The sequence below is a fragment of the Canis lupus genome, chromosome 10, assembly GCF_011100685.1.
Source record: "Canis lupus familiaris isolate Mischka breed German Shepherd chromosome 10, alternate assembly UU_Cfam_GSD_1.0, whole genome shotgun sequence".
Lineage (NCBI taxonomy): Eukaryota > Metazoa > Chordata > Mammalia > Carnivora > Canidae > Canis > Canis lupus.
In genome coordinates, this window is record NC_049231.1 from 57,371,279 (window position 1) to 57,645,091 (window position 273,813).

Below are 273,813 nucleotides of genomic sequence, written 5' to 3' on the forward strand. Positions count from 1 at the left end.
TGTTCACTTTGTGAACAATTATTGAGCTCTGTCTACAGTTATAATTTGGGCATTTTTCAGAATTTCTTATTGGGTGTATGTATGTTTATATATCAATAACATTTATCAAAAACAATAAAGCAACAGTAAATTTACAACATGAACATTAAATATGGGAGATACCTAACTTGGCATTTATTCCTGCAATTATTTATTGAAATTCACTTTGTACCTGGTACTGTGTTTGATTTTAGTGATGCAATGGTAAATGCTATAGGTTGAAACGTGTCCTCCCCAAATTCCCATGTTGCAGCCCTAACCCCCAGTCCTCATTATGTGCCCCTATTTAGAAATAGGGTCTTTACAGAAGTCATCAAGTAAAAAGCGGTCATGAGGGTGGGCCCTCCTCCCATATGACTGGTATCCTTATAAGAAGAGGAAATTTGGACACAGACATGCATAAAGGAAAGATGATACAAGGGACAGAAGATGGCCACCTATAAGTCAAGGAGAGAGGCAGAGGCCTGCAACAGATCCCTCCCTTACAATCTTTCTAAGGAACCAGCCCTACGGACATCTTGCTCTCAGACTCACAGCCTTCAGAACTGTGAGACAATACATTTCCAGCTGTTAAACCACTCAGTTAGTGTACTTTGTTTTAGCAGCCCAGAAAACTAATACAGTAACTCCCCCATTTCCCACACCCTCAAAAGATAAAGTCCTTGCCCTCAATTAAAAATATTGTCCCTAACCACAGCCACGATAGCAATAAAGGACAGGTTGTAAAAGGGAAATTTAGCACAATTAAGGAAGTCGTGAAAGCCTTCCCTGAGAAAGTTTGAACTAAGCTAAGAATTGAAGTAAAAGAAATTATTGAAGAGGTAAAAACAAAGGGATTAGCCTCTGGGTAAAAGGAATAGCTACTGAGTGGCTAGTAGGTTAAGCGTCTGATTCTTGCTTTCAGTTTAGATCATGATCTCAGGGTCGTGGGATCAAGCCCAGGTAGGGCTCCCTGTGCTCAGCGGGGAATCTGCTTGACAATCTCTCCTTCTCCCTCTGCCCCTCTCCCTGCTCACACACACCTACCACTTTTAGACAACAGGCTTGAGCAGAGGAATGTAGAAAGAGCCCACAGCAACCCCCTGGCTGAACACAGAAAGGCCCATCGGCAACCCACATCAAAATATCCATAGGCCATAACTGACCAATGGACCATCTACAACCATGCAGAGTTACCAAAAAAGAGAAGATCCCATAGGTCACCACACCGCCTCACCCTCCTGCTTTAAATACAGGCCACCACCCACTGCCTTGTTGCAGACAGTCTCTCCACCGTGCATAGTCCATCGTCCGGCCAGTGGCTCCCTTGCAGTGTATTCAGTAAACTGCTATTTCCTGCTGAATCCTTTCACCGCTGGCAGCAGCACCAGCTTCTTCCCAACAATCACCCCATATTTGAGGGTCCCCATCTAATCAGGAGATACCACATTTAGTCACCGCACCTTACAAGAGGAACAAAAAAGAAGCACACATTGGGTTGGAAGAAAGTGAGGAGTACAGTAGGAGAGAGGCTGGAGAGGCAGCAGGAATCTGATCATGCAGGCCATGTTAGGGATTTTGAACTTTATCTCAAAAAGCAGTGAGACAACCACTGAGTATATCAATATAGTAAAATGTGAAGTACTCAACATACCTATAAGTATCCTTACCCAAATAGCTGAACCTAATCTAGTCAAGTCTTTAGAAATAACTTCCGTTTATAGGAAATATGGGAAATAGAAGAACAAATTAAGTAATACCATAAAGACAAATACCAATCAGACAAATCTAGAATGTGGAATATTCCTAGTAACAACCGGCCAGTCCAACCAGTCAATGGCAAAGGGGGAAAAAAAGGTGGGGGGAGAGGAGGAGGCATAACTCTAGTTGTGGAGACACAACTAAACAGAACACATGAAACTTGTTTAGATTCTTATTAGAACAATTCAACTATGAAAAGACATTTTTAAGCAACCGGTGAAATTTGAATATGGACTGGATATTAGATGGTACTAAGAAATTATTGTTAATTATTTTTCAAAGTATGCTGTGTCTTGGAGTGCCTCAGTGGCTCAAACAATTAAGCATCTGCCCTTGGCTCAGGTTATGGTCTCAGAGTCCTGGGATGGAGCCGTGGAGCCCTGACAGCTCCCTGCTCAGCAGGGAATCTGCTTCTCCCTCTGCCTCTTGCCCCTGTTCGTGTGTGCTCACACACACTAATAAATAAAATCTTTTAAAAAATAAAATACATAAATAACACGCTGTATCTTTCCACTAAAGCTGTAATCTTGATAGCAGAGATCATCCACAAAAAGAAGTACTCAGTATGTGTTGTTGATTCTGATGCTGAATCTTGGCATTTCAAATGGAGGCAGGTCAGGAGGTACTGGGGAATCATTTGTATCTTTGCAGAATTACAGAATTTTTGAGTTAAACATGACAAGAGGAATTATCTAATCAAAATAATTCAAGAAAAGGACACAAAGCCAGACTGTGGCAGCGCTGGTCTAGCATGCAGGCTACTGGGCCAAGAGAGCTCAGGATACCGTCTCCCAGTGCAGCTCATGGGAGGTTCTGACTGCTTCCACGCCCCATGCAGCTCACAACTCAACCCCTTCTCCTTCCCCCATGTGATTTCATATTCTTGCTCTTCCTCCTAACTCCATCTCCAGACATTTTAATTTATATTCACTTGACAAGTTTCACATTCCTTGGGAAAACTGCCAAAAGTAATGCTAACAGAGAAGGAATAATAATGAGGGGAGGAAAAATATTTTAAAACCAAAGCGAAATTAACAGTAACAACAACAGCTGCTATTTCAAGCTTTTTCCACATTTATGTTCCTATTTCATTCTCCTGGCTGTCATGGACACATTGTTTTCCTAAGTTCTGTCAATGGGCACACACAATAGCTTTGTATTGATCTTACAAGTCTCAAAGAAAGAAAGGTTTTAAGCTGTCGATAGATTAAAAGTCAATGCTGTTAAGGACACCTGGGTGGCTCAGTTGGCTAAGCCTTTAGGCTCACGTTATGATCCCAGAGTTCTGGGATTGATCCCTGCATCGGGTCCCTGCTCAGCTGGGAGCCTGCTTCTCCCTCTGCCTGCCACTTCTGCTTGTGCTCTCTGTCAAATAAATAAAATCTTTTTTTAAAAAAGTCAATGCTGCTAAAAATAAATAAATATCTGTATTACTGTGCTTAGCAATATATGAAAAAACTGAGAACTCAGCCAGTAGTCTTCTGGACTTATAAGATAAGCCAAGCAACGCTAATATAAACGTGGACAGATAGCTCAATAAAGATAATAAGACATGTCAACATATCAAATAATCCAAACAAGGATTTGTATACAAATACAAATGGATAGATACGTGGGATTTAGTAAGTATAAGCCAAGTAGAGGAACATGTATTTCTGAGACCTATTACATAGAAATAACAGTTATCTTCTATGAAATTCCTCCATTATGGTATATCCTTCTAGTACACACACACATGACTAATCCTCATGACAAACCTTTAGAGGAGGTATTACTGCCCATATTTTACAAAGAGGAAGAGGTAAGATCAGAATTTGAATATGAGTTTGTTGATTCCAACTACATATTCTTTCCACTATAGCGTACAAAATAGACAATTTAAATTTAGGAGGGGAAAACTCGACTTTTTACTCTGACTCTATATAATATCAGCTCACTGTAACCATGTTCCATGATCAAGGCTGACATTCCGCTGGTATGGTGTAAGGGCTGAAAGCTATTAGGATTAGTTTGGTATCTGCTCTGTTTGACTGGCGGTGTCTGTACCATACTGATCACTATATATTTTGAATATCCTACCTGTCCATGACACAGAACTCTGAGTATTCCATCAAATACTTATTCAGAGATTTGAAATCATTCAAAACCACTTTTCATGACGTATTTTCCATACAGGTATCTCAGGTCTACTTCATGCAAAATTTGGCTGGTCTTCTCCCTAAGTAAGAACATGCTAAGATTCCCAACTCTTAGAGTAGAAGCCTAACATCTGTCATTTACATATACCAAAGCATGGGGCACATCTTTAAATCAGTAGTACAAAATTACTATACTGTAGGTTTTCACAAGTGAGCCCAACCTTGAAATGACATCCTGCCTTTCTTGTTAAAAATCAGTGTTGAAGCATTTATTATTTGGGAAATCAGTCTGACCAGATACTAATCACATCTTCCTCAGCTCTTGCTATAAAATTAGATAATCAGAAAGGAATATATCCAGACATTAGCCTGGCTGCCCTTGGATAGATGTGCCTAAACTGAGTTTTATACAAAGTTATATTCTGGGATTTTATCAAGATTCAATATCAGAAATGGAAAAAAGGAAGCAACAGTATAAATGTTTCAAGGACAAATCTAAATGCCATCATAACAAAAGCAGCATGGTTTATTTCTGAGAGCTTCATACTTTAGATTTATTTGTAAGTTAGTTATGCCAAAATGGCCAAAAGTTAGTTTGCCCAATGAATACACATAAAATGTCATATAAGCTCCCTCAACTGGTTAAGACATAGAACTACCAAAAAACATGTTCCATTAAGTTAACTGTATTGTCCTCTTCAGAAATTTCTGTAACTCCAGCCTGAGAACGAAGAACGGACGTGATATCACGAGATAATTTGTCAAAGCCATTCTGTAAACATATATTTGCCACTTCTTGCCAGTTTTCGAATGCACAAAATGGATCATTTATCATAAGATGTTCGATTATACCTGAGGGAAAAAATTATAATATTATAGTAGAGCACTTATTCTTATTTGAAAACCCACACTTAGCAATTCTTCAAAAATAGAACGGGATATCATTTCAACTACTTTTTTAAAAGATTTTATTTATTTATTCATGATAGACAGAGAGAGAGAGAGAGAGAGAGAGAGAGGCAGAGACACAGGCAGAGGGAGAAGCAGGCTCCATGCAGGGAGCCCGACGTGGGACTTGATCCCGGGACTCCAGGATCGCGCCCTGGACCAAAGGCAGGCGCCAAACCGCTGCGCCACCCAGGGATCCCCTCAATTCAATTATTAAAGTTATTATTAAACTTGATTCCTAGAAGTTTAATGTGGAGTGCTTCTGCCAGTTCGGGGCAAGTAATCAAGGATTAGCTTATTCATCTTTTTCATTAACCTTTTCATGCCTCACTTCAACCTTCTACCATCTCTCACATTCCCACACTTCTACTCATCTCCTTCTTGGTAAGGTTCGCAAATGTTAAAGGCTACAAGGAAGGGGGCTCAGAAAATGAAGAATGAGGGCTCAGTCTTTTTTTTTTTTTTTTTTTTTTTTTTGAGGGCTCAGTCTTATTCAGAGTTTCTAAGGTACCACTACACACTATCACATAACTAGGGGGCCTATAGGGCTAGTTTTCATGATCCTTCAGATTCTTTTATAAATTTCTCCTTAAAAACCTCTTTGGCAAACCCTTCCTCCTATCTCTGGATAGAGAGAAAGCTCTTAATGATGGGGCTTCTATAACAAATCTAAAGGAAAGGAAAGGAAAATAAAGGAAAGGAAATAAAAGAATGATTTTGTTTATTAAAGAAAACTGATGGGGGATCCCTGGGTGGCTCAGTGGTTTGGCATCTGCCTTTGGCCCAGGGCACGATCCTGGAGACCCGGGATCAAGTCCCATGTCAGGCTCCCGGCATGGGCCTGCTTCTCCCTCCTCCTGTGTCTCTGCCTCTCTCTCTATGTCTATCATAAATAATCTTTAAAATAAAAAAAAAAACCTAATGATATTACTTACTTTTGAAATCAATTATGATGACCCTCTTTGGAATATATTTATTTAGAGAACTCACTTCTTATTTATTACATGCATTACTTTATGATACTTAGTGAAAGAGGGCATCTTTTTAAAATATTGTCATCACTATTACTTTATTTCTACCATGATTATTATTTTTCTGTCAAATATTTTATTTGATAATTTCAAAATTATCTTCCCAAATATGCTTTTGTGCAATTTGCTATTCATTCTTTAACCCCATATAACAATTTAAAATCAAGTTATCTGCTCAATTTCCTATATTAAATTAGAGAAATGAAAGAAAAAAGTAAGATGTAATTAGTTATTCTTGATCCTATTCCAGAATTACATTAAGAGTAAACAGCATATATAAATGATATTTACATATTTGGGTTAAGAATAAAAATATAGAGAGATTATGGCTAAATAACATTTAAAATACAAATACATATAAAATTACTAAATATACACACTTGTTAATATATGTACAATTTATTTAGTGTTAGCCAGTATAATTATTAAGATATTCCTCTAAAGCTTCACAAAGATTTGCTCTTCTTTGGAATTCCCTCAAGAAATATATACTATTGTCAACAGACTGTTATTGACATGATAATCTTTATAAACTCCCAAAGTCAAGTCCTGCCAAGAAGTAACTCTTAGGAAAAAAATCAGTTAACTCAAACATAATAGTCTTGAACCTTCCCCTAAACAACCCACTACTTTCTCTTCTACAACAACATTTTACTATACTATACTTACCTTTCCCACCTTTACTTATTTCTTGAAGTAGCTTAATGCCAACTGTTTTCATATCTATAGAAAACAGTTGAAGTATAGCAAGACCAAAAGATAAAGATGGTGGTTTCCCATTCCATTCTCTAGTGAGACACTGAATTAATTCAGTGTGAGGACATAACTTTATTAACTGCATCAGGTCATCTGAAAGCAAAAGTAAAAAACTATGTCTCAACATCTTAATATGTTACATCAACTACAAACCAGGACCAGTTAATGTCTATACCAATCAATACTTCTTTTTACAATCCTTCCAAAGCCCTCAATGCACTCAACAGTACTCTCTCCAATCAAAAAAAAAAAAAAAATCATGTTCAATATACCAAAAAATGAAAGACTACCAGAAAAATAGATTATCAAAGATAGTAGATTAGAAAAGATTCGATTGGCAATAGGAAACCTGAGCTCTAATCACAGTTCCATCACTGACTTATTCTTTTGGATCTCAGTTGATGCACCTTAAAAGTGCTAGAATCAATATATCCAATTTCTAAGTTTCCATTTGATACTACCTTATGTTTGTCTATATCCTGTTGCTCATATTTACACCAATTCCTAATGAGTATAATTTCTTTCTTTTTGTGCCTTGCACAGAAAAAGGGTTTCACTAATTTTTTTCCTAAAAATATCAAATATTTAGAAACTCAAAAATGAAGACTTTAAGAAGCTATCAGCTAGTTCAAGTAGCTAGAGGTAGAGCCATATGAAGTTGCCTACATTTGACCATTTTTGATTCCAAAAAAAGCAATTTCTTATGGTTTAATATACCAGTTAACTAATGAGTTCATCTAGTACTGCCATGATTTATATTCTTAAGTTTATAAACTTTGTGTAACCTTACTAAAGTTTTCTTTTCTTTTTTAAAGATTTTATTTACTCATGAGAGACACAGAGAGAGAGAGAGAGAGAGAGAGAGGCAGAGCCACAGGCAGAGGGAGAAGCAGGCTCCATGCAGGGAGCCCGGTGCGGGACACAATCCTGGAACTCTGGGATCACACCCTGAGCCAAAGTCACACACTCAACTGCTGAGCCACACAGGGGTCCCAACTTACTGAAGTTTTTCAAGTAAAAATATTCTTCTTAGGTCACAACAGAGGTAATTTTCAAAATAATTTCCAAGTGCCTTTAAAGAACTACCATAAACATAATTTGCACTCTGACAGGCAATATAAAATAATCTAGTGTTTATTAAACACATATTTATGTACTGGGAACTTAAATATATTACTTGCTGCATTTAATATTCAGAATAAGTGAGATATTATTATTCTCACATTGAAAGTGAGGAAATAGGCTTTTCATAAAAAGTTCATTTCCCCATAATTATACATATGATATAAAGTAGAATAGTTCATTTGCTCTCCCAGTCTATGACCTTCCAATCTATAGTGATGGCCCTCCAAAACAATAAATATATGTATGTGTGTGCATTGCATGTATGTATATATGTATACACAGGCATGCAAACACACACACATAGATACAGAGACAGAGAGAAATTGTAAAAGAAGAAACAAGGAATAGCAGAATATAATTCTATATCAATAAAGTCAAACAATTTTTTTAAAATTTCCCTAGAGAGAGGTAGAAGTTTATGATTTGGGTCACTCAAACTGGCCCCCACTAAGGTGAAGCTATCTATATAGCATGCCCCAGCCTTCAACATTTCATAACTCACACATCTTGCTCTGCTTCATTCAGTCAAGTATTGAAATCCCCTTCTCCAAAATAACCAACATTTATAAAATATGTGCAAGATATGGTCTCTGACTAATTAGAAAAAATACAAATTCAAATCCTCTGCTTACCACACTTTGGAATCCATTTTGTCATTCATTAGTTTGACATGTTAATCATTTTTTATACTGTGGATGTTCTGTTTTAATAAGATTATAAAGGCCTATATACCAAGTATGATATCTCTTTAACTCACAACTATCTAGAGCAGTGGTTCTTCAAATATGGTCTAGGGCTACAAAGTCAAAACTACTTTCATAAAAATACTAAGTTGGGGATTCCTGGGTGGCGCAGCGGTTTAGTGCCTGCCTTTGGCCCAGGGCGCAATCCTGGAGACCCAGGATCGAATCCCACATCAGGCTCCTGGTGCATGGAGCCTGCTTCTCCCTCTGCCTATGTCTCTGCCTCTCTCTCTCTGTGACTATCATAAATAAATAAAAATTTTTAAAAAAATACTAAGTTGTTATTTTTCTTTTTCATTCTCATTCTTTCAAAATACACATGAGACTACATGACACGTGGTATTACAACAGACTGAATATAGGAGCAGATATGGGAAGCCAGCTATCTTCTATAAAATCAGGCATTACAGAGATTTGCAAAAATGTAGAAAATGTAACTCTTTTCAGGAAATTCTTTGGTTTTGGAAGTTATTGTTTTTTTAAAATATTATTTATTTATTTATTCATGAGAGACACAGATAGAGAGAGAAAGGCAGAGACACAGGCAGAGGGAGAATCAGGCTCCATGCTGGGAACCACACATGGGACTCCATCCCAGGTCTCCAGGATCACACCCCGGGGCTGAAGACGGCACTAAACCCCTGAGCCACCCAGGCTGCCCATTGACAGTCTAAATCTAAGAGAGAACAGTTTTTTCGGAAACCAGGAAGTATTAACAAATTGAATCTGTCCCCCAAGGTCAATATAATACTGTGGAAAGCTGTGGTTGTTTCTCATTAAAAAAGTAAAATAAAGAAAGTAATTTTTCAAACATTGTTTCCATTTTGTAAGCTTAATTTTTCTCATTTTTATCTTATGATGTGCTAAATAAATTCTTTTTTTTAAGATTATTTATTTATTTATTCATGAGGGACACAGAGAGAGGGCAGAGACACAGGCAGAGGGAGAAGCAGATTCCCTGTGGGGGGAGCCCGATGCAGGACTCAATCCTGTGACCCTGGGATCACGCCCTGAGCCAAAGGCAGATGCTCAATCACTGAGCCACCCAGGCATCCCAACAAATTTTGAGGATAAACAGCAAAGTCCTAATTATGTAAGAGTGTCACTACTTTGTAAATTATTACAATATATATTTAATTATTCTAGATTGTAATGTACTACTTGAGGAACAGAACAATATAATAATGAGTCAATCATGTTTCTATGTACTTACACAAGGTAAATTTTGCAAGCAAAACAGAAGCTTGACATTTCAACCAATAAAAATTCTAAGAGTAATTAAACCTATATTCCATCCATGTCTAAATTGACTAAAATAATCTCTTACCTATGGAAAAATAATATTTAAAACAGAAACTAAATCTGTACACTTAGATAATAAAAATAAAATACGTAATTCATTCAACAAATATTAATTGAGTTGCACTTTCTATACCAGATTCTGTTCTGCTGCTGTGTGTGTGTAGGCAAATTACTTACCTCTTTGGGCAAGCCAAACTATAGTATCAAGTGGGCTATTATATAACAAATAAAGAAATTCATAACTTTAAAAAATAGATTCTAAGCAAAATTCAATTTATTGTTTGAAAATGATCAGATTCAACAGCCATCAACAGTCTTCTTTCCTAGAAAAATATAACCTAAAAGTGCTATGTTTTGTTCCATTTGCAACTTCTTAGAATTGGGGTACAAAGCCTGCAAATCAGAATAAGACATAGGCCTGGGATGTGGGAGATGTCAGGATGCCTACACATTTAGGTTACAAAGGAAGAGATCAGCTCATTGAACTAAAGTTACCCTAAGGTTGACAACGGTCTCAGATCACAGCCCAACTGCAACCTAGATTTTCAAAATTTTGAAATGAACATTATTTTACTAATTCGTCATTTCTAATGCTTATATCATAGTCCAGAACATTTTATGTAACAAATAAATTCAGCTATTAAAAAAATCCTTTAAGTTGCATGGCCTAAAATAGCTGCAAAATAAATTGTGTACTTCAGAGGGAGAGAAGCAGTGACACCCAGACATCCACCTTCTCGAAGGCTGCCAGGCCCTCCCCCGAGGACAGCCCCAGCCTCAGTCCCCAATACCTTTGCCAGACATGCAAGAAAAACAAATCTTCTCAGCAACAACTGACCATAAAGCAGAGACCACCCTGCTGCACCTGGCCACAGCTACCTTGGACCCTCCAATAGTACCACAAGCTTGACGAACTTCACTCCCTGCCTCAGGGTTCCTTCTGTGCAAGCTTTGGCTCATTTCCCTCTCAGGGCTTCAGTATCTCTCCGCTTGTATGATGGGTCTAGCAGTGCCTACCTGATGGGACTGTTGTGGGGACTGGCTGAAAGGATGTGAGAACACCCTACCCAGAGTCTGGCACAGAGTAGGTACTCAATAAAAGTTAGATAGGTTTTCACTAAAAACAGGCAAAGAAACAAATCTACTCATCATATATGTAAAACACACTTTATAATGTAAATCCAAAATATTTCCTACTATCATGGGTGATCTTAGAATTAAAGTCTAGAATTCAAATGTATACAGTTAAGTAGACTTTTTCACTTACCATAAGTAAAGTCCTTGAATTGCTGTATGTATTCCATGGCCCCATGAATCTGACCCTGTTTACACAGGCAAAGAAGAGCTTTCTTGTGCAGGCCACATTCACTGTAGATCATCTGAGCTAACGCTAGGCACTTGGCCTTGTTATAAGTATCCTGTTCCCCATAATCACAAATCACATCCCCCACCTCCTCAGAAAATGTGAGCCTAGAGCAAGCAGATCAAGAAGTATACTTTAGAGAGTTCTTGGTGAGTAGATGAGAATATCTAAAAATTCAGCACAGCAGAACAGGATTTTCCACGGTCTGTAAGAATTCCAAGTTAATAGGCAATTGATATAGAAGAAATTAAACATATCTAAGATTTGAGAACAAGAACAAAAACAAAAACAATCAGCACATATTCGTTTGGGGGAAAACATTTTAACGAAACTGAGCTCAAGTTTTTAAAAAAAATCTACAAACACAGTTAAAACTCTCCTAAAAAGACTGGTGGGATTTAAATGACAAGGTAAAGAAAAATTCTCTTATAATTGAGGATCTCAATGTCCTCAGCAGTTATCTATATTCTAAACCCTGTAGAGAGTAAGAACTCATTAAATGTTGGCTAAAGACAGTGACAAGAAATTTTAGCTCAAAATTAGTGACCGATCTTGTAAGCATTTGCAAGAAATGTGTGATACCAGTGTTATTTTTTAAGATTGTTATAGATATATAAAAAAACAAAGGGAAAAAAAGGATATAAGATGTCCCTACTAGAAGAGACTGACGTAGTTCTTTTGAGATGGCTCACTTGAGGGAACCCTGGGTGGCTCAGCGGTGTAGCGCCTGCTTTTTGGCCCAGGGTGTGATCCTGGGGTCCCAGGATCGAGTCCCATGTTGGGCTCCTTGCATGGAGCCTGCTTCTCCCTCTGCCTGTGTCTCTGCTTCTCTCTCTCTCTCTCTGTCTCTCATGAATAAATAAAATCTTAAAAAAAAAAAAAAAAAGAGATGGTTCACTTGAATAGGTTTCACTTGTCATCACATTTTTTTAATTTTTAAACTTTTTACTTGTCATCACATTTTAATGCACCATCTGCAAATACAATTGAAGTGAATCATCTGCACTAGCACATTAACTCCACCTAGAAATGATCAGTGTAGGCCAAAACACATTTGGGTATAATTAAAGATATTCCTTCTAATCACTGGTTGTATGGAAATTTTACTTTAGTTATATTTTTAATAGCTACAGCTTTATGTGTCAGGTGATCAGACTTTTTTCCCAGGTAAGAATGACTAAGAGAATCAAGATTAGTCTATAGCCCAGGCAGTTTTAGAGCTGGCTCTGTGCAGGTCTTCAGGGAAAGAACTGTAGAACTTTTTAAGGTAGCCGAGAGGCCAGGCCATCAGAGTCAGAGACTAGAGGACAGAGGCCAAGAATAAAGAATATGAATTACCTTCAGTATTCTGTTAGGTCATCTCAGGATCCTTAAGAGTGGTATAATTTCCAAATTTATGCAGCCAAGGAACTGCATAAGAATTTTAATTCTTACAACTAAGAGGTAGAATCAGCCAATGACCATCAGTATATGTAGGGAATTAATCTTGTCTGAAGTGCCTCTGCATTGATAACAGGTATTAATGAGCATGCACTTTCTAATGGCGTTCTCACATCCAAACCATTTCCAGGGCTCCCTGACCAGTACGTTTTGTAGAGAGTAGAAGGTGTGACCAGGTGGGAATATATTACCATATATTACCAGGTGGTATATATTACCATATATAGCCCACTTGGGCTATGTGTATATATATATATATATACACATAGCCCAAGTGGGCTACAGGATATATATACATAAAAAGAAATTTCCTAAAACAGGATTAACTATTATGTGAACAATAAGTGAAGCTATAATGAGAGGGTGGGAAAAAGCTACTCTGCACTGGTAAATAGTAGTGCCATCAATACAGGACAGTTTGGGACTATCCAGTGTCATGTAGGGGAAATGGTGAATTTGGAGTGGGCAGCAATAGGCAGTAGTGTGCAAACTTGCCATTTTTATATCTGGGACATTTCTAAATCATGACTATTATTTAGGGTGTGTTTCCATTAGTTCATCCATCTCCCTTATGATATATGAGAACTGTAACTACACTATCATATGTATCCTATGTCTCTATGCAACCAGAGCCAAGTAAGCATAGTCCTTAGGATGCAAAATAAGCAAGCATGGCTACTAGATAGATAACAGAGAGGCCTTTCCTCTCTTCGCCTTCCAATACTCACAACCCATCCTATATCCACATAGACAGCAAGAGTAGCTTGATCTTCATAAGCAGGCAGAAATTGTTTCAGTCCTCTTTACTGGACCAGTGACTCTTCCCCAGATGACTATTTTTTTTAAGTTTTTTTTTTAATTTTTATTTATTTATGATAGTCACAGAGAGAGAGAGAGAGAGATAGAGAGAGAGAGAGAGGCAGAGACACAGGCAGAGGGAGAAGCAGGCTCCATGCACCAGGAGCCCGACGTGGGATTCGATCCCGGGTCTCCAGGGTCGCACCCTGGGCCAAAGGCAGGCGCCAAACTGCTGCGCCACCCAGGGATCCCTCCAGATGACTATTAACAACTCACAGCTATCTCCTTCCCCAAAGAATTGCCCTCAGCTGACTGGAGCTGTCTCATGCAGAAAATTGTGCCTTTCAATCCTCCAGTAGTCTAGAGAAGATGACTGACTAATAAGGAATACGAAAGGCCAGTCCCACAATGTAAAAAGAAACAACTCTGGTATATAGGCTCCACATCCTCTCCCTGTAATGCTAGCTAATACTAGATTTCACCTGAGTTCACACCCTTGCTTAGCAGTTTGCCCTTCCCTAACCCATCTAATTTCTCCCCTTACAATATTTCTTAAGGAGTAGTCTATCAGCAAATGACATGACTCAAATCCAACTATCATGCTCTCTTTAAGGGAACAGAGAACCTGAGTGCCATACATATTCCTCTCTTCCCTTTTATGTAACAATAATCTTACCTTCTCATGATAATCAAAGTCAATTGATTTGGACTCGAAGTTAGTTGAGGATTCACAGAACCTCAAGTTGCAGGCATGGGAAGCCCAAACTCCCTGTGATGGTTAATTTTATGTGTCATCTTGACAGGCTCATAGAGTGCCCAGATATTTAGTCAAGTATTATTCTGCAAGTCTGTGAGGATGTATTTGAAAGACAGTAACATTTGAATCCATAGACTGAATAAAGCAGACTGTTGTGAATGTGGATGGCTCTCATCCAATCACTTGACAGCCTGAATGGTACAAGGCCTCCTGCTTGACTGCTTAGTTGGGACATCATTCTTTTCTTACCTTTAGACTCAAACAGAAACATTGGCTTTTCTTGGGTCTTAAGCAGCCTGAAACTCACACCAGTGGTGGCTCTCTTGGGTCTCTAGCTTGCTGACTACAGATATTGGGACTTACCAGCCTCCATAATCACCTGAGCCAATTTCTTCATATATGTGTATAGACACACACACACACACACACACACACACATACACATTCACACATATATAATTTTATATATGGAATATATATATATCCTATTGATTCTGCTTCTCTGGAGAACCCTAATTAATATACTCCCCAAGTGGGCTACTGGGAATGATAGCAGAGCTACACTTTTATCTCCCAGATCCAAGTATTCTACCTACTGGGGATATACCATGTAATTGCCACTGGTTTAGAGTGCATTTCATCCTAAAGGATGGAGTAACGAACTAGCATCACCTGGACAAAACCTGAATCATCCAGGAACCAAGTCTGGGTTTTTTCCTCCTTGTCTACTGGTCTTAGGTCACCCCACCCCTGCATGAGACCATAGGTGTGAGCTGTGGAAGTAGTGTCAGACAGTTCATGGTAGTTGACATGGGTTCTGGGCCACCGATTCCTGAAACTAACTTGTATGCTCTATTGAGCATGACCTTGATTGTACCTAATTTTAAAGATTTATTAATTTATGATAGACACACAGAGAGAGAGAGAGGCAGAGACACAGGAGGAGGGAGAGGCAGGCTCTATGCTGGGAGCCCAACACAGGACTCGATCCTGGGACCCCAGGATCACACCCTGGGCCAAAGGCAGGTGCCAAACCGCTGAGGCACCCAGGGATCCCTGACTGAACCTAATTTTAGATGGACTCTCTGAGCCCACCTGACCTCATGACCTGGTGAGTCTGCCACAATCCAGTTCATGATGAGCAGTTCTAGTTCCACATCATTGGTGTTTCTTGGATAAACACTTCAACTTTAGTAGGACCCACCAAAGTTTTTTAATCGTATACAGTTGCTTGTTACAGGTGGCAGATAATCTACTGGGAGATCTCTGGGTAGTCCCAAGACAAATGAAAATTGTTAGCGGGTATCAATAATCACAGTTTGATAAAGGCATGGCAACCAGTCATCCTACCAGACAAGCCATCGAGACCAGGAGAAGTTTCAGAGTAGAATATAAAATGGATGATATAGGAGAAAGATGATTAATAATTAATATGGATGAATCTCAAAATAACTAAGTGAAAGAGCAAGACCAAGAAGAAAAAATTATACATAATGTATAATTTCATTTTTATAAAATTCTAGAAAATGAAACTTCATCTATTGTGACAGAAAGTAGATCAGTCGTTACCTGGGGACAGTGGAGGTGGAATAAGGTTAATTATCTCAGTGGTGGTGATAATTTTATGGGTATATACATGTCAAAAGTTGTCAAACTGTACTGATTATTATATGTCAATTATATCTCTACAATGCTGTTTTCCAAAAACTCATCAAACTGCATTTGAAATATACATCAATTATTGTATATAACTTCTATCTCAATAAAGTTGTAAAAAACAAATTACTGCCCTAGGATCGATTATCATGATAAACACTATAGCACATCCCACTAACTCCTCTCTTATAAGATTCCCCCAGAATTATAACCACAGGAGCGGTTGTGCCTGGATGGAGCAAAATTAATGTGACAAGCAAATACATAGGTTTGTGCAAATGGTTGACTAAAATAGATGCTGTTTTAATGTCCTGCCTAGATCCTCCTTCCCCATACTCTGGGTGTGGCTGCCAGTGGCTTCCAAGTCCCTCCCTTCTAAGCAAATTGTCCTTTGCTGGTGGGAGCCACCATTATAGGATACTATGCTCCACCCAGGCAGTCCACAGCCCTAAAAGAGAAAAAGATGTACAAAAGGCTGGCCCCTTGCCTCAAGGGGGACAGCTCTGTGGTATAGGTTATGGTCCAGAGCTTCTTATAAGTAAGACCAAGGTTAGAACTTGCCTAAGATCACATCCTTTCTTGGCTTCCCAAAAACATACACATTCCTCCCTATTCTGCTTCACTCACTCCCTGATAGGGTTTTGAGAATCCCTCTCTATCAATCACATACACTCAAATTCCTGTCTGAGACTTTGGTTCTAGGGAATCTAACCTGAGGGAACTCTAGTGCAAATATGCCACTCTGTCCTGAAACCAACTCCCAGAAGCCATTGCCTGTCTATCCTTGCTGGTTTGTATGTTCTAAATGTTACCTTGGCCTACATCCATACTGCTTATAAGTTTTCTCCTAGGTTTATCCTTTATATGTACCCATAACCTATTTGGATCCAGGTTCCTGCCTTATCCCTCTGAGTAGCATGATACTGATTAATCCTTTTCTAGACTTACCAATCAACTTCTATCCACCATTAAGTGGTCATGAATCATGCCGTGAACTGCCATTAGTTAACTCCTGATCTGGGCTCTTTGTGACTAGGTCCCATGACTACATGAATGCTTAGTAAATTCTTTCTGACCCATTAATTACAATAGAGACCTGAGATAAATGTTCAAATAATGTACTAATAAAAAACTATTGAAATCTTGAGAGTAAACAACTTTACTAACCAACTATCAAAGTTGTTAAAAGCTTAACTTTGCTTACCTTTCCTGGGTGACCCAATTGATAACTAAATCTAAACGTTTTTCAGATAATCCACATTTGATTCCTTCCAGGGTTAGTTCTGCATCAATAGGACGTCTACATGCATGACTTGTGCTAAATACGGCTTCAAAAAATAAGAGTAAGGGAAAAGGCTTTCCTCGAATTTTTCCAACAGCTATGGAGAGAAGAAAAGTTTTTTAGTCAAATACTTTAGGTAAGTAATAGTTTACCTTTTCTTACTTCATATTATTATTTTCATCTCTTTGTATTTTCAAATAATTTCAATATAAAGTTATATATTTATAATTTTTAACTGATGTTTATGGATTAAACATTACATTTTGGATAATGACTAAATATTACATGCTATGTGAAAACAAAGACAGAAATTGGAATGATGTGTCTACAAACTAAAGAATGCCAAAAATTGCTGACAGCCATTTAGAAGCTAGAAGAAAAATATGGAAAGTAATCTCCCTCAGAGCCTTCACATGGAAGTTTTAAAAGCTGAAAGAATATATCACCAGCAGACTTTCACTATAAAAAATGTTAAAAGTAATCTTTCAAGCAGAAGGAAAATACCAGAGAGAAACAGGAGCCTACATGAAGAAATGAAGACTGGAAATGGTATATGTTATGAATATAATTATTTAGAGGTATACTGTTTTTATATAATACATCAAGTGTAACATCACCTAATGGTAGAATGTGATAAGTTAAAAGACATAATCTATAAACCCTAAAGCAACAACCAAAATAAGGCAACAAGGAGTTATAGCTCATGATCAGCAAAGGAGAAAAATACAATCATGAAAAAATTCAACTAATTCAAAAGAAGGCAGAAAAAGAGGGGAAAAAAACAAGGTAACAAGCAAGGGGTAAGAAAGAAAACAAAACTCAACCATGTCAACAATCACATTAAATGTAAGTGATCTTGGGATGCATAGTGGCTCAGTGGTTGAACATCTGCCTTTGGCCCGGGGTGTGGTTCTGGAGTCCTGGGATCGCGTCAAGGAGCCTGCTTCTCCCTCTGCCTAAGTCTCTGCCTCTCTCTCTCTGTATCTCTCATGAATAAATAAATAAAATCAAAATCTTTAAAAAATAAAATAAATGTAAGTGATCTAAACACTCCAAGTGAAAGGCAAAGATTAAAAAAATAAAAAATAAAAAAATAAAAAAAAAGAAAGGCAAAGATTGTCAGTGTATCAAAAAGTAGGATCCAAGTAAATGTTGCTTAGAAGACACTGACTTTATTTTTTGTTTCAAGTTTTTATTTAAATTCTAGTTAGTTAACATATATAGTAAAATTGGTTTCAGGTATAAGAGTTTGTGATTAATCACTCCCATATAATAACACCCAGTGCTCATCACAAGTGCCCTCCTTAATACCCATCACCCATTTAGCCCATTCCCTGGCCTACCTCCCCTCCATCAACCCTCAGTTTGTTCTCTATAGTTAAAAGTCTCTTATAGTTTGCTTCCCTCTTTTTTTTTCCTTTCTCCAATGTTCATCCATTTTGTTTCTTAAATTTCACATAAGTGAAATCATATGGTATTTTTCTTTCTCCAACTGAGTTATTTCACATAGCATAGTACACTCTAGCTCCATCCATGTCATTGCAAATAGCAAGATTTCATTCTTTTTGATGGCTGAGTAATATTCCATTGTAAATAGATATACAGATATACATATAGATAGATATCTTCTTCATTCATTCATCAGTCAATGGACATTTAGGCAAGAAGTCAAAAAAATTACTTACTATGTAATTCCATTATATAAAGTGCTAGGAAATGCAAACTAATCTACAGTGACTGAGAGCAGACTAGCAGTTGCCCCTGATGCTGTGGGAGACAGGGAGATGGGAGGGATAAGGAGGAGTCAGAGAGAGGAATCACTGAGGGCAATGAGGGAACTTTTAGGTGATACAAATGTCAAAACTTTTCAAATTGTGTAAATACATGCACTGTGCTGTATGTATGTCAACTTACAGCAATAAAGCTGTTTTAAAAGGAAGTAGAGCAAATTTGACAAAATGTTAACATTTACTAAATCTTGATAGTGAGTACATGGCTGTTGTACATTTCTCCACACTTTTTTGTATGCTTGAAATATTTCCACATTTAAATTAGAAAAATTCCTCAATGTGACAGCTAAAGAAACGGAGTCATTAGCAGAGACAGGGCTGGAGCCTAGATCTGTAGTCAGCTACTATAATACTCTTTCCATTCCATCAGGCGGAAAAAGCACAATTTGCCTACATACATAAGATTCATAGAAAAATGCTCACCCTTAAATTTATTCACTGTCCCAATGTTTTGAAGAATTCTTCTGGGACTGCGTGCTGCAAAACAAGCTGCCTTTTCATATTCACCAAGCGACATTAATTCATTGAACCTACAGCCATTCCATTTTGTTATACATTATAATAGTACACACACAAAAAGGAAAGAAAACTGATTAGAAATGTCTGAAGCAGACTAAACACAGTAATATAGGAAAACTATATCTAGATTTATTCACTCAGTAAGATGTTTTTTCACTCTTTCTGTGATATTCTAGCCTTTTTTTTATCTGTATTTTTTGAATAAAACTCACCTGACAGAAGACTTTGAACCTTACCCTGTACTTTATTCCTATAGCACTTATTGCAAGACATAGAGAACAAAAGAACTTGAACTGAATTCACAATGAGCTCAGATTTTTTTCTCTGGTATCGTCTGAAGATGAAAAGGGATATGAGGGGAAAGAAGGGCAACCTGCTTAGGGATTCAGCCTAGGGGACACAGTAAGTGAAACACAAAGAATGTGGAATTGGAGATCAAGAAGTATCCTTGGTATTCACGAGCCTATGTTGCTCTGCCAGGCATCAGACACTCCATTAATTATGAGACTAACACAGAAGAAAAAATAATAGTTCGGTTAACTTAAGCCTGTACTCCTCTTCTTAGGGCAAAATGTCTTCAAACCAGTCCTTACCCCATAATTAATAAAACTATGGCAAACAGGATTTACAGTGTTGCAAATGAATTTAAAACCCTAGAGAAGGATCCCTAGGTGGCGCGGCCGTTTAGCGCCTGCCTTTGGCCCAGGGCGCGATCCTGGAGACCCAGGATCGAATCCCACGTGGGCTCCCAGTACATGGAGCCTGATGCTTCTCCCTCTGCCTCTCCCTCCCTCTCTCTCTCTCTCTCTCTCTGTGACTATCATAAATAATAAATAAAAATAAAAAAAAATAAAACCCTAGAGAGAAAAACACCAAAATAATACTAATAAACAAAACACATAAAACTTTCAACTTCAAGGGTTCTTCTCTCATATCTAAAGCTGGTAGACTTGGAGAGGCACACAGTGTAAGGAAATAGCACAGGCTTTGGTACCACCCCAAAATGACCTTCGCCCCTTCTTTGTACCACATCAGTAAGACAATCCACAATAAAAATTGTTCAACATATAACTAGAAACAATATTGTTCAACATAGAACTAGAAATGTTCCTTACATACTGGCCTCATAGCCTATAAATTAATCTCTTAGAGAACAGTCATAGGTCTTCTTAAGCCTCTATTACACACTATATATAGTAACTTAAATATTAGGAAGAAATATGCCTCTTAATATGACATAGGATGGAAATGATGAGAAAAAAATGACTGAATTAGGATAATCTGACTCATGACTCATGAAGATATTCTCAAAAACATTTCATAACACCAGGCAAATGGTTAGGAAATGCAAATATAGGTATAAATAAAACTTAAATCAACACTATGAGCCACCTATATCCTCTGAAAAATCTCCCAGACTACCAATCTAATATTTTTTACACAGAGAATCTATTTTCAAAAATTCTAGTTTATTTTCTAATTTGTTTATTAGAGTAAAATTATACAAATACAAAATCTAGAGACTATAGGCTCATCAAGATGCTAAATAAATGCTGAACACTTAATATTAATCATGTACTTAATATTTAAATAAATATTAAATAAGTGTGATAACATTTTAATAAGAAAAATCAAAGATTTTAAAATATTTGCCTTTCAATGTAGCCAAGCAAAATTTCAGCTTCTTTTGCCTTGCCTGGATCATCTTCAAGCAGTTCCTCAACAATGCCTTGGTCACCTATAATTACTGAAAGCACCATAGGATACTTAAGATTATCGATCAAAAGAAAAAATAATATATATATATATGCTTAATATCAATAACTTAATGTGGGATCCTTGGATGGCTCAGTGGTTTAGTGCCTGCCTTCGGCCCAGAGCGTGATCCTGGAGTCACCAGATTGAGTCCTACATGGAGCCTGGTTCTTCCTCTGCCTGTGTCTCTGCCTCAATCCCTCTCTGTGTGTCTCTCATGAATAAATAAAAATCTTAAAAAAAAATAACTTAATGCTATGATTTCTAACAGCACTAACCTCCTTCTAAACTGAGTAGCCTCCCCATCTGTGTCTCCCTTATTTCCAGGTACATTTTTAGGTATTCTCTCTTTGGCTTACCACATTTACTATTTACCAATTTTTTTTTTTAAGATTTTATTTTTTAATTCATGAGAGACACAGAGAGAGGCAGAGACACGGGCAGAGGAAGAAGCAGGCTCCATGCAGGGAGCCCGACGTGGGACTCAATCCTGGGACTCCAGGATCACGCCCTGGGCCGAAGGGAGGCGCTCAACTATTGAGCCACCCAGGTGTCCCTACTATTTACCAATTATCTGTTAGCTGTTGAAGGAAGAAGCTCATAGGGTAATAGAAACCTAACAGAAGTAGTGCATTTTTTTATTTCTTTAAACTCAGGCTAGGAAAATCCTTATTCTTTAGCTTTCCGGGGGAAAAAAATGATGTTTTCCATTATTTGTTGTAGTTAAAAAATATAGATAAATTACCATGTAAACTTTTAGTTTTCTGAATTTCCTCCACAAGGTCTTGAAATGAGCTGCTCATATCAGATTTTACCCATGAAGTAAGTGCATTTGAAATAATTTGCAGTCTTTGATGACTACAAAGATTAAAAAAAATCAACAATTTACTGAATCTAAAATCAAATAGTGGAATAATAGAATAAATACAAATAAAAGCTTTGAACTTAAAAAATATACAATTTTCATACCGAAACTGTAATTCTTTGTTCATATTTTCAGCTAAATCTCTCCGTTTTAATGTCACAATCATTTCCTCATCTAAGTCTGCCTTCCTTTGAACTGGAACATATTTTTTCAACATAATCCGTTTAATTTCAATATATTTATCCTCAAGATGTTTCAGGTATTTAGTGAGAGCATCTAAATTGACGGATTCTTGAAGAGTCATGCCTACAGGGAAAAGGGAACAAATCAAAAGTGAAACCGTGTGGGGGACTCATCCTCAATGGCAAGTCCTAGCAAAATAGAACATAGTTTGCAATGTTAAGAAATAAATAAGACATGCATGAACTTGTAACTTAGTGAACATAAAGGGAATTCGCACACAATTTTAAATGCGTAGCAGTTTTAAACATATCATCAATGAAGGCTGATTGTCCAAACCTTAGCATCTTAAAGGTTTTTTGAAAGCTTTTTATTTTACTTTTAAGAGAGAGAGTGGGGATCCCTGGGTGGCGCAGCGGTTTGGCGCCTGCCTTTGGCCCAGGGCGCGATCCTGGAGACCAGGGATCGAATCCCACATCAGGCTCCCGGTGCATGGAGCCTGCTTCTCCCTCTGCCTGTGTCTCTGCCTCTCTCTCTCTCTCTGTGACTATCATAAATAAAAAAAAAAAAAAAAAAAAGAGAGAGAGAGTGCTCACACAGCTGGGGGGGGGGGCAGGGGTGTAGAGGGAGAGAAAAAATCTTAAGCAGGCTCTACGACCAGTGTGGAGCCCAGTGAGGGGTTTGATCTCACCACCCTGAGATCAGGATCTGCGATGAAATCAAGAGTCCCATCCTTAGCTGACTGAGCCACCCTGGCTTCCCTGCATCTTAAGAAGTTTTAATGACCTCACTGTCCATCCTTGCAAATCTCCAAGTATCACTGTTACTCAACACTGCTAAGAGCTTCTGCCTAACAATTCAGGATTTTTGTCCAAAGATTTCTCTCTAACCAAATCTTCCATTAATCTACTACAACAAACACTGGGGTAATCTGTTTATTCTCTCCAATGCAAAGTTTATAAAACCTGACAAACCCTCAGCCCTCTCTCCCTCATCACCCCCTGTATTCATCATTCATAACAGGCCACTCACACACACTTGAAATGATTCCCTTATACAGGCCAACTCTTGCCTTTAAAGGTATACCTCAAAATTCTCTCCCAGAAACCTCCCTGGATTAATCATACTCAATTTGTAATCATTTCCTTACCCTGAATCCTTTCAGCATTTTATCAATTTGACTTATTCTCTACTTATTCATATGTACCTTATTTGTAGTTTGAGAATCATTTATTTTATATTTGAAAGTGAATCTAGTCCCTGCTCCCACCAAATGCAGGATGATCATCCAACCTCAGGTGAAATCCTCTGGTATGGAACAGTTCATTATCTTCAAGACGTAGCTTCTTCTATTAAAACCAAAACTGACTTCCTAAAATTTCCACCTGCTGATTCTGCCTCTGGATAAACACTGGTTGAAATCCTTAAAAGTTCTGAATACAGTTAGCTATTCTCAAAGTCTCCCTTTTCTCCAGGACGAATATTTGTAATTCTTCTATCCATGCATCAAAAAAAAATTCTCAACATCCTGACAAATTCCAGGATATACTCCCAATTTCTTAAAATGTGGCTTAGGTGAAGATAAAGAACCAGTAAATGCTGATATCAATGTGAATCAAAAATATTCACTAGAACTTAATATACTACAATTTTTTTATTTTTTATTTTTGTATATTATACCAGGGAGTCTCAAAATTTAGAATCACCTGAAGGCCTTGCTACAACACTATTGAGTTCCACCCCACCCACACCCCAAATCCCATCCCTGGAGTTTCTGACACAGTAAGTCTGCAGTGGGGCCAAAGAGTTGCATTTCCAAGAGATTTAAGGGTAATTTTGACATTGATGCAGGAACCAAACTTTAATAGCTACTCCCTTACACTTTATATTCCAGCCAGTCTGGAACTCTTAGTCTTTCAGGGTTGTTGAAGTTTCTCATTCCCTTATAGTTGTCTGCAGCCCAGGCTAACGTTGTTTGTAAAGTCTGACTAAAATCCTGGTACACTTGTAAACATATACATTGTAGCACATATATCATAATTCGTATGACAGATAATAACTGAAAACAGTTGGAATTTCAAACCCTTTAAACAAAATACAGTACCTGGAATAGGTTTTGAAGGATCTTTGGAGAAAGTATGGTATTTTACTTCTTTTGTGTCATACTCTGCCCTAAGTTGTTTCATTTTGTCTATTTGCAATTGAATCTTTGAGGAATCATTTTCAATAACATTCATTCTGAAAAACAGAAAGGCTTTCTTATATTTCTTTCAACTAGTTACTTAATCATAAGATTTAAAGTAAAACAGATTAAATCATTACTTTATTTTGGCTAATTATCATTTTGAAGCATTATGGACTTGAGTGTAAGTTTACAAAACGATGCCCATAAAAAGTTAACTAACCTCACAAGTGAGGAACAGAGCTGAATCAGTAACATCTCACACTACCAATTCGTAACCTTACTGGAAATTTGTATGTGTTATGTTAAACATAATAATCTGGCCACAAAGTACTGTATCTATTCCCTATAGTTGAAAATTACCTTTGCAGCTACAGTTATTTTTGTAATTATATTAGCTTTCTGTGGCTGCTTTAACAAATTGCCAACAACTTATTGGTAGCTTAAAACAACAGAAATTTTTTCTCCTACAGTTCCAGGGATCAGAAATCCAAAATCAGTATCACAGGCCAAAATCAAAGGGCTATGCTTTCTCTTAGAAACTCTAGGGAAGGGATCCCTGGGTGGCGCAGCGGTTTAGCGCCTGCCTTTGGCCCAGGGCTCTATCCTGGAGACCTGGGATCGAATCCCACGTCATGCTCCCAGTGCATGGAGCCTGCTTCTCCCTCTGCCTGTGTTCTGCCTCTCTCTCTCTCTGTGACTATCATAAATAAAATTTTAAAAAAAGAAACTCTAGGGAAAAATCCATTCCTTGCCTCTTCCAGCTGCTGGGGGCTGCTGGCCTTCTAGGACATCACTTCAATCTGCCTGCATAACCACACTGCCTTCTCTCCTTCTGCCTGTCCACACTCCTTCTGCCTCTCTTTTATAAGAACACTTGTGATTGTCTTTAAGGCCCACCTGAATTATCCAGGATAATCTTCATGTATCAAGATCCTTAATGTAGTTTTTTTTCCAAATAAAGTAGTAATTCCAGGTTCCCAGGATTAGGAACTAATAATAACTTCGAGGCCATTATTCAGCCTCCTATAGTAATTATGTGGGGTTTTTAAATTTTTATTTATTTGAGAGAGAGAGCACACGAGTGGGTGGAGGGGGGAGGCTGAGCAGAGGGAGAAGTAGACTCCCTGCTGAGAGCCCCCCTCCCCAACGAAGTGGAGCTCCATCCCAGAACCCTGAGATCATGACCTGAACCAAAGGCAGACACTTAACCAACCGACCACCTAGATGCCCCTTCTATCCTAATTTTGATCCTAGAGCTGGAGGAAGGATAGCACCTCTTTGAGATAAAACTATTTTATTCCAGAATTGGGGATCTTGAAGACCAAAAGGTGGATATAAATTTCTTTTTTTTTTTTTAAATCTTTTTTTTTTTTTTTTTTTTTATGATAGTCACAGAGAGAGAGAGAGACAGGCAGAGACATAGGCAGAGGGAGAAGCAGGCTCCATGCACCGGGAGCCCGACGTGGGATTCAATCCCGGGTCTCCAGGATCGCGCCCTGGGCCAAAGGCAGGCGCTAAACCACTGCACCACCCAGGGATCCCTGGATATAAATTTCTTTAAGCATTATTTGAAGTTCACTATCTAGTTGATCACTAATATGTTGGTCCAGGGAGGAAATAACAGATTAAAATAAACTAGACATATAAATGTCAACGTTTTTGGCAAATTAAAAACAAGACTGTCAGTAGAGAACTGCTGCCCACATCTGATTATTATACAGAGTTCCTGGTAACTATAGATGCCTCAGAGTAAGAGCCTGTAGTATTTATGAAAGAGGGACTGCAGAAATAAAATACCATTTGACTTTCATCCAAATAAACTTATGCTTGTGAAAGAGCATGTTAAAAGTAAACAAATTTTGGGGGCGGCTGGGTGGCTCAGTTAGTTAAGTGTCTGACTCTTGACTTTGGCTCACGTCATATCTTAGGGTTGTGGAATTGAGCCCTGTGTCCTTTTGGGCTACTTATTAATATACTTACTTTGCCACAAGTTGGATTGTTCTTTTCCTGTGATACACCAATGCTGTGGGCTCTGCTGCCAAAGCTTTAAGTTTTCCATGAAGACAAAATGCAGTTCTTTGGCCTTCCTTCATTGTCTCAATAATGGCATCATATTCTTTTTTGATTGAAGTAAGAACGGATTTGTATGCAGTGACATACTCTATTACCTGAAATATGATTTTTCTGCCTATGGTACTGAATTTTTTTTCTGGAAAACTATGGTACAAAAGCCTTGCAAACAGCATTATTGTAGATTCTTTTTTTTTTTTTAAAGATTTATTTATTTATTTATTTATTTATTTATTTATGAGAGAGAGAGAGAGAGAGAGAGAGAGAGGCAGAGACACAGGAGGAGGGAGGAGCAGGCTCCATGTGGGGAGCCTGATGTGGGACTTGATCCCGGGACTCCAGGATTGCGCCCTGCGCCAAAAGGCAGGCAATAAACCGCTGAGCCACCCAGGGATCCCTGATTATTTCTTAAGTAAGACATGACAGGCAGTTAGAAGCCTTAAATTTTAATACCCAGGGTATTAAAGACAATATTCACAGAATATGCACTTTGTGAATTATTACAATACCGTGAGCTTATTTTTGCTCTACTTAGTATGAAAACATATATTATACGTCAGTTAAAACCAATACCAGTTCTAATTATCTCAATTATAGATCTTTTAAATATAATTGCCTACCATTCCTTACTATCTCCAAATCTAGTCTTAGACGTCGTCATTCAGACCTTAAAATCTTGGATTCTCTTCACCTGATTTTCTAACCTATCAGCTCCTACTAGCCAATCAATACTCTCAATTCCCCACTTGCATTTCTATTGCTAAGATGTCAAGTACAACTATAGAAAACCTACTACATATTCATGGTTTCCAATGGTATGTATAAGTAGAATATCTCTAGAAGGATAAAAAAGAAAATAGAAATATGGGAGTCTGCAGAGAAGCAAAGAGGAAGCAGGATCTGAGATGAAAAGGACATGATTTTCCACTGTATATTCTTTATTGGTTCTCTATCTTCTTTCTTTCTTCCTATCTTCTAGATGTATGACCCATGCAAAAATAATTGACAAACATTTAAATAAGTTAAAAAAAACAAAAAATAATAAAGAATTTATTGTTTCCAAGTTCTGCTCATGAGGATTTTATTTTTTAAATGATTTTATTTATTTATTCATGAGAGGCACAGAGAGAGAGGCAGAGACCGGCAGAGGGAGAAGCAGGCTCCCCGTGGAAAGCCCAATGCAGGACTCAATCCTGAGACTCCAGGATCACTCTCTGGGCCGAAGGGAGGCGCTCAACCACTGAGCCACCCAAGTGTCCTGCTCTTAGTGTTTTTAAATGAAATTCCAGGGTTTTACGTATCCCTGTTTTTAGAATTAATGGATTAAAAGAGTTAACTAGAGAAGAAGATGGAGAATAATTCATGAAGCAGTTAATCTATTATTTTTAATAATCTGTTTTTGGGAGTAAAGTCAGGCCAAGATAGATTAAAGAAATAATTTCCAAGTGGGAAGAGTTCTACACAGAGAACTAGAGACTTTAAATCTTCTCTGCCATCATTTTTGTGATCCCAGGAGAAGGGGAAAAAATAACATTATTGTGCCATCACTGGCTTCATACACTGTTTAATATAATTCTTAATAAATTCAGGGTAAAAGTCCAGGGGTCTGAGGGAGATGAGGAAAAGCAGTCATTCCTCAGCTCCTACATATGGACATAGACTATTTGTACATGTTACCAAAAACAACACAAAAACCAGCCATTTCCAGATGACAGTTGCCTCCATAATTTGCCCATTTCTGTAGAAGCTCACTCTTCCAAGTTTTGGTCTTCTTCACTTACTAAGTCTGGCTCTTTCTATAACCTACCCTCAATACTTGTTATAGGAATCTCAGGTCCTCCTTACTTTGATTCAGGCACAGTTCACCAGGTAAAATCCTCTATTTCTGATTCTAAGCAGAATTTGTTGTTTTCTGATTCCAAGTACTCAGAGATACAAGTTATACTTTCATCTTTGTCCAACTAGATCCTTCCAAGAAGGAAGGAAGATTAGAGAAGACAGTCATTAATAGTTTATTAACAATCAAATGTGTTGGAATAACATGAAAATGGAAAGACAGATTATCTTTAAAAAACAGAAGAAAAGTTTCTCTAAATATCAAATTATTTCTATTTCAGACATCCTCTCAGTCCTGAAGAATAGGATTCTTTACAAGGCACAAAGGTATAACTTATAATTGTACAATGGACAGTCTACATGGAAATCTTGGGGGGTAGGGAGAAAAGGTCTATAGATGTTAAATGTTCTTTTACTTAATTCCATGTCTTTTCTCTAAGAATTAAATTAACCAACACCACCTCCAACATGACTTCACTAGAACAAGAATACTAATTTAAAGCAGACAACTCTTCATGTAAGAAAACTTCTGACAAGTGTCAGCATTTGGACACGCAAAGAAAAGCACGTCACAGCTATGGTAACTTTCCTCTGCTGATTTCATGTAAGTAGAATCTTAGCATGATTCTTGATATTTATGAAACCCATTCAAAATATTGCCTTTAAACATTCATCCAATATATTCCTTAGTGACTCAAACACCAAAAGCAGTATCACTGATCATAGTACCATAAAAAAAAAGAAGCTAACCTGCCAATGTACCAATTTTAAATGATAGTGTTTCTACAGGATTTAAAAGACTGTTTCTTTATTTTATACTTTTATGGATACTCATCAATTTTCTTAATTCTACTTGCAGGTATAGATCACTACTTTGTGCTCACCTTTCCTTAGAGTTTTTAATTAGAGGAGAAAAAAGACTTATAGTGTGTCTTGTTTTAAAATTAAACAAAAGACTGAGTTCCTATTTTGCCTATAACTGTATTACTCAGATACCAAGAATCTACAGAATTCTCAAAATAAATAATTATTTCTTCTGGGTAAGGAGGAAAGGATGCTGATTATTTTACTGCCAGGGCATCTTCTAAGTTAAAAAAAAGTGAGGTTAAAAAAAAATAGGATCAAAGGGGAAATGCGATTGTTTATAAAGAAAAACAAGGGTTTCTAAAACCTTAAAAAGCAAAATCAAATGTTATATAAAACCATAATATTTTCTAAACTCAATCTATTTCCAGTGTTTAGTCCAGTCAAACCTCTTATTTACTGGACGTCTAACTCACAAAGAGTTCCAATTTAATATGCTAGATCAAATCCAAGACTTTAATATCACAAGCAAACCCAAAACAACAACCAACAGGTTCCTGCTTTGCAGCCCAATTCCTAACAAATCAGATATTTTTAGATAAAAGGCCAAAATGATGTTAGGAGACAAACTAACTTGTTGCTCAAAAACTGATAGCCTGCACTCAAGCTAAAACAACTGAAATATTCATTAACTACCTAGTGGCAGAAATCCAGCACTGTATTTTCCCCATTCATCCCTTCACAATACACTGGATGAACATCTCAAAATTGACAAAAGAAGTGTAGTTCAAACAAGCAGTGATGTTACTAAGGCAGGAATATTAATTGTCAAGATAGACTATTTCTACCCCATCACCTTAAAAGCATTATGATACCTTATCAAAAACATTTCGATAAATGATGTAATATTCATCAGCAGGTCCTTCCTCATTACAGCCCACTCTTTCCATTTCTGTAATTATGTATCTTTGTATACTTTCCAAAAATTCCTTGTCACTTCTACCAATGATAGGAGGGAGAACTGCATGTTTATTTATTTCTTGGACAAACATATGTCACAATCTGAACACTTGTTCACCAGAGTAGAGTTGTCTTGACTGGCTTTTGCAACAAAGCCAAAACTTTGGTAAGCCTGAAAGAAAAAAAGACCATCAATTGATCTGAAACTTAAAATAAACTAAGCCATTTCTAATAAGTTTAAAATAAATTAAAATTGGCCTAAAATGTGTATTTGCCTTGGGAAAAAAGTTCCCATGAATCTGAGATAAATATTTCAACCTATGAATTAAAAGGTCTAATCTATTCTACTGCCAAGTGCTATACTTCCGGGATAGAAATACCAAACACCACTTAATAAAGAGCTCTTTTCTTAGTAACCAGGCCTATCTGATATGTCATTGGATAGTTTCTTATGTTTAATTTGACACTTTTTAACAGATGGTTGCCATTTTGTTTGTTTCACATGAGAGAACCAGTTTGAACAGTTTGAAAGCTTCCTCATGATACCAACAAGGTCAAATACTTGTCTACCAGTGTGTTCAGTTGGCCCAACCATAGTCATGATAGCTACAAACAATTCATTATTTTATGATAGATTTTATTTATTTATTCATGAGAGACACACACACAGAGAGAGAGAGAGAGAGAGAGAGAGGCAGAGACACAGGCAGAGGGAGAAGCAGGCTCCATGCCGGAAGCCTGATGTGGGACTCGATCCAGGGACTCCAGGATCACGCCCTGGGCCGAAGGCAGGCACTAAACCTCTGAGCCACCCAGGGATCCCCAACTTTATTAGAATTCTTATCTTCAATATAAACATTCTAATTAAAAAGTAAGAAGTCAGAACTTCTGCTAAAATACATCCATCAATGATATCAGAATAACAAACAGTCCTCCTCTAGTACAGTTTCAAGCAGCTACATTCCATTGCTCTTTAAGAAAAATTAGTTGGTTAAAGAACTTGATTCCTAAAAACTACTCATATTAACTTCAAACAGATCTCATGGCTTGCTGAAAAATGTCTGGCAAGGCAAAACATTTTAACTCTTCTCATCTTCTCCCCCACCCATGCACATTCAGGTGTAAAATTTAGAAAATATAAACCAAAGAAAATTAATGAAAAATTAAAATCATCCAGAATCATCCATCCAAACATGATTATTTAATATTTTGGTATATTTCCTTCCAGATTTTATGATTATAAAAATTAGGATCACTCCCTATATTCAGCTTTGTATCCTCATGTTTTTCACTTAATATTAAAAGCACTTTTTCATGTTGCTGAATAGTTTTCATAAACATGACTTCTAATTATGTAGTATTTTATAGTACGCTATACCATACTTCACTTAATCACTCCCCCAAGTTACCTGGAGGGTATTATGCTAAGTGAAATAAGGCAATGGGAAAAGGACAAACATTATATGGTCTCATTCATTTGGGGAATATAAAAATTAGTGAAAGGGAATAAAGGGAAAGGAGAGAAAATGAGTGAAAATATCAGTGAGGGTGACAAACATGAGAGACACCTAACTCTGGGAAATGAACAAGGGATAGTGGAAGGGGAAGTGGGCAGGGGGTTGGGGTGACTGGGTGATGAGCACTGGGTGTTATGCTATATGTTGGCAAATTGAACTCCAATAAAAATTTAAAAAAAAAAATCATTCCCCCACGTTTAGACTTTTCCACTATAATAAATAATGCCGTGATGGATAAATATCTAAATCAATTACACCATGTTGTAGCAATATCATTAAAATCTGGCTATCTAAAATGGCATATATAAATCTATAAATCTTGCCCACAGGTCATATGCAGGAGGAGGGAGCCACCAAAATAATTTCAATATTTAAAAGACCTAATTTATATTGATGAACTGGATAATGAAAAACCAATTTATAAATGAACATAAAGTAGTTCCAATAAGGTGATAACCCATAAATGGATCAACAGTTTTCCCAAGTGAGAAATAAATTTCTTTATTCATTCATTCAACCAATATTTATTGTTTACTATGTGCCACCATTGTTTTGTAGCTAGAGATTCAGTAATAAATAAGATAAAGTTTCTGGCTCTTTGGAGCTTACAATCTAGTAGGGGAAACAGACAATAAATAAACAATGTAATTTCAGATTGTAAAAGATAAAGAGTCAAAGGAGGAAGGAATGGGTGTGACCACTGGGGAATTAGTGATTACATCTGAATACCAGTGACCTATTAACCTTAGGATAAAATCCAAATTCCTTTACCAATGAATACCCTATAGGAACAGGCAGTCCCTTTCTCTGTCCAAATCTAGCCTTTTCATGCCCTGCCCTCCTCGTAACCCCCAACCCCACTTTCATGACTTTGCTGAGAGTCTTGCATAATTCTCTCTCCACCTCTGTATTCTGTCCCTCCACCCTCAACACTCCCTGCCCCAACCAAGATAACCTTTGTACTACCACTCTCATTTCCTTGGCTCTTATGCATTTTTCAGATTTTAGGTTACACAGTTCCAGGAAAGCTGCCCTGAATTCCCTTAAACGTGGTCATCGACTACATTCTCCCATGGTACTGTGCACTTCCTCTACCATGGTTGGTATTATCACTCAGCCACTCTGTAATAGACACTTTCTGTTTACATTCTCTATCTCTCCCAGTAGGCAGGAACCAAAATTTTCTCATTCCCCATCATCCTTCCCTACCTATATGCATTCCAGTGCACAGTACAGCTTCTAGCAGAATAGGTACCAAAAAATGCTTAATAATCAATAATCACTGAGCAATAATCTGGTCTGCTCAGAAGACATCACTTGTACCCTCAAATCAGAACACAGCTGAAGTGACTGTTTCTCAAAATCTACAAAATGCCCCAAGTCACATAAATCAACTCAGATTACCTTTCACTCATTTATTCATACTAGATACATAGGGATACAGAGAAAGCAAGTCACAAAGATTCCCAGTCAGGTCTATTGGGTCTAGTTAAATTAGCAATTGCTATAGAGCAGAGAGGGTAGTGTGACAGAGGTGGGCACAAGGGGCTCCAATGCCCAGAGGGGCATCTCACTAATTTGTGAGAGAGGGCAGGGAAACATCAGGAAAAACATCTAATGGAACAACACCTAAGACAATGCTTACGTTGCACTGTATTTATGTATTCAATAAATTGGGAGGGAGGGGGGCCATCTACCATGTCTGCCACTAAGCCCCACACTAGAGATACAGCATCAAATAAAACAAAGTCCCTAACCTCCCAGAGGTTACATTCAGAGACCGACAACACCCAGAAATGCAGAAGACACATGGGGCTAAGTTGTATAAATATATGAAAGAAGGAATGGGGACTAGAAAGAAGGTGGGAGCATGCTATTTTATACGAGGTGTTAGGTTGGGAAAGAGGAAAGCCCTCACCGATACGGTGACATTTCAGAAACCTGAAAAACATAGTTTGAAGATTCCTGGGAGGAGTGGTTGATGCACTCAGAGCAGCAAGTCCAAAGACCTCAAAGCAGCAGAGCACCTCTGGCAAACAGCAAGAAGGCCAAAGGAGCTAGAAGGGAATGAGAAAGGGCCAAAAGAGATAAGATTGGAGAGGTAGCTGCCAGAACTGTAGGATATAAGGCCTTGAAGGCAGGACCATTACCAGCCCCCCAATGGGGCATTTTTGTACAGGTTAGAAAAAGGTGTCCCCTTCACTAGAGGAACAATGGGCTGAAACATGGCCTTGTCATTCCAGTGCTGAAGCAACAGCCTTATAGAAATTTATGCTTTGCTCTCAGTGACATGGGAAGGTGTTGGAGTGATATGGACACAAGAGTGACAGCTGACATACATTTTCAAAGAATTCTTCTTGTTGCTTTGTGAAGACAAGAGTCAAAGCTGGAAGAACTGTTAGGGAGCTACTGCAATAATGTGGGCAAAAGATAATGGTGGCTTGAATCAGGGTGATAACAGTTGAGGTGATGAGAAGTGTTTTGGGTATTGAAAATAAAGCCAAGAAGAATTTGCTGTGCATAAGAGGGGGTATGTGGATATGAGAGAGCAGTTAAGGATGACCACAAAGTGTTTGGCCTTAGCAATGAGAAGATGGGCATTGCCATTTGCAGAGATGGGAAGAGCAATTCATGAGATCAGAACTTTGCCTATGAGAGGTGTTGAGTAGTCGGCTGTATATGTAAAGGTGGGGTTCTAGTGAGTGGTCTGAGTGAGAGAGAAGTTTATCAGTCACAGGCATACAAATGGTATTTAAAAGTTATGAGCCAGGGCAGCTCGGGTGGCTCAGCAGTTTAGCGCTGCCTTCAGCCAGGGCCTGATCCTGGAGACCCACGATCAAGTCCCACGCCTGGCTCCCTGCATGGAGCCTGCTTCTCCCTCTGCCTGTGTCTCTGCCTCTCTCTCTCTCTGTCCCTCTGTATGTGTGTGTGTGTGTGTGTCTCTCATGAATAAGTAAATAATATCTTTAAAAAAAAAAAAAAGTTATGAGCCAGATGGGGCAGTTAGTTAAGCTCAAGTCTTGATCTGAGTCATGAGTTTAAGCTCCACAATGGGCTCCACACTGGGCATGGACCCTATTAAAAGTAAAATTAAAAAATAAATAAAATAGAGTTATGAGACAGAATGTAAGTGACCTGAGACATGTCAAAAAGCAAAGGTCCAAAGACTAGGCCTGGGAGGTGGGGAGGAGCACTCCAAAGTTTAGAGGTTGGGTAGATCAAGAGCAAAATAGCCTGGAAAAGAGTGTGCAAGGAAGTAGAAGTAAGAGAGGTATCCAGGAAGTCAGGTGAAAAAAGTGTTTCAGAGAGAAAAGTAATCAACTCTGTCAAATGCCGACGGATCGAGTAAGATTAAACAACCAGTGAGTTTAGCAACATGGCAGTGATTAGTGACCACAAGAGCTATTCTACTGGAATGACAGGGACAAAAACCTAATAGGAGTAGGTTCAGTCCACGGAAGGGGAAAACTGGAGACAATGAGAATAGTCCACTCTTTGAAGGGGTTTTCTTGTAAAGATGGAGACTAGTTGGCAGGAAATGGGAGGAAGGATGTTCCAGGAAGAAATGGATTTTTCAGAAGTGCTAAAGCATGAGACAGGTAAGCTAGCAGCTCCAATTAGCTCAGTGATCAAAGTGCAAAGCGGGTAACGAGTCTGACAGATTAGGCTGTAAGGGAGGCCGAGGGGGAGAATCATGCTGAAGAATCTGGATTTGATCCTGAAGATGAAGTAGAATAATGACATAACCATCTTTGCTTCATACAATATTTTGGAGGCAAGAGTGAGGATGGGTTAGGAAAGGAGAAAGAAGGAAGCCAGGTTAGAAGTTAACTCTTCCAAAAAAAAAAAGAAGTTAACTCTTCCAAGGGGAAAATTAAGGAGGGCCTGAATTTGGGGCTGGGGATGCAGAGGAGAAGGCACAGAGAACTAAACCGAGAAAACATCAGGAAGGTACATGAGAAAAGACGCCGCGGTTTGTGCAGAGGAGAAAGGACAGGAGAGGGTTTAACTTCCTTCTAAATGGCAAGAACCCTACACACACTCCCAAAAATCTTCCTTCAGAACCACTCCCCTTGTTCCGACTTGGAAATTCTCCAACTAATGAGTCATTCTGGAGGTTTCTGTCTCACGTGGCTTCATTTAAAATTGGAAAACTCCTGAGATTTTCAACATATTAAAACTGTTTCACACTAAGGAGTCCTACACCAGGCCCTGAACCTTCCTCAGACTAGGACAGGTTTGGGGGGTTGGAGACGGGGCGGAGCTACAGGACAGAAAAAGATGAGCCCAAGGTTTTGAAGGTCCTACCCATCCTTGTCAGGCTGAGCTGGCCACGGGGATTCCCTTCCCCCGGAGGCCGAGGCGTCTGCTGGCGCCGCGGATCCCCGCCCCTCACGGTCTCCGCGTGTGAGTGAACGACACCTTCGTTCCCCGACCCTTGTCCCGCCTCTTAACCTTTCCTCCTTCTCATTTCCGACCCGTTTCCACCTTCCCTCAAACCATTACTCCAGCTGGCCTGTCCTCCCTCCTCACCTGAGCCCCTGTCTCCAAACACGGACTCCAGGGCTTGGAGACCGGTAACTAGGGAACCGGAGGTGTGGAACTGCATCCTGGGACGAGTAGTCCTAGAGAAAAGAAAGCAGTGGGAAACTACAATTCCCAGAAGACACTTCCTTTTCCTCCACGAGGCCCCCCCTCCACCCCACCCCACCCTTTTAAAGACTCTTTTAGCCACGTGGCTTGTATGGGAAAAGCCTTTTATAGCTATTCGTCGTTTGTTTAAACCCACTATTTCGAGGGCATTCTGAAGGTGAAAGCGAGAAACAAGTTCAGGATAGAGAGGAGGAAGGAGTTTCATTCCCCAGACAGGCACGTGGCTAGACAGCCGCCGTGGCAGCAGTCCGGCGTTCGGCGTGGTCGCCTAGGAGGTGGGGCCTCCGGCGGGGGCGCCAGGAAACCCCGTGGGCCGCGCGCAGCTTTCCTTTCCGATCGGCCATCTGCGGTGAGTGTGTGCTCTTGGGCCTGTCTCCCGCCGGCGGCCTAGCCCGTGCCCTCTTCTGCGTCCCCAGGCCTGACCCTACTCTTCCTCTTTCTCCGCCTCAGGTGGAACCGCCGCCAAGATGCAGATTTTCGTGAAGACCCTTACGGGGAAGACCATCACTCTCGAGGTAGGGGCCAGGAGGCGTGAGGACGCCGAGGCCGGAATCGGGGCCTGAAGTGGAGTCAGGGGCCCGGGCGGCCTCCCGCCGTCCAGTGTGTTCATGAGCCTGGGCGCTGAGGGCGGGTTGCCGATGCCCGAGGTGGGCGCGCACCTCTCCCGTGGATGCGGCCAAAGCCGGGGCCCGCGGTGGGGGAGGGGCGCTCCCTGCGGACGGCGCGAGCGCGTGTGGCGCGGCCGGGTCGGCTCTGGCCCCGGGCCCGGGCTCGGGAAGTGCTCGCCCGCAGCGGGCCCGGGGCGGCCGCCCGCCGGGGTGACTGGCCTGCTCCGCCGCGTGGGCTCCGGCCCGCCCCCGACCGGGCTCTGGGCTAACTAGCAAATGGGAGTGGGCGTTTGTTGTAGTTTCTTACTGTGTTACCCATGCGTTTGCACTTTTAAACTCCTAGGTTGAGCCCTCGGATACAATAGAAAATGTAAAGGCCAAGATTCAGGATAAGGAAGGCAAGTAGTGTTTTCTGGCTTAAGAGGAATCAGGCTCTGCGGGCGCCCGCTTACCTACCGCGCTTACCTGCTGGCGGGGTGGGAAGAGGCGGGTGGGCCGACGGAAGTGCTTTTGAAACGATGTTTGTGAGCTTGGGGCCAACCAGGGATGCTCTTGGCCTGTGGATTTGGGGAGCTGTTTCATTCTCTAGGCCTGTTACATCTGTAAGACGAAGGCGATGTTAACATGTATGACGTTTTGTCCTGGGGTTTAAATAAGGCCAATTGTGCAAGCATTTAAAATCCCGCCTCGCTTAGAGTAAGAACTCCGAGACGGCTGTCAATACCCTTTGATTAAGGATTATTTATAATAGTCGTAGGCAGATGCGCGCCTTCTGATGTGACTTGATCTTTGTCCTTTATTAGGAATCCCTCCTGATCAGCAGAGACTGATATTTGCTGGCAAGCAACTGGAGGATGGCCGTACTTTGTCTGACTACAACATTCAAAAGGTCTGTTTGGAAGGAAGAGCAGTCCTTTATTTTTATTGTTTTTATTTATTTTTTTTTTAAGATTTTTATTTATTCATGAGAGAGAGATACGCAGGCTCCACGCAGGGAGCCCAACGTGGGACTCCATCCTGGGTCTCCAGGACCACGCCCTGGGCTGAAGGCTGTGCTAAACCACTGAGCCACCCGGGTGTCCCAAGAGCAGTCCTTTAAATGTAAATCTTATTTTGTGACTTTGACCAACACATAATTGGGGGAGAACAACATAAGATTAGCAACAGATTGCCAGATAACTCTCCTGCAGTAACACTTCAGAAACACTGCTATAGTTTTTCCCCTTCTGGATTTTGTATACTGTGTCCTGTGGTGTGCCTGAATGTGTTCCTTAATCTCCCTATAAACCGGTAGATAACTTTTCCTTGAAAACCTGCTTATCTGTGATGTTGCGTACTTATCGCTGTGTGATGCTAGTTGCTCCTTTCTTAGTGGAATATGAGCATTACTCTAAAGCCTATTTCATCCTCTTCCTTTAATAGGAGTCCACTCTTCATCTTGTGTTGAGACTTCGTGGTGGTGCTAAGAAAAGGAAGAAGAAGTCTTACACCACTCCCAAGAAGAATAAGCATAAGAGAAAGAAGGTTAAGCTGGCTGTCCTGAAATACTACAAGGTGAGCCAACTTCATAAAAATGTTTTTATCTGTAAACTGATTTTGTTTGCATTGCTAGTTTCAAGCTTTCTACAAAAGTTTTGTTTGGTATAGTTTCACATGGTAGGTTCACTTTTAGCTACTTGTTCCAAACTAAAATTCTGATGTTGAAGTCAGATGTAGGGTTTAGGTCTTGGCTCTGTCCACCACCTGCAAGGCTGGACTTCTGTGGGCTCTGAACTGTTTTGTTGTAGTAAATTACTGGTGGGGATTTGGGAGTGCTTTGGTTTTTAAGTACAAAAGACCACCACTGTTTGTTGATTTTAAAGGGAGTATTTTGATGAGCCAGTTAAAACTTAGACTTCAGAATATGTTGTGAAATTATCTTAACAGATTTGCACTTTTTAGGTGGACGAGAATGGCAAAATCAGTCGCCTTCGTCGAGAGTGCCCTTCAGATGAATGTGGTGCTGGAGTTTTTATGGCTAGCCACTTCGACAGACATTATTGTGGCAAATGTTGTCTGACCTATTGCTTCAACAAACCAGAAGACAAGTAATTGTATATGGATTGATAATAAAAGAAGTGAACTGATAACATTTAATTGTTGAGTTTTGTTCTAGTGACTTAAAGATTGGTTTTAAGTATCAAATTGATGACCACACTATTTTGATAAACTATATACTTTGGCAGAAGAATTAGGATTGTATTTAATATCAACTATCTAGATAAATATCTATCAGTTTTTTATGTCAGCACTATTGAAATTTTGGACCAGATAATTCTGTTGTGAAAGGCTGTCCTGTGCATCATGGCCTGTACCCAACTGATGCCAGTAGCACAGACCTATTCCTACCAGGTATACCCAGACTTGACAAATGATCCCTGGGGTGGTGAGAAGGGGAGAGCTGCCCCTCCATCCCCACTTTGAGAAACACTGATTTGTATGAATTGGTGTTACAGGTCTTCCCTAAACAAAGACTATGACCTTTTGTTTCATATATAATAAATGTAAAGGCTAAGCGTTCAGTACTCCATTCAAGAAGTCATCCTCAGTCCCTGGGGTTTGGCTGGGATATATGTTGTCCACAGTACAAGTGAACCTTCAATGTTGAGTGTGAAATCTTGGGAATTTTAAACTTTGTTCACTAGTACTATTAACATTGAGAAATAGTTCCAGGCAGTATTAGGCACCATATTTTTTTGCCCATCACCTAATTCAGGGAGGTTTGCTTATCTTGGTAACACTCAACTAAAACATGCAGCTGAAGTTTAATATAAAAATTATTATTCAATGGCATACCAATAAATTCTCTTATAAAATTCTAAGATTTCTACTTCCTTGGAGGCATTATCCTTAAATAAGGTTTCCTATTTCTGTAGCATTTTGACAAGTTAACCATGTTAACACTTGGTTTAACTCTAGGGTATTTGACCACCAGTGTTGAATTCTTCCCTTCAAAACTAGTTGTTCTCTATAATTAAAGCAAGACATCTGTTTACATTTTTTAGTTTATTTTTTGAAGTAATCTCTGCCCAGCATGGGGTTTGAACTTTGAGCCCAAGAGTCACATGTTCTACCAACTGAGCCAGTTGGGCACCTCATTACTTGTTTACATTTTTAACAATTTTAAAATCCTGGATCCCAAGAAGTCTTGCCTGGAACTTCTTTTTCTTCATAACAAATAATTTCATCTCCCACTTTAAATTCTATCTTTTCTTCACTCAAACTGAGACCACAGTCCATTCCACTTTTGATGACTGAAATATCATCTTTATGGTGTTTCAATGAGGTTAATGAACCTTAAGAAAATACAAAAAAAAAAAAAGGTACATAATACATTCAACAAATAATACCTACTAAGTGCTACGTTGTCTTGTAGTAAAAACACTGAAAACTCTTAAGTTTTATAGTACTATCATGTTATATGATGGAACTAAACACTAGGGAAACCAAAGACAAAAGGTTTGCTATAAACTAAGATTTGGTTTATAGCAAAAGATAACTAAATATCCCATTTCAAAGGTAGGCTAACTGCAGAGGATGGCATTATACTCAGTCAGGACTTAAATGAGATAAACCTTGTAAAAGACTGCAGGCAAAAGGTCAAGTTAAAGGATGGAGGTAGGGATCCCTGGGTGGCGCAGCGGTTTGGCGCCTGCCTTTGGCCCAGGGCGCGATCCTGGAGACCCAGGATCGAATCCCACATCGGGCTCCTGGTGCATGGAGCCTGCTTCTCCCTCTGCCTGTGTCTCTGCCTCCCTCTCTCTCTCTCTGGAACTATCATAAATAAATAAAAAAATTTAAAAAAAAAAATAAATAAAGGATGGAGGTAAGCAAATATGCTGGAGAAAAGTCTAGAATACAGAGCTGGAAAGGTGGTTTGGGGCCAATTTTTAGAAGCCTAAAACAGATTACTGATTTATCAGGATTATCATTATAGGTTATTAGACTATCAGAATTTGTAAGGGAGGGAGCCTGTCGAGACCACATTTGAGTTCATAAGAAGGAAAGGCCTGAACCAGGAAATGGGAATGCAAGCCAGATTTCAGATGATGACACAGAATTAGCAGGTTTTGGTGACTGGATCAGATGTCAATTTGAAACAGACTGTGATGTTGCTTACCCTTCCAAATAACATCTCTGTTACGGATTAACTTAAATTTTTTTTGTTTTTCTAACTGTCCCTTTTGGACTCTGCAGCCGGCCACAGGAACTTTTTTCTTTCCTTCTGTTACAGTGAAGGTAGCTAGTATAGAAGCCTCACCTTAAGAAAGAAGAGAATATTGAGTGCACAGAAAATAAGATTCTGAGAAACACATAATTTCACACATTCTGTACAATAAGTGTGAAAAAAACAAACTCATGCATTGAAAGAAGTTCAGGTTTTCTTTGACTCTGCCAACTTTATTTTCCTTGACCACTATTAGAAACGTGAAATCCCTGGGTTTTGTTGGAAAAGAAAACTGCAAAAACATGTTTCCCAAAAGAATGAAGAAAAGTGGAATTCATTTTTTTTCCAGCAGAATAAAATGCACTAGAAGAGAACAGTTTACTGTCTGCTCCATTAAGAACCTGGTTTTCAGCTATCCCTCAATGTATTTTCTCAAAGAGATCATCTGTTGTTACCTGACTTATTTTTAATCTCCCCATTAGTAATTTATATCCATTTAAGAGTACTAATTCTGTAACTCTTAATTTTTCACTTAAAATTTAATTTTACAACAATGACTACTATCACACACTATCACATACCATTTACTGACGTGTTACTTGGTTCCTAGAAACCCTTGTAGGACTCAAAAGTTTTCCAAATTGTGCAAGAATATATAAAACTATGGTCATGTTTAGCAGGTCCGAAAAATATTAAAATCTCTGGGCCACAAGAACAGATAAAATGATTCAATCCATCTCAAATACATGTAGGCTTCCATCTGGCTAAGGGATATGCTAGAAAGCAAAATTTTAAATATGTGATACTTTAAACTTTCTTGTCATGGTGGATTTCTCTGCCAGCTTCCAGGACAAAAATCAATGGCTCCTGGGTACCTGTATGGCTCAGTCTGCCTTTGGCTCAGATTGTGATCCCAGGGTCCTGGGATACAGTCCTACATCAGACTTCCCCGTAGGGAGCCTGCTTCTCCTTCTGCCTATGTCTCCGCCTGTGTGTTTATGTGTGTGTCATGAATAAGTAAATAAAATCTTTTAAAAATAAAATCAATGGCTCCTTCCACAACATATATAATCTTTATCCCTCCCATCCCAGTCTAATTTGTACTACAATCGGTTGTTGATGTCTAAACTTTAGGACAAGTTCTTACCGCCTTATTTGCCTTTGTATCCCTCAGGGCAGAAGTATAACATGTTGCAGATGGCAGGCATGAAGATGAAGTTAGACTGAATAGATGTACAGTAGTCATTTTTTTCTAGAACACAAGGCTATATACTTTGCTTGCAAATGTCATTTATAGCACCTAAGATATGAATGTTTAACATTCAGTAAACACGCACCTATTGGATTCTCTTCCACAGTGCAGGGCAATCTGAAGCTCAGTTCCTCCTGAACATCTTCAATCAGACGGTAAATGATTTTGTGAAGCTTAATTTTTACTCCTTTTTTTGCAGCAGACTTCTGGATAACATTGCCCGCATTCACATTGAAGCCATATATAACACCTGGCAAGCAAACGATCGATAAAGTAGCACAAATATTGCATTAAATAAACACTTTTCTTTCAAGCAGCGACTCAAATCTAAATTGTCTTATTTCCTTCTATGTAAATTAAAAGTGAGTAGGGGAGAGGAGAAATTCTATAATTTTCCCAGGAAACTAGCATATTTTCAAATTACAAAGGATTTTATAAATTCTACTGTGCCTTGTTTAATAAGGAAAATTTCTTCACAATTTTTAAATCCAACCATTTAAGAGACAAAAGTGCCCATAGTATGCAAGGCAGCATTCTAAACAAAACTTTGGTTTTTACACCAGAGAACTAAGAAAAAACTGATTAGGGGTAAAACATTATTACATTGTTTTAATAACAATTGTATTACTAAATTATAATCTTATTGTCTACAACTTTCTTTTTGTGGTTTACTCATAAGTATTCAACTGGCCAAAAGATGCCCAATAATAGTTATTTAATTGGTAAAGTTCAAAAGTTATTTAAGAAATGAAAGAAGTTCCCTGGAGCTAACCATTTTACCAAAGAATAATGTATTTAGGGGCGCCTGGATGGCTCAGTATGTTGAGTGTCTGTCTGATTCTTAATTTTGGCTCCCATCAGGATCTCAGGGTGGTGGGATGGAGTTCTGCCCTCAGCAGGGAGTCTGCTTCTCTCTTCCCCCTGCCTCTCCCCTTGCTCACTCTCTTTCTTAAATAAATAAATAAATCTTCTTAAAAAAAATAATAACTACAAATACTTTGGAGGAAATAAAAAAGCAAAACACTCTTGCCTTAAATAAGTGAAACAAGGCAATGCTGACAAGAGAAAAACACAACCACCTTCAAAGTCTTATCATTAAGAAATCATTCAAAACACTATCTACATTACATAACAAAGTGCTAGGCTAATCAGTGCCTAGAAAATACTTGGAATTAGCATTACAGAAAATACCTTTTCAGTAGTAGAGGTAACATCTAATTCTATTTTTTTTAAAGATTTTATTTATTTATTTGAGAAAGAAACAGAGAGAGAGAAAAGGAGCGGGGAGAGGGGCAGAGATCGTGAGGGAGAAGCAGGCTCCTCACTGAGCAGGGAGCCTAACATGGGGCTGTATCCCAGGACCCCAGGAACATGACCTGAGCCAAAGGTGGACGCTTAACCAACTGAGCCATCCAGTCACCCCAACATTTAATTCTAATCAAGTCCAATCATGAAGTACCTAAGTGATTCACTAATCACTCAATAAAACGTTGGTGCTTTGCTAGGTGACTTCGTTAAAGTGACAGTCGTGAGTCACCTTTTTGTATGTAAGTTCAACTAATAAACAGTCCCCTTGCCTTCTTACGTATTTAAAGCTAAAATCAGTGCTTGCTTTGGCAGCGCATACACTAAAGCTAAAAACAGCTTTTCATCTAAGACAGGATTTGTAAAATTACCAATTAATAGAAAATAGACAAAAATAAGATAAAGTACTGAACAAGCTGATAACAATGTTAGGAGCATTCAAAAGTCTAAATAAAAGATACAGAGAACTAATCTTGGATTGGGTGGGGAGCTGGGAGGGGGCAGAGGACAGTATCTTCAAAAAAAAAAAGGAAAAAACAAGGGTATGAAAGAGTTGCTCAAGGTTGCAGTGCAGTGAAATGAGTGGAGCTATGGCTGCAATACTGTACATCCCATTCGGCTCCATGGCTGGGGCTCAACTACAGCAAGAAGGGAATGTTCATAAGGGTAAATGGCAGGTCGACTAGCCAAGCAACAAAAGACAGAAGCAAATGGTTCACAGTGTGTTCTGAGGAACACAGTTAAACAAATAGGAAAGAGAATTCTTACCATGAAATGTTTCAGCAAGGTTAACATCATTTTCACTGACATCACCCACACCAAAGTGTACTAATTGGAGTTCACACTCATGTGAAGCGTCATAGGTATTCATAATGTCCACAATGGCCTCAACGGAACCATCAACATCACCTAAATGCAGCAGAAGTTTAAAATGACTGGTTTTAAGAGGCATTAACAAACTCAAAAACGACACAAATCTATCTAAAGCCATAACAGGAATGCCATTTACCACTAAATCCACTTGGAATTAGGTTTAGCATTATAAATATCTATTTAATTTAATAAAGTTTAATGAACCGAACATACATTTACAACAAAATCAGCAAGAAAAATATTTATTAAAAACCTCCCCCAGTGCAATGCCTGAGTGGCTCAGTGGCTGAACATCTGTCTTTGGCTCAGGTTGTGATCCCAGGGTCCTGGGATCGAGTACCGCATCTGTCTATGTCTCTGCCTCTCTCTCTGTGTCTGTCATGAATAAATAAAGAAAATTTTTAAACAACAACAAAAAATCTCCCCCAGCGAGGGGTGTGCAAAAAGCTTGAAGGAGGGCAAAGGTACAAACTTCCAGTTATAAAATGTGTGAGTCATGAGGATGTAACATACAGTCTAGTGACTATAGTTAATAACACTAAATTACACATTTGAAAGTTACTAAGAGAGTAGATCTTAAAAGTTCTCATCACAAGAAAAAAATGTTTTGTAATTATGTATGGTGATAGATGTTAACTAGACTTAACTGTGGTGGTCATTTTGCAATATATACTAATATCAAATCATTATGTTGTATACCTGACACTCACATAATATTGTATGTCAATTATACCTCAATTAAAAAAAAAAATCTCCCCCGGGGCACCTGGTTGGCACAGTCAGTTAAGTGTCTTGACTCTTGGTTTTGGCTCAGGTCATGATCTCCTGGGATCATGGGTTGTGGGATCCAGCCCTATGCTGGGCTCTGCGTTCAGTGCAGAGTCTGCTAAAGTTTCTTTCTGCCCCTCTCCAACATGCTCTCTCTCAAAAAAAATCTTAAAAAAAAAAAAAGACTCCCTCTAAATGCCAAACTATTTTTAGCTTAAATTTAATGGCCCAAATTAATTGTGAGAATGAAGAAATATATATATTCCAGAAATGAGTGTAAAGTAAAATTTTTCCAAAGTCACCTTTAATAATTATAGGAAGTACAGGTGAATCCCTTTCTTCTTTCTCTTTTGGCTTTAAAAGTTTTTGTTCTTTTTTTTCTTGATACTTTAGAAATGATCTCTCCTTCCAGTGCAAAGTGCCATACTTCTCACGGGCTTTCTGATGTGCTTCTTGGTGTTCCTTTCGCTTTTCTTCTAATATTTTCAGATCCTCTTTATTTTTCTCCTGTTCTTGCTCATACTTCCTCCAGTCAACAACTGCACGTGCCCTTCCCTGTGAAGCCATTATTTAACTAGATAAAAACCAGTAACTTATAGGTTAAAAGCCTTGTGTTTTTCCCCAACTTTAGCTTTCTTAACTCATACATGAAGCTACTAATTCCATAAATTTCAGGAAATTTTTATAAAACTTTAATCTGGGGATTTTGTGTATAACAGCTGATCTAATTTAAAAATATTACCTCAAATTTAAAATAATTCTATAGCCAAATTCTAAAATGGCATTATTAGCCTCTCATAGGCCCTTATAGTCTACAACTATTTGTTAACATAAATATACTTACTTGGTATAACACTATAGATTAATATTTATAATCATTGAATCATATCTAATATATAGGAATTAAGCTTGATATACCTCAGATTCTACTTCAAGAATTTCATCTCCTGCAGAAGGGAGGTCTCTCCAGCCTACAATTCCCACTGGCATGCTGGGATAGGCCTCTTGGATTGGTTTTCCATTCTCATCAAACATTAAGCGTACTTTTGCCCAACTCTTTCCAGCAACCAGAATCGAGCCTTTCCTCAAAGTTCCTCTTTGAATTATAGCTGTAGTAACGGGACTAAAATGAAAATAAACGTATATATTCTTACTGACAGAATCTAAGAACACTTTCTTAAGTAGAGCAAAGATCTTTATGAGCCTTAAATATATATAATATGTACACAAGGGCTAAGTTTCTCAAGCACTTTTTCACTACAGAAACATTTCTACTTAATTGCCAAAAGGTAGAAGCAAACCAAATGTCTATCAATTGAAGAACAGAGATAATGCAGTATATACACACAATGGAAAATCATGCAAGCTTTAAAAAAAGGAAAGCCCTGTCATATGCTCCAACATGAATGACCTTAACTCAAGAACATTATGCTAAGTGAAATAAGCCAGCAAAAAGGACAAACACTGTATGATTCTATTCATACGAAGTGTCTAAAGTAGTCAAAATCATAGAAAAAGAGAATTGAAAGATAGTTGCTAAGGGTTGGGGGGAGGTAGGAGGGGAAATTAGGGTTTCATGGGTGTAAGGGTTTCAGTTTTACAAGATTAGAAAGTTCTAGAGATCTTTTGTATAACAATATGAATATATTCAATACTATTGATCTATACACTTAAGAATGGAAGAATGGTTAAGGTGGTAAATTTAATGTTATGCTTCTTTTATCACACTTTTTTAAAATAGGAAAAACAGGGATCCCTGGGTGGCGCAGCGGTTTAGCGCCTGCCTTTGGCCCAGGGCGCGATCCTGGAGACCTGGGATCAAGTCCCACGTCAGGCTCCCTGCATGGAGCCTGCTTCTCCCTCCGCCTGTGTCTCTGCCTCTCTCTCTCTCTCTCTGTGACTAAATAAATAAAATCTTAAAAAATAAAATAAAATAAAATAGGAAAAACAAAAACGAGTTCTTACAAGCTAATGATAGTGAAGGCTGCAGATAGCTGCGTGTTCTGAGAGAATCCTAATCCTCTTTCTGTAACTCATTTGTTAAGCAGTGAAACGTTTTGCTGATAGGGAGAAAAATTAAAGAAGAGAAGAGCAATGCAAAGACCTTGCTATATATTATATTAATGAGTAAGGACATAAAGAATTTAGGAATCCTAAAATGCAAAAATTGCTATTTCATTCCAATTTGTTGGTCTATACGGCTTTATTTACCAATCCAGTAAAACCAGTGAGGAAAATATTCAAGCAAAGTGGACTACTCACCTCATCTAAGACTAGCAGATACATACAGATAGTTGCTATGGTCTACTGATAACTGCATTTTTGTGTTCTGTGTGCTAGTGCAATAAATCCTTTTCAAAACAAATGCTTTGAAAATACTGTTCATGTCTAATAATAATATACAATAAAAATAATACTTATTTAATCAAGTCACAAAAACAACAAAAAAAATTATTAAAAAGCAAGCATTTTAACAGTCCTACCCTCTTCCTTTGTCTGTGAAAGATTCTATTACTGTTCCTTCTACTGGACCAGTGGGGTCTGCTTTCAATTCTAACATTTCTGCCAAAGCAATCGTTGCCTCTGCCAAAGCCATCAGATTATCACCCTTCAACAACAACAAAAAGGCTTTAATATACAATAATAAAATATTATCTGAAATTTAAATATCAGGGTCAGAAAGCCAAATAATCCTTCACAGTTATATTATACTTTTCTCTTTAAGTATTAAAATTATGAATCATCCAATTAGAAAGGAAGCAAGGAAAGGAGGAAGGGAGGGAGGAAGGCAGGAAAGAACAAAGCAAAGAAAAGCAGAAAACCTGATCCAGGGATAGGTCTATCAAGGAAGAAAAGCTATTTTATTAAAAGCATTGCCATTATTGGTACTTGTTAATACCCTTTCATAAATACTTCATTCATTCTCTCTCCTCCATCTGTCTCTGTAATTGTATCTTCTTCCTCTCACTTTCTTTACAATGCTACTTTGCATTTTAAGTTCTATATAACTGAAGGAGCTTTCATATCTATTATTTCATTTGACCAACTTAAGAATGCTATAAAATAAGTAAACCAAACATTACTTACTCTTGTCAAATAAATAAGGAGAAAACATACAGACTAGACTCTAAGACACACTCTGTAATCACCGAGCTGTGCCACCTTGAAGAATCACTTCACCTCCCTCAACCTCCTTTTCTCAACTGTAAAATGAGGAAACTAGATTAGATGATTGTTTCACCTTTAATGATCTATGTTCACTATGCTTTCTAGGGCTCCAAGATCACACAGCTGATTAAGTAGTGATGGAACTGGAACTGATATGCAAGGGACTTTTCCATTCTCTGCGTCAGCTAAGAGATGGCTCAGTTGTCAGAGTATAAAACAATGGAGGCAAGTGTAAACAAAGCTGATGAAATACTCTACTCACTTATCCACTTATTACTAGTATCTATTTCAATTTACAAAATGCTGCTCTGAAAAGCAGAACTGGAGTATTTCTTTGCATCAAGGGTCCTCTATCTCTACTTGGAAAAAAAGGATTCATCTTACTTCCTGCCACTTCCTCCCAATTGCTTCCATTTCCCAGGAATCATCTCTGCCATGCCTCCAAGTTTGCCTAAGCAGCATCTCCTGATATCTGGGCAGAAAAGGTGATCGTCTTCAAATGTTTTAATCTTGTCATATAGCTTTCAGAGTGCAATGGCAATTGAGGTATAGTGGAAAGATAAAACAAGGTGGCATGTTATGAATTTCACAGAAAAAGAGACATGGCTTTACTATTGATGGAGGCATGATTGGTGAGCATTTTAGAGGTAACAAATTTAGGAAATCTAAAGATAAAATGAGACTTAACAAGAGGGAGGTGGCCAAATATAGTACCATCCCTTCAGTGAATGATGAGGAAAATAAAGTATTATATATTATGCATAAACCATGGAATATGGTAAGAATGGACAAAAAACGAAATTGTTACTTAGCAGCAAACTGCTTATAAGAGAACTGGAAAATGATGTCACAAAGCAGGTGTTTTTCAATTAAAAAGAATCAGAAAAGAAAAATGTCAATCAAAAAAGACAATTTCAATTAGAAAAGAATTGGTCATTTGAAAGAAAAGGAATTTAAAAGAAAATGGAATTCACCATAAATAACCTAAAACCTACAGCAATCTAATTCATAAAAACACTGAATCAATCAATAACAAACTGAACTCAAAGGTTTTATCTTTGTATTAGTGAAATTTTTGTTTAAATCCTCATTAAATACCCTAAGACCTTTTCTATGTTTTTTCACTATAAAAACAAGTACTTACTATAAATTAGATTTCATTTCTGCTTAAAACAGTCTTCAGCAGCTTACTATCACCCTATCCACATCATTTACCATTTGTTCCCATTCTTAAGTATCTCACAATAAGAAAAGCATTAGGTCTGGACTTGATCCCCCACTGTTCAGCTATCTAACCCTGGACTGGTGACTGACCTTTCTGAGCCTAATTTCTAATCTGCCAAACCAAGACAACGATACCAGCTTTGCCTAATACTACAAAGAATTTTTAAACAACAGAAATTATATGTATCAAAATGCTGTTTATGTGCACTACGTGCATTATATACAACAGGCCCATCTGAACTTATTAGCTCCTAAGTCATTTACCGTGACTGCAGAGATGTGCACTGCTTGGACATCGCCTCCATAATCCTCACACACCACATCATAAGCTAGCAGTTCTTTCTTCACTTTTTCAGGATCAGCCTCAGCTTTGTCACATTTGTTTATGGCAAGTACAATAGGAACTGAAAGAGGTAAAATGAGTGCAGATGAGGACACCTTCAACTCCAGGTATTGACAATGGAAGGCATCAATCTTTTCTGGCTTTCTCTTTACTCAGTAGATGTACTAAACTAAGAGATCTTAAAAAAAAAAAAAAAAAAAAAAAAAAAAAACCTGCTTTAGACACTCCCTACACTGCTTTCTGCACATAAAGGATTCTGGATGTGAAATGTCAAAACTATCATTATAAACAGATTTTGAGTTAAGAACAGATACCTAAGATGATAATAAACAAACAAAACACAACATTTTGAGTAAAGAAAGGCCTATCTTTAAACCTGCATGTAAGATCAGCAACTATACTAAAGATAATCTCCAGAAAAAAAATCAAGAGAAGATTCTCATCCAATACTAAACCACTAGATCATTTGCCTCTTCTTTCCAGGAGCTATTAAGTCATTGTTAAAGCCTAACATATCACCCTGGAGTGACACAAAGGAGCATTGTTGTAAACTTTCTCTTAGGATTTACAGCAACTCTTCATTCATACACACTTACTTTAGTGACTGACTCAGTAGATTCTCAATAAACATTTGCATAATGAATGAACCAAATAATCATATAATCTACTTGTCAATATTAAACATACCCTCCCATTAGAGAAATCACATAAAATGCTAGAAGATAATTCTCTGGTTGAGTTTCAACGACTTTTGCAATTTTCTCAGGTATCAAAAGAAATTGAAAACAGACACAAAAAAGTTATACAATCCACAACGTACTATTAGAAAAATTACATTGCATATGGATGAGCTAAAATTTAACAAAGATAAGAGAATTAGAAGAATTAGGTATAGGAAGCATGCTTGTAAGAAATTTACCCTATCACAACCACCTGCTTTGTTATGGGAATCCCTGACAAATTTATCACTCTCTTCCTTTTGTTATAGTCCCTCAAATCATTAAGAACATAGTCCATTCCACAAAGGCAGTTTTGAGGAATTAAAAAGGAAAAAGAGTAACCCTGGAAACTAAAAGGCCAGATTCCCAATGTGGACATGATGAAAAGTAAGTGTAACTGGAGGCAGTTCCTGTCATTCTCTGGTTCTTAGTTTTCATGCTGTAAGAAAAGAACTTATCTAGAGTGTGACTGTCAACCTTTCTTTTTTTCTCTTGCCAACCAACCTAGGGGAATAGGATGTACTCTCCATCAGGTACATTTTCTGCTATCTCAAGATATTTTCTCAGTGGGCATAGGGTTTACATCAGAGTAAGAATGAATATACAAAGTATATGTGTGGGAGGGTGGCTATTACTACAGTTTTTAAATGAAAAAGAAAGGGAGAAGATAGCTAAGTCATTTTCTAAAAGTTTCAATTTTACACCTTTGACCAAATAAGAACTTATTTAAAGGACAGGAAGGAAAAGTTTCTCTTTAGAGAAGAATTCCAGGCAATAAATGAACAAGGAATAACAGAAACGGAATATCACCACATTACAACTCCTAATGTATTTAGGTGATAGGTACACAGGAGTTCATTGTTCTATTCTTACTTTTAGAACTCAAATTTTCCAGGATAAAAAGGTTTTTTAAAAAGTCATTTAAAAATAATTAAATTCTCACATCATGCCAAGTAAGTAAACTGTATTGGAAGGACTGTATTTGTGATCCCAGGTCCACACATGAATCCTACTACACCCTTTTTAGTAGTTATGTCTGTGGAAAAACAATTCAACTGTCCTTGAGCCTTATCTTTTCACAAGTATAATAATCCTGGGATTTCCAGGAAGATTAAAGGGCCCCAGAATAGTGACTCTACATGCTGGATCCTTTAAAACAAAACAAAACAAAAAAAAAACCACCTTCCTTCCTGACACCTAAGTCAGCCACATGGTACCTTGAGCATCTCTGGCATGCTGAATAGATTCTACAGTTTGTTTCATCACTCCATCATCTGCAGCTACAACCAATATAACAATGTCAGTGACCTGAGCACCTCTGGCTCTCATTGCTGAGAAAGCAGCATGTCCTGGAGTATCAAGAAACGTTATCCTTTCCCCAGAAGGCAGAGAGACTGTGGAAACAGAAATCCAAGAACACCATAGACTCAAATATGTACTTTCTTAATACAAAGGAATATATGTGAAATTATCAAACAGAATCAATAATTCTTTAAAATAATTTATTCCTTCTGTTAACCTTAATCAGGAACAATACAGATCATCATTTCACACTGAGAAATGTAACAACACAGTGAAATCTTTAGTGTTTTCTTTTCATGTAATAAATTCAAACTAAAATACTTCCTATTTCTAGAATATGCTTTTCAAAAATGTACCAATTAGTATCTAATCTGGAGACCAACAGCTATATAGGCAATTCTCCCCTTCATTAGCAAACATCAGTTGCACAACTGCCTTAAGCAACAAAGGCAATACAGTATACAGTTAGGAGCTAAGGATTTGAGCTCAAACTCAGCCTCAAGTATAAATCTTGGCTTTGCCACTTACTAGCTGTGTACCTTGAATGAGTAATTTAATCTGCACAAGCCTCAGCCTCCTCATCTATAAGTAGGAATATTAATACCTACCTTGTGATGTCGTTGTGAAGGTTAAAAACATAAAACATATAAATAAAATGTTCACCACAGTGCTGGGCACATGCTAGGTGCTCAGTAAATGGTAGCTGTTATTTAATTATTAGTAACAACATTATCACAATCTAGCATTGAAGAATTGTAGGTTCATTAAAAAAAAAAAAAAAAACAAAAAACAAAACTAAGAATGAGCCAGAATAAAAAAGATAATATAAATTTCTTCTTATACAATGTACAATATAAGCTTTATGAAACCACCTGCCCTATACTTCATCAGACCAATGACTTTAAGCTTTAGGCTTCCCTTTTATTTGAATTTGTCTATCTCATATTATGACACTTTGGTTTAAAAAAATAGTATGTGGGGTTTCCAGGCACATTGTAAGGTAATGTGTGTTCATACCAAGAAAGGCACCAATGTGCTGAGTGATGCCTCCAGCTTCCATTGCTGCCACTTGAGTTTTTCGCAGTTTGTCAAGTAACGTCGTTTTCCCATGATCAACATGGCCCATTATAGTAACAACTGGGGACCTTGGGATTAATAAAGCTGGATCTGCCTGAGGCCTATAATTAACAGCAAAGGAGTTTCATTTCTTAAATATCTTTATAGCCAGTGAATTGGTTTGCAGTCATCTCTGTAAACTACCATTAACAATAAAACCCAACATTTGACTTTCATTAGATATAAATATCTTCCTCTTCCATAAATACAATCAATGAATGACCTATGACAAGATATATAATGACTGCCCATGTACAGTTGGCATCTTCATAACAACAAGCACACGGAATAAAATTTTTAAGTTCAGGATCAATATACACACTCGGCAAACTAAGAAAAACAACCTGCAGAGTTTTATAACCTAAATATACTTTATGATGTTTTAAACACTTTGAAGAAAAGTTTATACTCCCATATCATTTTAACTACAAAAAAAAATTTAAGGTATATCTTTCTGTTATAAAGTGTGAATAAAACTATACGGTCTCCATCCCCCAATATACATGGTTAAGTTTTACCTTTTTACAGCATCTTTATTTTCTCTGACTTTGTCCTGTTTTAATTTGCTCCATTTTAACTTCATCCTCGTCTTCTTTATTACTTCTTTGATCCACACTTCATCTAAATGTGAGTGTGCTTCTAGTGAATCTATGTCAATATCAGTGTTCATTAAAGCTTCAAATACACAATCTGGGTGGAACAGATAAGACCTTTTAGGATCATGAGTTAAATGTTCACAAAAGTGACCTCTATTAATAAATGTCTATATATAAACAGTAAACTCAGTGAGAATAACTACGTGAGCTATTCTTCTAATGTTAACAAATTACAAACAAAGTCAAAGAAAATAATCTTTAAAATGTGATCATTTATATTAAGGACATTACTGCACTCATAAATATTTGAGTATTTATGTACCTTATGAATCATCTGAGCCACCAATAAAACATCACATGTTGTACACATTTATATTGAGCAGTTTATCACAGCCTAGTTCTTTGAAAACTTGTGGTTACATACGTCATGCATATATAAATGTGCATATATAATGTGCGTGCATATATAGTTCATTCTCATTATTCACGGTGAGTATGTCCTAAACCCACCACAAATACTGAATTAGCAACTACTAAACCATCACTCCAAGGGGAAATACAAGGTTAGGTTCCTTCAGTTCCTGATCACATCTTCATTAGCCAATCAACACACATTTTGTTTTATGTGTTTCTGTTTCAAGACACCTTATTTAATATATACTGTTGACTCAGTAACATCCAACTCACAGCTAAAAGCCCTAAAACCGGTGCATGAACAAAGTTTGTCTAACTCATGTATTTTCTCTGTAAAGCACATGATAGCCTTCTTGCAGTTAGTAAACAGCACTTCATTTAGCACTCAGCTTAGAGCCAATTTAATCAGCAAAATCAACAAAAAGGATAAAAACGTGAAAACGTCACTAAGCCACAAAATGACACTTATTTGCAACATGAGAGCTAAAGCAAGAAGGTCGAGATTTACCTAGTTGAACCTCCGCTAGGAATGTGTGATTGGGCAACTCAAATTTTTCACTGCTCCACACGTGTCCAAGAATGACTGTGAAAGCACTGTGAATACTGATTTGGTGGCTACAAGTACATTTTAGAGAATAGGGCAATACAAAATCTCCACATAACAAGGATCAACTGTATGCACGTGTGTTGTGTACACACACACACACAGAGTTTCTCAGAATATACATACGTACAATTTATTTATTTATTTATTTATTTATTTATTTATTTATTTATCCATTTAGGATGTCCAAAAAGTCTTAAAATATAGGAAAAATATTTACTTGGTGTTCTTCTTTGCATTTTATTTAATATACTTTTTTTTCATTTCAGTCATATTTTCCTGTAGATGATAAATAAATTTATCTGTGATAATGAAATAAGTAGTTTTATGCTTAACTTTTAATCACCCTTTAAATATGTATTTTGAGAAAAAGACAAGAGAGAAAGGCATTCTCAAATAAGCAAAACATTATACAATAAAGAATATCCTATTCACCACTGTGCAGGTAAATGTTTACTCATAAGACTCTCAAAAGAAAAAAAAAATTTCACTGATTGTTACAGCATTTCCCAACTTCCATTGTGCAAAAACTTCCACTATAGTTGATTTCAGCTACCAACATGAAGTCACCAAACACAGAGATGGAAAGAGATGCACAGTAGCATACCATTATATAGTATTCCTACCATATAGGAACATGGGCATAAATAATCTCAAGAACACAAAAAATAGCAAAACTCAGTAAAAGAATTAGGAGTGCAGGGGTTCAATGAGTATTTATTACCTTTGTTTATGATTTAATTTTTGTAATGGTTATGTTTACCAGCTCACCTACTTCCTTAGTTAGCAATCGGCTGAAAAACTGGTGCAAGCCAGCCCCACACATCACTGATCCTACTCTGTAATAATGCTAAGATATCCTTTCCTATATATATCCTCACCACATCCTTTCCCAAGAAAACAGTTTAAAAGACTGAAACAGTACAAATTTTCTATATGGATATGCACTCAGAGAACAAAAAATCCATATAAATTATAATGAGGAGAATTATGTTTCTAATAATGCTAAAATCCCTAATAATCCAGTAACTACAGTTTTCCAAGGTTATCCTAAACTTATGAAAATAACTTCTACAGAGATAATCTCTTTCCCTCTATACTAAATGCATTTAATGTTAATATATTATTTTATCTTAAATATTTACAAGTAGAAAAGTACCTAAAGCATTTGAACCAGAAATATTACATCTGAAGTTATTTTAATTTACCCAGAGGAGGGAAAAAAAAAATCTACTCACAGTGCTAAAATAGTAGTTAAAAATAGTCACGGGATCCCTGGGTGGCGCAGCGGTTTGGCGCCTGCCTTTGGCCCAGGGCGCGATCCTGGAGACCCGGGATCGAATCCCACATCGGGCTCCCGGTGCATGGAGCCTGCTTCTCCCTCTGCCTATGTCTCTGCCTCTCTCTCTCTCTCTCTGTGACTATCATAAATAAATAAAAATTTAAAAAAATTAAAAAAAAAAATAGTCACCATCTTCTTCTTCCTTTTTTTTTTTTTTAAGTAGGCTCCATGCCCACCATGGAGTCCAACCCGGGGCTTAAACTCACGACCTTGAAACTGAGATCTGAGCTGAGATTAAGAGTCTCAAGTTTAACTGACTGAGCCACCCAGGGGCTCCCAAAATTTTCACCATCTTTAATTTAAATGAGATGAAAATATAACACTAAATAAGCTTCAAATAGATAACTTTTATTTAAATCATGGCATATCAGTTTTGGATCTAGAGCACCCATCTATAGGATTAAATTTATGTTGTAATTACAGTTTATTTAGCAATACAAAAGAATTATTAGTTATGGGTGTGGAGGGAGGCAAGATTTAAAAAAAAAGAATCTTCGGGAGCCTAGGTGGCTCCATCAGTTGAGCATCTGCCTTGTGATTTTGGCTCAGGTCTTGATCTCATGGGTCATGGGATCAAACTTGCCTCTGGCTCCCCACTCAGCAGGGAGTCTGCTTGGAATTCTCTTTCCCTTTCCTTCTGCCCCTCCTCACATTTGTGCTGCTCCTGCTCTCTCTCTCGCTCTAAAATAAATAAATAGAGCTTAAAAAAAATCCGTATCTTTAACGATAAACATAGATTTATGGATTGATATGTTAATTATCACTGGCTTGTGCATATATTATACTTATTACTCCATTCTTTCTGCTTTCATATATGAAAATTGCCAATAATAAAAGTCTTAAAAATCACATCTACTACCAATGTTATTTATAAAGTCCTATCAATACAGTTTTCCTTGGAGAAACTGTCAATGATGCAGCCATACGTATTTGTTCTCTTAAACTTTTCTAATGAAATGATTACATAACCCAACTGCAAAGTTATAAAAATCCAAGACTGGGTGAACTTTCTGTTCTTTGTAAGAATGTACATTACAGAGAGTAGTAACCCTTTCAGGTAGGAAATACATTAAAATTCTATCTCTGCTGTAATTTACAAAATAATAATTCTTGAGAGATAATCTGGTCTGTGAATAAGACCATGGTCTTGATAGCCATACTCCCTGAATTCAAATCCTGGATCTACCTGGCTCATACTAACTGTGGCAATTATTTATCCTCTCCATGCCACAGTTTCTCAACTGGGGATAATAAATGGGGATAATAATTATACTTATCTCTAGTGTACTATGAGAATTACATGAATTAATATGTATAAAACACTGGTACATAGTAGCAGCTCAATAATAGTTATTATTTTTCTTTTTTCCAAGAGTCTGCTTTGTCACTTTATTTTGCTACAATAGGCTATTTCTTATTTAATGAATTTTAATGTTAATTTATAATGAGAACTCAAATTCTGTTCCAATAATCCTAAAGTGGTAGTAAATACACCAACAGTGCAATGAAGGAATAAAAAAATGACAATGATGCTAAACATTTATAAGTAAAAACAGTATTATTAAAAGTTGTTACTACAAATATTTTTCTGCTGGCACTATAGATATTGTTGCAATGAGTGAAAAAAGAAAGTCAGAAATTATAGACAACAAAGGGAAAGTATAAATACAGTCTCTCAGTCCAAAAACATTCTTTGGACTTCCTCTATAAACCTACAGAATTTCTGAGAAGGGTTAGTACAGAGAAGAAAATCTTTTCCACTTTTATTAAAAGAAAAATCTTAGAGAACTATATTTAGCTAAGATATAAGACACTACAGTTTGTGACCTAAAGTGAAAAATACTGGAATGATTTAACATCTTTTTAAGCCACCAGTCTCATTTTCATCTTTGACTGTCTTAGTCTCATTGCAAATAAAAATTCCATTGTGGGAATATTCAATGTTCCCACATTTTTCCTTATAAAATTATCTGACCCACCTATGTCTTTTTCCATTGCTCTGGCCAGTTCCTCAACAGTCATTCCAATCCATACCTCCACCTCCTTTTTGGATTTTGTTGAAGATAACGGAGGTTTCTGTGATCTTTCTTCCTGTTAAAAATTCAGGACGCAGACAGAAGGAAGAAAAAATTAAGTGACAACAGATTTATTCTGGAATATCTATCCATAATCACAGCTCTGATTCCTACCAACTAATATTCACACAGATAGTTAAACCTTAGACTAAAATTCACAATCTTCCACCTCTAATTCACTATTATATACTGATTTCCAGGTAATCGAATTCATCAGCATTACTAAACAACAAACTAGAACTTCCCTTTTTCACAAAGACTCACTGCCTGGAGTGTAGCATTAAGGAATAAAGATTATGTAAATGACAAAACACCCAAAATGGATTTCTACTCATGCCTTAGCACTTTCATTTCAGACCAAATAACAGAGTAACTGACAGAAATCTATAACTACCTTTTTTGTTACTAGAAGCCTATATTGAGATAAAGCTGCCCCAATGACCAGGTCTGTTTGCCAAGGCCAGACGCAGGGCTGAGCTGTCCACACAGGATAAGCAGATGAAAACACATGACTCCACTGTGCTAACATTCTTCTTTGACCCAGGCTGTGCAGCTGCCTAAAGACAGCGTGACATCGTAGCAAGTTCTCCAATTTCAGTATCTTCAGGTTCATATTGCCCCTGGAAAAATTTTTAACATAATATTTTGGTTAATATTAAAATCAAGTTAGCAAATATTAATTGGATATCTATTCCTTTTTTTTTTTTTTAATTTTTATTTATTTATGATAGTCACACAGAGAGAGAGAGAGAGAGAGGCAGAGACACAGGCAGAGGGAGAAGCAGGCTCCATGCACCGAGAGCCCGATGTGGGATTCGATCCCGGGTCTCCAGGATCACGCCCTGGGCCAAAGGCAGGCGCCAAACCACTGCGCCACCCAGGGATCCCTGGATATCTATTCCATGAAAAGCACTGTGCCAGAATTACAACAATAAGCAAAGCTGGATTCCTGCCCTGAAAGAGCTCACAATCTAATTAGAGAGATGGGATTCCATACTAACTACTCTCTAGATGTTAATCACCATCACCGTTAATGTTCCTACCAGGCCAGAACTGAAATACAACTTACAAAGGGATTTTTTTATTTTTCTTTTTTTATAATTTTTTTTTAAGATTTTATTTATTTATTCATAGAGACACAGAGAGAGAGAGAGAGAGAGAGAGAGAGAGAGAGAGAGAGAGAGGGAGGGAGTTAGAGACACAGGCAGAGGGAGAAGCAGGCTCCATGGAGGGAGCCTGATGCGGGACTGGATCCCTGTTCTCCAGAATCATATCCCGGGGCTGCAGGTGGCGCTAAACTGCTGTACCACCGGGGCTGCCCAGGATTTTTTTTTTTTTTTTTCATTCTTGAAACATCAGCTAACCAGATCACAACTAGAGTGATTTTTCTAAAATGCGAACTTGAACTCATCAGCTCTTTGCTAAACACCCTGCAGTGGGTGGCCATCACCTCCAGTGTCAAGTGCAACTTCGAATCATGCTATCTAAGGACTCATTATCTGCCTTCTGCAAACCTCTCACTTCATTTCTTACTCATTGTCCCCTCACTCCTATCTCCAAGCTTTTATTATTCTGATCCCCTTGTAATCCCTAATAGTCATCTAATTTTTGAACCTTTGCATATGCTCTCTTCTTGGAATTCTTTCAACCCTCAATATTCTTCCCTCTTTCCACCTCCCTCTCCCCACCAAAAAGATGCTTTAGAGTGGGAAGAAGGCATCTAATAAGTATCTATTGAATAATGCCTTTTGAATATTGTTCTCGGAATGAAAGAAAAGTTACCTGAAAGGAAACTGCAACAGAACTCAATAGTATCGTCCAGAACTCAAAAGAGTATAGTCATTTTTCTCCTTGAGTCTTCCTTCTGCTCTCAGGACTGCCATTTCTACAGATTTGCTTTCTTAGCTTCTAAGGAAAGGAGCGACTAAAATAATGTAGATGTGCCCGTTTCCGTCTCAGCAAACACTTCCTGAATACCACCTTCCAGACATAACATTTGAGAATATGTTGATTCAGAGTTTAATAAGCCAGAGTCCCTTCCTTCAGAGTTTACTGTCTTTAAAAAGTTCCGATTTCATGATTCTCAGGCACATGAAACACCTGAAGAATGGCACATTTAAAAAAATTTTTTTTTAATTTTTATTTATTTATGATAGTCACAGAGAGAGAGAGAGAGAGGCAGAGACACAGGCAGAGGGAGAAGCAGGCTCCATGCACCGGGAGCCCGACGTGGGATTCGATCCCGGGTCTCCAGGATCGCGCCCTGGGCCAAAGGCAGGCGCCAAACCGCTGCGCCACACAGGGATCCCACATTTTAAAAATCTTATTTAGGGCAGCCCGGGTGGCTCAGCGGTTTAGCGCCTGCCTTCCGCCCAGGGCATGATCCTGGAGACCTGGGATCGAGTCCCACGTCAGGCTCCCTGCATGGAGCCTGCTTCTCCCTCTGCCTGTGTCTCTGCCTCTCTCTCTCTCTCTCTCTCTCTCTGTCTCTCATGAATAAATAAAATCTTAAAATTTTTTTTTAAAAAAATCTTATTTAGGTACCTGTCCTCGGCCTAACAAGGAAAGGGATTCCTTTAGGAAAAAAAAAAATGTCTTAATGCATCTAAAACCAGATTCAACAAGGGCACGGGTTAATGGAATGCGAGGAGATTAACCAACGTACAGACAGGTAACAGGAAGGAATCAGCAAAATAACATTAAGGGCAATAAATCCAGGTGTGAGAACGGGAAGGACCCTTACTTGTTACTTATTCCAAGCTCCTCATTTTACAGAAAAGGAACCCGGTTTCTCCGATGTCACACCACCAGCTAATGACAGGTCTGGAGGCCAAGCTGTCTGACCCCCGGGTCTTTCGCAGCCAGGATTTCCTTATCACGGACTCTGAACAGAGATGCGGGCAACACTCGGCGGCGTCGGTGGGCGCGGTCAGCCTTGGAATTTACCTGGAAGGTAAAAGGGAGTCAGGATAGAAAAAAAAGACTGGTGTGGCTTGGCCTCGAACCTGGATCCCAAGGGGCCGCGAGGCGAACACGGCGCCCGCCGCGCCTGCGCGGGGCTCGCGGGTATCACACGCACCGCCGACAGGCTTCCGGGGGCTCGCTGTGTACAGGCGGTGCCGCTGCCCCTCCAGGCCAAACAAAAGACGCCCTCCCGGGGCCGACCCGGCACACGGACCGCACTCACCTGGCGGCCGCGTCAGGCGCTGAGCGTCGGGATTCAGGAGCAAAGCGGGGATCACCTTGCGGCGCCGGGATGCTGCCCGTCAGTCCGTCCCCGAAACGGTCCCCCTCGGACTTCCGGTGCCGCCGGAAGCGGTCCTCCCCGGAATTCGGACGGCGGAGTCCCAAGGAGCTGCGGCGGCCAGAACTGGGGGGGGGGGGGGGGGGGCCGGGAGGCGGTGGGTGCGCGTTGCAGCTGCGTCCGCGGGGTCCGCCGCGGGTCGGGGGCGCCTCTGCAACCCTCCCCTTCCTGGGAGGTCACTTACTGCCGCCGGGGCGGGCTGGGGGGCGGGGGGCTGGAGCCGCCCTGATGCTGAAATGTGATGGAGGTGATTGCTAGGCTTTTCAAAGACGCGTGCTCAACAAGGAGGGGGGGATGTTTTCCAAATTACCTGAGCGGAACCCTTCATCACTGTCAAGGTCATGGGAAACGAGAAAAGACCGTGACAGATCAGAAGGGACCAAGGAGACACGATCACCGTATGCGACGTGGAATGCTGGTTGCAATCCTGGAACAGAAACGCACATTAGCGGAAAAACCGATCCGAGTCCAGCGTGCGGGAGGCTTAGCTGTAATCCCCTGTGTGAGCTGCTTCAGCTTGCTCGGGTGTAAACATTAGACCCGGCGCGGTGCAGGGCGCTTGGCAAGTCTCTGTTCTCTGCGGCTTTTCTAGGATCTAAATTTATCCCAAAATGTAAAGCCTATTTATAAAAAAAAAAAAAAAAAAAAAAGGAAGCGAATGAAATCCTAAATCCCACCTATTCAGAGATAACCCCTTTTAGTATTTTGGTGAACATCAAAACAATGTCGGGGCACCTGGGTGTGAGCCACCTGGTTAAGCTGGTGGGATCCTTCCTTTTGGCTCGGGTCAGGATCTCAGGATCATGAGACCGAGTCCCACCTCACGGTCCGCCCTCAGCAAGGAGTCTGCTGGAGATGCCCGCCCTCTGCCCCCCACCCCACTGTCATGTGCACTCATGTTCTCTCTAATATAAATAAATGAATTTTAAAAATAAAGTGTACAGTGTGATGATCTGCTATACATACATGTTGTGAAAGTATCCCCCTTGCATTGAATTGACACATCCATCACCTCACAAATTTACTTATGTATTTATTTTTGTTGTTGTCGGGAACATTTAAGTTCCACTCTTAGCAGATTTCAGTTACACAACAGAGGATTATATACTAGAACCACATTGTCATACATTAGATCTTGCTTATCTTGGTATGTTTGCACTCTCTTCCCAACCTACGTTTCTTACTCCTACATTCTTGTTCTCTTTCCCCAATTAGTATGAAGACTTTGGGTCTTTTTGTTTTGGTTTGTTTGTTTGGCTTTTGTTTTTTTTCTTTTTTTTTTTTTATATGAAGACTTTGAATAAGATACTTAACCTTTCTGGTAGATCAATATTGTCATTGCCAAATTAAGAAGGTTAAACTCTTAGAGTGTTATTTTTAAAGAGCTTAAAAATATTAAATAAATATAAAGTGATCATGTGTCTGAAGATGTATTCTCCTCATTAACAAGGGACCCAACAAGATGGTAAGCCTCATCCAAGGAGAATTGGGGAGCGCCAGGTATTTACAGTGGCTGAAAGAATGAATGCTTGAACAAGATTGCTAATATAGATACAAAATCGGTTAATATTCTCTAGCACAACAAAGCTGTAACTTTTGGGGTTACCTTTTCTATAAGGACAAAAATCATTTGCACCTCTATGAGACTAAATTCATTTATATTACTATCAGTTTTGTATACATTAAGATCTACCCTCATAGAGTTGTATAATACCTGGATGCTAAAAAATAGTAAATATGAAGTAAAAAAAAGTAAACATTCCTAGAGAATCAGAGATTCCCCGAGAGTGCATGTGAAAGAAAACCCAGCAGGACCCCAGCAGGGCAAACAAATCCCTTTGTTTATTTCCAGGTTTTGGATAATTTTTCTTAACAGAACTAAAAGTCCTATAAATTTTAAAACAAAGCTTCCTTAGAACCTTCCAATTATAAATGAGTATTTAAAGTGAACAAAAAGGTGATATGCTACGTCGATGCTTAGCCAACTGTCATCTACTCCATGCATTTTGTTCACATTGTATGAAACCAATATTTTTCCAGGGAAGAAAACTGAATGTTTTCTCCCATTTCATATTTTAATTTGAAGGTTATTAAATTCAGTCTGCCCACTTATTAATTTTTTTACATTTTAGCTTTCTTCTCTTTTGAAGTCTTTGTTGAAAATACCCTCATACAATCTGTCTTATTTATGGAGACATGGTTTGCATTTCTTTATTTTTAATAGCTTAGCAATTCCCTCCTCCATTATAAAAATACATAGAAATTTTCAGAAGATAGAAAATACAAAGAAATTTTTTTACAATACTCACAGTTCCATTTTAAGAAATGTATTTTTAACAGGTGAGAATTTTAGTTCCCAGCTCTAGTGTGTAGGAACTGGAGCCATGACCCCACTCCCCTTGCTTGTTGAATGCCAACCACATTGACTGTCTTTCAAAGTCTCTTCCTTGATTTGCTTCCTTCCACCCTTGCACACAGTGTCACACTATTTCCTTTCTGCCTGGTTCACTCTTCTCTCCTCTCTCTGCCCTCATAATATCCTACTCATCTTTCAGATCTCAGTGTGCTTCACTTCCTCAGAGAGGCCTTCCTTGACTCGTTCCTCCTCCCTCCAGACTAGTAGACTTTCCTAGCATTGCATAGTATCCTGCTTAGCACTTGCGACCCATGCAATTTAACATTTGTTTCTGTGATTATTTGACTAATATTTATCTCCTGCAATATACTCTTTGCTTGGGTCTCTGTCTGATTTTGCTCACCACTTTCCCTTGAGCCCATAGGTGATCTTCAGTCATATTTTGAGTTGAATATAATATGGCCCATGTCCCCACATGTTGGAGCTGCAAGGACCGTTAACCTGAGGCTGTCAGACTGCGATTTCCTCCCTTCCCCACAGAATCATCCAGGCCCCTGAGACTTGGTAGGAGTCAGGGAACTGGACTGTGGGGTTATTGTCTTTTTCATCATGGCTCCTCATTGAGCAGTGATGCTCAGATGTATTTGTGCCTCATGACTGCTTAGGCAGTGTTGCCCCAGCTAGACTGTCTTCCACTGACAGAGGTTCCCATCTTGCTACCCACTGGGGGGATAAAGTGCCAAGAAAAGGACTCCTCTCCACCCTCCTATCCTTCCCACTCCAGTCTTCACCTTCTTTTCTGATTCTGAGGAAACTTAAATTTCCTCCTAGATTCAGCTGCTTTCCCTTCTTTATCTTCGGGGTTTCCTCAGCTGGAGCATTCCCTCCCCAACCTCCATCTTTCTGACCTGGGAAAAATCCTCTTTCATAGGCCTTTAGAAGAAGCCAATTTTTGTGGAATAGGATTAGGGAAAGATGCTACTACTGTTTAGATTTTTCAGTTACTCTGTTATACAGCTATGTGTATTTTGAAGCAAAATTGGGGCTGTGTTGTCTATCCTCTCTTATAATTCATTTTCTCCATTTACTAAATTGTGTTTCCCTATATTTTCAAATATTGAGAGCATGATTGAGAATATAGAATTCCCTAGAAAGATGTCATCTAATTTATTTAACATGGCCATTGGTGATGGGGCATTCCTGGTTCCTTAGTGTAGCAGGTACAATTCTTTGTGCCTACTTCTGGTCTTGTGTTCTGCTGACAGACCTCTCATTCTGCTCTACTGTCACACCAAATCATACTGCCCCAGGACATACTATGCTTTTTCACCTCCACCTCTCAACTCCTGGGGTTTCCTCAGCTGGAGAACTCCCTCCCCATCTGGTAGAGTCCTTATTCTTCAAACTGGTGCCATTTCCCCCTAATGCTTTTCTTAATGCACCAACCCAGGCCTAACACCCTTCTTCTGGGCTCCTAAAGCATCCACATCATGCCACTATTGTTGCAGCACATTTTCTTGGGTTTATCCTTGTGAATATTTCAGTCCTCTTTGCTAGATTTTAGGGTTTTGAGGGCAAAAAATGTGGTATATAGAGATGTTCCATAAGATATGCTGAGGAGACACAGATTATGGAGAGCACTTTTTCCCTATTGTTTCACTTGCTTGGGGGTATGTACAGCTTCTTAGGATGGTTTTCAATTTACCTGTTCTGGAATTTGTTACATTCATAATGGGGATTTCTGACATTCTTCATCTAATAAATGCAATGTTGCCCAATCCCCACGATGTTGATAAATGTTTTGGCATTTTTATTTCCTTTACCAGGTAGGCTACAGTTATAACTGTTTCTTTTACTTTGAGCAGACTTAGATGAGGATCCCAGGTTTCATGCATCCTGGCATGTTCCATCCTGCCATTTTCCAGCTCTCTTTTCCAGATTCCATCCTTTTCTGGCAAATAACCATACTCTTCCTAATGATAATAAGAATCTTTAACTCAATACATTCTTGTAGAAATGCCACAAAACTGCTTGCTTATTAAGTTTTTTCCTGTTTGTAAAACAATTCAGTAAAGCGTATTTATCATGCTCTCTCTCTCCTAGAATTGTGAGATTTCTATAACTTTTTTTAAATTCAAGTTCTGCGACTAAATATCTAGTTCAAGCTCATGCTGATCATTTTGAATTTAATGTTTCATGTTGTTTCCAATGTAAATCTGAGATTGTATTTGCCCTGAAGACAAAGGACTATGCCAAGGGTAGATACCATTTCTTTTGTATTTAGTACAACGTTGACATACATGCTCGATAAATATTGCATTAAACTTGGGTTAGGATAGTTTTTAAACAGTGATAGGGGGCAGCCCGGGTGGCTCAGTGGTTTAGTGCCGCCTTCGACCCAGGGTGTGATCCTCGAGACCCCGGATCGAGTCCCGGCTCCCTGCGTGGAGCCTGCTTCTCCCTCTGCCTGTATCTCTGCCTCTATTCCTCTGTATCTCTCATGAACAAATAAATGGAATCTTTAAAAAAAAAAAAAAAAAACAACAGTGATAGGTTCTTTTACCATAGATTTAGTTCCATTTTATTATAAAAATCTTTGGTTGTAAGACTTGCTTAGAGCAGGATACTTGGTCATTCTATCACAGGTAGACACAGGTAGACATTAGTGTCAGCCACGTGGGGAAAGGAAGGTAGTTTGGGCTGGGGTGGTGGAGGTGGTAAGTGGAAGGATTTGAGAAACTGTGATGGATTAGTTATAGGGTGTGTGTGTGGTGTGCTGGGGTGGAGGGGAGGAGAATTCATACTTTGAATAATTGATGGCAGTTAATCTCCAAAAGATTTCTAGGTCAGAGGGCTCAACCGCCTAGACAATATGCAGATGCCGCCGCTGCCAGTTTGGGCTCTTTGCATTCCTCTTTTGTAGCTGTCGTGAAGATCCTACCCTGGGTTAATGTCTTCATACTTTTCCACACTTAACCTTTCTTGGTTACAACCAGATTCCAATTCTTCTTTCCCCCGTTTACTCTCAGTTCACCATGACCGGATTTGGGTTTTCTGGAACATCTTCAAATATTTAAGGACAGTTATTTGGGATATGTAGCATCTTCAAGTGGGTGATCTTTGCTATTCCAACGCTTTCTAGTTTCATTTTTGGAAAACCTAGAGAAAAAAGGGATGACTGAGGGGTTTCACAGGAGAATAGAAAACCTCCACCAAGAGGTAGGCACACCGCCTCTTGGAAAAGGGGACCTGTGGTTGCCACTGTTAATTGTAGATGAATAATAATAGTTACTTGTAGATGAATAATAAAAGGTAACCTTCCGAAAAGGTCACATGTAAAATCCTAATTCATAAGTTACAAGTTGAAAAGTCATAAAAGAATAGGCATTTTGGCCCCCTCCGCCTCCCCTCTCCTTGTCGGTTCGAGGACCTCACCTCGGAGGTTCCCCGGGTAACATCTGAAACCTCGCACCCGCATCGGCAGAGCCGGGGAAAGCCGGGGGGGGGGGGGGGGGGAGGCCGCCCGCTCCCTAGGCCTCCTGGCAAGTTCCACAGCCACGGAAGTCGCGGGAGGCGCGCCTTGGGCGGCCCCCACCTCCGCATGCACCTGCCGGGATTCTGGGATTCTGAGCTCGTGCAGAGGCCTCCAGGGGCTTCAGGCACAAATCTGTCCCGATGGTTTCAACAACTCATGACTCTCAAAGCCGGCACAGGCGCAGTGGGCCGAAGGGACGCGTCAAGGCCAGGGGGAGGGGCAAGGAGCTCGTGTGCCCGGGCCTGCCGGGGGATCCCATCTTCTCCAGGACCTTCGGCAACGCTCCCTACGCTTAACCCCTTAGGCGGCCCTGATCTGTTTACACGGCAGCTACCGGGAGCCTGGGGAGCCGGAAGCGGGGTGGGGGAGGCAATGAGGAAGCACGTGCCTTCCGCCCGTGGAACGCGCGCGAACCACCCCCGAAGCCTTCCCGCCGGGCAATCTCCGCAGACGACTTCCGGGGAGGCGACGGGGGGGGGGGGGGGGGGTCGGGGAGGAGCGAGGGGAGAGCCCGCCTCCGGAAGGCGCCGCCCGGACTTCCGGGTACTTCCGCCCCGGCCTCCCGGAAGCCCCGCCCACCCGGCCGCTGCCCCGCCCTGTCTCTGCGCGGGCCACGGCGGCGGCATGGCGGGCGCGGACTTGCGGGCGGCGCTGGAGCAGCGGCTCGGCGCCCTGGCCATCCGTACGGAGGTCGTGGAGCACCCGGAGGTGAGACGCTGCTGCCGGAGGGGTGGGCTCCGCTGCGGCGGCCTCGGGCGGGGCCGTAACGTGCCGCGGAGACGTGGGGTCCAGCACAGTCCCCGGGCTCCAGAGCCCAGCAGGGACCCGACGGAGCATCGGAGGCCTTTCGGGACTGAGACGTTGTTGCGGGAAAACTGGACGTTTTCCTCCTGGATCGATTTGGCCACATTTCGTCTTGACGCGCTTTGACATCTTACACTGGTCAGCGTGCCCGCTCTTCGGCGTGGGTCGGGTACCAGGCCTGGGCCATCCCCGTGGGGTCAGCGTGACCTGGTGACTTGCACCGCGCACGGGCCCCGCTAATGGTAATAGCGAGCTGTGGTCATCCTCGCGGGGTGGACGCCGTGAACGCCTTCAGCTTTGCGGATCTAACATCAAGACGACATCGCCTCCTAGGACCGTCGTCCCCGCTGCGTGGTTCACCTACTCTCCGCCGCCTTCCCTGTGCACGGGGTGGCCCGCAGCCCAGGGCCCGCCCGCCTGCCCGCTCGCCCTCGTCGTCAGAGGGGTGTGGAGGTTGTCCCGTGGTCTGGGTGTAACGGAATAGTAAGGAACAGGAATCTGGGTTGTTATGAATTTTCAGTACCAATAGCTTAAAGAAAAAAAAAAAAAACCCAAACCCCACTGTAGGAGTAGGAATGCTTGGCCAGGACGCTGGCCTCAGAGGCCTTGAGATGAAGGACTGCCAGGGCCAGGCGGATTACTTGGTAATGGACTGGGAACGGGTCCCCCCAGCGACATCCACTGCACTGAGCAAGGGGAGCACGCGTACATGCATATTTTGAAACTTTTCATGTGATATTTTACAGGTGTTTACAGTTGAAGAAATGATGCCTCATATCCAGCATTTGAAAGGAGCACATAGTAAGAACTTATTTCTTAAAGACAAGAAGAAAAAAGGCTATTGGCTGGTGACTGTTCTTCATGATAGACAAATTAATTTAAATGATCTTGCCAAGCAGTTAGGTGTTGGGAGTGGAAATCTTCGGTTTGCTGATGAAACAGCCATGCTAGACAAACTGAAAGTTGGCCAAGGCTGTGCCACACCTTTGGCACTCTTCTGTGATGACGGAGATGTGAAATTTGTACTGGATTCAGCTTTTTTGGAAGGTGGACACGAAAAGGTGTACTTTCATCCAATGACCAATTCTGCAACCATGGGATTGAGCCCTGAAGACTTTCTCACATTTGTGAAAAAGACAGGACATGATCCCATAATACTACGTTTTGATGAAAACAACTAATTGGGCTGAAATTTAGGATACATTCATTTCTGAAAGTGATTTTCTTACTTGTAATTTTTAAAAAGCATTAAAAGTGATAATATTTAGTACCTTGGTTTGGTGACTAAATCATTTTAGAAGGAACACTTCCTTTCAAAGGAGCTGCTTTTTTTAAAAATTATTATTATTACTTTTTAAGTAATCTTTACACCAATGTAGGGCTCAAACTCACAACCTTGAGATCCAGAGTCACGTGTTCAACTGACTGAGCCAGTCAGGTGCCCTATAAAGGGCTGCTTTTAAAAAGACACACTGAGGTAGTTTGAGTTCAGAGTCCACCTCCGATCCCCCATGACCAATACTCACTATAGGAATGCTTTCAACAAATAAGAGATTAACAGGGGGATCCCTGGGTGGCTCAGTGGTTTGGCGCCTGGCTTTGTTCTGGGCGCAATTCTGGAGTCCTGGGATTGAGTCCTGTGTCGGGCTCCCTGCAGGGAGCCTGTTTCTCCCTCTGCCTGTGTCTCTGCCCCTCTCTATGTCTGTCATGAATGAATGAATAAATAAAAATCTTTCTTTTAAAAAAAAGAGTAGATTAACAACAAAACTGAGGCTAGTTAAGATTAACTATCTTACATCTTCTTTAGGGTGTTTACTTAAAAAAAGCAACTTCCAAAAATCACATGTCTACAATTACACTTACATTGTACATAGAGGGGGGAAAAGAAATATAGGAATATATTAAATTATTGATAGTGGTTATTGTTGGAGAGTGAGATTAAAGAAAGACTTGTTTAATCTTTTTCAGAGGTGAAAAAGGTGAACAAACGTGGAAAAAGTTTTCTGTCCTGTAGAGTATATGAAATTTTACTCACCCCCCCCCGCCCTTCAATTATGACATCTGATACAGTATAAGAACTCAGGATTATGTATTGTCAGCACTATAGAAGCTAGTTCATAATTGTGCAGTGAGAAACCTACTTTTTCAGTTAAATTAAAACCTTCATTAGTTGAGGGTCTAGACTACACTACAGAAATATCTAGAAATCTAGTCATGAAAATTCTCATTTTCTTACAGTACAATCAAATGGAATAGTGAGGTAACCATTTTTTCCTAAGTTTACTCAAAAGTAACTTCCATCTGGTAGTGATAGTGTAGCCAATTTGTTACAAAAGGCAGAGTAAGAGTAAAAACTTGTCATTTCTTGATATATAGGAGTAGAAACTACAAGTCTACTCATGACAGAATTTCTATAAAGAATGAATTTAAGTGATGTGGAATTAGTAAGATTTTCCATAAATGATAACATTCTAAGATGCCATGTTACTTTTTACCTGCTATTTACTACCTCTCTAGGAGGAAATTTTAGGTTGCTTTGCACATAAAATGAAAGTTTAATGAATAGAATCAAAGACACTGAGGATAGTAGACAGTGCCCTTCCCATCTTCTACTGAAAACAGGCTCCGAGAGACTAACCTGCCCAAGAATACACAGCTGGTTGCCTCAAACATTCTGCCTCCCAAAGGCTATAAATGAAAATGAAAGACACTGCTTTGTGCAATATATTATTGTATTTAAACCTATATGGGATTGACAGAACTGAGAGTCCATTCTTTTCCCAAACTTCCAATACTCATCTCTAAAAGATTTAGACAGAATCATCTCAACAATGTTATAGGTTATGTCTGAAAGACGGTTTCCAGGTCAAAGGGAAAGGCTAAAGATAATATTTAGCTAAATTATATGTTACGATTTTTAAATGATTAACCACTTGTTATAAAAATCACCTGTTTTATTTCTTTTTATATCAATCAGTTTAGGTGAATGTTAAGCCAACTTAATTTTTTTAGGAGTAATAAAGTTAAAACTAAAATGAAAAATGAAATGTTTTTAAAAAGACAAATCAACCAAATGATGGTTTGTTACGAACTGGATTCCTGTGGCTGACAACAGGTATTACCAAGAAATCATCACTGCTATTCAACTCCAAATCCCTCAGTAGCATTACTTTTAAAGGAAATGTTACAGCTTTTATATTATTTGATTTGGTATTTAATAACAATTTTAAGTACAACGGCAAACATTGAAAGAGAACCCTTAGTAGAAAAGAAAAAGACAATTTAAAATCAGGTTTTGTTAAAGGGTGTTGTAAGTGCAACTTTATCCATAAGCATTCCTTTTAAGGCATTTTCACTCTTGTCCAAATATCTCAACATGTACATCAAGGTTTATATCACAAAATGGGCTCCTTTTGTATTACTCATTCAAGGCTTAAAGAAAAAATACATCTCAGGACTAAGTGTAGCAGAAAAGAAAAACACAAGAATTCACTTTTCTCATAAAAGTAACTTAAAATACAAAGTCATTGAGCATACATTATTACTCCTCATTGTAATTCCAGATTTGGTACAGTATCTTTTTTACTTCCTGACATAAACTGTTAAGACAGTGCGGGCTGTAATACTTCATTTGTGAGGTGGCTGCAATTCCATAGTATGCACAGTGATTTTTTTTTTTTTAATAGGCTCTTACCATGCCTTGCATGAAAGGTGCTACATACAAACCTGTTACATGAACTCTTTGGTAACCACCAGTTCAAAAACATGGACCAAACCTTTCCACATGGCCAGATCTGAAGCACTTTATTGGAGCTCTTTGCTGAAGCTATTACCCTGTATATTAATTCTTCAGTTTCCTAGGGGGGTTAGGTGTTGATTTAGAAGACAGCCAGACAAAAAGCATGTCAGGCCCTAGTCAGGAAAGTGGCCCAGTAGGTTCCTAGGTAACCATACTATTTTGTTTGGCAGAAGCAGTTTATCTAAGGGAAAGGAGTGACTTCCTACTAAGTTTGCTTCTTAATCTTTTGGAGAATGTAAAATATTCATGAGGTTATTATCTAGTCCTTTCTTGAAATGGTATGGAAAAGGTGATGAATATAATTGAGAATATTCCTACTTTTGCTGTCTCGAGTGTTCCCTTGGTTGTCTCTAACTGCACTTTCTCAAGGTCAGCCTCCTCATCCTCAGATTCCAAACTATATAGGCCGCCCCTAAACATGTTCTGTGTGAAGCAATAATGTGCTGCTTAAGTCAACAGGTTCTCTATTTTAGGACATTAGTGTTCTGGAGAGGTCAAGGTATGGTATGAGTCACCCTTACTGGGCCACTTCCTATTCATTAAATTCCAACTTTCAGTAACTGTCCTGGGATGTGTCCTAGTTGTGCAAATTAGATGCTAGTTAATATAAATCTAAGTTACCCACTTACTGTATTTAGCTAAAACATAACTTCTATATTTACTTTCAATTTACCCACCTAAAAATGAATTTACATTTTTTACATGCAAGTATCTCCAGACTGCCATGATGCCCATTATCAATTTGATACTTGAATCTGGGGAGTCACAATGGAGAGAGATGTTTCAAAGTCTAGAGAATACGTTTTAAATATGTCTGTTGTGCAATAGTTGTATTTTAGTAAGAATCCTTTGTATTTACATTTACATAGCACCTTTCATCCAAGAATTTAAAAGTGATTTAATTTTACAGCATTATTTGGCGGCAAAACCTAAGTTAATGGTGGCATTAAGTTAAGTAAGTCCAAGTTCTCTAAATTCCTTTTTAATTTCTGGTCAACTATACATGCGGTCTTTCTTTTCATTAATAGTCTTTCTGAAAGTAGACTATGAACACAATACTGCTAACTGGCCTACCAAAAAGAGAGAAGGAGAGGGAGAGAGGGAAAGGGGAAGAGGAGAAAAAGAGGGAAGGGAGGCAGGGAGAGAGACACACACATTTCTCAGGGCTACTAGGTTAGTGATGAAACATAGTTCCTAAACCACACACTATGAATATGGAATTATTCCAAAAAGATTTTTAGAGCTGGTAATGAGAGCCTAAGAAGTATACTGTTAAAATAAAAAAGTCATTTTCTTTCTGACTTCAGACCTTTAAGATTATTCTGATATTTATGTTAAATAATGAATGTGCATTAATAAGTATCATATCAATGCATTTTTTGATTTCATAAGAAAATAAAACTGTGATATAAAATTGAAGCTACAAAAAAACTGATGTTTCCCTGGGTTAACTAAATCTACTTTTTTTGTGCTTCTTTCAAATGTTTAAGTTAACAAATGCATACAAATATTTCAAAAGTACCAATAACAGTTACCAACTTTAATGTAATATTATAAAGGACGAAAACAGAAAAGTTCTTATTAATACGTGATAACCTTAAAAATAAATGAGTTCTTGGCAAAATGCAGATCATAGTAAATTATTTACACTTTTTTTTTTTTTTGCCATAAGAAAACTTCTTAAGCAACAGTCAGCTCTCATGTAAAAAACAAACACACATACATAACCCAATACTAAAGAAGGGAAATGAATTTAAACACAACAGCATTATCTTGGGAATGTGATTTGCTGGAAAACCACCTTACTAAAAAAGTTTCAGAAAAACACTCTTTTTAATTATCTTGGATCCATGTGTGAATGCTTAGTGTTGCTTAATGGGGAATACAGAAAGATTAATATTACTGTAAATTTTTTATAGCTCCTATTTTTCAGATTTATCTTATAAACTGAATTTCTTTAGCAGTGCATCAAAATAATTGGTTAAAAAAAAAGAAAGAATATCAACACATGCAGTCTGCTAACCAAATAAGGCTCTGACATGCCAAAACAATGTTCTCTGTATCTTGATATATAGTACATTCCACAACATACTACAGCATTTAATTTAGATTTACACAACTAAATATAAATGGCTAGAATTTGGCTAATACTTAGCAGAAGCATTAAGCAAACATGGATAAATTCATAAACAAATGACGAAAGAAGTAGATTGTTCTTGGAGTACTTCTTGAAATCCTAATACCTTGGTCCTTAGTGAGAGAACATCCTTTATTCGGTAGATCTTAACAATGTATAGTAAGTCCTAAAACCTTCTAAAAATTTTGGCAGTTGACTCCAGTAGTGCTCCTTGATTCAAGGAAGGAATGAAGGTTTTGTATTTCTTGCCTGCTCTAGTCACGAAGGATTGTTTAAAGTCTCCTTAAAGATTTTTAAAATGATTCCTATAGTTGGGTGTCTTGTTACTTCAGAAATAAAGGCTTCACACTGAGAAACTGAAGGACACTTTTCTCTCTGTATTTAGTTGGAAGGTAGAAAGAAAGAAAATATAAGAAAAGCTTGAAGATAAGAGAGAGATAAAATACAGAGCAGCCACTGTAAGAACAACATGCACCAGATATTTCTTCTATAGAAATGAGAAAGTGACAGAAAGAGACAATTTTTCTTTGAGTGGCTCTTCATAGAAAAGGTTATTCCTTGTTTATTCTCAATTATCAAAAACATTGTGGGAAAATTGTATTCTACCAAAAAAAAAAAAAAAGACTTCAAATTAAAAAAGGGATTCCTAAAACATTACTCACTAGTAAAATTAAATTAAGAAAAAAAATTTTTTAAAGGTTTGTTTCCTGCACTGACAGGCAAAAACTTACAGCAATCAATAAATCTTGCTTGACTAGTATGTAGGACAGAAAGTCATGAAATAAGCAAGCAATATTTACATCTGTTAATGCAATGTGCACTTGTTCTTATACGTAACACGGTTAGTTTGTATAAATGAGATTAATCTCATTTACATTTTAAGCAAGAAACTCACCACTGGGCCCACATGTCATGTAGTGGGTAATAGAATTAGGAGCTTTGTTGCTCCCTAGACCTGCTTTTTGAATTTCTGCTTTCTTGTACTTTGTCCACATCTGCAGGAGAAAAGCATTTCATGTTATTTAATCAAAGGTTAAACATATAATTCATGAAATTAAGAAACTAACGAACTCTTGTTGAGTAGGGCAAGGAGAAAGCATCTAACTCTGGGAAATTTATTAATCTGAAGGACACCTTATTACTTAAAGACTGATTATTGTATTTTAAAAGCCAGAAATAATATACTTGTGTCCTTTTAGTAGCATCAGATAGGTTTACTCACTATGTTTATTTACTAAATGGTCACAAATAGTTTTAAAATACAAAATAATCTTGCATGCAGCCACAGAAACATCCACAATGAAGTATTTGTTTTCTTTACTGAGAAAAATTTTATAGGCAGATAATATGCCTACTTTCACTATTACAGCTAAAACTACTTTGGTCAAAGGGGACCCAATGCCTAATAATGTCAGTTTACAATGTCATGCAAATAATAAGGGTATGATTTCTAGAAACTCAGGACAGGAATGTGAAAACTCTGAGTTTCACCTAAAATCAAGGTACTGAATCTCCAAGTAGTTTTCCAAGTAATCCTTTATAAGTCATAGGATATTAGAGGAACAAAGTGCAGCTGCTCAATTGAGTCAGAGTTGTTTAATTTTTATCTTTAAAAACAATAATAAAGAAGCTAAAGTACTGGTGCATCTTTTTAAGACTTAAAGTAAGCAGTATGTTGATTTTTTAAAGTTTGGGAAACACTGGCTCTATATGAATTTTAACGTTATTCCCATGCTAGAAATTTGATTCCAAGTGCTATAAAGAAACATAAGAAACTGCTATTTTGAAAAAATTTTCTGACTTCACGGCAGATGAGAGTTCCTGGAGGAAGTCGAGACTGTATTCTCACAGACAATCCTCAAGACACACGGACATGGAATGGATCTGTCTTACATATACAGTGTGTATGGTATGCTCCTTTTGAAAACATATATACTATACTATAAACTATAGCAACTTGTGTTGGAAATACTTCTTTCCTTTAAAATAACCGCACAATTTTAATATAATAGCACAGGATTTCTCAATGTATTTTGCATATATAAGTTTAATACTTTAAATTTAAAGTGTATGGCCAGATTTATATCTAAAGAGTTGAAGTGGTTATGAAGTAATTCTTGATTCAAAGTGGAAAAGAATTAACACTAATTATTACATTTTAATCACTTGGCCCCCATCTAATCTCATTTATATTTACCATTAAATTTTATTATTAGGTAATAAAAAAAAAAAGAAGAGATGCCAAAAACATTTTTAATGTTAGGACTGATGATGAAACAACAGACAATAAGATAGATGTATCATGGTCAAAGTATATTAGGTGGCACTAAAAAATAAGAAAATTTTCTGATTGTGCTTATGTGATTATCTGCAGTAGAACCATTTTTAGTTAATAGCTAGCTGTGAGAAAATAAAAGTCAAAAATAAAAATGGAGGGATGCCTGGGTGGCTCAGTGGTTGAGCAGATGCCTTTCGCTCAGGGCGTGATCCTGGGGCCTGGGGTGGAGTCCCACATCGGGCTCCCTGTGGTGAGGCTGCTTCTCCCTCTGCCTATGTCTCTGCCTCTCTCTGTGTGTCTCTCATGAATAAAAGAATAAAATAAAAATGGAGAAGCTTTAGCCCCCACAATGATCTTGTTTAAGTTCTTGAGAATGGCTTAAAGGACAGAAATTTCATTAAGCAAAGATTCTCTATAGATTCTATTTCTTCGGCCCATTAACAATAATAATTTAATATAACAACATTTATAAAACAGTAACTTTCTCCCCATTTAGAAAGTTACATTTCAAAAAATTCCTTTTCATGGGATCCCTGGGTGGCGCAGCGGTTTGGCGCCTGCCTTTGACCCAGGGCGCGATCCTGGAGACCTGGGATCGAATCCCACGTCGGGCTCCCGGTGCATGGAGCCTGCTTCTCCCTCTGCCTGTGTCTCCGCCTCTCTCTCTCTCTCTCTCTCTCTCTCTCTCTCCCGGTGCATGGAGCCTGCTTCTCCCTCTGCCTGTGTCTCCGCCTCTCTCTCTCTCTCTCTCTCTCTCTCTCTGTGACTATCATAAATAAATAAATAAATAAATAAAAATTTAAACAAAACAAAAAATTCCTTTTCAGATACCAGGCTGAGTTATTAGCAGTAATATTTAGGCTGAATCAAAACAGCAAAAACATTCCAGAGAAAGGGCTAACACACACAACTCTAGAAGTAAGTGAATCAGGGTTATGGCTTTGTTTTGTTTTATTTTGTTTTTTTAAGTTCTGGGAGTTACAGATTCAAGTTTAGCTGATTCTGCTTTATTTTTTATTTATTTTTTTTAATATTTATTTATTTACGATAGTCACACACAGAGAGAGAGAGAGGCAGAGACACAGGCAGAGGGAGAAGCAGGCTCCATGCACCGGGAGCCCGATGTGGGATTCGATCCCGGGTCTCCAGGATCGCGCCCCGGGCCAAAGGCAGGTGCCAAACCCCTGCGCCACCCAGGGATCCCTGATTCTGCTTTAAAAGTGTTATGAACACAGCAAGATAATTTTAAAGTTTATGACACTGGAGTCAGACTTAGAAAACATTTTATCTTATTATGGTTATTTCTTTAGCTAAAAGTTTATATTTATTTGTAGTTCTAAAATTTGTTCCACTAAAAACACACTTGTTTATTTAAATTCTAATGTTAATTTTATTTTAGTACAATGTACTCATTTAAAAAGCTGTTTTAAGGACACACACATATAATTTAATAAATATATTATAGAAGCAACAATCCTCACTACTTTGTAAACTTACTACCCTTTTTGAACAGAAGTAAAAATGCAAATTTCCAACACATTGAGTATTATTTGATTTATTTCTTTGAATCTATATAAAAAAAGAGCTGGCAAAACTAATGTATTAACTGATTCCAAGTAAAAAAATGTAATCTTGAAGGAAAGATGGTCCTTGAGTTCTTACATTTATCAGATGAAGGAAAATGAGGAAACAATACAAATGCTCCTAGTCACTATATAAGTAACATGTAAATCTGATGGGGTTTTTAAAGAATTACACTAAATTTATGAATATCAACAATGTTTTAAATCTGAACAATTATATAAATTGGGCAGTAGTTAATTGCTACAGAAAGTGTTAATGGAGTTACTATTTCTTTGAAAATAAAACAGCAGGACAGAAGACATAGTTAAATGGCAAAAGAAAATGACATCTTTTTACATAGTTTCCTTAACACTGTACATGTGCAATATGAAGTGCACATTCTGGGGGAGAAAAGGAGTAAAAGGAAAAGAGGGAAGGAAGAGGAGCAAAAAAGGAGGGAGGGAGAAAATGAGCATTCTTTTTTGGGAGCAACGAAGTAATTATGACTTGGAGATGCCTTCTTGATAATTATAGCATGCAACTATTTTAAGGTGCTTCCAGGTATCAAAGTAACAATCTCTTATCGGGTGACAAGAAATGTGAAAGAGGAGCATGTATTGTTAAGGTATTTTAAGTCATGCAGAAAATGTACAATGCAATTAATATATCATGCAGGCTTTGGTGTGGTTACACATTCATATTTACATACATGCCATCATGTACAAGTGAATACTATGCCACAATTTAAAAATAAAAATATAAGCCTAGCTAAATTATACTTTTCAACAGCAGCTCTTCAAATCAGATTAGAGAAGCACAGTGCATATCAAGTCACATCAGTATTATATTGTGCAGTTTTGATTATACACAACCATATTCATACCAAACAGTCTGATTATCTTCAGAAACCAATGCAGCTTCTGTGTCATCAGGATAGAAGCATGCAGGAGTACTAAGATTATTGCTATCTGCAGAAGACTGTGGGTTACTGCTACTAGGGCTCTGATTATCAGATAACTGTTCATTATCTTTCTTTGTAGCTTTATCCAAAGAGGCAGAAGCCTGGTCAGTTACTCTGGTGATTGGCCTGGGAGGTAACCCACTTATGTTACTAACTAGTTCTGTATTCAGGGATAAAAATGGCTGAGATGGATGAGCCACAGTAAATGACTGTACACTACTATCTTTAGCTGATATTCCAAATGCATCATTAGACATACTAATAATGGCAAAAGTTTGGTTTTGAAAATGTGACTTTTCGGTTCTTGAGTGTCTAGCCTGGACAAACAGAGACTTGGGTTTATCTGTAGCTAAATCATTTTGTGCATGAGAACCTACAGCATGGATTGGAGTATGAAGTGTATGAGAGGACCACTGGTGTAAAAGGTACTCACTAGATGCTGCAGTGATGCTGCTATCAGCAGTAGCTGGTGGTGAATCAACTGATATAGGTAGTCTACTGTCCTTGGTCAAAAAATCATGGATGCTTGTCCTTCGAGTAGTTCCTTCAGCAGTAGAGATCACACTGCTTGCACGAGGTAAAGTGGCATAAGGATTACTATCTTTTGATTGTCGTGATAGAGAAGTTTCTTTTACTAATTTTATCTTTCCTTGAGTGCCTAGTGTAGGTTTTCCTGGAGAGCTAATCAAGTAGGCATCTTCAGTCTTTCGAGGACCGGGTCTCACAAATTGTTCAGGCTTACTTGTCCGTCTATCGTAGAAGTCTCCTGGGGTTTTTCCACTTACCGACCTGGCCAGACCACAGCTAACTGGTTTGTTTTTTCCCAAAAAGTCAGAAGAAACAGACAAACTTTTCATTACTTCATCTAAAAGATTTTCTTGACTTGAGGATTTTATCTGTTAAAAAAGATATCACAGATTAGTGAATGCAGCCAAGCTTTTACTTTCCTGATATGTTAGACTGTGTGATATAAAATTGCTTGGAAGCACCCCTTAACTTAAAAAGAAGCTCTATAGTTCAGTCACAGAAGTTTAACTTGCAGTGTCAATCTAAATTAAAGTCCCAGCAGATAAGACTAACCTGTATTGAGGTAAGCTTGTTGCTTTCTTCTAAAAACTGCTGTAGAGTAACAACTTCACTTCCAGGGGAACCAGTTTTGATCTTGTGATGTGCTCGACTCTCTAATGATTCAGGCATTTTGTGCTGGAGCATTGGACTTGATCTGGTCTGTCTTTTCAAGTACTGGATTGGACTGCTACCACTGCTGGACCAAGCCTCATGATCATGAAGCAGGCTAAATTCTCCACTGCTGTGGCTTTGTGGCCTGCTTTGGATATTAACCGCACCTGCTTTTGGAGTAAATGGTGTGTTAACAGTTCAGTAACAGAAATGAGATAAAAAATATTTAAGTAATAACATTTGTTGACTGGATTCTTACAAATAGCTAAACTGAATTTCAAACTTTATTTAGAAATGGTTAGTAAACTGTGTTAATCTTTCATCAGTCTAACATTGTCTACCCTAGTCTTGTCTCATTTTGACAAATATTTTAAGTTCTACAAGGGCAAGTACTTGCTTTCTCCTCTACACTCAGAGCTAAACTACAAAGCAGGCACTCAATGCATCTGGATGAATAAGTGAATTAAAAAAATAAGTAAATAATACATTTTTTAAAATTCAGGTTTAGGTAACTTTCACAACTTAGAACAAAATATGATTATATTAATGTTAAATTATTTCAGAATGTTAAAACCAGAACAAAAATTCAGAAGTTAAAAAATTCTAATTCTTTGTCTCTCTATGAAATTTTCATTCTTTATTTGAAGGTATCTCTGCTCATCCTGAATGAATATAACCTTAAAGAAGTTTTTCCTAAGATTTAAATAGTAGGCATATAAAGGAAAACCAATGGAGATATGATATAGTTACTTAGCAAATTCTAGTAAAAATACAAAATCAAATATGTTTTGTATTTTATTCTTTAATGTCCTAATCATCTCTGATTGTTCCTTCTTTTCACTTTTGGTATGTGACTATATAGCCTTAAAAGACTCAACTGAAGGCAGCCCTGGTGGCGCAGTGGTTTAGCACCGCCTGCAGCCCAGGGTGTGATCCTGGGATTGATTCCTGGGAATCGATTCCCACATCAGGCTCCTTGCATGGAGCCTGCTTCTCCCTCTGCCTGTGTCTCTGCCTCCTCTCTCTCTCTGTGTTGCTCGTGAGCAGATACATAAAATCTTAAAAAAAAAAAAAAAGACTCAACTAAGCTTGAGCAACTGTATAGAATGCAAATTACTAGTTCTGGAAAAAAGCTCCCTAATGTTTATGCTATTCTTCATGTGGATTCTAATTGATAGCAAACTTTATAGATATAGTATCAAGATGGAAATACAACTTTCCATGGTTTCCTAATCATAGAAAGTAAAGGGGGTCATGAAAGAATTTGGCTCAAGTTATATAACATTTTATAAACGGAAGATTTTCTTAAATTTTCAAATCAGAAAAGAAATATTTCATATTTTCAGACTAAATTTTTCTACTGGGTATAAGAACATGATTATAAAAATGAAAAAAACAATCCCTTCTTTGAGATCAGATTTCTCAGAGCACTGTAACAGAGTCATAGCATTAATGATAAAATAACAACTGAGACAAAATGATTTTATAATATAAAAAGCAATGGAACACATGTATTTGTTATAATTTGACAATTCCGGACTACAGAGAATAACTACTTTAACCAACTTTAATAATTTATTAAACAATTCCTGAATCCAAGTAGGCAGTACACCTTAGAGGAAAAAAGGCCTCTAGACGTTTGCATAAAAACCTCACCTTGGAAGGCATATTAAAAAATTAAGAAAAAAAATCTTGAGGTAATGCTTTATATAAGTTATGTGCATCCATTTGTCTTTTGTTATACACAAACACAACTGTCTTCTTGAATTAAAAAATGATTTCCCCTTATTTCAAGAATAAATTAAGCTATAATTATTTCTAAAACAGTTTCTGTAATGTGAGTTCAACATACATGCCTCATGAGAAATGGACAACCATTTTCAGGACAAAGACAAAACATAAGAAAAATAAGGACCTAAAGATATTTTTGAAGCTAAAAATTACATAAAAATATTCTGTCTGTGAAGATGCAAAATGGAAACCAAAATAACTGCTCCTGTTTTTACATTTATATATATTGTATACATTGTATTACAATGTAAAAATATAAAATGTGTGAACTATGTTCCAAACTTAGATGATCTGGATTTCATACTTTACCCCAGAAATTTCATCAATCTTCTAACTATAAAATCTGGAAATGGATGAACAATATTAATAAATTTACCTACAGCATGCATACCTTTGACTTCATGGAGTGAAGCATTATTATTACTATTGCTAGTGGATGTTCTGCTGCTATCAAGGCTGGCTGGTCTTGAAGCTAAATGAAAAAATCAGGAGACAGTGTGATAAAACTTCTATACATTGGAAGTTTTGGCTAATGACATTGAGCTTTTACATTCTGATCACAGAATGCTTTGAGGAAGCAATCATGCATACTATCACAGGCTGAGCATGCCCACAGAGTTGACTCTTACAGATTAGAGAGCAAATACATTTCCAGATAGTTCAGTTAGACACTTTAAAATTAGACACTTCTGAAACACTAGTTCAGACTCAAAGAAAAGAAGTACATATTTAGATTTGGAAATGATTTCTAAATGGATACCAGAACTGTTTTGGTGGAGTAAAATGACACACCAAAAAAGAAAAAAAAAAGTGCTAGTGATTAGGTCACTTACAACAGATCAGACAAGGAACCCTGCACACTGCAGAGATGCCACGAACAGGAGGAACATGAGCATCTGCACAGTTAATGTCCTCCATTCCTATCCGTACAAGGGAAACAATTGCAGAGTTAACATGACCCTACCTTATTTCTTAAAATCCTGCTTATATATAAAATTCCCTCAACATGTTATCCATTTATTACTAGTTTAGTTTGGCAAGATACGGTTTTGTAGATGTCTCCAGAAACTTAAAAATCTGAAATGTTCAACACTGCAGAAAATGTGGTTTCTCAGAGTTCATCCTTTACCAAAATAAGTATTTTTTAAACCAATGGTAAATGCGTTTCTCATAACTTTAACCTTATACCAAAATGGCAACAAAATTACCTTTGAGCACACTGTGCAGGCATACTTTATAAATGACCTTGACCAAAACAGAGACTACTTAGATGAAGCAATAACCTTAAAAGGGGCAAAAGGGAGTATTAGGTTTGGAGAAATGGCAGCAGTAGGGATGAGATGCAGGTTAGAGAAAACATGCTTGCTGGCAATGCCACATTCACCAAATCAATGCCAGAGCCTCAGCATTCCCATTCTGTATGTAATATGTACTCTCTAAATAAAGTTTATATCTTACCATGAACTCTTGATCCCGTACTAGAATCATCACTAATACCTTGTGGACTTATGTCTTCAAAGGATGTAGTATCTACATAAAATAGCAAAATGGATATGAAAACATTTTTAAACAAAAAAAAAACATAAAATGTCATTTATGCAGATAAGGATATTCTTTTTCAATCACATATAATACATCTTGATTTAACATATTTCATAGACTCAACCAGAAACTGGAACTAGGAATAAGAAACAGAATAGTTGTGATGAGGGTTGACTTGCTTAACACCGGAAGCAGTGAAAGAGTCTCCCCAAGGACCCTGCAAAGCAAAGCAAGAGCCTGGGTTGCTCTACGTGGTTCTGTTTGAAGTTGTAGTGTTTTCAGTTTTGTTTTTTTTTTTTTTTTAAAGCTTCTATCATCACTTTTTCCCTTTCTTACTCTTTAGTTGGCTTACTTTTCCTTTTCTTGTTAGTTCATTAGCTGTTTATTATGGAAGGCCTAGGAAAGATTTTAATTATTTGTATGATGTTTTAAATTTTTGAAATGATTTGAAAATTCTCTCAAATCGAATCCAGACTGTTTTGATAAATTATTTCAGGTTGTTGCTGTCAAAAAAGTACACAAGGAAAAGTCAAATTAAAATTCCTGTTGCCAACAGTTACACCACAGTGCAAAGAGCAGACGGCCTATACCTTTATTATTAACCAACTGCTTGGATCTGAAGCCTGTAGAAGAGTTGACAGTTGAAAAGTTGATGGCTGTAGTAGAGAAGGCCATAGCTCCCAATTCTTTTCTCCTTTTACCCGTTGGAATATCATCAGGAACCTCCAAATTCTCAGTACTACCTGTCCACTGTCCTCCTGCTAGGACCATGGACTGCACCAGGTCATTCATGGCTGGGATGCAAATGAAAGCAAATGAATCAGCATGGTTAATGTATCTATTCTTATTTCTATCTTGTATTATAAATGATCTGGTTTTTGTCTATGGATTAATGCAAGTGAATATCAAAGACTATAACCACAAGGTCATTCGAATTATGACATGCATTCAGCTGAATGAAATGAGTAGGCCAAAGGCTAATAAATTTCAGTAAATATTTTTATCCCACCTCCACCCCCTTTAAAGATAGGAAAAGGAATTTTACTCTGTACAACTGCCATGCTTTTGCGCAGTGATGTGCAATATAATTAGAAGCCTTCATAATGTGGTTTTGTGATGACAGAAATGGAATGAATAAAGGTAAGATGGAGAGCAGTTCTTATACAGCATCATTATTGAAAATGACAAAGAGTCCTTGGTCAGAGCAGGTTACTGAAGAAATCATTCATTTTATGAATCAAATAAGTATACCATTCAATAAAAACCTGAAAGAGATGATATCCAAAGTGACAGACATTTAATGTGATTATGTAATTACCCATACCACTTAAAAAAACAGTATTAATATATAAAGAATGACAAACGTTTTCAAGGGTTACAGGCCATTTTATTTATTTATTTATTTATTTAAGTTAGTTCATTAAGAAAATAAATCCCTAATGCTAAAGGTTTTGTTGTATTTTAAGTAAATTTCTTTGGGAAAAAAGTCTCTATGGCATAGAAAATTAAAGGTGTTTTTTTTTTTTCCTGCCAACTTTTAGAAGGCACTGGAAATTTTAAGTATATTACATGTATGACTAAACATATGCATGTATGTATCAGTGAACATACATAGGATGCAAATTCAGTGCCAGTTTTGAAAAAAAATATCCTTCCAGCTCCTTGAATTAGAGGAAGACTGCACTTTGCAAAATAAGAAAAGTGGCACAGTCCAGAGAAAGGTTAGTGAAAAATTAGTAATGGAAGCCAGTGTAGTCATTTGAAAGAAGCTGAACTGTCATAAAGTCTTACACATGGAACGACGGTAGCAGGCCTTCATTTTGTCTTTATCCTTCGGTCTGTTCCTCAAAAAGGGCAGTCTTTTCAGTGCAACCACTTTAATGTCAGAGCATGAGGAAAAACAGAAACAGAAAAATGAAAGAAAAAAGGGAGAAGAACAGATGGGAGTTAAATGTTGAAAATTAAGGACAGAAATGAATGTCTGAGTTTCAGCTATGTATGCTATACTAAAGCTATTATTCTCATGTTGCTGAGTGATAATGAAATATGAAATATGTACTTTGACACTTTAAAATACTTGGAAAGCACTGAAGACAATGATGAGGAAACATATATTTTGAAAGCTTGATTGGCTAAAGTCCTATAAACACAGGAACTGATTAGAAGTACTTACTGAAAGAAAAATTTTCCTAATTAAGCTGTAAAGGTTTATCTTTAAAATTAGGGCTAGTGGTGGGCCATGATGAAAATCTACAAGCTTTTCAATCCTCTGTTTTAACTTTTTAAATAAAAAGACTTCATTTCAGAAGAAAAGTGACTTAGGAAAATACATATTCTAAAAAAGTATTCTAGTAATATAGATCAACAAAAACTAGGGTACCCAGGGAATGTTTAAAACAATCTAAAGAAACTTTAAAACTTCATTATTTTCTTAAACTTTAATAAAGAAAATAGACAATTATTTTTTGGGTTCATTTGAATTCTGGTGCATTGTTCAAAGCACCACAAAAATATTTATTTTTTCAAAAGATGACATGAGCAGTTGTATTCATTTCATTTTGCAAAAGGTTGGCTAGGCAAAAGAGAAAAGCTAGCACTAAGCTCTGTTAGGACTAAAAGATAAGGAGGCACCCTAATGCAAGCAAAAATGACACAGAAATATGTATTTATAACACTTTAAGATATTTTGAAGGGCTTTTTAGGTGACTTTATTAAAAAAACAAAGGTAGCATTTTGCAGAAAAATTCTATAAATGAAAGTTAGTGTTATAACTAAAGTAGGTATCAGTATAAAAATTAAAATGCTCATTAGAGTCACTAATATTCTTGGGTTATATTTTAATAAGATTCAAATATAAAAAACTGTTACACCTTTTGTAACTGCAATTTAGGAGTCAGGGAAGCAACGTGAATAAAGACTTAACAGCATATTGTACATAGCCTTAATAACGATACTCCTCAAGGTTTGCCATCATCTTGTAAATAATCAAAGTTCTGACAAACTGACAAGTATCATCCATTAAAGAGAATGCAATGGACGTACAGCTTTTTAACTTATTTGATTGCTATTAGGAACAGTCGTGATTCATTTAAGCTTTTAATTTGACCTATTTCTTTGCTAGCTTGGTAAACACAGCTGTTTTTAATGATTAAAAAGAAATGAACTGAAAGCAATGTAAAAATGGACACTTAGCTAAAACAAAGCTGAGTGGTTGCAGCATGCACATGTTGTCTTGTTTAGATACTTCTGTTTCAACTGTTTTCCAAAGACTGCTTTAATGACAGACAGGATAAAAGGAATTTTAAATTTGCCAGTGGTGGAATGTGATCTTTCTTATGTCAACTGGTTTACAGACATACAATGTTCTTTTTCCAACATACTGAAATTCAGGGAACATTAACATTGCTGGGGTTTTGTTGATTTAAAAAATTTAAACAGCTGTAGGAAAGGAGAACATCACTGCATTCTGACCCTTATTCTGGATGTTTTAGCAGAGAGTAAGAAGGAATGTCAGATTTATATTAAAAACAGACAAGCTGACCTCAAAAAAGAGTGTTGTGCCTTTCTTGTGTCACATTATCATATCTGAACTGAAATATCTTTCTTTAGGGTGCCTGGTTGGCTCAGTTGGTAGAGCATGTGACTTGATTTCAGGGTTGTGAGTTCAAGCCCCACGTTGGGTGTAGAGCTTACTTAAAAAAAAAAAAAATCCCTTATGAAGTATCTTCCTTTAATTGGAAAATAATTAAGTAGAACTATTACCATTTCTCACTTAATAAGATGTCAGAAATCTTATATCTAAAGGTAACAGAGAAAATTGAATTATCTGGCATCTTTTTACGGTAAACCTGATGATTTCTCTACAAGAATACTCTGAGATTTCATGTAGATTTGACTGATAAGACTAGACAGCAAAAGACCCAAGTAATGATAATCTTGTATGGGGATACAGGATTTAAAATATACCCTATAATGAATGCCTAATCTCTTACACCCTAAAATACTGTCTTTTCAGAGATAACTCCCTTGAGGCCAAAACACTATCTATAGTTTTTTGAGTGTTCTGAGAGTTGCCATAAGGCAAATCTACCCCTGGGGGGAAGTAGTAGCTGTTTTTGCCTATTTACTTCAAAAGAATAGCATGAAATTATATAGATCTATTTCATGTAAACATATACACACACATAAATATACATTTTTTAATTTAGTGACTGGTGATAGTATGAGTGTATTCAAAGTATCTTGTTTACATATTCTATATTGTTAGTAGTCAACTTGTTGGACATCTTCAAAGGGCCTAGCACTGGATTCATTTCTTTCTCTTAAAATATACTTCTTTTGCTTTTACTTTGCCCTTGTTAAGCACACTAGTAATGAAATAAAAATATTATGAATTGTACAGGGCATGTTATGATGTGATACTGCTATAATTGTAATTTAAAAAATTAAATCACAAATTTATACACAAGTTTATACACACCTATTTTAGTCAATTCTTTACCAAGCAATCCCTCAATAATTTTTACAACCTTCGAAATCACTGAATAATATTCTCTCCAAATTGATATCTATTTTTCTTTGCTTCTTATCAATGTAACTTTGCTCCAATTTGACACCAAATGAATAAAGCTCCATTATAAAATGCCTTATTATTTGATTTAGTTACAAATAATTATCAAGATGAGCTCATAAACATTTCTCACTCGCTCTTCGTAATCACCCTGGTGCCAGTATGATACAAAGGTGAAACGCATGCCCATATTAACACAACTACCAAGTGGCAAGATATTCTGGCTCTTATCTCAGTGTTCTTTTGACACTGTTTTACCTCCCTGGCTAAATGACGGTATCTCTGTGTTTGCTATATTTCTAAACACATAATACAGAAAATCACATAGTTATGCAGTATTGCAGTACACAATGAAACTTATAATCATATAGAGTTAAAAAGAAATGCATTCATTAGACTATTACCCCAAAGGACTGCTGAAGTTATATGTTAAAAGAAATCTTTTGAAAAGATTCTAAATCAATACTAGAGATCATAAACGTTTAAAGAGTTTAAGCACTCACTGCTGCTTTTCTTGGTCCCCAAAGTTTGGCCATCTTCTAAAGAGTTTGAGCCTACTGAAGAACTATCTTGACTATCTTGATGGGGGAGCTGAAGAAATCCTTCACTGGAGTCTGAACGGGTAGGTGTTAATGTTAGAGATTTCTGACGTTCTCGATTAATATCTTTCTTAGACTTTATCAATTTTCTCATTTTTAGAGTAATCCAGTTGCCTCTCCTAATAGAATAATTTAAAAAAATTCTTATCAGTCTAAACTTCAACATATAAATCCTTCACAAAATTAGTAGTCTTAACGTTTTTTTTTCCAAAACAAAAATGAGTAAAATTTGATTAACAGTACCTTCTAGGAGGAGACGGGTCATAAAATTTGTATTGATCCATTATTTTCTCTTCTAATTTCTCCTTTTGTCGTCTTAATTCGTTTAACTTATCACTATAAAAATAAAAATTGCATTTTAGGACATGCACTATATTTTGCACAGTTATATTAAATTATTTTGTGACTACACTCTAACTTGTCTCCAAAACATAAAAAAATATAGATATTAGATAAACTATTAAACTAAAATTTATTAGGTACTAACAATAGGATTTTTTCCAAGTTTCTTTTTCTTTATATTTACAAACATAACAAAAGGTTATTGAATTTAAAATTCAATTCTTTAATACAATTTATTTGTTTGAAGAAAAATTTCCATATTATATTCTCACCATGACAAAGGAATTGTTTCAACTGATCTTTTAATAGTTGTTAAGCGAGATTATTAACAGTGACTATTCTCCTATTCTTGGATCTTTTAGTATCTCACATTGTTTCTGAAATGAAGGGTGATTTAGTAAAAATTATCTAAGTAAAAAGCTAAAATGTTCAATAGTTTGCTTAGAATTGTGTATATAATAAATAATCTTGCAAAGATATCTTCATGCAAACAGACTTTTTTCCTTTATGGCAGAATTATTTAGGCTTAATTTACCTTTAGAGAACTATTTCCTGCCTCCAACAATATATGAATACACTAGTTTCACCATGCCTTAGTCTCATTTATGCCCTTGATGGCAGATATTACATAGGGAAGCCTCAAAGATCACAGACTAAAGTAAAATGATCTAAAAAAAACTGTGATGCCAAACTGCAATGTTGTTTACTCAACATACATTTAGTGCTCATTTACAATGAAGAAAACACAAAGAGCATATAAAGACAAATAACGAGTAGCCCAACTTTGCTTATAATAGGAGAGAACATATTTACATAATGGCTATTACAATCCAAGGCAGTAGTGGAACAAAATAAAATCACTGTGGTAAGTACAAAAGCAACTTATAAAAGGAAAATATTTCTATCTTGGATGACCAAAGCCTCAGGGAGGGGGGCCTGAGTGGCTCAGTCCATTAAGTGTCTGCCTTTGGCTCAGGTCATGGTCCCAAAGTCCTGGGATCAAGCCCCACACTGGGCTCCCTGCTCAGCGGGGAGCCTGCTTCTCCCTCTCCCTCTGCTGCTCCCCCTGCTCATGCTCTATCACTGTCAAATAAGTAAATTAAAAATCTTAAAAAAAAAAAAGCCTCATGGAGAGAATGGCCATATTAGATAGACTTTAAAGATAACAGTGCTAAATTAAGTAGTTTAGTTGAGGGGAAGCACTGAGGGATTTTCAGGTTTAGATTTTGTTCAATAGGAAATCAGAAGCATTCAAGGTCTCATTACAAAGTGACATGAAATCTTGGCTGTAGGTACCTTAACTCCATAATGAAATAGAATGTATCAGAAATGGTGAAAGTGAAGAAAGCAGCCAGGAGGCTAATGAGGAGTCTAGCTGAATGGTTAGGCTAAATTAACCAGCACAAACAGATTTGAGAGATTTTTTTGAAGAGGATGCTTTGTGAACAGAGGTTTCCAAGAGTTATACCACATAGCACAATGGCAGATGGTCTATACCTCCCAACTGTTTTCTCTTTTTACCTGTTGAAATATCATCAGGAATCTCCAAATTCTCAGTACCACCTGTTCACTGTCACTCCTGCTAGGACCATGTGACAGAGGCATTCAACTAGAACTGTCTGACACATAAGATACTAATATTTGTCTATACAGATACAATTACTGAAACTTTGGAAATAGATTATTCACCAATGGCCATAATATTAAGATATTCCAAAGATACCCAAAGATCAAGCTCTGGATAATGCCTTTGCTTAAGGGACAGAAAACTCGAATGTCAAGAGAAACCTCTCTTATAGCAAACAGCAAAGAAATACATATCCCTGAAAGAACTGAAGGTATAGTTCAAAGTGGCCAGCCACAGATGTGAAATTTCTTTTAAGTTTTGCATTTATCTTAAAAGCTCACACAAACTCTGCCTTTTGCTCCATAATATACCTTTCTGTTAATACAACAATCATGTTCCCTTCCCAAAATTTTATAAGAAAACTGATGCTTCAAAAAATACATGATGTATCCTGGTTTTATATGTTCCCTAGCTTGCCATCATATACATCATGCCCAAGAGGCACAAATATAGGATTTCATTTCTTAGGATAAACTTAGAAGTGGATGTTATATTTCTATTGTAAAGAAAAAGAAACCAATGATCAAAGAAATGAAGTAACTCACCAATGGTCACATAGCTAGTGACTGGAAGAACTGAGATTTGAATTAGGAGCTGCCTAATTTCAACATCTGTGCTTTTACTATTATACTACAGTGTTTCTCATTTAGGGAATAGGGAAAGTGAAGAATTTAATTTAGTAAAGGTGAATTTTGGTGCAATACAAGGAGTATCCACTGAGTTGCTAAGGCCCAAATCCCAGATTTTACCAGATTCCTCTACTCCTAATGGAGACATAACTTACCAATATTAAGCTTTGGAAGTTCTCTCTCTCTTACATCTGGTTTTAATATCAACTACCACTGCTTGTGAATTATGATTCACTAGATTATTACAACCCATCTTTCTAAAATTGCCCCTTGTCTCTGTTCTCAGAACTTCCAATCCATACTCTAAACTGCCATCAGTGCCTTTTTAAAAAAACACAAATGTGGTCATTTTACTCCTCTGCTCAAATTTTTCAGCAACTCCTCTGTATGGCATAGAAAAACCTTTGTGAAATGGCTTCTTTTTTTTAATTTATTTATTTATTTATTTATTTATTTATTTATTTATTTATTTATTTATTTATTTATTTTAGTGAAATGGCTTCTAAGTTTTTAGCCACTTTTCTATTGCTCCTTTGTCCTTAATTTTGCTCCAGGAAGAATTATGCATCTTTAGGTCATCCTATCCATACCATAACACACCTTCACGTTACTGCATTTGTGCTCCCTTGGCCTGCTACGTCTCCTCTGGCAAACTCCCATGAGCTTTTAAGTCTCAGCTTGAGCAATCATCTTTGGAAAGTATACCTCGTCTCTGCCATATTAAGGTACTCCTTCCCCTATATTTGCTGTATTTCTATGGGCTCCTACACATACTTCCATTATAGCAATTATTTGTATTTCTTGCTTTATGTTACTAGTTCCTTAAGAGCAGGACTTAATGTGTTCTCATGTTAGTATTTCTGGTTACTAGCATAGTGCCTAGAAAATATACATTCAAGAAAATGAATGGAGAAATAATAATGTTAAAACTTACAAAAAAAATTAACAGTGAGTTTTCTCTGTCACCAGTTGGCAATGATAAAATCATGAGTAATATTTCAAAATTATTTGGTACCTACATGTACTGTCTTTGTTCGACATGAAAGAGATCCTTGCTTTCCATATTCTGCTCCAATAGAGTTCTATTCTGCAGCATTAATGTCTGAATTTGATCTAGTAGATGTCGATTTTCTTCTTCTAAATTTCCTTTAAGTTGGCTTAGCAACTGTTTAAACACAAACATTTTTTGAAAAATCAACATTCACATTTAACATAAATCACCTAAAACATCTGAAAAATATAAAGGGCTTCACAAAGACTTAAGTCTTGGGGTGCCTGGGTAGCTCAGCTGGTTAAGCATCTGACTCTTGGTTTCGGCTTAGGTCATGATTCGGGGTCATAAGATTGAGCCCCATGTTGGGTTCCATGCTCAGTGGGGAGTCTGCTGGAGATTCTCTCATGCCCTCTCCCTCTACCCTTCCTCCTGCTCACACACACTCTCTAAAATAAATAAATTAATCTTTAAAAAAAAAAGACTTAGGTGTTATGCTACTTGAACAATTAGGTGGTTGCACTTTGTTAAGAACATGAACAATTATTTAATTAGTTATAGTTAGAGCTACAATTTGCTGTACATACATTTTAAAAATTCTTACAAACACTGGGTTTAACATATAATAAATTATCTAGTTCCAAAAACACTTGTTTTCTTCAAAACTATTTAACTTCTAGTCGGAAAGCTACCTGGCCTTCTATTTAAGGAGCTATGAAACAATGGACAAGTAAAATTAATTATCTTGGCTTCAATGATCTCACTTATAAAATGAATATAATAACTCACATTCCAGACTGTTGTAAGGATTAAATAATATGTTCGTCAGCAAAAATAAATGTCTGCTATCCATTACCAAAGGTTCTATGTTATTATACAGCATTAATTACTGTGTCAACAGATAAAACACATATATAGAAAAGAGAACAAATTTTAAGTAGACACAGCTCAATGAATTAGTGCAAAGTGAAGACATGTGTGCACTAATGCGTGCACCTGGGATGGAGCCCTGCATTGGGCTCCCTGCTCAGTGTGGAGCCGGCTTCTCCCTCCCCTGCTCATGTTCTCTCTCTCTCTCTCTTATCCTCTCTCTCAAAGAAATAAATCTTTAAAAAAAAAAAAAAGAAAGAAAAGAAACAGCTCATCAACCATATTCCAGAAGCACCTTGTGCTCTCTTCTAATCACCATCCCTCCCCACTTAAATTAACTGCTATTCTGGCCTCTCACACTATGGATTCATTTTCCCACTCCCTCTAAATCATATTATTGTATGACTTAGCCCCTAGCCAAGAGTTAACATCTGACTTGAGTTGGGACTATGAGCCAGATAGGTAGGTAGCTAGGGTCCTTTCTGGTCTCTCCTAGACAGCTTTCTAGATGACCAGTGTCAGGCAAGACCTTATCAAGACTCAGTGTGGCTGGACATCTCATTCTGTGGATCTCCCAGTTAAATTTTTGACTAATTTGCTGTTACTTGCTCCAACCAATATTACAACCTCAAACCATCTGAGAGTTGATCTTTAACAACTCTCCTGGCTATGAGGATTGTGCTCTGCTTAAATCAAGTCAATCCGCTTTGGTGGCAAAGTTGCTGATTTTCACATTATGCCCCTCACTTGAACTACCAGGTATTAGAACTGGGGAAATGGGAGAGGAATAGGAAAAATCAAGAGATAAAAATGCCTCAGACAATCCTACTCCCTACATAACGTGGAATAGCTTTTCTCTAATAAATGGTTCTCGAATTGTTACACATCTTTCCTTCAGTTTCAGAGTACTACAATGGTTGTTTGACAACTTTACCCAATTTTGTTTCTTGAGGAGTTTGATTTGTTTTAGTCCTCCTTCTGTAAGTACATCACTCCAATTACATTTGATTTAGACTTTTATAAATCACAGGCATTATGAATGTTCTATACTTTCTGACCTCCCTGGGTAATTAAATATGATTTTAAACTAACTTTTCTTTCTATTGGTTTATCATTTCAGACAAAAAGCTGTTACGTATTCCTTTTCTGATAATCTATTTTATTTCCCTTTAAAGGTTGGCTTAAAAGCTTATTTCTTAAAAATGCCATGAAATTCAGGTGTTAAGCTATATTCAACTTTAATGATCTTGCACCAACCAATAAAATTTAAGGATTTTCTAAGGCTTTCAATGTCCCTGTATACTTTAAAACCCTTACTGTTTTATCAAGCCAACACAAAGAAAGGCATGGAATTACATGCCTTTTAACAACACAACTGTATACATAAGGCCAATGTCAATGTCATTATTGTTCAAAACACTCAAATGGCTCCCTTGTTTTACTCCGAATAAAGTTATCTTTGTTCAAGGATGCCTATTAAAATTTCAATCTATATTCCTTTATCTACCCTGGAAGGCCTCCTTATCTCCCTTTACTCTGTACTTCATTTTTACTTGCATATAACTTACCTACCTTGTAACATACCTTATGCTGCAGATCAATTTTCAAAATAGTTAGATCAGTAATTGTAAGAATGCTCTTTTAAGAATCTTACCATTCTCCACCAAAAGGCTGAGTCTATTTTCTCTTTCCCTTGAACCTGAATGTAACTCTGACTGCCTCAATGAATAGAATGCAGGAGAAAGGATGCTTCATGACTTCTGAGGTTTGATCATTAAAGTAGAAATGGCTTCTGTCTGGTTCTCACCATGTTGTGAGAAAGCCTAAACCAGCTCTTGAGAAGATACCATGTGGAGAGAAAACTGATGCCTCCAGCTGGCAGTCAGCATCAACCACCAAACATGCACGTAGCCTTTCAATCTTCAGGCTGGGGGCCCAGTTGCAAGTGGAACAGGGACAAATCTGCCCCAATGTCCCTGTTCAAATTCTGATCCACAATCTGTGAACCTAATAAATGGTTGTTTTACACTACCAAGTTCTGGAGCTATACAGCCATGTTAGAAAACACTGAAATAATATATATTTCACTTATTTGTTGTTCTTATTATTTCTTCCACCAGAATATAAGCTCCACAAAGGGATAGATCTTTACCTTTTTGGTTTACCAGTACATGCCAGGTTGTAAACATTTTTCATTAAACAAGGGCACAATTTTACAGTATCAAAGTATGTGGATGCATAAGTTTAAACTAATAGTAAATAGTATTGAAATTCATAATAAAAGAAGTTTTTCTGAATTACTTATGAATTTCAATTACCCCTGACCAATTCTTTTAGAAATACCCAACCAAATACATACTACTATTTTCATTTTAATAGGATTGTTCATTTTTTAGGCACGTCTTGATTCCTAAAGGAAGAAACTTGTCAAAGCTCACCTCACACTGGTTATTTAGCTTGGTGGATGTGATGTCCAACTGTTGGTATTGTTCCTTTAACTTTGAAAATTCAGCTTCTAATCTTGTTTGTTCCAGTTTGGAATTATTAAGAAGACTTTTCAAGTTTTTATGGTCAGTTTGTAAAACTTCAGTTTCTTTTACAAGCTGATTATATGTATGATTCAACCTATAATTAGAAATCATGATAGAAATAGAATTAGGTCCCCTTAATAGCTTTCATTGTAATTTACACAATGTGAAATGCTATGGATCACATTCAGACATACTTAGAGAATATAAGACTCTTTAACCAGTGACTAAACTCATCAAAACTCAGTTTCTATTCTGTAAAAGTAGATTAAAAAAATTCAGACTACTCTTCCCCTGAAATCATCAAGCATGTTGTACGCTGCATGTGGCTCATAAAGCTCTTTCCTCCATGCACCCCCAACTTTTACAATGCAAAAATTGTTCTTAGTGTAGGAGCTGAACCAAAACAGGGTAGAATTGTTAAATGACTATATCGTACTACTGAACCTAATATAACGCTATATGTTAACGAACTGGAATTAAAATAAAAACTTAAAAAAGTAAAAATAAAAAACAGATAGAAGAGCTCTATAATAAAATCTATTTTTAAATCTGAAAGACAAAAACAAAAACAAAAAACCCAACAGTATGCAACCTGAATTTAGCCTGCTGAGATGGTAATTTACTTATTTATTTTAAAGATTTTATTTATTTATTCATGAGAGACACAGAGAAAGGCAGAGACATGGGCAGAGGGAGAAGCAGGCTCCATGCAGGGAGCCTGATGTGGGAATCTGGAACCTCGCCCTGAGCGAAAGGCAGACGCTCAACCGCTGAACTACCCAGGTGTCCTGAACTGGTTCTAATTTAATACGACCTTTATCTTACAGCATTAACAGGATGGTACTTGTTTCAGAACATCTAATAATTTACTTCAACTAAATACCCAAGAATTGAGTCAGCTTACAAGAATTATAAAATAAATAACAAAATAATATGTTTTTAAAGACAAGATTAAAAAAATAAAATGGAGGGCAGCCCCGGTGGCCCGGCGGTTTAGTACCACCTTCAGCCCAGGCCATGATCCTGGAGACCCAGGATCGAGTCCCACGTCGGGCTCCCTGCATGGAGCCTTCTTCTCCCTCTGCCTGTGTCTCTGCCTCTCTCTCTGTCTCTGTGTCTCTCATGAATAAATAAAGTCTAAATAAAAAATAAATAAAATAAAATAAAATAAAATAAAATAAAATAAAATGGCAAGACCAGAAACATATAGAAAATGTTCCATAAATATGTCGAATCCATGAATGAGTGTAACAGCTGGTCAGACTCACTGAGACACACAGGCAGCTACACAATATATATCAATACCTATGGAGATCAAAGATTTCTCTACTGATGCTTCATGGGGGGAGATATGAAGAGATACAATATATAATCTCCTCAACACCATCTTAAGGCAAATGCTAAAATAAGAGTTTTTTACACTATCCCTTAAAGCTGAGAATATTAACACCAAAATGCAATTCAGTGAACACAATTCTAAAGAGGCCAAGACAAACCAGTCCACGTAAGAAACTTACTTGGTTTGGCATTATCAAAGATTAAAACTTAGGTTATTTAGAGGAATGGGTAAACAAACTATTGTTCTTGAGACAAGTCTTCACAACACTTCTTTTTTTTTTTACTGAGCTCTTTCAGGTTATACTTAAAGCCCTCCCCACCCGTTTTTTTTTTTGGCCTTACAATATAGACATGACTGCATAAAAGCTGTGATAGAACAGCTTTGAAAGACACAAAATACTCAGAACCACCCTTCCCTTCCAAGCCTGCAGACTCTCCTGGTTCAAGATCATGATGATCAATTTCTTCTTATCATGTAGGCTGAGTTCTTTCTCAGAAGGTTCCACAGTAATGAATACAATTAGCTTCCGAGAAAGCCTACCCAAGCTCACAAATTGTCCCAGTTTGTTGTGAATCCCAAACCATGGAAAAAGGTAAGTTCAAGGTTAGTTGACAGTAAATGCCTTCCTCAATGTTATGTGTGTAATAAAAATGACCCTATCCTTATATTCCATAACTTGTCACAACTTGGGTCTTCTACTGCACATACCGTAAAGATACATCCTTTTTGAATCTGGCTTGGTATTGAGCTTATTCAAAGTTCAAACCCCCAGTACACTATTTCTAGTTATAACAATTACTAAATTAAAAACTACTAAACGTGAACATGAGAATGGCTCTAGAAGCTTAGGGATTTTTTTTTTTTTTTTTTTTGGTAAAGGAAAAGAAATACAATTCAAAAAATGGATTATATTAAATTCATAATAGGACAAACAGACAACAAATGACCCCCTTTTGAATTCTGTGTGCTGCCTTTTCGCATTTCCACTATGGTTCAGCAAATACTCAGGCTGCCTAAAGTTTTCCAAGGTTTCTAAAAACCTTTTGATATGTACCTTTATGAAATGGACTGGTCACAGGTTAGCAAGTTTTGATTTTCCCAGGGTTACAAATTAAAAAATAATTGCCCCATGGCAATATGAGACTAGTTACTAAGACAGTTAAAAATAAGTACAAATCTGTCAGCTAAGAAATTGGAATTTGCTCACTTATAAAAACTTTGAAGGATAAGAACTGAGATACCAGACTAGCAAAGACAGACAGACATAAAGAATCAGCTTTCATTACATTCTGTCACAATAAAGCATGTAAATGCTATCAAGGTACAAAAATTTCATTATATAATGTGGCTTAAAAACTTGTTGAATATATCAAGAGAGAAACAGTAAGAGAAGACAAGGGATCGGGTTTTTAAGCCATTTTATAACTAGCTGCATGATTTTGTTGGGTTTTACTTATTGCTCTGGGGTCTTTTTAAAAATATTCTATGTTACAGATGGTACTGCAGAGGGGCAGTGTATGTTTTGGATGTAATGAATAACATAAAACTAAAACATATAAATATTTATTACCTATCATTTTCACCACAAAGTTTCTTATATTCTGCAGCTATGGTCTCATGGTTTTTGTTTTCAAGCAGCATTTTTTCCTGTTCTACTTTCAGTGTTTTTTCCAAATCTTCCAATTGTCCTTTCCGTTTTAGTAATTGATTGTAACTGGAAAAAATATTAAGTATTTATTTTATAATATTTCCTTAAAAAAAACAAAACACTTTAGAAATGAAAACAAGGGTAACTTATTAGTGTCACATAAACATGATACATGAATTTCCTTTTTTAAATAAATTTCCTATATAAATTATCTTAGATTTGTTTAACATAAAATTTTTTTATATGATCTAAAGAAAACTATTTTTAAATTAACAACAGAAGAGAAGATAGTAAATTACCGATCTTCGAGGTCTTTATGTTCCACCTCAAGATTTTTGTGGGCAGACTTTAGAGTTCCATGTTTAGCGATAAGAGACTCATACTCTGAAGCCTGGCGTTCATGAAGAAGTTCCAGCTTTTCATGGTCTTTGATCAGAGAATCATAGAGAGATTTCAGGTCTTCTCGCTCTTTGATTACAGCTTCATTTTCATTTTCTAAGGAAGATTGCTGGATTAGGAGTTGTGCATTCTGGTTCATAAGTGAAGTACTTTGGGAATTAAGGGTAGAATTTTCAACCTGTAAGAAAGTATACTGTTATTAGATATAAGGTAAATAGTCATCTTGTTTTTCTAGAAGATGTAAATATGTGGTATGTGTTTATTACAGATAAAATAATTCTCCAATGTTAAAAATTATTCAAAAATATTATTCTAATAGCAACATAAAAAATATAAAAGATAACATTAACTTTAGGAAGCTCTACATAAGTTACAGTAGATATAGTCTTATTGTACAGGGAAAATCTGGATTTTAGTATCCCAGGGAACAAGGCTACAATATTATTTAATTTAATATTAATATTTAATATTATTGTTTATATTATTTATTATTATGAGATACATATCATATACATGTTTTGGGTTGAATTATTTTAGATGCTGGTGATTAGAAACAATTTATATTTCACTCCTAAAAATGCTAATTTATCACTTTCTAAAAGTTGACAGAACTGAAAAATGACTTGTGAAAATTTAACTGGAAATTTTCTCAAGAGTCTACATTGTATGTTTTACCATTTGGAAAAGTTACAGAAAGAACTTTCAGATTCAGAGATGGAGTTTTTTTTCTTTGGCTCAAAAGGTTTCAGAGAGTTGTAGTTTTCCTGACCTGATCATTCTATATGAAAAGACATTGCAGCATTGCAGCATTAAGCACAAGATGGATTCTCTGAACTAAGGAAATGTCTAAAGACAAAATTTTCATGCTATGTTGTTTTCTAATAACTGATCATGAAATAAGCAGTGGTATGTTGCAACCATGCTCTAAAGCAATGGTTTCTGCTTAGTTATAATCAACTGGTTGAAACAGGTGAAAGGTCATAAAGTAAATATAAATAAAGATAAAATTATATTTTAAATAAATAAGTACTTAATTTTATTTATTGTTTTCCTGTACCGGGCCTTACTGGCGGGTACTGCTGCAGCTCCCCTGGCTCCTTAAAACATAACAATATTTTAAAAATATTCTAAATAAAGATAAAGTTATCTTTATTTTATTTATATTCATTGAGTGAATTTATTAGTTAATATTTAGAGCTCTAATAGTAAAAAAATGCTGGTGTCTGAAAACCTGGCATAGCACTAAGTAGACATATTGTAAATTATCTTCCATTAAATTCACTTACTAAGAAACAATGTTACCATGTCTAGTTATCCTTACTTTAAGAGCATAATTCAAAAATTTGGTTGCATATCCCAAAATATTACATTACAACCTGAAGCTTTGCATTCTGTGTTTGAAGAGTAGTATTCTGCTCCTGTAATGACACTGTCTGCCTCTGAAGTGCAAGAATCTGAGCCTGCAAATTATTGTTCTGTGTCTCCAATTGCTTCAGTTGAGTTTTCAGCGCTTGCTTCTCTGCTTGTAGGGTAGCATTCTTAATAAAGAAAAAACACATTTTAAAAAGCAACAAACATATTTCTGTTTAACAGATACTAGAATTCCAGTAACAATTATTATCATTAAAATTTTTAAAAATCTCAACAACCTTAAAATCCCCTCTATCCCAAATTGTAAAGAGAGATTTAATCTAAGAGAAAGGGCTAATACTAAAACTTTACTATTATGTCTCTATACGGTTTGCTTTATAATGTCCAAAAAGTAAAATATTCCATTCTCAATATATTAACATAAGAAACTAGAATGGGTTTTTAAAAAAGATTTTATTTATTTGAGAGAGTGACCAAGAGAGAAAGAGAGCACAAGCAGGGGAAGAGGGTAGACTCCCTGCTGAGCAGGGAGCCTGATGTGAGGCTCCATCCCAGGACAGTGGGATCATGACCCAAGTTGAAGATGCTTAACTGAGTCACCCAGGTGCCCCTAGAATGGGGTTGTTAGTTATATGGTTTTTGTGCTGTTCAAAAATACACAAGACTGTGTCTAGCTAATGAAGTGCACATTTTCTAATTGCCCAAAGGCAAATATATATAGGTGAGTACTGGTCCCAGGGGTAGGGACAAAATGATTTTATAAACAAAAATTTGGAAGAGAAGCAGGAACAATTTTAACCATGTGTTTAAAATATTAAGTCCACAACTGACCGAACAGATGTTACATATTTTCTTTAGCGACTTTTTCCCCCCATGGTATAAAACACTCACTAAAACTCTATTTTATCTATAGGACTTCTGGAGCAAATCCAAACAAAACATACAATTTACAATTCTTCCAGTACATTTGATCATATTTCAATTTTATGGTTAAACAGTGAATTACTATGCAAATCATAGATCATTAATTTAATGTGACAGATATTAAAATGTTTGTCATAGATGTTGTATTTTCATTATATTCTATTTCATTATATTCTAAATAACATTTCATAAAAAATTAATGTCAAGAAGTATAAACAAAGAGCCCTCTAAAAAACAGAAATAAAACTTTATATACAAAAAGATCAGAATTTGTTGCATGTAATTGCAATATGCATAAAAAGCTACAACTGAATCACAACATATCACTTTTATCACATCTACAGAGGGGACAAAGAAAACTCATTTTCTAGGCTTTCAAGTTACATATACTACATGTCACTGCCTAAAAGGCAAGTAATGATTTAACCCATACATTTTACTACAAAATCAAAGGCGAGGAAGAAAAATTCTTTAAGATGGGTTTTGATATTTTACTTCTTTTGTGTTTAAATAAACAGGATGGAAAAATTATACTGGAAAAATAATATGGAGCACTGATATATTTATATACCATCTTGATACACCAAAAAGTGAACCATTTTTCACTTACATACTTAAGTGCTACTATAGGTAAGCTTTTAAGAAACCAAAAAGTACAAGCTCTAATGACAAGTCTAGGTATCCCTATACAAATAAGAAAAATTCCTATAGTCTATAAATAGTAAGAGACACAGCAGAAAAGATATCTCAGAGCAGGAAAAGATTTACAATGGAAAAGGTAGGAGGTCAGTAAATATACCAGCAGATGCACTAAAACTGTCAGTCTAATATAAGGCTAGCCATCTTTAAAAACCATTATCTAAAATAAAATGCCTAAGAAATGACAACCAAGTAATTTCTTCCAATAGAAATTTATAAAGGAAGTCAATGGCAAGAGATTTACCTTATAGAACTTTTAGATACCAAATTTTCTGAAATACAACATTAATCTGAGTGATTGAGGTGTGTGTCTATGTGCGTATATATATAAAAATCACTGAATAATTAAAAATAGGTATTCAACAATGGCTAATAGATAAAAAGATGTAAAATAGTTCGCTAATAATTTAAAAACATGCAAATTAAAATATTTTCTTATTGCTTTAACAAAAATTAAAAGGCTGGTGACACCAAATGTTTATCTAAAAAAACAGGTAATCTATTACTAGAATTGAAAACTGATGTGATTTTCAAAGGCTAACATAATGCCAGTTAAAATTACACACGTACACACATCTATATACGTATATACTCTTTGGCCTATCAAATCCACTGTCAGGAACTTACTACTCTATGAACATATTACACATGGATTTACATTGCAGCAAAATCTGAAAATAACCTAAATGCCCATCAATTGGGATTTATTTAAATAAAGTATGGTAACATCTACACTATGGAATAATATGTGGTCACTAAACGAAATGGGATGATCCATAACCACCTAAAATAGAGAGTTCTCTAAGATAACATAATTGAAACAAGCAAATAAGAATATTATACAGCATGATTCCACAGATGTAAATTTATAAAGAAATATACTCATAGACATACAGATGATTAACAGACACATGAAAAAATGCTCAACATTACTCATTATTTCCCTGATGATGGTATCTCACACCTGTCAGAATGGCTAAGATTAACAACACAGGAAACAACAGATGTTGGTGAGGATGTGGAGAAAGGGGAACCATCTTACACTGCTGGTGGGGATGCAAACTGCTGCAGCCACTCTGGAAAACAGTATAGAGGTTCCTCAAAAAGTTAAAGATAGAAGTACCCTACAATCCACCAACTGCAATACTAGGTATTTACCTCAAGGATACAAAAATACAGATTCGAAGGGATACATGCATCCCAATATTTACAGTAGCATTAACCACAATAGCCAAATTATGGAATGAGCCCAAAAGTCCAACAAATGATGAAAAAAGTTGTGGTATGTAAGTATACAATGGAGTATTATTCAGCCATAAAAAACGAATGAAATCTTGACATTTGCAACAACATGAATGGAGCAAGACAGTATCATGCTAAGCGAAATAAGTCAGAGAAAGACAAATACCATATGATTTTACTCATATGTGGAATTTAAGAAACATAATAGATGAATACAGGGGGTAAAAAAAGAAGCAAACCAGAAAGCCCACTGTTATAGAGAGCAATTGAGGGTTACTGGAGGGGTGGTGGGTGAAGGGATGGGTCAAATGGGTGATAGGTATTGAGGGCACTTGTGATGAGCACTGGGTGTGTTGCATGTAAGTGATGAATCACTAAATCCTACAACTCAAACTAATATTACACTATATGTTAACTAACTGAGATTTAAATCTTGGAAGAAAAGAGAAAAGAAATATACTAATTTGTTTTTTTAATATAAGTAGGCCCCAAGCCCAGCACAGAGCCAACATGGTATCTGAATTCACGACCCTGAGATCAAGACCTGAGCTGAGTTCAAGAGTCAGATGCTTAACTAAGTCACCCAGGCACCCCTAAAGAAATATGCTTTCCAGAAAAATCACATTTTTCTGGGAAGACTGTTTATAGTGATTACTTCTGGATGAGAAAGTAGGAATATAGTGCAGGAGATTAATTTTTGGCATTATGGCTTACAGTTCTCAATTCATGTTACATTAAAACATAATAACCACCACCACAACTATTTTACTTGTTAGCATATAAATTCCTTAAGCTAATTCATCTTTAAAGGGTGATTTCCTTAAGCTAATTCATCTTTAAAGGATCTTTAAAAGATAAATGTTTGATGAGTTAGTTTGATTACTGTTTGTTGGCAAATATTTCTCAGCAAATATTCAGCAAATTCATTTACTGTGTCTTCTATCTACCAGGCTTAATTCTACATACTGAAGGCACAGTGGTAAGAAAAAAAAAAAAAAAAAAGACAAGCTTCTACTGTCAAATAGCTTTTTTCTAGTAGAAAACCAGCAAATAAAATAATGTAATTTCATTAGTGAGAACTGCTATGAAGAACTGCTTTTGCTTCTCAAAAGAAGGCAGGGGTGTGACAGTGAACGGTTTAGATTGAGAAAAGCTCCTTTACTGGGGGAAGGGTCAGGAAAGACCTCTTGCAGGAGATAATGTGAAATGAGGCCTGAATGCTGAGGGAAGCCAGCCATGTGTTCCCAGGTACAGGATGCAAACATAAATGCCTGGAAATAGGAACAAACAAAAAAGGCCAATATGACTATAGTTAATTTAGTTATTATATGCCAGGCATTATTTGGGTTTTCCAGGTATAACAGACAGTAATAATATCTTGAGATTCATAAACAGAAGGGATAGAAGAGTGGTATGGCATAGGCCAACAATATACGGCAAAGTCAAGAATGATCTTATAGAACACTGAAAAATTTGGATTTTATTCTAATTGGAAGGGGAAGTCATTGAAGATTTTAAGTAGAAAAGTGACATGACTAAGATTATGTTTTAAAAATTGACTGACTACTGTAATAAGAATGGGTTAGATTGGGCCAGGAGTAGAAGCTTCCTAGCCAGCCAGGACGCTAGTCTAATAATCCAAAGGAGAGATAATGGTACCCCAGACCAGAGTAGTAGCAGTAACGATGGGACAGAAGTAGGTGGGCTTGGGTTACATTTTCATAACAGAGTTGACTTATATGAGGGTAATTGAGAAAAGTATATTAAATTATTAGTTTTTCACTCTTATTATTTTTTTCACTCTTATTATAAATCAGTCAAGAAAGTATAAAATAAGATTAGATAAACTTTTTAAGTTATATATATAATGATACTTTACTTAAAAAAACACCCTTATTCCTACTAAAAATTTAAAAATACTTACATTTCTTTCTACTTCAATTAATCTGTCTTTAACTTTCAGAAGCTCTCTAGTTGTTTCTTGACTTTCTCGCTCCCATTTATTATCTTCACCCGAAGTTGGAGGAGAGCTCTGTACCATCCTTTCTTCATCTTGTCTCTGTTTGAGAGCTTCATAATTCTTCTTCACCTAAAATTTTATTTAAAATATTTTAAGTGGGAGAAAAATATTCACCAAGGTTATCACCTCTCACAATTCAACTCTGCAATGGTCTGGTGAATGTGAGAGGCACTTTATTTAGAAATGTGATAAATAATACATATCATTACTATCATGATCACAATTTATGCTTTGTAAACTGCAAATCCTTTGCTCCTAGAAAATATTAAATATACTCTGCTTATGTGCCATATTACTCTAGTAATATATTCTGTAATTTCAGATCCTGTTGTTTATGATGAAATATAATTTAAGAATCAATTAAGTGGACATAGACATGTTGCTAAATATTAACAATTATTTTTTGACCTATCAATAGCTGGATTTAGAGAATTCAGAGATCTCCATGTAAAGGACAAATGAAGACTTGACATATGGAATGATTCCTTCTAAAAAGATACATGAAGTTGAAGTATCTATGTATGTCTGCCCTTTTATTTTTTTATTTTATTTTATTTTATTTTTTAAATGATAGTCACAGAGAGAGAGAGAGAGGCAGAGACACAGGCAGAGGGAGAGGGAGAAGCAGGCTCCATGCACCGGGAGCCCGATGTGGGATTCGATCCCAGGTCTCCAGGATCGCGCCCTGGGCCAAAGGCAGGCGCTAAACCGCTGCGCCACCCAGGGATCCCCTATGTCTGCCCTTTTAAGAAGGACATGTTGCCCAGAATGAGCTATAGTAACAGATAAATTGATGACTTCTTTAGTCAGATCCTAATCCACATATAATTACTGTAACTTATTTTATAAAAAGTGAGCAATCCAAGGATTTACCTTATACAAGGCTTTCTGGTGTGATTACAACCAAATCCTACTTTATGAGAGTCAACTCAAAACTAACAACTTGGTCATCTTACATTATCAAAATTACTGATTAACTTAATACACTCTTCAAATTAAGCTATTATTATACTTGAATCATTAGTTTACCCTAGGATATATTTATCATAAATCTCCAAATGAAAACTCAAACTTTATATTAAGGCAAAACGTCTAAGATAATTCAACATCTAAAGCAAATGTTAAGAAAGCTTATGACTCAACAATAAATTCTGCTAGTACCAAATTAGAAAATGACATGACACTAAAGAAAAAAAGAAGCCCAAAACCGATTTAAAGCCTGGCTGAGTGATCTAATAGGTGTTCTGGGATCCTAATTTTCCAGTTTTTTTGTTTTGTTTTTTTTTGTTTTACTTTTAATATCCTAATAAGAGATGATGAATGACATAATTTCTAGTCTCCTACTTTACATTAATTTCTCATGGGATCTTTTCTCTAGGCTTATAAAACCTATAGACATATGCCATTATTAAGAAGGGGAGCTCAGACTAAAACTCAAAGCTTATTTTTAGCTCTTTGTTCTTACAACTAAGTTTCAAAAATGGTTCCATTACTTATGTATCCTTAATCAGAATCTCTAATTTATGTTCACATAAAAAATGACATATTTTCCATGGAGGTTTCTTAGAGACAGCATATATGTGGGTCTTGCCTTTTAATCTAATTCAGTAATCTCAGCCTTTCAACTGAGATGTTTAGACCTTTTATATATTATTTAATGATTTTATTTATTTATTAATGAGAGACGGGGTGGGGGGAGGGAGGGAGGGAGAGAGAGAGAGAGAGAGAGAGAGAGGCAAAGACACAGGTAGAGGGAGAAGTCAGGTTCCATGCAGGGAGCCCAATGCAGGACTCGATCCCGGGACCCCAGGATCATGCCCTGGGCCGAAGGCAGGAGCTAAACCGCTGAGCCACCCATGGATCCCTTAGACTTTTTATATTCAGTGTGATTATTGATCTCGTTTGTTTTAAAACCGTCACTTTGCTATATATCCAATCTGTACTTTGTTCCTTGTTGCTTTCCTTTTTTTTTTTTTCATATTTTTTATAATTCTACTTTATCTCCTTTGCTGGCATATTAGTTATACCTTTTTGTCACATTATTAAAGCAATTACTTCAGGCCTTCGATTCATAATTAACTTTCATAGTCTTCAAGTGATATACCTCTTCACATACAGTATTAAAAGTTAGCACAGTCTAATTTTAGCCTTATGGCAGCCTAATTTCCTGTTTATGGCAGGTAGCTAGTCCAATAGCCACACCAAAATGGCTGGAAGTGGGAAACTGATGAAATTTTAAATCTCTGCCCCCCTAGACTTGAAATGCATATATACCAACCATACGCAAAATGGCTGAAAAGCTTCATGAAGGTGACTTTCTTTGCAACCTAGAAACTGCAGATTAATTAAGTCTAGCACCAAATTTTACTTTATTTTTTTGATAATCCTTTATGTTAACTAAGCAAAATTCTGGAATTCCTTCTGTAATAATATGTTTCATCGTACAAATACCAAAAATGTGATGTGGGCAAATGGGGAACAAAACATTTTTCTTTTTTCTGCACAAGAAATGCATCTTTGGTAACTGCGTCCTTAGAAACCTGAAAAAAATGGAATGTTCTGTGTTACCAGGCAAGATTGAGAAAAATGACCTGACTGGTAAATTATATTTGGACTGCAAGAACTATGAATACTTAGTAGAAAGCCATATATTTAAACTTCTGTAAGTGTAGCAACTCTTAAAACTGGTATATCCATTGAGGAGATCTTATATTTATGCCTTCAGAGTTTTTGCAAGAGATAATGACTACTATGAAGTATTAAGGCTCAAAGACAAGGCAGCTCCTGCACACTCAATGTGAATTTCATTTTCTTGTGCTTGAACTGTCATCTGGTGGGAATATGACTTTCAGACAACTATAAGATCCCCATGACAGTGCCCTGCTATTACTTGTATTTCCAACAGTGTTCTGAATCAAATAGTTCTAAATGTGGCCCACAGTAATTTGTCAATCTGAATGTTCCGTTGATTGTAAAACCACCCCTGGTGGTACTACAGAGATGATAAAATGGAAAAAACACCAGAATATGTTTCTACCTATCTACCATATACTAACCTTAGGGAACAGGCAAGCACCTTTGATTTCAATTTATTTATGTAAGGGAAAACAGACAGTTGCTCCTGCCTTATTTCATAGAATAATTCCAAATATCACAAGAAAGAGAATCTAGGAGAAAATCTCAAATTTATGAGATCAAGTTCTTTCATATACCACACTTACTATTTACCTCTACTTGGCATCCTCATACACACATCTTTGTCTATTAAACTTTTAGCTGGATTTTCAACAGGAAAAGTGAAGTATCAGAGTGAAGTGTCAATATCACATTGGGAGCTTTTCTAAATAGAATAAGATTGCCTCTTCCCCATCCCACTCCCACAATACTGGTATGTCTCTAACTGCATGGGGGACATATGCAAATGAAATAGAATTGAATAAATTACAGTGTATAAACACGTCATAAATTAATGACCAAGATCTATTACTCTCAGATTTAAGAAAATGGATGAAATAGAATATTAATTATGTTGCTTTTTGTTTTCTTACTTTACACTTTTCTGTCCAAATATTTGACAATTAAAAATCTTCCCCCTTTTTTTTTCTTTTAAAGATTTTATTTATTTATTCATGAGAGACACAGAGAGAGACAGGCAGAGATACAGGCAGAGGGAGAAGCAGGCTCCACACAAGGAGCCCCATGTGGTACTCAATCCCAGGTCTCCAGGATCATCACATCCTGGGCTGAAGGTGGCGCTAAACCTCTGAGCCACCCAGGCTGCCCTTAAAATTCTTTCTAAGGAAGTCACTTACTGTTTTAAGTTCTTGACGCAACTGCTGGTTATAATTTGTGGATTCTTCTAATCGAGCTTCTAAAGCAGCAATTTTTTCTTCTTTTATTTCAAGGGACTTCTTTAGAGTGGATTCTAATTTTGATTCCAAAAGTTTGTACCTACTATCCAAGTACAAAAATAACACAGTTCATCACTGGAGGTCTGAAAATTATTTTAAAGATCATTATGACCACAGACACCGATGCCATAAGGAGATCTTATGAAAGAGTCTTTTTTTTTTAAAGAGGCAAATTAAATGATCCTATCACCCCTCTCCCCTCTCTTTAAACTATTCCTGGTCATAAAAAACAAAAATTACTGGTGAACAGAGCTCTACATTATAGCCTAGGCTGTCAAAAGCAAAAAAATTAAACCAGGCATCTGGAAGATATAAGTCCTCAAATATTCTTTTTAATTTTATAAGGATAGAATCTATAAGAAAAGGAAGTAGATAGGCTATATTATTGAGTATTTATGATATTAATGTGTTAAAATATTTATGCAAGGACATAAGTATAGTTAAGCTTAAAACTCAGTGAAGATTTTATCTTCAAGGCACAGAGTAGTTGAAGAATATTTTAGAAAGGAAATGATATACTAAAGACACAGGATACTGGTAACAGAGTAGAAAGGGGCAGATGTGAATGCCAATATTTTAGTTATCTTTTTGAATGATGGGTTCATAAATAATATTATTTGTAATTAAACATTTTTTACAAAAAGGAGAGTGCATGAATACAGTTTGAGAGTCAATCACAAACTAGGGATTATGATTAATTCTTATACATGAGAACCTTAATGACTAAACCAAATAAAAGCTTAAAGTACATTTCTGAGAAATGTTATCGCATTCTGCCTTTTACTGTAATTAATTTGTATATACATATATTTTCTGCTCAACCAGTTTTTAAGTTCATTGAGAATAGAGAACAAATCTCACTCATTTTGGTATTGTGGCTTGAGGTAAATAGATATTTTTAAAGCATTTAAGTGAATCTAACTTTGGTTATGTTGAATGTGTGACGCCTGAGTTGGTTCTAGACTAGACAGAAATGTCTACTAAGTAGAGAATAATGTGGCTATCAGGTAAGATAATGGATGGCAATGCACAGCATTCAGAATAAATGATTAAGAGGCCTAAGAATATAATCCTAAGGAAACTATATTAAAAGAGAAGACACAGGAAAAGAGCTGTTAAAAGAGAAAGACAAGAGTGACTGCTTAGCATTCTGTCTCTAACTCTACCACCAAATTTACTTCATTGCATTTTATCTACTCATTTATGCAAAACCACAATTTAGACTATCTATTCCTTGAGGGCAAGAATATCTTAACTGTATCTTAAAAGGGTCAGAGAAAATGACATCAATGAGAAAGATGAAAAGGTCAAACTAATGATTAGGGACACCGTCTGAAATTGGAGGTAAAGACAGATGGAGATATACTTAAATTCCAAGATGGAGGAAATGGAATTTACTTCTGTGAGCTTTTCTTTGTGACACTAAGGCTAACTTAATGGTTGAGAAAAAAGCTGCTTTAGTGGCCTAAGACAGTTCTTTTCCTGATCTACCAAATTTGATCATGATCTCAATTCCATTTCTTAAAAAATTTTTAGTTCATATATACCCTAAGTTCCATTTCAAATGCTTTCATTATGCACATAAATGTGTAGATTAATGAATGCATCACATCTTGCCTAGATTATTTCAATAGCTTCCTAACTGGTCTCTGTGCCTCCAATCTGCCCTTTTTCTTTTCTTTTTTTTAAGATTTATTTATTTGAAGGGGGGAAGGAGGGGTAGAGGAAGAGAGAATCTCAAGCAGTCAAGCAGACTCCCCACTGAGATGGAACCAGACCCAGGGCTCAGATCATGACTTGAGCCAAAATCAAGAATCAGATGGTTACCTGGCTGAGCTACCCGGGCACCCTGCCCTTTTTCTGATCCAGCTTTCATGTTATTCTAGGAATTACTCAGCACATCTTTGTGCTTTATTTCCACAGAATGTCCTTCACTATTTCCACCTTGCAAATTTCAGTCATTCTTTAAGGTTCAACTGAATGAAGCATTATCATTCCTTTGATGCTTGATGATCAGCAGATGATAAGAGCTCAATTAACAATGACAAGTTGTTTAAATTAAGGTTTGGGAAGAGGAATCATACAATATGAAGGACCCATCTACAGCTGTGTTCTAAAAGGGTCAGTTAGGGTAGCTAATGGTATACTAGTCTTCCCTCCTTCTACTAAATGTCTTACATAGGACAGGTAATAAATCTGTGTGAATAAAGAAATGATGTATATTTAGTGACTATATTAAGATGTAGTCAACTAAATTGGCCCTTAACTATCTATTTAACTAAAAAAAAGTTTCTCATGAAATAGCTGTATGATTAACCCAATTATGGGTGCGTGAATTCATTTCCAGAATGAATGCCTCAAATTACTTCTATTTATTATTAGAGAACTAATCTTTGAGGATCAATCTATTCTTAACTTTGAATATTTTTAAAATAACATAAACACAGCCCATATAATCAGCATTAATTTTCCTATATATATTTAATATAGAACATAAATAATAGAACATTAATAGTAGGAAGATAATAAGATATAAATTATATTACAAAAATTCTAATGAATTAATGTCTAGTTTACACAAAACAATATTTTTAACAATACATACTTCCAGTCTAGCTGGAATCACATGGCTGACTGGATGCTAAACAGTCGACTACTTGAAAATCTGTCTGATAGACTGTAAATTACCATGAGAAAATAAAAATTTTTAAGTTTGTATTGATCATTCTCAACATTAAAGGGTATATAATTTTTTCTTCTGTTTGTCAAGCCTTATTTTCCAATTATTTTTATACCTTAACTATCTCAGTATATTTTCCTTTATATATTTCCTCAGTGTATTTCTCCACCTCTCTTTAAGTCCACTTTTAGCACACAAAATAAATGAAAGAACTGAGGCATTTAATCACATGATTCAAATAAAAACTATATTTTGAGAGAGAGGGGTTTGTTTGTTGATAGTGTCTCATTCTATTTTCATAGGTAATTATAGCCTCTGGTCTTCTGCTACCTGGGTGGCATCCTGTTTTCCCATTATGTAACTATTTATGGTAATATTTTAGCATTTTTCTCTTATATCAATGTAGGTTTTATTAATCAGAATTTTTACTTTTTTTTCTTATAGAACTTCTATAAGAAGAAAGGAACCAGAAACAGGGTGAAATACATATTCTGTAGCTAGTACAGGAAACCATGTTTGAGCAAAAAAATAACAATAATTTCAACTGTTGCCAAAGAAACTTAATACTCACCTGTCATCAGTACTTTGCTCATCATGTAAGAGTCGCTCTTTATTTAACCCTATCTTCTCCAGCTCATGAGTTAATTTTTCAAGATCATTATTCATTTGTTGAGTTTTCAGTTTCTCACTCACCAAATCCTTATTTTAAAAGGAATGCAAAACTCATGTAAATGTCATGATCATGAACATCTAAGAAAATCAGCCAATACTAGAACTACCACTATCCAGGAATACAAATAATTCAAACCAGGAAGAACAGAAATGTTGAATTTTTCCTTCATCAACAAGAAGTAGTTAAGCAACAAAACAACCCTAGTTCAAACAAAATGGTTTTCCTTTTTTTTTTTTTGTCTAGTATTTATTGTAACTTTCTGTGTTAAAAACTAAAAGGAAAAACTCTTGTGAACACTTTATGTTTGAAAACTGAGAAAAACAATACATATCCATTAACTTTTTAATAATGAACTAGGTCTTTTAGTGCATATTTTTTCCTATGAAAATATGATGGATGCAACACCCTTCTTCCACCACAAGCATCCCTCTGCCAATGGAAGAGACCTATACTGATCTGAAAAAACAGGGGACATCCTTAGAAGTTCAGACACAAGGAACCTGTCGTTCATGTCTGTAGGACTGTACAACAGAGAAAAAGCCGAAAAGCTAGTAATTAGGTCTCCCTCAATACCTCTTTAGCAGAAATCCAAACTTCCCAATATGACTTTCTGCCAGAATGCTAACAAACTTTTTAACTGAACTTGAAAAGTTACCATATATTGTATAGCTTAGGGATAGCAAAAAAGAGCCAAGCATGCTATCTTCCGATCTACACCATGTTTCATAGGACCTACTGCCAACTACTCCTGAAAGTTTCACAACTCAACACACAGATCCAAACAACTACCAATTGTTCAGTGTTGACTCTTAAGAGCAATCTGATTTGCATTCTCAGGCTTAGAGGTCCAAATTCATTTTAGAGTCTGAAACATCTGGATTTGAATCCAGAAATCAAATTTTATCATTTATTAGCTATGTGATCCTGAGTAAGTTACTTAATGTTGCTAATGCTTTCTAATCTAATGGAGATAGTATCTATAGATGATTAGTTGTAAAAATTATAGAAATATACATAAATAGAACTTATGAAGCCCTTAGCCCAGTACTTGGCACACAGGTAGCATTCAATAGGTAGTAACTGTCATGCTTCCTATTATACTTTAACATTTAGTAACAGTCTTACTCAAATATTTTAGTATTATTTTGAAACAAAATATAAAATTGCAATGTAATAAGTGATATACCACATGGAAATCTTATTACTACAATATCTTAAAAAATAAAATTTACATGTACTTTTTGGTCTAACAAAAGTAGGAAACTATAAACTGCTTCTAGTTCTAATTCCAAATTTTGACTTTGAACCATAAACAAATGATGCAAATTTCTGATGGGTTCCAATAAAACCTAACAAAGCCTTAAGTTAAAAATATAAAAAATATTTGCCTTAAATTTAGGTAACTGTATTTACCTCTCGTAATGTAACCAAAGTTTTTATATCAATAGTTGCTCTTTTCACAAGCTCCTTATTTTCTTTCTCTAATTCTTTCAGACGAACGCAGGATTCTTTATAAATACTTATCTCTTTGAAAAGAGTTTTGTTTTCTTTTTCTAAATTTCCAATTTTCACATTATTTTCTTCTAAAGTGGTATCTTTTATTTCTGCTTGTTGTCGGAGTCTTTTATTTTCCTTCTCCAGTTGTTTCTTATCCTTTTCCAGTTGAGAAGTCTCTTGCTCTAATGACTTATTTTCTTTTTCTAGCTGTTCTAGTCTTTTGCTAGATATCTTTAACTCTTCTAGGTTTTTCTGCAATGTTTGATTTTCCACCTCTAAATCTTGTAGTTCACTCTCTAACTGTTGAATCTTTTTATTGCTGTTTTCTAAAGCTTTCTGTAGCCTTTGATTTTCTGTATCTAAACCCTGGTAACTAACTTCTAAGCGTTCTGTCTTCTTGAAAGATGCTTTCATGAGTTCCAAACCCTTCTTAAGTTGCTCTTTTTCACTTTCCAGTTCTTTATTTTCTAGTTGTAGCTGAGCCATTTTCATACTTGCACACTTCAAAGATTCCACATTCCTTCGCAGTTCTAAGTTTTCCTCATCTAGTTGGGAATTCTCTTTTTCTAGGGATTCTAGCTGAAAAGTAAGGTTTTTAAAACCATCCAATGTTTTTTTTAATTTCCTATTTTCTCTTTCTAATTCTGAATTCTCTTGTTCTAAGGCCTCAATTTTTTCACATGTAATTTTTAAATTAGTTATCTTTTTCTGTAACAATTCATTTTCTTTCTCAAGATGATGTAACTCATTTTCAAGTTCTTCTGCTCGTTCTCCTTTTTCTTTATAATGTTCCAATTCTTTTCTAATTTGTCTTTTTTCAAACTCAATCTTGCTTAACTTGCTGCTTGTTTCTTTAATAGATTCATGGAGAATTTTATTTTCTTTTTCAATATCTTTCACCCTTGCTTCAGCACTTATTTGGGAGCGCTGTCTTAAGGAAGTCACGGTTTGATTGAGATGTTCATTTTCCTGTTCCAATATTTTAATCTAATCACAAAACAAAGGAGAAAATTAGAACCTTAATTGAGCATAAACTAAATATTTTAAATTACAGGGATTTTCCTTTCTAAAAACTAATAGGAAAATAAAATAAATTAATTCTGACAAATATATAATGAAAGACCACTATGTACATGTACTACTAGGTGACTAAAGTTCTATCTTTAGGAAATTCATAATGTAAAGAAATGGTAAGGGGAGATGTATTTAATATTAATCAGTGATCTTCAGATTACATATAGTTACATGCTTCAAATTCAAATAAGAATACAGGTGAAATGTACATACATATCTCTTTATGAATATAAGCTTTAACTTCTTTAAATAAATTTTGCAATGCATATACACAGTGGGTTCTCAAAAAATATCACTCTATTTTATATATATGTGTTTTATATATATACGTATATACATACATATATACACATATACATAAATATATATATATATATAAGTCTTTTCCTTCCCCTAAGAATTCTAACTTGGAAACATCTTCTGGTACACTTGAAAACTAATCCATCCAATTTATAGCATGGCCTAATTTTGTGGTTCTCAAAGGTCAGTGTGCTAAATAATCCTGAGAACCTTGTAAAAATATAGATTCATGTTTAGCTCTAAAATTTTTATGCTGTAGCTCAATAGAAACCTGTATTTTTATAGATAGCCTGAGAAGTATACTTGGATAATATGAAATAAATCATTTTACTTCTAAAAAAGTAACAAACTTTAAAAAAGAAACACTGTAAAGCAAATGAGAATGCATTCTAGAGGTTGCTGCCACCACATCCTCTCTTTAGTATGGCTGGAGTATAGCTGCTACAATCTTCCGCAACTCCTCTCAAGAACTTTATAATCTTCAGTCCTATCCACAGACATTTGAAAGCACAGGTACTACAAAATTTTATACCAGATAATTATTAAGCATTCTGGCCATTTAAAAAATTCTAAGCTTTCCCTTCAACTTTCCTAAAATACATATCACAGAAAGTGAAATAAAGCTATAGTTACTCTAAAAAGTAAACAATTCTAAAACATTTCCCTTTCAAGTCATAGGAACATTTTTGTTTGCCTAAACTTCAAAATAATTTTTGTTAATGCATTTTAAAGTATATTGCTTAATAGGAAATTTATGAACCTGTCTCTCTGAATTTTCTCTAAGTGTTTCAATTGTTTTTTCAAGCTGAGCTTTCTCCTTCATTAGATCCTTGCTTAAATTCTGACAATTCTGAAGACTTTGCTTTTCTTGAATAATCTCATTTTCAAGAATTTCAACCTAGGGAAAAATTAAATAAAAAACAATGTATCATTAAATATTTTACAACAGTGGAAACATGTCAAAACAAAAGATAATCTTCCAATAAAAAATTAAATAGTTTTAATACTCAAATGGTGAAATTTAAGAACTGAGTAGAGAAATTCAAGTAATATTACATGCTAATTTTAGCAGCTGTATAAAATATGCAGACATGAGTATCTTTCTTAACATGTGCATCTTTGAAGGATACACTTCTACCTCTAAATACAAAGATAAATAAAAATGAATATATGACAATTATGTGGTATATGAAAACTGTACAAATCTTACTGAAAGACTCTTTGAAGAGATTTATAAAGTAGAATTTTAATTGCAGTCTAGTAATATCAGCAAAGAAGGAAGAGAATATAAAAAGCATGAATGAAAGATGAGAAATAGTAATATATTTAATGAGGAAACAAAGGTATTAGGCTTAAAATAAAAAGGAAAGAGGGAGAAAAAAAGGCTGTCTTCCAGCAAATGTTTACAGTCTAGGTTTAAATTTCTTTTCAATTACACAGTTTAAAGATAAAACTAAACCAAAGAGTTGGTTCTTTGAAAGAATGAATAAGACAGATAAACCATTAGCCAGCCTTATTAAAAAAAAAGACTCAAATTAATAAAATCATGAATGAAAAAGGAGGAAATACAAAAAAAAAGAGAAAGAAACAAATGATTTTAAAAACATATTATGAGCAGCTATACACCAATAAATTAGGCAATCTGGAAGAAATGGATGCATTTCTGGAAAACCACAAACTACCCAAACTGGAACAGGAAGAAATAGAAAACCTGAACAGGTCAATGACCAGGCAGGAAATTAAAGCAGTCATCAAAAACCTCCGAAGATACAAAAGTCCAGGGCCAGATGGCTTCCCAGGGGAATTCTATCAAATGTTTAAAGAAGAAACAATACCTATTCTACTAAAGCTGTTCCAAAAGATAGAAAGGGATGGAATACTTCCAAACTCTTATGAGGCCAGCATCACCTTAATTCCAAAACCAAAGACCCCACCAAAAAGGAGAATTATAGACCAATATCCCTGATGAACACAGATGCAAAAATTCTCAACAAGATACTTGCCAATAGGATCCAACAATACATTAAGAAGATTATTCACCATGACCAAGTGAGATTTATCCCTGGAATGAAAGGTTGGTTCAACATTCATGAAACAATCGACGTGATAGATTGCATCAGGAAGAGAAAAAACAAGAACCATGTAATCCTCTCAATAAATGCAGATAAAGCATTTGACAAAATACAGCATCCATTCCTGATCAAAACTCTTCAGAATGTAGGGATAGAGGGAACATTCCTCAGCATCTTAAAAGCCATTTATGAAAAGCCCACAGCAAATATCATTCTCAATGGGAAACATGGGAGCCTTTCCCCTAAAATCAGGAACACGAGAGGGATGTCCACTCTCACAACTGCTATTCAACATATTACTAGAAGTCCTAGCCTCAGCAATCAGACAATAACAAGAAATAAAAGGCTTTCAAATTGGCAAAGAAGAAGTCAAACTCTCCCTCTTCGCAGATAACATGATACTATACATAGAAAACCCAAAAGAGGGCAGCCCAAGTGGCTCAACAGTTTAGCGCTGCCTTCAGCCTAGGGTGTGATCCTGGAGGCCCGGAATCGAGTCCCACGTGAGGCTTCCTGCATAGAGCCTGCTTCTCCCTCTGCCTGTGTCTCTGCCTCTCTCTCTCTCTCTCTCTCTCTCTGTGTGTGTGTCTCTCGTGAATAAATAAGTAAAATCTTAAAAAAAAAAAAGAAGAAAATCCAAAAGACTCCACCCCAAGATTGTTAGAACTCATACAGCAATTCAGCAATGTGGCAGGATACAAATTCAAAGCCAGAAATCAGTGGCATTTCTATACACTAACAATGAGACTGAAGAAAGAGAAATTAAGGAGTCAATCCCATTTACAATTGCACTCAAAACCATCAGATACCTAGGAATAAACCTAACCAAAGAGGTAGAGGATCTATACCCTAAAAACTACAGAACACTTCTGAAAGAAATTGAGGAAGACACAAAGAGATGGAAAAATATTCCATGCTCATGGATTGGAAGAATTAATACTGTGAAAATGTCAATGTTACCCAGGGCAATATACACATTTAATGCAATCCCTATCAAAATACCATGGACTTTCTTCAGAGTTGGAACAAATAATCTTAAGATTTGTGTAGAACCAGAAAAGACCCTGAAAAGTCAGGGGAATTTTATTTTATTTACTTTTTATTTATTTATTTTTATTTATATTTTTTATTTTTTAGTCAGGGGAATTTAAAAAAAGAAAACCAGAGCTGGGGGCATCACAATGCTGGATTTCAAGTTATACTACAAAGCTGCGATCATCAAGACAGTGTGGTACTGGCATAAAAACAGACACATAGATCAATGGAACAGAACAGAGAACCCAGAAATGGGGCCTCAATTCTATGGTCAACTAATATTTGACAAAGCAGGAAAGACTATCCACTGGAAAAAGGACAGTCTCTTCAATAAATGGTGCTGGGAAAACTGGACAGCCACATGCAGAAGAATGAAACTAGACCATTCTCTTACACTATACACAAAGATAAACTCAAAATGGATGAAAGATCTAAATGTGAGACAAGATTCCATCAAAATCCTAGAGAAGAACACAGGCAACATCCTTTATGAACTTGGCCACAGCAACCTCCTATAAGATACATCTATGAAGGCAAGGGAAACAAAAGCAAAAATGAATTATTGGGACTTCATCAAGATAAAAAGCTTCTGCACAGCAAAAGAAACAGTCAACAAAACTAAAAAACAACCTACAGAATGGGAGAAGATATTTGCAAATGACATACCAGATAAAGGGATAGTATCCAAGATCTATAAAGAACTTATTAAACTCAACAGCAAAGAAACAAACAATCCAATCATGAAATGGGCAAAAGACATGAACAGAAATCTCACAGAGGAAGACATAGACATGGCCAACAAGCACATGAGAAAATGCTCCGCCCGCATCATTTGCCATCAGGGAAATACAAATCAAAACCACAATGGAGATACCACCGCACGCTAGTGAGAATGGTGAAAATGAACAAGACAGGAAACAAATGTTGGAGAGGATGTGGAGAAAGGGGAACCCTCTTGCACTGTTGGTGGGAATGTGAGCTGGTGCAGCCACTCTGGAAAACTGTGTGGAGGTTCCTCAAAGAGTTAAAAATAGAACTGCCCTACGACCCAGCAATTGCCCTGCTGGGGATTGACCCCAAAGATACAGATGCAGTGAAACACCGGGACACCTGCACCCCAATGTTTATAGCAGCAATGTCCACAATAGTCACACTGTGGAAGAAGCCTCGGTGCCCATCGAAAGATGAATGATAAAGAAGATGTGGTCTATATACAAAATGGAATATTACTCAGCCATTAGAAACAACGAATACCCACCATTTGTTTCGACGTGGCTGGACCTGGAGGGTATTATGCTGAGTGAGATAAGTCAATCGGAAAAGGACAAACATTATAAGGTCTCATTCATTTGGGGAATATAAAAGATAGTGAAAGGGATCTAGGAAAAAGGAGAGAAAATGAGTGGGAAATATCAGAAAGGGTGACAGAACATGAGAGACTCCTAACTCTGGGAAATGAACAAGGGGTAGTGGAAGGGGAGGTGGGCTGGGGGTTGGGGTGACTGGGTGACGGGCACTGAGGGGCGCATTTGAAGGGATGAGCACTGGGTGTCATACTATATGTTGGCAAATAGAACTCCAATAAAAAAATACCAAAAATAAATAAATAAATAAATAAATAAATAAATAAATAAATAAATAAATAAATAAAATAAAATAAAGATATGATAAAATATGTGGTTATAAAGATAAAATAGCAAATTCCAGTTTAAATTATGCCAAACCATTGATTTTCCCATTATTATACAATATGTCCAAACCAGGTAATATGAGAAACTAAAGATTTAGCTATATAAAATATTCCACTTAAAGTTTAAATATTAATTAAATCCTTATATCAATAGTGAAGAAATCTAAGAATTTTAATAGTAAAGCAAGTAGAATTTTTCTATTTTAATATCAATGGAAGATAACCACATATGCAATACCATCTTCCAGTAATATCTCAAAAGCATTTAGTCACAAATCTTATCCAGTTACTCAATTCAATGTAAACATGTTCAGGAAGCTTAATTATGAATCCAGTTCTCCCATTAAAGGTTGAAATATATGGGTAACAATTATTTAAACTCATTTTTTGTCTTACATCAATAGAATTCAAGTGAAACATTCAGTTTACAAAAGATACCTTTCATACAATGAATTTATAAAAAAATTGCTAGAATCACTAAAAATGTTAGAATTCAAAGCTATCTTCAAAAATCAAATTATAATTTCCAAACCCAATTATAATGACAACCAAAATAAAACTGTTCCAAGTTCTAAATAAGCCATTCCCACCATTATACTAGTGACTGTCAAATGCTTATTAAGATCATTTGGTTAATGGATTAAAGATGATGCAAAAATGTTTGTTTTTTTTTAACAGAAAAAAAATGTTTTAAAGGAGTAAAAATCTGGCAAGATAATCAAGGAGTGTATTTGCATTATCTAAGGCAGTGGTTCTCAAGGCACAGTTCCAAAAAAGCAGGAAGACCATCACCTAGGAATTTCTTAGAAATGAGAATTCTTTGCCCCCTACCCATCTACCAAATCAGCAACCTATGTTGTAACAAGTCCTGAGGGTGACTCTGATGCATACTATAGGTCAAAATCGACTGGTCTAAAGGTTAGGGAGATTTTCATAACTGAGTCTAGAAACTCAGAATCTAAAGAAAAAACTAGATATGGCCAACTACATATAGAAATAAAAACGAATACATAAGGATATATGTATAAGAACATTTATTACAGTATTGTTCATTGTGCTCAAGACCCAGAAACAAAAGTGATAGCACATATTGGGGAGCAGATGTGATGGAAGATATTCATGATAAAAATATGATGTATGTTGCCATGATACAATTCTGTTTATCTACAGTATGTGTATGTGTGTATGCAGGAAGATATTCAAAAATAAATTATTTGGTCTGTTACTCAATTTGATTATTTCTGTTAAACCAAAACCTAGTTAAAATTCAAGTTTCATAGTACCTAAATTGCGGTCCTTAAATATCATTTCCCACTAAAAGGAAGAAGGGCTTTCCAGAGAAATGGATGTTTCCAGATATGGGACAGGAAATGTTTAAGAGAGGCCTATTATGTGAAAAAGCACAGAGGCTTACAAGAGGTACTAAGACTGTGTTACAGGGATTCAGAAAGCAGCTTAGAGAGGTAGGACATAAGAAAAACAAATGCAATAGATTAAAACATTTCAAACATTTTTAAATCCATGAGTTCATAAAGACACTAAAACAAACAAAAAACTCACTCATTAATTATCTCAGAGGATATGAGAGAACCAATTCACTACCAGGAAACTGGTAAATAAAGGGAAAGAATCAAAGGTTCACCCTGCTTTTTCCCTGAGAGTTCCTCAACCTAACAGTTGTTTTTCTAAGCCAATAGCTTTTAAAGAAAGTTTTTCTTACAGAAATATTCTAGCTACCAAATCAAGAACAGAATCAGGACTTTGCAACCTCTGTTGAATTAAAGAATCTAAGCAAACCTTTTCCATGACAACTAACATGACAAAAAGAAAGACAATGAGATATGTACATCCTCCTGACTGAAATAGACTCCTTATCAATATTCTTACTAAAAACTCCATTTGAACCTGATTAAGTCTACAGATAAAATATGACCTACTGGGAACAAAAAAACTTGTGAAGTGACAAAAAAAGGATACAGTGAGCAAAATCTACACTGTGGGAAAACTAGATTAAAAGACTTGGTTTCTTGAACAGAAAAATTACTAGGTAAAAAGAGTAAACCTTACACTAAAAAATACTTAACAGACATCAGTTGATTTAATGTACTGATCTTATTTTAATTCAGATTTGAACAAAATGTAAAAAAAAAAAAAAAAAAAGGAAATCCCAATACATTTAGAGAAAGTGAAATGCCAACCAAACTAGAAGTGTGATGTCATTATTCTTGTTTTTAAAAAAATTCCTCACTTTTTAGAGATATATACTGAGATATTTATTGGTGAAATGATATCATGTCTAGGATTTACTTCAAAATCATCTAGTGGTTGTGGGGAGAGCACAAAGGGTAAAAAGATTAGCTCTAGTTAATAACTGTTGAGGCCGAATGAGTATAGGTGTTCATTTACTTCACTTTTATGTATGTTTGAAAATTTCTCTAAGTTAAAATAATGAGAGTACATTAAAAACTAGAAAATATATGTTCTATCACAGGGTTATTTATACTTTTACATATATTCTTTAACTTATATAAAACGGTGGAGTCTTTATTTACCTTTTTACTTAGTCTTTGATTTTCTTTTTCAATTTTCAGGATTTTGGAAGCATTGCCTTCTGCAGAATCCATAGTACTCCGAAGTTCTTCTACAGTTTTTGTTAGAGTCTGGTTTTCCATCTCCAACTTCAGTAACCTACTTGATGTTAACTCATTCACTTCATGGCCCAAGGATTTTTGCGGTGCTATAATGATGAAATACTGTCATTGGTAAAACTACATTTACTCATTATTATTTAAAACAATGAGTGCAAATGCACTATATCACTTGGTCCTAACTTTATAAAAAATGTATAGTTATACAAAGTTAGGCACAGTGAAAAAAAACAGATAAAAGATGGATAAATCTTGAATTTTTAAATGCACCCATAAGCATTCTAGAGGAAAAAAAAGTACAAAATTTAGACTAAATGGACTACAGAGTTTCAGTTCTAGTTCCTCGAAAAACTGCTTGACAATGTCTCTTTAACCTCAGTGAATCTTAGGTTACTTGTACAGAATATAGTTATTCTGTGAGTCTCAAGAGGTACCCCGTGATTCACATAAGAAGTACAAAGCCTAGGGCAGCCCCGGTGGCTCAGCGGTTTAGCACCGCCTTCATTCAGCCCAGAGCCTGATCCTGGAGACCCAGGATCGAGTCCCACATCGGGCTCCCTGCATGGAGCCTGCTTCTCCCTCTGCCTGTGTCTCTGCCTCTCTCTCTCTGTCTCTCATGAATAAATAAAATCTTAAAAAAATAAAGTGTAAAAAAAAAAAAGTACAAAGCCTATCCTATGCCACATCTTCAAAATTAAAGGAAGTCAGTCTAAGGGAAACAAATTCCAAATTTCCTAATCCTGATTCTAAGAAAGGAGACAGTATACACTGGTCACCTTGAAAAGGTCTTTCTCTAATGAAGAATCCCTGCTAAACCTGAATGTAAAAAGCAACATGTATGCCATTTTGCCAAAAAAATCTTATTTCTAAATAGATTTTAGCATAATTACATTTTTTAAAGAAAACTCAGTTTCTAGTTCTACATATGATGTAAGCCAAAAAATTATTTTTAATAATCCTATAGAAGATTCATTAAATATTCTGATGATATAGAAATTAGGATTTAAAATGAAATATGGTACCTAGAATTCATTTTGAAACCCGAGATTTCAGGAAGAGAAATGGAGAAGTATGGGAAGGCATTCTAGGTTCATCTATTTCTGGTATGTTAGAAATTTTCAATCATTAAGTAGAGAAACACACAAATACACACACATAAAGCAAGATATTGCTAACAAGCATATAAGCATATGTTCTTTTCAAAATTAGGTATGGTAAGATATTCCTCAGACTGTAAGTAAAGAAAGCCTCCATTCTTATTTCTAGCTTTTGTTCTAGTTAGCGTACTATTATTCTTTAATTAAAAGCTGGTACAAACAATAGTCACTGACTTTTTAAATTCCATTAGTTGTCTAATCCTTCTTCAGTAAAACTTTACTTCATGATCTGTAGTCATGCATTTCAATTAATCAAGATTAGACTACAATAGTCAAGATAGCTTAGTAATACTTTCAACACTATGACTGCATTTTTTTTAAAGATCTTATTTATTTATTCATGAGAGACAGAGAGAGGCAGAGACACAGGCAGAGGGAGAAGTAGGCTCTATGCAGGGAGCCTGACGAGGGACTCGATCCTGGATCTCCAGGATCACGCCCTGTGCTAAAGGCGGCACTAAACCGCTGAGCCTTCCAGGCTGCCCTCTGACTATATTTCAAAGATGCTTCAGGTTAGACTATAAAGAATTTAAAAGGATGCGTACAACACATTTTTTTCAAGTAATCTCTACACGCAATGTGGGGCCCAAGATCAAGAGCTGCATGTCCTACTGACTGAGCCAGCCAGATGCCCTCTTATAACACATTTTTAACAACATGGGAGACTGCTTACATTATCATCTTTGGTGTAAAAAGAACCTGAATTGTATATGTTCATCTGATATCTAAAACATCTATTTGTGTGTAGAAACATTTTGAAGCACATGTTTTGAAATGTAAAAAGTGACTGCAGAAATTATTAGTGACTTTGATTTCTTCTTCTTTATTTTTTAAAAATATTTTATTTATTTATTCATGATAGATCGAGAGAGGCAGAGACACAGGCAGAAGGGAGAAGCAGGCTCCATGCCGGGAGCCTGACGCGGGACTCGATCCCGGAACTCCAGGATTGCACCCTGGGCCAAAAGCAGGGGCCAAACCACTGAGCCACCAAGGGATCCCCAATTTCTTTTTTTATTTTTCCACATTTTACAAATTTTCTGGAAAGTAATTCCCTTGTATAATTTAAAACAAAACAAAACAAAACACCACCATCACACCACATTAAAACAAGTATTCAGGTCTATGATCCCAGCTAAGATGAACTGCAAAACTGGGATGATGATGATGATGATGATGATGATGATAAAAATAATAATACACATTCAAGTGCCTACCATTTACCAGGTATTTTATTAATGGTTTCATAAGTAGTAATGATTCAATCTTGGCAATAATGTACAAGGTACATACCATTATTGGTCCCACATAACAGATGAAGAAACTCTTAACAGTATAACATTAACTAGTAGTAGAAAACATTTAAGTCTGAATTATTTTCTTAATAACTCAATTCACAAAAAATACAATTAAAAAGTTCCACAAATATTTTAAGTAACACATCTCAGCAAATTCACTGGCTGAGTTTTATCACTTACTGTGTAGTGAATTTACATGGGGTCCCAGTATTTGGAATTAGGTTCCCACGTGTAAATTTATCAAAAGCCTAACGATAATAAATATGACAAGCCATGTGTAGAAGTAATTATTCTGTAAGCACCAGACTATAAGCTCTCTCAGACCTATGTCTACCTCACTCCACTATATCCTCAGGGCGTGGAATAGTATTTTACATATGGTAGATGCTTAATAAGTATCTGGAAAGGAATAAAGAGGGTGAAATAAGCTAACACTGGGTAACTGAGGAATTATAGAACTAATCTAATTGAAATAAATGGGACATGGGCATAACTTCAATAAAGTAAATCAGTATTAGTACACTCAAACCTATAACCCAAACAAGGAAAAAAGACTCAAAAGTTAAAAATTTATCTGGGGGTCTTTCATTATCTCTAGGGTAAAATTGGGCTGGACTGGTTGATAGGTATAGTGCTAAAATGGAGTATATATATTGATGAAAGTAGCCATGAAGATCATTAACTTTCTTTACATGGCTATATACTGACCTAAGAATCTTCCCACGTTATACCTTCCCGTTTAAGTTTGTCTATAGTTAAAGAACAGGCTGACCAGCTTAATATGACTTTTCTGTTCTATCAAGTGGATAGCTTTCTTTCCTTAAAGAAATTAATAAACTAGCATCCCAGCTTCCTGAGATGTTAATATAAAACAGTGCCTAAACAACTGATCAAATCTGTTACTGTGTTAATAAAGTTGAGTTATAAGATGTGCAAAGATAAGGACCAGACCCCGAAACATGGAAATGAACATATTACTCTGTGTAATCATACCTAGGGAGATATCTGGCCTCCTAGACATCTCCAGCAGGGGAAAATAAATAATTTTTAAAAAACATCAGAAAATATAAGCATAAAAAAAGAAAGAAAGAAAACATAAGCATAAATACAACTTCACGTAAACAAAAACATACTGGGAGTACCTTCAGAAAGTTCGCTAGTTCTGGATATTTGTTCTAGCTCCCAGCCAAGATGTAATGATTCATCCATACTTTGTTTCTGTGCCATTTCCAAGGTCATATTTTCTTCCATTAATTCTTCAATCTTTTTTCTATCCATATCACGTTCCTTTTTTATTATCAGGGAATAGGAAGAGAAATGAAAGCTAAGAGTACAATTTCAAGCTAAATATTCTATTACTTTATAACTTTTATTTATCAGAAATTGAAAAATATGAGGATAAAAAATATGAGGATAAATTCTGAGTTCCTTAAAATTTTCAGTTTGTAGGCAATAATCAGTTATAATTATTAATACTGGTCACTATTTTGATCAGGAGTCTCATATCCCATTTTTTAAGATTTTATTTTTAAGTAATCTCTATACTCAAAATGGTGCTCAAACTCACAACCCCAAAATCAAGAGTTCACAGGCTCCACTGACTGAGTCTGCCAGGCACCCCTGTCTGATATCGTTTTTAAGTGATCAATCCTTAGAGACACTGAAAACTCTTCAAGTATTTCAATATATTTAGTAATAGAGTAAATGATTTTTGACTCAATGCTAAATGTTAGCAACTAGGGTTTTTAAAAATTTTTTCAAAAGATTTTATTTCTTTGAAAGAGAGAGAGCAAGCATGCAGGAGCAGAAGGAGGGGCAGGGGGAGAGGGAGACAGAGAAGTAGACTCCCTGCTGAGCAAGGAGCCTGACATGGGGACTCAATCCCAGGATCCTCAGATCATGACCTGAGCCAAAGTCAGACACTGAACTGACTGACCACCCAGGCACCCCTAGCAAATAGTTTTATTTCTATATTTTAAAGGCATGCTTACATAATAGCTAATAAGAGGTTTTTTTTTTTTTCAAAAAAAGACAAAATGAATAATGAATACCATTCTGTAACAAAAACAGAAATTTGTACTATTCCTGTTTTTATAAAGAATCGGAAGTATCTAATTTATTTAGCTACCTCTTCTCTGTTAAAGCCACAGGAGATGGTCATCACTGTCATGGGGAAATCAGATGATCTGAGAGATTTCCTTAGAGGCCATGCAACATCAACGTTACAGTACTTACCATTTCCATATCATGCAGTTTAGCCTTTAGTTGTAAATTCTCTTTTTCTAATTCATGCAATTTATCAGAACGAGCTCTAGTTCCTTCTAATTGATCTTCCAACATGGTTTTTGTTTCTAATAAAACTTGATTGTCTTCTTTTAATTCCTACAAAAATTTTAAATAGCCTTTATCACAAATATGTTAAAATCTCTTAATTTTTCAAAGCTCTTAAAGACAAAAAAAAACTTTATTGTAAAATAAGACATTAAGCTGTCTTTATCAAAAGTTCTTTATGCAAGAGTGAAAGCTACTGAATAAGAGAGATACAGTTGATGTTTTTCCTGGTTTCATCTTTTTCCTTCAGAAGTTAAGCTATTATGCAAACATAATACTTAGTACTTATACTAGGATGAGTAACACTACTATAATTTCACATAAAATTGTCAGGGTATATTTAAATTTCTTAGTCACACGAATAAGGAACAAAGTAGAAGTAGTCTTCCTGCTATTTAAGACACAAATCTTCATAGAATCAGGGCTAATCTTTTTTTCCTGAAATAGATTTTTTTTTAAAGATTTTATTTATTTATTCATGAGAGACACACACAGAAAGGCAGAGATACAGCCAGAGTTCTGGAGAAGCAGGCTCCATGCAGGGAGCTGGACATGGGACTCAATCGTGGGTCTCCAGGATCACGCCCTGGGCTGAAGGTGGCGCTAAACCACTAAGCCATCAGGGCTGCCCTTTCCTGAAATAGATTTAAAGATTTCTCTCTACTTAAACTATAACTTGAAAGTGAAGGGTTGGGTTTTTGGTAAAATACCAATACTTGAGCTAAGACTCACACAGATCATAAACCAAGACTCTATCAATAAATATTTCATATCAGCATCTTGAGAAAATGCTTAAAATCTATATGTTTTAATGATGTATCACAAATCTGTCTTGCTAAACCATATGCCTGTGGTTTATAAAGTCAAAACAAAGTATATTAAAACAGTGGCATTTATAAGGATCTCTTAACAGTTCCATATGTATAACATTTAAATAAATGGTAAAGAATTAATAGCTACCTTGTCTTTGCTATCTACTGGGCCTATTTTCTGGTAACTTTCAGGCTAAAATGTTCTAACTACTTTGTCTTAAAATCTTTTCACTTCTTGATTTTCCATACTACTACTTTCTTATCACCATACTGAAACTGATGAAACTCTCCTCTGTTTGCAGAAATGAAGAAATTAACTGAGAAAGAAAAACAGAATGTAGAAGCAAGGATTGTCAAATCCTTGCAGTCAAACTCAACCTCCTGCAACACCAAACTGCGTAACCATTAAGTAAGGAATTGTCTTTTCTACACACACACACACACACACACACACACACACACACACACACACATATTAGGGGGAAAGAGTGCCTTCATTAATCCTAGTTTAGTATTCAGAATTTATCAATGATCAGAAACATGCTTTGCTTTTATTATAGAAACAAGTTTGAAATTAGAAGAAGTATGTATTTTGACTATGAAGGAAGGACTTCAAGTCTTCCTCACCTATAATGCTAAATAAAAGAATGAAAGAACTCCAAACAGTTCCATAAAATTAATAATGTCCAGAGATCCCTTTTTACAAGTATAAGCAATATGCTAATCTACTATTAAATAAGCACCTCAGTATTTATAATTTGTTCAGCATTCCCAAAAGTTTCTTAAGTTTCACTACATGCATTTTTTTTTAATTTTTTTTTTAATTTTTATTTATTTATGATAGTGACACAGAGAGAGAGAGAAAGGCAGAGACATAGGCAGAGGGAGAAGCAGGCTCCATGCACCGGGAGCCCGACGTGGGATTCGATCCCAGGTCTCCAGGATCGCGCCCTGGGCCAAAGGCAGGCGCTAAACCGCTGCGCCACCCAGGGATCCCTCACTACATGCATTTTTAAGTGCATGTTGAAAAACCTAACTTTTAAACAAAATAATTATGAACAGCTTAAATTATGCAACATACCTCAACTCTTGCCTTATAAAATTCAATATCATGTAGTCTTTCTTTATATCTGCTGACTTCACTTTCAAGCTTATCCACTCTGATTGCTTTCTCTCGAAGTGCGTCTAATTCATCTCGGTACATTCTAGCAGAACGAGCATCCGAAAGCAAATTCATGTTCTAAATATAAATAAATATTAATATTTTAAATATTTTTAAAAAGGTTTTATTTATTTATTTATTTGAGAAAGAGAGAGAGTGTGCAGGGAGGAGGGGCAGCAGGAGAAGGAGAAGCAGGCTCCTTGCTGAGCAGAGTCCCATGCCCGGCTCAATCCCAGGACCCTGGGATCAGGACCTAAGCAGAAGGCAGATGCTCAAAAGATGAGCCACCCAGGCACACCTAGTATTTTAAATATTATTTTCTATTTTCAAATTGATAGTCTCTGGTTATACAACTCAATTAACTAAAAAAAAACCAAAAAGTAAAATTGTGAATTTTACGGTATGTAATCTATATCTCATTTAAGCTGTTTTTTTTTAAAATGGACAGATATAAAAAAGCTACTGATGATGGCCAGTACTGACAACTGCTATACCTCGGCCAGGGGCTGCACTGCCAACCTGGGCAGCTTCACCAATGCAACTTCTGAGGCCATTTCTAAGACCTATAGCTATCCCATCTCTACCTCTGGGAAGAGGCCGTGTTCATCAAGTTTCCCTACCAGGAATTCACTAACCATTTTGTACAGACCGATACCAGAATCTCCGGGGAGAGGACCCAGGCTCCAACTGTGGCTATCACATAGTTTTATACAATAAAAATTACATGAGTTAAATCTTGTTAAAAATAAATAAATGAAATAAAATGGGAAGATATATGAAGCCTTTTTTAAAAAATCAGGAACGTAAATTATTTTAAAATATGTTTATATGTAAATACAAACATGCTTACAAATTCTAAAATAATGATCATTACTTAAGAATATAAAAACTACTCAGGATTTTTTTTTTTTTAATTTTTATTTATTTATGATAGTCACACAGAGAGAGAGAGAGAGAGAGAGAGAGAGAGGCAGAGACATACGCAGAGGGAGAAGCAGGCTCCATGCACCGGGAGCCCGACGTGGGACTCGATCCCGGGTCTCCAGGATCGCGCCCTGGGCCAAAGGCAGGCGCCAAACCGCTGCGCCACCCAGGGATCCCTACTCAGGATTTTTAAAAATAGGTTAATGTCTAGTTAACATAATCATGTGCAATTAATTTAAGGTGCAAAATTTAACTTTAAAATGCAGGATAGTGAAAACACAGAAGAGGCAAACTGTATTAATAAAGTTGCTCATTAGTTACTTTAGAGAAATTATGTTTCTATCCAGATATGTCATAACATACCAAAATCCTGTTGAGTTTTTCTAAACTTTCAAGTGAATGATTAATTGCATATGATTAGTGCTTATCCTAATAACATTTAAGACAAACAAAAAAATTCAGCCTTTAAACGCTCTCTCATAATCCTTTAGAACAAATTATCAAAGTATGACCCAGGGACATCTGTGCATCCCAGTTCATGAGGTCAAAACCATTTTCGTAATAATACTAAAAGATTATTTGTTTTTTTATTTTCATTTCTCACGAGGGCGCAGTGGAGTTTTCTTGAGGCTACGTGGCATGTGATATAATAGATTCAAAAACAGATATGTAAAAACATATGAGAACTTAGTAGTCCTTAATTAAACCAGGCATTAAAGAGATTGAAAAAAATGATTTAAAAAAAGAGATATGCAAAAATATAAAAGATATCATTCTTTTAATTTTTTTGGAAAATAATGGTTATAAAGCATATAGTTTTTATGTTAACATGGAATAGGTTGAGTATTATTTTTAAATAAATATTTTTAAAATTCTAAGCTTTAACTTCAAATATAGAAAATAACAGTAAATATAATCCACATTAAACAACCCTCATTAATTTTTAACAGTAGAAAAAAGCCTTGAGACCAAAAAGATTGAGAACCACTATTTTACAGGGAGTACACATACAAAAAAACCATGCTACAAAGAAGCAGCATAATAGCAGCCACAGCATATATAGAAATGAAGATTAGGATTCCCAGTCTCATTCCTCTACAAAGGTTCTAGTTTAGGCTCCTGCATTTAAAACAGCAAGTTAGGGGAAGTAAGGAGAAGAAATAATAGTCTAGTGCCACCACAATCCTTATTATTTATGGGTAAAAGACGATGTCATGCACTACCTTCAAATAAAATGAAACATCACAAACATTAAAAAAAAGTGAATTCTTAAACAATCTTGGTTCAAGATGAAAAAAAACCACACAACTTTAGTAAAATATAAGTAATTTTTAAAAGGTAAAAATTTTGATCTTATTTAAAAGGAAGAGTAAAAAATTAAAAAGCATTCTGTCATCTATATACTAATGTAAAGTACTATCTAAGACCAGAGGCCTAGGGAGATACACATAAAGCAGCACAGTTTACAGTTGAGATGTTCCAGCTTCCACGCCCACAGAAGCCAAATACATAAAAAAAGAAACCTGAATTATTCCAGTCCTAAGAGACTCTTTTGAATTTCAGCAGTTTGAATAGCACTGACACAGAAAAAGGAAAATCCAAAGACTGATTTCCAGTTTGGGCTCCAACATTTTTTAACAGAAGCTTCAGTAACCTCATAAAACATTAAGGTAAAGGTTATAAATTATAAGCAGAAAAATCAATTTCCAATTACTTATTGGTCCCATATAATAAAAGTTTCAGGTACAAACCTCTTGTTGTAACCTTTTTAGTTCTATTTCCATTTGTTCAAGTTCTTGTTTACAGTCCAACAATTGTTCAGTCTTTTCTTCCCTAAATGAGAAAATTATTTAAATAATCAGTTTACTATTTTTGAAAACCATGATCATTATCTGCATTAATATCAATGTATTATCATCGCTGAATATCTAGTTGAAAATCCTATTAGCCATATGCTAACCCAGAGGAAAATTACAAAGAAATGGGTATTAGGAACACATATGATTAGATGTCAACAATCAGAATCCCCCTTAAAATTCCCCAAAGACTAATAACCTCAATGACTGATGTCCTCACAGTTCATAATGTAGTTTCTCTCTCTTCATTTTTCCTGCCACCTCCCACTCTCACTCTCCTTTTTGTCTTTTTCTCTCATCAAAGACAAATACACTTGGGAGAGTTTTTAAGCAAGGCACTACTATCTGGATCTGAGTCTTAAAAGGATCTCTCCACAGTTTCAACATTTGCAGTGGCCTAAAGGACAGTATACACAGCTACACAGATACATAAAACCTTTTATATTCCTATTGGTTTCTTCACCTGTAGTCTATCAAATTTCTCCTATGCTTTTCTTTCCTCTTTTTTTTTTAATGATTTTTTATAAAATTTTTATTTATTTATGATAGTCACAGAGAGAGAGAGAGAGAGAGAGAGAGGCAGAGACATAGGCAGAGGGAGAAGCAGGCTCCATGCACTGAGAGCCCGACATGGGATTCGATCCCAGGTCTCCAAGATCGCGCCCTGGGCCAAAGGCAGGCGCCAAACCGCTGCACCACCCAGGGATCCCACTTTTCTTTCCTCTTACAGTACTTTACTTCTCCCATTTTCTATCTCCGTTTCAGAGCCAACCTGCTCAAACTTGAGTTTCCATTCACTAACTCTACTTATTCACCTTCTGTTCTTTTTTTTTTTTTTTTTAAGATTTATTTATTTATTCATTCAGAGAGAGCAAAGAGAGAGGCAGAGACACAGGCAGAGGGAGAAGCAGGCTCCATGCAGGGAGCCCGATGTGGGACTCGATCCTGGGTCTCCAGGATCACACCCCGGGCTGCAGGCAGCGCTAAACCGCTGCGCCACCGGGGCTGCCCACCTTCTGTTCTTTAATTAAAAAAAAGGTAAATGTTCATTGTATAAAACAATTCATAGCTGACATTGCATCATACTTGTATTTTTTATTTTTGAGAAACACATTTTTAAATGGAGAAAGAGTCCCTTTGTAAATTCCATTTTTCACTGTAATAAACCTCAGTATACATAAAAAATTGTATGTTTAGGAGCACCTGGCTGGCTAAGCTGAAAAAGCACACAATGCTTGAACTCAGGGTCATGAGTTCAAACGTCACACTGGGTATACTTTAACTTAAAAAACAACCCCAGCCCCCCACCACCAAAAAACCCTGTGTCAGGCCAGATTTCTAAAAGTATGTTACATGTTTAAAGGTTCTTAATATACACTGTCAAACTGCCCTCCGGAAAGGTCATTAGCAATTTATAATGCAACCAGCAGAGGATAAAAGGGTGTATATGAGAAACAATTTAATAACTGAAAAATGCTGTTGTTATTCTAATTTGCATTTATTTGAATACTAAGAACCTGGAAGAAATGGGTAAATTCCTAAAAATATATAAACTACTAAGACTGAAACAGGAAGAAATAGAATACTTGAACAGACTGATAACCAGCAAAGATTGAATTGATAATCAAAATACTAAAAAAAAACAAAAAACAAAAAAACAAAAGCCCAGGGCTAGATGGCTTCATAGGCAAATATACCAAACATTTACAAAAGAGTTAATACCGGTTCTTCTTAAACTATTCCAAAAAACAGATTCATTCTATGAGGCCAACATTATCCTGATACCAAAACCAGATAAAGAATCCACTAAAAAACAGAACTACAGGCCAATATCCCTGATGAACATGGATGGAAAAATTCTCAAAAAAATACCTGCAAACTAAATCCAATGATACAAAAAAAGAATCATTCAACACAATCACGTGGGACTTATTCCTTGCAACCCCCAACATAATAAAGACCTTATATGGGATCCCTGGGTGGCGCAGCGGTTTGGCGCCTGCCTTTGGCCCAGGGCGCGATCCTGGAGACCCGGGATCGAATCCCACGTCGGGCTCCCGGTGCATGGAGCCTGCTTCTCCCTCTGCCTGTGTCTCTGCCTCTCTCTCTCTCTCTCTCTCTCTCTGTGTGTGTGACTATCATAAATAAATTTAAAAAATTAAAAAAAAAAAATAAAGACCTTATATGAAAAACCCAGTGAACATCATGCTCAGTGGGGAAAACAGGAACAACTCAGGGATGTCTACTCTCACCACTGTTATTCAACACAGTACTGGAAGTCCTAGCCACAGCAATCAGACAAAACACCAAACATGAATAATCCAATTAAACAACAGACAGAAGACATGAATAGACATTTTTCCAAAGAAGACATCCAGATGGCCAACAGACACAGGAAAAGATGCTCAACATCACTCATGATCAGGGAAAACAAATCCAAACTACAAGGAGATATCACCTTACACCTGTCAGAATGGCTAAAATCAAAAGCACAAGAAACAACAGGTGTTGGCAAGGATGTGGAGAAAGGGGAACCCTTTTGCACTGCTGGTGGGAATGCAAACTTTGGAAGATAGCATGGAATTTCCTCAAAAAGTTAAAGATAGAAACACCCTATAACCCAGCAATTATACTACTAGGTATTTACTCAAGGAATACAAAAATACTAATTCAAAGGGATACATGCACCCCAACGTTTAGAGCGGCATTATCTACAAAAACCAAACTATGGAAACAGCCCAAATGTTCATCGACTGATGAATGGATAAAGAGGATGTGGCGTGTGTTGGTGTATCATGGAGTACTGCTCAGCTATAAAAAAGAATGAAGTCTTGCCATTTGCAAGGACATGAATGAAGTTAGAGAGTATTATACTAAGTGGAATTTAAGCAACAAAACAAATGAGCAAGGGGGGAAAAAAGAAAGGCAAATCAACTGTTACTAGAGGGGATGTGGGTAAGGGAATGGATAAAATAGGTGATGGGGATTAAGGAGTGCACTTTGTGTGATGAGCACCAGGTGATGTATGGAAGTGTTAAATTACTATACTGTACATCTGAAACTCATATAACACTGTATGTCAACTAAATGGAATTTAAATAAAAACTTTTTAAAAAGTTATTACCTTTATGATTTATAAGACATTTCTTATAAATATTTCTAGATAGATTGTGGAGTGCTTTTTTAAAAAATTTAAAACGAATTTTATTTTTTATTATGGTAACATATGTTTAACAAAAAACTGCAATTTTAATCATTTTAAGTGACATTTTAGTAGCAAATTACAAGGTTTTTAAACTATCACTACTATCTATTCCCAAATCTTTTTCATCATCCCAAACTGAAATTCTGTCTTCATTAAGTAGTAACTCTCGGATTCCACTGTACAACCAGCTCCTAACTCTAATCTACTAATCTCTGAATTTGCTTTTAAAATTTAAGTGGAATCATAAAATATGTGTCCTTTGTATCTGGCTTATCTCATTTAGTAAATTATTTTCAGGGCTCACTCATGTTAGAGCAGGTATTAGAATTTCATTATTTTTATGGCTGGAGAATATTCCATTGTATACTTACAGCACATTTTATTTAACAACCTGTTCATGGACACTTAGGTTGTTTCCACCTTTTGGCTATCAGGAGTAATATTGCAATGAACAATGCATACAGGTTATCTCTTTTGAATCTGTTTCAATTTTGGAGGGATGTATCTAGATGAGGAAATACTAAGTCATATGAAAATTATATGGTTAAGATTTTGAAGAATATTGAAATGCTTTTATTTTTTCTGGATGTTAACATATTTAACATCTTTTGTACAAATAGAGGAACCATTTCTTTTATAAATACTTCTTTGGCTTTTGTGCAAAGTTTTTCCCCATCTAGAGAAAAAAATACCTACTCATTTATTTCTTCCTGGTTTTTTGTCATTATTTTATTTTTTACATTTACTTCTTTAATCCACCTGAAGTTCACTTTGGTGTATGCAAAGTATGAGTTTAATAATTATATATTATTATTAATTATATTATTATAATTAATATATATTATATTAATATTATAATTTTTGCAGAAAAGTTATCCATGAGTTCCAGTCTCATTAATAAATAATTCCTTTTTACCTCCATTTGACCATTCTATCCATAACAATAAGGCTTCCATCCACACTTCCCTATTAATACTGTTTTTCATAGAGTCAATTACCTCCTTACTAATGAACCCAATGGCTTATTTTTGGACCTTTTGAAGAATTTGAAATGATTACCTCATTTCTTCTTGACACTCTGTCTCCTTTGACTTCATGGAAGTTCTTCTACTCTCCCTCTACAGATAATTCTCTGACCCTTTTGCTGATTTCATGTTTTGTGCCCATCTTTTGGCTAACAATTATCAAGCTCTTAAAATCTGTGGTAGGCATATTTGCTAAGCACTTTATACTCTGCCAAGCACTTAGTTCCCACAAGAACCTCTAAAGAAAGAGTAGCAATGATGGTAGCTTATATTTATTTGAGCACTTATATATTAGACACTGTTCACTTTAGATACTTGCCTCACATTACAACACTACAGTAGGCACACTTGTTATTTCTACTCAATGGGCTAGCAAGCCAAGAGCCTTAGAGAGATTCAGTAACTTGGCAATAGTCACTCAGTTAAGTCAAGTCACTCAGTTATTGAGCCAGGATTCATATTCAGGCGAATGCCTCCAAATCTCATGCCCTTGGATCATCTGCTGTATCTTTCTAGAGTATATATTAGCATAACTCTCATTTTATGTATAAAGAAACTGAGCAACATAGCTAATAAGCGGTGAAGCCTGCTCTTAACTTTAACACCTTTTTAAATGTTTGTATTCTTTAGGTTACATCCTTTTCATTCTTTATGTTCTCGTTCACTTCCAAGATTTCAAATACTATTTATATGCTGTTATTATTCTGCATCAGTACACTAATGATCCCAAATCTCTATTCCACACAATGGACTAGACAGTCAATTATTCAACGATTATCTCCATAGAGATATCTCAAAGGTATCTCAAATTAAATGTCAAAAACTAAACTTGTTTCTTACTTTAATATTACTCATTTCTTTTATATTCCCTGTTGGAGTGAATGGTATCATCATCTAAATAGACACTGATTATAAAAAACTAGGAAATTTACCCAAGACCCTGCCTTCTCCCTTACTTCTTCTCCAACCTCATTTTTATAAACCTTAAATCAGGTCCACACCACTTCTTGTGTGGACTGTCCTTCAAACTACCTTCGCACTGTCATCAGAATTTATTTTTTCAATGTGACCATTCACCAAGAGTCAACCACTAGGGCTAGCATCTCTTCATTAAAACATAAAATGGATTTGTTATTCTCCTATTCAAAGTATCTTCAATTGGTTCCCACTGTTTAAAGTACAAACTTTTGAGCACTGCATATAAGACCTTGCATGTATCCACACCATCATTTTCAACTTCATTTCTTGTGATGCTTGTGCATACAGCCTACTGAACTTGTTGCAGTTCCTTCTGCTTAGAATATCCAATTGAGCCCTTTCAACCTAGTAAATGCCTAACATCAGCTGGAAAGGTAACTATCTCTATGAAATCTTCCTGACACCATTTCCCTTTTTTCTTCCAAGTCAGAAATGACCAAAACTCCTTTGAGTTTAGCTGCAGGCTATACTGACTTCTAATTTCACATTATATCACTTAATCTGTTTAAATGTTTATCTCACACTTCAATTTTAAAATGGGCAAAGGATCTGAATAGACCTTTCTCCAAAGAAGATATACAAAAACAGTCAACAGCATATGACAAGATGTTCTCAACGTTACTAGTCGTTAGGGAAATGCAAGTTGAAACCACAATGAGATAGCCCTTCACACCCACTAGAATGCCTATAATCAAAAGGGTATACAGTAATAAGTATTGGTGATGATATGGAGAAACTGAAGCCCTCACACATTGCCGGTGGGAATGTAAAAAGGTGCAGCCAACTTGTTTGACAATTATTCAAAAGGTTAAACATAGTGCTACAACAGGAACCAGGATTTCCACTCCTCAGTATATACCCAAGAAAACTAAAAACCTATGTCCATACAAAAATGTGCACAGCAATGTTCATAAGAGTATTATTCATAGTAGTCGAAAAGTAGAAACAACCAGGAGTTGGTTCTTTGAAAGAATTAATAAGATAGATAAGCCATTAGCCAGCCTTATTAAAAAGAATAGAGAGAAGACTCAAATTAATAAAATCATGAATGAGAAAGGAGAGATCACTACCAACACCAAGGAAATACAAACGATTTTAAAAACATATTATGAACAGCTATACGCCAATAAATTAGGCAATCTAGAAGAAATGGACGCATTCCTGGAAAGCCACAAACTACCAAAACTGGAACAGGAAGAAATAGAAAACCTGAACAGGCCAATAACCAGGGAGGAAATTGAAGCAGTCATCAAAAACCTCCCAAGACACAAGAGTCCAGGGCCAGATGGCTTCCCAGGGGAATTCTATCAAACGTTTAAAGAAGAAACCATACCTATTCTCCTAAAGCTGTTTGGAAAGATAGAAAGAGATGGAGTACTTCCAAATTCGTTCTATGAGGCCAGCATCACCTTAATTCCAAAACCAGACAAAGACCCAACCAAAAAGGAGAATTACAGACCAATATCCCTGATGAACATGGATGCAAAAATTCTCAACAAGATACTGGCCAATAGGATCCAACAGTACATTGAGAAAATTATTCACCATGACCAAGTAGGATTTATCCCTGGGACACAAGGCTGGTTCAACACTCGTAAAACAATCAATGTGATTCATCATATCAGCAAGAGAAAAACCAAGAACCATATGATCCTCTCATTAGATGCAGAGAAAGCATTTGACAAAATACAGCATCCATTCCTGATCAAAACTCTTCAGAGTGTAGGGATAGAGGGAACATTCCTCAACATCTTAAAAGCCATCTACGAAAAGCCCACCGCAAATATCATTCTCAATGGGGAAGCACTGGGAGCCTTTCCCCTAAGATCAGGAACAAGACAGGGATGTCCACTCTCACCACTGCTATTTAACATAGCACTGGAAGTCCGAGCCTCAGCAATCAGACAACAAAAAGACATTAAAGGCATTTAAATTGGCAAAGAAGAAGTCAAACTCTCCCTCTTCGCCGATGACATGATACTCTACATAGAAAACCCAAAAGTCTCCACCCCAAGATTGCTAGAACTCATACAGCAATTCGGTGTGTGGCAGGATACAAAATCAATGCCCAGAAATCAGTGGCATTTCTATACACTAACAATGAGACTGAAGAAAGAGAAATTAAGGAGTCAATCCCATTTACAATTGCACCCAAAAGCATCAGATACCTAGGAATAAACCTAACCAAAAATGTAAAGGATCTATACCCTAAAAACTATAGAACACTTCTGAAAGAAATTGAGGAAGACACAAAGAGATGGAAAAATATTCCATGCTCATGGATTGGCAGAATTAATATTGTGAAAATGTCAATGTTATCCAGGGCAATATACACGTTTAATGCAATCCCTATCAAAATACCATGGTCTTTCTTCAGAGAGTTAGAACAAATTATTTTAAGATTTGTGTGGAATCAGAAAAGACCCCGAATAGCCAGGGGAATTTTAAAAAAGAAAACCATATCTGGGGGCATCACAATGCCGGATTTCAGGTTGTACTACAAAGCTGTGGTCATCAAGACAGTGTGGTACTGGCACAAAAACAGACACATAGATCAATGGAACAGAATAGAGAACCCAGAAGTGGACCCTGATCTTTATGGTCAACTAATATTCGATAAAGGAGGAAAGACTATCCATTGGAAGAAAGACAGTCTCTTCAATAAATGGTGCTGGGAAAATTGGACATCCACTGCAGAAGAATGAAACTAGACCACTCTCTTGCACCATACACAAAGATAAACTCAAAATGGATGAAAGATCTAAATGTGAGACAAGATTCCATCAAAATCCTAGAGAAGAACACAGGCAAAACCCTTTTTGAACTCGGCCACAGTAACTTCTTGCAAGATACATCCACGAAGGCAAAAGAAACAAAAGCAAAAATGAACTATTGGGACTTCATCAAGATAAGAAGCTTTTGCACAGCAAAGGATACAGTCAACAAAACTAAAAGACAACCTACAGAATGGGAGAAGATATTTGCAAATGACATATCAGATAAAGGGCTAGTTTCCAAGATCTATAAAGAACTTATTAAACTCAACACCAAAGAAACAAACACTCCAATCATGAAATAGGCAAAAGACATGAAGAGAAATCTCACAGAGGAAGACATAGACATGGCCAACATGCACATGAGAAAATGCTCTGCATCACTTGTCATCCGGGAAATACAAATCAAAACCACAATGTGATACCACCTCACACCAGTGAGAATGGGGAAAATTAACAAGGCAGGAAACCACAAATGTTGGAGAGGATGCGGAGAAAAGGGAACCCTCTTACACTGTTGGTGGGAATGTGAACTGGTGCAGCCACTCTGGAAAACTGTGTGGAGGTTCCTCAAAGAGTTAAAAATAGACCTGCCCTACGACCCAGCAATTGCACTGTTGGGGATTTACCCCAAAGATACAGATGCAATGAAACGCAGGGACACCTGCACCCCGATGTTTATAGCAGCAATGGCCACAATAGCCAAACTATGGAAGGAGCCTCGGTGTCCATCGAAAGATGAGTGGATAAAGAAGATGTGGTTTATGTATACAATGGAATATTACTCAGCTATTAGAAACGACAAATACCCACCATTTGCTTCGACATGGATGGAACTGGAGGGTATTATGCTGAGTGAAGTCAGTCAGTCGGAGAAGGACAAACATTATATGTTCTCATTCATTTGGGGAATATAAATAATAGTGAAAGGGAATATAAGGGAAGGGAGAAGAAATGTGTGGGAAATATCAGAAAGGGAGACAGAACGTAAAGACTGCTAACTCTGGGAAACGAAGTAGGGGTGGTAGAAGGGGAGGAGGGCGGGGGGTGGGAGTGAATGGGTGACGGGCACTTGGGGTTATTCTGTATGTTGGTAAATTGAACACCAATAAAAAATAAATTAAAAAAAAGAATTAATAATTTGTATGGGAGAAAAATGTTGAAAATATAGGATCCATGGAGGCAGAGAGAATTACAAAGGGGAGCCTGATAGTGTACTAACTACTGCATAAAAGTGAAATTTAGAAGAAACTAATCCTTCCATCCAAATTGCAAATTAGGTGAGAATGCAAACTCGTGTAGCCACTCTGGAAAACAGTTTGGAGGTTCCTCAAAAAGTTAAAAATAGAACTACCCTATAACCCAGCAATTATATTGCTAGGTATTTACCCAAAGGATACAAAAATACAATTCAAAGGGATAAATGAACCCTGATATTTACAGCAGTATTATCAATAATAGCCAAACTATGGGTGTGCCTGGGTGGTTCAGTTGGTTAAGTGTCTGCCTTCAACTCAGGTCATGACCACGGGGTCCTGGAACTGAGCCCCACATTGGGCTCCCTGCTCAGTGGATCCTACCTCTTCATCTCCCTCTACTCCTCTCTCTGCTTGTGCTTTCTCTCTGTCAACTAAATAAATCAAATCTTTTAAAAAACAAAAGGGGGATCCCTGGGTGGCTCAGCGGTTTAGCGCCTGCCTTCGGCCCAGGGCATAATCCTGGAGTCCCGGGATTGAGTCCTGCATCAGGCTCCCAGCATGGAGCTTGCTTCTGCCTCTGCCTCTCTCTCTCTCTCTCTCTCTGTCTCTCATGAATAAATAAATAAAATCTTTAAAAAACAAAACAAAACAAAAATAGCCAAACTATGGAAAGAGCCCGAATGTCCATCCATGATGAATGGATAAAAATGTGATGTATATATTTATCACTGGAGTATTACTCAGCCATCACAAAGAATCTCACCATTTGCGATGACGTGGATGGAGCTAGAGTGTATTATGCTAAGTGAAATCAGTCCATCAGAGAAAGAAAAATACCATAGGATTTCACTCCTATGTGTAAGAAACAAAACAGATGCACATATGGGAAGGAAAAAAAAGAGAGGGAAGCAAACCATCCGAGATGATAGAGAACAAACTGAGGATTACCGGAAGGGAGGTAGGTGGGGATGGGTTATATGGGTGACAGGTATTAAGGAAGGCACTTGCTGTGATGAGCACTGGTGTTGTGTTTAAGTGATGAATCACTAAATTCTACTCTTGAAACCAATATTACACTATATGTTAACTAGAATTTAAATAAAAATTTAGAAAGAAAAAAAAATTGCAAATCGTATTTCTACTCTCTGTTAATAAAACAAAAGCAATCGTATTATAACATATCACCTGTAAGTATGATATTAGTTGACTTGCATGTTCTCATTGTAATTATTTATTTCCATTAGGTACCAGGCAACCTGAACTATTTTAATCCACCATGATTTCCACACTTCATTATTTTGGAAAGATCTGTCCCAACAAAAAGACTTAAACATTAATAAAAGAAATCCATGAAGGAACACATTTTCAAAGGACAAAAAGATGATTTTTGATGAAATGATACTTATTGGGAATACTTGCTGTATCTGGCATCTTTATTTATTCATTAATAATCATTTAAATTTTCTAGTCAGCATGAGAAACCAATTTTATCAATCTAAGTTGTTTAGGATTTTAATACATTCCATGCCCAAGTAAATTTCATTTAAAAATCAAATTGTAATATAGTGCAAAATGTTAAATGAATTCACAACCATCACTGCAGTTCTAATTGCATGCTTTATCTAAAGACTAGAGAAGATTGTGCTAAATTATATGGCACGAACTAGTGTTCACTGTTTAGGCTATCCATTAACTGCCAGTCAAACTAATAACAGCAATCTCTTCCCTAATTTTCCTGGTGCAGCTGTTTATAGAATATCCTGGGCGTGTTCACTTCAATAGATACATAATAGTGCAGACATCCACAATGAAAGCTGTATTTTTTTTTGTTTTCAAATTTTCCTATAGACCGTATATTTTTTCTACCTTGCATATTCAATCACTTTCTTAAACTAACTGCTTTAAATAATCAGTAAATAAACTTAATTGTTACATTGTGGCTTTAAATTTTAACACTATACTCTGAAGCCCAAATCCCAGCAAAACAAACCAAAAAGAAAAAAAGTCCCACGCATAAAAATCCTTTGTTCTTTTTGAAGTACAAAATAAAAAAAAAACTCCAGCAGAGACTCATTATGTCTTTACATGTAATTCACCAAGGAATGCTTATATGATATTTACACTGACTTTTCTCAAATGTTCTTTGAAAGTTAAATAAATATAAATTCATCAGCACTAACCAATCTGAATACTTACCGTGTCGAAATACATGACTCAGGCATTTCAATTACTCAATACAGAATACACAAAATTATTTTTTTGTAATACTGTATGCCAAAAATTCAGTCTTTTATAACATTAATTTTAAAAGAGCTAAACTTAACTGATCTGTACCCATGGTTGCCAGTATTGTGGATTTCAAAGAATATAAAAATTAAATTTAAAAAATTTGCCAAGGAAGAACAATATATTTTATACAAGAAAGATCATTTTAATATAAGAAAGGCAGGAAGGACATAAATTCAAAATAAAGGACAACCTTTAAATTGGTAAGGTTTAGGATTAGGAAAACTTTATGCCAGTCTCCTTATTTTTCTCATTTTGACAAATACTTTTTTCTAGTATTCTGACACAAGCTAGCAGTTGGAACAACTGATATATATTCCATAAGCTGAAAAACATTTTTAGGTCATCTTTGCGACCATGTAAATTCAATAAGCCTTGAGAATCACCAACTTACAATTCCTGCCTAAGCCTTCTTATCTTTGCCTTAGCATCTGCCAGTTCCACTGACAAATGTTGTCGACTTTCTGTTCGCTTCATGCCTGGAGAACCACAGGGTGACTGTGCAGATGAAGAGGCATGGGGTAAAAAATGAAGACCATCTCTTTCTTCAGAGAGTTCTACGATTGTCTAAGGAAATATAGAAATAAAGAATCACTGTTAGTATTCTACATATCAGAGAACTAAGCACATCAACATTATTCATTAAGTCTAAGTACTATCTTATAATATCAAAAACAATTCATTAGTCAAAAATAACTTTGTGTAGGACACCTGGATGGCTCAGCGGGTTAGCGTCACCTTCACCTCAAGGCATGATCCCAGGGTCTAGGATCAAGTCCCACACTGGGCTACCTGCAAGGAGCCTGCCTCTCCCTTGGCCTATGTCTCTGCCTCTCTCTCTGTGTCTCTCATGAATAAATAAATAAAATCTTTAAAAAAAAAAAACAACTTTGTGATACTTAGCTCTCTTTTTAAAAAGTTTCATACAACAGTTATGGATTAGCTATTTACTAAATAACATGAGAACAATGAATTAATACCTTTTACTCTTCCTAAATTTCTTAATAAAGGAAATCAATTATGGTAAAAGAACTACACTTAAAAAAAAAAAAAGAACTACACTAGAGAGCAACTAGATAGCAACTAGAAAGATACAAGATATAGATTGAAAGGTATAAGACCTGTTGACACAGGAAAGAAATCAACCTATAAAAAAACTACAATAGTTCTTTATTTTAGAGCAATATGTCTACAACTATGCTGTCCAATATGATAGCCAGTAGCACAAGGGGCTATTTAATTATAAATTTTAAAAGTTAAAAATACAAGTCCTTCCTCACACTAGTCACATTTTAAACTTATAACAGCCACATGTAGGTAGTGGTTACTATATTGGACAGCACAGAAATACAATTTCGCCATCACTGTAGAATTAGACAATATTGCTCTAGAACTGTAAACAGGGATCTCAGAGGGACCTAAGAGAATCTCAGAGATTCAGTTCAATCGCTTAATTCTGCAAGTAATGTTACTAAGGCAGAGACTGATTTTTCAACAATCACAAAACTAGTTACAGCAATGCTAAGACTCCAGGGCCAGTCTCTTGACTCCATATCCTATATTCTCTTTCTTACAATACTAATTATAATCTGCATCTCATCTCAACAGTTCCATTATTTCTTTCTCTAGTCTCTCCATGGGATACAAATCTCATTCTACTTTCCCCAATTCTGAACTTCAAGGGCTACTTAATTCTATTTACCTCACTCTATCATATTCCTCCATTCTTCCAATTTTCCTTTAATTGGAAAATTCTCTTATTCTAAACCAATTTCTCAGCTTTTCTTTCAAACTTCTGAGGCAGAGAGATATTGTCTTGGGGAGTAATTTCAACTGTATTACTCCAGGCAGGAGTAACTACCTCAGGACCATGAAATCACCATTTTGCTTTCTTATCACCAAGTCTTATAACGTCCTCACTAAATCATTACTTTTATCCTTCTTTTCTTTTTTGTTTTTTTAAACCACCCATCAGAATTCATTTCTTTTTCTTGGAATATATTTCAGCACCTAATCAAAGTCTGTCCAACTACTGCTTTTGCAAATCCCAGTATCCCTATGGATGAACTATAGAACACGACTTCTCAGGGCCTTTTCTCTTTGCAACTCCACTCAATACAGACTCTTCCAGTGAAGGAATCATTCCTCTCTGTGCCATGACTCCATTACTAGCATTACTCCAATGGCACCATACCTATGCCTGAACCTTTAATCACTCAACTCCTCCTTTCTGTCCAGATTATTCCTGGCTACTCTAGAGTTCCTACTCAGCCTGAAACTACAATTAAATGCTTAACTGTCATCCTTATTTTGGGGAAAAACAAAAGTGTTTGAGTCTTTGACTCAAATACTATGTCATTTTCCTTACCATCATTTCTTTTTTATTCCTTGTCCAAGAAATATACAGTCCTACAACATATCTTGCCATCTATTTTCAGTTAAGCTCTTTTCATTGCCCATCAATTCTTTAATTGAAAACTTTGTTGATTTCTTGACAAATTTCTCTACAATGACTATTTTAAACATATTCCCTTTACTCTACTTAAGCCTCCACCTGTAAACTGCTATTATCGCTTTCAACAAGTGACCTCTCCTCCAACTTGTCAAAGAAACAAAACGAACTGAGATTAAATCCTCCATTTTTATGCACCTTTTGCTCCCAACATATAGTCCTTATTTCTGGAACGTTTTCTTTCTCTCTCTCTCTCTCTCTCTCTCTCTCTCTTTTTTTTTTTTTTTTTTTTGATTTTATTTATCTATTCATGAGAGACCTAGAGAGAGAGGCAGAGACACAGGCAGAGGGAGAAGCAGGCTCCATGCAGGGAGTCCGATGCAGGACTTGATCCCGGGACTCCAGATTCACGCCCTGAGCCAAAAGCAGACGCTCAACTCAACCACTGAGCCATTCCTCTGGAATGTTTTCAACTTCTCTTTTCCTACTGGCTTTTTTCTCCTTGTTCTTCAAACATATATAAGTACCTTCTATCTAGGAAAAAAAGACATTTCCCTTGTTACCCCTCTACTTCTCTTTCATTGCTACATATTTAAGGGTAGTTTATATGTTTATTGACACTACTTCTTATCCACCTATTCAATATGTCCAGCCCAAGTGTCTGTCTCTATGAATAATGTTAGTAATAATCTCTATACCAGTCTAGACTCAACCTTCATCGAGTCAATTTTCATTTATATATTTTCTTACTGTCTCCATTATCTTTAACCTTGCCTTCTAACACCTTCTGACTCTAATAATAGTGCCTGTGCGTAATACTTAATATTTGTTTTATGCACAAATTAGAATTATATGCTATCTTATGTTTTTCATTTACGATGTGATTTTTTTCTCCCATAAACCTGATGTGATCGATCTTTCTTTCTTTTTCTTTCTTTCTTTCTTTCTTTCTTTCTTTTTTAAAGATTTATTTATTTATTTATGAGAGAGAGAGAGAGAGAGAGAGAGGCAGAGACACAGGCAGAGGGAGAAGCAGGCTCCATGCCGGGAGCCCGACGCGGGACTCGATCCTGGGACTCCAGGATCGCGCCCCGGGCCAAAGGCAGGCACCAAACCACTGAGCCACCCATTGATCCCCCTGATGTGATCTTTCTTGTAACTCCTCTGTATCTCTGATCTCATTTAACATAGTACTGAGCCCAAAAATAGCTGCTCAAAATTATTTAACTGAATGACTCACAAAATATGAAACTCAAGAAAAAAGTACTGAAGACATGTATTACATTTGAACTTAGTAGGTGGTATTATGGAGATATCAAGAGTTTCCAGGGATGCCTGGGTGGCTCAGTGGTGGAGCATCTGCCTTCAGCTCAGGAGTGATCCCAGGATCCAGGATCAAGTCCTGCATCGGGCTCCCTGCAGGGATCCTGATTCTCCCTCTAACCTATGTCTCTGCCTCTCTCTCTCTCTGTGTCTCTCTGAATAAATCTTTAAAAAAAAGTTTCCAGATGCCAGTGTACAAAACAACTACAGGCTGCAAAATATTTTCTAAAAAGAAAAAAGAAACCTAGTACTAAGAGTCAAGAGTACCCAGAGGCATTAAAGGTTTTATAGACAATATGACTTTTCTCTAATGGTAATAGTTCCTTTAGCTCAAGGCCTCCAAACATGTTTTTTTAAACCTGACAAAAAAAAATGTCATTAAAGCATAATATAGGGATGCCCGAGTGGCTCAGTGGTCAAGTGCCTGCCTTTGGCTCAGGTTGTGATCCCGAGGTCCTGGGATTGAGTCCCGCATCAGACACCACACAGGGAGCCTTCTTCCTCTGCCTATGTCTCTGCCTCTCTTCCCTCTGTGTCTCTCATGAATAAATAAAATCTTAAAAAAAACCATAAAGCATAAAATAATTTCATAAGCCTTCCCTGACACTTTTGATCCTAGACATTCCACTAGCAGTTGTAAGTAACATCTTCCTTAGTTAGTATTTAGATATATGTCTTTTTTGGGTACTTTTAACTTTTAAAATTTTATTACAGTAAAGCAAAGCTGGAGGCATCACAATTTCAGACTTCAAGTTATATTACAAAGGTCTAGTGATCAAAACAGTATGGTATTGGTATAAAAATTGACATGTAGGTCAATGGAACAGAATAGAAAACCCAGAAATGAACTCACAACTATACAGTCAATAATCTTCAACAAAGCAGGAAAGAATATCCAATGGAAAAAAGATGGTCTCTTCAATAAATGGTGTTAAAATGGACAGTCACATGAATAAACATAAAAGAATGAAACTGGACCACTTTCTTATACAAGCACATAAATCAACTCAAAATGGATTAAAGACCTAACTGCAAGACCTGAAACTAAAAATCCTACAGGAGAACACAGGCAGTAACTTCTTTGACACTGGCCGTAGCAAATTCTGAGGCAAGGGAAACAAAGACAAGTAACTACTGGAACTTCATCAAAATAAAAAGCTTCTGCACAGTGAAGGAAACAATCAACAAAACTAAAAGGCAACTTACAGAGTGGGAGAAGATACTTGCAAATGACATACTTGCCAGTGATAAAAGGTAAATATCCAAAATCTATAAAGAACTTCTAAAACCCAACACCAAACATGAATAATCCAATTAAACAACAGACAGAAGACATGAATAGACATTTTTCCAAAGAAGACATCCAGATGGCCAACAGACACAGGAAAAGATGCTCAACATCACTCATGATCAGGGAAAACAAATCCAAACTACAAGGAGATATCACCTTACACCTGTCAGAATGGCTAAAATCAAAAGCACAAGAAACAACAGGTGTTGGCAAGGATGTGGAGAAAGGGGAACCCTTTTGCACTGCTGGTGGGAATGCAAACTTTGGAAAATAGCATGGAGGTTCCTCAAAAAGTTAAAGATAGAAACACCCTATAACCCAGCAAATACTACTCAATACTAGTAGGTATTTACTCAAGGAATACAAAAATACTAATTCAAAGGGATACATGCACCCCAACGTTTAGAGCGGCATTCTCTACAAAAACCAAACTATGGAAACAGCCCAAATGTTCATCGACTGATGAATGGATAAAGAGGATGTGGGGGGTGTGTGTATCATGGAGTATTACTCAGCCATAAGAAAGAATGAAATCTTGCCACTTGCAAGGACATGAATGGAGCTAGAGAGTATTATAGTAAGTGAAATAACTCACTCATATGTGGAATTTAAGAGACAAAACAAAACAAACAAAGAGTGGGGGAAAGGAGAGTGGCAAACCTCTCTTATATCCTTAACTATAGAGAACAAACTGATGGTTACCAGAGGGGAGGTGCCAGGATAAATGAAATAGGTGATGGAGATTAAAGACTGCACTTCCTGTGATGAACACTAAATGCTGTAGTTAAGTACTGAATTACTAAATTCTACACCTGAAACTAATATTACACTTTGTCAGCTACTGGAATCTAAATAAAAACTTAATTTAAAAAAAACCAATTATTTTATTAAAATAAATTCCCCACTAGATTGTAAAGATCTTTGATCCTTTTTTTGAAAGTTTATCGGTTTGTTGCTCCCAAGCACTCTTAGCACAAGATCTTGCAAAAACACCTGTATTCATTAATATACACTGAAGAATGAACATAAAAAGATACAAAAGCTAAGAAAAAAACTCAGGTGACTTAATAACTCTACTTGCAGAATTCCTAATTAAAGAAAAGAATCAGAGACGTGCTCAACACAATCATGGATTTGGGCAAAAGTTTTATAAACAAGAACATGGGGGTTGGAATTAGACTTGGCAAACTGTTTAACTTCTCTGAGCCCAAGTATCTTCATTTATAAGCTTGGGTTTTTGTATAGACTTAAAAAGATAGTATATTATAAATATAACACTTGGCATAAAATAAACTGACAATAAAGAGATCTTAAATTAATTAAAATCTCCTATTTGGTTTTCAGTAAAAGAAGAGGACTTAAGAAATATATGCTACACAGAATTAATAAGAAGTGAAGAGTAATTAAAAAGAATGACCAAATTTACACGTTCTAGACTGAAGTGAAAGAATTATAGCAAAGGATCAATCAAAACAGAAAAAAAGGACTCTCTGTTTTGACAAGGAAGGACATTTCCTCTGAGTAACTCTGAAGCTTCCTACTACTGACTGAAAAGTAGTGTCCTACCCTTGCCATGCCAACAAATAGAGGATATTTAAGTACATAGATGGTGCCTACTTTAACTCCTGGAATGTTACTGCTCACCAAAATATACAACGTGTATGGATAAAAAGGCCTGGAGTAGCCAACTAGCCTCCTTTGTTGATATGGAACCTTCTAGAATTAAGTGGCCAAGTATGAAGGAATACATTGCTTAACTTATTAATAAGCTGACAGTCCAGGTTCCTTGGAGACCCCCAAGGGAAGAAACAAAACAGAAAGAATTCTAATTAATGTTATACTAAAAAGCATCCTCCAAAGCTCAAATTTTCTAGGAGGTCACAAAGCCAGTACAGTCTGTGACAGCTGAGAATAAGGACATTTGCAAATTTCAAGTTAACGTAAGAGTCAGACAAAAAAGTAAACCCAACACTCTAGGCAACACTTATATGTGTTCTAGCAGCAGCAATAAACAGAACCACCTGTTAGTTCTGCTACATCAGAGGCCACAAGCTACAGGGTAGCCTTGCCCAAGTCGGCCCATCCAACCTGGCCTGGACTGGCATAGAGCCATGAATGTCAATGTGGGTGTCAGAATAGTAGTTTTATGACTTCTGTATCAGTTTTATGAGAAAAGAAGACTCTTCATTGTGTCCATATCCACAGTCTTCCTCTGCTACCTGCAGATGGGAATGCTTCCACAATCACAGTGTGGCCTAGATCTTTGACACATCATCACAGTGGATCTGATAGGCATGTTCCTGGCCCCCATCAATAGTACAGGAGCAGAGATTATGCCTGTAGCACTAGCTCTGTAGGTCAGGATGTTACTGCAAATCCTACTTTATTCCTTCAGCATGGTGCTTGTGGGTAAGCATGACATGAACAAGAGCACTGTATCTCCCTGATGAGGTCTACGGCCCTCTTCAAACTAAGTGACACCTTCCTCTTAAGAGAGATGGGTCTGCAAGCTGAAAAGGGCCAGACCTATGTGTAACACCTGATATGATGTTTCCACTCTTGGAAGTTCCATTTTTCTTTCTGCATAATGATACACATGGAAAGACCTTAAAAATAATCGAATGTACAGATTTTTTATTCATATTATTAAGTCTTTTAAATTTTCTTTGCACTGAAAAATGAGCATGCTGCTTTTGTACTCTCAAGTGTTCCAAAAAATGTTATGAATATGATACTTATTCCTTTCTTTCCTCCTAGTAAATTTTGTAGAGAAATTAGAAACCACAACCATACACATACTTTCAATGTGTTTATTCAGTGTGACATACAACGTTCTTCTATTTTATTTCTTATATAAAATTTTATATAAAATATTTTGAAGGAAAAAATAGAGCTAAAGAGAAAATCTAAATAAGAACTTGTTTCAATCCAATTGAATAATACAAAATTATTGCATTTATATATTGTATTTACAGTTGTCTAATATTTTTCACAATTATTTTTAAGGATCTTTTCTAATTAGTTCATTGGTGATTCAAATTAAAAAATTTTCCCCTAGAGATCCCTGGGTGGCTCAGCGGTTTGGCGCCTGCCTTTGACCCAGGGTGTGATCCTGGAGTTCCAGGATCGAATCCCACATCGGGCTCCCTGCATGGAGCCTGCTTCTCTCTCTACCTCTGTGTGTGTGTGTGTGTGTGTCTCTCTCTCTACCTTTCATGAATAAATAAATAAAAATCTTAAAAAAAAAAGGTAGAAAGAAAATTAAAAAAAAAAAAATTTCCCCTAGAGAACTAGCTTCAAGCCAGCTAGCAACTTGTTTCCAGATACCTGAGAAAAGAAAACATGATCATCTTTTTCTTGTTAAAAAATAAATCCAACTAAAAAGCTTAATGAGGCAGGATAATACATCTTAAACGACTTTTCAAATAATCACAACAGTGTTTCATATTCCTTAGTTTTGACGTAGATCATAACAAATACTCTAACTCTGAGAAACAAAGGGTTGCAGAAGGGAGGGTGGGTAGGGGGATGGGGTAGCTGGGTGATGGGCACTAAAGAGGGCACTTGATGGGATGAGCACTGGGTGTTATACTCTATGTTGTCAAAATGAATTTAATTAAAAATTTTAAAAAGATCATAACAAATACTTCATTCTCATTTCTCCAAAATAATATCCTTCTTCACCCCATATCAGTAACTTCATGGCAGTGAGATCAAACAATTCATACATGCCCTCAGAAGCTGGAGGGCACCTTATCAAAATACAAAAAGAAGAAATAAAAATAGAAGAATGCTGTAGAAAATGAATAAAGTGGTAAAAAGGTACCAATATAAAAAGAAGATAAAGCATATGGGTCAAAACTCAGACTGAAAATAAAATAATCTATATCAGGATAGGTGTGATATACATTAGGGACATTTTTCAATTCACTCTTCCTTTGGTCTTACTGCCTTAGGTTTTTTAAAAATTTAGTTGTTGCTCTAAAATATTTATTTCCTATCTCTTCTTCTCTTTTAATGCCTTTTGCCCCCTCTTTTAATGCCTAAAGAGAAACTGAAAATTCCCATCTATAACAACATGAAAGTATTGCTCAGAAAAAAAATCTTCGGGAATTTCTCCTAGGCAAGTCTTTCATTAGCCCAGAGAGTAACCAAATTCTCTGTAAATAAGCTCAAAACTGTCTCTTCCAGGGGCACCTGGATGGCACAGTCAGTTAAGATCCAACTCTTGGCTTCAGCGCAGGTTAGGAAATCAGGGTCCTGGAATGAGGTATGTTGGGCTCCATGCTCAGTGCGGAGTCTGCTTGAGATGCTGCTTCTCCCTCTCCCCCTGTCCCTCCTGCTCATGCTCTCTTTCACTCTCTCAAACAAATCTCTAAACACACACACACACACACACACACACCCTGTCTCTCCCAAGTAAATGGAACAACTGATCAAAGCTACACATTCTTCTGAATGGCAGAGTACTTTCATCTGCTATTAACAAAATATTACTCACCATCACATGCACTAAGTCTAGACTCCTATAAAATTATTAGCGATTTTCAGAGACTGCTGGCAAAAAAACCTGGTGCATTTTACTCTTTTAAAAAAGCAAAGTACTCTCTTACAGAAGCCTATAATAATTCTTTTAAAAAATCACACCTCATTTACTAACTATAAAAACTCGAAACCTTTTGTGAGACACTTTATTCAGAACACCTGTTATTCTCCTTTTATTAAACTTATTTTTCCAACCTCAAAATGTGGCAATAAAACTAAGAAATTAACCTTAAGCAAATTCTCATGCTTCAAGGCAATGATTTTTCCATTTACACCAATAGTATTTTCAGTTTCACACTTTTGTACTGTTGCCAGAACTGTGGGAATGACTTAAAAACACAGGAACAAAATAATAATAATTTAAAAGAAAGGAGAAAAGAAAATCTAATTGCAATCTCTTTACTAGCAATTTGGGGCTCTTATCTATCCTTTTTGGTTCCTGTTTTGCACAAAAACAGACATAAAGTACTTTATTACCTGTCCCTAAGAAACAGAGTATCAATGTTGAAAACCCTCTGATACCACTTTTTTTGGAAAGCAAATTTTCACAATATACTTAAAGAAAATTACAAACCTCTGAATGTTCATCTCTCTCATCTATAAGTCTTTTTAGATGTAATGCCATGTTTTTCAAGAGTGGTTCTATTTCCTCTTGAGACATATCAGTCACTTCCATCCATTGCAGGTCAAACACATTTTCCTGATTATGGGTTACCTTTAGCAAACCAACCAAAATAAACAATTTTTTAGAATGGCTAATACTTAAAAACTGATTTCATTTTAGTACAATATTAGCTCAAATATCATATATCCCTTACCACAAAAATATGAGAAACAAATGATGCCTAAAGAACCCTTGAAATTAATGAATGATGAAAAGGCTAATACTAAGAATTATTTTTACTAAATATTATCTACAAATATACAAATATTTGCTTTTGTATCAACTAAAAAGTAAAACATTGCAGGCATTGCTAGGAGAAGGTAAAATTGATATGTTTGACAACTGCTTTAACAAAATTAATTGAACTTTTGAACTTTTCTTTAGGTAAGACTAAATTTATTGTGCTTGATTCAAAAGCAAAAGTTTTTTAATCCCATAGGATACATGTTATTGCACTTTTATACTTGAAAAGCTACATCTTTTATAGAGTCTGAAGACAACAATGCCATAAAATCTTAGGAGAAACTAACACAAAGATTTTTAAAAGAATGGGAAAGTTACATAAACATAATATTTATTTCTTGCTTTCTTTTTCTGTGATTCTGATACTCTGCTTTAACTTTCACAAGAAACCACAAAAATAACACTTTCAAGAATGATGGCAAATTTAGTAACTTGCAATACTTAGCATTTATTCAAAATAAAATATAAACCACAAAGCTAGGATAAACAAACATATATAAGGGAAAACTACCCAAAAAATTCCTGTATTTTGTGGAGTACTAATATGCTGACTGTTGACAACAATATTACAGACAAGAAAGCTGGACTCTATGAATGCTAATGAAGAAGAAAGATGATATATTCAACACAGGTTATTCAAATAGAGAGTATTTTAAACACTACCAATTTTTGCTATTTAAAAATTCTCTCCCTTTCCTTCTCTTTCTAATCAATATGTAAAGTTTATGATCTAGTTCTAAAAAGGCTTAAGATTAAAAGTTTGTAATTAGATAGATGCAGAAACAGCATCTGTTAACTATTTTAGTATGTCCTAGACTGAAGTTTTTATACAGATGTTACAAATCACTAATGTGTTATAATTCAACTAATATCTTCATTAAAAATTATACTATGTCCATTCATTCAAACAAATCACTGGAATGACTTAGTACCAAGCTATCATCTTACCTCACTTTAGTTTTGAATTACAGGCAGTGATCCACTTTCTGCTGCTTCCATTTACAATACTGTTCATTCTGTGCTAACAAAGGCATACACTTCATTCCTCTAACATTTTCTACCTAACGTCCCTATGAATAAAGGCAACAGTACACTGTAGTTAGCACTGTGCCATGAGGATTCCTTTAAGAAGCTATCTCTAAAGAGAAGCTGACAATTTGTCTATCAGAAGGGTCCATCTGTATCTGACCTTGATTTGTTCTTGCTTGTCCTAGGATTTCAAGTATTTGGGGAGATAGAAACACACCACAAGCTTCATGAAAGTTTTTATATAAAAACTGTATATAGGTTATTACCTCTTGAATATGTGCGGCAACTGCTGCTTTTGTATCAAAATCTAAACCTTGAATTCTTTCAATAAATTCTTCTTTTTTCTGACACTAAAAGAAATTAATAAAATGATCATTCACATTTTATGGGATATAATCCTTATATGTCATAAATAACTTAACAACTCATCAGACCAAGAAGCCTGGCTATGTTTTGAACAGTACAATGAGGGTTTTGTTTGTTTTGCATTTAAATGGTCTCATATACTTACCTAATGAAAAGATAACAATTTAGAAATATTTATTTAAAAAGCACAGCACCAAAAACCCATACTATTTTTATGCTGTAAAGTTCTAAAGAGGGAAACCATTACACAATCCATCTGAGGTCAGTACAATATTATTATGCTAACTTTACAAACAGAAAAGTAAAGAATCAAGAACTTGTTTCAGGGAGGGTAAGTTACTTGCCAAAAAACACAGTGAGTCAGTGGCAGAAATCGGAATACAGCCAAAAAAGCTCAGTCAGTCTTTGGCTATCATCAAACAAAACAGCCTTTCTTCTTGGGAAAAAAAAAAATTGTAAGCAATTTTTACTTCAAGCTTACAATACATTCCCACATCTTCATTCTATCAATCTTACTAAAGAAACCTATTTTTGAGGCCCAGTTCAACATTTATAAGGTAATACAATAAATATTTGATTTGTTTCTACCATAATATAAAGTTACCAGGGGCAAAATTTAAGAGTGTATATACAAGTATGCATGTACTGAGTTGAATAAAGGCAGTATTTCTTTATTGTATAACTTTTAAAAATCTTTATATAAATTTAAAGTATTATGATGTAAACCTAACCTTTTTCTTTCCAGTCAGTACTGAATAACAGTTTAACATGCATCTTAATACCTCTGCCTTCCATCTACAACTCTTAAACTGCAATCCAACTGCTCATATAACTGTATTCTTGCAGCTACCAAATGAGAAGTGCATACAAAATAGACAGCACTGCCTTGTCTAGCTTAGTTGCATCTCCTGGGCCAATTACCCAACTAGTAGTGAAGAGAATATACTCACAGAAAAGAAAAATTGATTCTTTGATCATTAAGAAACTTATCAAGGTTCTGCTTTGTACTGTACATATTTATTATATCAAATTGTAACATTCTACTTCTATTACCTACAATTTAACTTAACACATTCTCATGGTGCAAAAAGCTTTGTATCCTATAAAAACAAAATTATTAGAACGATATAATAATATTTAAAATTAAACTACTAAGAACATACAGTTTCTGTGACTAGGAAATTGACTTTTAAGGGGGATGATGAAAATTAATCAATTTAAAAACAAGAATTTTTTTAATCTAGTAAATAAAATTTGACAGGTCTACTGAGAACAATTAAAGTTGACTTTCTGATAGTCCATTTGTAGCAAAATTAACTTTTTAGGTATGATGTGCCCAATTTTTAAATTTAATGCTTCCAGGGGCGCCTGGGTGGCTCAGTCAGTTAAGCGTCTGCTTTCACTTCAGGTCATGATCCCAGGGTTCTGGGATCCAGCCCTGGCTCCTTGCTCAACAGCGAATCTGCTTCTTCCTCTCCCTCTCCCTCCTCTACCACTCTGGGCTCTCTCTCTCAATCCCTGCCTCTCTGTCTCAAATAAATAAAATCTTTTTACAAAATAAACTAAATGTTTCCAAATATGTTGATCTATGTATATAGTTTCTGAGCCAATGAGCACATAAAATAACAGGGTTATGATGACTATGACTCATTGGAAGGGTCTCCCAATTCAACTGCCATATCTTTGCCTTTGGTTTAAACTTAACACATACACTTCCCTTTTCTAAGCCCTAGAGCCACTGTTTCTTCTTTTATACTATCTTTAGGAGCTCATCCTCTAATATAGTTTCAACATAAATCAATGAGAATTTTTCTTTTACTCTTAAAAATACCCACAATTTCTACTAAGTTTCATCTTTATTCAAGCTGTAAAAGTTTTTAAGAATTCTGATTATGCTTTATAAATAGGTTAGGCTTTCTTAAAGCATACAGAATGAAGGTTATAGAATCTTGAGGGATAGAAAAAACTATCAAGATGGAAAAAAGAATGAGAGAAGATATAATTTTGAAGTTGAATAATCAGATAAAATGTTTTATTTTATTTATTTATTTTTTTTAATTTTTATTTATTTATGATAGTCACAGAGAGAGAGAGAGAGAGAGAGGCGGAGACATAGGCAGAGGGAGAAGCAGGCTCCACGCACCAGGAGCCCGATATGGGATTCGATCCCGGGTCTCCAGGATCGCGCCCTGGGCCAAAGGCAGGCGCTAAACCGCTGCGCCACCCAGGGATCCCCAGATAAAATGTTTTATATCAGTGTTTTAGAATACAGCAATCACTAGCTATATGTGGCTACTGAATACCAAAATGTAGCTAGTACAACTGAGAAACTGAAATTCTCATTTTATTTAATAGTGATTAATTTTAATTTACATAGCTACATGTGCCTCACAGTGGTTACTGAATTGACAGCCCCCTTCTGGAGCATAAAGAAGTCTGGTGTTAAAAATTGACCTATAAATAAATAGCTTTACTTGCATCTATGAAAACTCTTGTGAGGAAGACTAAATAATCACCAACAAATTGTTTTTCCCACTTAAAAGTATGCTCTCTTTTATCTTTATATAAAGTTCTTAATGTGTTACGGGCATTAGTTATTATTAGTTATTTCTAACTCTATTAATAACAACTAATACTTAAGTGAACAGATTACGATAATATTCCAAGAATACCTCGGAAGCTGTGATATAGGAAAAGTGCAGGCACCTGGGTGGCTCAATTGGTTAAGCATCAGGCTCTTGATTTTGGCTCAGGTCATGATCTCAGGGTCCTGGGATCAAGCCCTGTGTTGGGCTCCTTGCTCAGTGTGGAGTCTGCTTGAGATTCTTCCCTCCTGCTTTTCCTCCCACTCTCTCCCTCTCTTTCAAATAAATTAATTTTTTTAAAAAGTTATGTGGGTAGGAAGTTGGGGCCTGAGGGAAGTGTTTCACCAGAGTTGAAGCTCTTGATTACTCAAATTCCTTATATTTTCACTTGGTAATCTCAGTGCTTTCTCTTATTAAAAAAAAAAAGGATTATGAGAAAAAACTATAGTAAAATAGAGGAAACAAGCTACTGAACAAGAGAACAATAAAATGAGCAACACATTACAGTGTTTTCAATAAGAACACGAATGACTGAATAGATCACAGTTCTATCAAAAGTAAAACCAAAATAAGCCACATAAAAACATAAATAAAGATAGAAAAACTAAAATTTCCTCTTTAAAGAATAGCTTTCTCCCCACCCCCAAAACAGAAAATAATAAATGTTGGTGAGGATGTGGAGAAATTGGAACTCTGTGTACTGTTGGTAGGAATGTAAAACAGTACAGACACTATGGTAAACAGTATGGCAGGACCTAAGAAAGTTAAAAATAGAACTACCATACTTTATCTAGCAGTTCTGCTTCTGGATAGACAGCAAAAGAACTGAAAAAGCAGCGGCTCAAACAGTTATATGTATACCCGTGTTTATAAAAGCATTCTTCACAACAGGCAAAAACTCTGCCCCTCTCTCTCTCTCTCTCTGTCTCTCATGAATAAATAAATAAAATCTTAAAAAAAAAAAAATGGGGCAGCCTGGGTGGCTCAGCGGTTTAGCACTGCCTTCAGCCCAGGGCCTGATTCTGAAGACCAGGGATCGAGTCCCACGTCGGGCTCCCTGCATGGAGCCTGCTTCTCCCTCTGCCTGTGTCTGTGCCTCTCTTTCTCTCTCTGTCTCTCATGAATAAATAAATAAAATCTTAAAGAAAAAGAAACAGGCAAAAAGTGGAAGCAAACCAAGTGTCCATCAATAAACAAGATGTATATACATACAATGGAATATTATTTAGTCTTAAAAGTTAGAGGATACTCAGACATGTGCTAAAATGTGGATGAACCTTAAAGACGTTATGCTAAGTGAAATAAGTCAGTTATAAAAGAGCAAATCCTGTATGACTCCACTTATGTCCTAGAGTAGTCAAATTCATAAAGACAGAAAGTGGAGAATGGTGATTGCCAAGGGCTGGGGATAAAAGAGATATAGGGAGTTACTGTTTAACAGGTATAAAGCTTCAGTTTTGGAAGATGAGAAAAGTTCTGAAATCGGTAGTGGTGACGGTTGCACAACAATGTGAAGGTATAATGCTAACGAACTGTACACTTAAACATTCAGTAAAATGGTGAGTTTTATGTTATACATACATTTTACTATGACTAAAAAAATAAAAAAAACAATTATCAGCAAAAAAATCCCCTCCTTGTATTAAGCTACATTTGCTATTTTCATGTATTCTCAGAAAAAAAAAAATGCCTCAGTTGGAAGCTATGTATTGTTTTACTTCCCCAAAATGTAATGGGATACTTAATGTTCTAAAAATGCTAATTTTAAAGATGCTTTACAGATACCTGGTAGGAAAACAATAGGCTGTAGCCCTCAAGCTGATCAAGTTCAAAAATAGTTTCTGAATCAAATACTAGTGTTAGAATTGCTTGTAAAGGCTCACATAAAAGTCAGAATTTTAATTCCAACCACACTTGACACTCAGTTACTTTCAACACCATGCAACCCTGCAAAAGTCCAAAATATATATTATTTTTGGATACTGAATAGCCAGTACTAATATAAAACTAAGTTCTGCTAAATTTTATATGGTCTTTGAAACAAAGATATTTCCAAGCAACATACACTCCAAAAATTTTTCCTTCTGTGTACGATGATTTCTCTTGGGACTCTCTCAAGTATCTCAAGGATGGGATGCAGAGCAATGTGTCCATAAAAATTTTAGTTGATGCTCAGAACTGGTTCAGAAAATGTGTTATCCACTAAAAAAGATTCTGGTAGAACTGGACTGGTTTAATTAGTCAATAATGGAAATATCAAGCCCTGGCCTTGAGCAGTATTCTTTGTATTCAAAGTTATTCCTATGGGTTATATTTATGTGCTTTAGAGGATAAAAAGTCTTAAATATAAATTCATTCTGTGAGGTAAGATGTTTGGACAGTGACCACTATTTTTGAATCCTGCTTCCCCTTAAAAACTTCATGCTTTCTTCTTCAAAAGAAACAAATTGTTTCCAATTTCCTTATGCTTCCTTCCATTTCTATTTCTTTTCATGAATACAGCATCTTTTAAAACTTGCGGCCCACTGAATTCTTAGACGTCAGTATCATATCAGCAAACTTTAACTTACTGTTTCTACCTATGAATCACAAGTTCAACAAATAAAACTAATCCTGTTGTGGAAAAACATTTTGCGCCACATATTACATTAAAAACTAGACTTTTAAGCTGTTTAATTACACAAGGACAGATTTTCTACAATAGAGATTACACTCTAGAAAGCATATAAACAGTATTTGTTAGCTGACCGGTTTTGTCAATAGTTTCTTGTCCTGCCTGAAGTACATTTTGACTCTTCGTATCAACAAAGATTTCTAATTGTTCATATAGGCAGTTAAAGGATGACAGGAGATTCTGTTACGTATTTGATGTCATTAGCATCAGTGGCTCCGAAATACTGACAGGATGAAATCTAAACTATCTCAAATATAGGATACTACAGTTACAGAAAATAGAGTAAGGGTTAGTAGCTTAGATTTTGTTGCTTTTACAGGTGGTAATAATGATGGTTTCTTTAATATATTAGGCTTTCCCTAAACTGTTCATAAAAAGTCCTTAGTTCTGCTCCATTCCCACTGTCAATTTTAGTAACCAGCAATAACAACCAAATAATAACCAGAAGTTACAACCAAATTTATGCTGTCACTATGTTATTTAAATTTACATAACATTCATCAACAGAAGGTATTTTTAAAAGCAAATACAGTATTCAAGGCTGTAAATAATTAAGGGCTGTGTTTCTAATTTAGGATCTGATGACCAAATTAGAATAGCAATAGCCACAAACACTATATTTACTTAATATTTAATCAACTACGAAGTAAACACCTGTATTACACAGCATGAAACTTTAATAATATGCTCTGTGTAAGTATATAGCTCCTAAACAGTTAGTTCTAAAAGCCATACTACTCTCTCGGAATTGTGATTTCTGGCATATGTGTATAAAAAGCTACTCATGGTAACAGTATTTGTTTACACAAATAATTGAGACAGTTTAACACTGTAATCATTCATTCAAAAATGGCTGATTAAAGGAAAAATCAACATAGAGAAATAGGTTTGAAGTTGGACCAGAGTTTAAACTTAACTCTTGGGGGATCCCTGGATGGCTCAGCGGTTTGGCGCCTGCCTTTGGCCCAGGACATGATCCTGGGGACCCAGGATCGAGTCCTGTGTCAGGCTCCCTGCGTGGAGCCTGCTTCTCTCTCTGCCTGTGTCTCTGCCTCTTTCTCTGTGTCTCTCATGAATAAATAAATAAAATCTTAAAAAAAAATAAACTTAACTCTTTGGTCTGTTGGCAATATGCATCTAGAGCAACCATCTTGGATTGTCAGCAGTCTCAGTTTACACATGCAGTTCCACTCTAATAGTTAACAGTACCTTTTCTGACTCTCACAAGTGTCTTAATTTGGGTAATTTAAATTTCATCCTATGTAAACACTGATATCCTTATGTGGAAAAAAAAGATACTATAAGAAAACTTATTTAGGAATCATCCCTGACACAAAGCAGGTATTTAATAAATCATAGCTATTATTATAATCAGTCATCTAAAGGGCAATAATAATCTAAACTCCTAAATAACATTTTTCATAATTTCTGCCTCTCTCTGGTGTTAATCCTCTTTTGTAACATACATACATGCACACATGAATCATAAGGATGTTTTAGGAGAAGTTTTTAGAGTCCCTTTAAGGAAATTTGAAAAACTTAGGGCCATTATAAGCCTCAGAATAAAAAAAAATAGTGTTTCTTTTTTTTTTTTTTTTAAGATTCTATTTATTTATTCATGAGAGACACACAGAAAGAGATAGAGAGGCAGAGACACAGGCAGAGGGAGAAGCAGACTCCATGCAGGGCGCCCGACGCAGGACTCAATCCCAGGACTCCAGGATCAGGCCCTGGGCTGAAGGCGGCGCTAAACCTCTGAGCCACCGGGGCTGCCCAAATACAGTTTTTAAGTAACACAGCTATCTGATAATACAAGTTTGAAATAAAATCACAGAATAAATATTTTCCTTCAAAATCTCCTTAGAAGGTCATAGTTATTTAAAAATTCCTAACAGAGACTTTGAAAAGCAATAGCCCATCTCTAAGTCTTTTAGAAACTAGAGCCTGAAAAAACATATAAAGAAGTTATTAAAATGAAAATACGAAGAAATATTTTAACTTACCTGAACGGCACAACCCAGTAAAAGTAAAAGCAACTTTTTAACTTCTTCTGTGCCTTGTTCTGAAATAAAAACGATTGCTAAGTACTACATTTTACTTTAGTTCAACTCTCTTACATTAGTAGAATCCCTTCTAAAGGTAACATTCACAACAACTTGACCCAAGGATAAGTATGCAAGTATAGTGCAGAATTCAAAAAAGCAGCTCTGTGTGCATAATGTGGTAATAGCAGAAGAAATGGGCAAGGATGTTCATTTTGAAGGGCTGCAGTATAGACAAAACGGGCTTCAAAACTCTATACAATAAAGTATGCTAACTATAAATGCACTAGTTTTCCATAAATGATTACAACATGCCAAATGAAGAACTGCTGATATAGAGACATGTCACAAATTCAGGCCAGTGGTTCCTAATAGGTCTGGTTTCATTTAGGCCTACTAACATTTTCTTTCTAAAACACCTATCTCATGATTTATCTACCTATAAAATTTAAATGGGTTTCCACTGTGTATACTCATGAGGATCAAAAGCTTAATTAAATGTTACAGCAAGGATGGTAAAATGAATGTATGTAATAAGCTGGATACAGTTAATGATTTATAATAGACCTGGAGAGTACATTTGCTGTCAAACAATACTCAATAATTCAGATCTTCTCAAAACATATAGGGGACAAAAATAAAAAAAATCACTTCTTTGGTCCAGAATTTCACCATCAGGGCAATTTGTCTATGACAAGTCCTAAACTTCTTTTCAAACATCTCCCTCTATACTCCAGGAAACAACCTACTTTCTTAGACACGCTAATCACCTTTCCCAAATATATGTACATCCGCACTCCTCTGCCTTCACTTCTGTCACTCTCTTTCTTTCCTATATTCATCCCTCTAGTGAATGCCTTACTAATCACAATCCTAGGTACAGCTCACTAACACTGTGGTGTAGTCTTCTCTGGCCAAACTACCTACCAATGGTCTCCAACCCTCACTAACCTGCCAACCTTATAAATGATGGCTGTGTATTTTATATGCCTTAGTACTTTTATATAGCTCTATTTTGTATTAATTATTACATAATTTCCCAGGCATCTCTGCATCTCTCACCAAAGCACAAGATCTTCCAGAGTACAGGCCATTTTCTTTATATTCCTGGTCTCTATAATTTGGCAGGTAATTACTAAATGCATGTGAAATTGAAAATTCCATTTTATACACAAAATTTTTTTTTCATTTTTTACTTTGTAAAATCAAATATCCCAGAATACCTCTAAAGACTATCTAAACTCCTAATTCACCTCATCTAAGTGGTAATTTCCTCAGGAAAAACAGTTGTTTGATTTTAGTGTTTATTTTTGTTTGTTTTGAATGAGAATGGGGGGTGGGGTTTAGAGAAGATACACTTGGATTTGGGTTATGGGTAGCCTAAAAGAGTAAGTCCACTGTTGAACTGGTTAGTAGCTACTAATTTCTCCAATTGTTTAAAAATTAAAACTCTGAATAGGTCACATTTAAAAGCTGGCAAAAGGCAGAAATTTCTGAAGAAAATAATTTAAATGATCGAAAAAAGCTGTTTCTCATCTTTCCATTTAGAAGTAGTTTAATATAAATGATAACATCAATGAGTAAAATCTTAGATTTGAACTGCTCTAGCAATGAAAAATAGCAGATGTATGAATATAAACCTAGAAATTACTTCAAAATCACTTCTTTCCTAAGGTTATGTTCCCTGAATCTTGTACCCACATTATCTTCTATACTTGTTTATGATGAGACACTAAAAATCATTACAGAAAAGTAACAATTTGGCAGAGCTGAAAAAACACTGAACTTAACATAAAATGTACTTAATCCCATCTACATATTATAAATATTCTGAGTTTATTTTCTCTCTACAAAATGGAGTATCACCTCTGACTTTCCCTAGAGTCATGAAAAACCTACTGTGTTCATTTAAATAAGATCTTGATCAGCATTACAGTATTACACAAAGTTAAGGCTACTATCACATTAGTTTAATACTTACCAGAAAAAGGATTTTTACCAATGATTAAGACATTTGGCAATGACATCATGATCAACTGCTGCAAAGTCTCCTGTAAAAAGACACCCCAAAGATTGTTATATGGGTAATGCTGACTAGATAATTATCAAATAGCTATAACTTATGATTTGTGCCCTTCTCTATAGCAGATATGCTATACTTCCATTAAAAAGGTTTTAAAAAGGTGAAAGAAGTTATCCAAGTTGTTCAAAAGACACTGAAGTGTCTGAAACTTTTTGTAACTTTAAGTTAATGAATTAAGTAACAAAAATTATAATGTCAGGTAGGCTTAATAACATATCTAATACCTTCAAAATAGGGGTACCTGGGTAGCTCTGTCAGTTAAGCATCAACCTTGGCTCAGGTCAGGATCCTAGGGTCCTGGGATAGAGAGCCCTGTGGGGCTCCCTACTAAGCAAGGAGTCTGCTTCTCCCTCTCCCTCTGCCCCTGCTCATTCTCTCTCTCACTCACTCTTTCTCAAATAAGTAAGTAAAATATTCAAAAAAAAATACCACCTACAAAATAAGTGTCCAAGTGGAACAGGTCCAGTATTTATTTGGAAATGTAAGTTTTAGGTGTTAGATATTTAAACAACATTCCTCAATAAAAGATCAAGTGTGTGTACTTTTTTTGATCTTTTGTTACTTCTCTTTAAGGGAATTAATACTTCATTAAAAATGCATCTTACGATCATTTCATGCAAGTGAGCTCTTCCTCAGTAAATCATTATTTCTCTATCTATAATAGAGGTTTACTTTGATTTTTGTCAAACTTTCAGTGATAAGAATATACTCACATTCTGATAGTACAGGATGATTCAGAAAGAATTGAATGCTTTCAAATTACTCATTTTAGGTAAAAATCAACTGTGCATCTTCCATTTATTCTACCCCCTTGTTGAGGAAATGAAGGGAGACAATGCATCTGTCATTACTAATAGTGACATGCTACAAAGGACCTGGGATGAATCAGGCTATAGGACTGATAGGTGCCCTGGGATATTACTGAATCTTGGCAAGATTATAGAAATAACTGTGAATGTCCTTACAATTTGGCTTCCGCTACATATTCAAACATAACTAGTTACCAAGGAATAAGTTTTTAAAAGTACTTCATTCTCTCTGAATCACTCTTTACTTGATATTATGATGAAGGAGCAAATACCATGAAAAGTTAACTTGTATTGTCCTTTCAGATGTGTAATTCTAGATCCAAATAAACATTTTCCCATAGCCAGTATGTGACATGTACTAGAGGCTCATTAGAATTAACCTTTTATCTCTAATTCTTTGTAGACATATATAAGAATTTTTCAAAGCATTTTCTTCAGTGTTATATTTACTATGCCTTTAAAAAACTATTACCAAAAACATGCATATATTTAAAGAAAAAGCATATACTCTGTATGTGTACCTGGTTAGATAAATAATTAACAATATTAAGAATAAGCATCAAAAACTGCTAAAATCACTTACTCCAAAGACTGAGGCCGAATCTGGTTATTTAATAAATGAATTTTCCAGTTCAAAGCAAGTTACCTCTAGATGTAACATGCTATGAGCTAAGTAGGTAACAGCAATGGACTTAAAGGAATAAATTTCTAATTCTTCTAATTTTTAGTTTCCTTGACTTGAAGCAGAATTATCAGGACTGTTTTGAACATATGTAAAAGAAATCATAAATAAGAGATAAAATAAAGTAAAAGTAATAAAATAATAAAAGTAATCACTATTTTGTCTCTTCCATTTAGTGGAGACAGTTTAAGTCAGAACAAAGAATACTCAAATTCAGTATCATAAAAAGAGGCATTGAATTTAAAGAGCTCCCCAATTATTAGAAAAAAGCTTTATTTCAACTTCAAGAAAGGATTAATTCTCATTTTACACCTCTTATTTTGGGATAACATGAGTGAAAACTGATAAATCATACTAGAAAATATCAACTTTTCAAGGCAATTTATTATATTGATTTGCCATATAACATTCTATGTTGGTACACTGTTATAACAAAGCTGTCCAGCCAAACAGTAATATTCAATATATATGGTACTAGCTCATCCCTTGTAGCCTCTTCCTCAGTTGGCTCCCCATTCTCTCTCTATTCTGTTACCCCATTCCTCATACTAATCCAGTCTCTTTACAAAGATGAAAGCAACCTCAAAGATTCTTTCACCATATGGTATCATCAATGAGCTCATGTGTTTCACTTTTAACAGTATGAAATTCTATTATATTTGGGTGACACAACTTCTACAGGAAACTGCTAAATTCAAACTTATTTCCATGTATCTAAAAATGTACTTTAGTATAGTAGAATCTTATACCCAGCATAGCATACTCTGATGGAGTAGAGTCCAAAAGCCTAGGCTTAAATGAAAGTTCCATGACTTACCATGTATGTGACTTTTGTTGGGAAAGGTAGGAAATAAAAGTATAAAGTTTTTAAAGTGATAAACATTATAAAATATTAGTTAATGTGAGAAAGTCTACTTTTCTACTCTACTTTTACTTTACTTTCAAATACTAATTTTGTTATTTCTGAAAGTACTAATATTAGGTAAGTCAGGTAAAAACTATACAAATTTTTTAAAACTCAAATTATTCTAAAACCTCTATCTGGTTCTATAAGTTCTTCAGAGGATTATAGCTACATTTTTGTAGAAATTCCTATTTCCCTATTCTAATCTTACAAGTAACATTGAAAAACAGAGAGGACACATAAAAGATATCAGAGGCTAAAAACACCTGACTGCTACTGTTAAAGCTCTATTATATACCCTAGACTTTCCAGACTTCACTTAGTTCTAAAGGTGCTCATCATTAAGGTGCTAACGCAATGGAAAAATGATACACAAATGAGCCCAGGATAAATATGATTTTAAGTAGGAGGAATAAATTAATTGAAGGGTTACGGATGATAACACACATGTATATGAACTAGTGAAGATACTTTACTTTGTTAGAAACGTGATTAAAAAATATTAAAAAGGAGTATGGAGAAGGAATTTTAGCAATACAACTGAAGAGCTGAGAAAGTTATGAGGAAATCAGGGCAGTTACTTATTCAACAACTATTTTCTGTGTTTATTATCTGCCAGACACTGTAGTAGACATTGGAAATACAGTAATGAACAAACAAAAATCTGTGCTCTTGTGGAATGTACATTTTAGTAGAGTAAACAGAAAATAAGTAAAATGGTTTTGATAGTAAGCGCTAAGGATAAAAATAACAAAGCAGGGAATGAAAAGGATTACTGGAGGTAGAGATAAGAAGGTATTCAAGTATTCAAATACAAAGAATTTGAGAATTTTCAGGACCATTTAAGCAAATTTTCACAGAACAGGGAGAAATTCTATCCTCATATGAAAACCATCTAGAACGATCTGGAGAACAGCAATATTTAAAAAAGAAAAAGACAAAACAGAAAACAACTGGCAGAAATTATGTTAATTGAAAAGTGCTCTGATAGATACAAGTAGTTTTATTCCCATTACTTTTTTTGACCTACAACTTTTCTATAAAAAATGGTTTATTATTTTTAGTTGACCATCTAAAAAGGGTTTTTTTCCTGATATACAAGTTTCTGTGAATTAAAGTTCAGTTGCTTAAAGCACTGTAAGAAAGACTATTTCACACATTTCTGCCAGTCACAGACAGTATTTAGTTATTCTTTAAAGATAACTTAAACTAGGCTTCTCCTTCTTCCTATAAGTTATCCATAAACTACATTCATAGTAAGTAGTTAAACACTTCTAGCAAAGGGCTGGGCTCATCTTCCTTTTCTGAGTCACACACACGCTGAGCAAAATGCACATTATTACAGTACTAAATATAAGTTTCAAAGATTTCTAAAATATAAGAGTCTCTTCCAATCTATTTTAAAAATTCAAACAATTATATTTATCATAGTATTTGTATTTGTCCTTTTATCTGTGTTATTAGTGAAAAACATTAAGGGGCACCTGGGTGGCTCAGTGGTTAAGTGTCCAACTCTTGATTTCGGATCAGGTCATGATCTCAGAGTTATGAGATTGAGCCCCACATGGGGCTCTGTGTTGGGCATGGAGTCTGCTCAAGATTCTCTCTCCCCCTTTCCTTCAGCCCACCCTCCCTTTCTGAAGAAAGAAAGAAAGAAAGAAAGAAAGAAAGAAAGAAAGAAAGAAAGAAAGAAAGAAAGAAAGAAAGAAAGAAGAAAGAAAGAAAGAAAGAAAAAGAAAAGAAAGAAATTAAGATTTATTTTACTGTATTTTAATAGTTTACAGAAAAAAAAAGGAAATGAATGGCATTAAAAAGAGCATCTGACCAAAGTGTCAAAAACGTGATGAAATATAAAGTATGTGTCGTATAAAACAAAGGTCTCGTTTCCTTGGCTCCTAAGTTTTGTTAATAGTCCAAATATTGCTTGTTATAACAGAGGCTAAACAAAACCTTAAAAACTACCAGCTTTTTCTGGCAACTAGATTAATGGTACCAGACCATTTTGTTTTTTATACTTATGACATCAACCATGCAAAAGTTTCCTAATAAATTTAAAAATTTTAATAGTAAAGTGTTCTTTTATTTCTGAGCCTCGAATGATTCAGCTTATTATTTTTTTTAAGACTTCATTTATTTATTTGATAGAGAAGGAGAGCACAAGCAGGGGAAGTGGCAGGCAGAGGGAATAAAAAAGATAGGTAACTTAACAGGTGACAAGAACTGCACTGATGGAGACTTTAACTTAGAAATCTGTCTTATATTAAACAGGCCATGTGTGTCTTGGTTACATACATGAGGGAAAAAATTTAGTAAATCAATTAATTATGTAAATAAGGCAGCTGGTCTATTCCTGAAGATACTTTAAAAGTGTCTTAGAAACATCTTATCTAAGGATACAAAACACTGGGTTGATGGCATAAATGGTTTAATAAACTGATTCTAAAGGAAAAACACAGGGGAATGATACAAGAATTTCAACCTTCAGAATGTTTTGTGTTTTATATGTACCTGAAACAGTCTATCACTTCTAGCCCTAATTAGTCCATTATATTCAAACTCGGATTAATAAAAACAAAAGGGTATATATAACTGGTCACCCAGCAAATGTTAATGAAATATTTACAGATGTGTCTGAAAAAATGGTGACAATTCAAGACAAGTCAAAATGTTAATAATAAAATCACTTGGCATTATAAATATTTGGACTTCTCAAATTTGACACTATTAACATTTTAGGCTGGATAATTCTTAGTTTTAGGAAACCGTGCTGTGGATCACAGGATAGTTAGCTGCATTCCTGGCTTCTACCCACCAAATAGCAGTAGTATTCCTTTGTGTGACAACCAAAAAGGTCTCTAATCACTGACAAATGTTGCTGAGGGGATAAAAGCACCCTTCATTAAGAACCATTTATCTAAACTGTTGAACTGATGGATTTCACAATTTGCTCTTCCCCAAATTTCTTGATGATGATATCATTACATTAACATGATTAATAAAAGGTAATTTCAACACCTGGCTTTAGGCAGGAGGAAGACAAAAAGACAACAGAAGCTGAATAAAAAAGAAATACTACTACATATCACAACATGAATAAACCTTGAAATCATTCTGCTAGGTAAAAGAAGTCAGTAACAAAAGACCAGTAGTATATAATTCCATTTTTATGAAATTCCCAGAATAGGCAAATCTTTAGGGGCAAAAATAGGTTTTTGCAGTTGCCTAACACTGGGGTAGTGGAATTGTGGTGGTGGTATGTGTGCGCGCAGGATAGAGAAAATAGGAGTAACTGCTTATAGACACAGGGTTCTTTTTGGAGTGACAAAATTATTCTAAAATTGGTTGACTGATGTACAACACTCTAAATGTACTGAAAACCATTGAACTGGACATTTTAAATGGGTTAACTGTATAGTACATGAACTAGATTTCAATATAACTGTTTTATAAAACCCCAAAAGCAATAGTATACAATACAGAATTAAGTTGCACTGACAACTGACTTAAGATTCTGATGCAGGGGGATCCCTGGGTGGCTCAGCGGTTTAGCGCCTGCCTTTGGCCCAGGGCACGATCCTGGAGTCCTGGGATCGAGTCCCGCATCGGGCTCCCAGCATGGAGCCTGCTTCTTCCTCCTCCTGTGTCTCTGCCTCTCTCTCTCTATCATGAATAAATAAATAAATAAATCTTTAAAAAAAAATTCTGATGCAGAAATTCCTTTGCCTTCCAAGGAATCTCACTGAAATTTTCAAGGCAAACTTCCATCTCCCTAAAGATAATATAAAATTAAAAATCTGGCCTGGTTTTAACAAGAATGAAATTGATGACTGTCAAAATAAGTCACTGTATCACTTAATTTACTTGTTTCAAATCTAAAAATACTGATATGAAACAATATTAAAAAACAAATAGATGTCTTATTTATTCAAGTCAACTTGAGGAAAATGACAGCTGGAATATTGGCAAGTAATACAAAAAGTTTATTAAAAACCTAGCACAGGGGGATCCCTGGGTGGCTCAGCGGTTTGATGCCTGCCTTTGGCCCAGGGCGCAATCCTGGAGTCCCAGGATCGAGTCCCATGTCAGGCTCCTGGCATGGAGCCTGCTTCTCCCTCCTCCTTTGTCTCTGCCTCTCTCTTTCTCTATGTCTATCATAAATAAATAAATTAATTAAAAAAAAAAAAAAACCTAGCACAGACTTACTTCTGGCAACAAGGAGTACTAGATATTAGAAAGGAAGGAAGGAATCCAAAAGTGCTGTAAAGGTTTTTTTTTTATATATATTTTATTTATTTATTCATGAGAGACACATAGAGAGAGCCAGAGACACAGGCAGAGGGAGAAGCAGGCTCCATGCAGGGAGCCCGATGTGGGACTTGATCTCGGGTCTCCAGGATCACGCCTTGGGCTGAAGGTGGCGCTAAACCGCTGAGCCACCCAAGCGTCCAATGCTGTAAAGTTTTTAAAAATTCTCTTCAAATGACTGAACAATAAACAAACAAACAAACAAATAATCAATCAATCAATCCCTGGGTTCAGCCCATGGCGTGATCCTGGAGTCCCGGGATCGAGTCCCACATCGGGCTCCCTGCATGGAGCCTGCTTCTCCCTCTGCCTATGTCTGCCTCTCTCTCTCTCTTTCATGAATAAATAAATAAAATCTTAAAAAAAATTAAATAAATTAAATAAATAAAAATATAATCTTCAGTTAAAAGACAAAACAGGAAAAAAAACTGAACCATTCAAAGGAAGACAAGAAAGCTGTTTTTCTTGGCCTTTGGTAGAGGCTGAGGAGGGTTATTTCCCTAACGATTTGCAATAATGTAGTACTAGCTTTAAAAAAAAAAATGCAAACACATAAACACATAATTTGCATATACACAAATGCAGAAAAAGGCTTCCAGAAATACATACATTCAGATGCTAATAGTGGTAATCTCTAGGCACTGAAATTATGTTTGCATTTTCTCAATTTTTTCTAGTTTTCTATCGTATACAAGTATTGCTTCTAAATATTATAGTGCTACTTAAAATAAATTAAAGTGGTTCTGGGCTAGTTGCACAAATGAAACAAATCCTCTCTGGAGCAATATATCCTTGGCCCAGACACAAAAGTATTCTCACAAATAAATTCCCTCCCACTCAAAACAAAGTCACAATTAATATACACCCACACCTTACTGCCACTGCTGCCACCACTACCATGAGAAATAGCAAGCTGAAAACAAAAGGTATATTCAGATACCCACAGATCTGACTTCAGATTTTGGAATTATCAGGCATAAAATCTAAAATAGAATAAAAATTTAATTTCTGAAGAAATAAAAGCATGATTAATAAACAAAATAGAAAAGCAAAGAGAAAAAGAATTAAACAGAACTTCTCCAAAGGAAAGAAAGAATTACTGAGTCAAAAGTTAAACAGTGGGTTAAACAGAAGATCTGACACATATGAGAGGCAAAAAAGGATATGAGACTAACAGGAAAGAGAGTTTAGAAGAGAATATTAGCAGACAACAGAGAAAAAAGATAGTTTAACCTAAGAACAAAAATTAGACTGATAGCTTTCTCCAGAACAAAAAGGAATCCTGAGATAGAAGAATAAAATCTGTAAAACACTGAGAGAAAAGTAATTGTTAACAAAGATCTGCATACCCAATAAAACTATCTTTCAGGAACAAGGGTAAAATAAAGGCATTCTCAGACAAATAAACATTGAGAAACTTCATCATTAATAAGTCCTCTCTAAATAAACATTTAAAGGGTATATTTCAGTAAGAAAATAATACCAGAGACAGTTCTGATATAAAAAAGAAAATCCCATGAGAGGGAATAAAAAAAAAAAAGGAAAACACATAGCTTGATCTAAAAGGATATTGATTCTATTTATTTAACAGTATTTACCATATCTAATCTATGGTTTTTTTTAAAAAAAGAACTAAAATACAAGACAAGAACAGCTTAAAAGTCATCATTGGAATGACTGGAGTTAAAATATTCTAAGATCACAGTGATGAGGGAACAGAAGACTAGCTGAGGACAAAGTACATTGACAAGTCCTTGAAACAGGGAGAGTGACATTCCTCTACAGACTCAACTGCCTCAATGTTCCTACTTTGCTAAGGGCAGAAGGCAATCTTAGCCTGATCCCCAGGATCCTGTAAGTCTACTTTAACATATAAAAATTCCTTTAGAAATGTCCTTTATCTCTACCCCCCAAGATACATGTTGGCAATCATCCCCCAAGCACATGGTCCACTGATATACATCTGAAGGGTCTCATGACTTCGGTTTTATTAGTCTATAATAAGTGACCTTTTCCCAATAATAGCTAGTCCACTCAAGGTCTTGGAAATCTTGCTTCCAAAATTCCTTAGAGAGTACACTATCCCCAAACCCCTTCCAACTCCCAGGTATATAATCAGCCACCCCTCACAGGCCTGGGGCAGCAAGTCTTCCTGCCCATAGATTCTGTCGTTTAATAAAACCACCATTTTGCACCAAAGACGTGTCAAGAATTCCTTCTTGGTCGTTGGCTCCAGACCTCACCTATACTCCAAAACTTCATCAATAGCACTATTTCATAAAAGATTAAAGATATTAATTTTGGCCTTTGCTAGGGTAAAAATGGAATGTATAGAGAGTAGCCTTTAAAAAAACAGAGGATGGAAAACATTTAAATCAGTAGAAAAAAAATACGTGGGAACAATTACTTGCAAACAGTATAATTCTCCATAATAATTCAAAAATTTAACTCATTTGCATTCAATCACATAGCTTTCAAGTGGATAAAGGCAAACTTGACAAATCTATCATCATAATGGGAGACTCCAACTTATCTTTCTCAATAACTGACAGATCGAGAGACAAAATTGAACAGGCCATAAAAGGCTGAAAAACGCAATTAACAAACAAGCTTGCTCTGACCCTGCACTCAAAGAACTGGACAGTACCTATCTTTCTGAAATTTACAAGAAATTTTAATAAAAACTAACAACATAATGGGACAAGCCAAGTAACTATTAACAAATGTCAAAGAATCAGTATCATAGAAACTATATTCTTTAATCAAAAAAACAAAGAACATTCTTGAAAAATAAGTTCAGAAATCTAAAGACATGCTTCTAAAGTAGAATAAGAAACCACAATAAAATGAGAAAATGCATAAAAATAAATATTTTTAAAAATACAACATACCAAAATTTGTGTGATGTAGCTTACAGCAATTCTTAAAGGTATATTATACAATAGCCTGAAGAATGATCATATTTAAACTCTGAAATATGATCCAATTTTAGTTTTAAAAAGGACAATAAAAATACACTTTTCAAAGGCATAATTCAAGTAGCTTAAAGTGTTGCAGTATTGAAGCTCTCAGAAACTAGGAACTGGTTTTAAAAATTTATAAAATACAATAATTATTTTTAAAATTAGATAATTATGAAGTGCTTATTTGTATCTTTAATACTGCATAAGTAATAAATTATGTCAATACTGCTCTATCTTCAGCAAATAAACCAGTATCTGGCAGGTAATAAGCATTTAGTATATGTTAGGTGAATGATACTCACCTTTTGTTATTACACAAAAATGTGGTTACACAAGCATTTATTAAAATACTAAATAAAAAAAAGGACCACTTACCTGGTAATAAAATTTTATCTGTCTCACCAAAATGGAAAGATTATGAATTCTAAGTGAGGCATCATTGTTGACTTTTTTATTTACTCTCTGACTCTCCGATTTAGGATTACTGTAAGAAATTAAGAACAGATGCTTTAGTCTAAAATTATATCGTAATATACCTATTATCCTACAGATGACTGAAAATAACCACAGAATGAATTTTTTCTTTAAAAAAATTATATATCTATATGTATTAAGAGATGATCCAAAAGGACAGGTTTTTTTGACATGTGTTCTGTGTTTCTAATTAATATAAATGCATTTGATATTTCTAAGGCAATGGTAAAAGAAATTTGAAGCGTAAGTCAGATGTTGTCCTTCATTCTCAATTTGTTTCTCCATCTTCCTGGGATGATTAACCTCTTCTTTCCCTTAAATATATGTATTTCCATCACCCAAAATAAATCTATTTAAGTCAAGAATATAAAATATGAACTAATAACCAAGAAATGCTGTATCTCCTCACTGAATATTTGAGCAGGCACTGTCCTGAAAAAATTAAACAATGTAGTTATGACACAGGTTTAATCTTTAATCTTGCGTAAACTTTAGATTCAATGAAAACAAATGGTTGAATGATTCTGAGGTAGCAGAAACGGAGGAAAAATAGACCATGGTTTAGAATGAGAAATTCAATTAACACCAAAAGCAAAGGCAATACAAACAAAAATAAAGAGGTGTGACTACATAAAACTAAAAAGCTTCTGCACAACAAAGGAAACCATCAACAAAATGAAAAGGCAGCCTATGAAATAGGAGAAAATATCTGCAAATCATATAACTGATAAGAGGTTAATATCCAAAGTATATTTTTTAAAAAAACCTCAACAGCAAACAGTCTGATTTTAAAATGGGTAGAGAAACTGAACAGACATTTTTCTAAAAAAGACCTACAAATGGCCAATAAGTACATGAAAAGGTACTCAATATAATTAATCAAAAAAACACAAATCAAAAGCATAATGAAGTACCACTTTACATCTGTTAAAAGAGCTACCTCAAAAACATAAGATATAACAATTGTTAACAAGGATCTGGAGAATAGGGAACTCTTTGTGCACTGTTGTTAAGAATATAAATTGTTGCATCCACTGTGGAGGTTCATCAAAAAATTAAAAATAGAACTACTGTATGATTTAGCAAGCAACCCCATTTTTCAATATATAAGCCAAAGGAAATGAAAATCGAATCTTGAAAAGATATCTGCATGTTCACTGCAGTATTATTTATAATAGCCAATACAGGGAAACAACATAACTGTCCATCAACAGATAAATGCACAAAGAAGATGTGAGATACACACACCTTATATGTATATATTAGAATTATTATTCAGCCTTGAGAAAGGAAATCCTGCCATTTGCAACATACAAATGGACATTGAAGGCATTTGATAATAAGCAAGACAGAGACAAATAATGTTTTTTTTTTTTTTAACTTGTTCGTTTTAAGAAGAATAGGAAATTCAAGTACAAGTGGTGACACTAGAACAGAAGGGAAGTTGATGCTAGAACACAAGCAGGTATGAGCTAGCTCCTCATTAGGGCAAAGAGGCCAGGCTAGAGAAAGAGCAATTAACAAATGTCTGTTTCTTAATCTACTGTTTCAGTTGAAACAGTAGACATTAAATCAGGATTTCCTATGCAAGGGCTGAACACATATCATAAAGCAGGAACCTATGCAGTTGTTGGGACAGAGTACTGTCCTATGATTATAACTTTAACTGCCATACCTACACACAAGAATGCAGAAAAGTAAAGAAATTGATAACTATACAAAAGAGGAAGTGAATAGAATCTCTCATTTCTTTTTTTTTTTATTTTTTAATTTTTTTATTTATTTATGATAGTCACAGAGAGAGAGAGAGAGAGAGAGAGAGAGAGAGAGGCAGAGGGAGAAGCAGGCTCCATGCACCGGGAGCCCGACATGGGATTCGATCCCGGGTCTCCAGGATCGCGCCCTGGGCCAAAGGCAGGCGCTAAACTGCTGCGCCACCCAGGGTTCCCGAATCTCTCATTTCTTAATCCTTCCCTTTTTTACCCAGTTCATTACACTCCTAACACCTTCAGTTCCTTCCCCAGACAGATTAGACTTTATTGGTGCTTTATTTTAATAATTCTCAAACTTTTAGGCTCCAAACAACTTTTGTTTTTGCGGGCTATATTTTCTGTAATAGAAATTAATACCGAGAAGGCTTCACAGGGATTTAGTTGTTAACTTATTTTTAAAATAATAAATTACATGCTTAAACATATCAAAGCAAAAAAGTTAGTGAGAAGAATAGCACTATTTTGACACATCTCTTTAATTTCTAATTTAAACTTGAAAAACAGGGTTGCCTGACTTTATTTCTGAATTCATCTATCTATTGTTTGTGGTATATTGGTTCATGTACATGAAGGAAATTTAGCCTTACTCAGATATGTACTTTGAAGTAGAAAGATCCTTTGGCACCCCTGAGAGGATCCTCAAACCATACTCTGAGAATTATTGTTTCACTGAGAATTATCGTTTTACCTCAAGTATTCTCTTGGCAACACTCCCAACATTTTGATCTTTTGTCATGTGACCAAACTAACACAATCAATCCCCAACAACAGATCAGTTGAACCATGTACAGTGAGATTGCTCACAACATTAGATGAGAAAATAATACAACCAAAGTAAGCTGAAATATCAAATAGGATGGAACAGCTAGTACCAAACTTGCCTTCTTGCTATAAACAGCTAGAAAACTGGACAGAAAATGAAATAATTGTTTCAGACTTTGGACAGCAGGTATGCAATACTAGCAAGATTCTCTTTAGTGAAGCAGTGAGGCACTTTCCAGAATGAGGTATTGGGAGGGATAGCCCAAGTCTCACTGAACCTAAGGACCCAAAACTTAGAGTTCAAGGAAACTGAAGTAACTAAAATTTTCAGAAAAGAATACAGAGACAAGAGAACTATCCTAACATATAAGAGAGCTCCAAATATATGCCCTTAAGATTTTGGCTAAATACTAAGTTGTGCATGTGTACCCTAAATCCACAAGGCTGAGTAGAGGATAACTACAGGAATGCTGTAAGCTAAATAACAACCAAAGCTCACAAAATAGAGAAATTCGAGTTCTGACTGGCTGGAGTAAAAGAGACCTTGATAAACACCCAGAGCATTTAGCAGAGAGACCTCAGAAAAATATCTTAGAAGTAAGAATAATAGAGCAGTTGAGTAAAAACTATTCCAGAACCTTCCCAACAAAGCTTATAAAAATAAGCCTTGAAAAGATCAAGCTAATTACAAGCAACTTGACAACATGCCAAAACAAAATTCATCACTTCTTAAAGGAGGAGGGATCTAGACACTCCACAATGTAATAACCAAAATGTGTACTATACAATAAAAAAAATTACTAGACATGCAAAGAAGGAAAATAAGTGACTCATGACCAGGAAAGAAAAACAGTCAATAGAAACAGACCCAGAAATAGAAGAGATTATACACAGAGAAGACAAGGATTTTTAAAAAACCATTATAAATGCAGAAGACCCTTAGATGAAGTGGAATTAGAGGTGCTGACCCCTTGCACAGCCAAAAATCCACATATAAGTTTTGATTTTCCCCCAAACTTAACTACTAATAGCCTGTTTCTCAGAACCTTGTCAATAACATAAGCAGTCAACTGACATATATTTTGTATATGTACATATACTGTATCCTTATAACAAACTCGAGAAAAAAATTAAGAAAATTATAAAATACATTTATAGTACTGTACTGTATTTATTAAAAACATCTGTGTATATGTGGACCCACGCAGTTCAAACCTGTGTTATTCAAGGGTCAACTGTAAAAGGACTTAAAAAAGAAAACACAAACATTATGTGGAGAGAAATGGAAACTTAAAGAAAAATCCCAAATGAAACTTCTAAAGCTAAAAAATACCTATCTGAAATGATAAATTCACTGCATGTTCTTTTTTTTTTTTTAAGATTTTATTTATTTATTCATGAGACACAGAGAGAAAAGCAGAGACATGGGCAGAGGGAGAAGCAGGCTCCACCCAGGGAGCCCGATGTGGGACTCGATCCTGGGTCTCCAGGATCATGCCCTGGGCCAAAGGCAGACGATTAATCACTGAGCTACCAGGTGTCCCACATTGCATGTTCTTAATAGTAGACAGGAATAAAAAAAAATCCAAAGCAGAGGAAAAAAATTTAAAACCTGAAAAGAATGGAGTCTAAGTAATTTATGGGGCAGTATCAAACTTACAGAAAAGTTGTGTGGCCAAGTAGTCTTTTTCCCAAACCTCTTGAAAATAAGTTGCTGACCCAACATTCAACAATCTCCAAGTATTTTAGTGTTTATTTTCTAAAAACATGTATAATTGTCAAAATCAGGAAATTAATATCTTGCTATCATCCCATCTTTAGAATTCATCCAAGTTTGTTATTTCCAAATAATGAATGGGTGTATCCTTTCTATGAAAAAGATCTAATTCAGAATCACACTTCTCATTCAGTAGTCTGAACTTCCATCTTTAGTTTCTTTCAGCTTGGAAGAGTTTCTGTCTTTCCTTGAATTTCATGACCTAGGCACTTTAAAAGGTTAAAGCCAGTTATTCATAGAATGTCCTTCAATTGGGTTTACCTCATTAGACTGTGTCTGATTTATAATTAAGTTCAGGTTATATATATTTGAAAGCAAAAACACAGAAAAGATGTGGCTTTTCTCAACGTATCCTAAGAGATGGTGCATGATTTCAATTTGTCTCATTACTGATAACATTCTCTTTTATCACTTGATTAAACTGGTAACTGCCAGTTTTCTCCATGATAATTATTTTTCTTTTGTAATTATTAAGTTTTTTGTGAAGACATACTTTGTAATTATGTCAATAATCTGATCATCAATTTATTTATATCAATACATACTAATGATTCCCTGTAATATTCAATGGATCATAGTCTATTATTATAATTATTTTTGATAACTAGTGTAGATTGCCTTTTCATTTTGTTGATTGTTTCTTGTATTTTGCATAAGTTTTTAGTTTAATGCAATCCCCTTTGTCTAATTTTGCTTTTATCCTGTGCTTTTGGAGTCAGATCCATCATTGAGTTCTTCAAAACCAATTTATAATTTTCTCTAAGAAGAATTTTTATTACTATGTGCTTAAGTACCTCCTCATTTTTGCTGTTAGAATGTAATACTTTTAAAATATATGTGCTAATAGTTATTACTGATATATGAATGCTATCAATTTCTGTGTATTGCTTTTACCTTTAGAAACCTTACTAAATTTTCCTATTCTCATAGGTTGTCTGTTGGTGCCTTTGGAGGTTGTTTTGAATATAATTTGTAGTTTTTTCAATACTGATAATCAATTATCCCAACACCAATTACTAAAGAGTTTATTTCCTACTGATCTCTATGATATATTAGATTCCCATATAAGTATGAGCCTACTTGTGGAGTCTGCTGTGTTCCCTTAGCCCATTTGTCTATTTCTGTCTTAAAAACCTTTCCAATATCCCTAGTTTTATTATCTTGATTCTATTAAAGCAAGCCCCTCTCTTTTGTTTTCTAAATTGTCCTGATTAGTCATATATGCTGCTCTTTTCTCTGAATTTTAGGATATTTAAAAGGTTCTAGGAAAAACCTTGTCAAGAATTATTAGGATCTTATTAACAATAATAATTTGAAAACACTGACATTTACATCAGTAAAATTGTTAAAATATTCCCACACAGATCTCATACACACTTAAGTAAGTTTTTTTTTTTTCTTATTAGGCTTTTGTTTGTGAAATGATTTTTTCTACTATATTGCGTATTTGGTCATTGCTAGTATATAGTAGGAAAAACTGGGGGATCCTGGGGTGGCTCAATGGTTTAGCGCCTGCCTTTGGCCCAGAGCATGATCCTGGAGTCCTGGGATCGAGTCCCATGTTGGGCTCCCTGCATGGAGCCTGCTTTTCCCTCTGCCTGTGTCCCTGCCTCTGTCTCTTTCTCTATGTGTCTCTCATGAAAAAATAAATAAAATCTTTAAAAATAATAAAAATAATAGGAAAACTGCAGCTTTTATATATTACACTTCTGATTAACCACCTTTCAAAGTTTAGTTTATTCAGTTCATTTTCTTGGGCTTTCTAGTATAAAACATTTTTTTAGCATCAGCAAATAACAGTTATTTCCTCTTCTCCCATCTGACACTTAATTTCTATTTCTTTACTTACTGAATCAACATATAATGAAGGTAAGAGCCTTATCTCCTTATCTCCTCAAATTTAGTAAAACAGATTTTAATGTTTCACCATTAACGTATAACGTTTGCTGTAATTTTCCTATATATACCTTCCTTCGGGTTAAAGTTCCCTTCTACTCTTTACTCAGTATCTGAATGGGTGCTGAATTGTACTTGTTTTTCTACATCTATTTCCATCTGATTCTTCTTCTTTAATTATGTTAATGTAGTCAGCTACATTATTATATCTTCTAATAGTGAGTTGTCCTCACAATCCTAGACTGAGTAAATAGTGTAAACAACCATTCTCTTTTTTGGTACATACTCTATCATAGGCCTTCTAGTACTTAAATACCTTTACGCCTCTCATTTTCTCACTTGACTATAAGTACCTTGACAGCAGAAACCATATATTATTCACATTCTTTTTAAAGATTTTATTCATTTATTTAATCATGAAAGACACAGAGAGAGAGGCAAAGACACAGGCAGAGGGAGAAGCTGGCTCCACGCAGGGAGCCCGATGTGGGACTCGATCCCAGGACTCTGGGATCACGCCGTGGGCCAAAGGCAGACACCCAACCACTGAGCCACCCGGGCACCCCTATTATTCACATTATTATCCCTAAAAAGTAGCATATGTCCTAACAACGTTATTTGAGTAAATAAAAATAATATACAATCTGAGACTAAGCATAGTGTTTCAAAAATGGTTGTTTCCTAATAAGAGTAATGAGATGACATTCTCCAAGCTAACAACTCATTTGGCAGCCCAGAATAGATACTCCCCACAAAGGTTCGTATCCCAAAGATCAGTTGAAATAACAGAGTCCTAACCTACAATTTGAGATCTATAGAACAAGGAAGAATAGTAGTAAGACCGGCCAAATCTGACCTGTGACTGATTTATCCTTAGTGCAAGAGAATTAAGAATAGCCCAAGGCAAATGAGTATAACTGGAAAAGTGGGCCTCCGAAGTAAAGCACCAACCAGAACTAGCTACTTACAAAAACAAGGAGACTGTATTGCAGAAATCAGATTATATGTGATAGCGAACAAAGACAAACAGCAGCATGGTCAGAAAATCACAGTTAAAAACTCAGAATGCTGAAAAGAAATTGTTGTTTTATATAAACAATTCTTATACACTTAGTAAGTTAAACACTTACTGAGTACCTACTGTGGCCACAGTATGTAACATATAAGAGCTTAGTTTAGTTAATCTATCAATGTGGAGAAGAGTATACAGATAATTGTAATTGGGACAGGAGAGCAAGAACAACAGCAGTAACAAAAATGTTAGGTAACCAACAATTATGTAAATTTCACCTACAATCATAGAGATTCAGTAAATGTCTCTCTAGCCTTCTTCTATATTTTAATTTTTATTTTCCTTCCTCTATATTTGAATCCCCTTATATAGTCACCTGTGACTGCCTCCTATTCGTACACTGATAAGAGACCTAAAAAACACTTTGATATTTTAATAAACCCAGACATTTAATTCTGACAACAAATATTTACAAATAATTTCAATATTACTACTTAAAGTATATAGAAATTGGGGTGCCTGGGTGGCTCAGATGGTTAAGCATCTGCCTTTGGTTCAGGTTGTGATCTCAGGGCCCTGGGATCAAGGCCTACACGGGGCTCCCCACTCAACAAGGAGTCTGCTTCTCCCTCTCCTCTGCCCTACCCCTAGGCTCGTGCTCTCTCTCTCTCTCTCTCTCTCAAATGAATGAATAGATAAAATCTTTTTTAAAAAAAGAAATAGTAAGTATATATAAACTAAAAATCTGTACAAATTTATAGTGCAAGTCCATCATTGCAGGACAATATATAATTTGGGTTATACTTTGAAATGGATGTGTGATATTCTCATAGACACAAGTGATTTAATTCTCACTTCAACAAATTTTATAATGTAAATATTACCTTTGTCCCTAACAGTTGTTACCAAGTTTCTCTGTGTTCTTTAAGTTGATATATCTTTTTAAAGTTTTAAGGTTCTAAAATAAATAAATAAATAAATAAATAAATATAAATAAAGTTTTAAGGTTCTTTTTAAAATTTTTATGCCCAACATTCTTCACATGGTATTTCAAAATGTATTCAGTTGCCAGAAAAGCCTCTGGCCTCCTTTGCATAAAGCTCTTCTAAGAATTAGCAAATTTTAAGAATTTAGAATTTTGGTTTTCTTAAAATCTTTTAAGAATTTTTTGTAAAGACAATTTTATTTATAGGTTTGATATTAAGTTTTTCAGCCTTTGAGAAAGATTCCTTGAAACAATTAAGACAACCCTGAATATAAAAGAGAACAGTTTAGTTTTTATACACTAAGGATATCAGATGGATTATTTTAGCAATCTGAGAAAAACTAAAAAATGCAACTTACAAAAGCTAGAGAAAGTATTTCAAAAACTACACAGAAAAGTACTTCAACACTTAAAATTAACCTCACACTTAACACAGATTATTAAAGATAGGGGAATGAATGTTTCCTGCATCTTTTCATAAAACTATAGTGCTTTATGTTTACAAATCTTTGCTCCAAGTACATGGATTTTGAGGAGATTTCTATAATCTAGACTCATTTGGAAATCTAATAGCGAAGTTCTTTGGTAGAACAGCTGATACTAGGTACCCAGTTCCAGTTTCTAATCCACACTGTACCTATTGAAAGTTATTTTAATATGAAAACAGAACTGAAAGGTTCTTGTTTAGAATCTGAATAATACATCACTAATCCATCACAGCCTATCCATAAACTTTCTGGATTTGGGAGACCAGGATAACTGCTAATAAACACTCTAGGCATGGACCTAGAGAACAATAAACTTTCAATTACAAAGCTTGGGTTTCTCATTTGATTCATGCCTAATTTAAGTTAGGGTCATAATGACATATGTTAGGATCATAGGGAACAGGCCCTTTCACCCCAAGAATGCAATCTCTTCATGTGAGAAGGATGGACTACCTTCAGGTGAAACTGTCTGAAAAGTCCTAATCTCCACTCTCTGATAAAAGATAGCTGATTACTGAAGGAGAGACTTACTGAAAATTATGTACATCACGAAAATTAGTAACTTCAGAAAAAATAGGGTTTTTTTCCCCAAAGAAAAATGTAGGCTCTGCAGAAAACATCAGTTATACTAATATGAATATTGATTTAACTAAATTTGTAATAAATATATTAGAAGGAAAGAAGATATAGAGATGGCCATTAAAAAAAAAAAAGCTAAACCTTCATCTACCATTATTCAGAAGCCCACAGACAATGTCTCTCAAAGAGATAAATCAAGAAATACAAGGGTGGGCATGGTACCACTATAAATAGGACTTAACAACATTAGAAACTGCTTTTAAAAAGTTGAATTTTTACTCTAGGAAACAGAACTGAGAGTTAAGTTAAGAGCAGGGATTACATTTTTCACTATGAACCTTTATTTATTTATTTTTCTTTTTAAAGATTTTATTTATTTGAGAGAAAGAGAACATGGGCCGCACACACTAATGGGAGATAAGGGCAGAGGGATAGGGAGAAGCAGACTCCCCACTGAGCAGGGAGCTAGAAGACACAGGAGCTAGAAGACACAGGACCCTGAGATCACAACTACAGCCAAAGGCAGATGCTTAACTGACTGAGTCACCCAGGCACCCCCACTATGAACCTTTTAGTATTAATTAATTCTTTTAAACACATAAAGCATTTTTTAAAGAGAGTAAGACACGCAAAAAAAAAAATCATTTTGTGAAGCCTGTCCATTTTATTTACTTCTAGGAAAAACGATAAATAATTATATCCTGTTGTTACTTCACTGAAGCACATTTAAAGAGGCTATACATGTAGGATTCAGTGCAAGAGATTCAGAATCATATTTGTCAGACTATGAATAAACATAATAAAACAATCTAAAAAATTTCTTCTGTAAAAGGTATGCATTCTATGTAAAAAACAGAAAATACTACATTCCTGCATGTATTTTAAGGATCATTTTTTTATACACTAAAAGTCACAGTACAGTAATTTAAATAAATTGGGGTATAATATGAATCCAGAATTCTCTAAAAAGAAATTATAGTCCATTAAATATTCTAAATACTGTTTTTCCTTCATGTTTAATACTTAAAATACTAAACAAAGATTAATCCATAATATAGGGTCGATTAATGCAGTTTTGATTAAACTCTTTTTGAAAGCATACTTTTTTAAAAGAATTTCTCTTTGGAAAGACCCTTTGCTAAAATAAAAGATGAGCTTCTGAATGAGACACATATGATACGTGAGCAAGTAATTTTCTAATCATACATAGCTATTTCCAAGCCAACATAATCTCAGATCAACCATATCCTTTTATAAGATGAAAACTGAGAAATGCTTTAGAGGCAAATAGCCTAGCAATATAGTTCAAATCTGTCCAGCCAGAACTTAAATGCAACATGGCAGTAAAAGAGGGCCTCAAGCAATTTCACATTTATAAATGACCTACTTATGACAAGATGCATTAATTTCAATAAGCAGGCAATAGTATTATCTACTATTGTATACAGTAATTTTTAAATTAGGTAAAAGATGAAAAGAAAATAAGCAATTCTGCGACACTAACATTCTAAGATTTGGTCCATGTATAACCAAGGATTATGTCTTTACTTATTCATTGACTAATGTCTATGAGAAACAGAAATCTGATAGTTTTAATGGCTTTATGCTCTTCTACCCAGACTGCAAGCCTGTTATGTATCCTCCTGGACCATCTGTTTAGTGTTGGTGCTTAACAACTACATGTGCTCATGTTTTTGATCATGCCATTCTAATTTAAAACTAGTTGTAATGGAGATTATTTTAATTTTTGAGATATTTTATAATGTAACATATAACTACATAACATTTGCATGTCACTATGAAACATCTGAAATAAGTATTTGCTCATCTAACTTCAAATGTGCATATATCAGAATGATTGCTTCGTGAAAAATAATTAAGTAAAGCATAATCACCATATAGTGTTATCCAAGTAGCAAGGTAACCCAGCCTTGAGTTTATCAGTGAAATAAGTGGTTTTTAAAAAAGTATCCAGGTGGCTCAGTTGGTTAGGCGTCTGCCTTCAGCTCAGGTTATGATACCAGGGTCCTGGAATTGAGTTCTACATTTGGGCTCCCTGCTCAGTGGGGAATCTGCTTCTCCCTCTCCACCAGCCCCCTGCTTGTGATCTCTCTCGCATGCTCTCTCTCAAATAAATAAAAATCTTCTAAAAATCTTTTTAAAAATTAAAAAGAATCCGTTCACCTTAATTTCTCTACCTTCTCACATCAATCACTGCACATGATGGCAAAGAATAAAACCTAGTATTAATATAATTTTGTATATGTCTATTTATATATAGGATATTTTCATATATATTAACTAATTTGGTTTTTTTTCTTTTTTTTTTAACTAATTTGATCTTTACAAAGACTGAACAGTCATTTTTGGAGAGGTATGTAACATATAATTACCACATGGACATCTCCACACAACCCTCCTTCCTGTACTTTCTCATAATTTAAGATACATTAAGTTATCTCTTCAAAAGTTGAAAAATATGTATGACATTTACTAATTAACCCATGACTAAGCTAAGAGGACAGCATTACACTCACTGATTTAACAAAAAGAACTAATGCTTTATTTTTTTTAATTTTTATTTATTTATGATAGTCACAGAGAGAGAGAGAGAGAGAGAGAGAGAGAGAGGCAGAGACACAGGCAGAGGGAGAAGCAGGCTCCATGCACCGGGAGCCCGACGTGGGATTCGATCCCGGGACTCCAGGATCGCGCCCTGGGCCAAAGGCAGGCACTAAACCGCTGCGCCACCCAGGGATCCCTAGAACTAATGCTTTAAATAGAAAAGTTGCAGATGGACACAGAAATAATAAAAATCCAATACTATATGATATTTAACTTTGTTTTTATCTGAATTGGATAAAATGACTGAGTATCTAGCTATCTTTTACTTCTTATAATGAGCCACATGGGCCCTTCATATATTAAGCTAGCAGCTTTCCAACTTTTCAGTTTGAGAACCACTTTCTTTCCACTTTTAAACATTACTGAGGACTCTAAAGAGCTTTTATTTAAATGAAGTATACCTATGTATATCTATGTTAGAAATTAAAATTAAGAACCAGCAAATAATTAATCTAAAAAAACCCAAACTCCTTGAATGTTAATATAGAGAGCATTTTTATGATAAATAAATATATTTTCCAAACATAGAAAAAATTTTAGTGGGAATGACATTCTTTTACAACTTTGTAAATCTCTTTAATGTTTAGCTTAATAGAAAACATGTGAATTCTTAAAACTGATTCTGCATTCGATGTGTTGTGACATACTATTTTGTTCAAAGTAACTGAAGAAAATTAACCTCCCACAAATATGTAGAGTATTTTAACAGCCCTCTCAGATAATTAATATTCTTCTTTGATACTATCAAACTTCTGTAGAGTGGTACTTTCTTAAAGATTGGTTGCACTATAAATTCTGAAACTCTATCAGTGAACTCTTTTTACTGTTATATATTAAAATCCATTGGTGTATCTGGAATGTTGAATACATGATTTATATATACACGGTTTCTTATCATAACTGGTCATTTTGAAAATATTTGTTCACTGAGTTATAAAGATTTTCCAAACACTACACACTTTATTATTCAGTATAAAAAATCACATTAATCAATATCACCCCAATCTCATCAAAATTGTCTTTAAATATCAAGAAGCTATCAAGCTCTTGTTTTCTGTAATTCAGGTTTTATCAAGACAACACAATAGTCTTCCTTGAAATGGTAGGCTTACTTTGTTCATTTTTGAAAAAATGTCTGCCCAATACTCAAGTCTGAATAACCAGTTTGTCTGTTAATCATTTTTTCAAATAAAGTGTTCCACAAAATAGAGACTTGTTCAGCTTGCAACTCATGAAAAATTTGTAAGAACTCTTCCTTGAGATAATCATATTTTATTATGTAACAGAAGTATTTTATGCATACTTCCCATTTTTGTCCTATAGAATATTAAAAACAATACACACAAGGTCAAGAGTCAATACAAAAACTTTTACTGCTACACCAAGAACATTTTAAAGTGAAACTAGACTTCCTTTTAATTCTAAGTACACAGTGTGAGAAGAATACATGATTATAGAACAATTTGGTACCACTCCTTGATTCATGCTAAGGTGTCAGCACTATTACCCATCTTTGCTTTTGCACCATTGGTGCTTTTGCAACACAGGCAAAAAAAGGCAAATGACATCTTAATAGTATTGTAAAAATAATTTTGGTCTGGCAGACTGGCAGGAGTCTGTTAGGTCTGCCGTTGAGATCCACTGTATTAGGCAAATCAGTTCCTCTTCTTGGTATGGAGATCTGAGGATTTAGTATTATGGCTAATCAGTGCCTTCATAAAGTAAGCGAACCCTCTTTTATATGGTAAAAGTTACCACACAGCCAGTAACGAAAACAAAGTTTATAGCACCAATGAGCATCACTGATCCATGTTAGAACATTCATCCATTGTCCTTAAACCTTATCATAGAGTCAGAGAGGTTTGTTTAAATTTGTTTTAGTCAGTATTTTGGGGTAGTATTTGCTCCAAATCCAGTCAGTTCTAGAGACTCAAGAAATCTCAAACTGAGCTGATACATAATTAGGTATTTTACTTGATCAGTGACAGACTTGACTAGTACAGCTTTTACTCACACATCCTAGCAATTCAATAGAGAAAGCGTTTTTTTTTTTTTTTAAGATTTTATTTATTTATCTGACACAGAGAAAGAGAGCACAAGCAAGGGGAGCAGGAGAGGGAGTCCAATGCTGGGCTAGATCCAGGGAGCCTGGGATCATGACCTGACTTGTAGATGGATGCTTAACTGACTGAGCCACCCAGGTGCCCCTAAAGAAAGGATTCTTAACCTTAAGTCCATTAACCCTCCTCCTAGGATAATTTCAATAGCCCATTTTATTAATCATCAGTGAGAGGTAACAGTCATTGAAACTTATATTAAATAAGAAGTTTTAAAATTCAGTAAGAAAATCTTTTTGCATCATCAGTTTCTCTAATATTAAAAAAAAAAAAATCCCCACTCAGAATTACCCTAAGAATTCAGTCAGGAACAGAATAAAATTACCACAATATTGGTTTAATTTGCCCTTTTCAGTGTACCATAAAAGTGCTTCAAAGGCATCACAAACAAACTCCATTATAAGCCCACCAATTAAAGGGGGAGAAAAAGATACCTGATAAAAAAGCACTACTAAAGACAGAAATGAAAGAAGAAATACAATAAAGGGGCATCTGGGTGGCTCAGGAGGTTAAGCATCTGCTTTCAGCTCAGGTCATGATCCTGGAGTCCTGGGATCCAGCCCTGTGAGGGGCTCCCTGCTCAGCGGGGAGTCTGCTTCTCCCTCTGCCACTCACCTAGCTGTGCTCTCTCACTCACTCGCTCAATCTCAAATAAATAAATAAAATCTAAAAAAAAAAAAAAAAAGGAAAAAGGAATACAATAAAAAAATAGTAGTAAAATAGAAGAGAAAAAAATAGCCATACAAACAAACCAAGTACTGTACTGGAAAATATGTGATGAGCTGAAAACCCAAGGTAAAAGAGAGGTACACAATTAGGGAGATAAGGAATTATTAATAGACGAAGTAAAGAATTTGTGGCATGGTCTACAAATAGCTCCAGAGAAATAAAATGTTTTAGGGACCTCCAATTTAATAAAATGGGTCCCTAGTTTTTAGAAGACAGAGGAAAAAATGATGTAAACTTTTAGAATATTTTGAAAGCAGCCGGGAACAGAAAGTTGATGGATAATGGGATATTCAAAAGAAAAACCTACAATACTCAGTATCAGACTTAATTTATGCATTGCAGAATTAAAACAAAAATAAAAATAAAACTTATGGAGAACTATACAAAAACCAAAATTTTCTTCCAGAATAAATAACTCTGGAACAGACTATTTTTCAGAATAAAGTGTAAAACAGAGTAATTATATGAATGCTCTCAGATAACAGAAAAACTTATTGAGAATGGCACTATCCAAAAACACTGGCCCGAGCTCTTTCTATAAGCACAGACAAAAACTTTGAATCCTTATAGTTAACAAAAATATAACACAAAGACCGCTAAATTCTTACAACCGAGGAATTAAAATGCAACTTAATTTTTTGGGAATTGTTAAATCTCCTAAATAAGTTAGATCCTATTAATGCAGACTTTAAAGCATTCTGACAGTCCAAATGAATTATAATAATACATCCTCAAAACTATTTCATTCAACACAAAAATAAAATATGTACTAACAGTAATGAAAATGTAAATGAGTACAATACCTAGCTATTGACATGTTTCTCATATAAAATTAGGCATCATTGTAGAAACACATTGCTGTATTACACATATTAAATGTTTTCAGTTTGCAAGTTAAGAAAAATGTCCTTATTTTTTCACGCAAAATTAAATATCCAAACTTAATATCCTCTTTCCGAGAAATACATAACTTTAAGTCTGTCTGCTCAGCTCTAACCTGGGCATATCATCTTTCATTCTTCCCTTTCATACATTACAGTATATCTAGAATTCCATCAATTCCTTTGCAAATTCTAGAATTTGCTCCTTCTCCTCCACTCATGCATCCCACCCTGACCAGGACAGAATGATATCCATCACTACCCATCTATCTTCTACTATCATCTACTTGTTCCTACCTATTCCTCATCTTTGTTCCCAGAACTAACACAATGTAAAAGTTTCACCGATTTGCTGATATAGTCTCACTACCTGCAAGAGTATACACAGCATATGCTTAATAAATACTGGATGAACAAAGTCCATACTCAATCTGTTCTACAAACTAATGGTAAAGTTATTTTCCTAATAAGTAATTTTAAATGGCTAATTCCCTAATAAGTAATTTTAAATGGCTCTACAATGCCTGCCATGTGCAGCTTAAATTATACTATTTTTCAAGTTTCTCATAATTTGACCTACTCTGCCTATGCAACTTTTTATTCTTCTGTTTCCCAACTTGGATGGATCCTCTACCAAGGCTAGTCTCCTCACCACCTCCCAAATCATAAATATAACATGCTTTTTCCTCATGTTGATTTCCTAGCTTAAAATACCCTCCTCTCTTCATCTATGGCTATCCAAGTCCAATCATTCCACAAGGTTTGAATTAAATCTAACTTCCAGGGCACTTGGTGGCTCAGTAGGTTAAGCATTTGACTCTTGATTTCGCTCAGGTCATCATTTCCAGCTCCAGGTTCTAAGATTGAGCCCTGCATCGAGACCCACACTGGCACTGTGCTCAGTGTAGAGTCTGTTTTGTCCATCTCCCTCCCTGCGCCTTGCTCCCGTGTGCAGGAGGCATGCACTCTCTCAAATAAATAAACAAACAAACAAACAAATAAGTAAATTCTTAAAAAAAAAAAATCTAACTTCCTCCCCTTAATTTCCCTGACGATCTATACCTCTAGTGACCAAATCTAACTTCTAATTTGTAAACAGTAGGGCCCCCTAACCTATTCACACTAACATACACATCCTCTCACTCACTCAAAACAAACAAAATTCATAAAACTAAAAAAGAAAAAAAAAACTTAAGCTAATAACAAAAGATTTACTTTCAAATACATATTTGGGATCATTCATCATTTGTTACAGATTCATCTTAATAATATATATTCAATGCTTAACACAAAGACTTAGGTTTAAAACAAATGAGGTACTATAAGATTTTGAATCATGACATGAATAGTCTATTTACAAAGGTGGAAATACAGTTTAATTCATTTGCAACGATTTATTTTTTTTATTTTTATTTTTATTTTTTTATGATAGGCACACAGCAAGAGAGAGAGAGAGAGAGAGAGAGAGGCAGAGACACAGGCAGAGGGAGAAGCAGGCTCCATGCACCGGGAGCCCAACGTGGGATTCGATCCCAGGTCTCCAGGATCGTGCCCTGGGCCAAAGGCAGGCGCTAAACCGCTGCGCCACCCAGGGATCCCCATTTGCAACGATTTAAAATATAGAGTTGGAAAAAAAAATAACCTTCAATTATGAGAAAACTAAACACTGCATTTTCCCCTCAACATTCAAGTTAATGGAGAATTACTGTGGTTTACCCTTTTTAAACCAGTTTTGGCAAAAACAGATCGGAGTATAGCCTCCACTGGTCTTTCTTCACAATCTCTTATCCTCCACAACTCTGTAGTAATCCAAGTCTTAATCAATGAATAGGACCCAATACCTAAAACTAAACTATCTTCCTTGGTCCTTACCACCCAAAGAAAGGAAACAGTCATGTTGTCAATAATAATGTGAAGTTCACTGCTGTTTTTTTTTTTTTTCCTAGCCTTCACTAGGAAAGTAAATTACATTAAGAATACACAATTGTTTTAAATTTTCTGAAAAACTACAGAGATATCCCACAAAGTTTGATGTTTAAAACAAGCAGTATACTAATATGAAAAATTAAACTTCCTCACCATTAAATTTTTCTTTAATTATAACACCATTAAAGTTAGCTATTTTTTCCCAGCTTTCAAAATATTCATTTCTAAATCTAGTCTTAATCAAGAGATCATTAACCTTACAAAGAATAAGAAAATAAATTCTTTCTCAACCTTAGTTATTTTCACTCTATTCCATTTTATCCACCCATTAGCATAGTCTAACCTTGACCCTAAATCATCATTCAGAGTTACAACCTTCAAAATCTCAAATTCTGAAATTCCCCTCTGACTTCATTCAACTCCAATTCCACCCTTTCTCACCTTCTTCTAATCCTAACTCTTCCTTCATCCTATTGCAACCTCCACTCTATCAGACTCCTCCTGATGACACCTGCTTTCTTCCTCACTTTAATGCTCACACTCTATTCATTTCAACTGTTCACCTGGATATTCTACCCTATGTCTACATCATCTATCTCCAATTCTGAGCAAGCTCTACAGATCTTTTTGTCAGTTTCTGAGCAGCTACGATTACTGGGTAAGTTATTCAACCATGCTGATTGGCTCCACTACAAATACATGGTTTCCAAATCTCAAGTAAGCCATCAACCTTGCATGACAATATTTGGATGCATCTTCACCTGACTCCCTTTGTGATTTCCTCCCAGCAGCCTTATGAATTTTCCTACTTTCCTCAAACTTTCAGGCTTTTAATGTTGCTGTGTTGCTGTTTCGTAGGATCTATCATTGACCCTCATCTGTAATTTTTTTCTGACACCCATGTCTTTAGTTTCTACCACACACTTAAAAGTAAATTCCCGTTTCGTAGGATCTATCATTGACCCTCATCTGTAATTTTTTTCTGACACCCATGTCTTTAGTTTCTACCACACACTTAAAAGTAAATTCCCGTATCTCTATTCTAGACCTTTCCCCTGAGCACCAAACCATTATATATCCACCTGCCCACAAGATATTTCTTACTGTCCACCCAGACACTCCAAAATTAACTCAGAACTTTAAAATTAACTTTCTACACTTCCTCTCCCCTCAATTTTCATCCTCTTCTAATGTCTTACTTACTAAGGGCGTTACCATCTGCTCTTTACACAAGTAAAAAGTATGGTAGTCATCCCAGACTAATCCCTTTCTCATTCTGTGTATCAAATTAGTAACCAAGTCCCATCATTTCAGGGTTATCTCTCTTCCATATCACATCTACATCAATGCTGTTTCTATCTCGATTCTGCCCCTCCCTATGCACTAAATTCAATCTTTCTGAAATGCAAATGCTATCTGTTTCAATTCCTTTTATGATTTCAATAGCCCATATTACTGTTTTCCATGCTGGAGTAAGGTAGTGTTTTATTTATTTATTTATTTATTTATTTATTTATTTATTTATTTATTTATTTATTCATTCATTCATTCATTCATGAGAGACACACACAGAGAGAGAGAGAGGCAGAGACATAGGCAGAGGGAAAAGCAGGCTCCCTCCAGGAAGCCTGATGCAGGACTTGATCCCAGAACCCTGGGATCACATCCTGAGCTGGAGGCAGATGCTCAACCACTGAGCCACCCAGGCATTCCTAAGGTAGTGTTTTAAAATACAAAATTATCAAGACTCTCCGAGGATTAATCTACAGATATCCTAAGAGTCCACAGACCCATTATAAGAAAGTGACTTAAGAAACTTAAGAAATTAGTCTTATTCTATTAAAAAAAAAAACCCTCTCAATGTGAATTATCACTGCCCAAGAATTTTGTCATCATTACCTCTCAGAAAAGAATTTAAATTATTGAAATGAAAACAAAATTAAAATTCCTAAATTACCACAGACACCCCCTCCCCCAATATCTGTGGACCTAGTTTAAGAAACGCTAGCTATGATGGTTAATGTTGTGTGTTACCTTTGATGCACCACAATGCATAGATATTTGGTCAAATATTATTCTGATGTTCTGTGAAGGTGTGTCTTTCAGTAAGATTAACACATTAAATCAATGGACTTTGAGTAAAGCAGATTACCCTCCATAATATGAGGGGGCTTCATCCAATCATTTGAAGGTGTTAATGGAACAAAGGCTGACCTCCTTCTAGCAAGCTGCCATTGAGCTCAATGCAATTCTTCCCTGAGTCTCCAGCCAGCCAGCCAGCCAGCCTGCCAGCCTGCCCCATCAGTTTTTAAAGTAGCCAATCCTCCACAATCTCATGAGCCAATTTCTTAAAATAAATCTTTCTCTGTCTGTATACACACACACATGCACACGTGCACACACACACGCACCACTTGGGAGTTCTGTTTCTCCAAAGAGAATCTGAAGTAACACATGTCTCTACAGGAAAAAAAATCCAATCTTCTTAACATGGTATCTAAGGACAGACTCCCAATCCCCACCTCTTCAAATTCATCTCCTACGTGAAAGAAGCATACAATCTCTGCTTCAGCTATACAAAATAACCTATAGTTATTTGATTGTACTATTTTTAGTCACATCAACATGCCTCTTTTTATGCCATTTTCCTCCTACTCCCACTGTTTCTGATTCCTACTTACCAAACTGGTCCTATTCAACTGTCATGTCCTAGTTCAAATTTTCCCTCTTATAAGTGAAGAATCACATCTCTCCTTGTGCCAACGTTATTTCAAGAACATAATTCCACTATATAGCACATGTATCACACTTCAATTTATTTGCATGTTGTCCCTCTTACTAGTGAACAAAGAGACCATACTTTAATCAGCATCGTATCCTCAGCACCTAGCAGATAGCTTGTGATACAGTGAGCACTCAGGAACTACTCACTAAACTGATCTTTGACTGAACCATTCCTTCAGCCTCCTCACTGAGTACTGTATTTAGACTATGGCAAAACACATCTCAGCTCTGAGTCCCACTCTGGCCCTCCCCAGGCCATGAGTCTAGCCACTGGGCTACGAATCCGTGGAAACAAGAGGATATAATCATTCACTTCCCCTTCTAGATGACACTGAAGTCACCTGGAACTCTAGAATTTCTTGCCCAAATATCTCTAATCCAATTGCAGGGCTTGCACAGGGCTCTTCCCTATGTCTGTCCTGAGGATGGACTATGCTAAAGATGTATATACTGCTGTGCCAAGGACTACTATTGGAAGAGCCTGGATCTTGGACATGCATGCAGGATGTCCACAGGCATGCACATGAGGCCTCTCTGAGACAGTAGAGCTAGGGATGTGGGGAGGAGGTTGGGCTCCACAAAATTCTGATTTAACACTGAATTTATGAATTCTCAATTCCATAAATTCTAAATTTGAATCTTTCTTTTAAAGTCACTATGAAAGTATATTTTTCAAGATAAAAGTTCAGAACATAGTCAACAATTTATTAGTTTGGTTTATAACCTTTAAACATTTAGGCCTTTTGTGCTAAATGAATACTTGCCCTGAGTCTCAGAAATGTCAGAATAAAGTTGATGACTTTCATCAACCTAGTTTTATTAAATATTGAACTAGCAAAAATAGAGCTAAGATAGCACAGGAATAAAATCAGGAAAAAAGAAGAGTATACAGACATACCTCCTTTATTGTGCTTCACTTTACTGCACCTTGTAGATAACTACATTTTTTACAAATGGAAAGTTTATAACAATCTTCTGTTAACAAATCTATTGGCACCGTTTCCCCAACAGCATTTGCCCACTTTGTGTCTCGGTGTCACATTTCGGTAATTATTGCAATATTTCACTTTCCATTATTACAGTATTTACAATGATCTATGATCAGTGAGTGATCTTTGATGTTGCTATTGTAAATGTTTTGGGGCTGCCACAAGCTGCACCCATGTAATACAGTAAACTAATCAAAAAATATTGTATGTATTTTGACTGCTCCACCAACCACCATGATCCAGGAATTAAATTTAAAATTTTCCACGTAGTCTTTTCCTCTACACCATACCAACTCTCTAAAAGTAGTTAGCTTGGTAATGACTAAATTGAATATTGACAGACATCTCTTAAAATCAATTAAAACCTCAAATATTATTTTTAAACACTGAAACACCATGTTTAGAATGGTACCAATCCATTTCACAAACCCTAAGAGAAGGTCAACTGGTGTTCTGAAAAGAGTACAGTTAAGAACTGATGTTCTTCAGGGCACCTGGCTGGCTCAGTCTATAGAGCATGCCATTTGATTTTGGGGTTATGAATTTAAGCCTCACACTGGATAGAGAGATTACTTTAAAAAAAATAAGTAAATAAAATAAGAAATTTTAAAAATAAAAAAGAATTGCTCTTCCTTTATGAGTTTCCCATATTAATACATGTTATAGAAATTTTTCAGTTAAAATTTTCAGAAATACTCCCATTTGTAGCCACTAGTTTCTGTTCTCTAGGTTCTCAACACTTCTTGTAGCTTAAATAGATATAGATCAGAGAATCAGACAATCACAATGGACTACTCTTATAAACATCAGTCAAATATAAGGCTGTTGGCAAAAATCTCAATATGTTGGATATTATTATCAGGGACATTATTGGAAACCAAACTGAAGTCACTGTATATTCTTTTTTTTTTTTTTAAAGATTTTATTATTTATTTATTTATTTATTTATTTATTTATTTATTTATTTGAGAGAGAGAGAATGAGCACAAGTAGGAGGTGGCAGAGGGAGAAAGAGACTCCCCACTGAGCAGGGAGTCAAATGCAGGACTCAATCCCAGGATCCTGGGATCATGATGTGAGTCAAAGGCAGACACTTAATCAACTGAGCCACCCAGGCACCTCAGTCACTGCATGTTCTAATACCATACAAAAGCATGGTCTATGACTTGTTCTTACAACCTCAACTCAAGGAAGACATAACATATGGGGAAGGGGCACCTAGGTGGCTCAGTAGTTGAGCATCTGTCTTTGGCTCAGGTTGTGATCCCAGGGTCCTGGGATCGAGTACCACATCAGGCTCCCTGCAGGGAGCCTGCTTCTCCCTCTGCCTATGTCTCTGCCTCTCTTTCTGCATCTCTTATGAATAAAATATCTAAAAAAAAAAAATAACATATGGAGAAAATATTCAATAAAGGTAATTAAATAACAGGACAGAGAAAGAACAAAAGAAAAGAAATAGAAAACAAACTAGAGGAGCCTGGGTCGCCCAGTTGTTTAAGCATCCAACTCTTAATTTCAGCTCAAGTCATGATCCCAGGGTTATGAGATTGAGCCCCATGTGTTGGGCTCTGTGCTGAGCATGGAGCCTGTTAAAACTCTGTTTCTCGGGACGCCTGGGTGGCTTGGTGGCTGAGCATTTGCCTCTGGCTCAGGGCGTGATCCCAGAGTCCCAGGATGGAGTCCCAAACTGGGCTCCCTGCACGGAGCCTGCTTCTCCCTCTGCCTATGTTTCTGCTTCTCTCTCTCTCTCTCTCATGAATAAATAAATAAAATCTTTTTATAAAACAACAACAAAAAAAAAGATTTTGTTTCTCCCTGGGGCACCTAAGTGGCTCAGTTGGTTTCAGCACTGGTCATGATCTCAAGGTTGCAGGATTGGGGATCGAGCCCATGTTGGGCTCCTTGCTTAGTGGGGGTCTGCTGGGGTCTCCCTTTCCTTTTGTCCTTCCCCACCATATTCACACTTGCTCACACACTCTCTCTCTAAATAAAGTAAAACTAAATTCTATAATACCAAGACTAGAGTTCTCAAATTTTAAAAAATTAATAAAATTATAAAATGTTTCATTCACTCCTTTGACATTTATTTTTATTTTTATTTATTTATGATAGGCACACAGTGAGAGAGAGAGGCAGAGACACAGGCAGAGGGAGAAGCAGGCTCCATGCACCGGAAGCCCGACGTGGGATTCGATCCCGGGTCTCCAGGATCGCGCCCTGGGCCAAAGGCAGGCGCCAAACCGCTGCGCCACCCAGGGATCCCTCCTTTGACATTTAATAAAAACTTATGACATACCAAATCTCTGCTAGGTGCTGGTGATACATAACAAAATCTCTAGCTTCTAACTGCTAACTATTTAGTAGCTGCAGCACTTTAACAATTTGGTAGACATATATGACAGGAAAGAGGGCAACTAACCATGCCAAGAGGCTTCAAAGAGTATTAAAGAATGAATAAAAACTTGATAGGCAAAAAAGGGGAAAAGGGCAGTATACAGGAAAATGATTATTATAAAAATAGAAATAAAATTAAGATCAATAGCTAACAATAATTTAATCTTGCTGTATGCTAAGCATTGTTCACAAATTATCCTATTTGAGGGATCCCTGGGTGGCGCAGCGGTTTGGCGCCTGCCTTTGGCCCAGGGCGCGATCCTGGAGATCCGGGATAGAATCCCACATCGGGCTCCCGGTGCATGGAGCCTGCTTCTCCCTCTACCTGTGTCTCTGCCTCTCTCACTCTCTCTCTCTCTGTGACTATCATAAATAAATTTTTAAAAAATTATCCTATTTGATTCTCATAACCCTGTGATTCTCCTTTCATCCTGTTTATGAAATGAAAAAATTGAGAAGAAACTTGCTAAAGATCATACAGCCATATAGGGGTGACATCAACAGAGATTATGCAAAACTAAGCTGTGAATGATCATAATTTGTTTGAAGAAACAGAAAAAGGTAGGTAGGCATGGCCTAGCACACAATAATACTAATGACAGCAACCAGCACTGAGGATACAGTAGTCAACAAAACAGAAAATAAGTATTATCTGTGTCTTATTAGAGAGTAAGTCTATTCCAGGAAGGAAACATAAATTTTCATCTCATAGATGTAGACTGAGATATGGAAATGCTAAGTAAATTGTTTAAGGTCATACGCTAATAAGTAGTGTAGTGAGAATTAAATCCTGTCTGACTTAAAGTCTGACGCAAAGTCCAAATTCATTCTACTTTACCACATTAGCTTTCTATTATTTGTTCACTCAACAGAAGTATATCCAGTACCTACTGTATGTCAAGCATTGTGCTAGGAATAGAGATGAAAGATATAGTCCATGGCTTCAAGAAATTCACAGGTTAGTCACTGGAATCAAACATACCAAGAGCTGCAATACACTGAGATAAATGCTACTACCACCAAAGTACATTCAGAATCTTATGGAAGCACATATGATCACAGATGAGAAAACAACTTGAAGAGAGGCAAGCCCCAAAATAAGACCAGTCAGGGCTACAGCATTAATCCAAAAGTCAGGGGCACATCTAAGAAATATCTGGGCGATAAATCACAAAACTTAGTTAACAAGACTCCAACTATGATTGTATCATAAGAGTATTTTTTTTAAAGAACCAAAAAACAAAAACAAAACTAAGAACTATGAAGCCCAACGAGAACACCCAAGATATCCATACCAAAATTCAAAGTCAATGCCATACTTGGTAAGAAACCCATATATTTTATAAGTCATTTTAGGGTTGCTATAGTTATAAAGTTAGCACAATCTATTTTTGAATGTAATTGAAGTATAACTAACATACAGTGTTATTTAAGTTTCAGGTATAACAATATAATGATAAAACACTCCTATACATTACTCAGTGTTCATGAAGGTTAAGTGTACTCTTGATCCCCTTTATCTATTTCATCCCTCTCTCTCCACTTCCCCTTACTTTTGAATCTTAAACATTCATAGAACTAAGAAACATTTCTCAGTCAACCTCCTCTTTTAGATAAATGGTTTCTTTTAGGTACACTTTATGAAGCTGCTTCTCAGGAAATATTTAAGGAGAATATACATACCATGTGTCATTTAATTTTTGTCATTATTAATTTTTTTAATTAAAAAATTATTTTCATAATAGAGGACTTCTAAAGTTCCTTCAAACCCAAGATTCTAAAAGAAGAAAAACCATAACAGGTATATATCATAACTGTCAAGTATTTCGAATATAGATCTCTATGGTTATCTAATGGAGTTGAATCACATCATTGTTCTGATACCATTAACAATTTTCTCATATATCCTATATCCATATTTTCAACTGCTTAGGTAATATCAATACGCTTTTTTAAATTTTAGGATTATGAAATTCACTATAATGTTATTTCTTAAAATTTCATAGCAAGTAACATTTGAAATGGGTTACACAACTGCATGACATCTCAAACAGAGAAATGATTATTTTTACTGTCACCAAGCCCTATGTCTGATAACTAGCACAAAGAAAGAAAGATTTCATTTGGCTGAAGTATGAAAATGCCCTGCGGCATGCAGAAGAGCTGGCCCATCATTCCCAATCTCTAAAGAGCTTCCCCTTCCCGTTAGTTAAAGAGGACTGATGCCATGTCACAAGCTCTTAAAGAGATTCTTTGATTTAAGGAGCTAGTCGATGAAATCCAGGATTCATCTCTAAATGCAGGGAAACCCAAGTCAGCGAACAGACTCCGAAATTATAAGGCAGTGTTGGTAAACTGGCATGAAGAAGTCAATGTAAACAATGTCCAAATGCCAAATCCAAAGCCGCTAATCAATATTCTTACTTTTAGTAAATACTGTAAATGAAAAAAAAAATCTATAGGCCTTCTATAATAAAATCGTATGTCACAACTAAAAGCAGGAATATAAGAGTGGCAGGCCAATGTAACTATAAGTACATAAAAGATTTCCACTTTAGCCAAGATCTAGAGTATCAGGAACCAAATTTACCCTCCTGCCTGAAACAACTGGAAAAAAAAGTACAAAATATATCAAGTGTTTTTCAAGGCAACGGTTATTAGGCAACACAGGACAGTAGATTCCTGATAGATGGGAAACACACAAGATGAATCCTTGACTGTCCCAACTTATTACCTTGAAAGAGTTCCTAGGCTATAGAGCAGAGATGGAGAACCCAGGCAATGAGGTGAGATGCAACTTAAGCTAGAAATAACAAGATGACTATCATACATAAAGCAAAGTAACGAAGAGTAGAAAGGTTCACGGAAAAATCCAGAGATCTACAGAGGGTATCCCTCAAGTCTTGAGTACTCATTAGTATATACATGTGAGGAAGCTACCCAAGAACAGTGAAAAAAACACCAAAAAAGGATTAGAGGGAACACCACCCAGGGTTCATACAGGTCCAGGAATAGTTTCTGTTTTCACCACCCAAAGTACTGAGATGGGTTTTGCCAACAAAGTGACAAAGTGGTACTACTTGATACAACTTAAAAGCAGGATCTAAAAAGATCAAACTGTTTCCAAGAAATTTAGTTATCCCAGAACAAGGCTCAAGAATACCTAATGAAATACAAAAATATCCAGCACCCAAAAAGGGAAAACTCCAAATGTCTAACATCCAATCAAAAATTACCAGGCATTCAAAAGCAAACATACACAATCCTTCATAAGAACAAGAATCAATCAAAACCAATCTAGAAATTATACAGACAGAATGGAAAGAAACATTAATCCTTTTATAACTATATTCCATTTGTCAAGAAGCTACAGAAAAGACAAAGCATGAAAGGTATAGAAATGGAAGATATAAAAAAGGACCGGATTTCTAGAATAAAACTGTAATGTCTGAAATAAAACATATGGACACAATTAACCATAAATTTTAAACACTATAGAAAAAAAGATTAATGAAGTCGGAGACATAGCAAAATTATCCAAAATGAAGCAGAGAAGCCTGAAAAAAATTGAACAGAACATCAGTAAACATCAAGCAGCCTGATTTACATGTAGCTGGACTTCCCAAAGGGCAAGTGGGGGCAGGAAAAATACACAAACACACACTTAAATATTCTCACATAAATATATATTTTTAAAAATAATGACCAAAACTTTCTGAATTTGTTAAAAACTACACACCCATAGATCCAAGAAACTCAACGAACTCCAAGCAAAACAAACATGAAGAAAAAAGTATATAGTTTCATTTAGGAAGGGTTCTCACTCACAAACTCTGTAAACAAATTTAATCTAGAAATGACTTAGACTAAGATTAATTTTTAGGTTACCTTACTAGGTACAGTCTCAACTAACAAGAGAATACATTAATTAAATCAAACACTAACTTGAGTAAAGTACTTAACAGAAATCCTAATGATTTTAAAGTTATAGCAAAATGCAGCTTTAACAACAATGTATATTTTGTTGCTCTACTAAGTAAATAATTCATCAAAAAAAATTTATTCTGGCAAATTATTTTTTAAAAAGCTAATGCCTATTCCTCTTTTTCTTAATTTTCTTTTCCTTTAATTTATATAGGTCATTCAGCACAGAATTAGGACACTGAAAAAGTTTTAAAGAAACTGAGAGGTGGAACTGAAAACAGAAGCAGATCTGAGGTTTGGAATGGAGCTAGTCCTCCCCTACAAAAAAAAAAAAAAAAAAAAAAAAACAAACCCTGGCAACCACTATTTTGAAACACCATTACTTTCAAAATATACATATGTATTTTTGAATATAAAACTGCACTCAATGTGAAAACAAGCTTAAGTGTCTGTTTTTAGCACCTCAGTTCACTATTCAGTACTCAAAAAAAAATGGAAGTGTTTTTTGGAAAAAGAATAATTCAAGTAAGTGGAAAACAAGGGGCGCCTGGCTGGCTCAGTCAGTAGAGCATGAGACTCTCAATCTCAGGGTCAAGAGTTCAAGCCTCACGTTGGGCATGAAATCTACTTTAAAAATAAACAACGAAAGAAAGTGGAAAACTAAAGTAATGTATTTTCCTAGTTTGTAAAAATTCCTTTTTTTAGGGCTCAGAATACAATTTCAAGATTTTCTGTCTAAAAACAAGAGACAGGAACAAATTCTGAGTATCTACTCTAATGGCTACCCTTCCTGTCATGTGGGTTTCCTAAAACAGAAGTCAATTTAATTATTCTACCATTCTGCTTAGGGAATGGTGGGATACTTCAAAGATAAAAAATAGTTCCAGTGGGAGAGCTGCCAAAAATATATTTACTATCCCTGGAAATAATTAATGTCGACATTCCTTTTTCCTTTCTAAAAGAAAAAAATACATACACATTTAGTGACTATATATATATATTTTTTTGGTTTTATTTTATACAAATAAAACACCTTCAGAAAGCATATAGTAGTATAATACTTCCCTGTAGGATCAACACATACATGAAAAACAGCACACAAATCTCTCTAAGCACACAGACTACAAATATTTCTGAGCACACAGACTAAGTTACCACTGCAACATTGATGAACTTGACTTCTACCTCTTTTAAATAAGAAATCTAAAAAGAAACGTAATTTCCTACAACATACAGAAATAATATTTTGTTATTAGCCTATTAACAATAGACTTATTCCTTAGTAACAATTATTCACTGATAATGCACTGAAGTGCCTCAGGTATAAAAGGTAAGAATGCCTTGAAATTGGAAGTTCCAAACTACTCACTCATGTAATCAGATTCTTTTCAAGAGAGAAGGCTAAATACACATTATTTTGAGCACAACTATAACAATTCAGAGTTTGTACTTAGAAAACCTACACTGATGTACTTGGAATGCATGTAGCCCAATATCTATAATGATACAAATGGTATTTATTTCGCTGACCTAGCTACCAATAGGATTTTGACATTCAATTCCCATCCTAAAAACACTTTCCTACTTAACACAAACCCAGCACCATAAACTTAAAAGACAAAGATCTGCCTACTAAATCATTATCTAGCTGTCATCACGAAGTCAGTAACCCGCATTTCACAAGTAGCCTTAAAAATACCTTAAAATGACCTCCCAAATCTTAATCACATGATTGATGTGATGATCATCTCATCAGACTTGAGTTACTGTACCCATTTAAATTACTCGCTACAGCAACAGTTCCGACCAATCAGAACTGCTATTTGAGATTCTCTCTTCTGAAATCTGTTCTTACTTCACCGGTTTCAAAATCTGAGTCACTTATTTTTAGACACAAAGGTTAATAAGAAGCATTTCTGCATCAAATACACATAACTGCACAGGAAAGGCTTTATCCTCCCCCCCCCCCCCCCCCCCCGGCCCCACTACTACCACCAGCACCACCACCACCAGCACCACCACCACCACCACCACCACCCCCCTTAGGAAACTATTATTTTCTCTCTCTCTCTTTTTACCAAATTATCAGAGGACAATGTGGTTTGGATTTCAGCACTGAAGACAATTAGGTGACAATACACGGTTGGCAGAATGAAACATTATAAAGTTCCTCAATATTAACAGGCATTAATCACTGAGGTCGTGATGAAACGGGCCGCTGGGGCACGCAAGACCATCACGCCTTTCCGCGGTCCAATTCTTAAGCCACCGGGATTCTTTTCAGCCCAAGAGCCAAAATCAGGAGCTTACACATAAAGTTTCCAGGATGCCCCCCTTTTTCAACGAAAACAAGCTGCCTAGAAAAGAAAAGAACACTTACATTTGGAGCATGACCTGGTTCAGGAACACCCCGTCCACCAAAGCCACATACTCGTCCAGGTTGGTCCCATTTCCTGCAGCCAGGGGTCCAAACGTTTTAACCTAGAACAGAAGGCTCGTTAAGGACACGAACGCCCACCTCCATCCCTGCGGCCGCAAATAATGCAGCAAAACATACAACAAATAACACCCTACTTACCCAAGTGACCAAGGGGCTGGTCATGAACTGCTCCAGAAGGGGGGTAAAAATCTCGTTCTCCATTTTACAGATAATGTATTTGAGAAAAAGGGGAACTACCACACACACACACACACACACACACACACAAAATAGATATATATACGCCTAAGGGGATGGATGGGGTCGCTAAACGTTGAAGAAGTAAGTAGGAATCAATGAAAGTCCATTTCTGGCCCAGGAAGAAAATCCCATCGTGGAGGGGAGACAAACTCTCCCTCCCCCCAAAAAACACCCCAGAGGGGAACGAGCCCCAGACCCGAGAAGCGGCTTCGACAGTAGCCACGAGCGGCAGCCTGCGCTGGAAATGTCTGTACCGGGCGAGGAGGGGCAGAGAAAAGGCATCTGGAGGAGGAGGAGGAGGAGGAGGAGGAGGAGGAGGAGGAGGAGGAGGAGGAGGAGGAAGGGAAAGGGGGCTGGAGCAGCGAGACAAAAAGCCCGTCGAGGCTGCCCAGCTCCTGCAGGAGCCGGACCAGCGAGGCTGCCCGCGGCGACTCACCCCCAACGCGGGCTAAATGGGACGCCGCGTCGGGGCCCCCGAGCCGCGGCCGGCCTCCACCCCCGCGTCGCGCTCCGCGCCCTGCAGCCGCCAGCGGGCATGGAGCCGCGCGGACCCGCGGAGCCTCCCCTGCCCGCAGCCCCTCACCGACGACGGGCAGGGCTCGCCCCTTCCCCCCGAGCCCACACCATCCCTCCGCGCCCGCAGGCCTCGCCTCCAGCCCCCTTCCCCTCCCGGGGGGCGTGGGGGCTCGAATGTGCGTCCCTAAGCCCCCAGCCTCCTAAGCCCCGCAGCCTCCGCGGCGCGCCTCCGGGAAGCCCGGGCACCGAGTCAGCGCCGCGCTCCAGCCGCCCCCTCCGCCCTCTCTGGAGGAGCCGGAGCAACGGCCTCAGAGCCGCAGTGCCGCAGCACACCCCGGCCCCGCCGCCCAGCCGGAGCCGCCGGCCCGCCGTCAAAGGGAGCGCGCTTCTCCCTCCGCGCCCGTATCCTTCCGCCGACTCCCCGCCCCTCCCGCGCCGCAGCCTCTGGATTGTGGGAGAAGAAAACCGCTGCATGGGCGCGCCCCCGAGCGCGAGCGCGCGCGCGCCCCCGGGGCCGGCCCCGCCGCCGCCCAGATTTTGGCGGCGGGCGCGGGCGTGTGCGCGGGCGTGTGCGCGCGCTCGCTGCAGCTGCTGCGGTGCCCCGCGCCCCGCTCGCGCCGGGGACGGCTGCCAGGGCGTGGGGGCGGGGGCTGCAGGCTCGGCCGCTCGTGCCTCCTTACGCTGTGTTTCCTCCCCGAGCGCCCGCTTTGATGTGCGAAGGAGAGAGAACGAAATCCTTCCCCTTTAAACGGGAGGGATGCCGGCAGCCCTTTCTCGGACCCTTGGACTGGGTCTGTTGAGCGGGCTCTTGGCCCGCAAAGCGGAGCAGGAAAACTCAATGCAGCAAAGAGCACAACGGGGATCTGAGCCGCAAACTTGGTTTTGTTTGTGTGTGTGTTTGTTCTTTTTACCTCCTCTCCCTAAAAAAAATAATAATAATAATAATAATTAATAAATAAATAAATAAATAAATAAATAAATAAATAAAAATCCAGGTCACTCAAGCATGAATGCTCTTCAAAGTTGCAAGGGAATGCAGTAGGATTTTTAAATAACCAAAGCTGTCCTTCAACACGTTGGTATTCCCTGGCTGGAGCAAACGTGATTCAGACATTGTGTTGGACTATTTGGCTATTGAAGAAGGAAAAAAAAAAAAAAAAATCCCAAACAAGATCAAGAGCTACTAAAAGGAGACATTTGGAAGTCAGCCAAGATGGGTGACAAACATTACATATTTGTCATAAATCTCTATGCTATGCACGACTGGGATCATTAAAGTAATTTTAACAGTTCCCCAGCAAAATCCAATGTTACTCCTCATTTTGAAGGAACATACAAATCTTTTCTCTGGGACAAAATGGGCACATAAAACAAAAAAATTTTTTTGGAGAAAATAAATGTAGTATTGCGGTTTTGCAGTGTGTGTGCTTTTACATTTACGTAAATATCTACTTTGAGTACTTATCTGATATTTTAAAGTAGCAGGAAAAAATGTTTTATAACACTAAGAAACAGCAACATTTCTTAATCCGGTAACTGAGAGCCTGGGCTCTAGAGTCTTCCTGCCTGCTTTAAATCCAGGCTCTGATACTTACCAGTTGTGTGAGGCTAGGCAAGTTAGTGAACCTCTCTGTGTTTCACTCTCTTCATGTATAAAGCAGGGATAAAAATAGGGTTAAATTAAATGGCAACCTATAGTAAATGCTCCACAAAAGTAATTGAGGTTTTCACCATTATTCTCCCCAAATGAAGAATCTTTAAGAAAAAAACCTGAAATATAACTTCTCTTCCTTTAGTTAGAGGAGAAACCATCTTGCTGTGGAGACCAGAGAAATGCCTTCCAAAATCATCTTAACTGAAATTAGGATGCATTCATGTGGCACTTTGCAAGGTATGTATGAAGTAGAACCTTGCATTGCCTGCACCACTATACAGCTTTGGGTCATCCTGGTTGCTAGCAATCTTTTCCTTTTGCTCTTGATGACTCTTTCTTAATCACAGTCCTTTATTTGGACATGCAGAGAGAGAGAGAGAGAGAGAGAGAGAGCTGGCACCAAGAATAAAGCATGACTTTCAGAGCAGCCCAATGCCTGACATGCCCACCTCCCTTTCTAATCCCTCGGCAGCATGACCAAGCTACATGGAAGTGTTCATGCCTATACTGGGGTTTATCTTCAGACAGACCCACCTGCTTCAGCCATAGATGAAAAACTCATAAAGTATTAATACCAAGTACAATAAGTTAGGGGCATTTTGGACAGTGATGACTGGAGTGTTAACACATTAAGATAGAATTTGTATTCGGTTTACATGTAGTAGCTAGCCTTCACAAATCTGGATTCCCCTCTACAGCCAAATGGCCCCAGATGCTTCCTGGTCTATCTTTAGCTTTTACACACACACACACACACACACACACACACACACTCAACAAAGAAACATGAGGAGTTAATTGTAAAAACAGGAAGCTTTAGACCAGACTGAGGTCTGGAGTAACTTATTTGAAAACCTACCAATTCACAATTCCCTAGTTTAACAGCAGCCTTAGAAATGCTTTATAATATCTCAAGAGTACAATCAGGAAACTTCTTTGTCTGGCACAAAAGGGATTGTACGTTATACACTATTTAATGGTCTTCAATTTGCAACATCCTGTAAGATTAAATCCAAAAGTTTCCTATCTTCCTTTCACTTAGGAAGAGATTACTCAAGATTTCTTCCAGGTATTTTTTTTTTTTTGGACTTGATAGTCATTTATTTATCCTGAATTCATCCTTTCTTAGAATGTTAAATCCAACAGGAAAGGCCTTTGGAAAAATCATACCCATCTGACTAGGGCCCAAGTTACTTGCTCTGCTCTTTTCTGATCAGAAGTTAAATGTTTGGAATGGACCATGATCTCATTTAGAAGTCACTAGAGAAAGATTCTCTCCCTTGTACTATGATTGAGGTTTCCCCTGAGGTTACACATATGTAATACTACCTGTATACCCAGAGCACCCCATGTTAACCTTCATCTTGATCTACTATAGGAAGTGATAGATTCACCCCAAACACATATTGGGTGACACATACTTACAGAGCTAGTCACATGCACAAGCTACCACAATGAAAGTAACACAAATACAACAGCAGGATGGCACCATTGTTTATAATTGCCCCAAAATGGAAACAACCCAAATGTCCGTCAACTGATAAATGAATAAATGAAATGTATTATATCAATACAGTAGAATATTTTGGCAATAAAAAAGAATAAAGTATGATATGTGCTACAACATGGATGAATCCTGAAAACATTAAACTAAGTTTAAAGAAACCGGTCACGAGGTACCACATATTGTACGATTCCATTGATATGAAATGTCCAGAAGAGACTAATCTGTATAGACAAAAAGTAGATTAGTGGTTGCCTAGATCTGGGGCAGTTGGGAGGAAACAAGGTTGGTGGCTTAGGGATATAGGGTTTCTTTTTGACAAAATGAAAATATTCTAAAGTGATAGATGCACAGTTCTGTGAATATACTAAAAATCCTTGAACTGGACACCTTACGTGGTTGAATTGTCAATTAATTCTCAGAAAAAGCTGTTTTAAAAAAAGACTGGCACCATTGCTTCATGAATATTTAAAAAGAAATGACTTCAAGAAATCCAATCCGTAGGGCACCTGGGTGGCTCAGTCAGTTAAGTGTCTGCCTTCGGCTCAGGTCCCAGGGATTCCTGCGATCAAGCCCCAAGTCGAGCTCCCTGTTTAGTGAAGAGCCTGCTTCTCCCTCTCCCCTCTGCTTGTGCTCTCTCTCTCACTCAAATAAATAACTTTTTTTAAAAAAAGAAATCTAATCTCATACACTTTTCAACAGGGTCTTCAAGCCCTCTTGATCTAACTAATAAGATTTTAAACTCACCTAAGATCATAGAAGGCATATGTCTTAATTATCTAACATGGTTTTAAGAGAAACGTTATCTAATAAGAGATAGGAATTAGACATGTGGTTTCACTTCTTTGAGCATCAGTTAAGCATCAATTTCCTCAACTGTAAAATGAACATACTAGCTTTGTTTCTCCCTGGGCATCTGCTTAGACAGTGGATTTGCTCTATGCCATGTGTAAACTGCAGAGGGAAGGAAACTTGGAGAGAGACAATGGGGCAGAAAGAGGGGTCCTCCTTTCAGCCCACTTTCAGGGGCTCCTCTCAAATGCCCTCATGCTGTGCTGCAAACAAAATGAATCATCACCAATTCACCATTATATTCCAGGCTACCACACCTATCTGAACTAGTCTTTTCTGCTTCCTCACCAGGCCGACTCCCATTCGTCGTTCAGGATTCTAGCTCCACTCTCTGTGAAGCATTCCTCTTCCTCCGGTTGAGTTGACCACTTCCTCTCTTGCGCCTTGCACAGTATCTAACCTCCTTTTATCCTCTCTAACTTGCTCTGAATGGCACGTATTTGCTGACTTGCTCTTCTGAGTAAATTGGGGAACTCTTGGAGACTGGCATTTTGAAACTCATCTTTGTGCCTCTGGCATTTAGGGCAGTGCCTTGCTATTATGGGCACTTTAGTCAATATGTCAAAGAGTCTTTTTTCAACCATGGTGACCAGTTTAAATTCCTAACAATTGGCAAGAGCTCACAGCAGAGCAACTTCTGAGGACTATTCTAATTAACTTAATGACCTAGAGGAGGCATAGGCAGGCGATTACTGCTTGCTAGTGATTTTGAAGAAGTAAAAAGACACTGAGATCATAAAATAAATGGCTTTTGAGCTAGGTTTTTTCCAAGTCTATATAATTTTTTTTTTTTTTGGAGAAAAGCTTAGGAACATACTTCTTTTATTTCTTAGCAGCACATAATGGTATTTGTCCTTTTTAGCACCCAAACTGTGTTTCACTTGTTACCATTTTGATGCACATCCTCTAGAAAGATGTTATTGTCTAAGCTTTATTGGACAGCATATTCTGAACAGAAATTGACCTTTATTAAAGAAATACATCCTCGGGATGCCTGGGTGGCTCAGTGGTTGAGCGTCTGCCTTTGGCTCAGGTCGTGATCCCGGGGTCCTGGGATCGAGTCCTGCATCGGGCTCCCCACAGAGAGCCTACTTCTCCCTCTATGTCTCTGCCTCTCTCTCTGTGTCTCTCATGAATAAATAAAATCTTTAAAAAAAAAGAAGAAAAAAGAAATACGTCCTCATAATCGACCTAAATGACTGTGTTGTGCTTTTAATACAATTATGCCTTCACAGGCTCTTAAGAAGTGCATGAGCATTTGACCTACTTTCACAGGCCCAACTTTTTAATTTTACGTTGAATGGCTTTTAGTATTTGTTGCTGACAACATCGATAGTTCCCATTTTAATTTGCTGCTTCTCATGTCCTGTGTGCAGGGAATTCATAGATTGTTAAAACAGCCTAAAAGAATTAATAGTTTTTGAGTGAGAACCTGATGGGCTCTCTTAGGGGAAAAATCCATGAATTTGTGGTATGCCTAAAAATATCTCTTGATGTAATGTTTCTTTTTTCTTTCAGTTTCTTGGTCTTACCTAGGTGAGGTGGTGCTACCCTATTTCTTTAACTAGTTTGCTGTGATAGGACATGAAATAATCTTGTAAATTAATGGTCATTCACCAGGTATTTCCACAGTATGACTGTCCTATCATGTGATGAGTTCCTTGTATGTTTATGGTTCCCCCTTTAATTCCTTAATCCCATGCCACAGATGGTGACTCATTCCAACTTCCAATGCTACTGATGGAAAGCTACAAAGCAAATGGAAACCTGAAAAGAAAAAATAAGAAGTGTAGAAAAGGGCGAATATTATAAAATGTACTTTTAAAAGGTGAAAAAGTCATTCTCTTATTCTGACTGTAAGCCTACTCCCAACCTCTACTTTCTAGCAGTTTACATCTTCAAGACAGACAACAGCAGTAACTGGTTAAAACAGAAACTAGCCAATGTTAGAAGAAATGATGGATCATTAATAAAATAGAAACCAGAAAGTAGGTTTCTACATAAAGCACTGGTGCTTTTAGGCTACTGAAGATAAATGTGGGCTAAAACAATTAAATACTTCTAATCCTGGAAAAAAATGGAGATCTGCTCTCGTACCAAAAAATACAAAGTAAAAAAATGATAGCCATTACAAATAAGGAAATATGAAGATGTTTTATTTCCTTCTATTGAATGACAGTAGGAAGTTATATAAAAATGTTTATACTGATATGAGACTATGTATTTGCTGTTCTGCTGTTGAAAGTGAAAGTTCACATGAAACTTAAATTATTTAACGTGAATGTCTTTATTTCCTAATTTTCAGTCAATATGTGTCAATTGAATGTTTTCAAATATTAGCTTGAGAAGAGTTCTCAGATTCAATTTTATTTTATAAAATTTGTAATTAAAATATCAGGCCAGGGGGAATTTTAATATTTGTATTTAAATATTTGGTTTCTTAAACTAAGGCAGCAATGTAAAATATTCAGTTACATGGAGCTAAATATGTCTCATATTTTTTATATTACCTTATTTTCTTGTTATGAAAATAATACATTTCATTGCCATACTTGGAAAGATCAACAACATAAAGGAAAAAAAAAACAAAAAAATCAAACCTCTAATTCTACCTCTCAGAGATTAATATATCATTGCATTTATTTCACACTATTTTCAAAAACTGTACCACTCTTACACCACCATTAGAAAATATAACAATAATCAAAATTTGAATATACCTCTCAGCTTACATTAATCAATAAATGGAAACCAAATACGTTTTTATTTTTATTTTATAAATGGACTTTTTTTTAAACTTAAATTTTATTTTAAGTAAACTCTATGCCCAACATGGGACTTGAACTCATGACCCTGAGATCAAGAGTCCCATGCTCTACCAACTGAGCCAGCCAGGAACCCCCCAAATGCATTTTTAATAATGGTAGTCATCATATGTTAGATTTGTAGAACTTCCAGCTTACCAGTTTTTAAAACATCAAACCTCAAATTCCCACAACCATATCTAAACTTGACTAATACATCTTGCAAAGGAATAAAACTGTATTCTTTGAGTTTAGAATAAAACTAAGATTAGGAGTTCTATATTTGTCAGTGCATTCTCATTTTTTCATTAATCAATATTTTTTGAGTTACCATATGTGCAAGATAGCATATTGAACACACAAGACACAGAGAAGATTGTATCTAAATGAGGCCAACAGAAATAAAATGGCAAATATATCATTCAATCAATTATTTAAGCTTTTTCTGTAAAAGGCCAGGTAGCAAATATTTTAGGCTTCACAGGCCTTAGGGTCTCTGTTGCAACTAATCACCTCTACCATAGTACCATAAGGCAGCCATAGACAATGCGTAAAGAAATAGGTGTTGCTGTGGTGCTGTAGGAAAGCTTTATTTGCAGGGCACCTGGGTATGCCACATGTGGGTGAGGACACGCACGTATACGCATACGCATGCCCAAACGGAGAAGGCCCAGAAAGGCTTTCTTTCTGATAATCGATGTGTAAATCCTCCCTAGGCCTCTGCCATGGATATAAAGCAAACACTGTGGCAACTTTCTTTTGGGAAGGATTAGTCCAATCCAGAGCAAGAAGCTTGTGGGAAGCATCAGATCTTGTGCCTCCTTGGAAGAGGAGCAGGTAAGGTGAGGACAGGTGGTGTCAACTTTGCTGAAATGTACCCCTTCTTTTTGTTACTTAGTGTGTCCAGTTCAACAGGGGTCCACACACTGTTTCTTAAAGGGCCGGATGGTAAATGTTTGACACCTGAAAGCTACAGGCCCTGTCACGACCACTCAACTCGGCTGTGGTAGTGGGAAGCATCCATTGAAAATCCAGCTGTCTGACAATACATTCTTTGCAGAAACAGCCGTCAGGTGGGATTCAGCCCACAGATGTAGTTCCCCCACCCTGCTCTAGTACAGGGCGACGCATGGTGTGGTAACCAGGTGCCAGTTCAAAACTGTGTGGAGATGTCCCATGACGTGTCCCCTGATGTGGCAAGTTTGGACCCTGAAAGTAAATGGTTAGTAGCAATTTGATGTTGCCACAACATCTGAGTGCACGAACAGTGCCTTTCTTTTTCTGAAGAAAGAGGGGGCCAGTTGACCTGGTATAGGGTGATTGCATGTGGTAAGGCTGTATACTGGCCATGCTTAGTTGGATACATATTTGTCTGTGATGGATTTGGAAACCAAAACCAAGGGCACCTGGGTAGCTCAGTGGTTCAGCATTTGCCTTTGGCTCAGGTTGTGATCCCGGGGTCCTGGGATCAAGTCTTGCTTCAGGCTCCCCACAGGGAGCCTGCTTCTCCCTCTGCTTATGCCTCTGCCTCTCTCTCTCTGGATCTCCCATAAATAAAGAAATAAAATCTTAAAAAAGAAAAGCTTTATTTGCAAAAAGAGAATAGTGGGTCAGGTTTGGCTCTTAGGCCATTGCTTGTCCACCTCTCGAGTAGTACTCACTGTATTTACACTGGTTGCAAAGCAAAACAAAAATCAGGATTGAATTCCTTTCCAGTCAGTTAATTAACTTTATAAATAATTAAAGTAACCATCCAACTGTATTGTATAATTATGTTCTGGAAATGCAGAAGAGTTGGTCTTCAAGTTGCTTGGAAACGGAATTCCATCATTCTGGTGTATCAGATATAGTTCAAATTGCTTTCAATCTCTCATGTTACCACTGAAAACCTTAGCCGGATATAAAATTATTTTGGGGGGGATTTTTTGAGTCCCAGTAGGAAACAGAGGGAACTCTGGAAGTGCTTAACTAAACAGAATTTAGTAAAGGAATAACTTAGGTGTGGGGGGAGTTAAGTGAACCAACAAAGAGGGTGGTAAAGCATCCAGGAGGAGCAATAGCAGGATCCTCTTCACCCCGAGGCCAGAAGGGGCAAGAGGAGGAAAACTGTTAACAGAATCCTGGAAGACCATAGTCTTATAACAGGAGCCACTGGACAGGAGCTATATCCATAGAGACTGCAATCATCATGGGGCCACTGCCATCATCAAGGGGCAGAAGAAAAAATTGGGAAAGAATATCCCAATTTCTCTATCCTTCTCACTTATATTACCAGCAAGTGTTCCCCACTGCTGAATGCCATGAGAAGCAGAGAGCAGGAGAACCTAGAGATCCAGTCCATAGGGGTTAGCCTCCTGGCACAGAGAAAGACAGAGAGAGATTGGAACTAAAGGCCCCAAAAGGAAACTGTGTAGCACAGAGCTGCATGTGGAAAGTGTAGGTAACATCTAGAACCATTTTTGTAGTTTCTCTGATAGCCATACAAAAGGGCAATTCTTTTCAAATTAACATAAGCTTAAATATTTGGTGGAATGCCATGATGAAACAGAGGGAGCTATTTGTTAACATATGTTAAAAATAAAATGCCATATAATTTGTGGCTTATACTTTGTCATACATTATCTGTGAATGCAAGATATAAACCAAATCTTTTTTTTAAAGATTATATTTATTTATTAATGAGAGACACAGAGAGAGAGGCAGAAACAGGCAGAGGGAGAAGCAGGCTCCACGCAGGGAACCCAACATGGGACTCGATCCCGGGTCTCCAGGATCATGCCCTGGGCTGAAGGTGGCGTTAAACTGCTGAGCCACCGGGCTGCCCTTTTTTTTTTTTTTTTTTTTTTTTTTTACTGACAGATCTATTGTATCAGTGCCCTGCAGTGTCTTGTACATAATATGTGTTCTGTATTAGTTGAATGAATTTGTAAAAATAATTAATTTTATATAACTTTCATTCAAATGGTTTGCAAGTAGCAGGAAATATAATTGATTTAAAAATGTTATTTTAGGGGGTTGCTCAGTGGTTGATGGCTCAGTGGTTTAGTGCCTGCCTTCAGCCCAGGGTGTGGTCCTGGAGTCCCAGGATCGAGTCCCATGTCGGGCTTCCTGCATGGAACCTACTTCTCCCTCTGCCTGTGTCTCTGCCTCTCTCTCTGTGTGTCTCTCATGAATTAAAAAAAAATGTTATTTTAAAAGAAAATGACAAAATTAGGTTAACATGACTATGATGTACTTGTAATTCTCTTACCTGCATCCTCCATTCACAGCAAAAACTGGAAATACTACATATACACCATCCCTTATTAAAACCCATTCATAAATGTTTGTTTAGAATGTATTCTTATTTTAAATCCTTAGTCATCATTTTGTTTAATAAAAGTAAAATGGACAACAAATCAGTATTAGGCGTTTTACTTAATATTTGATAAAGCTCAATTAGCCTCTTCCAAAATCACTGTGAAATCAACATGGTAGCCAGCCATGGCACTGGCTGTAATAATGTTCATGGGTAATATTGGCTCCATCTCCTGTATTTCACAAGACATTAATCATGTGAAAACTTCAGTCTAAATTAGGAAAAGATCCTTTGTGTGTTAATGTCACCTTTCATAAACACACACGTATCTGTGGAAATTTACTAGCATAAATCTAAAGACAGGTTTCCAAGTCTTGCAACAAGCATAATTTGATCCCAGAATGTTTTAGATCTCATCCCTCTTCTTCTTTTTAGTTTAAGATACAGCAATCACGTATCAATTATATTCCAGCTAAAAACGATTTTTCAGTTTTGGTAATTCTGAATTCGTTACCCAGCTATCTCTATCTCCTTCATTTTTTTTTCCTCTCTTTTTTTTTTCACTATGGCCCTACCTAACTCATACTTGATTTTTTAAAAAAAAATTTAACAAAGGTCATAAGAACAATGGCCATATTTTTCCTGTAGCACAATGTGAAAGCACTTTTCTTTTACTCATTTTGCAAGGCCATATCGAATTACATGGAATTGGCAAAAATCAACATGATTTCATGAAGAGCAAATCCTGCCAAACTAATTTCTTTTCTTTTCTTTTCTTTTTTCCTAACCAACTGCAGAACCTGACAGATGGTATAGTAATGATTACCTCTACAAAACATCATCTGTGTCTACTTACTGGTATATATATCATGTGTGTTTAAACATAGTGTGGTGCTCAAGTCTGAGGTGGAATCATGAAAGGAATGCTTCCTTTCCCTCATTGCACTCTTGAATGCTGATCTCAGCATAAAGGCGTAAATGAGACTGGAATCGGTTATTGAGTGTGCCGAGTACACACAGACCATAGATCATCCCTTGTCTCCAGAGAACCAGGAAAGTGGAATTCCACCTGGCTTAGAAATCAAGTGACTTGGTGCTACCAGGATTTCTCTTTACTGTAAACAACATAATATCCCTGTACTTCTGTATGAAAGGACCCCCTCTTGACAGTACTACCAAAAAAATCTGGCCATTAAGAAGAGGTGAAGAAATTAAAATTCACCCCCAAATTCCTCTATATTTCAAGAATAAACTTTTAGTAACCCCTGATGCTTCCTGAACATGTGAGAAGCACCATCCACATGCTACAATGTCAATCCTAAAATTATCCAGTGTGTTGTGTTCAATATTAGACTTCCTGCTAAGTTTCTTTTGTCCATTTAGTGAATATGCATTTTGAGTATTTATTATCCCCTAGGCACTAAGGATACAAAGATGAATAAGATGTTTCTTTATGACATATGAACCTTCAGGGACCCTACAGTCAGCTAGGAAGTAGAGACAACTGTCATTCTAAAACAATGCAATGTGTGATATGTGCCATTCGAAGGAGAAAAAAAGGTTCAGTTTTAATGTTAAGTCAGAGGGATGACACTTCAGCCAGGCCTTGAATGAAAAGCAGACATTTAATGGGGAGAGGAGGAGGTGGGAAAACACAGAAGCAACTCATCAAACTTCAGAGGAGCATGGTGTGTTTGGGGAGTCACAAATAGCTTCATGTAGCTAAAAAACTTACTTTCCCAGGGGTCGAGAATGGTGGGAATTGAAAATTGAAGTCATATTGTAAAGAAAGCGAAATATTACACTAAAGAACTGGCCTTTATCCTATAGGCAATAGGGTTCAATTGCAGCTTTCAAAAAAAAAATCAAGGGAATGATATTAGATTTCTCCTTTAAGAGGAAAATTCTAGCAGCACTGTAGTGGGAGCATTGGAAAGAGGCAAGACTGCAGGCAGAGAATCCAGACAGGAGTTCCTCCTACTAAAGTTTTACAGATTCCACTTATGCTGCTTTTGTTTGTTTCGAGTTTAATATTGACTTTCTTGAATGTTGTTGATAGACAGGATGTGATGAGCACGATCACCAATCCAGCAACTTGTTCATGTTGCCCTCTATTGGCAGAAAGGAAAGAAATTACTGTCTAGGGCATTCTTTCATATTTCAGTAGCTATTAGTATTTCAGTTTCTATTGCAACCGTGTGCCAGTAACTGTGCTAAGAATAGAAGATTAAAAAAAAAACAACTCTCAGGGCACCCAGGTGGCTCAGTGCTTGAGCACCTGCCCTTGACTCAGGTCATGATCCCAGGGTCCTGGGATCGAGTCCCGCAGCAGGGTCCCCATGGGGAGCCTGCTTCTTCCTCTGCCTCTCTCTGTGTGTTGCTCATGAATAAGTAAATAAAATATTTTTTAATAAAAATTAAAAAGGACTTAAATTCATAATGTAAGAATAAAAATAAAATGAAATTACCATTTATATAGTGGTCCCAATGCATAAATAATATTAAAATGTGTTATACAAAACACACAAATAGCTAATTCAAATCTGTATCTTGAGTATTTATTATACTTACTAATATACTCAATATTAATAACATTAACAAAAACTATAACTTACATTTATTTGGGTTAACTTGTAAGCATATGTCTTCACTGTAGGAAAGTCAGATAGTACAGATAATAAAAAAGAGAAAGGAAAAAAGCTGGAAAGAAATTCCACTCACAGTCTCAACTACCTAGATGCCTCCAAGCACACATGAGATCATATAGACAATATATATTATTCTTTTTTTCTCACCAAATAAGATACCAGGGCTATATTTACACATCAATAAAAAAAACTTTTAGAATATAATTAAATGAGATGGAAACCGATTAAAATCTTTTCCAGCTTTCTTCAGATATTACTGACATATGATGACACATGTAAGTTTAAAGTGCACAATGTGATGATTTGATACATATACATATAGCAAAACGGTTACCACAATATGGTTGATATACCTCCATCTCCTCACGTAATTACCATTCTTTTCTGTAGGGTGATAACATTTAAGGTCTACTCTCTTAAAACTTACAGGTATATAGTAAAATGTTGTTGATTATAGACACCATTATGTTACATCTCCAGAGCTTATTTATCTTATAGAGGTAAACTGGTATCTTTTGACTAACATTGCCCCATTTCCCACACTCCCCAGTCATTGGCAACCACCATTCTATTCACTATTTCCCAACAGATTTTTAGATTTCACATGTAAGAACATATAGTATTTGTCTTTGTCTGACTTATTTTGCTTAGTATAATACCCCCAAGGTATTGTTGTCACGAGAGGCAGGATTTCTGTCTTTTTTGTGGCTTACTATTATTCCATTGTTTAATCATTTGTGTCATCAGTGGACATTTAGGTTACTTACATGTCTTCAAAATTGTGAATAATGCTTCAATGAACATGGGAGTATAGGTATCTCTCGGTGATCCTGATTCCATTTCTTTTAGATATATACCCAGAAGTGGCTTTGCTAGATTGTATAGCAGTTTTATTTTCAAAATTTTAACAAATATTTATTTATTTGAGAGAATTAGAAAGAGAGAGCATGCGTGCAGGGGAGAGGGGAAAAGGAAGGGGGAGAGACTCTGTACCGAGCATGGAGCCCAATGCAGGGCTTAAACTCACGACCCTGAGATGGTGACCTGAGTCAAAGCCATGAATTTATGGCCCAACTGACTGTGCCACCCAGGCACCCCTTATTTTCAATTTCTTGAGGAACCTCCACACTGTTTTCCATAGTAGCTGCACCAGTTTACATTCCCACCACCAGCACACAGGGGTTCCAATTCCTCCACATTCTTGCTAACATTTGTTACCTCTTGTCTTTTTGATAATAGCCTTTCTAACATGTGTGAGGTGATCGATCATTGTGATTTTGACTTGTATTTTCCTGATGATTAGTGATGTTGAACATCTTTTCATTTACCTATTGGACATTTGTATGTCTTCTTTGCAAAATTTTCTATTTGGTCCTCTGCCAATATTTTAATCAGATTGGCTTTGTTTTGTTTTGTGGTTTTTTTTTTTTTTTTGCTATTGAGTTGTATGAACTCCTTATATATTTTAGATATTAACTTCTTATCAGATATAGGGTTTGCAAATATTTTCCCCCATTCTGTAGGTTGTCTTTTCATTTTGCTGAGAACTTCTTTTGCTATGCAGAAGCTTTTTAGTCTGTGTAAGTTCCACTTTATCTTTGCTTTTCTTGCTTGCACTTTTAGTGTCCTATCCTAAAAACCATTGCCAAAACCAAAGTCAAGGAACCTTTTCCTTATGTTTTTTCCTCTAGTTTTATAGTTTCAGGTATTACATTTAAATCTATTTCAAGTTAATTTTTATGAGTAGTAAGAGAGAGGTCCAGTTTCACTTCTTTCATGTGAATATCCAGTTTTCCTAAAACCTTTTATTGAAGAAACTATCTTTTACCATTGAGGATTCTTGGTCACCTTGATAAATATTAGTTGAGCACATATGTGTGTGTTTATTTCTGGACCCTGCCTGTGTTCCATTGGTCTATGTGTCTGTTCTTATGCCAGGACCACGCTGTTTTGATTATTGTAACTTTGTGATAAAGTTTGAAATTAGGTATTGTGATGCCTCTAGCTTTGTTCTTTTTTCTTAAGATTACTTTGAATATTTGGGGTCTTTTGTGGTTCCATATGAATTTTAAGATGATTTTTTTCGGGATCCCTGGGTGGCGCAGCGGTTTGGCACCTGCCTTTGGCCCAGGGCGCGATCCTGGAGACCCGGGATCGAATCCCAGATCGGGCTCCCGGTGCATGGAGCCTGCTTCTCCCTCTGCCTGTGTCTCTGCCTCTATTTCTCTCTCTCTCTGTGACTATCATAAATAAATAAAAATTTTTTAAAAAAGATGATTTTTTTCTATTTCTGTGAAAAATGCCATTGGAATTATTACAAGGATTATATTGAATCTGTAGATCACTCTGGGTAGTATGGACATTCTAACAGGAGTAATTCACTTTTTTAAGATTTTATTTTTAAATAATATCCACACCCAACATGGGGCTCAAATCCACAAACCTAAGATCATAGGTTGCATGATCTACTGACTGAGCCAGCCAGGCACCCCAATAGTAATTCTTCTAATCCATGAACAGGAAATGGTCTTGCCACTTGTCTTCTTCAACTTCTTTCATCAATATCTTATGGTTTTAAGTGCACAGATCTTTTACCTCTTAAATTTATTCCTAGATATTTTATTGTCTTTGATGCCATTGTAAATGATATTGTTTTCTTAATTTCTGTTTCAGATAGTCTTTGTTAGTTTATAAAAGTGTAACAGATATTTGTATGTTGAGTTTGTATAATCCAACTTTACTGAATTTATTAGTTCTAAGATGGTTTTGATGGATTCTTTAGGATTTTCTATTTAAAGATTATGTCATCTGCGAATAGAGACAGTTTTACTTCTCCCTTTCTGTTTCAGATGCCTTTTAGCTCTTTTTCTTGCCTAATAGCTCTGGATAGGACTTCCAGTACTGTGATGAATAAGTGATGAGAGTGGGCAGCCTTGTCTTTTCCTGATCTTAGAGTTTTTTAATTTTTCACCATTGAGTATAATGTTAGCTCTGGCTTGTCATATATGGTTTTTATTATGTTGAGGTGTGTTTTTCTTTTTTTTAAAGATTTATTTATTTATTTATTCATGAGAGACACAGAGAGACAAAGACAGAGACAGAGACAGAGACACAGGCAGAGGGAGAAGCAGGCTCCCTGCAGGGAGCACGATATGGGACTCGATCCCGGGTCTCTAGGATCACGCCCTGGGCTGAAGTCGGTGCTAAACCACTGAGCAACCCGAGCTGCCCAAAGGTGTGTTTTTCTATACCCAATTTGTTAAGAGTTTTTATCATGAAAGGATGTTGGATCTTGGGAAATGCATTTGCTGCATTTATTTAGATCATAATTTTTTAAAGATTTTTTAATGTAATCTGTACACTCAATGTAGGGCTTGAATCTACAACCCTGAGATCAAGAACTGCATACTCCACTGACTGAGCCAGCCAAGTGCCCCAAGATCATATTTTCTTTATCTTTCATTCTATTAATGTGGTGAATCACATTTATTGCTTTGCATATGTTAAGCCATCCTTGCATCCCAGTGAGAAATCACACTTGATCATGGTCTATGATCCTTTTAATTTTTTAAAAAATTGTTATTGTGGCAAAACATGAATAACATAAAATTTATCATTTTAATTGCTTTAAAGTGTATAGGTCAGGGGCATTAAGTACATTCACATTGTTGTGCAAACAAAACTACTATGCATCTCCAGAATTTTTTCATCATTCCAAACTGAAACTCTGTACCCATTATATAATAACTCTCCATTCTCTCCCTGTGACACCCAGCTATGGGTAACCATTCTACTTTCTGCTTCTATGTAGTTGACTAATCCATGTACCTCATATAAATGGACTCATACAGTATCTGTCTTTTGCTCTGGTATATTTATTTCACTTAACATAAAGTCTTCAAAGTTTATTCATGGTATAGCATGTATCAGAACTATGTATCAGCAGTATGAAACCTCACTCTCTTGTCTCAATTTAGAACAAACTCTGAGGTAAAACACAGGCTTCCCAGAGTTCCCCTGTGGGATAGGCTGAACCTACCCTCAGGGGACTTTGCCTGAGGTCATATCTTTGCTTGGCTTCTTGCCCTTCCTTATCCTGCTTCTCAAACTCCCATATTCTTTTCCCCAGGGAGCACTTTCTTAACAAATCACTTGCACTAGAATCCTCATCTCAGGATCTACTTCTGGGGTACCTGACCTGAGATATCAAGAAAAAACTCATACCCAGAATACTAAAAAAAAAAAAATATATCTTTCAAAAAAAAAGGGAAAATGTAGACTACCTAATAGAGGACAAAAGACTTGAACAGATAGTTCATAAAAGAGCATATCCAGATGGTCAATAAACATATGAAAAGGTATTCCACTTTGTTCATCATCAGGGAAAATGTGAAATGAAATCACTGTAGTATGCCACTACACACCCACCTGAAAAGCTAAAACGAAATTACCAAGGATTAGTGAGGATGTGGAGCAAACACAGCTCTTATATTGCTGGTGGGAGTGTAAACTGATATTTTGGAAAACTGTTTAGCAGGAAAGACTAAAGCCAAATGTGCATATTCTATAATACAGTAATTTTACTCCTAAATAAATATCCAACGGATACGTGTGACTCTGTGTCCCAAAGGCATGTGCTGGAATGTTAATGCAGCACTATTTGTAATAGCTCCTAACTGGGAACTACCCAAATACCCAGCAACAGTTAAATGGATAGAGAAGAGGTGCCTAGGTGGCTCAGTTGGTGTCAGACTAGTGATTTCGTCTCAAGTCATGATCTTATGGGTTGTGAGACGGAGCCCTGTGTTGGGCTCTGCGCTCAATGGGGGGGGGGGGGGGGGGGACGCTTGAAGATTCTATCCCTCTGCCCCTCCTCCTACTCTTTCTTTCTTTTTAAAGATTTTATTTATTTATTCACGAGAGACAGAGAGACAGAGAGACAGAGAGAGGCAGAGACACAGGCAGAGGGAGAAGCAGGCTCCATGCCTGGAGCCTGATGCGGGACTTGATCCCGGGACTCCAGGATCACGCCCTGAGCCGAAGGCAGGCGCTAAACCGCTGAGCCACCCAGGGATTCCCTACTTCTCTTTCTAAAACAAACAAATAAATCTTTAAAAACTGGATAAATAGCAAACTCCACAGCAACAAGAATGAACAATCTACACAGAACAGCATAGGTGATTCTCAGAATATAATGCCGAGTGAAAGAAGTCAGACACAAATGAGTGCATATTGTAAATTCCTGGTTACAAAGAACAAAAGTAGATGAAAATAATCTTTAGTCTGAGAAGTAGATACCTGCTAGTTACTATAGGTAGTGGGAACAGTAACGGAAAGGAAGCACAAGGCAACTTTTTGAGGCACTAATAATGTTTCATGACTTGGTTACTGGTCACCCTTGTGAGAGTTCAGTTTGTGAAAATTTATTGAGCTGTGCACTTTGATATGTGTATGTTTGTGTAAAAAGTTTTTCTAATGTATCTAATTTAAAAATAACTCCTCTTAGAATAATTGAATAAACTACTGTACATCAACCCAAAGGCATGGTATACAGCTATAAAAGAATGAGGAAGATCTCTATGAACCGGTATGGATTGATTTCAGGATAAAAATTTTAAGGGTTAAAAGTAAAGTGCAAAGGGGTATTTACCTTCATGTAAGAGAAACAGGGGGATCCCTGGGTGGCGCAGCGGTTTGGTGCCTGCCTTTGGCCCAAGGCACAATCTTGGAGACCCGGGATCGAATCCCACATCAGGCTCCCGGTGCATGGAGCCTGCTTCGCCCTCTGCCTATGTCTCTGCCTCTCTCTCTTTCTCTCTCTGTGACTATCATAAATAAATAAAAATTAAAAAAATTTTAAGAGAAACAGGAAAAGAAAATACATCCGTATCTGCTTATCTGTGGAAGGAGAAAGAGGACCAGGAGGAGGGACAGAAAAGGCAAAGAAAGGAAGGGGAATGGAAGCAAAGGGAAGGGATTGGGGAGAGGAAGAATGAACCAGAAACCAGTGAGGTTGGTTACCTACAGAGAGTGGGTGAGAGCAAAGTGGAAAGGATGGAGGAGGAGGAACAAGGTAGAAGGATCTGGGGGAGGGGGAAAAGGATCTAGAGGGTACTGATACTTTCAGAGGTAAACTTCTTTGTATAGCTCTGACTTTTAGAACCATGTTAATGTCTCACATACGCAAAAAATAAAATTTAATTAAATCAGGATGTGAGAGGCACCAAAATGGAATATAAATAGTAACAAATGAACCCAACTATATTACCAAAGAATAACCTAATCACATTGAAGGAGAGGATAGGGCAGCCCAGGTGGCTCAGCGGTTCAGCACCGCCTTCAGCCCAGGGCTTGATCTGGAGACGCGGGATCAAGTCCCACGTTGGGCTCCCTGCATGGGACCTGCTTCTCCCTCTGCCTGTGTCTCTGCCTCTCTCTCTCTCTCTCTCTCTCTGTGTGTGTGTTTCTCATGAATAAATAAATAAAATCTTAAAAAAAAAAAGAATGAGGACAGACAAGAACTCATTCAGGTACGTTTCGATGTCAAGATTTTGACTACATATTCTCAGGCAGTGTGACAAATTAAGGCCTATGGACACATCCGGTCCACTGACTACTTTTGCAAATTGTTTTATTAGACATAATCATGCTTATTCATTTATATGTTGTCTATAGCTGCTTTTGCAGTACAATTTCAGGGTTAAGGAGTTGCAACGGCGATGGTATGACACCCAAAACTGAAATTATTTCCTCTGTGGCTTTTTATCCTTTTTATATGTATATTTTTATTGCAGTTCGATCTGCCAACATATAGCATAACACCCAGTGCTCATCCCATCAAGTGTCCCTCTCAGTGCCTGTCACCCAGTCACCCCAACCCCCTGCCCACCTCCCCTTTCCACCACCCCTTGTTTGTTTCCCAGAGTTAGGAGTCTGTCATGTTTTGTCACCCTCTGATTTTTCCCACTCATTTTCTCTCCTTTCCCCTATAATCCCTTTCACTATTTCTTATATTCCCTGTATGAGTGAAACCATATGATTGTCCTTCTTCTATTGACTTACTTCACTCAGCATAATACTACCCTCCAGTTCCATCCACGTCAAAGCAAATGGTGGGCATTCGTCCTTTCTAATGGCTGAGTAATAGTCCATTGTATATATAGACACTCTGTGGCCCTTTAGAGAAAAAGTTTTCATCTGCATGAAGGCTAAAAAGAAAAAGAACTATGCATGAATATTGTGCTATAGTTAATAATTTTGTTTTTCACAAGGGAATGAATTAGAAATTCTGAAACTACTTTATGTCTATTACAAGATTAAGCCAATAAGTAAACATATTGTGAATACTGAGAGCAAGATTTTATATAGTAATGATGTCAACTTATTCTTAATCTATTATTTTAACAAAAATTTTAAAGGAATTTCTTTTTCTCTTACCTTTTAGCATGGAAAATTTCAAATACAGAGAAATTAATATAATAGACCCATGACACACAGTTCAATAGGTATCACTATCTTGCTGATCTTGTGTTATCTATTTACATCCTACCCCTGTTTTTTCTGCTTTTGGCGAGTGTATTTTAAAGCAAATTTTAGGGGCACCTAGGTGGCTCAGACAGTTAAGCATCTGCCTTTGGCTCAGGTCATGATCCCAGGGTCCTGGGATTGAGCCCCGTGTTGGGCTCTTGCTCAGCGGGGAGCCTGCTTCTACCTCTTCCTCTGCACCTTTCACCCCACTTGTGCTCTCTCTTGCTCTATCTCAAATAAATAAATAAAATCTTAAAAAAAAATAAAGCAAATCTTAGATATGTCACTCACCCATAAAAATACTTCCAGTATGCACATTTATAAGGACCTTTTTCCATGGGAACTTTTAAAATCTTCAAAAATGATGTTTAAATGTTCTGAATGATTAATCAACAACATTTAAAAAAAAGAAAATATGAGGGAAACTTTCCCTCCAGATAATGAAAATGTATTAATTTTTTTTAGACGTCAAGGAAGGGTAAAGGGAGAGGGAGAGAGAGACAGAGAATTTCAAGCCGGTTCCACGCTCAGTGCAGTGCCCCACAGGGGGCCTGATCTCACAATCCTGAGATCATGACCTGAGCCAAAATCAGGAGTCAGATGCTTAACTGACTGAGCCACTCAGGTGCCCCCAAAATGTATTATATCTTAAAGCTACAGTAATTAAGACTATATTTGTCCAGAAGAAACAATTTCTTATACTGTTAATAGGTGTGAATTGGTACAATTTTTCTGGAGAGCATTTTGGCCATATGAATTAAAAGTCTTTAAAATGAATACCCTTTTATGCTAAGTGAAGTAAGTCAGAGAAAAGCAAAAACTGTATGGTTTCACTCATATGTGGTATTTAAGAAAAAAATGACAAGTGAATAAAGAAAAAGAGACAAACACAAAAACAGTCTCTTAACTATAGAGAACAAACTGGAGGTTACTAGAGGGGTGGCTGGTGGGAGGATGGGTGGAATAAGTGAAGGGGATTAAGAGTATGCTTATCATAACGAGCACTCAGCAACACAGAATTTTTGAAACACTACATTGTACATCTAAAACTAATATAACACTGCATGTTAGCTGTATTGGAATTAAAAATTTTAAATGACTATAAAACATATACCTTTTTACTTTATGCAAATCACTCTTGCATGATTCAGAGAGAAAGAGAAAATAAATGTGGAGAAAGTCAATAATTGGTGAACTTAGGGTTCATTTGTACTATTCTTGTAATTTTTCTATAGATTTGACAATTTTCAACAAAGTTTTGGTTTTTATTATTTTTTCAAGATTGTATTTATTTATTTGAGAGAGAGAGAAAAGAAAGAGAGCACAGAGGAAGAGTGAAAGGGAGAAGCAGGCTCCACTCGGGGCTCGATCCCAGGACCTCAGGATCACAACCTGAGCCGAAGGCAGATGCTTAAACAACTGAGCCACCCAGGTGCCCCCAAAGTTTTGTTTTTTTAACGTGTGTCTATTTGACTTGCAAGTTCTAGGAATCTATTCAGAGAACTAAAGATACATATGAAGATAAATGTACAGTGAAGAATGTGGATGAATGTTCACAGCAAAGTTGTACATAATAGTGAAGAACTAAAAACAATCAAAAGATTTAAAAGCAGAGGCCTGTGAATCATTGGGGTACAGGTATATAATTAGGTACTGTGCAACCATTTGAAATCCTCTTGGAGAATGTGTGTATTGCCATGCAAAATGTGCATAAAGTATCATTTTGTTCGTTTGAACTCTGTTTACAAGGGACAGAAAATTATCTGAGCTACAGGCCAGTTATCTTCTGACTATCTGCTTCCAACCCGCTCTTCCTTAGTGTGTTTTTTGTCGCTGGGGCTGGGACCCTGAAAGCATGTCTTTCTGGTTCCTTCTTGATACCTTAATGTTTTCTTTTTATCTTTTCATCAATACCTAGTTACCAATTCTTTATATAACATTATTTCTGTAAACATAACTAGTGTGGTTTCTGCCTCTTGGCAGCTGGCCAAAGCCCAAAAGGAGAATGTACTCTAAGGATTGGATGAGTCTTGTAGATCCAAGAAGTACCTCAGAAGGAGCATGGGATATTAAAATCTTTTAGCAACGAGGAACCCAAGAAATGCCTTCTCATATCCTATCTTGGCTTTTCTGTTGAATAGTCATTTCTTTGCCTAGGAACTGTCTCTGCTGCTCAATTCACCAGTCAGGTTACAGCCATACTCCAGCTTTGAAGTTTTAGACTTGCCTTCACTCAAGTCAGTGGATCAGTCTGAAAAAGAATAGTGTGGCCTCAATTTCAAATTCCTGGTAGAAAACATCTGACGGAGCAGGTTTGGGTCAGATTTCTACCCACGATGTGATCATTTGTGACCAAGGAATGAAGTCATATGAGTAGAGATATGGTTGTCTAGGCCCCATCTTCAAGGAGAAGGAAGTTAAACTGGGTCCCTGTGAGATGAGCCAACACCCAAAAAGAACTAAATACAGTTGTTGAGTGGAAACAAAAAAGAACCACATATAATACAATCTCAGTTCTGTCAAACGGAACCAAGCTATCTATATACAAAATGTCTGCTACTAATACATATATCAGCAGAATCTGGAATGATATGGGTGAACAGGGAAAAATTTTTCTTGTTTTTGAACTTTTCATTATGAAACTATTTCAGACTTACAAAAGAGTCGTAAAAATAGTACAAGGAATTCCTGTATACCCTTAATTCCACTTCCCCAAATGTTAAATGTTGCATAAACACATTAAAAAGGATCAGAACTGAGAAAATAAGACTACAAACTACCACAAACTAATCTACAGACCATGTTCAGGTTTTGCCAACTGTCCACTGATGTCCTCCTTTCCTTGAATCAGGAGGCAACAACTGTGAATCACACAATATATTTGGTTGTCACATCTCCTCAGTCTCTGTTCTGGGATAGTTTCTCAATTTTCCTTTGCCTGCCGTGCCCTTGACACTTTTTCTCTTTGCCACTAATACATATTTTCTGAGGAGATACTTTGACATTGTGTAAAAATTCCATTTCTCTCTACTTCAGCTCACCAATTTTAGCATCCATTAATGATTCTTGCCTGAAACAAAGTTTACTATGTGTTTAGCACATGGTGATTTCTTCTTTCCATCATTTCTTCAACATTTATTTCTTGAAATTCTACTGTAATGAAGAGCTTTCCCTACTCCAATTGTTTTTCTTCAATTTTTTATGATACAGTCTATGGCCATTATTTTTATTCCATGGGTTGTAATATGTTATCATTATTTATTTTGTTGCTTAAACTGATGTAAGCATGATTTGATATACATATACATTGTCAAATAATGGATTATCACAATTAAGTCAATAAATACATACATTACTTCACATAATTATTTTTTTTTTGTCCGTGTGGTGAGAATGCTTAAGATCTATAGATCTGGCAAATTTCAAGCATACGACACAGTAATGTTAATTATAGTCACCAAGCTGTATATTGGATCCCCAGGACTTAAGTAAATAAAGTAAAACTGTTCTTCTTGCCCTCTTCACTGTGTCTATTCTCAGATTTTTTTTGTTCCGGTGGTGTGCTGGAACTTCTCCAGTGGACTGCCAGACACGCACAAAGGAATTCTCACCTGTGAATGATTGTCAAAACTGATTCTGTGGTGGGACAACAGTAGAAAACTCCTATTTCACTTGATACTTTTTATTGCAATCTGACGTCATAGGGGTCATTCCTTCCAGCCTTCTTTCTTTTCTTATTTATAATTCCTTCTGATGCTGCAAATACTAATAAAAGAATTAAAACTTACTGAATACCTACTTTCTATCAGAACTGTGCCATTTACATACAGATCTCGTTTAATCTTTGTGATAACCCTATGGTAGGGAATATTTTTACCTCCATTTTATAGAGAAGAGAGTGATATAGCAAGAGGTTATGTAATATTGCCATGTGTTAGGTGGTAGAGCCCAGATGGGGACCCATGGAGTCAGAGTCCAGAATTCATGTACCTGACACTATGCATAGACTATTAATAAAACCTGAAGAAGCTAGCACAGTATGAACCAATCTCACCTATGCACATAGATATGATAGTTTAACCAGAGGGATTAAACAATTACATGTACAATTTCAAAAAAAAAACTGGAAGAAAATATAAGCAAATATTTATTCAATCTCAGTATGAGAGAGAACTCTGTGACCTTACAAACGTCCACTCCCTAGCTGCACCAGTCTTCAGGATAGACCAACTCTTTCAGCAGGATTTAGGTTAAAAAAGAAATTGTAGCTGTATGTATTTTTTGTCAGAGAGCATTCTTGGCTCCTCTGCCCTCCTCCCTGTTTGAACTTGCTTTGCATTGCTTGCTCTGTCAGACAGATTAGCTTTGAACCTGAGATTCCTCTTCTCTTGTTCTGTCTGATTTTGGCATCCTGACCCTAGACTATTGGTCTTGGCACTACTGACCCAGTAACTCCATAGGAAACTGACCTGGTAATTATCCTCTTGGCTCCATTTATCACAGCCTCATGCCCGCTTCCAGCCCAGGAACTCAGGTCTCTACTATGCCCCTCAGCCCCCCATCTGTCCAAGACAGGAGCACTTGCCAAAATACAAATGCAAACAAACAAGAAAAGATGGATAGATTTGACTAGACAGTTATGAGTAAAACTATTCTTCAAGACAACTTATAATAATTCTATGATTCTATATTTATACATGTCTATGCACATATGCAATTATTGATTTTTAATTGCTAACATTTCTTAGTATTTTCCCATTACTATCCTCCTCCTCCTCCTCCTCCTCCTTCTTCTTCTTCTTCTTTTACAAATTTAGATTTTGAAAACTTTCAAACCTACGGGAAAGAGCCTTATGGTATAGTACACACCCTCTTTACCTATATTCAGCAATCAAGAATTGAATTCATAAGATTGATAAAGACTCCATCTCAGGTGACACTTATGCCTAAGGTCTACTACGGCAAAGAGTACGAAGCACAAGGAGCAGGAAAGAAATCATGTGTTAGACAGAACCCAGAGAGTCACACACAGGTTTTCAAGTCTTTCCTCTTTTAGGGCTACATAGGATGTGCTTTCCCTCCGGCAGAGAACATGTGCAGAATGTCTTCATCCAGGGGAGTCCGTTCTAGTGTCAGCATCTGTCTGGTTTTTTCGAAGCTCTGGTCACATGGGCACATTCTGGTACATGACCATACTGAAACCCAGGACCCTAACAATGAAACCAGTGCACACCAGCAATCTGGGTGTTTGTGCAAAGGAATTCTGACAAGCTGGTAAATCGCAAGCTATTGCTTAGGCGTATATGACAAGATCATCAAAATTCAGCATCAACGTCCAAGGACCAGACACTTAGGGGTTGGTGATGATCAGTTACGGGTCTAGGTGAAGGGAAGGCTGACAGACATCCTGTGTTAACTCCACTTATCAGACCTCTGTGTGTGCTGTTCCTGCCTTTTGAATTGCCTTTCCCAGATGCCTAGCTCCAGCTCTGCATTCTCTGCAGCACCTGCCTAAAGCCCACAGAGGAGGTGTTTTGTAAATACGTGCTCGGGGAAGGAAACTTGAGTGAAGCCTTCCCAGATCTATTCAATCCAGTGATCTCTTCCTCGCCACTGACATTTCCATTTATTTTATAATTAATCATACAATGCCTAGAGATATCTCTTCTACTCCTATCTCATACTGTCATTAAATTTTCAAGTTCGCATGTTCTCCTTGACCAAATATTAAATGATGATCATGTCTTAGGTCCTTTATATATATTCTGCTGCTCCTGGAACAGAGTATTGGTTGTAACGCACTTAAGTATTTTTTGATGCTGATGGATCGCTGGTTCAAAAGGTCCCTTCCTGCAATTTAATTTTTAATTAATATATGAATATTAAGGAGTAAATTGGCTAGGGTTGGCTGGAACACATGCTGAAATGATTTGCCCTGGTACTAAATGGCATAGAAAATTCAAGTCTTCCAGTCTCGTGAAAAAAAAATAGTTAAAAACATGAATTTTTAAAGAATACATGTTACAGAGAATAGAAATGCCTTAGTAGTATTAACTATTAGAGACAGCACTGTCTCCACATGGTTAAAGATAACAGAGTTTAGAACTCTAGAAGTAAAAGTGACCTGAGAAGTTCTTGTTAAAAAAAAAAAAAAGAAGTTCTTGTTGATGACTTATAAAAATTAAGGAAAATGAGACTCTTTCAACCAATTTAATGTGTGAGGTGGAGGTTTAGGTGAAAGAAGTCATTGCAACACTGGGAGGTCTACTGGGTTGACTCTACTGCTGTGAGTAGTGACACTAGACAAGGGAGATCCATGCATCACACACATCTATATCATCAAGTTCTACTGCTTGGGCAGTTGCACAAGCCACCAGGAGAGTGCTCGTCACTAATTAGGATGGTGCTCCTCTGCTTTAGGGTGCACTAGAAGCATGCAAAAGCCTTGTAAAACACAGATTGCTGGCCCAGCTCCCAGAATTTTTGATTCAATGGGTCTAGAATACAGCCAAATAATTTGCATTTTAAACAAGCTCCTGGGTGCTGCTGCAGGTCCACCTACTACACTTGGAGTATCCAGGTGCTATACTATTCGTGCACACAGAACAGAATATATTTTCAGTGTCCTAAGTGCAATTTTCAGCAACCAACTAGGTCCCAAGTAGCAGAAGTTAGATGTTATCACTTGTCACTCCACTTTTATCTTGGTCTTATCCACCTACATGAGGCCACTATCTTTCATATATGAACAGGAATACGTCTTCTTGCTGCAGTGGCACTGCTCTTCAGAATATATTTAATAATAGAATTTCATGCCAGCACATGTGATGTCATTTGCTAACAATGACATCAAAGTGTTTCTGTTAACACTTAAAATTGCAACTGATACCATTTGTCAAATATTAATCAACACTGCTATAAATTAGTCATAATATAACAGTCGGATACCTCGGCACAATTTGTCATTTGAATAATGTTCTTGCAATTTGTTCTCTTTGTTCTTCTCTGAAGCTTCCTGGTATCTGAGAGAAGTGGAAAAATAATGGTGTCCACATTGCATGTGGTCAGTCTTTGACCTGGCACATGATGTCTGACAGACACTATGTAGAGTGAGCTATTACCAGCAATCTGTTCATTCTACCCTCCAGTAGGCACAGCAAATAGGATGTGTTCCAACTAGGCCGTAGGTCTCCTTGAGAGCTAAATACTACATATGGCATTTGTTGAATCATTTTATTGTCCACAAAACAGAGAGATATATATCAGAAGCATCATTCCCCAAGAAAACCCAGGAGCTTCTAATCTATAGATGATGATTAAATGTGCAAACAGGCCATCTTAACCAGTCCCCAATTCAATTAATTTCAATGTTTCAAGGACATTTATTTTGGTTATGATATTTGCTGCTATGGCATATTGGCTTTTTTTTTTTTTCAGAACAATGTTAGCCCATATCTGCTTATAAAAACCTTCAAACTTCTATTTTAATGGCATCATTTGAGGGGCAGGGGGGAATCCCAGAAAGTTCCTATGCCAGCTGTTCTACATGGCCTCTGCTAGTGAAAAACAGGAGGTGGATCAAAATCTATGTGCTACAAAATCTTAAGACACAGAAAGCTTTAATTTTTCTTTTTTTCTTTCTTTTTTTTTTTTTTTTGTAATATCCAATTTAACACACGCAAGCCAGTGAAGGCAGGGAAGGGTCAGGGAGGCTGTGGCAGGGATAGTTTTGGGCAGTTTGGCTCCACCCTTTCTTTTGATAACAGTCCTCTCCCATCTATGAAGCACAGGCCAAGTGACCCAGACTTAGACTACCTCAACCTCCTGCCAGAGGGATTATCCAGGGTTTATTATTCAGAGCAGATGACACAAATTGAGGTAATCCACGTCTTTCCCTGTCAGGTACTAAGAGGGCACCCTGGGGTGCCTGGATGGCTCACCTGGTTAAGCATCTGACTCGATTTGGGCTCTCAGTGTTCTGAGATCAAGCTCCAAGCTGGCTTCCTGCTCAGCAGGGAGTTTACCTGAGATTCCCTTCCTGTGCCCCTCCCACTTCTCACTCTCTCTCAGATAAGTAAATAAATCTTATAAATAAATAAATAAATAAATAAATAAATAAATAAATAAATAAATGGGCCCCCTGGCTCTGGGGTCATGAAGCTAGGAATAAGTAGAGCTAAAGGGGTTGGCATGACTTGTAAAAAAATCTTTTCAGAAATAGAAGAGAATGAGGCCAAAACACAGAGAAATGGATCTGTGAGGAAGAAACACAAAGCACGGGGAGAGAGAGAAAGAAAAATAATGCGAAGAGATTTCAATATTCTGAGTCCCTGGGTCCAGAGTACCTATGGTTGGAGCCTTCCCTATTCTCGCCCCCATGATCTGTTAAAGTCTGCTCTGCTTAATGTTTTTAAAGATTTTATTTATTTATTTGAGAGAGAGAGCACAAGCAGGGGGAGCACCAGGCAGAGGGAAAGGGAGAAGCAGGCTCCCTGCGGAGCAGGGACCCTGACGCAATGCGGGGCTCCATCCCAGGACACTGGGATCATGACCTGAGCAAAAAACAGACGCTTAACTGACTGAGCCCCCTAGAAGCCCCTGCTTAAATTAATTTGAGTAGGATTTCTGCCCCTTGACTAATAGTAAGGCACATTACATTTCTCCATTTCTGAGTCATGGTAACTATTTTTAAAATCAATCTCACTTCCACCCCAGGAGGAAGAAAAACTATGAGAAATAAAATTAGATTTAAACATTAGTTAAAGGTGTCTGATATTTTGTCTGGAGTTTCCTAAAAAATAATAACAGTTCAATGTATAGGTGTTCATACATTCATCTACGTCCCAGGGGCAATGATTTAACATTTTTAACAGTCTCTCAGGGGTCCACTCCTTGGGCAGAGATGATTAGTTAGCAGGTCCAAGGACCTTAATCACTACTCCATCCCTCAAAGGAGGCTGACATAGTACTGTATATATTGCTATCTGAACCTGCACCAAGAGATAACCAGTATTTTTTAAATAGTGAACTCTAACTGTAGGCATAACCGTACTATCAGGCATAAATACACCATCTCAGGACTTCCACTTTGCATAAATAGAGGATAGCCCCGGCAGCCCAGAAGCCCGACAGCCTTGGACACCCAGAGCCCCTTGCCTTAACTTGTTTCCTTCTGTGTCACCCTTCTTAATACAGAATGCTTTTACTTGGGCTGATTGAAAGGTTAGCTCATCCTGTCAGCATACAGTGTGCTGGCATCCAAGGGAATCTTCCAGGCAAGTTATCTTGTTAGATTGCCAAGAACAAGAAGTGTGGACTTCACTGAGTTTAAAGGAGCTGTGTATGCGACCCCTCTACTTAGCCTGTTGGCTAATACATGTTTGTATCTGTGGAAAATTTAGGTCTGAGACTAGGTTACATCATAAGAAATCATAGTAACAGTGTTGTAGGAGAGGAAGCATTATCCTAAGGAGGGTTCTTATTCACCTTCAATATCTAGAAGCTACTGTTATTTTTATCAGAAGAAGCTGACAATTCCAGAACTGACAAATTGATTGATCAATTGTCAATGGTGAGATCTCAATGGTGAGAGAAGCTGCTCCATGCCCCGTTATGACTTAGATTCTCAAACTGTCTCTGGGATTTTATCCAGTTTGGTTTCTTGACTCCTGCTTCTAGTTTCATACTTCTGTGATCTCTTTGTCCTGCTCTAGTCCAGTTTAGTTTCTGGGTATTGGTTTTTATGTTTGCTTGCAGTCCACCTCTGATTTCACACTTAGATCAACTCACACATTCAAACAATGCAGAGATCCATCCCTCCCCTCTACCACCTGACCTGTTTCATCTAACACTGAGTTTATTTCTATTTTGAATATGAAAAACCTTCCAAAAAAGTTCACTGTACACATCACTAGCAATTATTTGTCCATAATTAGAGTATCCTGCATTTTTATGTAAAAGCAGAATTTATATAATTAAAAAAAGTCTTCAATCTTTTTTTTTTAAAGATTTATATCTTAATTTTAGAGAAAGAAAGAGAGACTGGGGTGGAGAGGGGCAGAGGGAGAGAGAGAATCTCAAGTAGTCTCCATGCCCAGCCTGCAGAGCCTGATGCAGGGCTCTATCCCACAACCCTGAGATAATGACCAGAGCCGATATCAAGAGTGGGATGCTTAACCGACTGAGCCACCCAGGTGTCCCAAAATAGTCTTCAATCTAAATACCACTTCACCACGTAATTTCTTGAGCTTTAGCTGTAAATATGTTTTCCTGAAGCAGAGACCTTTTTCTTTACAGGCAGGCTAATTTGTTCATATAGCAGCATTTTCGGCCCAGTTCTTAAACACTCACTTTAAGAGACTGAAAAGAATAGAAACGCTATTCCATTTCCATCAGGAAAACTACATTTGGACTCTTCTCACCTATTAGAGAGCATTTCCAATGTCTTTGTATTGTCCTGAAGAAAAATACACATGGACCCAACTCACAATAAACTTAGAAGTTGCCTCCAAGGGGATGGGGGAGAGGGTTTGATTTTAGCAGAGACCTGTGTCCCACTTATCTACAATGTGTGGATGGGGAGATGTCTGCATGGAGTCCTAGAAGAAGTTGGACATCAGGTGCCATGACTTGAGAGATTTTGCCCATGCCCAGGTCTGGCACGGAGGAAGCAAAGCCACCTGCTTTCAAAGGACTATTCCTGATTATGGAACACCTGAAGCTGGGCCTTCCCTACATGTTCTAGACTTTCTAATTCTGTGCCCTTCATTTCCAGTATTCCCCAGGATTGTGGCAATATTTATTGTATCATGGAACAAATTCGCACATAGGAGTAAATGCACAATCAGGCAAATCTAGACAAAGCCATTTATAAGATTTTTAGACCAACAATGACTTCTTTTTCTTTTTTTATTCTTGAGGATAGCTTTTTTTTTCTTTTTCTTTTCTTTCTTTCTTTCTTTCTTTTTTTTATTTATTCATGAAAGACACAGAAAAAGAGGCAGAGATGTAGGCAGAGGAAGGAGCCCGATGTGGGACTCCATCCCAGGACTGTGGGATCATGCCCTGAGCCAAAGGTAGACACTCAACTGCTGAGCCACCCAGGCATCCCTTGAGGTTATCTTCTTTAAAGACTTTGTATTGGGCTGCTCAGTTGGCTCAGTGGTTTGGCGCTGCCTTCAGCCCAGGGCGTAATCCTGGAGACCTGGGATAGAGTCCCACATCAGGCTTCCTGCATGGAGCCTGCTTCTCCCTCTGCCTGTCTGTGTCTCTGTGTCTCTCATGAATAAATAAATAAAATATTTTTTAAAAAAGACTCTGTATTATGGAAGGTTGCAACTAAATGAAATAGATGGATTCTTCAGCTACATCAGAGATTTCTAAGCAGCAGGTTTGGTGCTAGCTAACTGAGATATTTGACTGTCCTAAGTTCTTGGAGCAGCTGGTCAGAACCCTAGGCTGCTTATCTTCAGCTGTAAGGAGCCTCTTCTTGCCCCAGTATGCTATACAAATACTATATTATCATTGCTATGTGTACCATTTTGTTGAGAAGTATTAGTTCATATGATCTATAATGGTTTAGTGCAAGGGGCAATGATGTTCTTTACTTGCATCTCCAACTGACCAAATAATTTTTTAAAGATTTTTATTTATTTATTTGAGAGAGAGAGAGTAAGAGATTGAGCAATGAGCAGGAGCAGAGGGAGAGGGAGAGAAAAGCAGGCTCCCTGCTGAGTGTGGAGCCCAATTCAAGGCTTGATCCCAAGACCCTGAGATCATGATCTGAGCCAAAGGCAGCCACTTAACCAACTGAGCCACCCAGGCCACCCTGACCAAAAAATTTTAAACAGTAGCTACCTGAATTCAAGAAATAGTTTATCAGATAGAAGAGCAGAGCCAGGATAAAAGTAAGATTCATCCCAGGTATTATCTAAGATAGCACTCCTATCCAGATATAAAGGTCTCAAATAGTATTTCAGGAAAAAGTTTTTTCCCCAAGTTCTAAAATCATAGAATAGTAGAGATTAAAGTCTGAACAGAAGTAAAATATAAAAACTGAGCAGAAGTAAAATTTAGGAATTGAGTCCAACCATTCTCTTCCCCCATGGAAGTCAAACCTATTAGAGATTCTCTGATTCACCCTGAGACTGTATCTGATGTTTTTTCCTTCTTCTCTTCCTACTTTCTCATTCAATTAAAGTGTTCTGGTTTAGGAGAGTCATGCTTTCTGTACTCTCTGTCTCTCTCTAATCAAAGAGGAAATAGTGCTAGGGAAGTAATTTTTCTATCCTGGATGCACACTTAAAATCACTTGGAAAATTTTGTTCCCCAACAATCTATTATTTGAGTCTTAGTCTAAATCAGTAGTTCTTAAATGTGGCCCCCAGATCAGCAGCATCAGCATTACCTAGGAACTGGCTAAGAATGCAAATAATTGGACCCCACCTTAGTTCTACTGAATCAGAAATTCTGAGGTTGGTCCTAATTTACTACTTAGCAACAAATTTAACTGAGAAGAAGCAAAACTGGAGTGCCTGGATGGCTCAGTAAGTTAAGGCTCTGCCTTTGGCTCAGGTCATGATCCTAGGGTCCTGGGATTGAGTCCCACAGCTCCCTGCTCAGTGAGGAGACTATTTCTCTCTCTCTCTCTCTCTCTCTCTCTCTCTCCCTGCTTGTGCTCCCTCTATCTCATTTAAATAAATAAAATATTTTTTAAAAAAAAAGAAGAAGCAAAATTTACTGACTGAAAATTATAAAACTACTGAAGGAAGTTAAAGAAGACTTAAATAAATAGAAAGATATCCCATGTTTATGGATTAAAAGACTTGATATTATGAGGATGACAATACTTAAAGTCATCTACATATTCAATGCAATCTTTATCAAAATTTCAAACCTTTTTTGAAGAAACAGAAAAGCCAATCCTCAAATTCATATGTGGTCTCAAGGAACCCCAAACAACCAAACAATCTTGAAAAAAAGAACAAAGCTGGGGGACCTACGCTTTCCAATTTCAAAACTTACTATAATACCACAGTAATCAAAATACTGTGGTATTTGCATAAGGAGAGATATTTAGATCAATGAAATAAAATTGATAATACAGACATAAACACATATATCTACACCCAACTGATTTTTCACCATCAATGAAGGAGAGAACAGTCTCTTCAACAAATGGGTCTGGAAGAACTGGATATCCACATACAAAAAATCAAGTACATTTATACACAAAAATTAATTCAAAATTGTTGAAGGACTTAAATATAAGAAATATAAAACTATAAACTACAAAACTCGCAGAAGAGGGGTGCCTGGGTGGTGCAGTCAGTTAGGCATCAACACTTGGTTTCAGCTTAGGTCATGATTCTGAAAGTCATGAGATGGAGCCTGGTGTTGGGCTCCTCGGTCAGCAGGGAGTCTGCTTGAGATTCTCTCTCCCTCTCTCTCTGTCCCTCCTGCTCATGCTCTCTCTTTCTCTTTCTCAAACAAATAAATCTGAAAAAAAAAAAACTCTCAGAAGAAAACATAGGAGAAATCTTCATGCCTTTGTCTTAGTTAATTCAGGCTGCTATAACATAATACCATAGATTGGGTAGCTCATATACAACAAACACTTATTTCTCATGGCTGTGGAGCCTGGGAGGTCCAAGATGAAAGTGTTGGCAGATTAACTGTTTAATACTCATTTTAAAAATAAACAAAGGACCTGAGCATACTTTCTCCAAAGAAGATATACAAATAGCCAACAAACATATGAAAAAATATTTAACATCATTAACCATTAGCAAGATACTAATTAAAACCACACTCGCTAAGTTAGCCATACCTTTTTTTTTTAATAGAAAATAAATTGAGGCACCTGGGTGGTTCAGTTGGTTAAGTGTCCCAACTCTTGATTTCACTCAGGTTATGATCTCAGGATTGTGAGATCGAGCGCTGCATTGGGTTCTGTGCTCATCTGGAAGTCTGCTTGAGATTCTCTCTCCCTTTCCATCTCCCTCTTCCACACCCAACTCTGCACCATTTCTCTAACTCAAATAAGTAAATAAATCTTTTTTAAAAAAGTAAAATAAGTGTTGACAAGGATATGGAATATTGGAATATATTGGTATAGCCACTATGGAAGATAGTTTTGCAGTTCCTCTAAAAGTTATGCATAAAATTACCATATGACTCAGCAAGACATATATCCAAAAAGAACTGAAAACAGGTATTCAAACAAATACTTGTACATAAATGTTCATAATAGCACTATTCACAATAGCCAAAGGGTGAAAACAATCCAACTGTCCACTGAATGATGAATGCATGTAGTATGCATACATTATACTGCGGAATATAATTCAGCCATAAAAAGAATGAAGTACTGATATATATTACAATATGAGTGAACCTCAAAATATTGTATTAAGTGAACGATGCCATACACAAAAGGCCACATATTGTATGATTCCATTTATATGAAACATTCAGAATAGGTAAATCCATAGACATGTGGTTGTCAGGGGCTGGGTGAAGTAGAATATAGGGAGTGGCTGCTAATAGGTACAGGATTATTTTTGGTGGAGGTGGGTAATGAAAATCTTTTGGAACTAAATGGATGTGATAGTGGCACAACATTGTGAATGTACTAAATACCACTGAATTGCATAATTAAAAGGGTTAATGATCATATTTAATAGTGAAAAACTGAGAGCTTTTACCTTAAGGTCAGGAACAAGACAAAGATGTCTCACTACTTTTATCCAACAGAGTATCAAAATGCCTAACTACACCAACTAGACATGAAAAAGAGATAATAGGCATCCAAATGTTAAGGAACAAGTAAAATTTTCACTCTTTGCAGATTATATATATATATATATATATATATATATATATATATATAAAACTCTAAAGACTTCACAAAAAAACTACTAGAACTGACATATGAATGCAGTAAGGTCACAGGATACAAAATCAATATACAGAAATCCATTGCATTTTTACACACTAATAATGAAGTAGCAGAAAGAGAAATTAAGAAACCAATCCCATTTAGAAAAGTGCCCCAAATAATAAAATATCTAAGAATAAACTTAACCAAGGCAGTGAAAGACCTGTACTTTGAAAACTATAAAACCTTGATGAAGAAATTGAAGATGACACAAACAGATGAAAGATATTCCATGCTCAGGGATTTGAAGAGCCAATGTTGTTTAAATGTCCATGCAACCCAAAGCAATCTACAGATTTAAAGTAATACCTATCAAAATAACAACATTTTTCATAGATCTAGAACAAATAATTTTAAAACTTGTGTGAACCACAGAAGAGCTGGAAGAGCCAAAGCAATCTTAAGAATAGGGCAGCTCGGATGGCTCAGTGGCTTAGCACCACGGTCAGCCTAGGATGTGATCCTGGAGACCCGGGACTGAGTCCCAGCATGGAGCCTGCCTTTCCCTCTGCCTGTGTCTGTTCCTCTCTCTCTCTCTCTCTCTCTCTCTGTGTCTCTCATGAATAAATAAATAAAATCTTTAGAAAAAGTAAAGAGAAAGAAAGAAAGAAAGAAAGAAAGAAAGAAAGAAAGAAAGAAAGAAAGAGAGAAAGAGAGAAAGAAAGAAAAGAAAAACAAAACAGGAGGTATCAGAATCCCAGATTTCAAGATTTACTACAAAGCTGAAGTAATCCAAACAGTATAGTACTGGCACAATAAGATACAAATTGATCAATGGAACAGAATAGAGAACCCAGAAATAAGCCCATGATTATATGATCAGTTAACCTTCCACAAAGTAGGCAAGAATATGCAAAGGAAAAAAGACAAATGGTGCTGGGAAAACTGGACAGCTACATGCAGAAGAATGAAACTTTCTCACACCATACACAAAAATAAACTCAAAATGGACTAAAGACCTAAATGTGAGACCTGAAACCATAAAAAGCCTAGGAAAGAGCACAAGGAGTAATGTCTCTAACAGTAGCCATGGCAAGATTTTTCTAGATGTGTCTCCTGAGGCAAAGGAAGAAAAGCAAAAATAAACTATTGGCACTTCATCAAAATAAAAAGCTTTTGTATGACAAAAAAAAAAAAAAAAACTATTGACAAAACTAAAAGAAAACCTTCTGAATGGGAGAAGATATTTGCAAATGACATATCTGATTAAGGGTTAGTATCCAAAATACATAAAGAACTAACACAACTCAACACAAAAACTAATCATCCAATTAAAAAATGGGCAGAAGACATGAACAGACATTTTTCCAAAGAAGACATATAGATGGCTAACAGACCTTTGAAAAGATGCTCAATGTCACTCATTATCAGAGAAATACAAATCCAAACCCTAATGAGATATCAACTCACACTTGTCAGAATGACTGAAATAAAAGCACAAGAAACAACAATTGTTGGCAAGCATGTGGAGAAAAAGGAACCCTCGTGCACTGGTGGGAATGCAAACTGGTGTAGCTACTGTGGAAAACAATATGGAGTTTCCTTAGACAATTAAAAATAGACTTACCATATGATCCAATAATTCCACCACTGGTTATTTACCCAAAGAATATAAAGACACTAATTTGAAAGGATATACGGACCCCTATGTTCATTGCAACATTATTTACAATAGCCAAATTATGGAAGCAGCCTAAGCATCCATCTGCCATTTGCAACATGGATGGATCTAGAGTGTACTATGCTAAGTGAAATAACTCAGAGAAACACAAATACCATGTGATCTCACTAATATGTGGAATTTAAGAAACAAAACAAATGAACAACAACAAAAAAGACAGACCGAAAAACACTCTTGACTATAGAGAACAAACTGATGGCTACCAGAAGGGAGGTGAGTGGGGAGATGGGTGAAGTGGGTGAAAGGGATTGGGAGTGTACTCGTGATGAGCACTGGGTAACGTGTCGAACTGCTGAATCAATACATTATACACTTGAAACTAATATAACACTGTATGTTAACTATAGTAGAATTAAAATAATAAGTCTAAAAATGGTTACTAATTTTGTTATGTGAATTTTACCTCAATTTAAAAAAACCTTTCAGGCAAACAGATATCATGTAGGAGATGCAAAAGTAGACAGGAGTACATGCTGGATGCCATAAGATGACCGTAGTTCTGCAGTTGTTTGTGACTATATGGGTTCCTCCTCTTTGGAGATGTCCAGACAGAGGGTTATGCAAGGGGAGATGGCTCATACATATTCAAGTGGAGACACAAACAGGAACATTGTGTTTTGTAAAGTTCATGTGACCCAAATGTGACAATATTTGTACTCTCAAGCTGCTGAAGCTCAAGCCACATGAGATGAATAAAGGAGGTAATGTTATAAGAACCTTGGGACATTTATAATTAAAGTTCCATAGGAATGAAAGAAGAAGCAATTGTCTTTCAAAGAACATCCAAACTAGTTCAAATTAGTTCAGAAATCAACTTTCAGTGAATTTTCTTCAATCTTGAGGGTTTCAGTGGTAGGGATCCCTAGCTGGTCTTGTTTAGGTACTTCTTCCCTTGTGTTATATTGTTCAAAATACCAAATCCCTGGTTGTACAACATTGTGTATATACTTGATGTTATTGAATTATGCAATTAAGAATGGTTAAAATGATGGGGTTCCTGAGTGATGCGATCGGTTGAACACCCAACTCCTGGTTTCAGCTCAGGTGGTAATCTCAGGTTGTGAGATCAAGCCCTATGTTGGGCTCTCTCTTTCTCTCCCTCCATCCCTCCCCCCAACTCATATGGTCTCCCTCTCTCTAAAATAAATAAGTAAATCTTTAAAAAAGTAAAAAATGGTTAAAATGACAAATTTTTAAAAACTGACAAATTTTATCTTATATATATATATGACTATAATAAAAAATTAATAATCTTAATATAGACAAATACTGAAAATTATCAGAAAAATAACTAGAGCAGTGAAACTTAAATATATAGCTTTTAGTCTTTTTTAGGGATTAAATGATACATGATAATATATAGCTTTAAGTAAATCTGATCAAGTTAAATAAAACTGATAAAACTGTGCTTGACTTTGGGAGTAAGAGAGAGAGATAAATAGAGAAACACAGGTGACCAGACCTTGACATTTCTTCTTTCCCCAGTGAAGAAAATACTTTTTTTCAGGTGTTGTCAGTTTCAGTAGTGGACACTAAAAGGACTTTTAAACATATCATTTCTAGCACAGAGCAAAATTTTCATCAAACTAACTTATATTAGTCTAATGGTTTATATTAGTAATACAAGGAAAAATATTCCTTGATATTATATCTGTAGGGTTTGCTTCAAAAACCCTGGAGCCTGGAGGAAATGGAGAAGTGCATAGATAAGTCATAATAGCCACGTATTAATCATTCTTGAGAACGCATTTGAGTTTATGGAGATTAATATATTGTTCCTTCCACTTTTGTGTATGTTTAAATTCTCCATAAGAATTTTTATTAAATCTTTAAAAAAAAAAAAAAGAGTCTCAGAACAGAAAGTGTAGTTGGTCTACTTTTATGTCTCATGCTTACCCCCTGATTACACAAGGAGGTGAGAGGGAAGTCTAAGGGAAACCCTAAGGGGAGCCCTTTGATTTACTGTCTTGTCAGTGAGACACAATGGGGAAGAGGTCATTTCTTCCTCTCTCTCTCTCTCTCTCTGCCCCTCACCCTCTCTCCCAACAAATAAATAAATCTTAAAAAACAAAAAGAGTCACCATACTTTGTTTTTTGCCTGTCACCATGCCATTTTACACATCCTGTTCCAGTTTAATTAGTATTTATATTACTTTTCACTCTTAAAGTGTCACAGTTTGGGGGTGCCTGGGTGGCTCAGTCAGATAAGTGTTTAACTTCGGCTCCGGTCATGATCCCATGATCCCTTCGGCTCAGGTCCTGGGATGGAGCCTGTGTTGGACTCCCTGTTCAGAGAGGAATCTGCTTCTCCCTCCCCCTCTGTCTCTCCCCCACTGCCCACTGCCACCTATGCTCTCTATCAAATAAATAAAAAAGCACACACACAGATTACTGAGCCCCACCTTGAGAGTTTCTAACTCAATATGTCTGGGGTGGGGGTCCCAAGAACTTGCATTTTTAACAAGTTCCCAGGTGATGTTGCTGCTTTTGGTCCAGGGACCATACTCTATGAACCTCTGCTTTAGAGTGTTGTGTCCAAATCTGATATCTCAGCCTCGCCTATAGAACTGTTAAAAAATATTGCAGGCCCACAGAATCAGATACTCTGAGAGTGGAATTTCAGAATCTGCATTTTAAGTAGATTTCCTAGGTATTATTTCTTAAGTGGTCCTGATACAGTATTTTGGATGGGCATTTGGGGACCATTGTAATAGTCTGCGGGTACTGATTAACCAGAGTGGCCAAGTGACAGAGGAGACTCATATGTTTCTTCCCAATGTGACAGAGACAGCCCTGAAAAAAGAATGCTTTCTCACTGGTTAAAAGATTATGGAGGCGCCTGGGTGGTTCAGTCGGTTAAGCGTCTGCCTTCAGCTCGGGTTATGATACTGGAGTCCTGGGTTCCAGCCTCTCATCATGCTCCCTGCTTAGTAGGGGAGTCTGCTTTTCCCTCTTCCTCTCCCTCTGCCCTTGCTCATGTGCTCTCTCTCTCTCTCCCAAATAAATAAAATCTTTAAAAATAAATAAAGTAAAACATATCATGAGCCAGGGCATGTGGGTTGCTCAATTGGTTGAGCATGTGCCTGCGACCCAAGTCAAGCTCCCTGCTCCACATGGAGTCTGCTTCTTCCTCTTCCTCTGTCCCTCCTCCTTGCTCGTGCTTTTGCTCTCTCAAATGAATAAATTAAAAAACATTTTTTAAAAACCCCCCAAAACAAAAACAAAACAACATATCATGAGCCTTTAAATGTTCCAATATTTTGTCCCAGTAATTATATTTCTGAAAACAAGTGCTAGGATTATAGTCCAAAATGGTTATGATATTTCAAAATTATCTAATAATATATACAATTCTAGAAAATTTTATTTAAAAGGTGGTTTAAGATCATGGGAAAATGTTATAACATTAAGTAGAAAAGCAGGAGGTTACGCTTATTTATTATCATAACGATGCAAAATAAATTTATTATGATCATAACTATGTAAAGTAAGCATCTCAAATACTGCAAAATCTCTAAAATGCTAGCCTCGTTACACTCAAAGCATGAGGGAATAATTTTCTTTTTCCTTTCTACTTACCCATATCTTCCAAATTTCTTTTACAGTGAGCACACATTACTTTTATATCTAGAAAAATAAAAATACATGAAGACTACTTTAGTTGAAATTCACAGAAACACAACTCAAATTAATTTAAGCCAAAAAGGGAAAGGAGTTGAAGAGAGAGGGAGAAGTAGGGAAAGAGAAGTTCATGGAAGGATTTGGTTTCATTCAGGCCCAGGTGGAAATTACATCATCAGGTCTCTCTCTTCTACCCTTCCCCCAAATCTCAGCTCAGCCTCCTCTGTGTAGTGACCTCATTTTCTTCCCTCTTCCAGACTGCCAGAGAATTAGGTTGCCCACAGCTCTAGGCTTATAGCATCTGCTTTAGGAATCCCAGTGCAAAGAGACCTCTCTCCCCCAATGTCTACATATCGACCCCTATGCAGGACTCACAGCCTCTGTAGGCCACATGCTCACTTCTATACTCATCACAATGTCTGAGGAAGGCAGGATCAGGATTCGATGGGCTTGTGACCTGTGCCCATATCTATTCCAGAAGGGAGGATCTGGTCCTACAAGAACGAAATAGCATGATGGCCAGCCAGAATAAGGGAAGTATCGCGCAGCACAGTATACTATCACTGTTCACTGTTATCATTCACACTCTTGCCTTTCTGAAAAGCAAATTCCAAAAATGTCCTATACTGAATTTAATGTAATAACCCTCATGTACCGTTCATCTTCAAACAAGACAGCATAAGGTCTCATCCAGTAACTACCTTGTCTTAAAGTCTAGTATCTCTGGCCCATATGCTTTCCTCCTAGTCAGATGGAAATGGGGGTCCTCCTGGACCTGAAATGCAAATAGCAGCCCAATTGCTTCCCTTGCAGTGAAGTAAGTTCTTTAGTGATTCAGTCTTGCTGCCCCTAGGTCTATACATGTGGGAAACAAGTCTCCATTTCCCATCATATTCTAGGATGGCACCACCTCAGCCCCCAGCTTCTTGTTGGTCTCATTATGGAGCCTGGGTATTGCTTTAGGCTTTGAACAGTCAAGAGCTTTGTTTCCAAGTTGGATTTTTCTGGTAATACAATCCTCTTCAGGTCTCAGCTGGCTTTTCTCCAATTTTGTACGTGGAGATTTCATAACTAAGCACCAATAACAGAAATGTTAGCCTTTCCTCATTATTTCATTCTCTTAGCAACAGATCTCAGCTTTGCCCACCCTATAGGCTCTCACTTTATTGTCTTCCATGATGGTTAACCTGCCCCTAGGCTGCAGCCCAGTAAGGGCTGTTCTGCCACAGGCATGATTTCTAATTATACTTGGCAGGGAAGAGCACAGTTGTATAAGAGAAAGGGGCAAGGGAAACAAGGTTCACTAATTTTTACCGAGTTATCTGGTGTTTCCTGCCTCACTCCTTTGTATCAATTTTAGACTGAGACACAGGATTCAACTTTTTCAAATCAGCAAGAAAAATTATTATTTGACCCTCAGTGGTCCTGGAATGCAAGCTAGAAGCAGAAGGGGCCTTTGTACTTTCAGAAAGGTGAGATTGGATTCAAGCTTGTCCCTTCTTCTTAGCTCAGCGGGGTTCTTCCTAGCTCCTCCACGTTTGCATCACCCTGGCTTGTCAGTACATCCAGAGAAATAGGGTACCATGTTTGATTGGGCCTGGGTCATGTGCCCACCTCCAATTGCACAGGGCTTCCTGGAGAAAGGGAAGAGGAGTAGGAATCCATGCTGAGGTCAAATATGAGCTACCGTTTTACCTTTATTTTTAAAGAAATTTAGCACTTCATGTAAAAATTAGCAAATTTAAAACTGAAAATGTATGAGTAGAAAAGATTCTTAGGATCACACCCTCATGCTTAAAAATTGCAAGGTGATCTCAAACAGAATGAGAAAGAGCCAGAACCAGGGAACAAGGAAAATAACAGAAGACTTTGTCACCCCATTTCACAACATCAGAAATGCAAGAGCTGATTCTGTAAATATTCAGCGACTTCCTTAGCTTTCAACAACCAACAGCTTTCACATGTTTGACAGGTACAGTCTAAATTTCTTTTTTTTTTTTAAGATTTTATTTATTTGAGAGAGAGAGAGAACATGTGAATGAGAGAAAGAGCACACAAGCACAAACAGAGGGAGGGGCAGAGGGAGAGGGAGAAGCAGCCTCCCCACTGGGCAGGGAGCCTGACATCGGGCTTGATCCCAGGACCCTGAGATCACGACCTGACCCAGATAGATGCTTAACTGACTGAGCCACCCAGGCGCCCCACAGTCTAAATTTCAAAAGTACTTTTAAAAGGTGCATCAGTTAGTGCTCCATCCATCAGTCTCATCTACATAGGAGGGTTTGTTTTTAGAAAATATTCTGTTACTAAAATCTTGCTTCTAGGTTTATCTTAGCATTTAGTGGCTACCTATATTGATAACCTAAAGGATTTCTTCTCCAGTCAAGAGCTTTCTGTTAGCTTTGAACATCCTCACTCAGAAGCTCTTTCAGTTCCAGCCCTTTTGGTTTTGTGTCTTGGTTCTCTGTCTTGTTTTTCCCCATAATCTCTAATCCAATCTGGATCCCTGGACTTGTGGGTCTGCTCCTCCAATGCATGGAGATAGACTGGAGAATAAACTTTCAACAATCTGCTGAATTCTTTTTTGAGTTAAAAGAATTCTCTTTTTTATTTCAGATCAATTTTAGATTTACAGAAAAGTCACAAAGATATCATAGAGAGTCCCTGTAGGTCTTTCATCCAATGTCACATAATGTTGGCATCTTACCTAGCCAGGGTGCGTTTGTCAGAACTAGGAAATTAACCCGAGTACAGTACTATTAAATAAACTCCAGGCCGTACATGGATTTCACCAGTTTTCTACTAATGTTCCTTTTTATTCCAGGATCCAATCCAGAATAGCACATTGCATTTAATCTGCTAAGTTTTAAAACAAGCTATTTTTCAAGTCATTTCTAGTTAAGCTATGACAATTATGAGGAACGTGGCATTTTAATATTTAAGATAAAATATTCATCAGCAAAAACAACACAAGTTGTCAAGATGCCACTTGTTCTGTGATTATGAGCTCTTCTGGGGAAGAGTCTCTATTATTTGTTTGGCATATTTTAGCTATATATAGTTTCATACATTCACTTCAGGATGTAGTTTTCACAGCAATAAGAGTTGAGAAAAGTATAAGAAAACTAAAACATTCTAACTTAGTAGAAAACACTTTCATTATTCCTAATGGCATTAGTAGAGTTGGGATTTTATTCCAGTGACATGCTATAAAGGTAGTGGGAATATAATTCCTGAATACATTACAGATCAGATCCAATCATCATAGTCTAAGCCACAGAAACCACAAAAGACCACAGAAATAAATTTTTGTCCAACCAGCTTCTCTGGGGGAAGAGTACTTGTCAACAAAATCCAAAAGTTCTCTCCAGGAAAAGAAAGTTCTCTCCAGGAGAAAGATGTGGAATAATTTGGAGGAAAGTTAAAGTGACTATGCAATTTTACACAAAGATATTTTCAGATCTATAGAAGCTATCTTGAAAAAAGTACTTTTTAAAAATTTGCATGTGTCTTTCATTTTAAGAGAACAATTCTGTAAATATTATAACAAAAGAGTTGTGAAGAATTCAACTTGAAGTCAATTTGAGAACTTTTCTAACCCAACAGAAATATAGAATTTTGCTAAGTATATATTCCATCAAGTACCTGCCACAATCAGTAGTTATTTTCAGGTGTTGCGATCAATCACAGCAATCACATGAGAAATTCCTGTGGAATCTCTCTCTTTCTTCATCCCAGAAAAAAAGATTTAAGACTTATTTAAATTATTTTGTAAAACCCAAAGAAAGCAAAGACAAGTGAGAAAAGCAATGGGTAACAACAAAATATTTTGCCAAACATTAGCTTGTAAGTAAAGAAGGCAAATGAAGGTATTATGTATTCAGGTTTTCATTTAGCAATTTGTTTTCTGGAGGAATAGGGAATATATTAATTTGTCTAACTAATTTATAAAAGAAAGAAAAACTGAATATTTACATAGCACCTTACTGCTTCTTACTCATTTCTCATTATAATACATTGAATGGTTAATGGGCAACGTATAATTTAGGCACAGTTGCCATGGGTGCTGGCACAAAGTATACAATGCCTAATTGTCCTCTGAAGCCACTTCAAATGAAACCTCCTCTGTGAAATCTTCTGATTGCTTCCAGCCCCCATTAAAGAATTTGCCCTGTTTCTTCTGTACTTCTAAGATATGTAACCAATTTTACATACTTCTATGATAGCACTTTCCACATTGTCACCTCTTTCAGGAATAGCATCTTATCCAATATTTTATCTACATTGGTAAGTGGCAGTGTTACAGACTGCGTTGTTTCTTTCCCTCTGCCTCCAATTCATTTGCTGAAGCCCTATCCCCAGTAACTCAGAATGTGATTGTATTTGGAGATGGGGTCTTTAAAAGTAGTTGAAGTGAGGTCTTTGGGGTGGGGCCAAATCCAATCTGTTGTTATAAGAAATTTGTACCTGCAGAGAGACATAGGGCTGAGCATACACAGAGGAAAGACCACACAAGGACATAGCAAGAAGGCTGTCATTTGCAAGGCAAGGAGAGAGGGCTCAGAGGAAACCATAACTGCTGACATCTTGATCTTGGACTTCCAGCCTCCTGAAATGAGAGAAAATTAATTTCAGTTTAAATAATCCAGTCTGTGTGTATTGCTAGCCCTAGCAAACTAGTACAGATTGTCACAGGTGAATGACATATAGTAAGTGTTTTAAAAATGGTAGTTAGTATGTGTAATCAGAAGTTATTATATGTATATATACTTCTTGTATATAGATTATTCATGCATATGTTTAGCAAGCTTTAGGGATTTATATGTCTCTGCATTCATATCTCCTTTAGGGTTGCCTTTAGGTTCTATGGCTAAATGCTTATGGCATTAAGCAAACAGTGAATTGTTTTTCTAAAGCTCTGTTCAAGAAGTTTGGAAAGTATTCTTAGTCACTACAAAGACTTCTATCATGGGTAAAATTCATTCCCTAAGGTTAATAATTTTGTTCTATGAATCAATTGTACAAACATTTTATTCAAACAAAGGACATAGAAGTTTTTCAAGATTCAAATTAATTTGGGAGATAAGCAGCTCTGGACTTAATTTTTTCAATAATATTTTTCATAGATTTTTATTTTTTCAAAATTATTTTTCATAAGACAAATGGTGAGGAAATAAAGTAAGAGTTGATAATTTTTGATAAAAACCACAAGAATAAAAATCCTTAGAAAAAACTGTGTCATAAAATTTCAGGCTTTATCTGTATGATTTGTGGATGGAAGGAAAAGTAAATGCAATTCTCAGCACTGTAAGAGCTTCCACTCACTTGTCTTGAGGGCCTTGAATGATCTGGCTCCAGGCTACCTGTTCTCATTTCACTTTCCACCTTGTTCCCCTCTCTCTCTGTTCTTCAGCCTCAGAAGCTTCCCTATGGATCCTGAAACATGCTGAACTAATTCCACTTGCCTGGAGGACTGCTTTTTCTGAGAGTCATATGACTCACCCTTTCCCCTTTATTCTACACTCTACTTCAATGTCAATGATCAGGGAGGTCTGCCCTAATCATCTGGTTAAAGAGCATTCCCTGTCATTCTGTCTCCTTACCTCCCCCGCTCCCCAGCATCTATTAATATCACAGCATTATGTCTTTGTTTACCTGCTTATTGTCTCTCTCCCCCCTACCAGATTTTCAGCTCATGAGAACGGGGGCTTTGTCAAGAAATATTGGTTGGATAGAAATATGTAGCATCAAACATTACAGTCTGAGATATCAGCTTTCAATATTCTTTAATGATATAGTGAATATTACAATGAAGTAGCCAAACAGTGCTAAAGAGATGTTATTGATTAAGTACATCAGATTATCCCAGAAATCTCTGTATCTGTTATTCTGTACTATGTAGATGACCCCTTTGAAAATGTCTGTTCTGCTGAGAATTTTTGTTCAGTATCTTGGAACTGCCCCTGGTCCTCAGAAATGGATCCTTCATACCTATACAGAGGAATGCTGTCCAGGAGAAACATAATGTGCACCACATATGTAGCTTAAAATCCTCCAGTAGTAATATTTTTTTAAAGTAGAAAGAATAGTTGATAATTTTAGTATTTTATTTAACCCAAGATATCCAAAGTATTATAATTTCAACATGTAATAAAAATAAATACAATCATTAATGGGTTATTTTAAATTCTTTCTTATTTTAACTTTAATTATTTTGCCAGTGTCTCAAAATCTGATGAGTATTTTCCACTGGCAGCACACCTCAATTCAGATGGTAAGTTTTAACAATTAAAGTGAGATGTAGTTCTACCCAAATAACGAAGTTGTAGGTAATGGGAATATATTTTACATTGCTTCAGTTTCAAAATTTAAACCAATAACAAATAAAATGAAAAATTCATTTCCTCAGTGCACTAGCCACATTTCAAGTGTTCCATAGCCACATGTGGCTCGTGGCTTCTGCATTAGTGCACATACAGAGCATGCAACCCCCTCTCCTGGCCATCCTGGATTGGAGCAGCAGCAGCCTTCTGATCACAGCTCAGCCAATCAGATTCTCCCACCCAGGAATTTGAATTTTGAACGAGGATACAGAGATCAGAGACGTTTGGCTCTGAGTCATGTTAATGGCAGATTTCCAAAGAGGAGGTTTGTGAGCAGCTGTTGTCAGGGTCCCCAGAGCTTCCTTGTCTTCTGCCTTTCCAGAGGCCTGTTTGGTAGTTCAGTTCTTCTTGGATTCCATGAGAGAGCCTAATAGATTTTCAATAAGTTTTTATTTTCTCTTGAGCCAGCTCTAGCTGGTTTCTGTTGCTTGTAATGACATTAATAAAAAAAAAAAATTTAAATGAACAAAAACCCTTCACAAATTTCTTTAAAAGGAAATACATAAGAGAACGTAATTACACAAAAGGGTATACATTTATGCAAAAGTGCTTTTAATACCTTAGAAAAATCATAATTGTCCAGAGTGTCATCAACTCCCAACAGAATGGAGCAGGGTGTAGATAATTCAAAACAGTAAATTGTTACAAAAAGAGCATCTATTTGATTTTGGAATGCATTTGTGTGAATTGGGGGTGGGGATGAGGGCAGAGCAGAAATAAGATACAGCTTCCTAATTGTTTTACAGAGAATTTAATCAGCATGAATTCTCCAAGAATGACGTTGATCACACAGCAGGTGCTTGATAAATGCATGTTGATTAATTGACTTAGAATACACCAGCTGTCGATGAAAGAATGTGATCCACAATCAAACCATTTGACAGAAGAAAGCCAGGATGTCTTTTAAAATTAGTAACAACATGGAATTCTATATGCAAATAATCCCTTCTTTGGTTCCCTTCCTTGATGAGAACAAGATAATCATACTCTGCTTTGGGAGGAAGGTGTTTAGTGTTTAAGGCTGTAAAGCTAGGTGAACACATTCTCTAGTTATTTGTTCCCAGTTTCCATTAAGAACTTGGAAGGCTTTTTGGTTGCATATATCAAGGCTGTGTGTGGGTGTGTGTGGATGGGGCTTGGAGGCTGGGGGAAAGAAATGCAATAATAAATCATCCCTCCTGATCATGGGGAGCTTTGATTTTATCTCTTCTTAGCATCAGATAATCAATATTTAAATTTCACAGCATAGAAAAATAAAGTAAAAAAGAGTTTCAGAATAACAGGTTTAAATGGGTGGAGGTGAATCTAATTAATCTAGCATAGAACTACCAGACTAGTTATACTCTAGTATGACTACCAGTTTACAGAAAGTATCAGAAATAAGAATACACACAGGGACACAATCAGTCAAATCCAAAATATGGAATATTCTACAGAACAAATGACCTGGCTTTTTAAACAAATAAATACTCTATAATTATGTTGTAAATGTCAAAACTACTGGAGGATAGTACCATCTCTGGTAGAACATTGTTTTACGATGAGTTCCCTACATAGCAGATTCCCACGTGGAAAGCTGCATGCAGTTTATTGGAGAGAGACCTCTGAGGAAGTGAGGAAGGTAAAACTAGATAGTGGAGAAACTGAGCCAGTGATGTTTCAGCTGAAGCTGCAGGCAATCTATGGGGAGTTCTGGACCAAGGATGACTCTTCAGAGTTGTCCCAAATTGAGGCCAGGGTTGGCCAGGTTTTATATTTCTGCCTCAGCCAGTCACCGATGGGCTGCCTCGTAGGAGGGGCTAGAACTTTAGGAGACGCAGTTCTTTGCAGCCAAGAGGTGTTCCTAGTGAAAGATGTGGTTGTGAGCTAATAATGGCGGTTGACATTCCCAGCAGCTGGGGAATAGGAATTTTGGCTCACTCTCCCTATACCTTAACGGTATAGGTATTTTGGCTGACTCTCCCTATACCATGAGAAGGCCTCTTCATGGAGCACAATAGTATTCACTACAATAATGTGAAGTGGGACACTGGCTGGAAAAGATGTGGAGTCAATAGATGATATTTTTCCAGAAATGGAAGATACTACAGTATGTCAGATACTAATGGAAGTGATTCAGTAGGGAGGAAACATCAATGATGCAGGAGAGGGAAAGAACAATCACCAGATCAAGAACCTGGAGTATGTGGAATGTACTGAACAACCACAGGTAGGGACCTAAGAAAGGAGAACCAATGTTATATTTATTGTTACAGGAGACAAGGCAGAAAATATGGGCATGGATGCTGGCAGGCCAGTAGCTGTGGTGGTAGCTGTACAAGTTCTCTTCTCCGTGAGGCAGGAAGCAAAATCATCAACCGAGGGCTCAGGAGATGCTGGAGGTTGAAGAGAGAGGAAAGAAATGAAACAGTCCTCTAGGAAAGGTGGAGAGAAATGGGCTGGAGAAGGTACTGGGACTTTACTAAGGGCCCGTTTGAAGTTGAGGCCATGAATTTACAGTGAGTATCTTCTGTGTGGTGGGTTTTCTCTAGTCACATCTAGCTGATGTGTGGGGCCTGGGAAGAGGGTTGGCTTTCACTGGGGTAGGGGTCTGGCCATGAAGTACAGCGAAGGGAGAGAGGAGTAAGAGAGTATGCAAACGAGTAATGATAATGAAGCATGGAATATAAACTGAGGAAGTACAGAAGAGAGAGATGAAAAGATGCTAATGACCTGTAGGTTTCAGGAGTAGAAGAATTGTGGGACTCAAGGTATAGGGAGAGTGAGCTGGGAAAATAAGAAATGGTAGTACATATAAAGCAAAAATATAAAGTCAAAAAATTAGGGATTTGGGAAAATAGGCAGTCTTATGCACTGATAGTGGGAATATAGATCTGTATCCTTTCTCCTGGTGGTAGTGTTGGAGAGGGGATAACACTGCATTTTTATCTATCAAAATGTTAAATGCCTTTGACCCAGCGATTTTTCTTCCTGGAATTAATCTAAACAATTATAGTTGCACGTTTGCATAAAGATATAAGGGTGTCCTTTGCAGCATTGTTTGTAAAAGCAAAATACTGGAAACAACCTAAATATCCATCAATAGGGGGCTTAATAAATAAGTTTATGATACAATTTTAAAGGCTGGTATGCTATGCAGTCATTACAAAAGAATGATTTTAAAAATTATTATTTTAAAACCTTACTGTGGGGATGCCTGAGTAGCTCAGTTGGTTAAGTGTCTGCCATCAGCTCAGGTTATGATCTCAGAGTCCTAAAATTGAAGACACATCATGCTCACTGCTTAGTGGTGAGTCTGCTCCTTCTTCTCGCTCTGCCCCTGCCCTCAATTCATGCTCTCTCAAATGAGTAAATAAAATCTTTATAAATAAATAAAGAAATCCTCAATGTAATGGATTCAAGTGAGGGTCATCAGGGGATACTAAAACCACCAAGTCAGAGGTTATTAGGGAACAGGATATTTACATGGTCTCGAAGAATCACCCCATAGACTATTTATTGATTACAAAGGGGAAGGATACCTTAGCACTGGAGAAATACTAGCGGATACCATCTGAAGAAGATGATCATTAGCATTATCACCAATGAGATGAACTGGCATTATGTGTCTTTTGATGTGATGCAATGGGAAGTGAACACTTCTACTATGATATTCTTATAAAAAATGTTTAATCTTAAGAATCTAATCATGTTGAAGGACTTAGCTCAATTCAGAATGTAGGGTATTCTACAAAGCAATTGCATGGACTCTGCAAAAAATGTCCTGAAAGGCCTCCCCACCCTTGCCTCCAAAAAAAGCAAGGAACAACAAAGTAAACTAAAGAGATATTTCTGATATATATAATGAAAGAGCTTTGATTGAATTCTGGATAGAAAAAAGCCAAAAAAAAAAAAAAAGCTATTTTAGAGGATAACTGGGGAAATTTGGATATGGGTCATGTCGCAGTATGTTAATATTAAATTCCTTGGGTCTGATATGGGATTGTGGTTTTGTAAGAAAATGTCCTTGTTGTAGGAGAAACACGCAAGTGGTGAATTGTCATGCTGTCTGCAATGTGCTTCCAAATGACTCAGCAAAAACAAAAGAGAAAGCAAATGTGGCAAAATTTTTTAACCATTTATGAATCTAAATAAAAGATGTACAGACATTCATTGTACTAATTTTTTCAACTTTTTTCTGTAGGTTTGACATTTTTGAAAATAAACTTTTGGAGAAAAGAGGGTAATATAGAGCTCTAAGTACCGATTGTTATGTTATTATCGTTGGAACCAAGATTTTCAGCCTAAGTGAAAAGAGATGGAAATATAAAATCAAACCAGCCAAGTAAAACTCCAATCTTAAATTTGAACAGTCTTTTTTACATGACCTCTAACGGCCCCTGTGGAGAGGAAAATGAAATCTTAGTGTCTAATATTTCTATTAACAATATTTATGTAGTTACAATATTTACATTGTTATGTTATTATTAGTAGTAGTTTTCAATTTTTAGAAGCAGCCTATGAACCAAACAGGGAAAACTTAAATACGGTTACTAGAGACAATATAAATGCCAACTTTTATAGGGGAATTAATCTTCTCATCTCATGTAATGATTTACCAATAAATCAAGACATGGCAATAAAAGCCCCTTATTTAGAACTAGGGAAGTAGCCTCCAAGAAGCCTTGAAACAGAAACAATTAAAAGTGATTCCTTTTGGGAAACTGAATTAGGGGTGGGAGAGGATGGGGCAGTAGACAATCGTTTCCATTATAAGCCCTATCATATTACTGCTTTTCCCCCTGTGTCTGTGATTATTGAGATAAAATGTTTTTAAATAAGAAAATTTTAAGAAAGCAAGGGGAATGGCCTACAATTCGTAGCGCCTGTACAAGCCTAATAAAAACCTGATGTTTAAATTTTATCAGTTTCACAGATTTCAGGGTGGAGTTGGTTATTAGGGGATATATAAGCATCCACAGCAGAAGAGCCTCCAGTAGAGGAGGAGGGGAATGGGGGTGGGAGGGAAGGGAAAGGCAAGGCAGAGAGAGAGGAAAGGGGAGGGGAGGAGAGGGGGGGCAGAGAGGGGGAGAGACGCTTTATTGAAATATAAGATTTGGCTGTCAGAGTAATTTTGAGTATTAATCATACTATTCTCTATACAGTGGTGTCCCAGCAACTAGAAACTTGAGCCAAAGCTCTGGGGAAAGATGGCTATTAATTTAGAAAAGAGTGAAATCCCTGGAGCCTCTGAAGGTGTGAGTTGTGCAAAGCAGCTCTGCTCTGTAGACATCTGGAGGTGGCAGGGAACACTGCTCTCTTCTCAGCAGGCTACAAAGGCTGCACAGGTACCAAGAAGGATCCTCCTGGGCACCCCTGGACTCCTTGCAGGAGCACATGCAGTGCCTGGTGGATTTTAAGAGAGAGATGAGGTTTTACATTGCTGTGAGTGTAGGCTAAGCTAGAAAAACACTGTTTTCCTAATGTTATTACAAGCCATGGTAGCCACAGCCATGTGTGGCCTATAAAAACATGATCAGCACAACTGATTTTATAGCAAAAAGCATTAAGGGAGACAAAGAGCATTATAGCGTGATTAAAGATACATTAAAAAGGGAAGCATAAATGCTATAATGGTAAGCCTCAGATATAATCCAACAATAAAATAGAGTTTTGAATTGACAGAGATACAAGGATAAACCCTTCTGGTTGCAGCATTCTAGGAGAGAACATAGGGGTAGATTATACCATTGTTCCTCCATATCCCCTATGAAATGGCTTATGTTCATGCTGAATAGCCGTCAAGTTTAGCCTTTTGACTTGCTTTGTCCATGGAATACATGTGGAAGTGACATATACCCCCCGACCTGAGCAGAAGCTTTAAGAAACATTCTACTACGCTTGCTTAGTCATGAGCCAGTGTGTCTCATATAGAGGCTGCTTCTTCAGTCTACATCCTGGAATGAAGATCCCAGAACAGAGCTGTAGTCAACATGTGCAGTGATTGAATAAACCTTTGTCGTCGTAAGCCACCGGGAGTTGGGTGGTTGCTTGTTCATAGCCTAGTTTTCACTAGGCTAAAGAATATATCACAATCTTCAAACCCTTTTGCTACCAACACCTAGAAAAGCTAGTTGAATTATAACAAATATAATTTTAAATGCATGTGTAAACTCCTCCAGGACCTCTAAATTAAGGGATACTGATGCAAACTATAAGTGTTTGAAATAATGCTGCAGCTATAAATAGCCATAAGGGAAAAAAAAAGGAGAGAAATGCAACAAATTAACCTAAAAAAATCTAGAAAAGGAAGTGGGTAATATCATAAAAGCAAGAAAACGGGACATATTAAAATTAAAAGCAGAAATGAACAAACAGTAATAGAAAAGCAGAACACTAAATATATGTTTCTAGAATGTATCCCCTCCCTGTTGTGGTCCTTCTCTCTTTATTAGGCTTAATAATAAACTATCACGTTTGATGTTCACCTTGAGAAAACTAATATGTTTTTGGTACATTAATAAATGACATTTAATAAATTAAGTTCACATTTAGGAATGATTTAAATTCTAAACAAATGTTTATGCTTACTTTCAAATAAAACAGAATACATTCTCCAGCAGAAAATCTACATCTTGAACATAGAGTTATCATGATCTAGGTCAGTGTTTGTCAGTTGAGGGTTGCAACCTAATGAATCATGAAATCAGTTGAGTGGGTTGCAATTTACATTAGAAAGCCGTAGAGAATAGAGGCATGTGGGTGGCTCAGTTGGTAAGTATCCCACTTTTGATTTCAGCTCAGGGCCTCAGGGCCTGATCTCAGAGTCCTGAGATGGAGCCTCGCCTTGCACTCTGAGCTGAGCATGGAGCCTACTTAACATTCTCTCCCAGGGCACCAGGGTGGCTCAGTTGTTCAGAAGCTGCCTTTCACTCAGGTCATGATCTCAGGGTCCTGGGATCAAGTCCCACATCAGGCTCCCCAGAGGGAGCCTGCTTCTCCCTCTGCTTATGTCTCTGCCTCTCTCTCTGTGTCTCTCATGAATAAATAAATAAAATCTTTAAAAAAAAAAAAAGGAATATCCCCCTCCCCCTTCCCTTGCCTCTCCAGGATACTCTCTCTCTCTCTCTCTCTCTCAAAAAAAAAAAAAAAAAAAAAAAAAAAAGAAAAAGAAAGAAAGAAAGAAAAAGAGGAAGAGAATAGAACTGAAAATACCATGTGCAATGCATGTAGTAAAGATATGCGCTGTTTCATGAAACATTGGTTTGAGTAATATGTGTGTGGGGGAGTTGTGTATGTACTAGGTTGACACCAAAATGTATATCTTACTGTAGGTAGTGGGTTAGGGTCAAAAAAGTTTGAAAGTCAACTGATATAGGTCCCTGTATTAAAAGTTATGGTCAAAATATTTCACAACTGAATAAGCTTGGTTGGGCATAGCCCAGTCAGAACTAAAAGCTGGATGTGGTGTCAGAACAGGCCTCCAGGGAACTCCGCTATGCCAGAGTTGTCACCTTTTGTTCCTGGATTGAGAGTCCCAAGGGAAGAGCAGGAAGGTCAAGGCAGGAAGTGGGTTTAGAGCAGTGGCTTTATGCATAATAGGTTTTCTATTGCTGCAATAAAAAAATTGCCACAAATCTAGCGGCTTCAAACAACACAAATTTGTTATCTTATAGTTTTGTAGGTCAGCAATCAGGTTAATGTCTCACTGACCTGAAATCAAGGCATCAACACAACTCTATTCCTTTCCAGAGGCGCTAAGGGAGACTCTGTTTCCTTGCCTTTTTTTCGACTTTTGGAGGCTGCCCACATTCCTTGACTTGTGGCCCTCTTCCTCCATCTTCAAAGCCTCTTCCTCCAAAGCAAAACATTGCATCTCCCTCTTCCATAGTCTCACCTTTCTCTGATCTCAGATGGGAAAAAAGTTCACTTGTAAAGATCCATGTGATTAGATTGAGCTCACTGGATAATCTAGAATAATCCTATTTCAAGATTCTTAATCACATCTGCAAAGTCCTTTTTGTCATGTTAAGTAACACTTTCACAAGTTCTGGAGGTGGTGGGAGTGGACACTTTTGGGGACCATTATTCTAACCGACCACAATGTGAATGGACATGTTTCATTGTTTGAACAAACAGCATAGCCACATCTGTACTGACTGCCTGAATGGAAGTGGGTATAGGTGGTCTATGAAATGGCCCCTCTGGGTCTCTATGTAGAACTCTAGGAGGAGTGTGTCTTGAATGTTCACCCTACTATCTCAAAGAGGAGAGAGGGGAAAGTTTAAATTACACAAGCCAATATAACTTGATCCACTGCTTTCACCTTTCCAGTATTTTCCTAGGAAGGTTAGTTATTAAACAACTACTTCAGATCCATAGGAACTGGGAGAGCATTGTGCATGAACTCAAGAAAAGTACCTGACCGAAATATTCTTCCTTTTATCACATGTGAAAAATTTAAATGCACATATATATAAACTTACTTTATTTTTCTATTAATTTTCATTGGTTATATAGTATGTATTTCATGATGACAGCAAGTGGAAGCTTTAAAAAAAGTAGTTTTAGAAACCCAACTTTCATAATTCTAAAACATTTCACAATTCTAAAAGTAGTCTCTAGAACAACATTGTAGATTGGTACCCCACAAAATATGGTCATTAACTTAAGATGTATATCCTCATATTTATACACTCTTGCAAGGAGCAAAGTTCATTTTAAGGGCTAATGTTTTCAGTTCCCAAGACTCTAAACATTAAATGTACTGTACTAAAAAGTAGAATTTTCAAAACAATTTTTGAAATGATCTGTACATACTTACTCACAGAATATCATCCCGTTCAGCATTGCTCACTGAATGTTTTTTATGCAACTATCAAAATAGGAATTAACTCGTTTTTGAGTCAGATAAGCCACAAAATTACAGTGAACTCTAAGGAAGGATTTTGTGAATCTGAGGGAGGGTAGAGGAAACGTAAAGTCTAAAAAAATCCACACGAGGTATCAACTGATGGTAACATGAGCTTTTTACAAGTGCTAGTGGATATGCCCTGGTGGAATATGAAAGGAAGCTAATTTTGGGACATAATTTTATTATGCTGTTTCATTTAGTCATCTAAAAACATGGAAGGATGCTAATTTATGTAGCTTTTGTATTTTTGGTGACTCATTTTGTTCTATTAAAAAGGAGACTTTACATATAATTAGCGAGCTAGATTTTTTTTTCTTCTTATGAAACCCACTGGCTCTTGGTACTCAGACAAAAGAAAAGGCTTTTGTTGTTCTTCTAACTCAATCCTCAATTTTAGAGGCAGAATGTTTTCTAATTGGAAAGATGGAGTCTTTTTCAAAATGCATGCTGGCCTCTCAAATTAATTATCCAGATGTCTGCCCCTGGACCTGTTCCGTCCTGTCCGTTCTTCCCTTTCTCAACCATCCTTGGCTCCCCAACTGTCTTGTGCTACCGCCACCTTAATGAGCCTCAACAGCAAGATTTCTCAGGAAATAATCGGAAAGTGATTAGTCCTTTACACTTACCCAGTCCGTTCAAAAGTAATTTTCCACCAAACATAAATGATTAAAAACGATTAGCGTCTACCTAAATGCTGTTATTGTGCCAGGTGTTGTTTTTTTCTGTTGGCACAATGCCACATTCTCCCTTCTGTAGTTTATAATTGCAGGGGCTGGAAGCCTATAACTCCATTCCTCAAATCCTTTACCAACTGGCTTCCAGTCAGGTCGGCCAACGGAAGTCACTGGTGGGAGAGAAGAGGAAGCCATCGTAGCCCGGTACCAGGGGTAGAAGGGTCTGGGCGGCAGGCCCGCACCGGCCGCATGGTGCCCCTTCTCGGAGGTGGGGCTCTACCCTGGCACACGGCGACCTCCTGGCAGCAAATGCAGCCTGAGGGGTGGCGGCAGCTCGCTCATCTCTGGGTTCACATTCCTTCTTTTCTCTCCCCTTCTCTTCCAGCCCTCCCAGCACCTTTGTAACCATTTTCCAGAACTAAATCCCTCTCTGTTTGAACTATGTACACTGGTTTCTGTTTTCCTGACTGGACTAATGGGACTGGTTATGTATGTTATCAGGTAGACTGTATGCATTTCTTTAGTCCAAGGCACGTGGAGTTCCACCCAAAAGCAATGGATCATGGAGTTTAACAGAGTCCTATTTCTTTTTCTTTTCTTTTTTACAATATTTTATTTATTTGAGAGAGAGAAACAGAGAGAGAGAGAGAGAGAATGCACGAGCAGGGGGAGGGGAGAAGCAGGGTCTCAACAGAGCAGGGAGCCTGGGACAGGGCTCAATCTTGGGACTCTGGGATCATGACCTGAGCCAAAGGCAGATGCTTAACTGATTGAACCACCCAGTTGCCCCCCGAGTCCTGTTTCAAAGCTACGTTTGAGATATACCTGGTGTATGGTCTGGACGCTCTGAACAGTGGCTACGGGCAGGTGAAAGTCCTTAGCCAATGGGCAATATAAATAGCGAGGTTGACCTGCGGCTAAGAGATAATGCAGACTGAGGTCTCAGGCTCTGATAGTTTCTTGAAAATTCACTGAGAATATTTTATAATTTGCAAGTGGGGGACAAAGTCAGCCAGGCAATAGAAAGTCTATTACCTAACTGAAATTGGAGTGGTGGTTTTGGGGTTGTCCTCCCTAGTTCTTCATCTGTTTGACAAATGTGTCCAGTAGGACTGACTGTCTCAAAGTCTATCTCCGGCCTTTGTTTCACAGATCAGGGATTTCAAATGGAAAACCCTAAAACAAAGTATTAATTAGGGTTAGATATCCTGTGGGCGGTTAAGAGGTTCTCATGGCTGCCACAATTTCTGGACTGCTCAAATGCTCCACTCTGGGACCAGATGATGCATTTATCTGGGTGAGCCTTTATTTAATGTCTTATGTTCCCTTAAGCTCTGTTTTTGCTCATCCCTATATCTTCAGGGCATACAAAGTGCTACATATATTCATTCATTCAATTAATATTAAAAGCCTATTTTATTGCAAACCCATCAACATAACAGTAACATCTTCAAAAGCTTGAGAAGTTTATGGAAACAAATTCTGAACACTCATAGGGTGATTTTTATTTCTGACAAAATCTTCCTTATGCATTTCTGAATGTCTAAGCAGAAATTGCTATTTCTTTTTTTAAATCTTTATTTTTAAAGATTTATTTATGTATTTGAAAGAGACAGAGAAAGTGAGCAAAGGGAGAGGGAGACAAGCAGATTCCCTGCTGAGTGGGGAGCCCAACATAGGGCTCTATCTCAGATCCTAAGATTATGACCTGAGCTGAAATCGGAGTCAGATGCTTAATCAACTGAGCCACGCAGGCGCCCCAGAAATTGCTATTTCTAAATCTAGTTGTAGATATTCTGGAGTGTGATATGCCAATGTTATCCTACATCTGCTGGCAAGAGCCTTCGGTCTATATGTGATAGGCCAGTGCTCCCAACCCGAGTAAGTCTCAAATTTTAATAAACATGACATGTATGAAATGAGTAGGTGCTACTTTTGATTAAGAAAATAGACAATGAGGGGTACCCAGATGGCTCAGTCAGTTGAGCATGCAACTCTTGATCTCCAGGTCATGAGTTAAAGTCCCACAATGAGTGTAGACATTACTTAAGAATAAAATCTTAAAAAAAAAAAAATAGACAACAAAAGAAACTTCCATTTTGGGAAGAGAAATATAGAATACTTTAAAAGTTTGGGTATGGGCAGCCCGGGTGGCTCAGTGGTTTAGCACCGCCTTCAGCCCAGGGTCTGATCCTGGAAACCCGGGATTGAGTCCCGCTTCGGGCTCCCTGCATAGAGCCTGCTTTTCCCTCTGCCTGTGTCTCTGCCATTCTCCTTCTCTCTCTCTCTCTCTCTCTCTGTGTGTGTGTGTGTGTGTCTCACGAATAAATAGATAAAATCTTAAAAAAAAATAAAAGTTTGGGTCAATGCTTGGAAGTAGAGTAAATATCTAAAATTGAAATAACATTCATATGTACCAATAATACTCAGTTTGAAATATATAATGAAAAAGGAATCTTGATTTACAATAGCAGCAGACATGAATATTGCTAATGACTTTTAATATAAAACATATCACTAATACAAAGAAAACCAGAAGATTTTTTGAGAGATATTAAGTACAGAAGAGTGGTATTCTACTTTAGAAGACTAATATTTTAGGGCAGCCCTGGTGGCCCAACGGTTTAGCGCCGCCTTTGGCCCAGGGCGTGATCCTGGAGGCCTGGGATCAAGTCCCACGTCAGGCTCCCTGCATGGAGCCTGCTTCTCCCTCTGCCTGCTTCTCCTTCTGCCTGTATCTCTGCCTCTCTGTCTCTCTGTGTCTCTCATGAACAAAAAAATAAATAGTCTTAAAAAAAAGAAGTCTAATATTTTAATACTATCATTTTTCCCTACCAATTAATTAATATACTTCAAGTTATTAGGCAAAATCCCAATTAAAATACTTCTGGAAGAACTTAGCAAAATAATTCTGAAATTTACATGAAAAAATAAACAAATAGCTACTATTGTTAGCCATCATAAAAAATAATCTTACATTACATTCATTTTTTTACATTCATTTTTTAAAACAACAGTGCCAAAACAGATAAAAAGAATCATCTCATGTTCTTTTATTATTTCCTCTGTTCACACTATTATTTTGTTAGCAAAACTTTACCTAAGAAATAATGCAAACTTAAATTTGTGAGTTGGTAAGGACCAAGGGAATAAGATTATATTTTATTAAAATGCTAGACTAATCTCAGTTTCTGATCTGAGTGAGGTGTAGCATCTCGTTTCTGCTCCTTCCAGAAGAGTTTGCTATCTCTCTTACCCCTCTTAGAAGTGGCCTCCACCCTCAGTCTCGGCATCTTGATAGATTTAAGTATTCAGGCAGTCCAATATTTCAACGTTTTCAATATTTGTATTCTAGTCATGGCTAATTTCACTTAAAATTAGCTTTTGGCTTTTTACATTTAGGTAGCTACCATTAATCCCAAAGACAGAAGATTATGACTTGAATGATGAATTAATTTATTAAATGATGAAGCTTTAGCTTCAAATGCATGGTTGTTCCAATCTCTCTAAAAATAGTACTTAGCAATCTGTTAATTAAAAGATAATTCACTGAAATAATTCCTTGATCCTATTAGGTCATTTGGAACCATAAAACTTTTCCAATATACATTCAAATTGCTCCTACAGAAATACAAGAAGCAACTCAATGCAGTACTGCTACAGTAATGTAACCACCAAATCTTAAAATTTTGATAATAATGACGCTGGATGTGGAGACTACATGTAAAACTGGTGTGTACCGGCACACATTTTTAGCAAGTTTAAAGTGTAATTACAGTAATGGATTCAGTAAAATGACTTCATCTTTGAAAAGGAGTTCAATGATATGGCTGCAATTTCCATACTAAAGTGCCAATTCTATTCTTAAGTTCTCATTAATTTTTTTTTGCCAACTCTTCTTGATCATTTTTTTAACCCATGCCCAGTTTATTGATATAATTATCCATCATTATATATGTCTTATCTGTGTTCATGTCAGCACTCAAACCAAATCGCTTTATTTAAAGAAATGAACAAAAATTCAGTGGGTTCGAATGCAAAATTACAAAGATACCTCACGGCAGAGCTAAAAGCATGTGAACAAAGAGAAGCACCAATAGCAAAATGCCAGTAAGATGAAAAAACAGATACTTTGCAGAATGGCAAAAGGTGTCTCAGACAGGAGAAAAGTATTAAATCAAATTTTTAAAATGCAAGTATATATGATTTTGGAGAAGAAAGCAGAGACTGATATTTATCAGTTGTCAAAATATTGGTAAGTGAAATGTATTTATGCAAAATAAGGAAATGTTTTATTCCAAAAACATTTTGTGTTCTTAATGTATCCATACTGATTCAACCTCATGCTTTGAAGGTGTGTGGTCCAATATGGTAGCCATACGCCCTGGGCCGAAGGCGGCGCCAAACCACTGAGCCACCAAGGCTGCCCTAAGTTAATTAAAATTAAATAAAAATTCAGTTTCTCATTGGCATTAGCCACATTTTAAGTCCTCAGAGCCACAACAGACACAGATATACACTGCACACACAGAAAGAGAATATTTTCATCATGCCAGAAAGGTCTGTTGAACAATGCTGTGATTCATCATGAGAAGGGTCATAATGAAGCTTTATCAATATTACTCATCTGAATGTTTACCACAACTACTTATTTTATTATCCAACCCATGAGTTACTTCCAGAGGCAAGTTATACAATTAGATAAAACAAGGCTCAGATTCTTTAGTGCTTCCCATCCCCAACCAAGAAAGCCTTCCTTGGAATATTATTATCTACCAGAACCTGAGAAATGCAATAGCTTCTTGTGAAAACTATATAGGCAGCAAATTTTGACTTGGTATGACATTTCAGATGCTGAATCACTAGGCATAATTTTATTCTTTCCATGATTGAGCAGAACAGCTGAGAAAAATAAAGGATTTTGTCTGCTTTATGTAATAGTATAACCCGTAAGCACACCCAGACAGAGATAATCTTTTATAATGGGTTTGGCAGGCATTTCTTTAACACGTTAGGGTGGCGGAAATAACCTTTATTACAGCTCTTTAAGGTTCCAAATTGTAAAAACGTCTCTACTGTAATACAAGCATTTCTTTATTTTTGTTTTTAAATTTTAAAGACAGTGTTCTTTACAGAACTGCCTTAGGAACATAATAATAATAATAAATCATTATGTATTTATTCTGGAACATAAAACAGAGAAAATTATTGGATATTATCCAATTCTTTTATGAGCTAAACATAGCTCAAACACTATAATCCAATAAAGATACGATACTCTCCTCCCAAATTTACAGACAAACCTTACTTATGAATATTAGATACAAAAAGCTGACAATATAAGGAAACATTAATAAAGTAACCACATAAATTGATTAAATAAGAAAAACATATGATCTTCTCAGTAGATGCTGGAAGTCCACTGGATGAAATTCTATACCCATTTATATTCTTAATAAAAACATATTATTATAAAAACTTAAACGTATTTTTTCCAAATAAAAACTCAATTATCCAGAGTAAAGCTATATTATTTATCATTACTATTAAATTTTTTATAGTTTTATGTCATTTTTAGCCAATGTAATGAACCATGAAATAGATGCAAGAGAAATAAACAGTGGAAAGGCAAATACAAGAATTTTATGGCAATCTTCAGATTACATAATTGCACAGCAAGAATATTAGAAAGAACTAACCCACAGTTATTTTTAATAAAAACAGAAATTAAACATTTAATCTGCAAAAATCAATATATTTCTGTAATGTCATCAAAATCTGGTTAGACTATACAGAAAATAAACTCATCCCAAGTAAAACTCTTGATAAGTGGTATGCATGATCTTTATAAGGAAAACTGAGATCCTTATTAAGGGATACAAACGGAGATCTAAGTAAGTGAGGAAAGCATTATGTTCTTTCATGAGAAAAAGAAATATAAAGATCTTGAGTTTTTTCAAATTAACTTACAGGTTTGGGGCAATTTAAATTAGGACATTATTTTGGCCGGCCTTAAGAATGATAATAACATCTACAGGGAAACAAAAGAAAACAAAAGATATTTTGTCTGAAAATAACATTAACTATCAGATAAGTACATTACTATGGTTTAAAACAACAATGCCTCTGACTAATCTTCCCTGTCCCCCCAGCCCTCCCTGCCAAACTAGTAGGAAACCAAGTTCTCTAAGACCTCTGGGTCATTCTGGAGCTGGGTCTTGGTAGGTGTAGATTTCTTCCTCTCTTTTTCTTTTTACCCTTGGTCTGCCATCTGGCGGCCTGAATCAGTAACTTGGTTTCCAGTGCTGCAGGACACCTAAGGTTGACGATTACTCCTTTAGTTTACACTTTTTCTGGTTAGCCATGTAATTACAGGTGAGTGCCTGAGTTAAAGAGCACTAAATGACATCTTCTTTATTTAAAAGTACTCCTATATGAAATGACATGGTGTCTGAGTTTGGTAAAAATGTTAATAGCTGTTGAAGCATGGTGCTTCTTTTGTATAAATTTGCAAATTTGTACAATAAAAAGTTAAAAATAGAGACAAAACAAAGAATCATTGCTCTCACAAATATAAATGGCTGGTTAATACATGAAAGAATCCACTATTTCATTAACAATAAAACACAGGTAAATTAAAACAAGTAAATATTTTTTAGCTTTCAGATTAAAAAAAAATCACTGAAATACTAATAGTTTTCAATGCTGAAAAGGTGTGGAAAAATAAATGCATAATCTTTTGGTGGGAATGTCAGTTGGTATTGCCTTTTGCAGGGCAATTTGGTAGTACCAAACTGCTGAGCCACCCAAGCATCCCCAATTTGGTAGTACCAAAGGAAAATTTTAATGTTTTATATCCTTACACCTGGAATTCCACTTCTCTTTTATGAAATTATTCAGGCGAGAATGCAGAAATACATGTACACTAATGTTTACTATAGCATTGTTTATAAGAGCAAAATATTGGACATGAGCATAAACAAAACATAGAGATATCTCTATATGATGGAATACTATGCATTCATGTAGAAGAATAATCTCTTTGTATTATTAATATTGAAAGATATCCTTGGAAAATGAAGTAAAAACTGTTGTATAAATGGGAATGGCTTCATTTTGGTTGAAGAAGACAATAATAATAATAATACGTATTAATATGTGCATTTTAAAAATCTGGAGGCCAATAAAATTTAGAGGCCATACAATTACATACAATTACAGTGGCTTTCTTTAAGTGTTAGGAAAAATAGGAGACTTTCATTTTCTTCATTGTATAGTTCTATGTTTGAGCTTTTTTTCAGTGCACATATATTACTTTTCCAACAGAAAAAGCAATAAAGATAAAATTTTAAAACGAGTAAGTAAAAGAGTGTTTCCCTGCCATCCTTAAGAAATGTTCCATTATTGAGCTAATTCTCTACTGGCTTCTATATCAGCATGGTTCCCAGAGAGGATGGTTCTACCTATTCTGAAGGTGCAAGAAGAGCTTATTATGCTTTTTTGTTTGAGAGTCTTGATTTCAATGTGCTGGGCTCTAAATATGACTCTCAAAATTGTCTCTACTGTTTCTCCCAGAATATTCTAAAAGTGACTAGAGCAAACAGGATGCTCAGTGGCTTCCTTGCAATGAGGAATTGCAGTGGAATGCAATGAGGAATGCAATGAGGAATGCTCAGTGCATTCCTGGCAATGATAGTTTGGTCTTCACCAAACTATGAAGTTTATCAAACCCAAACTAGGGGGCTCCATAGTGGGTGCACAAGATGACCTACTGATACCCAGGGGAAAAGTATTAGAATTTCAATCTATATATTTTTATCTCATCCTTTGTTAATTTCAATTTTTTTTCCAGTTCTGTTTTCTGTTTTTTTCTAAGATTTTATTTATCTCTTTGAGAGAGAGAGGGAGAGAGAGAGATAGCATGAGCAGGAAAGGCAGTGGGAGAGGGAGAGAGAGTATCTCAAGCCGACTTCATGCTCAGCATTAAGTCCAACTCGTGGCTTGATCTTAGGACCCTGAGATCATGACCTGAGCCGGAACCAAGAGTCTGACACTTAACTGACTGTGCCATCCAGGCTCCCCTCAAGTTTTGTTTTTTAAATTATATATTATACAATTGTGTATATTCATAAATGTATATGTAGCTCATTGGTAAATGTATATAAATATACTAAATGTATGTTTACTAATGAGCTACATGCATTTACATATTAAAGGAAGTATTCAAAATATACACATATATAAATTTTTTACTGATGGACTATATGGTCAACAAAATTTAGAGGCCATTAACCTAAGCTACAGGTGGTTTTAAGAGAACAAAAACCAGATATAAGGCACCTACAAGCATGTTCTATAAATTAGCCATCCTCCCCAAAGTCAGTAATAGAAGAAAACAAAACAAAAATAGGTGAGAAAACACATAGAAAACAAATGTAAGAATTAGCTTAGTAGATAATAAAAGGTAGAAGGGAAAACAGATAGGAAAATTATTTACACACATACAAGTATAACAGTGAAACAAACCCCAAAATGAATAAAGAAAGGGATGTGAAATAAAAAGAAGAAATACCATAAAAAGACCCTGAACATTTAGAGATGAAATGAAAATAAGCAATCTGTCATGCACATGGAATTTAGAATGCACCAGATCCAGAGCTCTTTATTCTGAGTGTTGAGCACAGCGGTTGGCACATAAAAAAAGGTTTTTAAGCTATGCTGTTTTATACCACATGAACGTATTTTGCCATGATTTGAAAAGTTATTGTGTTTTTGTTATTTCTTTGCTATTTTATTTAAAAATATATTTTTTTAAAGTAGACTCTGCATCCAGCCTAACACAGAGCTTGATGAACTCATGACCTAAAATCGAGACCTGAGATGAGATCAAGAGTCTAATGGTTAATCAACAAGCCACCGAGGTGCCCCGTTTTTGCTGTTACTTTAAATCAAGCTGCTGGATATTTTACAAATTATGAGGAAGAGAAAACAAAAGACATTGAAAAGAGAATGAAAATTCTGTGATTCTACACTTGCACATGCAATAAAAATCTAAGGATTCACTGGAGAATTTGAAGATATGGTGGGTAATTCTTTATTTGCCAGCCCATGGAAATCTCCTCCATCCCTTTGCTGTTACATAGGCCAAATAATCAAGAAAAGGTATTTGTAAAGAACCTATAATTTAGAACTTCTAAAAAGTCTTTCTATAGCCAAGATAAAAGCAATTTACAGGATTAAAGCAGTGACCTTTTCTCCCCCGTCTTTACTTGAAAGCTGAAATCATACCATTTGGAGTAGCAATTAGGTAGTTCACTAGTGATGTTTTACATGTTCTATAAATTACATATGAAGATGACATTTCTATTGCATCAGTATTTTTAAGCCTATTGCTAATAATAACTTTAGCCATCTGATCTAGAATGCAAACATGTTTTGTTAATATTTTCAAAAAAACAATCCTGCTTTGCCAGTAGTCATACCTTTACTTTCACTCCCAGGGGGAGAAAAAAGAAATGGATTATTTTTAGGCAAATATGAGGCACCACCTATTCAGATCACACATCCACATATTCATCAAATATTCACTGTGGGTCTCTTAGTGCCAAGTGTTGTGTTGGAGTTGGAGATACATTTGTGAGATTAAAGAGTCTGCTTTCTCCAGAATTCACAACGCTTTCTCTGGTCATAATTTGATTAAATTAGTGATTTCCAAAGTATCTGAGATATATTTGTGTATGTGTATGGATGTGTAGACTCATGGATGTAAAGCCTAAGGATTACTTAGCATTTAACCATGATTTTTTGCAGAATGCACAATACTTTCTCTTAAAAAAAAAAAGCAAACCTCTTCACGGTACAAATATCTTTAAAAACTGCATACTGTGTGATTTAGTAATTCTACTTGTAGAAATTCTTCTTCATAAAATGATAAATATTAGACGCAAAGACTTAGCTACAAGGATGCTCACTACAGAATTCTTTGTTAAATAGTGCAAGAAATAGTGTAGGTCAATATGGGATTATTTAAATTGTGTTATGTTTACACAATGAGAAAATAGGCGCTATAGACTGAATTGTTGGTGTACCCCTAAAATTCATATGTTGATATCCTAACCCCTGATGTGATGGTACTAGGAGGTGGGCCTTTGGTAGGTGATTAGGTTATGAGGGTGGAACTGATATGAATGGAATTAGTACTCTTATAAAAGGGACCCCAAGAGAGCTCTCTTACCCTTTCCACCTGCGAGGGCACAGCAAGAAGACAGGTCTCTGTGAACCAGGAAATGTGCTCTTCCAAACACACTAAATCTGCTGACTCCTCGATTTTGGATTTCCCAGCCTCTGGACCTGTGAAAAATAAATTTCTGTTGTTTATAACCCACCCAGTCTTTGGCATTCTGTCAAAGCAGCCTGAGCTAACACGCTAGGTAACATTTAAAGAATCGTGTAGAAATATTTTCATCGATATGGAAAATTTTCTGATTTATTATAAAATGAAAGGTAGAAGGTACCCTCTTGCTTAAGTATCAAGTACAAGGAAGTGTAAGCCCTGACTCTGCTCTGACCCTGGGCAAGAAACTTGACCTCAAAAAGTATCTGTTTTCTCATCTGTTGTGGGTTGAATTATGTTCTCTCCAAATTCATACGTTGAAGTCCTAGGCCCTTACATAAGAATTTGACTGTATATGAAGATAGGGCCTTTAAATGGGGGTAATTAAGTTAAAATGAGGTCATTGCGGGGGTGCTTAATCCAGCATGACTATGGAGGGAAGGAAAAACCTTTTCTTCTACCCTCTTAGGTTTTGTAGCTGGGGCCAATGAATTGAACTGACAAAAGAATAACAGAGAGAACTTTAATAAAGGTATTAATAAAATTGTATGTGCATGGGGGCTTCACAGAAAAGGGGAAAAAGTCCAAGAGCAGACAGACTTGGGGGCTTACATAACTTTTGAACAAAAGGCCATAAATTGGGCAGCCCCAGTGGCTCAGCGGTTTAGCACCACCTTCAACCCAGGGCATGATCCTGGAGTCCTGGGATTGAGTTCCACGTCGGGATCCCTGCATGGAGCCTGCTTCTCCCTCTGCTTGTGTCTCTGCCTCTCTCTGTGTGTGTGTCTCTCATGAATAAATAAAATCTTTCAAAAAAAAAAAAGGTGATAAATTGTAGAGAAGTGAGTAAGCAAAGGGGGTTTGGGCTTCTAGAGTGCATTCATTGTACAAAAGTGACTAGGAATTATGTGTGTGGGACAAAGATCTT

The 273,813-nt window shown here is 36.7% G+C and overlaps 5 protein-coding genes, 1 long non-coding RNA gene, 2 other non-coding genes and 1 pseudogene across 21 annotated transcripts; 5 read left to right on the forward strand and 4 right to left on the reverse strand.

Moving 5' to 3' along the window:
• Positions 1–4,413: 4,413 nt before the first annotated feature.
• Positions 4,414–36,509, reverse strand: CLHC1 (clathrin heavy chain linker domain containing 1). Of its 4 annotated transcripts, none has more exons than XM_038551282.1 (13): positions 36,389–36,433; positions 36,133–36,224; positions 29,998–30,254; positions 26,393–26,580; positions 24,332–24,465; positions 22,152–22,353; positions 21,928–22,040; positions 21,081–21,174; positions 19,332–19,438; positions 17,041–17,215; positions 11,090–11,292; positions 6,566–6,745; positions 4,414–4,769 (listed from the first exon to the last, which is right to left on the reverse strand). In XM_038551282.1, the coding sequence occupies exons 3-13, from the start codon at positions 30,172–30,174 to the stop codon at positions 4,573–4,575; spliced, it is 1,770 nt and encodes a 589-aa protein (XP_038407210.1). In that variant the 5' UTR covers positions 30,175–30,254; positions 36,133–36,224; positions 36,389–36,433; the 3' UTR covers positions 4,414–4,572. The 4 variants fall into 4 exon arrangements, with proteins under 4 accessions (XP_038407210.1, XP_038407211.1, XP_038407212.1 ...); XM_038551283.1 differs by having other exon boundaries at positions 30,103–30,254; positions 36,389–36,424; XM_038551284.1 differs by lacking the exons at positions 26,393–26,580; positions 29,998–30,254 and having other exon boundaries at positions 36,389–36,509.
• A 72-nt stretch (positions 36,510–36,581) lies between these two features.
• Positions 36,582–38,985, forward strand: RPS27A (ribosomal protein S27a). Its single transcript, NM_001252228.1, has 6 exons — positions 36,582–36,601; positions 36,703–36,767; positions 37,204–37,258; positions 37,664–37,749; positions 38,283–38,414; positions 38,802–38,985. Exons 2-6 carry the CDS (start codon positions 36,720–36,722, stop codon positions 38,949–38,951), a joined length of 471 nt encoding a protein of 156 aa, NP_001239157.1. The 5' UTR covers positions 36,582–36,601; positions 36,703–36,719; the 3' UTR covers positions 38,952–38,985.
• A 903-nt stretch (positions 38,986–39,888) lies between these two features.
• Positions 39,889–61,516, reverse strand: MTIF2 (mitochondrial translational initiation factor 2). Of its 2 annotated transcripts, XM_038551280.1 has the most exons (15): positions 61,356–61,516; positions 60,912–61,114; positions 58,563–58,788; positions 58,073–58,184; positions 53,656–53,827; positions 53,039–53,199; positions 51,937–52,113; positions 49,922–50,061; positions 47,749–47,873; positions 46,184–46,388; positions 45,568–45,820; positions 44,393–44,533; positions 42,405–42,569; positions 41,020–41,160; positions 39,889–40,195 (listed from the first exon to the last, which is right to left on the reverse strand). In XM_038551280.1, the coding sequence occupies exons 3-15, from the start codon at positions 58,779–58,781 to the stop codon at positions 40,023–40,025; spliced, it is 2,184 nt and encodes a 727-aa protein (XP_038407208.1). In that variant the 5' UTR covers positions 58,782–58,788; positions 60,912–61,114; positions 61,356–61,516; the 3' UTR covers positions 39,889–40,022. The 2 variants fall into 2 exon arrangements, with proteins under 2 accessions (XP_038407208.1, XP_038407209.1); XM_038551281.1 differs by lacking the exons at positions 53,039–53,199; positions 58,073–58,184; positions 58,563–58,788; positions 60,912–61,114; positions 61,356–61,516 and having other exon boundaries at positions 53,656–53,795.
• Positions 61,517–66,378: 4,862 nt separating this feature from the next.
• Positions 66,379–206,014, reverse strand: CCDC88A (coiled-coil domain containing 88A). 10 transcript variants are annotated; one of them, XM_038551291.1, is made up of 33 exons: positions 205,458–205,520; positions 205,260–205,360; positions 175,141–175,249; positions 165,001–165,070; positions 162,981–163,039; positions 155,619–155,702; positions 153,991–154,131; positions 144,200–144,372; positions 132,234–132,315; positions 129,478–129,636; positions 127,489–127,635; positions 126,396–126,540; positions 122,703–122,887; positions 116,114–116,251; positions 113,896–114,966; positions 112,381–112,508; positions 109,031–109,172; positions 105,123–105,287; positions 100,339–100,500; positions 98,863–99,140; positions 98,486–98,629; positions 95,484–95,670; positions 92,204–92,349; positions 88,830–88,922; positions 88,491–88,705; positions 85,209–85,292; positions 84,008–84,211; positions 83,334–83,405; positions 82,267–82,347; positions 79,986–80,254; positions 79,339–79,801; positions 74,999–75,098; positions 66,379–66,987 (listed from the first exon to the last, which is right to left on the reverse strand). In XM_038551291.1, the coding sequence occupies exons 1-32, from the start codon at positions 205,518–205,520 to the stop codon at positions 75,034–75,036; spliced, it is 5,625 nt and encodes a 1,874-aa protein (XP_038407219.1). In that variant the 3' UTR covers positions 66,379–66,987; positions 74,999–75,033. The 10 variants fall into 10 exon arrangements, with proteins under 10 accessions (XP_038407219.1, XP_038407220.1, XP_038407218.1 ...); XM_038551292.1 differs by lacking the exon at positions 66,379–66,987 and adding an exon at positions 71,364–74,478 and having other exon boundaries at positions 109,031–109,169; XM_038551290.1 differs by lacking the exon at positions 66,379–66,987 and adding an exon at positions 71,364–74,478.
• Positions 67,932–69,437, forward strand: LOC100856725 (prolyl-tRNA synthetase associated domain-containing protein 1). The gene is made up of 2 exons (XM_038551296.1): positions 67,932–68,071; positions 68,914–69,437. Exons 1-2 carry the CDS (start codon positions 67,988–67,990, stop codon positions 69,346–69,348), a joined length of 519 nt encoding a protein of 172 aa, XP_038407224.1. The 5' UTR covers positions 67,932–67,987; the 3' UTR covers positions 69,349–69,437.
• LOC111097756 lies at positions 122,727–130,281 on the forward strand. Its single transcript, XR_005365992.1, has 3 exons — positions 122,727–122,912; positions 128,699–128,805; positions 130,007–130,281. It is a non-coding gene; the product is annotated as an uncharacterized LOC111097756 (long non-coding RNA).
• Positions 150,033–151,407, forward strand: LOC119876709 (annotated as a pseudogene).
• TRNAE-CUC lies at positions 203,425–203,497 on the forward strand. The gene has a single exon. It is a non-coding gene; the product is annotated as a tRNA-Glu (tRNA).
• Positions 206,015–212,909: 6,895 nt separating the features above from the next.
• Positions 212,910–212,982, reverse strand: TRNAK-CUU. The gene has a single exon. It is a non-coding gene; the product is annotated as a tRNA-Lys (tRNA).
• Between the last annotated feature and the right edge of the window lie 60,831 nt (positions 212,983–273,813).

What these genes read in the sequence shown, in the direction of transcription:
- LOC100856725 (XM_038551296.1), top strand. Translation starts at nt 67,988, where the DNA reads ATGGCGGGCGCGGACTTGCGGGCGGCGCTGGAGCAGCGGCTCGGCGCC. An exon ending in AGGTCGTGGAGCACCCGGAG is followed by an intron (nt 68,072 to 68,913) that starts GTGAGACGCTGC and finishes GATATTTTACAG; the next exon opens with GTGTTTACAGTTGAAGAAAT.
- CLHC1 (XM_038551282.1), bottom strand. Translation starts at nt 30,174, where the DNA reads ATGTTTGTCCAAGAAATAAATAAACATGCAGTTCTCCCTCCTATCATT. An exon ending in ATCGAAATGTTTTTGATAAG is followed by an intron (nt 26,581 to 29,997) that starts GTATCATAATGC and finishes ATCATATTTCAG; the next exon opens with GTAATAGAGTATGTCACTGC. An exon ending in AATAAGTAAAGGTGGGAAAG is followed by an intron (nt 4,770 to 6,565) that starts GTAAGTATAGTA and finishes TTTTTCCCTCAG; the next exon opens with GTATAATCGAACATCTTATG.
- CCDC88A (XM_038551286.1), bottom strand. Translation starts at nt 205,520, where the DNA reads ATGGAGAACGAGATTTTTACCCCCCTTCTGGAGCAGTTCATGACCAGC. An exon ending in CCAGCCCCTTGGTCACTTGG is followed by an intron (nt 205,361 to 205,457) that starts GTAAGTAGGGTG and finishes CTTCTGTTCTAG; the next exon opens with GTTAAAACGTTTGGACCCCT. An exon ending in GCAGTTGGTTAATAATAAAG is followed by an intron (nt 83,406 to 84,007) that starts GTATAGGCCGTC and finishes TATTTTATGTAG; the next exon opens with ATACTACATCCTTTGAAGAC.
- RPS27A (NM_001252228.1), top strand. Translation starts at nt 36,720, where the DNA reads ATGCAGATTTTCGTGAAGACCCTTACGGGGAAGACCATCACTCTCGAG. An exon ending in CAAGATTCAGGATAAGGAAG is followed by an intron (nt 37,259 to 37,663) that starts GCAAGTAGTGTT and finishes GTCCTTTATTAG; the next exon opens with GAATCCCTCCTGATCAGCAG. An exon ending in CTGTCCTGAAATACTACAAG is followed by an intron (nt 38,415 to 38,801) that starts GTGAGCCAACTT and finishes TGCACTTTTTAG; the next exon opens with GTGGACGAGAATGGCAAAAT.
- MTIF2 (XM_038551280.1), bottom strand. Translation starts at nt 58,781, where the DNA reads ATGAACCTGAAGATACTGAAATTGGAGAACTTGCTACGATGTCACGCT. An exon ending in TTCACAGACAAAGGAAGAGG is followed by an intron (nt 46,389 to 47,748) that starts GTAGGACTGTTA and finishes TTTTCATTTTAG; the next exon opens with TCCCGTTACTACAGCTATAA. An exon ending in CAGAGATGTTATTTGGAAGG is followed by an intron (nt 40,196 to 41,019) that starts GTAAGCAACATC and finishes TATTTTCTTAAG; the next exon opens with GTTCATTAACCTCATTGAAA.